The 288,358-nt window shown below is 43.1% G+C and overlaps 1 protein-coding gene across 1 annotated transcript; it reads left to right on the forward strand.

The window, feature by feature from the left end:
* The first annotated feature begins 5,190 nt into the window (after window positions 1-5,190).
* Window positions 5,191-237,940, forward strand: TMEM132B (transmembrane protein 132B). Its single transcript, XM_034068450.1, has 9 exons — window positions 5,191-5,275; window positions 67,672-68,551; window positions 105,335-105,475; window positions 167,590-167,776; window positions 199,002-199,145; window positions 222,874-223,079; window positions 230,090-230,363; window positions 231,707-231,898; window positions 232,677-237,940. Exons 1-9 carry the CDS (start codon window positions 5,191-5,193, stop codon window positions 233,829-233,831), a joined length of 3,264 nt encoding a protein of 1,087 aa, XP_033924341.1. The 3' UTR covers window positions 233,832-237,940.
* The last annotated feature ends 50,418 nt before the right edge of the window (window positions 237,941-288,358 follow it).

A 288,358-nucleotide genomic window follows, 5' to 3' on the forward strand; every position in this document is an offset into this window, starting at 1 on the left:
CTTCCTCCCTGGATGATGCTGGGGATCACAGAGGGGCAGATTCCCCAAGGACCCTGTTTTGTGTCAGGGTGCCACACTGCGAGCTGTGGTGAAGTTTCTATGGATGGGGAAAGATGGCTCATGTGGACCCCTAAATAGCAGGGCTGATGCACTTCCCTGTCTGTGAAATGGGACTGCAATGATTTGTTCTACAGGGCTGCTGCTGGTACATCCGTATCCACAGCCCCCAGTGACACCCCAGCCCCAGGGTTCATTTCCTCAGTGGTTTCCAACATTGCAAAATTGATGCAGTTGTATTTTTGCAAAATCTGAGTTTTCTCTGACCTGGAGCTAACCCTGTTCTTGCCTCTTGCAAGCAAGCAGGCAGCAGACATGGTCTGATGGGACAGCGTTCCTTAATGAAGCTCTAAATGAACCAGCAGCTCAACACACAAAATCAAAGTGTTTCCATTGAAAACCACCAAAACTATTTAGACATGACCATTTTTTCCCCAGCCAAACCTGTTTGTGGAGTTTGACTTGGATTCACAGGCTGCTCGAGTGATCCCCAGACCAGCAGTTTAAGGACAGATTAGAGTGGGGTTTCTTGGAATCACTTAATCCGGTTTAGGTCTATCAGACTTTTGTTATAAATGCTGGTCTATAGAGCTTGGCCACAAGGGTGCAAAATGATTAAAATCTATGGCAAGCTTTCAAATACTGTAACACACCTTAAGGGTGATTAATGTAAATCTTTCCCATTGTTATTAAACCCTAGTAGAAGGAAAGCTGGGATAAGGAAATAGTCAACTCCTGCCCCCCTTATCAGACATCCCTCTGATCTTGATGGTGGTTTTGCAGGTCCTTCTATGCAGATCCTCCCTCCTCTGCTCTCAAGAGCAGACCTGAGGGTTCCATTGCTCTGCCAGATGAGACAGGGCAGGATGGGGAAGTCCTGCTGCCAAGTGGAGAGAGCAGGATCCCCAGACTTCCCAGAGAGGTTCTTGTTCCCCTGCTGAGTCAAATTTAGCCTAAGCAGTGTCATTGCTGCAGTCCCACATGTGCTTTATGGAGCCTCAGTGGTATTCAGCTTTCTTATTTCCTCTAGGAAATAAGTGTCTAAACACAGCCCAGGATCTGGCCCTGTCCTTACCTCCCTTTTAACTCACAGCTGGCATTTTGCTCCCTAATACACTAAGACATCTTTCAAATTCTCATCCTTACTGCAGGGCACTCCCCAAACCTTCGTTCTTTTGACATGTGATTGATGTAAAAACCCAGCATCTTTCCATAATGCTGTAATGCCTTTCAAGTCCTTTGTTACACATGGGTTGCCTCTGCGTGCAAAATCACACTGGCACAAAGAAAGTACAGCTATATCCTACCGGAATAACTTGAAAGCAAATCTCCTTTGGGAAAGAAATTATTTTGAGGCTCACCTATGGGAGATGCTGATTCTGGCACCAGTGAGCAGCTCAGTGGCATCTCACTCACCTTTTGCTGCTCTCACATCAGAAGAAGATGGGAAAAGACAAGGCAAGCTGTAAGCCAGTTAAGGGGGCTAGAAAGAGCACAGTGGCTGATTCAGAAACCAGAAGCTCCAATGAATTGTGCAAACTCAGTCAAGGAGCGTTCACTGCCCTGTTGCTTTGACGAGGAAGCTGTGCTCCATCAGCTGTAGCTGTTTGCTCTGTTGATGCATCTGCTATTCCTTATGCTTTTTGTATTCCCCAATAACCCCTTTCTCTTTTCTCACACCTCTTTTTAACTCAGCAAGGGAAATACATTCTGGTTGCCCTTATCATTGGTGCTCAGCTGGATTCTCCAGCTCCCCCACACCAAAGCACCTGAAGCAACCCCCAATAGCCCCAGTTTCAGGAGCAGCTCCTCTGCTGCAAGGTGTCTTTTGTGCTGGGGAATCTCTAGTTCTGTGATAAATTCTGTTTTCACTTGTTCACACACAGTTCAGTGGCAAAGCCTTCCAAAGATGTTAGTGTTGGTATTTCACTTACTTATGGGTTGTTTCTTGCAATACAACCAAGCTTACTGCAGGAAGAGGATTGCTCTGGCATTGCCTTTGTCTCCCATCTCTTACAGTCTGTAGCCATCACCCAACATTTGTTTTCATTTCATTTTTACCAGAGTTATGTCAGCCTTCATTAAAAGACAATAAAAGCATGTTCAAGATGAAGGAGAAGATCCTACTGCTTTATTTGGCTGAGAGGCACATAATGGATCGGTTCAGCTTTACTATTCCTCTTAAGGCCCAGTTTGGAAAGGTATTACCCAGACTAGTCCTATCTGCAGCTACCAGGATGGGGCAGAGCGCCTCTAACCAGTACACCTGCATGGATGGAAGCAGGATGGGTTTCTTGTCAGTGCTTTTTTGGGCTGCAAAATTTCTCACTTTGGATTTTCTTATGCATGTTAGTTATAAAAATCACACTTGGAAACGTGTAGCAGTGCTGGAATGAAGTCTAAATGCTTTCCCATGCTGCCAGAAAGGCGAAGTTGTGGTTGAGGCCATTGGCTGTGCTCAGGCCTCATGGCTGGAGATGAGGGGGACAGAAGGTGGTGGTGCAGCTGGGGGGTGTCTCTGGTTTTGGGCAGCAGAAGAGGGTTGTCTGCACCCCATGCACAGCTCTGGGTGCCTGTAACCTGCACCCCTACCCCCAGGGATGCAGCTGAGATGCAGGGCAAAGCTCATGGATGGTTCTTGGATGCTCTTTGCAGCCTCCTGCATGCATCCCTTGGGATGATGCCCTTTGCATGCTGCATTCACAATGGTGTTACCCTCAAGCAAAGCCACCCCCCCTCCCCAAACTGCCTATGGAAGAAACAGGGGTGTCTGAAATAGCAGATAACTGGATTTTGGATCACCAAGCTTCCATGAGCAGCTAAATGATCCTGTTGTGCTTTATTAAACCAAGCACCAAGAGCAGACAGCAAGCTGACCTTCATCACTGCAGCTTGATTGATCAGTTTTACCTTCCCTGAGGAATCTTTGTGTTCTCTTGGGTTTTCATTGTGTTTCCTCCACGTGTGTGGGCCCAGCCCCAGGCTGTTGCTGCCTCTCATCCCACCGCACAGCATCTCCCTACACGGGAGGAGAGCATTTACTCACGTTCTGTGTGTGTGGAGTGGTAAAATATCGGACTTAAATTTTTCATGACATTCATAGGAGTGGTTATGGAAGCAAACAAGATTACAGCAAGTACTACATAAAAGGTTGTTTATGCAGGGAGGGAAAAGAAATCAAACTCAGACATGTCTGCAAAACTGCAGAAGAACCTAAGGGGATGGAGGGTTTTTTATAGTTTTTCCTCTACTTTTCTTTCCTTTTCCTTTTTCCCCACTGATTTTATTGCAGTTGCTGTTCCAGCTCCCAGCCGAGCGTGTTCTCAGTGCAAGGCTGGCTCCAGCTGAGGGCATTTGGGGATTGATGATAGAGGCCAACAGATCATAGGTGGTTTCATAATCAAAGCACCACTAAACACACACCTGCTTGTGTGAGCAGCTCACCTGTGCCTGCACTGCTGCCAGGTAGTGCTTGTGCAAAGCCAGTGGTGCCACCCTGCATGTCCTTGTGCACGCTCCTTCCCTCCTGCTGCCGACCTCTTTGGGCATCCTTTGCAAACTCCCGTCTGTGTGGCTTTGCACACCCATTGGGATGCTTTTTGCACGCCCCTTTGCACACCCGTTGGGATGGATATGCTTTGCACAACTCTTTGCACACCCCTTGGGATGCTCTTTGCGCAACTCTGCACAACTCTTTGCACACCTGTTGGGATGGATGTTCTTTGCACAACTCTTTGCACACCCCTTTGCACACCCATTGGGATGGATGCTCTTTGCACACCCATTGGGATGCTCTTCGCACACCCCTTTGCACACGTCCCTAGTGCTCCCTGCACACCTCATCTCACCCCTTTGCACACGGCTCTTTCTTTTGCACACGACACCCCCCGTTGGCAGGCACACGCACCCGGCTCTTTGCACACCCGTTGGGATGGATGCTCTTTGCACAACTCTCTACACACCCGTTGGGATGGATGTTCTTTGCACACCCCTTTGCACACCCGTTGGGAGGGATGCTCTTTGCACACCCCTTTGCACACCCATTGGGATGCTCTTTGCACACCCCTTTGCACACGTCCCTAGTGCTCCCTGCACACCTCATCTCACCCCTTTGCACACGGCTCTTTCTTTTGCACACGACACCCCCCGTTGGCAGGGCACACGCACCCGGCTCTTTGCACACCCGTTGGGATGGATGCTCTTTGCACAACTCTCTGCACACCCGTTGGGATGGATGCTCTTTGCACACCCCTTTGCACACCCGTTGGGAGGGATGCTCTTTGCACACCCCTTTGCACACCCGTTGGGAGGGATGCTCTTTGCATGCCCCTTTGCACACCCATTGAGATGGATGCTCTTTGTACGCCCCTTTGCACACCCATTGGGATGCTCTTTGCACACCCCTTTGCACACGTCCCTAGTGCTCCCTGCACACCTCACCCCTTTGCACACGGCTCTTTTGCACACGACACCCCCATTGGCAGGGCACACGCACCCTGCTCTTTGCACACTTCCCCCCCCCGCTCCCGTCCGGCCGCAGCCGCTCCGCGCACTGACGGCAGCGGCCGCCAGGGGGCAGCCGCGCTCTTCCCGACGCCCCTCGGGCCGCTGAGGGAAGCCCCGGCTCGCTCCGGCCCCGCTGCGCTCGGGGGTCCGGCCGCAGCCCACCGGGAGCGAGCACAAAGTTGTGCGGGCCGGCAGAGCCGGGGCTCGGCAGCACCGGGGCTCGGCAGCTCCGGGGCACGGCAGCGAGGGCCGCACGGCAGCCCCTGCTCCTGAGAGCGGCGGGCCGGGGGCAGCGCTCATCGCACCTGCGGGCCTGCCCCCATCCCCTCAGGTGAGGCTCTGCCCCTCCCGGCCCAGCCCCGGTCCGTCCGCACCGCCGCAGCCCCGGCTGCCCCGGGGGAGCGCTGCTGCTGCCGCCGCGGCGGGCGGAGCCCGCTGCCCCCCGGGGCGGCTATGCGGCGGGGCCGGCCGTGAGTGCGGGGCCGGCGGGGAGCGGGGACACCCCCTTCCCTCTCCCCTCCGCTGGGCGCCCGGCCCCGCCGCCGGACGGGCGGGCGCGGGGGGAGTGGTTACCGGCTGCGCCGCGACACCCCCGGCCCCCCGCCCCGCTCCAAATAAATCAGCACCATGACTACTTCTGGGCATGGAACAAAGAGGATGCTCTCCCGGGGCCCCGCGCTGCTCCTGGCGCCGCTGCTGCTCCTGTGCCGAGGTAAACCCCGCTCCGCGACCCCTGCGTCCGATTGGGGCTTTTCCTGTCTTTAATCCCCCCTAAAAATCCCTTAACTTTATTTTATCCTCTTCCCAGTTTTGTTTATGGCCGTTTCCCCTCCAGCCCTCCCACCGACGTGCCCACGGAGGGCACCCCCGCGGGTGGGACACACACAGACCCCATCTCCTGGGCGCATGGAGCTCCTCCATGCACCCCCACAGCCGCCTCCGTTGTTTGCACAACCGTGTCCGTGCCCCCTCCCCGCTCCCCGTGTGTGTCACCAGCCCCCTGCGCTGTCTGTGGGTCGCTGCCGGGGTGGGGGGAAGAAGGGAAAGTTTCGGGTGGCCGGAGCGTGGGTCTGGGAAGGGTCGTGGGGTTTGGGGCTTCCCAAGGCTCCCGCTGCTGCTCCCCGCCGCCTCTGCCTGCCCTTGGTAGGGGGGAGAGAGATGTACGGGGTTCAATCTCGATAACACAATACTTGTGCTGCCTTTCCTGCGCTGTAATCTTAAGCAGAGTGGGTTTCAACGGGCTGGCAGGGAGCAGGATCAGGCCCTGAGGGGAGCGGAGGTGCGATCCCTGAGTTGCGGCCGGCTGCGCGGCAGCACGCCCCAGGCTGCGGGGGATGAGTTCAGGCGCACAGCAGCGCTCTCGTTCCGTTTAGTTTTCCATATTATTTTCCTATTTATTTTTCCCTATTTTTCCCTTCCCTCCCTCCCAGCTGAATGCGGGAGCAGCCGTTTGGGTCCCAGGTGCCGGGGAAAGGCTCACCCCAGGCTGGCAAACTGAAGCGCTGCCTCTGGGAAAGTCCTTTCCAGGACTTCTCTCCGGGCTCGTTTTCCTCCTCCTGCTCCTATAAGCTCCTCGGCAGATGTTGCTATCAATGAACAGGGGCTGTTAAAAACAAATTAATTAAGGTGCATCGGTGCTGAAGTTGCTCAGCGCCTCGGTTGCCTTCCCTGCTGCTCGGGACGGTGCTTCCGTTTGGCCGTAATGCGGAGCCTGCGCTGCTGGGGAAACTTCACTGGGGCTTTAGAAATACGCCTAAATGCAAGGGGTTTAGGGGAAAAGGAACGATCCGTGGGATCGCTGCTGAGCGGTAGCAGCAGCTGCTGTTCCTCGGGAGGGCACAGGGAATGCATTGCGGTAAGGAAGTGTTTTGGGAAAGGTCTCTGCAGGGAAACGGGAGGAACGATTTGCTAGGACCGAGCCGTTCGCCTCGGGGACACACAGGCGATGGACACAAGGCAGTCCTTGCTCTGCTTGCCGTAGAAAGCACCCATTGCCTTTCGGCTGCTTCCTTTGCCTGCGACTGTGCAGCCACAGGGGCACTTGGGAGCCTTGTTGAGCAGGACATGGGCACTGGGGTGCAGGGCACAGAAAGGGGCACCAAGCAAGGGACACAGTGCATGAGTTGCCCCGGTGGAGGGATGGCTTGCTCTCGCCAGTGCAATGCTCTCTATTCCTTTTATTCGAGGAGAGAGTTAAGAGCAGCAGAGGAACAGGTTTTCTGCTGATATTTTTTTGTTGCTTTGCCACATTAATGATAATCTTTTCTCTGATATTTCCCCCCCTCCCGTCGCCTCCTGTGTGGGTAGCTACCATGGTGAGATTGGGCTGTGGGTGTAATCCTTCCAGCGCTCTGAGTGCTTAAGCATATGGAAACCCACTTTGAAACAGTTTGTGGTTGCAAACCTACCGTCGTACCCATCCCTCTCCTCTGCTCTCTGAATGCCTCCCTGCACAATGTGCGCGTTAGAAGCTCGCTGTGTGCTTTCAGCTCAAGCTGTGAATAACAGTCCCCAGCCTGCGCTGCTTCCTCATCTCCAGGCTGTAGCATCCCTTTGCTTTTGTAGCAGTGCTGTCCCTTGCCCTATCCCACCCCTGCCGTGGACCGTAGCAACATCTGCGTGCGGAGAGGGCGTTTGGGAGCTGGGGAAACCTCTTTCTGAAAGAGGCGAGAGGTGGCGGAGTCCGGGAACACCTCCCTCCAGGGCTGTGCTGACCTTCCTGTGGCTCGCTGCGCCGCAAGTCGCCTTCCTCCTCTGGATTACAGGGGTTAATGAACCACATCTTGGTTTGGGTTGTTGCAGCCGGGAGAGACACCTGCATGAGTCATGCCGCGGTGCTGCCAGCCCTGCAAAGCTCCCAGCTCACACAGACGGTCGTGTTGGGCACTTGCCATTTTTCTCTATTTATTTGCTTTTCTCTCCCTTCCCCCTTACTGGAGCTGGCTCTGGGCAGGCTGCGGTTCGGGGACTGGAGGTGCACTGGTCCCAGTTCCTCCAGCCTCTTCAAAGTGGTGACGTTCGTTTCGCCTGTCAGGCAGGTCCCCTAAATAGCTTTGTGAAGGTCCAATTAAGAGATCACTCTCCTGTCCCTGGGTCTCTGGCGGCCTGGCTGCTGGCGTGTGTGCGGCTGTGAGCAGAGGGTGTGCGTGTGTGTTTGGCAGCCAAAGGCCGCTCAAGCCGAGCTCGAGATGTCTCTTGCTGGCAGCAGGCCCCTGTTTGTTGCTGGCATCTAGGCAGGGGTTTTGGCCACCTTCCTCACTGACGGTGCGGAGCCGTCTCTGATGTTATATGAATAGGTATCCCTGCATAAATTACCTGGACGTGTTGTTTTCCTGCCTGGTGCTGTCTCACTGGCTAGCTCCTCTGCCCCGCACCCCAAAGCAGGTATGGGAACACAGGGCTGGCTGCTGATGGTGTGGGTACGGCAGCGCAGGGATGGGGTATACAGAGCTGATGAAAACCCAACCACTTCGGCCCCTGTAAGATGGACTTGGGCTGTCAAGATCCATGTCTGAGGAAGGACATGTGAATTGCTTTTAGACTGTGCCTCCAGGGAGGTGTGGGTGGAAAGACATTATGCTTATTTTATTATGTGTCCCTGTATCACTCTACGTAATATGGAGGCACTTTTTATGCAGAGACTCTTCAGGAACAAAAATGAAAGACCTGTGTTATCTACTGTATAATAGATTTGCAGAATGTGATCATGCAAACTGTGGAAATGTAGGTTACTTTCCTCACATTAGTGCAGATTACAACGTTTTATGCAATGACTGTTCAAACTGATGTGATTTGAGGGATAGTGGGGTGGGGAAGGCTGAAATGATACTGCCTCTTGCTCCTGCATCCATTAGAGCACTGTATTTCAGATACTCTGATTTAACTTCTCATCAGTGTAAATCAGAGCAGTGGAGCTGCTCTGGATTTATGCATTGCTGCTGCAATTGACATTAGGCTCTCTGGGAGTGCAGGGGGCAGCTGTGTGACTTGCCCTGTGCAGCGCTTTTCCCTTCAACATCTGCCGTCAGTGATGATTCAGCTCCTCTGCAATGGGGAAGCCCACATCACTCACTGCTTTGGGGTTTGGTTATTTTCTTCCATTTGTCAGGCTTGGTTGCAAAGCTCCATTCACTGACACCTGACTCTGTGGCTGATCAATGGAGTCTGTGGAGGTTTGAATGCTGAAATTGTTACATTAAAAAAATGAAAATCGATAAAGTGCAATTAATTTGCTGTATTTTATTACTGGGGATGATAGGCAGCTCAAGTCCTGTTGTCTCATATTTAAAGCAGCTTAGTGTGGCAGGGAAGGTACAAGCCCAGGAGCAGCTGTAGGAGGTCAGAGCAGGGGGTTGCAGAGGCTGGCACACGGTTTGTGCCTCGGGAAGGGTTTTTGGATCAAGGAAGCATTCCTGAGCCAGAGATGGCATGCATTTATTTAATTGCTGTGGTGGGTTTGCCATCATGGATTTGATCGCTCTGTGAACCCAGGCAGATGTCTGATGCACACACAGCATCTCTGGGCAAGGACTCCCTTGTTTCTGAGAGTCTGTGCATAATGGAGCATGGCAGCGATTGGGGCTCCATAGGGTTTTCCCATTGGTGCTGATGGGATGGAGTTTTCCACCCTGGTGCCCCTACACTGGGTCAGGGTCCTCCTGCCCTTCTTAGCTCCTCAGAAATGTGCTGTGAAGCCAGGCTGCTCAGGAGACCTGTGCTGGCTGCTGTCCCAGGAGGGTCTCTGTGCTGAAAGGTAGAGGAAGCAAAGGGTATCTTTACTCATAGTGTTGGGTTATGGCAGTTTCTAGTGCTGCTCTTCCCAACCTCAGCTGTTGAGGCTGATGTGATGGAGTGGTGGCTTCATCTTGCAATGTGTCTCGCTCATGCAGGTGGCTGCAGACCTGAACTGTATTGGAGGTGTGAGCAGGGAGGAAAGAGCAAGTGGCAATTTCCTATGTCGCTCAGGAAGGAAGCAAAACGAAAACCTTCTGCCTTAATAAACATGCTGGTGAATGAGAAGCTATCTCACTGAAATAAATACTGTCAGCTCAACAAAACAAATTCACTGAATTTGATTCCTTCTTCTCCCCCCACCTAAATATAACTAATGTTTGTTAATGACAAGCAGTGACTTGATTTGTTGGCATAGCATTAGCACTTACCTCTGTCAGTGGCTCAGCTGATGCACTGGCATGTGGTGGTAGCAGAGATGCCTTCCCAACTATGGCTGTCAAATCCTCTCGCATTAAGTGCCATGGAGGCTGGGGAGTGTGAGTTACCATGTGGTGCTCTAGATGTCGTGGAAGATACTTCGATTTCATGCTGTTGGGAGTTTCCCAGCTGGCATTTCAGAGGAAGCTGTTCCCACGTGAGCTTGGGCAGGCAGAAATTACAAGCAAAGAGGTCTCATGATAGAACTCACAGGGTAGGCATGTGTTGTTTGGTGTATGGCTTCCCCTGGCTGTTTCCATTCACATCTGTGATGCAGGGTGCTGCAATGGGAAGTAATGCAAGTGCTGCATGGAGTGTCTGGGGTGGATCAATTCAAAGTGGAAGGACTTGCCTGTCTGCACAGTACCTTGCAGAGTGGTCTTGTAAATATTAACATCTCTTCCACACTATCCAAAACTTGTCTTGCTGCACACTTTGAGCTTTCCCTTGTTTACATAAATGTGTTTGTTTCTGACAGCATTCAGAAAGCTTCATGAATTTATGATGTGCTCCAGATTTGAACATGTTTTCTTTTTTCCTTTTCTCTTTTTTCCCCCAGATATCTTCATTCTTCCCAAATTTTGTTGATGAAATGGCAAGAGGTGTGCATATTTCAGCAGGCTATTGAGAGGCAATGTAAACACCATCTTTCATGGAAAATCAGTTTGTTCAAGTTCAAAAGCAGCCCAGCCTCCCTACTTGATCAATTTGCCTGTCATAGGAGATGATTTTAAAAGTGGTGATTATGTCCTATCTTGTCTCTTGGAACTTCAGGCAAGTAGAGGAAAATGAAGTGTAGCATTTGGGTTTTTTCTGTCTATTTCTTTTGGTGATGGTGGTAGTCAGGGGTGAAGCAAAGGAATGCCCCAAGGCGGTGAGGGATAGCCAGGAGCAGAGGGGTTTCCATAAGGCTGCTGTCTGATGAGTAGAATAATTGGAAACTGCACGTAAACCAGCTCTGCTCATCTCACCGTGCCTGCACCAGCTGGCCCTTAGGAGCCACTCTGCCCCATCACTTCTTCCATGGTGGAGGAGACCTGCAATGGCAGAAGGATGGATTTCTAGTGACAAAGATGCTGAATTTTGGGGAGAGGGTGCTGGGGCTCTGTGGATGCATGGCTGTGTCCTTCCACCCCAGGGTATGGTGCTGCCCTTGACTATGAAGGGACCAGAGGTGTGGTTATGGGAAGGAGATGGTGTAAACCCACCTGCATTAGGCAGCACCCATCAGTGACAGTGCCACAAAGCTGCCCCAGATGGGAAGAATACTGGAAAACTATCCTACCTATGCTGAGCATGTTTGTCTGCACAGGGGTAACATGTGCCCTAAGTATATATTGGGGGAGTTTGGGTGTGAGCTGAGGGAGTTCTGGAGGTCATGAGCCTGGAGAGGAAAAGCATTTCAGGCAGAGAAGGGGGAGTGCCATCTTTGTTACCCAAGAAATAAAATCATTCAGAAGATTAAGTTAGAGGTGCAGGTATCTTTATGGTTTTTTGTTTTGCTTGTACGGGAGTGTTTCAAAACCAGATGGCAATGCAGAGATTTATTACCCGTAAAGTGCAGAGGGCTGGTGCACAGGACCTTATCTGCTTGTGGGCCCTGTAATAAACCTGCCAGCAGGTGATTTAAATCCAGTATTTCTGATTGGGAGAGTAGTGGAAGGAACAGGGTTTATGTTACTTATGGATTTTATGGGCAATATTAGATTTTGAAGATGCAGGAATGATCAGGGCATGGCTCTGTAGCACTGGAGACTTTCATTTCATTTATAAAGGATCTTCTCTGAGTTAGAGAAATGAACTGTTCTGCATTATTTAGCAGCTGGGCTGCCAAAGCCAGCTGTTTGCCTGAGTGACAGACACAACTATTTTATATCTCTGTTTAGGAGTTGTTGTCAATTAGCTGCAGCATTTGCTTAGCTGCAAGACCTTTGCCGTGATGGGGAAGGAGGGTTGTTTAATGGATGCTGCAGCGCAAAAAAAACTTGCACCAAAAAAAGACAAGAGTACATGCACCCTAAAAGGGAACCCTTGAGCAGATGGAGCAGGTTTCTATGCAACGAGCAATAATTAGAAACTCAAATAGTTGGTAGCTGCTGACTGTCTTTGGTACCCATATTCTTATGTGAAAAAGGAGCAAGTCTGAGATGAGTTCTGGAAGGAGCTGGTCTGGAAGTGTGCATGGGGCAAGTCCCTGCCTGATGTGAGTGTCTGGTGTGGGGACAGACACCAGCCATCAGACCTGGGTGTCTCTGTGCCCTGCTCTGCTGGGCTATAGCAGTCTGCATTGTCACTGATGGTTTTGAAAGGCACTTAGAGAGCTGGGGGTGCAGGGCCTATGAGCACAAAAAGTCTGATTGACTTTCATTGTGTGCATAAAGGACACGATGCAGACCCACACAATGAAACAGGCTTTTAAAACATTGCAGCAGAAGCATCTAGAGAGGATGGTAAAAGCTCTCTGGAAGTAGTGGAGCTCTGTGAGGGCAAGCTTGAAGGCCAGCATGCCTCAGCCATCACCAAATCATAGGAATTAGAGCTGGAAAAGCTGGCGAATGAGCTGCCTTCCCTGTCTGCAGTGGTTGCTCTGTACAGCCTGTTCCTGAGCATGGCTGGTTTTCAGTGGTGCAGGCAGCAGGACTTTTGCAGCTTCCTTTGGCAGAGGATTTCACAGCCTATTAGACCTTTCCGGTATTCCACCTACCTTTTTTCTTCTCTGCTTCATTCTGTCATCTATCGTATGACCTGAATCCAAAACTTCCCATCCTCATCACCCATCCAAAACTGAACCCAGGCCAGTCTGCAAGACAGGGACAAACGGTTAAACAGGGTGTGGGAAACCCTCAAAAGGAGCCGAGCCTGGCATGTAGATACATTTACAGGTGGAGGTTATTTGGAGAGTAAAGGGCAAGGGTTTGAAATGCATGTGATGATGAGCCATAGATCATGCTTTGAAAATGCTCAAAAGGCTGTTATAGTCACACTAATTCATTTCCCACTAAGGCATTCTCCTCCAAGGTGTTTGGAAATAATGGAGTAGCTTAGTTACTAACATTATTAAATCCTCATCTCTGACAGCTGTGAGAATTAATATACAAAGGTCTCCTCCTCTTTTATTTTAATGCAGCTCAGTTACTCATTTCCTGTCTTTTGCTTAGGAGTAGGCCACTGAAAATTATTATCATGAGTATTGGTGCAAAAAAGGATCAACTCCATGAAAGAAGAGACACAAGCAAGAGGAAAGCAGAAGACAGCATTAATTTTATTGCAGTTGAGGTGGTTTTTTTCCTTCTCAAATATTAATCATCATTCTTCCATCTGTAGATCTCTAAAGGCTTTAGAGAAGAGAGCAGGCACCATTGAAGACATGGTCCATGTGCTCTCATCATCCCCATGAGGGGTCCCAGGGAAGCAGTCCCATGGCTGAAGCACTGCTGGCAGGGAAACAGAGCTCTTAGGTGAAGCTTGGCTCTGGGGTTGGTCTTTTAAGGCAGCTGATGAGACTTTTTTGCTGCTGCTGTTTGAGGAGTGGGGCTCACCATGGATGGGAGGCTGCTGAGGTGGTGTGGCTAATCTGTTGGCCCTGCTTGACATCTCCAGATCCCATCCTGAGCACTGCTGAGGCATGTGGATGGTGTCAGGGCTCTCTCAGGCTGCTCCAGAGCTGGTATCATAAGGCCAAGTGCCATCAGTTGTGTTGGAGAAGGGCTGAATTAGCACTTGTTTCTTTTGCTGGGTTTGATTTGTACCTGCCTATTAAAACTCTTATGGGAAGTCTGAAGAAGAAATAAAGAGATGGAGTCAATGTTCTTTGTTGCTAAAATAATAAACCACCAGCCTGTGGTGCCCACCCCATCACCTCCCTGGTGTGACAGAGCTGCTCAGTGATGGGGTCTGGGGACATCTCTGCAGGGACTGAGGAACTATTCTTCTGGTGTTCCTTTTTACACCCCAGATGTCCATGTTGTGCACCTTATTTCACTACAGACCCCTCATATTTGCAACACTATTAGTGTTGTAATGAGGTTACTCTTGTCTGCTGTAAGCCCTGGGGGATGTGGGGCTTTGAGGAGTATTGACTCCTGGGTGGACCTACAGCTGTGCCTTGTCAAAGTGTCCTGCTCATCCAGAGTTAAAACATCTTCATCTCTTTCTCTGAGCATATTGCAGCCCAACACATTAAATGCATTAGAAAGCTTTATTGCATTTAGCCAGTTAACAGAAAAGGAAAGTCAAAGAGAGGTCATTGCTTTGGTTCTTACACCAACCAGCAAACATTCAGGTGGTTCCCAAGCTCCCCCAGGCTCTGTGTCTCCACACGTTCTCACTTACTGCACTACCTGTCCCCACTAGCCTTCCTGTGGCCAGCAGAGCCAAGTCCAGGTGTGTATGGGCAGTCAGGCCTCCCCATGTCCCCTGGCTGAATGCTCAGCCTGGTTAGGTGTGCGAGGTCTGGGAACTGCTGTGTTGGACTCCAGTCTGTGGGACTTCATCATCTTAGTTATTATCTCCAAAACACAGTTATCTCCCTGGATGGGAGTCTCCTGTTGAAAATGATATCTTTCAGCAGGGCACTCGCATTTATTTACTGCACAGCTTATCCCATTAGTATAATCATTACTCCTTGGACTGGGTTTGAATTCAGAGCATCCCACTGTGGTACTTAAAGAATTAATTACAGAGATGAAAGAATTCCTCTAAAGACTTCTATGAATTGGTCTGGTTGAAGTGTTTTAGCTTTGCTTCAATTGGTGCAGTTCTTGTCAAAGAATTGTGAGAAAATGCATGGGTCAGTGATTTAGATTAGGCAAATTGCGTTAGAAAAATTGATTTGATTTAGAAAGTGAGCTTTCAGATCGCAGGGAATTGCCTGCTGCTTTCTCTGCTGTCTCCTTCTCCACGAAGATGAGCAGAGGCGGATAATTCAGGGTTAAAGTAAGTGGCTATTGTAACAGGTTTGTCTGAGAGCTGAGGAGAGGAGGGCTGACACATATCTGTAGAGAAATGATTATTGACCCATCTATTGCTATCTGTGCATCAGCTGGAGATAGGGATGGATATGGATGCTTATAAACAGCACTCACAGGCAGTACATGCAGCTTGCTAAAGAATTGGTCTTTATTTTTAGGTTTGGATTAGTTGTTTTTCCCCCAGAAATGGCTTTTCTGTGTGGCATACCTTCAGAGCTGGTATGCATCTGGGAACGTGTGCTGTGTGGCTGCTTTAGCCAGCCCAGTGCCTGCTTTGCCTGGCTCTGTGCTTAGTCATTCCTGGGGCTGGCACTTTGCTTTTCATAGGTTTTTTTTACTTGCTTGGATCAAACCGAGTGTTTCCTCCTTCTGTCCTTTGTCCTCCCCTTAAAGGGACTGCAGTCCCTGGGCTGTGGCAGGATGATGCCTATGGGAGCATGTCAGGCTGTGTCCTCTCGGAGGATGGTTCCTGAAAAGCACCTGCTGAATGAGCAGCTCCCTTCCCTGCATGCTGAGGAGTTTCTTCCAAGTGCTTCTCCCAAGCAGCTGTATTTGCCTGTGAGAATGATGGGTTGTGAATGCAATGGCTGCTGGCCGGAGACCCAAAGTGTTCACAACCATTCGTGAATCATTTACCACTGCAAATGGGCTCGCTGTGTTCCTCAGGGTAGCAGGGATGAAGTTGTGCAGCAAGTGGTTGGCTTTGTTAGATTTCTCTTTTAAGAAAGAGTCAAGAAGTCAGGTTTTGTCTGCAGTGCTTTTGTTTCCTTGTCACCTTGCAGAACCCTTTAAAGCTCAGCTTGCTCGCTGGGATGCTGGAGAGATCTCATTTGTGTTCTGGCTAGTGCTGGTGGCATTTCTCTCCATAGCATCACCACCATCTCCCTTGGCAGGAAGATCCAGGTGTGGAGCTGGGGTGTGCTGAGCCATTCCCTCTCCCCCAGCATGGGCACGATGGAGGTGCAGGGCACATGTGGTGCTGACACAGTCGGGTGCACCCTTCAGCTTGGAGGGTGAGTGCGCATCCCTGTGCTGTGCAGAGCCTCTTCCATATCCCAGCCTGAGGCTGGGAAGCGAGATGGTAAGTGCAGGGAGAGAAGCGATGCTGGGGAGTGCTGGAACGGAGACTCCTGCCAGCAACTGAATTCAGTGCTGCAAAAAAGAAGTTGCAAAAGTAGCAATCCATCTGTCCACTTAGTGGGAGAAACCTAAGATCACTTCACAGTAATCAGCCCCCTGGTGTTTAAAAAAAACCCCAACAGAAATACTGCAGGTTTTTGCTTTAATAGGAATAACTGGCAAAATCTAAAACACGTTTATGTGCTCAGAGTCTGTGGGTTTTTTTCCCCCCTCCTTTTGACAAGCAGAAGCTGTATTGAATTCAAAAATAAGAAAAAATAGATTGCCTTTGCTTTTGAGATCCATGTATCTGCCATAATGTTCCAGAGGTATTCTTTCCTTCCTGAAACTCTCTAGTTAATTACCAGCAGAGTTACGGGCAAGTGGATGTTTTTCTTTGCCACAGGTACAGTCGGACAGTGAACATTGTCATTGTCACATACCTCGTGGTAATGCATTGTCAAGGTGATGCATTATGCAAGTGCATCATTGCCATCCTGTAGCTGCTTGGCTCTATCAGTGCCTCCATTAAAACCCACAATACTCAGGGATTTTAATTTGGTTGTAAAAACTTGCTCCAGGCACTATCTGAGATGACAAAGTCTGGGAATAGGTTGGGTTTTTCTGTGTAAGGACATAGAGGAAGCAGGCTCCAAAGGCACTTCTTGATTCTTGCTTACGTGAATTGGCAGGCAGCAAGTTGGAGGAAGACTGTAGAGATTTCTGCCTTGGCATGTTGAACTGATCACACAGATTAAAAGAAGGGTTACAAACAGTGGGGTCTGAATACGGCAATCCCAAAGGTGTCCATGAGGAGCCCTTGTTGCAAGATGTTGTTGGGGAGAGGTGTTCCTGGTTGGTATTTCTGTTAGCCAGCTGGAAGTATGCATCCCCAGCATCACTAGAGGGATGCACCTGCTCTCCCCAGCCAAGGCTGCAGCCACCAGGGTGTGTGCCACTGACTTAGCCTGGTGTTCGGGAGCTGCTGGGGCTGTGGTGAATAGAGCTGGACACTGAGCACAGGCGTGAGATGCAGTGGGGGCTTTGTTTTGGGACCAGAGTTGTTGAATTGCAACAGATGCTTTGCTGCTACACAACAATTTGTAATTAAAACACAACTTGCCATCCTGATTAGATTAAGCAGTTAAATTCATTTGCAATATTTTTTCCCCCTGCATTGTGTAATTAGCAACATATGATGCTTACATTAGCTCAGTTAAAAGTTATAATGATTAATTTGCACATCAAAGCCTCCCCATGAATCAACTGGTACAGCACATAACGGTGAGCTCAGTTACGGTGTGGTTGTATGAAGTGCCTACATGAACATGTCCCCTGCCTGCTCCTGGGGTATGGTGGCAGGGGCCTGACATGCTCCAGTGCAGTGGTTCCTGATGTTTCGCTCCTTCTGGACTTCAGCAGTGTCCATGTGCCTTGGATTGCTTCATAAACAATAGGGTGATGCTTGCCAGGATGTGGCGGTTCCTTCCCTGCATCTGGGTTGGGATGATGCAACCAAAGCACCTGACTGACCGTGCACCTGGAGCACTAAAAGTAATAATGTTAAGATTACTGGTGGTTCTTGTTACTTTGTGAATATAAGCATCATTCTGAAGTGTTTTGGCTAAATTCTGAATGTTTTACCCAGGTTAATCTTTAACTAATGTGAGTTTTGCCTGAAGGCTTTGTAAGTCAGATTTGGCTCTAACTAGTAAAGAACCTTATTTAAGCAAGCTAAAACCAACAAGAAAACTACTATAAGCTAATTATAGTGACTTTTTTCTCCCCTTTCTTATGTAGTCATAATATTGTCGTTCTTTCCACCTTCTGCTGAGCTGTGAAAATATTCTGCAAAATGATATTTTTGAGTTGATGGAAAACTACACCCCTGTCAACAATATCTTTCTATTGTTCATCAGAGACAGGTTTCATAACGAAAGAGATCTGTGTTGGAAAAGTACATCAGCTGCAAACAGTTTGTTCAAAGTCTTCTCAAATAGCAGCTGTGGTTTATGAGCTCCTGCAGAAGATGAAATGCACAACGTGGCTTCTAATCTTCCAGAGCAGTGAGCAGGGCAGGTTGTAATAATGTATTGCCATTTTCACAAAAGATAGATCTTATATTAAAGGTTCCAGTGGAAAAAGGTCTGGAGGTGTTAAAATATTCATGTATTGTTTAAGTTGGTGTCTGAGGATGCTGTCTGCTTCCCTGGAGCACTGTGGGGGTCATGATGATGTAAGCAAGTGGAAAATGAGCTCTCACCTTTTTTGGTCCATGTAGGTGCCTGTGTATGTGCACATGTGTGCAGTGGTGTTAAATTGTTGAGGTGTTAAATGTTTCACTTTCCCAACCATCAATTTCAATTGAATTTCATAAGCCATTAAAGGTCTCTGCTGCTTCCTTTGCTGTTCCAGTTATGTGAGCTCCAGCCATTTAGCTGCAGGTCCTGGGGCATGATTGCTCTGTGGAGCAGCAAAAGTAAATCAGTTCCCAGTGTAGAATCTTTTATATATCTATGTATTTTTCTCTCAGTGAGTGATGATGTTGGGCTGATGATGTGAGTCTTCAGGTTTGGCTTTTTCTGGTCCAGTTCTGGATCCTCGCCGACAGCATCTCTTTCAAAAAGCTTTTGTGCCTTGCTTGAATAGTGAAGTCTTATATAGAGAGGAAGAGGATTTCTTTTGTTGTTTATATATTTATCTTTAGAATCATGTTGGAAAGATTTGACTGGAGTTTTGGGTTTTCTCCCTGTAGATTTGAAATGTTTATGAGAATGGTACTTACTTGGATCAAAGGAGAGCTTCTGGCAGTCCACTGACTTTGTGTCAGTACGGGCAGTGTGACAAATAATGAAAAAGCATCATTTCCCCTTCTCCCACTTTTACTCTGAGGATAAAGGCATGGCTAAGATCTCTGTGCACAATCATTGCTTGTGGCCCTTAAAAAGAAGAAAAAAATCCATAACACACTTTAAATAGATGATTTGATTTTCCCATTGGTTTGTGTATTGGACTAGTGAGTGTCTTTGCTGCCAGTCTGAGGCTAAACTTGACTAAGTTTATGTGGAGCCTGGTCAGGTTGAGTCTGGGAAGCAAAACTGGATAAGTAATGTTACTGCCTTGAAAGCAGCACCCACAGCAGGAGCTGAGCAGCAGAGATGCTGCGGGGCCATGCACTTGTGCTCTGCCAACAGAACTGGTTTGTGCAGCAGAAAGCTAAAGAATATGCCTAAATACAGAATGAATGGGGGGAAAAAAGAGTAATTTTCGTTTCCCACATGATTTAAAATAGCTCAAGCATCTTAAAAGAGTGGCTGCTGGGACCTGCTGGGCAGCAGTTCAGGGCTGCCTGTTCCTCCTGGGGGCTGATGCACAAGGAAAGCATCCTCCAGTGCTTTTCAAGGTTTCTCCTTTTCTTTTCCTTCTTTGACGGCAGTGATGTGAGGATGAACTGTATTTTACATCTCTCCTCCCCCAGCAGCCAAATGGTTCTGTGCAACCGGCCACCTTGGGTCTGCAGTGGCTGCCTGGGGGGACCGAGCTGCCTGCCCATCTCAAATACTGTGCCTTCCACCTTCCTAGAGCATTCATCTGCTGTCATTCCCAGCAAAGCCAGGCACAAGAGGTTAGGCTGGGCCTGAGCTCCTTGTTTGGGGATAACTGCAGCAGTTTCATTCCTTTTTTAGTGCTGCTAATTGGTGCTCTCAGCCTCAGTTCCAGCTTAATGAAGGCTGCTGCTTGGGAATCATTGCAAGCAGTTATGGAAATGTGCTTAAATGCCTAAATCTGTTGTACTTTTCTCTTTATGAGCTTATTCCTTCAAAAAGGATAAATATTCCCCAAGTCCCCAACTGCCCAGTATGAATGCTTTCCTTGAACCCTGCAGGGGGGCTCCAGGTATCTCTGCAACAGGGAATTAGTGCTGATGCTATGAGGAAGCCCAGCCCCTGCTGCACCCCCTGTGCTGAGGAAGCACCATTTTCGGTCTGTTTGTTCTGTACTCCAGATGGGGCCTTTGGATGCTGGGGATGGGGATTGATAGAGCATCCAACTTTCCTCCCACCCAGGGGAGGAGAGCATTCCTCCTTCTCTGACCTGCCCATCACAAGCAACAATTACTCGAGCCAATAGGCCTGTTAAACCAACAGGGCTGCTAATTGGATGCTAATGCAGCGTGCCAGCTATGGTCCTTGCTAATGCCATGGCTGTGCTGCTCATGTTGGTCTGTCTGGCTGTCAGCATACGTCCCAGCTCTTTGCATGGTAGGGACTCACAACAGATGTGGAACAGGCAGTCCTGAGGAGTTGTGTCTACCCCATCCCTGGCAGTGTTCAAGGCCAGGTTCGATGGGGCTTGGACCAACCTGATCTAATGGAAGGTGTTCCCTGCCTGTGGCAGGGGGCTGGAACTAGATGGGCTTTAGTCCCTTCCAGTCCAAACCATTCTATGATGATGATGATTCTACATTTGCAAAAAGGTAGATAAGGTTTAAGCTGTGCTGCTGTTAAAAGCAAAGAAAATGGTTTCTTGATGGGTTTTCCCATTATGGCTGTTGGCTGTAGCCATATGTTCCCCAGGTTTGGAGATGTGTGAGCTATTCCTGGTGGTCCTGGGGGTTGTTTGGACAAGGGCTCGTGGTTTCCTCTGAGATGAAGCACCATCCATTTCAATGTACACTCTCGCAAGCCAGGCCAATTAATTCTGCTCCGGGCATTGAGCCAGTGATGGTAGGAAGCAATGATGAATAGCCAGGCTGTTGCTCCCTCCTCCAGGAGTGTTTTGGGAGGTCAGGAGCCACCACAGTGGGTGTGTTTCCGGAACAGTTTGCAGCTTCTTTCTGTTGGTGTGAGACACGGAGCTGGCAAAGGTGCTGCTTCCATGAAGCATCCCCTGAGGATCATGTGTGAACCTGACTGGTTCTAAATGCCTCTTTACAAATTGGCTCTCCACCAGATTAATTCTGCTGTTACTAAGCTGTGAGCCCCCAGGGTGGTGACTCGCTGCCCTTGGGGTGGCATGGGTTGGGATGCTTTCTTTTGGAAAGCCTCATCTGGTGGGTTTTTCAGGGATCACTGATGGGAGCTCTGTGCTCCCAGTGGTGCCCAGAGGTTGTCACCCCATGGTGGCCTTGCCTTGCTTCATCCAGAATGAGCTGCAGCTCCTCAAACAGGTGTATGGATCCCTGCTAGTTGTTGGCAGCTTGAATCAGAAAAACTGGGCTGAGCATCAGCTTATCCTCTTATCCCAGGAGGTGGTTGCTTTAGGCTGACGATGAGGGACAGCATCTACGTTGTCCCTCACCTTTTATCCACAGCCTTTTACTAGCACAAAGTGCCGTGCACTTCCCACAGTGCTGGGGAGATCTTTGGCACTCATGAACTTTCCCTCTTCCCTTGTTTCTAAAGCAGGGCTGTATCCTTCCTTCTGAGAGCCCAATGACTTGGAAGCCTTTCAGGCAGGGATTTCCAAGGTGCTGGGTGGATGTTTCTCTGCAAATGACTCCCAGTACATGGTGCTTCAAGACCAAGAGAGTGTCCAGGGCCTCCTGAATACGGCTGTGGAAGTAAAAGAAGTGCTTGTATTTAAAGAACAACACGGGGTGTTGTTTATTTTTGCTCCTAATCAGAGGGAAATGTGAGTGCTCTAATCCCTGTGTTTCAAGAGCGAAGTTCAGCCAAGATGATGGACAGGGAAGATGGGAACTGACTGCTGCAAGCCAAAAGCAGCAAACCTGTGAAGCAGAGCTAGAGACAGCTTTAAACTGTGGACAGAATTGCTGGAGGAGTCTGCCAAGGAGCCAGATGCTGTAAATGAAAGAACAACTTCCATGGCTTGGCATTTGCCTGTGACCCTGGAAGAGGAGGAGGAGGAGCACGGGAATTGTGTTGGAGGGCTGGGGAGCAGTTGCTGCAGCTGCAAAATGGGCACTTTCAAACGTACTTGATCCATGTTGGTGGTTTTGTGTGTGGGAGAAGCTGTTGGAAGGAGAAGAGAGGTGACAGTCAATGCTTCTGTCTTGTGGGCTGCTTGACCCTATCCTGTATGTTTGCTGTCAGCTCTACATGGTGGTTTGTCTGCTGGGAGGACCTGGGTGCTGCAGCAGCTTGAGCAGGTGGTGGTAAATGAGGAATGGTCTGAATTCTGAACCTTCTGGGATCCGTTTGTGCCCAGAACCCTTCAGAACAGTCTGTTTTCCTTGCATGGCCAAGCTCAGTTCATGTTTAAGCTAAGTGGCTCCACATGACTTGTCTGAGGTCAGATCGCGCTTGGCAATGCTCTGCTTTTGAAAACCAAACTAGAAAGTTCCTGTTGGTTTTCCCCCCAGTGTATTTGTACAATTACTGTTAAAATAATTGCAGTCCTAGCAGAGATAAACAGCTGGGTTTAACATAACCAGTACAGAAACAACACCCATCATTTACATGGCACAAAACCTCTGCAACACAGCATACTACTGAGGCTGCATCTTAAGGAAAACATAAAAACCCTGTATGGGAAGGGGAGCAGGAAACCAGCTGGGGTCCTTCTGCCTCGAGTTCATGTGAATAAGAGCATCAGAGTTTGCAGCAGTGACACAGTCTCCTTTCTGCTTGGGCTTGAACCAAACACTCCAGAAGAGTGATAAACCAGGGTATCTTCTGAAGGCTGTGCAGTGGTGCTGCCTGGCGTGCACAAACACCATGTGCCTCTCACAGCTCGTCAAATAAAGGCAGGGAGCAGTAATTAGAGGTAACGGGGAAGTTCATGTAGTTTCAGGCAAGGACAAGGAGGATGCTGCTGTTTTTCAAGCTGGGCAAAGGAAGGAGAGCTTTGTTCATGTGTTAGATGTGGGGTTTTTTACAGTTTTAATAGCCTTTTGTTTTCTTGTTGTATTTGGCTTTAATCAGCAGAGAAGAGGTTCAACGTGCGCCTGGGATAAGACAGAGGTGGGAGTGGGATGGAGGGTTTGGGGCAGGGTGTCATCCCCAGCATCCTGAGGAGCTGGGGACAAATTCAGCCCCTGCTTCTGCACGCCTGTGGCAACCTGCTGCATGTGTGGCTGTGTTTGGGAGGAGTTGTGGATGTTTTGCCTCAAAATAACAGTGTTTTTGCAAGGAGAGGTGTATTGCTGCAGCCTGGGGACACAGTCATGTGCAAGTCAAATAAGCCACATCATGTTGAGTGCTGAATGACTCTGCTTATTAATATAATAAAGCAGAGGAACACACTGTCATGACAGTCTCTGCAGCGAGGATCCAGGGGGTTATTTTAACCAAGGCAGCATTAAATCTTTCTGTCTCCTGAAAATTGCACCCTGGAGGAACGGGCTGCAGGGTAGGAGGGTAGGAACATTTAACAAGGGCTTGCAGGAGTTTTTATGCATGCCGTGGTCTCCAGAACAGTGCTTTGCTGTCTGAGGTTTTTATATCTTGCTCATCACTATAGTTAAGCTCCTCAGGCATGATGAGGAGCAGAGCACTCTTTCCTTTTTTTCCCCTTTCCTTAGTTTCAAGATGAATTTTCTCTGCTCTAGCAGGGATACAAGACCTTTTCTTCAGATGTACTATATGAAAACATGCTGTCATCTTCTGCTTTGGAAGCTGGCAAGTCTGTGCGCATATATGTATTTTCTATATATACGCATACACACCATAGAGAGGGATGTGTGTATATATAGGTATTCCCTCCCGCCTCAGATAAAATAGGCCTTTCTCATCTATTTAACAAAAACTGAGTGTGTGTTGGGTGATGGAAGATCAAATCCTCCCCAGGGTTCCCTGATGGGCTCACAGCCTGGTCTGCTGGGATTCATTCAAGGGCAATAGCACTTCTTTCCTGCACCAGGAAATGATGCCAGGTGTCCACAGGTAGAAGACCTGATGTGGTGTTAGTTAATGCTGACAGCCTGGCTGCCTCCCTCTGAGCCCACTGCAAGACCTTTGAGGCTTCAAAGAGCACCATCATCGAAGGCTGCCTGCTGTGGATGGGGTTTTCCAGGAGGCTGCAGCACAGATCCTGCTCTGTGTTTAACCAGAGGTGTAAATGTTATGGGTTGTAGATTTTAAGGTCTTGCAGCCTAAAAGCATTTCTTTCCTGTCTTTGCAAATGTTCCCGATGCTGTATAAATATTGTCTTTGAGGTTTACTGGCAGCTAACATTACCACATGCTTTCATTTAAAGCAAAATCAGAGTGTCTATTTTATATCTCTAAGAGAATTATGAAAGCCCTCTTTGCGCCATTGCAAACAAATGGAGATTGACAGTTATTAGTTTATGATCTAACTACTCTGACAGCGTTTGACGCAGAGGGATTTTCAGTCATAGACTCTGAGGCATCCCTTGTACGTGCTCAAGAGGGATGCTCAGTCTGTCATACCATTGCTGACCATTTCTTTGGCTCCCACTGGGGATCTCGAGATCCTGGGAGGTTGAAAATACCAATAGTGAACAAACTGGACAAGTCACTGAGCAGAAACCTGCTGGTTGCAGCAGGTGCTTAAAAGGGGCCTGAGATGCTGGAGTTTTTTCCTCATGGTCTTGTCTGCAGGTATTTGGGAGCAATACAGAAATGAAGGATGATGGTATGTGTATTGCAGGTCACTTTTAGCAATAAACAGAAAAATTTAGCTCCTAATAAGTGTCTAATAAATCTGAATTAAATCTTTAATTGAAAGACTTAATGTGAAGAGTAACAAAAAACCCCAAAACACAACAGCCTGTTCAGTTGCTATTGCTCTGGTGTCCTCTGTCCCCCAAGTGCAAGGCAATTACTGCAGGTCATACAGCTAATTTCATCTAAGCATAAACAGCAGCTCTGCTGGAGTAAGGGCTCAGACAACACAGACCCCTCTCTGCCCTGTCCACAGGCACAATGTGGGCCACATCTCACAACCCACAGCACTACTCTACAGCTCTGCCTGTCATGTCTGGCATATGGCATCGCAGCCCTTAAATATGATGGTTTTCATTTGTCACAGCTGTCAGTGACTTGAATCAATCGCTGGTGCTGTTAGTCCATCCTGAGTGGAGATCCCAGCAAAGCCTTCTGGTACTGGGAGAAGTTTACTCTCTGCTGGTAATTTGCAATAGAAAAAGAGGCAAGTTTGTTATTGATCACAGATGACTCTGGATCTGCCCAAGCTCTCCCAGTTCCCAGTGCAGGCTGCTTTTCAGGTCTCTTTCTGTGAACAGTAAGCTTTGCAGTAAAGTCACTGGGAGGCTATCAGGGAAACCAAGACATTTCCTTTATCAACCAGCACCACCTCCCTGCTTCCCGTGATGCTATGGATAGCTGGGAGTTAAACTTTTGTGAATCACATAGAGCAGAGCACTTGTTATTCATTTTGCATGCAGATATTGCTCCTGCTTCTCCTTGTCAGTATTTTGATTGCTGTGGAGATCTCTTCCCTCCCTGGGTGTAGGCAGCAGCGGAAGGATGGACATGCATGGGCTGGATTGCTAAGCAACACTGTCAGAGCTCTGCGTACCCCAGGCACTGTCCTCACCACACATCATTCTGCCTTGTCCGCTGCCTCAGAGCTTGCTGGATTTCGATCTCACAGACCTGTCAATAACATTGATTAGGGGAGATTACAGTGATCATAAAGTTAAGCAGAAAATGGCATTGCCTGTTGCTGATGGGAGGCTGACGGCACAGGAATGCTGTACATGGGGAATTGATGCTCATGGCTATTGATTGGCAAACACTTTGCAATGCATTGAGTGTCAATCTAGTTAGTTCATAAATTTATGGATGTCATTCTTCATTTGGCACAAACTTTCCTGCTTTCTGTGGCATTTTGTTTGGAGAGTTTGACTAAAATGGCACTGGGATCTGCTGGGAACAAAATGGAGATATGGGAATAAAATGTTAGTTTTATCATTTGCATTTATTGTACATCTCAGCAGTGTTTAGCATACCTCTGTTTTCTAATTTTATGTTTTAACATAGTTTGAAGCCCAGGGAGACTCATTCTATGTCAATAGAATGATATTGGTACAATATTGGTAAAATATTGGTATTTGGAGATGGTTGTCAGATAACTTTAGTTTTCCATGCACAAGCGCGTAGTAAACACACAACATTTATTTAATGCTTTGGGGACAATTTTAAGTCTTTCAAATCTGTGCTGGGTAATTGAAAACAAATGTTAGCTTCTCTTTCATAGTGCTTCACAGCAGTCCCAGTGCACTGTGACTGCGTTTTCATTTTAGTGCTCTTTGGAGACATTTGAAGTATGCGGCTTCTTAAATCTGAGCTGACTTAGAGCGTGGGGATCGCTCCTGTAAAATGCATTACTGCAGCGTTTGGAGGAGAGCCCACAGTGAGCAGTGTCTGCCTCACTGGATCTTGCCTGGCTGGTTCAAAGTGAATGCATTCCTCACAACCAACCAACTTCCTGGGATGCTGTTTAGCAGAAGCTTTGGTGACAGGCTCTGGTGTGGCACTTTGCAGCAGTTCTGTGTGGTCTAGGGGGGTGAGTCTCATCATGCCCCTTTGGGGCTCTTCATGAGCCAGATCCAGTTCATGGGGTGCTGCCTTTGTGTTTGGATTTTGCAAGCATCGAGACTGGCTTGGAGGAGCTGACCTGCATTCAGAGCAAGGCCTGAGCTGCTGTGTCAGCAGTGATCCCATTTGCCATGTCCCCAAGGAGCTGCCAGGCTCCAGGTGGATGCTCAGGGATTTTGCTGTGGGGACAAGACTCCAGAGGCAGCTTGGCTCAGCTCTGAAGTGAAAACTCATCCCTAGATCACTGCCATGTGGCTTTTCACAGGTAGTTGAAGAGAGCAGTATTTGTTGCACCTCCCAGGGTACTGAATTTGGACTGGTGATGCCGAGGAGGAATATATCACACGTGGGATTTATCTTGTCAAACAATTAGTCATTTCAAATGGGCTTTTAGTTCTGTGTTGAAATGCTTCAGAGGTAATTTGTCCTGCTTTGACTCGTGTCTCTGCACACAGGGGCACGGGCTCCCTGGTGCTGCTGGGTGGCAAGGGACAGGCATGGGGACAGCCACGGGGTTTGTCTCCAACTATATGGGGTTTTCCACCCTGTGCATGCTGGCACCAGGCAAGAAGTATCCTCCTCCCATTCTTCATGGGAATGTTCCTGAGGTGGGGAAGGGGCCATCAAGCTCCCTATGCCCTGTGCTCCTCTCCAAGGCATAGTGCTTTTGTTTTTAGCAGGATAAACCAGTGCTGAAGAGATTTAAAGTGCATTTATCCTTTGAAAAGCAAGTCTAAATATAGTGCTGTGGAGTTCAATGTCTGCCTCTCTGAGACGCTCACATCAAATATACCCTTTTTGAGATCTTCATTTTTTCCTCTCCTTTCTGTCAGCCCAATGGCCTCCCCTGGGAATTTAAATTCCAGTTGAGCTCCTCTGGACTCGTGAATCACTTGCAGTTACAAAGGCACCGTGGTGTGGTCGGGATGTGTAATTATGTTAGTGTTTGGCAAGGCAGAGTAAAGGCCACCTCACCTCCCTCCTATTGTATCAGCTGCTGCTGCTGCTATAGTAATAATTACAGCAGTAATGTAAGGGCTACTGTGAGGAACCTGACTCAATGCTTACAGGTAAGAGAGAGGCTGGGGAAGCTATAGTCCTTCCCAAGTGCTCTCCTGGAAAGTCTTTTATATCCTCAGCCTTTTTTGTTTGGATGAGCTGGGGCCACAATCAAGCAGCAGCTTCTTTTGTGAGACATTGATACCCAGAAAAGCCATTCTCATGCGCTGTATGAAAATGGAAATTCATCCCTAAACATCCACATTCATTTGTAAAACAGCTTAGAAATGAAAACTGTCAACACCTGAGACTGAGAGTCCATCTGGCCCCTGAAGGAGCTCAATTTTCCCTTTGCTGAGCTGGGCTAGGTATATAAATGTGATTGGCAAAGCAGCTGCAGAGGTGCCTGGGCTCATTTCTCTTTGCATCCATCCACTAGAGACTTCTTTTTCAGGATTTGCTAGGCTCCTGAATTGTCATCTTATCATAAAAAGGGAAATAAATCCTCCTGTTTGCCCTGTGCAGCCATTCTCCACAGATCTATACCAGCATTGGAAAATCCTCTGCTTGCCACAGTGAAGTTTGAAAACCAGCTTAACCCATGTCTTGCTGTGCATCCTTTGGAAAGATGTGCTGGAGATTTGTTCTGTCTGTTCATTAAATAAAACTAGCAGAGAAGAAACCTCATTCACATGCGTTATTTTGAGTGGCACATGCTGTTGACTCACACAATATGTCTCCTGGAGAGCCCCTGGTGTAAGAAATCTCAGAGCACTTCATCTTCACTCATTAATGAGAGCTCTTTTTCTTTTAGCAGAGCTGTTAAAAACTCTGATCTTAATTCTTATGCAAAAGATGTCAAACTCTGCAGATCCAATGTTTGATGTGTTAATAACCCAACGGGTTATAAGAGGAGGAATGAACATACAACCTGAGGAAATAAATTGTCTTCCTGGTGGTGTTTTTCCTCTGGTTTCTGTTTATTACTATCCGTGTTACCTTGGTAGCAGTTTCTGATGTATCCCTAGATAATAACATGCACACAGTAATATGAAGTCTGTATGGTATATAGGAGCACATATAGAAGTGAAATGAGGTATATTTCTTTATTTTCCTTTTCTTTTTGCTTCTGGTATTCTTGAGGCCATAAAGCCCTTAGAATTAACTTGATGACTCTCCTTATGAGGGTGGTGTTTCTGTGCCACTCAGGGATTACCCTTGAGGGCTGTGTCCTGCCTTGGAGTGGCAACAGTTGTGGTCCTGACTGTAGGAGCAGAAACTGCATTTCCCCTTTTATTTCAGCTGACAGTTGCCACAAGCATTGCTAATTGGATTGTACTTCCCACCTCAATTGTAAGAGTATCCTCTAGATCAGGAATAAAGAAATGAATCACTGAGGTGGTACATGCTCAAGTCTTTGCCTTGCAGGATGGGTAGGCAAGGGGTGTCTCAAATCTCAAGTTTTGTCCTGCTTTTTGTCAGTCTGTTGAAAGATCCTCTCAGTTGCCAGGCTCAGATGTTTTCAATGCTGTATTTTAGCAAAAAGTTGTGTTTCCTCCTTGATCAGCGTGTGGTGCAAGAGATGGGGCAAGGGCTTGCTAAATTGGATTTGTCCTGGTGGCTGGGGAGGTCTGAATGAAGCTGAAGCATTTCAGATCCTCACCCAAATGAATTTTGCTTCCCAATGAGATAGTGCTCCTCTCCTAGCAGAGGGAATCATAATTTCCCCCAGGCAATTCAAAGCTGTTTTAGGTGGTGGTTCAGGCCTGCTCCGTGTGGGGTTGGTCTGGCATCACAATGATGGGTTTGAAGGTTCCAGTCATTTATAGTGCTGTACTAAATGGAATGGAAAGTAGTTACAGCACATGAATGGCAAAGGGCATAACAAAAGCAGAAATCAATTTCAAGTAGGTATGAAATCCCAGGTGGGTATTTATGTGTGCTCATGTAGGAAATGCCATGGCAGTGGTGACAGTGAGCTGTCCCCTCCTGGCAGGGATGGTTCCTGGCTGTATCTGGCCTATTTTGTGATACCATTTGCAAGGGCAGTGTTAACTACTGAAGTTGGTGCTTTTCCCACAGGAGGGCTTTCCGCTGGGCATCCAGCCTGACTTGGATTTTCCTGGTTGCCCCTCTAGTCTGCAGCTTATATCTCTTGCTGTGTTGGCCAACTTACTCTCCTGACAGCAAGCAGGAGTTTGAGTTGCAGAGCAGTGCAGAGTCAGGTCTCTGCTGCAAACAGGCTTTGGTTAGGTTGCTTTCTGGTCTCAGTTAAGGATTAGTGGCTATTTTAGGATCTTCTGGAGTTAGCTTCCTTTTTAAGAAAATATATAAAAGTTGTTTTTTGTGGCACTGAGTTTTACAGAAAGCAGAGAAAATAATAAATGTGACAGGATCTGCTCAGGGAAGTCTTTCTCTTAAGTCAAATATGGCAAAGAATTGTTGCTGGTGTCTCTCAGGATGACTGCATAAGGACTGGATCTTCAAAAGCAGGTCTAACTTTGGGAGTCAAGCTTAGTCCTGCAGGATGCTGATTTCCTTTTGTTTGCTGTTGGAGGATCCTTGCGTTTATGATGCTCAAAGTGCTCAACATCCGACTTCACCCAGATTTTCTCAGCATGATGTTTTCCCCTGTTGAAGTCTGCTCCCATCATGGGTGAAAGAGAGTGTGCTTACTGCTGGGCATAGAGAGGAAGGCAAAGCAACCTTCTGGCTTTGAACTGGGTTAGCTGATGCACAGGCTCAAGGGCACTGCTGTGCTGCAGTGGATATTGAGGAGGAAGCCAGCTGTTTTCTGTGGGTTGCAACGGATGGGAAGTCTTTGGGCTTTTGATTTCAAGATGCTTTAGTTTGCTGCTCTTCTGGAGTCAGGAAATAATGTACAGATGCTGGCAAATTAATGACTTGGAAAACAAGATCTCATAAAGAAACCGTCAGGGTTTGGAGAGCTGCTCGGTGGCTATGGAGGAGAGTCCTGTGGGTTTTGCCATTGATTCTGAAGGTGCTGGAATAGCTAATTTTGGGCTTTCCTCTTCAGTATTCCATGACACGTTACATACTTGGCAGAACAAATCAGGTCACTGCCTTTACTATCTGCTTGTGCAACGTGTAACTCCTGGGGCTGGAGGGCACAGTTTGAAATTTGCACAGAAATTGGAATTTAGCTTCAAGGATTGAAGACACTTATTTTGCTTGGATTATGTTCCTGTTTATCAGCATCAGGAGCTATTGGAGAGTCCTAAAAATTGAATTCTAGGTTTTGCATTTAAAAAGAAAAAAGTATTTCTGTTAAAATGAGTTTTTCTTTGTGGAAGTTGGATATTGAGCATAGATCTGACTCTCCTGTGTCTGCAGGAAGGGGATAAAGGATAAACCAAGCTTAGTCTTAAAAGATGCATAATAAAAGAGTTTTAAAAAAGAGCTGGGCTGTTTTGAACCAACAACACTGAACTGGGAACTACAGAAACTTTACAGCAGCTTGTGCTGCTTTCCTTCCATCTCCATCAAAACTGAAGCTTAAAAAAGTAGCCCCTAATGAAAACACTGGGGCAACTATTAGCTGTCATTTTCGATTAGAGCATCTAGTGAGGAGCCTGTGGGAGATGGCTCGAAAAGGATGTTATTACTGTATTGCTTTATAGCAATACCAATTTTTAACCACAAAATATGTTCTTGAGGCGTTAAGTTCTGGGCAGAGCAAAGAAAGTGAAGATCCTGAATTACATAAAGCTGATGAAAATACATCTGTGGGATGATCTTTCTCTGCTGGTGAGAGAGTAAATGCTAATTTACTCTTGCTGTCTAAACTGAGCTGGAGAAACAGGCACACCTATGGTGAGTGTTAGGACCTTTGTGTAGAGCTGCTGTGCTCCCTTCCAGAGCTGGCAGCATTCTGTGGATCAACAAAGTACTTCCCATTTACATAAAGACTTATAAACTCCTCTCTTGAAGATATGATTCACTTTAGAGATGTGCAGTTGTCTAACAGAGCAATGGCTGTTGCAGTTAGTAATGTATTTTGAGATCTTTGAGATTCGAAGATGCTATCAAACTCTATGATGTCTGTTATTTGAATTTTATGTTCTGCTCTATACAGTCCTGAAGCCTAATATATCTTCTATTCTGCTAGAGGGAACTGGCTTCTTTTTAAGGTTTTACAGGCTGTTACTGTTGTGCACTGGAATTCAAATTAGGGATTATTCTGGTTTATTCAGGAAAGAAAATCTAATGTCAGGATGGAAACACAGGCAAGGTTCAGTGGCAATAAAATCGGGGGAACTGAATTCATGTCAGTTAGAAACCTGCTATGAGGTTTGCATACAGGTAATAGCTGGGATTTGCAGCCTTGGTCTTAAAAAATACAAGCCCCTTTCACCTGATTTGGTGTTCCTTGTAAAGAGAGAAGTTTCTCGTCAGTCCTTGTGCCTCATTCTCAGGGCACAGACTGGTTTAGTCAAACCTTGTCTCAGCTTTGCAAAGAAGAATAAGGGATGGTTCTTACTACAGGCATTGATATTTGATTGCAGCTTTTAGGGATGACGGATATGCGCCTGACAGCGATGCATTGATGCGTATTGATCTCAGAAAACTGATGGAGGACCCAGACTTGTACATGGAAGCAGCTGCAGTCTTATCTCACATTTTAATTGATTATTGAAGGCTTTTCTGGCTTGCAAACCAGAGAGAGTTCTTATTAGATTTGGCCTTTGATGGCAGCACAGTTACCTGAGGGCAGAACTGCAGTGTTGGCTCCTGAATGTTTACTGGCTTCTCCCTTCCTTCCTTAATGCTGCACAAGGTGACTGTGGAACCCACAGAAGGTTTTCCTAATGCAATGTAGGGACTGTGTAAATCCATCTTCTGCACACAGAAGGTTGGGCGCTTGCTTTTCCCTCTGTTCTTTTTATCTCCTAGTAATTGTTCCCCCAGGATCAGCTGCTTCATATTAAAGAATCTTCTCTTGTTGTGCAATTAGTTTCAAAATGGCATATTTTGCTAGTGCATCAGTCTTGCTCTGTGGAGGCCATGGGCCAGGGAAGACCTTGGCAGAACTCCTGGAGGGGCTGTTTTTGCCCTTGTAGGCCCTGTGTATTTAAGCCTTGGTGGTGAGGACACGTGCCATGCGCCAGGTCTGCCTCCCATCCCATGTCAGACATGTGCTTGGGTGTTTACATCTCCCATCTTGCCTGGGGAGTGCTGATGTATTTGCATGGGATGAAAGCAGCAGCATGGAAAAACTGAGGCCCAATAAGGTACTTAAGCATTTAAGTCCCATCAAGGTCTGCAGGGCTTCATCAAACCTGGTTTAGTGAAGCCAAGCTCATAATACTTAACCAGAGTTGCACAGGAGGCAGCTGGCATCAAACTTGGATCTGCCATCCCCAAAGCTGATTCCTCACTGTTGCATCATTGTCCTTCTGCAGCAGTGGGTGACTGCATTGCTGGAGGAGGAGCAGCCACCACTATTTTTGTTGCTTGTGCTGCTACTGCAGATTGCAGCATTGGCAGACGTGCCAGCAGGCTGTTCTGGGGGTGGCTTCAAGCCTCTGCGTGCCCTTGTGTGTCTCCTGGGCTAATTCCAAATGCTGCCCCTGCTGCTTGTGTAAGTGCACCATGGGTGTGAGTTTGCTGGTCGCTTGCTCCTTAGAAAAAGAGCTCTGTGTAGCTCTCTCAAGTCAATGAGCAAACCTAGACATATTGTACAAGCCCTTCTGGGCTCCTGACATGGCAGGGCTTAGCCAGAAATCCAGCATGGATGGACTGAGCATAGAAGCAGCTGGATGGATTTAGCTGGATCGGATTTTCAAGGAGGATGCCAGCAAGAGGTAGCTGCTTGAGTCAGGATATTAGAGCTGTTCTCTACCATTTTGACTAGGTTTCATATGCCTGTGAGCTCTGGATCCTGTTTTGGTTTTGTTGAATATCTTTTACCTGTTGTAAAGCAATCTAGGCTTGTTTTAATAAGTGCTACAATAGCTCTGTACTGTAGCTCCACAGCAACATGAGGAAACTGGGAAAAACATTCTTGGCTGTCAGCAAGCCTGCGGAGAGAGACTGGGTTGCTATGGGTTGGATTCTTGCACGCACCACTGTGGAATTCAAATGCCAAGAAGACTGGGGAAAAATACCCAGTGGGTATAACCAACCTGCTTATTCAGTTACAGCAGTCACAACCAGAAAAGGTCTTTTTGACTCTCCTTCTGTCTCCATTCAGTAAGCAAAGCTAATAATGTTGCTTTTAAAGAGTTCGTACACTGTGGATGTTCTTCTGCACTGATCTAATGTTCATCTCAACTGCCAACCATGGGGAAGAATATTTACATAATAAGCTACCCCCTTCATGAAATCCCTTTGGACTTAAGGAAAAGAGGTATGGAATAGAAATGAAATGTAGCAGAGGTAAACAGAAATTTAATAAGGTTCTATAGGAACTCCTGTACAAACCAAAGGAGTTCAATAGAAAATGAGAGGTTATTTTTAATCATCCTCTGGAACTCCATAGCACGTTTTTAATTAAATTGTGTAGGATGGATAGGAAAAAATAATCAACCTAAGGAAAAAATGAGTAATTTTCTATTAACCTTTATTCAACTTTTTCATAAAATGAATTAAGTTAATGACTCACGTCTGTTTGTGTTGTCTTGGTGGAAGCTCATATTTACAAAGTTTAAACTGTCTCCAATATTTCCTTCCCCTTCCATTCCTGGTTAGTTATTCTGTGTTTGGGCACTCACTAGGAAAATGAGCCCAGAGGAAACACAAGACCGACTATAGGGACCTAAGCCCTGCTGAGCCTTTGAGTTACTGTGGGACCATGGGGGTTTTAATTGGTTTTTCTGATCCTCTCAGATCAGATTCTCCCTGGAAAGGGAACGCTTCTGAATTCTGGGTTCCTCCAGGCTGGTTTGAAATGGGTATCTAAAAGAAGCACTTCGGCTCTGGCCATCAGCAAGTCTGAGGGGACCTGTATGGTCTCACTGGCTTTTTGGGTCCTTTGCTTTTGGCCTTGCTGGATTTGACTCGAGATGCTGCTGTAAGAGCTGTACAGTGGAGGAATTAAAGACAACTTGAGGAAGTCATCAACCTTTTTGGATGTTGTAACTTTCTGGTAGGCTGCGTCCAAGCCTGGTAATGATTTGTACTCACATGGGCCATCGGTCTCTTAAATGGAATTTCATCCTATGCTTTGAAAAATGCTTGATGTTCCCTTTAGGATGAGGGAAGCCAAGCCCGTAGATACCCCGTTGAAAACGGCTTTAATAATTAATCCCACGAGGCTTGTCAATGTTGCTGGTGTCTCCATTAGTTATGCGCAGAAATAAAGACAAATGGCTCTTGTTAATAGCCCCAGGAATGCATAAATCTTGCTGTTTATGGAAGAAGGCAACACAAGGAGACATTATGTTGCAAGGTTTCTTTGTTTGATTTATGCTGTGTTGCCTGCCTCTACGGTCATGGACTTCAGTCAGGAATGTGTGGATGGGTGCAGTGTCCTGTTCTGCCTGCACTACCCAGAGGTATGGGTGGGAAATGCCTCTGCCATGGGACAGGGAGGCTGAAGGATGCAGCTGGGTTGTGCAAGGCTCTTTGTGCAGGTCCTCTCCATGGCAGGGGGTCTTGAGCCTCCATCCTTGGCTTGAGTGGGAAGGGGTGCACATCCTGCCTGAGAACTTCCCCTTTGCTGCAGGTCTGAGCTTGTTGTCCTGCAAAGGACCAGACTGTTTCCACAGAAAAGCTGTTTCTGTAGAAAGGGAGGTCATCCTGAGGGCTTCAGCCTCCTGCTTTGCCTCTTCCTCATGGCCTGTGCTTTCCTGCATCCTCCTCTTACCAAATGCATCTTCTTTCATCTCACAGGTGATACCTCATGATACTATAAAAATATTGGCTGAAAGAATTGTCTGGAGGTTTCTAGCCCAGGACAGCAGGGAGCTGAACCCCAAACCTGCTGTGATGGGGATTCGTTCCTTCCCCAGAGCCTGTTCCTGGGCTCCCTCTGGTCTTTGCTGACCCGTTATCATCACCCTCCTTCCTGCCTGCTAAGGCCTGCCCACCCCATCCAACAGAGAGAACAGTACATCATTTCCTGAAAATACTCTAGTTTCCCAGTTCTCCCAGCTTTCCTTGCCCTTCTGTTGTGGCCCTGCTCAGCTTTTACTGCTCATCTTACGAGAGCACTGGTCCCCTCACTGGGAGCTGCTTGGTGAGGACTGGCTGTTGCTGCTCCCGGTGGCTGTGTGCATCCTCTGACCAGGAGGCTGGACTTCCTTAAAGGTGTGCAGATGGAAATCAGTTTGGGTATGTGTCTTGGAAAATTTTGGCTTAGTTTGTCTTTGTGACTGAGCAGTGCTTCATGGAATCAGACTTCCTGGGAATCAATAGTGTAACAGGAGGGGACTGTGGCTGCTCAAACCATCACTCATCCTGAAACAGCACAGGCAGGACTGAGGAATTTCCTCCTGCTTTTGAAGCAGAGAAACAACCATTCTGCGTAGCTTGTTTTAACAGTTGATGTAATTAATTCTGCTCTTTTAGCTGGGGCTGCTATTTTTATCAGCCCTGGACTTGTGTACTGCTGTAGTAAGAGCTCTGGGGCAGACCTCCTGTTCCTCCCAGTCCCGAGTGTGAGGTATGGCTCTAATTATGTTTACGGTTAATTCACAGTTCACCGAGCGGAGCTTGGGGCCAGTTTCACAAGTGCTTCACTTTGTTATCAAACCGCTAATAAATCCGGGAGCCATTGTGAGCACAGGCAGCGGAATCCTAACAAGAGTGGAACTCGTGTGTCATTAACTCCATGCTACGGCAGTTGTAAAGCACAACCCCTCAGAAGGAGCGCACGGGATATCGCAGCATCCAGCTCCGAAATGATGTTTCACTGAACCATGATTTAATTGGTGTGTAGGCTTTCCTGCTCCCTTTCAGATGGTTAATGAGGACTGAGGTTTTTGCATGGAGGACAGTAGAAGATATTCTTGTGGTTTAAGTTATTAGGCTATGATCAAGAGATCTGCCTTCTGCTCTGCGCAGTGGCTGGACTTTGAATTTCAGAGAGCTCTTCATCAGTGTGTGTCTCAGTTCTCCAGTTGTAAAGCAGAGATAATGTTTGCAAGGTGAGGCTGCTATCCTAAGTCTTGCCTGGCTGCCTTCAAGCCAGAGGTGGGATTCCTCCAGCTGACAGCTCTGGTCGTCTTCTCTCTGTTGCTGGGCTCAGGGCAGCACTGCTGCCTGGGCTGGCACCAGACTTCCTGCTTCTCCATGCTGGGCAGACTGCACTCAGTAACTGGGGTGGGCAGCACAGCAGGAGGATGCTACCAGCCCTCCCACAAAACCATTCTGTTGAAGCATGTTAAGCCAGCTCTGCTGTTGAGGCTTTCCTGCCCAGGCAAGCATCGGTGTGTATGTGCCTCTGGATTTGTGTTAGTTCCATCACTGAGTTGTCCCTGGTTTCCTGTGGGTTTCCTTGTGGTGGGACAGTGGCTCTGGGAGGGAATATCCCATAATCCTTCCCTTCCTTTCCTGTCGTTGCATCCATGCACGGTGGCTCTCCAGTTAGAACCTGATTCTGTGCAACTGTTTTCAAAGCAAACTGTGGGAACAAGGAATAACAGGACAAGAGGGGGTTTGGATGGTGGAAGGTTTCTGTGCAGATCTATCTTACCTATTGACTTAGCTTTTATTCCACCACCCCCATGTCTGATGACTGAGGTTTCTTCCTTCTCGTGTCCCCCAAAGCTCTCGGTGCTTTTCTCCTCTTCAGGCTGTTTACAAGCTCAACAGTTGGAGCTGGTGGGACCAGAGATGGGACTTTGGGACAAGCAATGCCAGTCTTGCCCATGAGTGGGAGCTTCCTCAGGGGGTGGTGCATGAGTCCCTGCCCCTGAGGCTGGGGTTAACTGAAATCCTGTAGCAAACACCACAACGGAGGTCAGGTCACCAGACAGGTTCACTCCATTCTGGAAATACCTTGAAGCTGATGAAGAACCGGTGCAGGAGTGAGGAGGAGGAAGGGTATGGTGTGACCTGGCATTCAGAAAACTTTGGAATCATTGATTTGTCTGTCTGAGATAGTGGATGTGTAACGTGGCGCTGTTATGCCTCGCTTGCCTGCCAAGGATAGGCTGTGTATCGATTAGAAGCTCATCTGTATTTTCAAATGTCTTAGTCAGGCTGTAGGTGTTGGAAGAGTTTTTCAGTATGACAAAATGCCAGAGTTATTCTGTGGATTAAGCCCTCTTCCTCCACTAAAACTGCTCTCCTGCCATGAGGCTCCTTGTGATATGGATGTCAGTGTTTATATTTTAACTTTATTTTTAGACTACTGAGCCAGATCAAAGCAGAAATTGACTTAGGCAGTGGGCTAAAGGCTGCCCATGCAGAGATACAGCAGGGCTATGCGGAAGGCTAAAGCCCTTGTAAGTAACTTGTTTTCCCCAAATCCACTCCTGGCTGATGAGTATGAGCACATAATTCAGATCAGATTAGGCAAGAAGTGAGGAAGAGCCCCCTCTGCCTCTGCTGTTTTTCCTTCTCAGCCAGGTTTCAGCCTCCTGCACCTCCCATGGCTGTTTGGCATTACCCAGGAATCTGAAGGTGGTGTGTCTCTGCTCACCAGCCCCATGGTCATGGGATGGTGTTCCTGCATTTTTGGGTTATGTCTCTCACTAACACATCAGCCTGCTTTGCTTGGTAAAATACCAGGACCTAGTGGCAGGGAGGCACAAAAGCTGCATTCACCTTATACAGAATTGGTGCTCTGCATTTGTCTCTCTGTGCTGGTTGCCAGCCATGGGTTCCTACTAGGTTTTATCCAGTTACTATTGTACTTATTCAGTGTTTGATTTCAAAGCGGGGCCTGAATGCTATTGCCCTGTATGTGCTGGCAGAGAAGGGGCAAAATGCCTCTTGTACACTGATGTCCCATTTCTGATGGCATCGGCCGGTGCGTTTATCCACCTGCGAGTTACTGCAGGACAGGAGAGGGCAGAGCCGAAGCTGGAGCAGCTGCTGTTGGAATGTTCTGTTTGCAGACAGCTGGTGGGGCTGGTCAGCGTGTTATTTCCCCATGGAGCAGCCCTAAGCAGCTGTTGTGTGGGAAGGAGTGACCTTTTTTCCCCTCTTTATTTATTTTTCCTTTTTTCTTTTCTCACTTTAGTCTGCCCTAGAAGCAGATCTTGGTAAGTCACTGAAAGGATGGGGCTGGTATCAAGCTGTACCTGCTGTATCAGTAATTATAATTAGCTGTTACAGCAGGAATTATATTGGGAAGGCAAGCACTGAGCCATTGAGTCCTTGCTATTATTTAAACTCCTTAGGTGCTTATGTTGCTCTTGAGAGTCAGAGTTGAGCTCTTAAATCACTTTGAATCCTTTTGGACAAAACAGTTATTAGAGCTGGGGGCTTTTCTTACAAGACCTTGTATGTGTGATTTCCCTGTGATGCACAGAGGTAATTGTAGAGTTGTAGCTTATATGTTTTAATGGAAGAGATGTGGCAATGATTAATAACTTGGTCAGCTCATGCTGGCCCTTCCACCTCTAAGGCTGGAGAAGATGGAAAATGCTGTGCAGAGAAACACATCTCCTCCTGGGATGCTGGGCTGCAAGTGCCTGGTGAGGCTGAACGGAATACTGTGTGAATGGTATAATAATGCTGCTTAACTGAGGGGTTTATGTAACTGCAAATAAAACTGTTGGAGCTGCATAAGATCCTTTGTAAAACCTGAGACACTGAGTTCTTCCCTGGCTTCACAGGTTCAAGCACAGTGGAGCTCTTTAATAAACTGAAGTCCTTAATTATGAAGTTCTAGGACTGTCCTCATGTGGTGAGGGCAGAGCTACAGGTTGTTATAGGATATGTACAATGACAGTGACAAAGTGTTGTGAGCACTGGAGTTGCTCGAGACCACATGTCCCTCAGCAAGGATGTAATTTAGCACCCTCCGGTCTAAAAAGCCAGGGGACCCAGACCTGCATCTGTGCAAATTCATGGTGGTGTTGTTGCAGAGGAGAATTCTGCATCAGGATGTCTGAGAACACTGATGGTATCAGGGATTGCAGCCTCTCTCAGTGCGCAGCAATTAAGGGGTGTCAAGATCATTAAGGCATAATTAATCTTAATCTTTCTATGGCTGTATATAGTTAACAACCTAATATGGAAGCAGGGATCCTTGAGCTCCTTTTGACACCTCTAATAACAGAGGCCAGCACTAAACTTGTTCAGTGACTACTTTGGTTTTTCTCATTACGTTCTGAGCCCAAACAATTAAGAATGGCCTTAAAATTTATTCCCATTAGAAATCACAGTGAGACTGATGACGCTACAAAAGGAAATGCAGGGCTGGCTTTGAGGGCTCTGGCCTGCAGTAGCTCTGCCTCTGAGCTGCTGATTGAAGTATGATAGAGATTTGAAATGGAATAACAGAACTTTGGGTGTTTGCGAGCAGTCCTGAGTTAGCAAAACACCAGGAAACTGGCTTGAAAAGAAGTGATTTCTTAGCAAATGAATTGTTAATTATTGAGCTCCTGTGAATTCCTGTAATTTTAAAGTCATGTTGGCAAGGGATCAAAAGAACATGTGGTGCCAGAGTGTTAGAGTATTTTTATTTATATCTGATTCACAATTGTCTCCATGGCAATGTGAGAGATGAAGGCAGAGGAAAGAAATGAGTTATCACATTATTAAATGACCCGGTGGAAAAAAATTAAGACATGTTAAGGATTAATTTTACATTCTAGAGCTGCCTAGCAAGCCATTATCATTACAGTTAAGGATTTGTTAGCATTTATATTATAAACATGGTTTTGAAGTGTTTATTACTGTTTTAATTTGCATCAGCTGCAACTTCGTGTACAGGTTCTCTGAAAAATGAATTCTACTTTTAAAATGCACCAAGCAGACTCGTTTATTAACTTCAGAACATTTCACTGCTCTGTGTCTTGTGGAGACTGAGATTTCTCCACTCCAAGAACTAAATAATGGCTTTTTTGCCTTCATAAAGGAAACCCCAGCCCCCTCAGTTGGAGAAGCAGCCTTTACTGGTATTTTTAGTGGAATCTGGTATGGAACTGTGTATGGGTTTTGTAGAGGTGAGTACAGCCCAGCTCTGTGCAAGCGGAGCTGTTTCTGCTCTGCTTTTGTCAGAAGTATTGTCAGTAAATGAATAGTAAAATGGAACAAATCACTGGCAAAAGTGAATGTCTCTTAGAGGACAGAGGGTTTGTTTGTTTTGTGGGGGCTGCTCCCCCCAAGCAGAGGGGGAGAGATGCTTTTCATTGCAGCACAGTTTATGCAACCCCCCCCTGCTCTCGGTGGATTATTGCATAATGCAGGATAGCATTTTCAAGCTTGGCTAGCTGTGATTAGGAAGCTAAATGGGGAAAAAGCAACAATTTTTGTTCTAAAGCAAAAGTATATTTGCGTGTTTCATCAGCAAGGGTTCTGAGCAGGAAAAGATGCTTTCTCAGCAAGGGCACTGTGAGTGAGAAGCCCCACGTATGCCTCTAGCACAAGGGAGATCACCCCATCAACTGCAATTTCAGGTATTTTCAGCGTCTTGGAAGCTTCAGATACCCCAGAAACTTGGCTGCAGCGTTACAGTGCTTCAGGAGAGTGCCTTGGATGTGCATGCCAGGTAGAGGTTGCCTAGAAGAAAGGTAACAGCAGGGGTGGTACCAGTGTTAAAGCAAAGGGGAAAGAGGAGCCTGGGCTTTATGGAGCAGCCCATTTATCTTTAAGATTCCCAGAAAATCTGTGAGGCTCTGCAGGGCTGGCTCCGGTCCATCCGGATCAATATTTTCATTCTCAATTTGGGTAATGGAATGGAGAATACGCTTGTTCCAATGACAGGTATATAAAGTGAGGAGGGACTGCAGATTCTTGGGGAGGAAGAACCACAGCGCCTTCTTAAAATAATCTGCACAGATTGAAATGGTGATCTGGATAAAAGGATAAAAGGGACAAGTGATAGCTTGGGGCAGGAATTGCTGCAGATGGCAAAGAGCAGGCTAGGCAACGCTTCAGGAAAGGATCTGGGGTTGCAGGATGCTGTCAAACCTCAGCATGTCATGTAATGATAAAAAGGCACTCTGCAGGGCTGTGTGCAGGGAAGACACATGAAGTGATGCTGCTGCTGCAGCAGCCCGGGGAGAGCTCAGCAAGACGCAGGGCACAGCGTGACCACCAATGACCTGGCTGGGAGGGAGGGGAAGCCTTCCAGTTGTGTTTGTTATCCCAGCAGAACTCAGGTAGGCTGGATGGCTTGGGGTGAGGAGACACTGGGAGGAGCTCTGCTGCTCATAGGAGATGCATTGAACAGTCTGGGAATGGATGAGCATTGAACCTTGCTTGTTTCCTCCAGAAGCCACAGTGACCAGTGGGGGTGTTTGTGCAGAAGAAAGGATCAGCAATAGCGAGTCCTGTAGCTCACCCATGTTCTTGCGGGTGTCTCTGTTCTGAACACTGACCTACCTTGACTCTTCTTGGCTTTCAACCTTAGTTGTACAAGAAGTTATCAGGAGGGGACCAGCACTGAGCAGGACAGAGCTAGCTGAACTCCCTCTATGAAATGCTACTTGAGTCCAGTGCTGTTTTTGCATGCAGCTAGCTAGCTCTCTGCAGGTGATAGAATAACTAATCAGAGTAAAAACATCAAATGAAATGAAATATAGACTGTAAACACCATTCTAATTAGTAGCTTTATGGGACTCTGTCAGTGACTGATCATGGAGCAGATTTCTTGCTTTCCATCTTGAGAATATTTGGGATATTAGTCATGGCTGAATGCCTGCTTGTGTCTGCATATCCGGGATTTAGGGTATTCTCATCCTGGTTCTCTGTGCATGCCCTGTCTATTATGAAGTATTGAAAGCTGTCCTTGGCCTCACACTGACCTCTGGTTTTGCCTTCCTATCGGTCAAATGAACTTGAAGAAGGTGGCCTGGGTTTGGTGCTGTCACCTCTCTAAGAGATGAAATGGTTTGCTGTTTGAGGAGCCTTCTGATGCCTTTGTGTGGGCTTGGGCTGGAGGTGCAGGTGAACACAGGAAAGCACAGCATCTGCAAGTGCTCTACAGTGTGATGGGGCTGGATGTGTGTGTGGGGATTGCTCTCCCTGCGTGCTTAGGGCTGCGGTGGGATTCCTGAAGCAAATAGAGCAGCCTTTCTGTGCATACTCCAGTGTAATGCATTGCTGAGACATTGACATCATCTTGGAGAAGAAAGGCTCTAGGGGGAACTTACAGCAGCTTTTCAGTACCTAAAGGGGCTTTGGACAAGGGCCTGTCAGGACGGGCCAAGGGGAATGGCTTTAACCTGACAAAACAGGGGAGGCTGAGCTGAGCTCTTAGGCAGAAGCTGTTCCCTGGGAGGGTGCTGAGGCGCTGGCACAGGGTGCCCAGAGCAGCTGTGGCTGCCCCATCCCTGGCAGTGCTCAAGGTGAGGCTTGGATCAGCCCACTCCAGTGAACGGGTCCATTCCTCACACAGTGAAGGTGTCCGTTCCCCACACGGTGAACGGGTCCCTCCCTCACACGATGAACAGGTCCCTTCCCCACACGGTGAAGGTGTCCGTTCCCCACACGGTGAACGGGTTCCTTCCCCACACGGTGAACGGGTTCCTTCCCCACACGATGAACGGGTCCCTTCCCCACACAGTGAAGATGTCCGTTCCCCACACAGTGAAGATGTCCGTTCCCCACACGATGAACAGGTCCGTTCCCCACACGATGAACGGGTCCCTTCCCCACACAGTGAAGGTGTCCGTTCCTCACACAGTGAACAGGTCCCTCCCTCACACTTTCCCGCTCCCTTGGGCAGGTTTTGCCCTTATTTGGATGTCTCATTGAGGCGTCACCAGCCCCGCCCTGTGGCAGAACCGGTTGGAACCGGCTGTGTCCGGGTGGGGCAGCGCCGCCCTCACCTCACAGCGGTGGCGGCCATGGCTGGACCCCGGTCTGCAGTTTAACGGGGATGTGTTTCCAGCACCATGGTTTCCTCCTGCGTGTCTTTGGAGCCGGATGAGCCCCTCTCGGTGCCTGAAGGTAGGAGCCTTCCTCTTGAAGTCCATCAAGGGTGATTTTCGGTAATTGGCTTTCCAGCCCGTTAAAAACAAACAGCGTTTCTGGACTGCAGAATCACCGTCTGTTATGTAAGCAGGAACTCTTTTATTTTTTTCTAAATTTTAAAATACCCAAACTCTTCACATTTACGTCTAGATAAATACATATATAGACAGAGAACAGGTGGCTGTGGCTACACTTCGGTAGCTAATGGTTCCAGAGCTGTTGCATGTCTGAGGGGAAAGCGGGGTAGCAAAGCCAGTGATCACCATAATGAGTTACTAAAGTGAGTGAATGTGTTGGTGCCTGGGTATTCCAGCTGGGTCAGCCCATGGCTGTGGGAGAAGGGAGTGGGGGTGTTCCTGTGGGCTCTAAGGCCTGGCAGAAAGAGCTGGTGGGGCTGATGGCTGGAAAAGTGGTGGAGCAGGGGCTGGGGTTTTATAAAGCCTTTCAGTAAGATGGAGAGGAGGAATGATTTCCATGACAACAATTCAATTGGGGAGAGAAATGAAGGCTCTTGGAGAGGGAATGTGAAAGAAGGTGTCACTGCTGTGAACCTGGAGGGGGTTTGGGGGAGAGCAAGGCAATGAGTACAATCAAAACATTAAAACACGAAAGCCTGATTATTGCTTGTGAATCAGCCCTTTCAAAAGGAAATAAATGATGGAAAGAGTGATGTGAAGCAAGCCCTTGGTGAGGAGATGGAAGGAATGGCAGGGGAGGGGAGCAGCAGGTATGGGATGTGGCCACACACCCTGCAGAGCAGTTCAGCTTTGCTCTGCCACTGTGACTCTTCCATACGTGTAAGGGGTTGGTGGACAAGGCAGGTCTGGGGTTCATCCCTCAGTGTTGAGGCTCCTTCTGTGTTACTTTGCACATAGGTGATCTCTGTTTGCAGGCTTTCTCCTTGTGCCCTGAAGCCTTCTAGCTGTGTGTGTCCCATGCAGGTCCCATGCAGGTCCCAGCAGTCTGAGTATCCGTGCAAACTGCTCCTGAGGTCAGCATCTAGCTATTTTCTGTTATCACTCTTCATTAGCTGATCTTCCTATATCCTTGAAGCCCAGCTCCTTTTAGTGCTAACTGGAAATGGCCTATCATCTCAAGATTACTTGGATCTTTATGATGATTGTTTTTGGGTTTAGACACTAATTTTGGGCATTATATGGACTGGGATACTTGGTTGTGGTGCTGATGCTATTGATCTTGAAAAATTTGCGTGGCCATCAGAAGCCCATCCTAAAGCAGTGATGATTAACAAAAAAACCCAAACCAAAATGTCAATCATATCAAAATTAAACTTTGCAAGAATGATGTTCATTGAGCTGTTTGAATTCTATGCAGCAAGAGCAGGTTTGAAAGGGACTTGGATGTATTTTCCTGCTGTAAACCAAACAGGTTGTCAATTTGAAAGGTATTTAGTTATTGCTGATAAAAGACATGGCCAATAAAAGGCAGGAAGATGCACTGGGAACAAATAACCTAGTCTATAAACAGTTGGTATTTGTTATATGTCTTTGTAATGCAGTGGTTTTGAAGACAAGCCTAGTGAAATTTCAGCTTACCAGATTAAAATGAAAAGGTAAATAAATGCTCCTTGGGGTGGTGAGATAGTGCTCTGCAGGGTAATCACTCCTGGAGCACAGTGGGAATGGAGGAGCATGAAGTGTTGGTCGGCTCGGAGCAGCCTTGAGCTGCCAGGAGGCTGTGCTGGATCTAGCTGGGTGCCTGCAGTGCTGTGCTGGTGGTGTCCAGACCCTCTCCAAAGCTGCTTGATGCTGGGAGGACCTGCACCAGGACTGGAGCAGCAGCAGCTGGTTTGCATTGGTCTGGTGGGGTATAGGTAGAGCCTCCTTCACAGTGGTGTACTTATAGCCACATGGCTGCCACCGTGTGATGTCATGGTGGGCAGTGCATGATCCCAGGCAGCACTAATGGAGAAGCATAAATCCCTCTTGCTCTCAGTTGCCCAGACATCAGCACTGCTTATAATTAGCATTGCTGCCCCCACATGCCTTTTCAGGATCTGGCTTTCAGCAGCTGTTAACTCTGCTGGTCATTAATTGTTTGGGCTGGAACAATCCATGGGCAGAGATTGGCACTGAATAATGGAACTTCTCTCCCTGCCTTTACCATGGATTTTCTGTGCAGCATCAAGGAAACAGATGCAGCCCATGCTACCTCGGTGATCCATGGCTGCCTTTCCTTGTTCCCTGGGATCCTACCTCGGCATTTCTGATTTGCAGGATTGCTGAGAGCCCCCCCCTTGGAACTGAAGAGCAGAACACTTGTGATTTGAGTACATGCTGTTGTGTATTGGAAGTAAAGAAATCAGCTTGAGGCACTCAAAGTCAAATGCCTGGGATGGTGTATGAAGGTTTAGGCATTTTGCCTTGCTCCAGCTGTGAAGCTGAGCAGAAGGATCACTCAGAGCTATGGAGAGAAGACCCAGTAAGGTTAGCTGAGCTCTGGGGTGCAGTGTGGTGAAAGAAAAGCAATGAAGAAATCAGCTTCCTTGTGCTCAGGGCAGCCCAAGCAACATGCTGTAAACAGAGCACTGATGGGTGAGGAGGGAGTGAAGCATTGGCTTGGAGCTGCCTGAGTGAGCACCCACTTTGCCTCACCCTGAGCAAGGTTGGTGGAAAAAGTCTGACTGCATATATATGTATATATATATGTATATATATACATAGAGAGAGAGACTGTATCGTAATGTGAAGCTAAGCAGCTGTGGAGCACTTGGCCTTGTCCTTCTGTTAGAGCTCTGACAACCCCTGGTGCTCTCATCCCGTGTTCTCTACAAGGAACCTGAGTTCTTGAGGGTTTTGATTGTTGTCTTACATAACTGTAAGGTTGTTTTGGTTGGGGGGGAGCTTTTTTGTTTGTTTTAAAAGTCACTTTATGTGCAGTGATGATAACCCCATAACTCAGGAGCAAAAGCTGCCCTGTGATAGAGTGAAAGCCTTGGACTGATGTCAGGTTTTTCAGTGCAGCATCTGCACACAATGGTGTCTGCCATTCATTTGCACTTTGGCATGATCCAGCAGTGTCTGAAATGAATGTCAGAAGGAGAAGTCAGTGGCACTTGGTTCTTCTTTTTTATTTTTAAGTGATATTTACATACAAGGAGGATTTCACAGACCCCCCTGGTGGTGTTGCAGCCTGCAGAAAATAGTATCTGTAGCATGTGTCATCTTTGGATTGCTGCAGAGGAGCAATGAAGCCACATGTCCATGTGGAGGGGCTGGTAAGCAGAAAAAAGGCAGTGCAGGCTCCTGCCTGTGGGACGTGAACCCTGTGTCTTCCTCATCTTTATTTTAAACCTTTTGGGGTAGAGTAGGAAAGGAGGAGAGGCAAAACCACCTGACTCATCTTCAAAATGCTCTGCAACATTGATAGGAAAAGCAAGAATGTGTGATGGTGCATGAGGCATTGGGGGTGACTGATGAAGTAGTTGGGCCAATATATCCTGCTACTTTTCTTTTTCCAGGAGATGATGTTGCTTCTCTTTAATGACCTCATTGGGTATTAGTCACCATCCATCTCACTTGCTCCCACACTGCTGCTGTTCTGAGTGTAGTCCAAGGTCAGAAAATCCCAATAACCCTGGCAACAGTGGAAGGCAGAAGGACAAAATGCACCCTCACATTCCCAACTTACAGCTTAGCCACATTTTTTTTCCAAGTGGCATTGTTAAAAGGTGGATATGATTTAAAACCATGCACAGTACTGAAGCCCTGGTTTAATTGCTGGTTACAGATGCTGCTTTTGATCCAAGCAGAACTTCTGAGCCAAGCTGAAGTTCTTACAGAGAAGAGTTTGTGAAATTGTGAAGAGGAGGAAATCAGCATTAAAATAGCGTTTGTAGAGAATCTTAAGCAAAATGTGCACTTTTCAGTAAAGGCCTTTGCATCATAAATTAGCAACATCTGTCCTCCTATTCTATATGTTATTTCCTCTCCAAATCCCCTCTAGAAGCTGCCATTTTTTTCAGAAGTATTCTTGGATACATTGAACTGTGGTTGAAGATGCTTCATAAAATATGCATAAGCACTTGTCACTTGGATATTGCTTCTTAGTACTTACTACTGTATTTTCACAAATTAACCCTCCAAACGTGACTGATGCCCATGGTGAGTATGGGTTGTGTTTCTAAGGGGCTTGTTGCCTACTCTGGTGGCAAAAAGCTGTTATATTGGTCCTTCCTTTGTGGACTGTTTTTCAGAGAGCCCCTTGCATGTGCCACCATTTGGAAAACCTGCCCAGCTTGTTCCCTTTGCTGGGGTGCAGGCAGAGAGCCCTAAAAAGCCTCGTAGCAAGGAACAGATTTGACTTGCATCTGCATTAGTGCCAGGTCCTTGGAGCTACAGCTGGAGAGAGTCCAGAGCCAAAACTCAGTTTTCTGCAGTCTGCTGGAAGGGCAAGGGCACTTCTCTGTTATCGTGCATCAGAAAGAATAAGAAGGGGAAGAATTTGGTGCAGAGCTAAGTCAGGTCGTAGAAAGTGGGTTAAAAAAACCCCTCAAGCATCTTTAAGGGGAAGGCAGGGGAAAGATAGATTCTGTGTAACTGTGTATTAGACTTTTGCATTTAATAATACTTTAGCAGCAAATTTTAATTGCTGTAATAGTCTCAAAACTTTGCCTCTGTAATTAAGTGTACGTGTATTTCCAGTCTTAAGTGAACAGGCCAGTGTCAGGACCCAGGAAATACTGTTGTAGATGGGAGTTCAGTTCTGAAAAGTCGCTGCTCTCTTTATACGATATATTGTGGTAGCTGCTTAAGAGCTGAGAAATTCAGAGTATGGTTTAGAGATAAGCTGCGAGATAACCAGGTTTTAGAGGGATGACAAAAGGTAGGATAACCTGTCATCTTCCCCACCACTGAGACGCTGCTGATGCCTCAGAGGGCAGATTAACTCTCGTGGCTGGTTCAGGTGCAGACTGTGCTTGACTGCTCAGAGGGAAATAGGGGCTGGGAGGGGGTTGCCTGCTCTGTGCCTCTGTCCCAGTGAAAGCTCAGCTCTACCTGTGAAATTCCTCGCAGATAGCCTTTCCTTGTGGAGTGCCAGTGCTGAAGAGCATCTAGTGTTCCCAGGCAATCTGTTCCAGGGTTTCACTGTTCAGTGGGTAATATTGAAGAATAAAGTCCAGTCCTGGAAAGCCCCTAAGTGTGAATGAAAACATTTAAGAATCAATCCTGTGCTTTACAAGGAGAAAATAGGTGTGCAGTGACACTAGAGAGAGATGCCAGGCAGACTTAATGCCTGATCCAGAAGTCCTTACTCAACCAGAAGTTTCATTTTATTCCTAAATTCTTTTATTTCTGCTTTACCAACTTAATGGCCCCATGCATCCATTAGTGGCATGTGTGTAGCTTTGGGAGCACTGAAGCAAGCTTTGGGATGGACCTGTTGGCATTTGGACTGCTGTATTATGAAACCACCAGACAGTGTGAGTTTATTCACCACCCTGCTGTGAGTAACTGAGTGAGATGGAAGCTATCATTGTCTCAGGGGCAAGCAGGACAGGGACTGCCCATCCTCAGCTCCTGCAGAGGTAGGGTCTTAGTGACTACTGAGTCCATGTGTTTCCACATAATCTCATGTGGCCAGGCTTTACTTGTATTTGTTCTGCAGGTAGAAACAGCTTGGAGGTGTCTTTGTGCTTCCCTGATCCTTTAGCTCTGCTGTACTAGGCAGGAGTAATCAGGAGAGAGAAGCCAGTGCTGACGGAAAAGCCAGGCTTGGCTTTTTGGATCATGCATCGCAACTCCTGTGACGTGGAGGCAGAAAACCTTAAGTGTGTAATCACTGAAAGGTCAGCTGGCTTCATGCACATTAGTAACATGCATAAAAATCTAATGAGTCTTACTAATTGGTTTGTTGTGGTGGAATTTTAGTAATGACACACCATTGATTTTTAGTTAATGCTAAAAACTTAATACAGTGCAATGAAAGCTGCTCTTCACACGTGCCTGCTTCTCATTGATAAAATGACAACATTTGAAGCTGGTGAGGGCTGCGCTGTTGGAGACAGAGTAGACACAGTCCCAGAGCTGGGGATTACACAGGTCTGTGGTAGGGCACAAATTCAATCTTCACTGCCTCTGTTCCCCACTGCTGCTCCATTGCCTGAGCACCCTGATGCTTGCCCTGATAGCAGTACTGTCAAAGCCCAGGCTTCCTGGGACTTAATCTCCTGCTGTGGTGGGTTACTTTTATGCTCAGAAGGTGAAGATTGGCTTGTTTGCTTTACAGGTTTTGTAAAGCTGCTTGCTTTTTGAAAATTAACTAGTTTGAGTCTTTGTTGCAAGCTGTATATGCTGGAAGCATTGTGATTAAATGTTCAGGAAAAAGTAAGATAAGGATGTTGATCAGTTAATATCCTATTTTTCCTTTTTACTCCTACACTTAGAAAAAGGAACGGATATTTTTGTTTTTATTACAGTCTATCCAATTAACTGCATGAATAAATATCCTGCATTTCTGAAAACTAATATTCCTGAAGAAAGCTGCAGAAATGGTCTGTTTAAATTATGATGATGTCTTGCGAATCCTGCACTGTTGTTCAGACAACAGGACTCTAAGACACTAATTTGAGGGAAACAAGGTGAGCTCTAGGGCTTTACAGGTTTAAACAAATTGGTTGAAGCAAAACCTACTTGCAGTCAATGTCAGGGGTTCAGTTAAGCACTTTCACCTCTCCTGGTGTGAAGAAGCAAAACCCAATAAATTCAGATATGAGCCAGATGTGTTATCATCTCTTCTTTTGTTGATACCTCCAGTTTCTAGGGACATGTGCTTGGGAGCTCCCTGGAGTGCACACCTTGCATTCTTGGAGGGAGTTGTTTCAAATGTGGTGCTTTCCCAACCATGCTGTAGAGTGTGTGTTTGGCAGCTGGGTGTCCTTGGAGCTTGGGGTGAAGGAAAACACAGGATCTCTCCATGTGCAACCTTGTGCCCTAGTCAGATGTGGTTATGTAAGTTACACTCAGTTTTTTTGAGAAATGATGTGCCAGGCACATAGTGGAGCATTGGGTAGCCTATATCTGTATTAATCCTTTATACTGATATTTTTCTTCTCCATAACTACTTGGAACTTGTTGAGAATTCATCTGGCTGCAGACTTTGGGAAGCATTGATGGATGCCTATCAGACAGGTGCATTTTTCTTTGCTAGGTTTCAGAGAGACTTCTGCAGCATCCTTGTTTTTCAGAGCTGGATTGCAAGCAGTCAAAGTGCCACATTATGATGGGTGATCACTGCTGAGGTTAAACCGAAGTCGTGTTGTGGGCTTGCATTAGCAGCTTTGATTGACAGGTTCCCCCTCTTGAGCTAGTTCACCCTTCATCTTCATGTTTCTGTCTTGCCCAGCCTTGAACTGAAGGGTAGGAGGATGACATCAAAAGGGAGGTTCATTTATAGTCTGGTGCCTGTAAATATTTGTCTCTGAGTTTCATCTAAAATTCAGTGGAGATGGTGAGGTTCAAAGGGTGTGTTTGGAAGGTAAGGGCTAGGAGATTTTTGCTTTTATGAAGTCTATATTTTCCTACTCTTTGTTTGCTTTTTGAAGCTTGCCAGCAGGCTTTTGTAAGAATTCTTGAAAGTAGTGGCTCTCATGAGGGACTCTTGGCAAATCTGGGGATCTGGTGATAGACTTTTTCATGTCAGGCAATGAGGGATCTGAACCCCAGTGCACAGAGCAGTGAGTGATTTCTTCTGTTTGCAGAAATTAGAATTGTCTTAGGAAAAAGTCTTAGAAATTTGCTATATGAGTAAGTGACAGAACATTCGTTGAAGATTAGCCAGGAAGAGATCTAGAATAGGCTGCCCTTGGAAGGCAGTGCTTCCTGTTTGTTAATTAAGCATCCCACCTTGGGGATCCAAACATACTCGGTGTGTATGAGATGTTGGGTGAGTAAAGATGGCAAAATAAGGGTTTTTTTATGCCAAGAAGATTTGCAGTGCAGGATGCATCCGGGGCTGTTATTCTGTATACAGCATTTGTATGTTGAGGCATAACTGCCTAATCCTCGTTCTCATGCTCTCACAACAGGACAACTGAGTCATTCAAGTCCTTACCCTGAGCTGAAATGTAGAGATGAGAAAGTGTTGGTGAGGGTGCCTGCATGTCCTCAGTGGCATGTTCTACAATGGGGCTGTAGAAATGGGGTCTTGGTGTGGATTTCCCTTGTGTCTTTTCTCTTTGGTGATGATTAAGTCTTTGTATCTTATCTCTTTGGTGATGCATCTGAGTGGCAGAGCAGTGGTATGGATCAGACAGTGGTTGTGCTACAAGCTTGGGTCCCTGTGTACTGATGAGAGATACATCCTCTCCTTCTCTTGTTGTCCCATGCCAGGTTTCTCACTTTGGCCAAGACCTTTGCTTGTGCCTCAAGTGGGAAGCAAGGGAGAGGCTCAGACTTCTTGCCATGAAGTCGAAGTCTATCAGAATAAGGGTGGTAAAGTTTGTAGAGGACAATCTCCACCCAACTTACATGATGTTTGTCATCAGTCATATGTTGATTTCTATGTTCAGGCCAGCAGATAAATATGCTACCTGAGAAGTTATCGAAATAAATTTGCCAAATCAAAGCACTGTGCAGGAGAGAAACCAAGAATAATTAATCTCAGAGTGCCTGGGAGCAGTAGCTATTCTCTCAAAGCAGGAGGAGAAGCAGAGGTAGAAAGGGGGGTGAGGATGGTCCTGGGTAAACTGGTGCATCTATAGAGCTTTAGCCCTCAGTGAGGATTCTGTAAAGGTGGGACCTCTGAGACAGGAAAGCTTTTCTCCCTACCTGACTATGGTAGATTAAGGGCAGGACATCTTCATCCAAGGGATGATGGAAAGGCTTCAAGTATGGCTTTTAGCTTTTTGAACCAATGATTGATGGTTTCTATTTTTAGGTGTATATTTAATGGAAATAACAGGTTTTCAATCTTTGTACAGTCAAGTTTCATTTCTACTCCTGCCACTTCCTCTTTGCTCACTGCTGTGCCTGTCAGTCTCTCCTGGACTGTTGCCTCCTGCTTTTCCTCGGACTGTGTTCCTTGTCTAGTTCTGTCTCTTTTCTCCCTGTGCTGATTCACGAACCTGTCAGCCTTGAAGAGTGTATGATCTTGGGCTCTGTGTTATGCCTCTCCTGCTATTGCCACATTCCCCCTAGGAAAGCATCCTGCTACAGCTGGGCGCTGTGGCCTCAGTCCTCAGTCTTCATCCATGGAGCTGTAAAAGGAGTGTGCCCTTTCCTTGGCATCCAAATCAAGCCCACCCCAATTAGCAGAAGTCGGAAGCATCTGCATTTTCTTTAATGTCAGTGAGCTGCAGGTATTCAGGACCTGTTGAGAGATGGAAACTTTTGAAAGTATTAGATTTAATTTATTGGGGTTTTTAAAGTACTGGCATTTTAAATTTCTTGCCTTGCTGCTGTGTGCTTGTAGAAATAAATATAGCTGGGAACTTGGATGAGACCAGTTTCCCACCAAGCTTGGGGGTGTCTGGCTTTCTGTATCCCAGCCTCCTGGCGTGGTGCATGGCACTTACTAAAGGCTTGTTAATTCTGAGAGCCAGTCTTGAATGAAATCCTAGACTAATATTTGACTGCATCCCTATAAAGATTCAGCATCTAGTATTGTGTTAGATTCCTGGCACTTGCTTCTGATATAAATTTGAAATGCTGCTGTTACAAATGAGCTCTGATCCAAAGTGCTCATCCTGTAGGTGAAAGTTTGAGCTCATAAATTTATTAACTCTCAGACCATTATCAAAATCAATATTTGTTCATGTTTTTTGCATATTTATCTTAACAGTGGCTCCAGATTTACATTTCTGATCCGTTGTGGGTGTTGTCTGTATTTTAAGTCTGTGTGCTACAACCAAGTTCCTATCCCGGCTTCAAAGGAAAATATGGGACCAATTTTAATGACAATGTACAATTGCACTGACATGTCCCAAAGCCTGGGGAAACCTGTTCATTAAAAATTAATGGAGTAGGAAGCCCTGGCATAAAGTAAAGCCTTGAGTGAAATTCCATGACTTCATGGACTGTTAATTCTTTATTAGGTTTTCCTAAGACTGAGATAAAAGGCATTTTATCTTTTTTAAGGTTTGCATTAACATGTCATTGAGTTTTATAGATACATTGATCTTCGTTTGGCTAATCGAGAAAGGGGAATAGAAATGTGTTATATGCTAGAGCAAAGAAAACTCACACCACTTCAGATTTTCTTGTTATTTTTAGTTTTCTTCAGATACAGGACTGTGGCCAATGGCCAGAGTTGTGATGTTCAGCTCACTGTATTTTACTGGCTATCCTGCCTAAGTCTCTTTCCCTTTTCTTGATCTTTTTTAATTGCCTTTACTTTGTAGCTGCTTTGGCAATGAGGTTGGTGTGTCTTCACTGGAAACTAGCAAGGTTTGGCAGTATTTCTTAGAAATACTGTCTGTGTCTGTGATGGGTTCTTGGCTACCTGAGACTGTTTTTATAACGTGTATTCCAGCATGAGATAGGGCAATGAAGCATGTCTTTTGATTCAGGGAAAGGGCCTGAATCTGACTGATGCCAATATTTTCTTTCCTGCCCATGAACAAAGATTAAGTGCTCGGTCTGCAAAAGTCCAGGAGAAGGCACCATGCCATAGGACCTAGCTGGGATGATGGAGGCAGCACATGGGAAGATTCTTCCTCCCTTACCCTAGCTGTGAAATCTTGGCTTGGTTGAAGCTGGAGGGACTTTGTTAAACCAGGGATTGATCTCTGCTCTATTGGTCAGCCCGTTAGTGCCCTGTGCTGCCTGGGAGTCTGTGTCTTACTGCTGGGGGTTTTTATGGTGCCTATCTTCAGGAGAAACACATCAACCTCACCAGATTCACTATGTGCATTTATTAAGGAAGCCTCTATGGAAAAAACTATTAATAGCCATCATTCTTAACAAAGATTGTTGGTGGTTGGTGTATTAACACTTTGCATGAGGGTGTGTGAAAGGGGGACAAAATGATAGGTGAATTTTGGCTTTTCTCTGTTGAAACTCATTGTTTCATCAGTTTGGCATGTGCATGATGTAAGTAGGCCCAGGTGACAAAAAGGGGGTGGTGATGGATCTCTGCAGCTGGAGAGAGTTCCACCCTGGGTTGGATGTTCTGTTCCCAGCCTCACTAGAGCTCTGCACCTTGACAAATGGGATGAACCAAGCACTGAACTAAGTCCTCTGTGTAGCACTGTGCGATGGTGACCTTCCCTGCTTGTTAGCTCTGAAGTGGACAGTCTTCCCTTTCTCCACATTGCATGAACTACCAGGGCTGTGTTCATAACAGAAAGGCACAGGTTGGTTTTGGAGATGATCTCCTTCGTATCAAGGGTTTATTTGATCCTTTCCTTGCCAACTACTCTTGCAAAGCCAAAGCATCAGAGCAGCTTAGATCTCACTTCTCATCTTCAGTTCCCAGTCTTGCAGCCTCTAGCAAATGCTTATTTTAGCACCAGCTGTCTGTGATCCCTTTGAACTCTCTGATATGAGATTAAATGTTAATTTACTATGTATCGTTACAGGATTATATGTTATCTCTAGGATAATGGAATCCAAATGTTAGAATAGCATGTTTGAGATTTAGTGCTTGCACACGTTTTCCTCCACTCAGGAAACAAGAATAGTTGAAGGCAGAAGGCTGAAAAAGAGGTGAATTAATCTGACTGATCACATCTAGCTAAGAGCTCAAGCCCTGGAAGCATGTAGCCAGAGGTTCATAATCTTTTTGTAGAGTTCAGAATAAGCAGAGAAATAGTTGACTGAGCTTTTTGAAAGCTAAGTAAGTATGAAGGAATTGTTATCCGCTTTGGGTGTTCCATGGGCTAAATCCCCTGGATAAATTATGCAGTGTGAATTATGTACTCGCCTGTAGTTACAAATGCCAGATGAAGGAGAGTGCTCAAGTGACCTGTATGCTGAGTTTCTGCAGAATTGTATTCTCTGGGCTGTGGGTAGGTGAGCATTACTAGATGTAATAAGATATGACTTGAACTTGAATTGACTTAAAACTTGAACTGCACTTGGATGTTTCCACGCAAAGATTTACAGGAGATGCTACTAAGCAGAAGGTGAGCACAGTGTTTTGCTGCTCCCTCTCACTGACCATTATGGCAACTTCAAATGGCCAAATGCTGACACTGAGCTGTGATGGAGCTACATCCTAAGACACAGAGATGAGATTGGGGTTGGTGAGGTCAGTTGGATTTACAGGTTCTTACTCCAGTCAGAAACTGGGCCTGCAAGCTTGTGCTAATGCAAGAAGTGGCCCAGAGGAGCAAGAAGCAGATGTTTGTATTTCTAACCTCTGCACTAAATTATTACTGGTACAAATTCTATTTCTATTTCTTAAATGATAAATCTTCCCTGAAATAGCTGACCACTGGTACTGCATGCTAACCCTGTGCATAAACACTCCTGGTGTGGAAAGGTTGAGCCTCAACTTCCCAGATCTCTGAGTCTTGAGTCCTTTTTCCCAAGCTGCTACAGATTGCTATCAGTGAGTTGTTTCAATTCAGAGGTAAGAGTGGAAAGTTGGGGAACACTGCTATAAATTAGTGTGCATCCGATTCGCTACCAGCTCACTGTTGTAGGTGAGCACTTTCTGCTCTGGTCCAGGCAGTGGCCTAAGCTAATTCTAAACTGATCATCATCTTAATGTAATCATCATGTTGATGTTCTGGAGTTTCCTATCTCATGTGTCCGGTTGGGCTAGGAGAGTGCTATCCTGTGACTCTTTCTCAATGTTGTAATTGCCCTGCCATGGAAGAAATAATTAGATCCAGCTTTTTGCCTTCTTGGGCAATCTCAAATCTAATCTAATTTATTTCTCTTGACTCTTGAAGAGTTTGAAAATGCTGTCAGCTAATGCTCATTATCTTTTATTACCTTAATATAGTAACACAAGTGAACCTCCTCATCTCAACTTTTTGTATTCCTTGGGAGTTCTCATTCTTTGCCTATAAGTTAATAATTGCCTGTGAGCAAGATAACTGTATTTGGTGCATCGCAGTATGAAAGCCATAATAAGGTTTCACTTTCTTTCCACACCAATATTTTGACAAGATCTCCTTGAACTGCCTCCTCCAGAGCTATTGGGAATTTTCCTTGTGCTTAGAAAATCGAACTCTAAATTGCTAATCGGCAGCAGCCAGAGAAACAAACACCAAGAAGTCCTGGGTGAGGCTGCAGGCTCTTCCCCCCTGCCCATGAGGAGCTGTTCTCCACGTGTGAATGACAAGCTGCAGCCTTTGCTCTTTGTAGTAAGAGAAAAGTGCTACCGGGGGATGGTTATTTTGTCCATTCTGACAGCATCTGCTGTGGATTTGGAAAATATGTCAAATGTGTATTCATAAAGTAAAATAATGCATTTGAGCATGAAAAATTCTGCTTTGCTCTGATAGCGGGATGTGCTCGACCAGGACTGTTTCGATAAGCAGTGGAGGAGGTCAGCAGCCTCCCTAAGAATACAAAGCTCTTTTACTCCATAGCAAATTAATGGAGTTGCTTGAGGCTGTTGTCATTCCAAAAATAAAGTGTTGAATTAAGTAAAGGAATCTGAGGGAAGACAGAAACTTTTGTTCTGGGTATGTTTTTGGGGTGGGGAAGCTGCCAGTAGAAAGGAAGGATTCGTGTTTTCATGTGCTGTTCTTTGAGAGGAGATATAAATTGATGACTTAATGATGCCTGAACTGCAGAGCTAGGTGTGTGTGTGGTTGTTCCTATGAGAGTCAGAGAGCACATACTGCTTTGGGAGCCTGGTTAGTGTAATGTTGGTTGCCTGCAAGAACAATGCAAAGCATGTGTAGAAAATTGGGTTCAGAGAAAAAAGATGCAGAAACCTCTGAACTTACAGTGGTGAATCTGTAAAGCCATGGAGGTGTTTTCTGGAGCAGCTAAAAGGGTGGCTGGCCTCACAGGTCTCTGTTCTCAAACTCTGTAGCTTGTGCTTAAATTTCCCAGTGGGAAAACTCTCTGATTTGGTAAGACTGCACACACACTTGAAATAATGTATGTGCATGCATGTTTGCACGATAGGGACACAAATCTTGCTGGAGGCAACAGCCTACACCTCTGGAGTTCAGTGGAGAAACCTAAGTGAAGGCTGACTTCTTTCCACAGACACTGCAAAGATTGAGCCAGGAATTTATCTACATTGCTAAGAGTCACAAAATTCAGCATGTGTAGTCAGGGTTGCTATCCAGGGGAGGAATCTGACAGCAATGGAGAGTGAAATGAGAATTGCTCCCAGTGCTCAGGCAGAGCTGTGGTGCTGCTACTGGACACAGGATTTTGCATTGCGTGTCTCTGCATCCTGTTATGTTCTATCGTAGTCCCCCAGCGGGGCTGTGCCTGGTGCCTGCTCTTCCTGGGATTACAGTCACAGTGGGATATGGATGAGTGCTGGTAAGACAGAGGATTTTCTGTGCATTCGAGACATATCTGTGTTCTTAATAACTTTACAGGGGCTTTATTGTAAGCTGCTTTTGTTGTTTCCTGTGGCTGTTCGGGTCCATCAGTTTGGAGCTTGTTTCCTCTAAGATCTTTGAAACAACAGAATGGAGAATCCAGTGAAAGCCCATTGCTCTGGAGAAATGCTTTGGCCTAACCTTACCTCTTTCTGACAATGCTTTTAGAGAATCTGCTGCCAGCATTTTAATATCCTGTAATTTCTGGCTCATGCAAGGAATTTTACAATATCACCAAAGGCAGAAGCTGCCGTGGGGAGAATCAGGAATACTATGAAATGATGTACCTGCATATTCTGTGGATGCAGGAATGTAGGAGGTCTGCAGTATATAGAACTTCAAGTTACTTTGCTTCATTTTGTCTTTAGGTGTAACTCTTGAGGCCACTGACTGCAGTCCCAAACTGGAATTTGCAAAGAGAAACACAGTGAAGATCTGGGTCCTCCAGGAGCCAAAGGGAAACTGCCAGGGAGGGACCAGCCCAGACTGGGGCAGAAATTATTGCTATTATTGCTTAGAGGAAAACCTGAAAATGCTGAAGCAGATTTAGGGAAAGATCCTTTTGAAATGGCATTTGCGTCTTAAAATGGGAATGCAAGCAGTGCAGACAGCACTGTGGTTCTCCCTGTGGTTTTAATGGTGAACTCAGTCTGGGAGTACTAGAAACCTGTGTTAGTGATTTGGAAGTAAAATAGCCTTTCTGATAATATTTGAATGGACTTTAGTGGTTCCTGGAGGGCAGCTGTGCCATAATGTCATGGAATTCTGTTTATATCAGTTCCCCTTCAGCATCTCCACCTGCTTCCTTTTGGGGTGCCATTAGCTGGGGTTGTGAGGGCATTTACTCTAGTCCTTTACTGCTGTACCAGTGAGTACCCTTGTGAGAGATGAGGATGAACTTTGCTATTCAACCTGAGCTGCTTAGATCAATATCTGCAAGAGGAGAGTGATTTTAATAAAAGCTTTCCTATCTCCATGACAGATAGACCCCAGCTAACATAAATCCTGGCCTTTCTCCTGTCAGTCTCTTGGCTTGCTGTGACATGTAGATGTTTTGACACTTGAATACAAATATTTCACAGTTAGCTAATAGTTTAGAGCATATATTTAAGAGATTTACTTCTGCAGTCACCTGGTACCTTTAGTGAATGTGTTTGCCTTGTAAGGTCTTTCATTTGTTTGGAAAGAAAGGAAGGAAGGAAGGAAGGAAGGAAAAGGAAGGAAGGAAGGAAGGAAGAAAAAGGAAGAGAAAGAATACAGAGGAAAACTCCCTTTTAGCACCTGGGGAGTTAGTCTGGGCTGGAGATTAGTTCTGAAAATACCTGTAGTTCTGAATGGTATACCAATACCATTAGTTCTGAAAATACCTGTATTGCTTCCATTAGAGGAGGGAGGAGATGGAGATGGCTGATGGAGACTTAAGGGAGAAACCCTGTGAATGTCTTACCTCATTTCTGCTTGGGTTTTGAAGAGGGAGTGTCCAGTGTCTCCATGCTCTCCTCATGCTCACCTTTTAGAGTACAGTTTCACCCTTAATATATTTTCCTTTGTGCTTCAACCATCAAAATGATCCCCTTTTCCTATTTGGACAAGAACTCCCTGGCCTTGGGAGGCCAGAAACAGTTATCCTGTCCTTTGTACAGTCCCCCGATGGGACCACATAGTGCTTCTGCACAACATCTAGGTAGGACTACAGGAATAGATCTAACTTCCAGCTTTTTTGATTGGTCACGTTTGAATAAATGTTCTTACCAGTGAAGACTTTGTCCAGAAGCATGCCTGTGAGAGGTGAACAAATAGAATATGTGATGACATAAAGATTTTAGGAGGTCCAGGGATAGGCACGTTACTCACACATGGTGAAGCCATCCTAGCATTTTTCATGGAAAGCTATTTTAGGGATGTTTAGAGAGTTTTAATTCTTTTTTTATTGTGACTGTTTTTTCTATTACTCCAGCACATAAACGCAGGTGCCTTAGTTACCATGTGTCCCACTGTCCAGGGTTCTGAGGGAGCAATAAAGCCTCTAAAACTTAACCTGAAATAGCCTTCCTACGGTTACAGATGTCACAAGTTTAATGTCCTGGATCTCAGGTCCTTCCAGGCATTGACGTGATGGTAGCACTTGGAGGAAGGGGGATCTCTCATCTCCCTGGTGGAATAAAAGTGCTACTTTATAACCTCTGTTGATGCTGTCTAGGAAATGTTAAACCCTCATGAGAGGTGAAGTTGCTACAGTAGTGTAACACATTACATGCATACTCTTACTTCATCTTTTTGTGTTTCAAACTGTGTTACCTTTAAGCTACAAGAACCTCAGTCTTTGGAAATAAACAGATCAGCTTGGAGAGCCATTCTGCTGTAATAGTAAGGGTTCAACTGTAGCTTTATACCAGGTAAAATCTTATGTGGTCAAATCCAATGGCTGCATGGAATAGCATGTAATTCAGAGGAGGAGCACATGGCTTTATTGCTTGGGTTGCATGTTGTTTCCTGGTTAGGATAAATATGTGGTCTGTTTTGGTAAACAAGCATGAACTCCTCCTTTCCAGTTATAACAATCCTGTTAACAATGCTCTGCCCAGAGAATGGCAAATAATGAGGTGATGGCTTAACAGGGCAGTTCTCAACCTTCTGTAAGTGAAGGCTTGTTTCCTTGGGGAAGAAGAAAACAAACCCAACACCTCTGATGGGTATAGTGCTCTTTTAAGGGGTAAAAAACAGGGTAAACTTTGTATATTTATGTGATGTGTTTACTTCACTTTGTGTGCTTGTGTGTGTTTGTGTAATTTTGTGTCTCTTGCTTTGTAATTTCTTTAGGGATCACTTCTGAGGGTGTTGTAGATGAGGGAGTGCAGATTGAGTGGCTGTGCCCACTGAGAGCACAGATCCACCTGGTCCTGCAGCCCATTTCTGGTAGCACCCAAAAGCAGGTACTCGGTAGGAAAGAGTAAGAACAGCAAGTGCTGAGGATGCTTCTAAATGTGCCCTGAGCAGCCCATAGCAGAGGGCTTAGTTTTGCATAGTGCTGATTTAGAGTGCAGTAAGCAGTATTCTCTCTGGAATTCCACTCTTCACATGCTTTTCCTGCTGGACTGATGGCACTTTTGGCCTTTTTAGGTGGTTTTTGTTGGTTTTTATTTTCCCCAGTTCTCTAAACTTTTGCTGATAAGAGAACCCTGAATTAATCTTCAGGCCTTTTGGGTATTGGATTACACTCTTCCTCACTCCTTTCTGTGCCAGGAGTGCTGGAACTGGCATGGGATGTTAATCCTGCTGTACCTATTCACTCAGTCGTAGAGAAAAATGTATGAAAACAAATTGCTAGTCCAAGCTAAATTTAGATTTATTCAGTTGGAGTTAATTATAATCTTTATTTAGTCCCAAGTGATGCCTTCTTATCACACGCTTATTATAGCTGAGAAAATTAATTTTTATTCTACCATAAAGGTGAATGTAATAATCTGGGTTCAGGGAAGGGATTACTTTAATAAGATTTATAGGCAGCCTTTCAGACAGGATGGTTTTATTACTATCTGTAGGTGGCCTTGCTGTACGTAAGTCTTTCAGTATGGGTGACTGTGCAAAATGCATGCAAGCTGAAAACTGTAGTGAGCACCAGCTTGAAAACTTCCACATCCTACTTAATTTTTTGGCAGTGGTAAGCAGGCAAAGCACTTGACTTGTTTTGGAACACAATTATACAGTTTATTACTGAACTTGTGGCCTGATCAGGGGTTTTATTCATAGGCATGCCTTAATTTTGCCCCCAAAGATGTCTTTTAGCAGACATAAGATTAAAGAGGCCCAAGGCATTACTTTCAAGCTTTCTGGAGGCAGAGTGATGAGCATACATAGGTATGTGGTCTGGGAAAAGAAGCTTTAGGGAAGAGTAAGCTGTCAGATTGAATGGGCCAACACACTCCTTTCCCCATAGACATCTACATCTGCAGCATGCAGGTCTCCACTGGCCACCATTAGCAGTTGAGTTAGCTGCTGGAAATAGGCTGCTTCCAGGTGTGATTTATTACCCCTAAAAGTGTCTGGGAGGGATGGATGGATGGATTCTGGAGAATCTTTCAGTGATTTACTAAGAGGGGAAACTGGAGTTGTGCTGAGCTTAGATACCTGTTTGAAATGAGGTTGGCTAATTCCCATAGTGTGTGGTCAGAACGTGGAGCTGCAGTGGCGCTTGGGTAACGGAAGTCTGAGACATTAGAAGAAAAGTGAGACAATGTCCCAGGCTCATAGAAGTTAATGAACCTCTCATCACTTTGAGATTTTTGGATTAAGCAGACATTTACTTTGTAAATTGCATCCTTTTTCTTGTCTTTCAAACCAAGCTGTCTGACCAGCAACTGTTCTGCAGAGCGGATCTGTCTGCACAAATGTGTAATCGAGATGGAATGTAAGGACTGTGAGGTGGTTGTGAGTTCTACCCTTACATCAAACTAGGATAAGAAGTCTCATAAGAATGAGAAGAGCTCAAAGGGCTCCTAAAATCTTTTCTCATGCTACAGTTTTTTACATGTTGACAGCTTCTGCACTGACTTTAATGTTAAAAACTATTGGCATCTCTTCTTAGCCCTTTCTTGCAGTGTCATATCTTCAAATTATTCTGTTACAGTTGAAAAGACTTATTATGGTTTGTGTTTTGTCTTTTTGTTCTGTGCTAGTGTAACTCACTATGTAATACATCAAGTACTAAAGGAGAAAGGCTTAGTTTTGAATGGTAGGTGATGGAAGTTGTTCCTCAGCAGGACTGTGGAGGGTTTATCTCTTCCTTTTCCGCCCTAATGCAAAACTGAGGAGATGAGTCACAGGATGGACTCTGAATGGGGAAGTAAACAGTGACATCCTCCTTCCATGGATATTAAATTTTGAATGAGTCAGGGAGAGTGTGAGGCGGGTGTTCATCTGGGCTCCTTAAATTCTCACTCAACCCAAACTTATCCTACTCATATAGTGCTCAAATGAGGTCTAAACTCGTGATACATTTCCACTCCAATCATCCTCCTCATTTTCCTGCTGCCAGGATTAAGAGTCAGAGCTTCTCCAGCTGTAGCCAGGCCAAATCACCTTGCACATGGCTGTGGTCCCTAAATAGCATCAGGGGTTACCCCTTGCATGTATGAGAGAAAGTGACCTACACAGCTGGTCCAGAATTAATCATTCTGCTACAATTTATCAGCTACAGAATAGCTTTCCTTGTGTAGACACCCTGTTCTGGGATAGAGTTTGTTTTTATTCAGGGATAATGCCTGCATTTCCAGAGCAAAATAATTATTATGAATAGAGCCATTTTTTATAGTGGAATAATGTACATGTGTAGTTTGTTCTTTACGGTCTTTAGCAAGGCCTGGTGGGAAGGGCTGGTGATTTTTCTCCTATACAGACAAGCCATTGATTGCCTCTGCATGAGTCATGGATAACATCATAGTGCTTACTGGCACCACATTACTTGAAATGATTCCTCTTTGTAAAAGAGGAATGTCTGTATGATCTCATGCTACAGTTCTGATGATGCTGCAGGAAAGCTGAATTTGAGCATTTTCGCAGTTTTTCCCCAGGTGCAGGATTGGATTTCTTGTTTGTTTTCAGAGAAAAAGAATATCAGAAGTTGCAATTTTAAACACTTCTTGTTCCTCACACCTTCAGCTTCAGAATTACTGAGAGCTTATGGAAGACTTGGCTCCTGTGAAGTAGCTTGCTAAAGTAGAGGGAAGATTTAGATGTGAAATTTGGATTCATGCTCCATCAGGAGTTACTTTCCTTTTTACTTTCAAAATGATGAATTTTAAAGACTTCTTGCTACAGCTTAACGTAGATGCATTAGTTTTTAATGCTGGTCTGCCACTGCCACCACCACCTTCTACTAGGATACTTGTATTGCTTCTTATTAGAATGTATGAAAGCTAAGAAATGTAGCTTGGGATGAAATCTTGAGTTACATGAACAGCAGACTTTTATTGCACAGTGTGATATACACCTGTGGCTTTATGTGTGTCTTAGTTCTCTGCTGCTTTTTGTGGCATCAGTCCATGGTCCAGTGAGATTAAAACCAAAGGTGATGGATAACTTTGTGCCCTTCAGAAACATCAGAAGGGTGTTTCCTTTCTGTCTGCACTCAGTTCTCAGGATGAGCTGAGCCATGAAGCTGTTGCCCAACTCAGGAGCGAGGGGTTTGGCATAAAATGGGAGCGATGAGATTTGACAAGTTGACCTGGTTTTGCACTAGGGGTCTTGGTATTTGGCTAGTGCAAGTAAAGTGTTTCAAAAGGAGCAAAGCACCTCCTGAAAACCTGTTACAAGGTAAAAGTTATTTTAGAAGTTCAGGCTAAATATCCCAAGTCACATCGAACATCTTACTTCCCTCAATGCCTTCAATACCACAGTAGTCTGAGAAACAGACTGTCTTCAGCACTGAGCTCTGGGGATGCTCATTCACCTCCATTTGCTTTTCTTCAACTCTTGCTCTCTTTTGTTACATAATTAGGGCTCGCCCACCTTCTGATCTAATGTTCTGCCCTCTTTTGATCTTGCTCGAGTGCTTATTAAAGGAGCAGGTGATTTATTCATTGCTTTGTTGCAAACCAGAAAGCTGCAAATGTGTCCTGTTTGTGATTGCTGCTGTGGGGAGATTGATGCTGTGGTGCTGATGTACTGAATTAAAAAGGTGGAGTGTTGGCCTGCCATCGTATGAGGTATTTCTTTTCAGATGTACCTTCAGTGTCATAAATGTTTCTAAATTCAGATATCATATTTTGTTGCAGGCTGGTTCTAGGACAAAGCCCAGCCTTGTCTACTGGTGTTTATGGTTTCCCATATAAGCTTTCAGACAAAATTTGTGTCTCATTTTGTTTGAGTTACAGCAGGCTGATATCCCAGCCCTCATGCCAGTTCTGAGAAGAGGCACTGAATGTTGCCACTGGAATGAAATGGAGGAAAGGGAAAAATGTACATTCTAAGCTTCATGTAAATCTCTGCTTGAGAGAGAGAGAAAATATCTGCATAAAGGATGGAGAGGGAAAGTTCTGTAATGTGAAGACAAATGCATTCAATCCTTGCCATGCTCGTGGTTCCTCTTTAAGCTCAGGAACTATGTTGGCGTTTAAATGTATGTCGTGGGAGAAGGCAAATTTCAGCTCTTCTCCCAGCAGTGGAAAGTACTCTTGCTGCTATGCATCCTTTGCTTGCCTATATGGCTATACAATTTTAATTATAAATGCAGTTTCTCAAAAGTATTTCTTTCAAATGTAGTTCAGTTTATCTACAATAAATCCAGGAAGGTGGTTGGCTGTATTTGACTCCGTACTGAAGAAAAAACACCTTTCCTCCCCTTGCTCCTCTTGATTGTGCAGTTGTACACCAGCACGCAAACCATGCAGTGTCAAGGTGCCCTATAAATAGCAGAGCAGTAATGGAGCTGCTAAAACACTGCTTGGTGACTTTGGTTCTAGAATTGGCATTGATCTTCTTTCTCCCTTCTCCAAGGGAGATGGGCAGGAGGAGGTTTGCCTGAGCACTTTGTCATTCAGTGGTGGGATAAGAGCACTGGGGCTCCCACAGAGCAGCACAACAGGCAATGGTGGGGCATTAGCTGACCCCTGGTAAATGATGCTCACTACTGCTCTTTGCTTCCATCCCTGTTGTGGGTTGATGAGGTGATAACGGGCAGTGTGTCCATCCCTGCTAGGCAGCACCTGCTGTTTTCTGTGCTCTCTCACTTGTGCCTCCTACTTTTTACACTGCTTGTAGCTTGGTTAGCCTCTTGCCTAGAAGGGACTACATCTGTCTTCTTCCCAAGTTGCTTATTACTACTCACACCTTCTGGCTTGCCATAGAGAACTGGTGTCTAGACCCAGGGGCTGCACCAGGTGCCCATCACTCACATCTGGGTGAAATGAGATGTGGAAAGAAAGGGATAAAGTTAATTTTCTCCAGTAGAAAATTGGTTGTCCCCTGTGTGAAGTGTGATGCCATACCAAGCTGGCCCGGTCAATGCTCACATAGAGAAGGAAGGAGGAAGTTTCTCATCAGCTGGGTGCCCAGGTCTGTGGCTGCCTGCAGCCAGAAGGTATTGTCTGCACTGGCATGTTATGAGAGGTGGGCTCAAGTGTTTATACACGGCATAAGAAACAAGAGGACACTCAAGTGGGGTGCGTGCATGGCAGCTGCTCTGCAGCTGCATTTGCTTGTCTGTCTGAGAGCAAACCCTGATCTTTTCTCTCTGTGGAGTAGTGAGAGAGGTGACTGTTGATACTGCTTTCTGCTGAGAATTTGTTTTAGGCTTCTGTATTTTTTTCACATATTTACTCATTTCCACAAAGAATATTCCAGAAAAACCTCGACACAAATCAATATACAGCATGAGTAAAGGCAGGAGTATTGTGATGAAATAAGAAGCATTTAAATGAGTGTAGATATTCACAAGCCGTAGAAAATAAATGAGCAGAATTTCAACTGAGAACAAAAGTGGAGCAAAGCCAAATGGATGAGATTTGCCCTAGAATCTGTCTGCACTAAGTGAAGGCTTAAAAAATATACAACCTGAAAAGTTAGCCTAAATATTACAACTTTTACCTCTAAATTGTGTTTGCAAGTATCTGAATCATCTGGCTTGTAGCAGGTGTCATTGTTTGTGCAGTTGCTGCCTCGTGTATCTGCTCTCCCCAGTCCTGACAAACAGTAAAATCTCCACTAAGCTTCAGCAAGAGACAACAAGAGCTTTGACCTTAGGCTCTGTCATTGTTCCTTTGTTATCTCTGTGCATTATGGAACTGCTTCATTTTAATTCATTTGGTTTCTGTTTATTTCTTCCCTGGCAGTCCCTGGAGCTGCATTCAGCAGCTTTTTGTTGGAGCACATGCATTGATGGTTTGAAAGACCCACCATTTGTTTCTGGTAGAGTCACAGCCCAGATTGAATATATCTCACTATTAATTAGAGATCGGCCCAAACCAAAGATGTCTGTTTGATCCTTCCCTCCCTCTGGAATCTTTTCTTGCCTGGGAAAATTGCTCAGCGCTGGCTGGAGGATTGACCATTGTGTTGTAGAGAAACTTTTGTAGTTTCCAAATGTGTTTCATTCTCCTCCGGAATTAAATCAGAAAATCTTTGTAAGCGTTTGCAAACTGTTGTGTAAAGGATTTCTCCTCTCAAGTTCACTCTTGCCTATAAATCCATCTCACTGAGACCTCTATCAAACCCCATTTTTGTGTGTGTGAAAAGTTTGGGTTTCAAGAACACAAAGCCTTTATCAGTTTGCCCCTAACTTCCCAACTGCTCACCTGGCAAATGTAGACTGGGAGTGATGCACATTTGCAACCCCCATGACATTGTGTTAGTGACACTGGGCTAAAGACAATGTTCTGATTTATTAATGTTCAGTAGGTTAGATTATTATGTATGTTGAAACATGGATGAGGAAAAGTTGTAAGTTTGATCTGGCACTAAAAGAACAAAGAGCAACCAGCAAGAACTTTTGAAACTTGACTGGGATCTGAGCAGTCAACCTCCTTGTTTTCTCCAGTCTTGATTAACAGCTTTCAAGTAGACCTTAGTTGGGGAGGGTGGAGAGGGAGCTTACAGCTAATGCAGGAGGACGTTTTCAGTGTATGACCTTTGAGCCAGCGGTGTTACTCCATGGTACCTGTGTCAGATTGTTCTGTAATTGTGGCTAGCAGTATTGATCTCTGTGAATACATTGCTTTTGAAGAAAACCGAGGGACATGCTAAGCAAACATTAGAGTTGTCTTTCTGTTTCCTTTGGCCTGCAGTGGTGGAGAGCCGAGGAGGGATCATGGACAGCATACAGAGATTTTCAAACCTCCCAACGTACCTCCCTGCAAACTATCAGATCTGCAATGCTGATACTTTCTTCTTCCTCAAAGAAGCCAACCAGGATATCATGAGGAACTCCAGCTTGCAGTCTAGGGTGGATTCATTCTTTATATACAAAACCAGACTGCCACCTGTCCTAAATGCCACGTATGGACCCTTTTCTGTTGAACAGGCTGTTCCCTTGGACCTCATGCTGACTTCTGCATCTTTTGGTTTCTCAAACCAATTCACTTTTAATTGGAAATTAAAATCTCACATAATCAACAGCTCAATCTATTCCAACAAACCTAAAATACAAACCTTGTTCTATATTGTGGGGAAGGACTGGGATGACTACGATTCTGAGGAGATGTTGCCTTGTGTGAAGATGTTTGCTATCCTGGAGTCTAGAGAAGTTGTGGCCAGCTGTAGGTTGACAGGTCATCTGGGATTATGTGTTGCAGAGCTGGAATTATCTCCTACCTGGTTCAGCTCCCCTCCACCCTTGGTTTCAGAGGAAACAGCCTCCCTGGAAGGGATTACTGTGGAGCTCTTCTATAAGATTTATACAGCAGATGGGGAGTGTTCTCCAGAGGATGAAAAATGGGAAAACAATATCCATACAGGTCAAGATAATGAACAGAAGGCTTTGTCAGCTATGGAGAGGATTGGTAGCATTGTTGTTTACCCAAATCAAGATGAATTAAAACAGTCTTCACTGAGGCTGGATGAAAATATCGTTATTCGCTTACCACTCAACCCGGTCAGAGAAGGTGATGTTGTGACCTTTCATGTTGCCCTGGCTGAGGACTCTCTAGCAGACCAGTTTGTATTAAGGTAAGAGAATTTTTAAAGTGCTCTACGCTGAACAGCCCACGGATAGGGACAAATCTGTGTCAGATGTAATTTCTTTGCTTACATTCAGGTTTTCCTCAGAGAACTTAAGCGTTTCCTTTCCAGCTGGGGAAAATGATAAATAGTTTGGAGTTATCTATGTGGATGACACTTTTTTGAACATGGGAATTGATTTTAAAGTATGAGCTATAAATTTTTGTATGATTATCTTTTTGTTGTAATTCTGTTTGCTTCTAGTAATTATTCTGCCTCTCTAAGTCAGGCAGGGTAACTGCTATGATCCATTTTGCTAGACAGTTCACAGGAGGGTTTCCCAGGTCTTCAGTGAAGCTTCCTCTCCTTTTCTCAACTTCCTCACCATCTTTCCAAAGTACATGGGGTACATCTTGCACAAGGTCATATGTGGTAAGGAACTATTTTGTTACATTCTACAGAGGGAGCCGAGAGGTGAGAAAACGAGACGTGCTTCAGCTTGCGTAGGAAGTCTTTGGCAGAGCCAGGGTTTGGATTCAAACTTTGCAAGTTGTCTTCATTTTTCATTCTATAAGACAGCCCATCCTTCCTCAAGCTTCCTCAAGCTTTTGACTGCTTGTTGTATGGGCCATTTTTGTTTTAAGCTTTGAGACTTTCTCCTGACCTTTACTTGTGAATCTGACTGTAATAGGAGAATTCAGGCATTTCTAACCACCCTGAGGGTTAGTGCTGTATATTTGTTCTGTCCTTAGCTGTCAGGCTGTGGGTTCAGAGCTGCATGGAGACCAAATTTGGAGAGAAATGTGAGCCAGGCTGGGAGAATAGAAGGGCCAAAAGGTAATTGGAAAGTGTCATATGCAGTGAGAATGCAAGACGCTTGGGAAAGGAGTTGCAGACTGTGCTAGCAAACCTCAAATAGATTCATGTCTTGCCTCCAACTTTTTGATTCAAGAACGATGGGAGCAGCACATGATGGAAGTGCACTTTGGAGACAGATGTTGAGAAAACAGACAGCAAACTTTATGCAGCACTTGGAAATCATTCAACGTTTGTGAAGTAGCAGATGCATATTAATAAACCTGCAGAAAGCTGTGTAAATCAGGACAAGTGGTTCATAGCACAGTGCACAGGCAGAAGGAAAGAAATGGTCTGCAATATCCCAAGCACTACTCAGGGATGGGGGGAAATACGTGAGAAATATCATAGGGTTTAACTAGACTGCAAAAGGTTTGGGTAAGGAAAAGTCTTCCTATAAACCCAACCTTCTTGCCCTTATATGGCTTTACTGATTTCTTCTTCATTAAATACGGTTGTGTCCAGTATCCACTGTCAGTAGATAGACCAACCTCATCGAGCAGTCAGGTTTCAGCAGTTGTGTATTGATCCTCAATGCTATAGCAGAGAGATTATGGAATTTGCCTAAGGCTCTGCAAAGATTTAACATTAGCTCTTAATTCTCAGTTTTTATTTCTCGTTGTCGCACCACAGGTAAAATTCCCTCGGTATTAGAGACACTCTGAGATGAGGATGCTTTCTTTCCACTGGAGTTTCTAAAATAACATTTACCTTGTAACAAATGGTGCCAGGTTTGGGGCTTGATGTTTCTTCCGGCCAGGAGAGCACTAAAAGCTTCTTGCTGAGCTAGTTTTTAAATGCTGTCTTTCAAAAGCAAAGTAGTTTCTTGAAGCACTGAGCACAGCAACCAGTGTGGGCTTTCAAGGAAGCAGAAACAGATGGAGTTGGGAGCCCCAGGATGAGCCACAAGAGCCTGGCTAATGCTGAGACCCTCGTTGTCCCCCACAGGCCTCTGTGAATTGTGTGTCCCCAACCATCAGGCAGGAGTCACTCTGTGGCACGCTCCTGACCTGCGGTGTGTGCATTGCAGTGCTCCCAAGCTGCTGGGAAGGCAGTCAGGTTTCCATGGGGATTTCCTTCTTTGAAGTGTTAATCTTGAGGAGATGTTTCTGTTACAATAAATCAGCATGATTTTATATGGCCAGAAGTACTTCCTTGGAAAATTCAGGATTGGCTTTATGCAGTCTTAGTCTGTCTGGTGCTTTTGGCTTTGCTTGCACTGTGCTTTTCATCAAGCTGCAAGTGGTTTTATTTAACCCTGGGTTGAATGCTGAAGAGACAGAAGGCCATTCTGCTCATGGTTCACCTGTCCTTCAGGATGGAGAGAGCACCAGCAACTGTTGCTATGATTATTTCAAATGACATACCTGGAGCCCATGGAGAGATTATTGAGCTGGAGTTTACATAGCAGGCAGGGAATTATGCCGAGGGAAATACAATCACTATAGTGCCTGCATCTAATTCATGCAGTTTCTCTTGCAGGCTTTCCCCGTGTTTCAGCTGAATGCTAATGTCTGTAAAAACCCAGAAGGTTTTTATATACATAGAATTTCTGTGTGTTACAGCCAGAGAAAAATACATTGAAGTGAATGTTTGCCTAGGGAAATATATTTTTGCCTAATATAACTGATCATTTTTAATCATATCTGTTCTAAGTGTAGTAGGGTGAGCTGCAGTCTGGCTTATATGAGATGATAGATCAAAATCAAGTCATTCTCAACACAGCATTTGATGCCAACTTTGAGCTCTGACAGTATGCAAAAGAGCAGATATGTTCAGTTTTATGCACCTCTTTACTGTTTCATGCTGTGTTGTATAGTATTTTATTTTATGTTGGATTTTGTTCTAGCAAAACTGACTTCAGTTCTCATATAAAAGCAGATCCTTCCTCATTTTGGTAAAATGTGGAATTCTTAACCAAGCTTGGAAACTGAAAAGCAATTGGAAACACCTTCTTGATTCAGCAATATGGTTTGTTGAAAGATACTTGCTCTTCAAGCTCCTGTCCTTCCAGTAATGTCACTTACAGGGCAAAGCTTCAGCTGTCACTTCCAGTCCCTTTCATCAGTCCAAACTGGTTTGTTCTGGTTAATCTAAGCCTTGTTTGGTTGTTTTCATTCAGTAACTACAATTTAATATTGGTTTGAAGCTCTGATTGTGCTGTGGTCCAGGGAGTTTGTTCCTTTTCACACTGCAATCCAGCCAGTGTTGTATGTTGCAGTGAAGGACCCAGGTATGTCACAGGGCACAATTTGGAGGCTAAGTGTGCATTTAATGCTCTCACTATACTTGACAGTCAATATTGCTCACTTTGTTGATAGATGATCTCTACATGTGTGCAGTGAAATTCTTATGACACTGGAGAGAGATTAATTTGTGGCCTTGCTAGTCTGGTCTGTGCTGTAAAACTTACCATCTGTGAACATAAATTTTGCCCATTAAGTTTGATGGCTTGCCACTGACTATAGGTTAACCAAAAAGAGAGGTGGAATGGGCTGTGTCGCCATGATTAAACTTGTTCATGGGCTACCTAGTTTTAAAAAAAGGGGAAATAAAGCACAACTTTGAGATTCCACCTGGACTAATACAGGCATCAGTGTCACAAATATTCTGGTACTGTTTGTGTTTTGATGCACAGGAGTCTCTTTGTTACCTTTTGTACTGCCAAACTTGGGTGGAACATAGTAGTTGAGGAAAGATGGAAATTGAAGCTAAAGAAGGGATAACAGAAACTTTTGTGCTATTTACTAAACAGAAGAAATCTCCTCATACAGATGGGAGTTGTAAAGAGACAGGAGAAAACTATTCTTGCTTAACTGGAAGGACGGAAAGCTCACCCAATAGCACTGGGAATAGCTTACATTTATTTTGTGATGTGTTGTTATTTAATTTCATCTTGAGACTCAATTGGGTGTATTTAAAGAACAATGGGGGTCATTTTGTACAGCAACATTTAATGGAATAGATGGGCAATTGCTCCTTAGTTACAGGAAAGAAACCAGGATACTCTCTTTATAAATAAACAGCATACTTTTGTCCCATTTTCCAAGTCTCCCTATTGACACAATCAGTGAGGATGTGCTGGTAAGGAAGGCTGAGCACTGACAACAATTTGTCCAGTCACAGACAAAACATGGGTTTGTTGGCATTCCTTACGTGTCGCTAATCACGAGCAACCCATCCTTCTTGTAAGGTCAGTCAGAATAGAACCAGAGACTGGAGATATTCCAGGAAGGGGCTGGAACCAGGTACTGAATCCCAGGCCTAGAGACTTGAAAGTGGCTGGGATGCAGCCTGGGTGTGCAGGGGAATGGCAGGACCATGCAGAGAAACCTCACTGTTCTTGGTGCCTAGGCAACCTCAGGGAAAAGCTGCTGCTTTGCTCTGCTGTGCTCCACACAGTGCAGGGGAAAGATTGCTCTTTGATTTTTGGATGAACTAGTACAAGGTGTAATACGTGCCAGTTGGCTTTTATTGATTATTCTCACTAGGAAAAATGATATCAAGGATTTCTAGTAATAAACATATATCCATATGGAGGAGGTTATGTCTCCTGCTAAGGAATAAAAATTGCACAGGCCATTAAAACTGACTTACAAGGCTTCTGCGTTAATAATGAAAGATCTGTAGAAGTCTGAGCAGTCGTCTAGAAGGCCAGAAAAAGATCATTAAGAGGATGTCTCCTGCCAATAGCTGCCAAGAGCAAACAAAAGAAAGAAAACAGAAGGTTTAGATCTGGAAATGCATAGAAAATGAGAGCATACAGACTGTGGGGAATGCAGCCTGGCTGCGAATGAGGAGGAGGCTCTGTGTGGCCTTTGGTGCCTGTAACCAAGCTGATATGAATGGGGAAGCAGGGCAGGATTATTACTGGTGAGAGAAATGAATGATTAACTGGAGCATCATTTTAGAATGAAAATTCAGCAGAACTGAAAGTGTTGAGAAGGGGAAAAAATAGACTTTTGAAATTCATCAGAAGTGCTAGTTCAGATGTAGAAATAATTACAGAATTAAAGCCTTACTGGCCACTTGGGAATATTTGGGTTTTATGCAGAGGTTTTAATAAACCCAGAATGAATGTTTAAATTTGTTATTTCTCTCTTCTCTGAGCATACATTGAACTAAATGTAAAATGAAACAGTAATATATAATACTAATACAAAATATCAAGCACTGCGATGTCTGGAAAGGCCAGAGGTATCTGTGCAACCTTAACTCAGTCCCCATGTATATGCACATTATAACATTCCTCAAAGACAAATCCACACGATTTTGTTTCCAGATCTTCTGCTTCATTCAGTGCATACATTGTCTTTCTCCCACTGTTTTCTTTTTGTCATTGAATAGGAAAGGGAGTCACATCTTTCAGGACACTCCTGTGAAGCCTGGGGGAGCTGTCACCAGGATGTTTTTAGCTTGGATAAACCATTTCTGTAAACCCTCAGAAAGGGTTGAACCATTCTTTCATTTTTCCATTTGAGACAGGCACGTGTCCCCAGAAAAGTAGCTTCAGCAAATGAAAGCCTGGCATGATGGTATGGAGTTACACATTTCACAAGGATGCTGTATGAAGGGTGTAGACCTGAATCTCTGTTGACTCAAATGAAAAGGACATCCTCCCTGGATACCCACAGGCAGTGCCTGGCAGTGCTGCACCCACGTGCAGAAGCCAACCTGCCCTGGAAGTGGTTGTACTACACTGCCAGGTTTTGTCTCCTTTTCATATGCTTTAAGATAACCTTCTCTGCCCTAGCCATGATGGAGAGGGAGAAGAAAAGAAACCACCCCATATACAGTCTTAAAACCAGTTAAAACCAACAAAATAATAGCTCCTTCCTAGAGCTCAAGCACTCCTAAAAGCTTAAAACCCAATGGATATCTGACAGTGAATAAATGACCCAGTGAATCCTGAAAGACCCTGCAAGACTATAGTCAATAAAGCTTTTTAATGGAATTTTAGATAAAGGTCAACTATCTGCTACAATAATCAGCCATCCGTGATCACTCTTCACAGGGATAAACCAGGCAGAGCAGCAGCCCCATGCAACAGCAAGAAGCTCTTGTTAGTTGTTGGATATTGGCTTTGAAGCACTTCCAGGCGGGATTGTGGTGCGTGGTGATAAACGTTCTTCTTTTATTGAGATGTTTTCTGACAGCAGCTTCTGTTGCCTTGCAGAAGGGGGTCTGGAATGCGCTGCTTTGTCCAGGATCACAGCTGCTTCCTGCTGTAGTGTTATTAAGGTGTTGTGAAGGTAAAGGAGGATGAGACAGTGAGAAGAGGCTGTGGTGCTGAGTTTGGGAGGCTATAGCAAGTGTTCTGGCTGTCTGCCTTCTCTCTCACCCTTCCTGGCTTAGGGATGCTCCCTTCTCCCATGGGAGCGGGGAAATGTTTGTAGTTGGAGTTGGACGGGTTGACCAAAATGCAGAATTAGATTAATTATAAATATTTAGCCTGTGTATTTCACCAGTTTTTCACTGGGAAAGTGAATAGTGTGGCTGCTAGTTATTTTTGATACTGACAGTTTGAGACTATTTCACATGTATAGTGGGGGAATACTGAGTACAGCTGCAGTGAAATAACGACCCACTTTCCATTGGAAAAGGTGTTTGGTTTGCCTTGAAACCCTACTTTTTCTTCTATTTGAGTCCTGCCAGCAGCACAGCCATCTCATTCATCTGCCCATCTGCATCTATGAGCACTAAGGGATGTGGCAATGTTATGTAAATTAATTTGCTGTATATCATATGCAGAACCATAAAGTGGAAAAAAAGAGAGTTAGTTATGTTGATTTCTAAGTCAGTTGGTGTGTGAGCAGGCATCTGTGTCTGCAGGACTGAACTACAAGTGGGTGAGCAGTGCTGTGTGTAACTGGTGGCAGGGTATCTTGTTTGACAGATCAGATTGTTTTGCACATGTGTGACAAATAGGGTTTGTAATAGAAACCCTGACAACCTCTTGTCTGCCAGCCTGTTAGCAGCCACTGCTGTACTCTGCAAACGGAGATGATGTGAAAAGCAGTTCCTGTGGATTTGGAAGGTGCCAATATGCCATGTGACTTGACACAAGCGCAGCCTTGGTGATGATAATGGGAAAAGATTTTACATTTTTAAATGGTTCAGGTTCTACAGGCTCTCTCCTTGGCTGATCCCCATCTCAGAGCTTCGACATGACAGCTCCTACTAATTAACTCCAGGCAGCTCGGGCACAGCCTGGTGCTTGCTGCAGGGCTGGGTGCGGAGCTGCACCGTGCTGCCAGCACATGCGGCTCAGTGCATTGAGAGCAAGGTATGAGCTCTGATTAAACTGCTTGTGATGCAGAGTGTGCCTGGGAAGAAGGAAGTGGATTTTGGAGGAGACTACCTTTAAAAAGGACCCCATGGTTTGTTGTATCTGTTCAGACTGCTTCTATGCCACATGAAGGTGTGTGGGGTAGTGGTTGTTCTTGAACAAGGAGCTGTGTCAAGGGGCTGCTGAAATTTCAGGCTCTCCAGTTTGCAGAGAGCATTCTCACTGCTCTTCCCCAAATACTTTTTGTTTGTGGCTGTCCTGTCTGTAGTTGTTGCCTGCAGGAGGGGACAGGTGCCTTCCCCTTGTGGGGATTAACACTGGTGCAGGTCTGAAATGGAAAGCCACTGAAGGTGGCGTTAGGAGTTCAGTTTTGCCTGTGAGCACTTGGTTCTGAGTTCAGTTACCTCTATTATAATGTACAGAAAGCTGCCTTCAGATGACAAAACTGCTTAGATACACCGTATCACAAGGGGCAATTTAAGGAAGTTAGCGGCAAGATTAATGTTTCATAGTTCTGTCTTTGAGTGTTCATTTCAAGTCTGGGGACATGCTGTGGCTTCTTGCCTAGTGTCCTAGTGAGTGAGTCCCTGGCCAGGAGCTTGGGGGAGGTGTCTTTCTTTTGGACAATATGCTGAGTGGTCTCTGCTTTGTGCTGCCAGACAATGATGGCATTGATCAGCTTCTTGTAGGCTCTTCATTAGCTGGCAGTGCAGTAAATCACTATCTTGTTTAAACAAGTCAGACACAACAGTGATTTGGTCCTTGATGCAGTTAGTTCTGGCGTGTAATGAATAGTATTAGAAGTATAAAAATGTGTCTACTTTGAAATTTACTTTCTTCCTGAGATAATGTTTTGGACTGTGTGTTGCTGTCTTTTTATCCTGGTAAAATACTATCCCATGAAGTGCATGAGGTATTGCTTTGAGTGAGCACATTGACCTCAATTTCTCTGTATTCCTGCCGATGCAACAGAGAGTTGGTTTTGTCCTTGTGTTTCCCCATAAGTTTTTGATGGCCTGGTACAGGAAGGTTGGTGTGATGGTTGGCTGACAGCTTTGTGAAACAGGGACTTACAGAAAGAGCAGGAGACAGAATACTGTAAGGAAATTGTCATTGTATTTTCTTTGGTTTGGGTGCTCCTCCTGCCCCCCCCATACAATTCATGTAAATAAAGGACTTGTAAGAAATGGTTTTGGACAAAGCAGAGCAGGGACCTGTGCTTCATGTGAGGTATTTAAAGCTTCATATATTGCTACGTATGCCTCGGATGCTGTACTCAGCCAGGGTATGAAAGAAATCATATTAACAAAGTTATTGGATCCCAGATGAATCAAAAAAGCTGCAGGAGAAGAAAACAGTGACAAATGAGTCTGCCATCCTGAGGCACAGCAAATGGTGCTTACAGTTAAAGCTATTTCACTTCTTGCAGTGTTTGGCTGCCAGCCCTCCAACGCTGTGTGGGCAGTGGGGAGCAAGGCAGTGTGAGGAAGGTGATGCGGGGCTACAGAAAGCCCCTGTGCAGTGGAGCCACTGCTGCTTCACATGTGGGGACTGCAGCACGAGCTCTTCCTAAGCTTCCTGGAACACAGGGAGCTGTGTTCACCTCTCACCTCCCAGATTTCACTCTGCCATTTAAAAGCCCCATGCCCTGAGCAGCTCTGGATGTCAGTAGCCTGTATGGAAGTGCTTCATCCTGGGTTGAGGAAAACATCTCTAACGTATGTTGTCCTTAGCATCCTTGCAGAAATGCTGTGGCTATTCCCAGCAGAGGAGGAATTGGTTAGAGCAGTAGAATTTCCAGATGTATCGCAGTGAGGGGGATGCTGTTGTGAGTGACATATTCAAACAGCCCCAAGTTTGTTGGGCAGATTTGTCACCCTTATCACTGTGAGCCATTGGGCATGGTTCCAGCAGGTCTTCCTCTGCTCCTGATGTGCTTTTAAGTTCCCTCCCCACCACATCCTTTTGAAAATGTTCCTGCCAAAGGATCTTTCTTGGTTGTTTTCTCACTGTGTGGGCCAAGCTTTTGTGGGATTAATGAAGGAGTCTTCAAATGCATTTTCACTGAATCCCCATCTCTAATTGCACCGGTCTGAGCAGGCAGCAAGTAGGAAAAGAAAAAGCAGAAGTGTGGGACAGGCAATGCCTTGTCTGTGGGCTTTGTAAGCATCTGCTCAGATTAATGAGGGTCTGGGCAAAAAACGTGCCAAGTGGCCACAGAAAGCACATGTATGAGCACTTTGATACAGATTCCTGATGGAAGATGGTGGTAGAACACACCAAGTAATGCTGGGGGAGCAGTCTGAGAAGTTTGTCCCATCCTGGGCAGTGGCAGAGGCAAAGGGAGAAGCAGTAGCAGCCTGTGAGAATCTGGACCAGGAACCAACCCAGAACTCACAATATTGTGAGTTCTGGGTTGGTTTGGGCCTGGGAGTTGGCTCTGGCCCAACTCTAATTGAATTTGCCTGACCAGAGTCTTCCCTCACTTACACAGACAAGAAGGGTTATTCAGTTGACTTCTGTGGAGTTGCTTAGGGCTCATGCCAGTAAAACTGTTTGCATTTGATTGTGTGCAAGGCACGTGTGTGTGCCAGGGCTCTGGCTTCGTGTTTATGATAATTGCAGGGAATTTTGTTAGGGGCAGTGGTAATCCTGGGTGGGTGGATAGGACACAGATGGATAGGGAACCGTTATGTTTTGGATACTGTTTTTAATGACACACAGTCTCACCAGTAGTACAGTTATGGCCTTTTCCTGCTGTTCTCTGTAATGTGGCATAAGTACCTATGCTCTTGAGCTAAGATGACTTTTGACTCATTTGCCAAAGCCAATAACCCTTTAAAAATAATTTAAACCTTTTCAGAAGTATTTCACTGGTGCTCCTGGGACCAGTAGTCCTTTATTTGCTATGGAGCAGATACTGAATAGTGGTACTGTGGACTCCCTCAAATACCAACCTTATGTGAGATGTAGCGATTACAGCAATTAAGTCCTCTTTGCCAAGGCAACCAGAGCTTTATTTTAAACTGAAGTTAGATTTTTTTTTCCCCAAAAATGAATCTTTTCTGCATGCATAATTCATTTGTCTCTGGAACAGCCTGTATGAGTTGGACGAGCTCAGATTCAGCAGTATTACTTATTAATTATTGCATTGAGGTAACGTCTAGGACGGGCTGCCTCAAAGGGTCAGAGAGTACAGAGTTCCCCCATGCAGCCAGAAGCGGAACAAGGCCAGAGCCCTTGTCTCGAGGTAGGGTTTGAAGACTTAACAGCATTTCTAGAACAACTTGTAAAGAGTTTGTATTTGCTTTTTGCTTGACTCTATAACCCAAGGCAGTTTGGGTATTTCAGTCCAGTGGATACTTAGGCCAGTACTGATTTGACCATACTCTTAAACTTTTTTACTTAAATATTTGATAAGAAATAGGTCATATCAGCTCAGGCTTTCCAAGTCCAGCTGCGTTTGGGTGACCTGAACACTGAATTCCTTGTCACTGTGGTGCTCACTTGGAGAGGGGAAGGGCAGTGACCAGAAATGATGCTTCAGATGGAAAATTTACTTAAACAATTTTGGAAATTCTTAGAATGTCTTTTTTATTCTTTTCAAAAAAGAAAAATATGTTAAAGAAATGCCTATAACTCCTGCTTTGAATGTGCTATACCCTCCGTTTAAGATTGAGTTCATCGTCTGTTTCTGCTGTTATATAAATAGCAGCTCGATTGACAAGAAAACGACAATGATTCTGTTGAAATCTGTAGTGCTCTCCTACATTCATTATTCCTGAGATGACTGAAAGATTTACAATAGTTTATAATCTGGTATCATTTCATTCTTCTTCTTGGTATTATTAATCACCTTGTCATAAAACGTCAGGAGAACTTTGTTCAGCTTTCATGACTTGGGCTGAGAAAGCCATACTTCAATATTAATGTTTCTTAGGAAATTGGGTAGATATCTTTGCATTCTGGGAGCTGTAAAATGGATGAGTGATGTTCTTTGACTACACATTAGGTGCTTACAGGGTGCTGAAATTGAAGAATGCTTGCAAGAAACATACAGCTGTATCAGTTTGGGAAGAAAAATGACTGTGCGAAGCAGATCTGGTTCAGGTCAATATTTGGTTGTAGACATCTGAGCTCACAAGTGCCGTGGGATGGTGCAGTCTCTTTGGTGACATGAAACCCAGGCCTCAGTTATTTGGTCATTTGAAGATTCTGGGTTGAATTTCATAAGGCTGGAGGCAGTCACCCAGGGTTCTGGCTGGGTTTCAGCTTCAGTAATTACAACTTGCCAGTGCACATTCTCTCTGCCTCTTAAATCACATCCACTATTTTTCACTTCCTTTGTTGAACTGCTGTGTCCCCCATGCTGTTGTTGATGATAATAGTTCTAATGCTTGGCCTATTTCTGTAACATTATTTTATCTGCAATGTCTTGGGGTATTTTTACAAGAAACGTCTGTCATTGCTTTCATTTTACACATTACTATTTTTATTGCTCAGTGATACACCTCAAATAGTAGATGCTTTCCAAAAGGATGAAGGCAGTGTCCTTCTACCCCAAAACTTGTATTTTTCAGTGAGGACTCTGAAACCAAAGGGATGTTTCTGCCCTTTCCTTTAGGTCTCCTACCAAGGCAAATGTATTTGGGGTTGTCAAAATTGAGTACCCAACCCCAGGGTGGTGAGTATGGTGGGCAGGGAGGTGCCAGCCTATGCCTGCGTCCTGTGCTGCCTCCCACAGTGGTGATGCCCAGTTCTTCATTCCTGGGGCTCTGTCCCTCACTCTGTTCCTTATGGACCTGGGCTTTTCCCAGCCCACCTGTATCCCCTCCATCCTGAGCCTTCGCAAGGGAGATTCAGGACTAGTGCACAGGCTCGATCTGTGTGCAGGCCAGGAGAGGGCAGAGCGGACTTGTGTCTGGCTTGTGTTTGAAGCTGAAAGCGCAGGCAAAAGTCAACTGCAGGTGGGGAGGGGAATAATTGTGGGCAAGGATGTGGCTTGGTGCTGGCATGGGAAGCTGCTTCAGCTGTGATCCTCCTGAATGGACTCAATGCATCATCTCGGAAATACATCTGTGGGGGAGGACTTAGCAAGGTGTGCACCTTGTGGGCAAACCCACTGCACAGGGCTGGAGACCTGGTGGCCTGGAAGGCTCCCCCAGGTATTCTTCCTTACTGAGGAGGAGCAGGGCTCTGCTGGGGTGTCCTCCACACATCCTGGGGTGCTCCTGGGCAGTAGGTACTGGGTTTGTGCTCATGTGCTACCCCAAATTGCATGTAACATGGCTCTTTCTTTTTCATTTTTGTTTTCTTTTTTAGCTTTTCCTGCCTTAAATGATTTCTGAAAGCTGTGCATTTTATGAGTACTCTGTGCCTCTTGTGTGTGCTGGACATTGCAAGTGCACTTAACACAGCAAACTTCTTCATTGGCCTGTAGGTTAAGTAGCTGTAAGTGAGCTTGTCTCTTCGCAGAGCAACTTGCAGTTTGGACTTGGAAAAACAATGGAAATGTAGTAAATGTTCAGCCTGACAGAGTCTTAGCAAACATATTAAGGGCTTCATTTAATAAAATCATATTTCACTTTCCTAGACAAGAAGCAGAATAGATTTGAGTCTTTTTTAATGAAGAAAGCCCTTAGTAAGGCACTTGCAATCCTTCTTTATGTGAAGCTCAGTCTCAGGTTTTTTTATTTTAAGAGCCAGGGAGATTTACTGCAGCATTTTCTAAATGGTGCCGTGCTTCCTTTGGAACAGAAGGGAAAGGGAAATGTATCATCACGTTAAACAGAGATGAAACAAAAATGTGTTTTTTTCCCCAAAAGAAAGGTTAAACATTTGCAAGAAAAATGTTCTTCACAGAAATCTCAGTTCTGTTAAACCCACATTTACTGTCAGAAAATAATGGTGCTGGATGAGCTCTAATAATAAACCGATTTGTGTGTACCAGGGGAGTGGACTTTTCCATTCCTTTGGTTGTAAGTCACGCTGAAGGGCTGCCACTGGGCTACGAGAGCACAGATATTTGCACACTGGGATTTGTGTCTGCTTGAATTATGTGAATAACTCCATTGAAGTACAGCTGGGAAAACGTCATTGTGTGGCTTATGAAAATGTGGCTTTCCCATTCAGTGGTGTTTGAGCAGCTCCAGGTATTTTTCTCTTAGATTTTATTTTTTCCTTCTCTTAAGCACTCTCTGCACAGTGCCTCGATGGTACCGTGCACAGATCCTGTGACAGCAAACTCCTCTTCTAACGGGAATGCCGTGGGTAAGGATTACGTTAATGGATGGGCTGTGAGAGAGCACCGGTGCTGCACAACACTCACCGTTCCTTCACTGGTCCCATTTGGTGAGATCAGCAATGCGCCAAAGCATGCAAAGTTGAGATTTGCTTTGAGGAAAATTGAGTGCTGATTTTCCCTGAAAGGAGCTGTTCCTGTGAACATTGCTGCCAGTCAGCTTGCTTGGGAGGATATGTGCAGAAACGCAGTACAAAAGTGGTACAAACACAGCTAAATTGAATACATTTACACATGTAAAAGGCTTGATTTTTCTTTTTTAGGCTTGCAAAAAGCCTTTGGGGTTAGGACTGACTATGTAGATTCATAGCATCTGACATAATAGGTCCCTCAACGCATTGGCCTCCAGGTGCCACTGTGGCCTGGTGGGTTTAATGGTGGAAGTGCTGGTCCCACCCAGCTTGTAGACCCACAGGTTTCCAAGGCAGTGGAGGTACCTGTTATCCTCTCCGGTCCACAGTCAGTCATGCTTGTGAGCAGTGTGCAAATTGGATTTGTCAACTAGTAATCCCTCAGTGATCAATAATTAGTTGTAATTATGTGCTGTGTAAGTGCTGTGGAGAGAAAATTGAAGTTTGTGGTGGAAGCAGGAAATGAAGAATGGCAGATACGCCAGGTCGGTTGGCATAGGAGAAATGCAAGTGAAGAATGGTGAGTTAAACTGCCTTGTATAGCTGGGCCACGTCACAGCTATGGGAGCTGTAGTGTTCAGGCTGAGCTTGCTGACCGTGAATCATTATAAGTTGGACAATGAGGAGGTTTGCTTTTTGTTTGCAGTTTCCCCAGAATGCATCCAGTCCAAAATGTCATGAACAAGCCCTTACTGGTGAGGAAGTATCCTTTGAAACGTCTGTGTTTGTAAATCAAAGATCCTTCCCCCACTATGATTTACATTTTTGTCCAAATATATGTGCTAGGCGAAACTGAAATCACTGCTTGAGTACTCACTCATGGGACTATGCCATCCTCTTGCACTCCCTCTGAAAGGTGCAAGCCTCGACATGTGGTTTGGTTTTGGATGGAGGAGGAAAGGTCTTTGGTTTGCTTCTTGTTGCTTTGTCCTCTGCTCAGAAGAGCACAACAGATCACGTTTCCAGATGGGCAGAGATATTATTCCATCTTTTCTGTGGAGGCTCTATAAAATCCAGTTGTGTATGTCCTGGGATTTCTGTGCAGGCTTTGCAGTTAAATCAGTCAGATTCTTCTCAGTCAAGGAGCCAGAGAGGGTATTTGTTTCTTTATCTGTATACCCATGGGTTATTTCCACTACCTTATATGTCTGATTGTCATTCTCTAAATAGACATGCAAAATGAAACCGTTTAACTGCAGGAGGTGGGAGTGAAATAGCTGGAGTAGACCTATTACCCAGTGGTATGTGAGAAAGAGCCAGCAAAATTTATGGTTTCTGAAGAAGCAGTGTATTTTTAAGCTTGTTGTATTCCTACACTTCACAGCCAAGATTAGCAGCTTGTTGACAGCTCCATGATATATTTGCTGTCACCTGGCTGGAGTCCGAAGCAAGTGATAAATTCTTAGTTTGAATGAGCTCGCGTGACATGCAATGACAGATATATTTTTGTTACTACAAGTATGTAGCATGTCCTGTGGTTGGGGATTTGGGCGCTATTCTTGGCGTGGCCTTGAGTGATTCACTTGCTTTCCTTGTGCTTCTGTTTCACCGTCCAGGAAAAGATGGAGAAAACAACACATTCCTCATTGCTGTGATGGCTCATTCTTTTTCTGTGTTGCTGGAGCTGGGCTCCTATCATTCTCACTGAGCTCAATAGAGACTGGCTGCTGGCAGGAGGCAGCTGATGCTCTGCAGAAAAGAACCCAACCTTTTCAGTTGCTGTCTGTCATGGATCTTGGGTATATGTCACATGAACTTAGATTCAAAACCTTGGGTTTGGAGTGATAATACTGCATTCTGGGAAGATTCCCCTCCCAGAATACACATTCACTATGGGAAGAGGGACAGTGTGAATCAGTTTTGTGTGACTTGTAGGAACTGAATTTGCAGATGTTGCTATGCATGTAAAACCTAGTGCTATATACTGGTGAACTATTCAAATGAAGAAGAAAGATAAATGATAGTTTAGTGGATCCCTTCATCTTCCTAGTTTCTGGTGTCTAAATTTATCTCAACAAAGTGGAATCTGTCTTCCCCAGGCCTTTTAAAAGGTCTCACATATATCAGTGTTAATAGGATGTGGCTGTGTTCAAGCTGATGTTCTGCTGCTTGAGAAAAATCTGACTGGGGTGAACTGGCTTTTCTTGCAGTGGGAAACGGGAGAGAATCCAGTGTTATACCCCAAATCAGGAGCTTCTGTATGCTGGGGAGCTGGAGCTGGCTCCAGACTGTGCTGGAGACATTGTCATCTGTGGCAGGTCAGCAAGGGAAGTGGTGACACAAACAACATTCAAAACCACTGCTGAGTACAGCTGAGTACTGGGAGGTCTGTTTAGGTCTAGAACTTGTCTTGTAACAGCAGCTTTTATCAGCTTGGAAAACAGGAAGTTTGAAAAACAGGTAGTTATTTTATTCCCTGGAATAGGAACATTGGATTTTCTCACTGAAGACTATTCAGAAACGTATGCACATTAACTACTGCAGTTCTTCACTGGGAGGATAAAAGCAGCAGTTCCCAAGCAGGGTAATCCACGTCTGTTTGATGTGACTGCTGGGAGGAAGCAAGTGGAGAAAAGAGGAGGCTGCTGAGTCTGACAGGGAGGAGAATGGACAGAAATGCCACACTGCAGCACAAAGGCATTGGAAAGGAATGTGACTTGTGGATGCAGCATGGGGACTATGAGAGGCTGTTCCTTCCCTTCACTCACCCATAGAAGCAGGGTTCTGCTCCTGAGGGTATCCATAGCACATGTGTGGCAAATGGATTAGTGCAGAGCTCCATTAGCTTGTGCTGTGTGCTTTCTGTGGCTGGCATGCCATGGGGGAACTTGGCAAAGGTTCACTTTGGTGGAAGGCAGTGCTCTGTAAGGGGATTTTACAGTACATGCACATGCAGACTCCCCAGATCAGGCCTGATTAATGGATTTGGCCAGAAAACTGAAGGGAACAGCCAGTTTGGGAAGTGACACTGCTGTGCATGCGGGAGCATCTGTGCCCTCCAGACTGCCAAGGAGGGAGCAGCAATCTTATGGAGTGGGTAAAATAAGAAGTTATACGTGTACAGTAGATATATGTGTAAAAGAGGAATGCCCCCACCTCTACTGGATTGTGTATTCATACTGTTCTGGAGAAAGGTTCCAACTGTATCTAGAAATGGGTCTTTTTGAATTTGAGAGCAATTTAATGGTAAAACATAGCAAATGAGAAATGTCAATATAAGATAAAACACATTCTTTAAACTTCATGTTGTATGGGTTTAGATTTCCTAAACAGTTTTCTGAGGTTTTAAACCCTAGATGCCTCCAGAGAGCAAGAGATTTGGTGCCAAGAGTCGATCCTGTTAGATGGCCTATGCCATTTTTACATACTTTGGGCTACAGGAATTAATAGAGGACATGGATTAACATTGTTTCTTTTAAGTTACAGGTATGCAAGGCAAATATATTTGAAACAAAGGAAGTATCTATGTCGATACACTGGATTTACTTTGAAACAGCTTAGTTGTTTATGTAAATTATTTTGCTTCTGTGTTGCAAAAATGGTGTAGGAGAAAACCAGAAGAAGACAGAGAAGCTGAATTAGCTTGAAAACACAAATCGTGGATGCTGGAGACTGAGATGATGTTTCAAGGGACAGAGAAGGTGGCTCTTTCCATACCAAGGACATTTTTTGGTTTCATGCAGGCAGAGCAAGGAATTAAGTCTGGGCAAAAAGCTCAAGGGTTGTGCCTATTCAGCAGTACCTTGAGAGGTGTCACATGTGGAGCTGGCATCCTCTGTGTGTTCTAGTGTAGCTGTGCTTCATGGGGTGATGAGAGGCAGATGTCCGGCCTGGAATCATCTCTTGTTGATGCTCTCTCCATGGCAGTTCTCTGTTGCCTGCCTCTCACTCAGCTACCCACATCCCTTCCTCCAACAGGGATAGAGACACTTTCTGAAGCACCTCCAAAACTCTGATGTACGTAGACATCAGAGTTGGAAGGTGTACCTCTCTTTCTACAACATCGTGGTGATCACTCGCCTTAGGGGGGAGAGCATATGTACAGCAAATGGACACTTACATAACCCTGTTAGCTTATACTGTATGATTTCAACTGTTGGGTTGCCACAGGGAGTTGGAGAAGGAGAATTAGGTAATTTAAATAGAAAGATGATGTCCTCCAAAAGAGCAGCATTCAGCACATATTGCTGCCTGGCCTCCTTGTTCAGAGCCAATAAGCAAATTTGGCCTGAGCCTTGCTGCAGCATTGTACGGTGGCACCAGCATAGCAGAGGGATTGGCAATATCAGCAGAGGTGGACGCTGTGGATGTGATTCCTGCCGTCCGCTGCCTACAGCTCTGCCTGTGGGAGTCTCCATCTCCATGGCAGAAACCTAGGGGCCAAATTAATTGTGATTAATTTTGATTACAGACCATTCCCTTTGAAGAGATTCTTGAGATGAATTTGTCCCATGCGTGCTTTAAAGGGAAAGTTGCTCAGAAGTGCTCCTGCTAATGCATCCTCCAGGTTTATTTCAGTATCCCTTTTTTCAGCACTTGGTTCTTTTGGTTCCTGGTACAACTGGACATTTTGCATTAATTCCCTGCAGGGCTTCTATGCCATATTTTTAGGCTTTTGAGTGGCATTGTGGAAAACATGAAAGCATTATGGTAATGATCAGGGCCAACTCTTGTGTTCTTTATGCAGATACCAGTTAGGAAGAAATAATCTGTGATCCTTAATCATGCAAAAACCCTACTAAGAACTCATTTAAGGGAGGGTTTGAGTGGGGGCCTCAAAGTTTGATCACGGTGCATGATAGATTTTAACAACAGGTAGGTAGTGATTAAGTGGAAGAATGTACGTATAAATTGTTGAAGTGCTGGAATAAAAAAGGAGTTCATAGTATTGTCTGTTCAGCACCACAAGGAGCTATTGCACATTACTACATTTGAAGAAAAGGAAAGTACAATGAATGTACTTTTAAGCCAGTTCCTCCCACTGTTCTTTTCACTGGGTTGTGAATATTCGGTGGGACTGACTGAAGGCTTTGTCTGGTCTAGCAGGAGCCTCTCTGCCCCTAATAGCAGTGCAGAAGGTATGGCACAAAACCTGCCCTTATTTATTTACTTACTTACAAAAAGGAGCATTTGCAGAAAGCTGTGCTTTGACCCAGCCTTTAAGAAAAGCCACCTCTGCTTCGCTCCTAGGGGTCTTCTGAAAGCTCTCGTGATGAGAAGCACTTCTCACCATGAACTAACTGCCAGATGCATTTGAAATTGAAGATTTATGATTGAAATGGGCATCTCAGAGCTCCCAGCTGCTGGCGACCGTGTGGCAAAACAATTGCAACGTTTGCAATCGGCTTGTAGAAGCTATTTATGTAAAAATGAGGGCAGCTTTAAATATTTATTTGAAATGGGTTGGTTATGGGTATTGAAGAGAACTGCTTTTTCCCCTCTCTGTATAATTAAAGTAGGGTGAAGGTAGCCAGAGATCTGGTTTACCCATGTCATGAATGCTGAATATAGGTCATTTCTGGGCTTTACAGGTCTCTGCAGAGAACGAAGGGGATTTGACAACGTTTAGGTTCATTTGAAAGATGTATCTTCAGACCTTTCTAAGTGAATGTGAAAATTTCAGAGCAGGGATCAGGAGCAGAGGAAACCTCGGCAGACTTTTCCCATTCATAGGCAGAGCTTGAGAGCAGCATGAAGCTGCCTGGTGCATGTCAGGCAGCAAGCCTGGAGGCTGGGGCACTGGCCAGGGGCTCAAACTTGAACTGAATCAGGTTCCCTTGAAATCCTTCCTGATTTTCAGCTAAGACAGACACTGACCTACAGCTCTGCTACCTCCTGTGCTCTCTGTTCACCCTCGAGCTCTGTGGTTGGCTAATTTGTACATGAGACTTTTTGGTGGGTGGAAGGGGTTGAATGACAGCTTTGACCCTCATTTGTGCTCCTCTGACATAGCTTGTTCATGAGCCTCCAGCAAAGCTTTCTTTGACTCTGTAACCCTATGTCTCAAGTGCAGGACTTTGGAGTAGAAGTATTGTGTAGCTGTTGGGGCAGTAGCAGCCAGCTGCAATGTCACCAGTAGGTGGCAACTGGGAAGAGAAGAAAGCCCAGAAAGACCTGCACATAGGTGGAGAGGCTCTTTGGTGCAGAAAGTCCTCTCCCAGCTAGCAAATGTGCTTTCAAAAGTTATAAGTCCTTCTGACAACTGTTCCTATTAGGAGCTCAATCAGTACAGCATTGTGAGTTCAGTCAAGTTTCCCCTGACACATTATGAATGTATTAAGTGATGAAATGTCAGTCAATCAAAGCAATTTTGCACTTCTGCCAGAAAGAAATCTGAATATGTAAGTGCTGAGTGGTGATTAGGTGAGCAGAGATTTTCACAGGCCTTTGGCTGGATAATGGAGGTCCTGAGTAGTTGGGTTGACCTCCCAGCTAATATAGTTGTAATCCTGCTGTAGCCAGATTGTTTCTCATTTCTAACCATGTTTGAATCCCAGTGTTTCTGACTGGTTGGTCCTGAATCCTGTCTGTTATATTTCTAAGTACTCTGCTGAATTCTCTTCCTGAGCTGTAGAAGGTACCCAAGGATGAAAAGGGGCCTCTTGGCACCCAGCAAATCTCTTATTGTTTAAGCAAACTGCCTCTTGTCCAAAGTCATCTTGAAGAAAATAGGCTTTTCAGTAAACAGAAGGGAAAGTCAGCTTAGTACAGTTGTGGTTTTGAGTAAACCCCTCATTTCTAGCAGGCTCAGCCCCTAATCTGCCTGATGTGGAAGTGGTGCCTTTGGAGAGGCTGCAGCCCAAAAATAATTCCAGCAAACATATTAGCTCCTTGAAGAAACCCAACTGAGGATTTGAAATCTGGAAGTGCTGAGGCTGTTGGGAAGCTCATCTGGTTCAGGAAGAAAGAGTCAGATGAGTGTATGTGGATGGGGTGGCGTTTGGTGCCTTGGGGTGGGCGATAGCAGGCAGACGTCCTGGCTAAGCTCTTGGTGTGCCCTGCAGGACCATGTGCCAGAGTTGCAGGGTGGGCATGGACCTGAAACGCTACCTCTCTTCAACCCTCTTAAAGTTCTTTCCTGGCAGGAGATGACAAACCCATTATCCTCTTCATGTGCTGAGATCTGGCTGCTGAGCCATCAATAATACATGCTGCTGCTTCCCAGCATGTGTTCCCAGGCAGGGCTTTGCAGCTCTTTGTGTTTTATCACACATTTGCATTGGTTGCTGTGCGAGCCGCTCACAACACGTCACTTTGCTTCGTGCCACTCGACGCTGACAGTGTCAAAAAGCAGCTGAAGGCGTTGAGGTCTCTGCCTTGGCTGGTCACAAGCCTGCACATCTTGAGATTTCCCCACAGTTTTGTTCATGCTAAAGAAAGCTTCCATGGAAGGAAGAATCTCGGGATTTGGCTTTACAACCCAAATGCAGCTGACTTTGCTGCATACCTAAAGGGGGACTACAGGAAATTTGGATAGGAGGTTTTTAGGAGGGTGTGCAGGGACAAGACAAGGTATAATGGATTTAAACTGAAAGAGGGGAGATTTAGGTGAGATGTTAGGCAGAAGTTCTTCCCTGTGAGGGTGTTGAGGCACTGGCACTGGGTGCTCACAGAAGCTGTGGTTTCCCCATCCCTGGCAGTGCTCAAGGCCAGGTTGGACAGGGCTTGGAGCAACCTGCTCCAGTGGAAGGTGCCCCTGCCTGTGGAAAAACCATTGGAACTGGATCATCTTACGGTCCCTTCCAACTCAAACCAGTCTGAGATTCTGTGTGAAATGCAGGTAGTTCATCTGAGCTGCAGTTTATCTGAGGGCTGCAGCACTGTCTCCTGTTAGGGGCTCTTTTCCCCCTCCCCTTGGTACAGTGCATCCGGAGCTCTCCGAGCTCTTTTCCAGTGTTGTGATTCACTGGTAGTTGTATTGCTTTAAATCTATTGTTCGTTTACTTTTCATAAAAGTCCCCAGCATTGAAACCTGCTTTCAAACTTTTATTTTCTTCAAGTCTATATGGGTCTACTGCAAAACAAATAATGCTATGCCCTTTTATTGCCTCTTAGCATCTGCTTCATTATCCATTCTGTTTCAGTACTCATTTGTTCCACTAAAGGAATAGGAATGTTGAAACATTCTGCAGAAAGCTAAATGAAGTGCCAGCAGTAAATAGCATTTTTGATCAATTTAATAATTTTTCTTTCTGTTTGTAAATTGTTTGTAAATATACCTCCCATTTGTTACAACATTTGTTGCTGTTTGAAATTACTCTGTAATCGCTTCTTACTAGGTGGGCTTGCAGGGTTTTGTCTGAAATTAACTAATAGCTATAAGCTTAGTGGTATCTGTTCTACAGAGAGTAACTCTTCTGTTTATGTAGTATGCCTTGGCTGGCAGCATGGGCTTTACTAGTGCATTGACTTGCATGTTTTCTCTAGATCAGCTTTGAACTGATCCATAGGAGTTGAATGCATATCAGTGTCTGTGCTATTTTATTCCTAAATTTAATAAATTTACAACCCTTTGTCCTTGTGTTTGTTTTAAATCCTGGTCTGCTTTCAGATTGCTATTACCAGTAAGTACAACCCTGATGGTAATAGTGCTGCTGAGGCTTCACAATTCTAAGTAGTAAAAAAGAAGGGTAATGTTGGTATTTCTGATAGATGAGCTTTAGAGTATAGCTTGAAGGGCTGCTTTTTGAAGCCTGCTGCTGTGCTGGCAGACAGTGTTACACCTGGAAATAGTTGTGCCTGAAGTTAATTGAGGATGATGGTTTGACACTGAAGGTTCAAGTCAGGAAGGCAGCACCAGCAGATAAGAATGGAGCACTTTCTCAATGCCACTTAAAATCAAAGGAACTCACATATATAGTGATTTCTTTTTTTTTTTTGAATGGTGCCTTTGTAATTTGAGCTCTTCATCAGCAAATCAGATAATTTATGACCTATCAGATTAGAAAGCAATCTCAGCCCCACTTGCCTACTGCTTTTGCTTTTAATATCCACAAGCTATTGATGTTAGTAATTGCGAATAAGGTTTTGTATCGGCAATTACTTGCACAGAAGATACTGTCACGTTAATGCCTTGGTACTTGACTCCTGGATAAGGTCAGCTATAGGGATAGTAATTGCTGGAGGAAACAATTACAACCATAATCATGCAGGCGTTGACAAGCACCACCTTTACAGGAGACTGATCTGAAAGCTGAGCTCCAACTTGCTGTTTAGTGTTGTAGCTGGAAAACAATTGCCATTTGTAGGTGTCAAATTGTGTCTACAGAATTGTAAGGCAGATTGCTTTGCTTTTGCTTCTTCATCACGAGGTTCTTGTGTAGAAACAAGCAGAGTCATCCAGTCATGGGAGCTGGCTGTGTTTCTCAGTCCCTTAGTCCCAACAGCATCTCCTATATGCAGACTGCGAGGATAGGTGACTCTTAGAGAGTGGAGAGTTTGATTGATGAATAAATCTTTTCCAGCTGTCTCTTTAACTTAAGTACAAGATAACTTTAAGCCCCACTCCCCCTCCTTTCCATACTAAGTCTCACTCAATGGGACTACCCCTTAGCTTTAATGAGTCTTTGACTGTCTGAGTAGTACAATCAGAAGTACCCTGGAAATAAAGGTTTCACAGCTATAGAAGCTGCTCATATGTGCCATGAAGGTGAAATAAGGAGGAGCATAATTAATCTTTCTGTCGTTTTCAGGATGTGTTAAGATCAGAGCAGGTAATTTTCTCTGAAGTGCTGGGGAGGAGCTCAGGGGGAAAAGGGCTTGTCTCCAGGAATTAATCTCCTGGTCTCCAGGATTAGTCTCCTGAAATATGTCTGAAAGGGACTGCTGTAGGAGAGCAAGGAGCGTTTGTTCAGTGCATTTTATAAACCATTTAAAATATAGCTAAGCTCCTGTCCTACCCCAAAATATTTCCAAGTATTGATGTGCATGTGATGGGTGATACAGATACCGTCTTTTTGGGGTTTAACTGTTTTATCAGCTTTTTCATGGCCTGGGAAATGTATTTTCTGTCAGAGCCTGCACTAAGGCTGGGCTGATGAGGCTGTGTACAGGGCCTTCTCTAGCCCTGCTGTCAAGCCTGGAGAGAACTGTCCTGTCCCCATATCCCCAGCTGAGGAGGAAATCGATTCCTGTGGACAACCTGGGAAGAAGAAGACTCCCAAGGGACAGTTCTTCCAACAGGAGCCATGAAGGCACTTGTTTTACTTGTCCCCTTGGAGCAGGAGAGGAGCAGCTGCTGCTTTCCTGTTCAAGCATAAGTAGTCACAATTAGTTTAGCCCTGGGTTATTGATACTTTGCTATGTTAGATCACAAGAGTATGTGTGTGTGTGTTTATTGTAGTTAAGAATTATGGTTGAAAAATCACACTTGTACCATCCACATTTCAGTCATGGCTCTTTTTTGACCAGCTCCAGATTTACAAGCAGATGTTAAGCATCCTTAATGCACGAAGATGATTTTGTCCCCAGATGCCAAGCTGTGAGACCATCGCATGGTACCACAGAGCTGAGTGCACAGCATGTTGCCCCTTGTTAAAATGACTTAACAGCTGATTTCCTTTATTGAAGGTTTGGAATCCCCCTGAAGTGCAGCAGATTCCGTCACTGAATTAGATCATCTCTCTGTGGTTAGAGCCCCTATATCAGACCAATTTCAGCATTCACATCCTCCAAACAAGGCTCATTAATCTCAAATTCACAACTAACAGGGTTAGGGACTAGTTAGAATTGAAAAGAAGAGCAGGAATGGGAAGTGCTTAATGCTCAGTGAGCTCTGGTATCTCGCTGTGGGTGTTTTGCTGAAAACCTCTGGATGTGTTATAATGGATTGTAGCTATTTTTATAGGCAGTTGATTCCGTGTCCCCCAACTGCCTCAGCAGGAAAGCCTGTTTTAGAGTGTTTGCTACTGCTAACACAGTGGATGCTTTGAAATGTCGAAAGTTGAAGCGACTTTGTGGTAGCTAGCACCTAGGCAAGGTGTAGTCTTAATGAAACATGAGTTGTTTCTTATCCCACTTTGTTGTTTGTGACCTCTGACAGAGATGAATTTCCATCTAGTTTCTGAGGATTGCAGAGGAGATGAAGCATAAAGGCTGGTCAAGAAAACAGAGGCTAACCAAAATCAAAACTGTGATAGTGTCTCATTCCTACCCTCAGAAGTGCTGTGTGATGTCTCTTTGTCTTGCTGAAGCTCCCCAGGGGCAGTGCTAGGTGTTGGAGCCTGCTTGTGCTTTCGCTTGTAAGCACCAGCTCCTGGGGAAAGACTGCTTATTTTGTCCCTTATCCTTGATCTGCCAGCTAATGAATAAATGTTGTCTGCCCCCATACTACTGAAGTAACTCATTTAACAAGGATGCTGTGACTGAACCATGGTGGAGGATCTGCCATCCATACACAGGGAATGCTGGTACTGCAGGGAAAACTGGAACAGAGCAGACCTGTTGGCAAACAGGCCATTTGCAGGAAAGGTAAAATGTTGAAGGGTAAAGGAAGGTTTAGTACTGGTGTTAGTAAGGAATGGGAAAGCCACAGAGGTAATGATCCTATCAGGTCTGCTGATTTAGGAAGTGAACTGACCCCCTATACCACAGTATAGACCAAATGGGAGCACCTTCCTGTGCCACTTAGATCAGTTGCCTCCTCCTGATTATGACTTTTGGTCCTGTTATTTCCGCAACCTTTGTTACATGCATAGTGCCAGGACCTTAGTCTTTGTTAGAGGTTAATGATCTGGAAATGGGTTTGGCTCCCTGAAATCTGTACAGTTGCCTTTCACTCTGGTTTATTGCTGTGCCAGACTTATCTGCCCATGTGCTATATCATGTTTGAATCCATCCTGAAGCAGGCTGCTCTCTGTGCCTGGTCTTCAGCCCTGCAGATGCTAGAGTTTAATTTAAAGATCACTGCAAGGATTAAAGAATCCGTCTCCAATCTTGCTGGCCCTGGGTGAGTAATTTCCTTTGACAGGCAAGTAAAATGCCATTAGTTTCTTGCATTACCATCAATCACTGTGGTAAAAGGCAAGCAATTTCTGTGTAGTGGCTGGTAAATTTTCCTGACAGCTTTGCAAGGCTGGATAAGCTTTCTGAGCCATGGCAGCACTCTGAGCAATGGACTTTGGAGGCCTGCATCCTCCTGACCCCTTTGCCCATCTTGGGCTCTGGGGCTACCAGGGTCTGCTGTCAGCTTGAAGGATGATGTTTTGGCCAGGGCATCTAGAGGGGGAAAACTGTCTCCTTGTCTTCATGGTGAGGAACATCTCAGGAAAATCTAACAGACAGAGCTTTGGCACTGTCCGTTTGTTGAGCTTTCTCTGGACTTTGTTGCAGTAGATGATGGACTGCTGCACAGCCTTTGTCAGCTATGCTTGGAGGAGAGATGAAGCTTGGGACTTGGAAAATCCTTGCCAAATGTGCTGAGATCCAGAGGGAGAGGTGCAGAATTGCTGTTGAAAGCTCAGCCTACCTGCAGAGGGTCTTCAAAAAGCCTCTGAGAAGCACCACCCAAAGAGACCAAACTAGGGCTGCCAGAGCCTGTTGGGACAGTGGCCAAAGGGCTGACTGAGGCTCACTGAGCACCAGAGTGGGATAACTTTGTTGTGAAGTGCAGGCTCTGGAGGAGGCTCTTGGAAAGTTGTTGTCTGCAGCTGGGAGGAAAGTTACAGCAGAAAGCAGAATGGGGAAAAATAACAACCAAGGGAAAGACATCTTTGATGTTTTATCCCAGCTGGAGGGCTGGTTCTCGTCAGAACTCGCACATTATTAGCCTGCTTGGTGGTGATTGGTGCCTGCAGTACAAACCACATCATCCTAATGCTCACTAAAGTTTTCACTAGCAGCAAAAAAATGCTTTCCTGCTGTAATATATGGTGCCACCTTTTCATGAAAAGTACTGGTCTGAGCTCTGCTGGAAATTGAATTCTATCTTGTGGAAAGGGAGATTATTTCCTAAGGTTTCCTTATTCACCATCCCAGCACATAGTGCTTAAGGTAAAGGTGCACTCCGGGATGATTGATTGGCAAGCGCAGAGGACCACTGTTCCATGTGACAGGGATATAAAGAACGAGAGTTGTATTTTTTGACAGTGAAGGGGAAATGGCATTACCGGCAATACTCGGCAATATACTGTGCAGCCCCGGTTAGCTCTGCATATTTTATGGCATCCATTTTCTTTCTTCGATTAAACAACATAAAACCTCATAAAATAATCCAATAAAAACAACAAGCACAGGCAAAGTTCTTGTGGCCTTTTTAATTCGGGAAGGATTTTCATTGCTGTGCTTTTTATCCCTCTTCCCTAGAACTCCATCCCTTGTACTCCTTGCCATAGCCTAGGCTGAGATCCTGATAACAGCCTTTTCTGTGCTGCTTTTTTATGCAGAGCACTGAGCAAGTGTGGAAGAATGGATTATAGATCTCTTAGAGACCACTTCGTGCTGTTAGGCAGTTGTGGGATGTGCCAAGGGTTGGGACTGGTCTCAGTTGACATTAGAGTTTATGCAGGTTTCACAAATCTGCTCTTTTTAATGTTCTTTTTGAATTTTCTTCTGTTGGTGCAGTTTCAAGCAACCTTTTAGGTAAAGATGGCCATTGCTGCCTTTAGCCTCATCTCCTAAGAGGAGGAGACATGTGAATATGGTTTTGACCCATCAATTGCACTGCTGGTCTTCTCCCTTGTACTTCTTGACCACTGGAAGATGTGTATTAGCTGTGTGAAAGTCAAGGGTGAGACTCCAGTGCATGCAGGCCTCCTCTGTTGGCTACTTTTTAGCCAGATTACACACACTGTCTCAAGAGTAGCCACAGACTGGCTACCAGTGGCCTCTTCTGGGCATCTGACAGGGGATTTGCAACCACGTGCTCTGGGCCCGAAGGACTGTGCCACAGTCTGACAAACGCAACAAGCTCTGTAGTACTCAGCAGCAACCCAGGACAGTTTCTCTGATCTTAAAGACACTGATAGCTGGTAAAAGGTAATTATATTAATCTGAATTGTATTTACCACACCTTTTATTTATGGGAAATCTCTGAGTTTCCAGGGTGGTGATTAAATTTAGCCACAGCGATGGACTATTTTAAATGCTGTAAACCTCCCTCCTGTTGACCAGGACAGTGCTGTGGAGCTCATTATCTGGTCTTGCAGGAAGAAGGATGGAAAGCTTGTACTTTGTTGTTGTTTAGGTGCTCCCGAAACCATGACCTTCAGGGCTTTCTTTGCTTGTAGAGGTAGAAAAATGACACCTTTATAAAAACTCTTTTGTCTCACAGGAGGCCTGAACTCTGTTCGGGCTCCAGACATTTTTGCAGGGCTGATTCCAAAGCATTTCAGTAAAAGGAAACCTGTATCTTTGTCTTTGCAGGAGGAAGCCTCTGACTTTGATTTTTTCATTCTAGTTTTCAAAGCTGTGTTTCTGCATGATTGCAGGAATTCCAAGTTCAAGTACTTTGGACACCTTCAGACTTGGTAATGCATGTTGTCCTGTACTTCTAGGCTTTAAGGAAGAGTTTCATCTCTTACAGCACTGCGTTGGTTTCAAGGTAAAGGACGTAGTCTGAGTGTTTTAGATCTTTGAGAGAAAGGCTGAAGAGCCTGAGTGGGCTTTGATTTTTGTTCTGTAGACATGTGTTACAGAAAACCACTCCAGCATTTTACCTCCTCTCTGTACAGAGAAGGTACACCACAGATTGTTGTTTTGGAGAAAGAGGGCACATAGTTCAACTCTTGGAGATGTGTAAGGGTGTGTGACAGCAGGCCCTGGGGCTCTTTGAATAATGATCAACAATTCTTAGCTCAGTTAAGTGAACAGGGCAGTGGAATAAAGGAAAATCTCTCTCCTCTTTCTGGGGAGGCAGAAGTGTGAGCTGGTGGTGCATCCTAATGAGATAGGGATGTTATGAGGTGTGTGGTAGCAAAAGGATTGTTTAGACTTGGAAGAAGACCTGATTTCTCCTTTTGATCGATAGTAATAATAGTTCCTATTTATTGGATACTTTGGAAGTGTAACGTGTCAAGGAATTGTGTATTTATTTGCAAATTATGGGCAATGTTTCCTGCCCTCCAGGCAGAGTGGACAGAGGATCTGCTTCCCTGTGCTGGAAACCACTGGAGCTGTGCTAGTGGGTCAGCAACCCAAATATCAGGCTTGTCCTCTAGGGTGAAGAGTTTGCTGGAGTTTTAAGAGCTTTCAGCACAATCTAGAGCCATATTTGCTTATGCTATAAATGTAGTAATTTGTATGTCAAAGGCACAACAATGAATTCAGGTGGAGTCAAATAAACTTTGGCTTTTAGTTTTAGTAGGAAAATCTCAATTGCTGCAGAATGCTGACCTGCAGGTTTGAGTAGCTACTGGGGAACTGCAGAAATAGGATGAAATGCAGGATCTGGACACTTGTCAAGTATACAAATGTGCGGTATCTCCACAGAAATAGTTTGGGGTTTTTTTCTCCTGGTGTGACTATCTGAGCAATGGTGAGGAAACATCCTTATTCCCATGTCGAAGCTGCCCAGGCAGTTAAATGGTTACTACAGTGTCCGGAGTTGACCGCATTGGGCTTGATGTCTCCTGCCCCAGTGCCTGGGAACCCTTTTTCTCCCAGAGGGCCAAAATTGCACTGTTGATATGTTTCAAAGAAAACAGTGTTCACTGTGGGAGATGGCATTTTCATCTCCTGTTACATAAAGACTTCGAATCTCTCAGGTTTCCATAGCAGTGTTGGAAACCCATATGAACAAGGTCTGGTTTGTGACAGGAATATATAAGAATAAAAATTAATAGCTTTAATTTCAAGCCAGTTAGAATGTCTGCTGGTTTTTTAAGCTCTGTTTGCTTACCTAAGTGTGAGAGAGAACAGATTGAAAAATGGAGTTTCTGCTGAAATATGATGAAACCTTAAAATATCTTTGAATTTTCTGTTGGATGTGGAAATACAGCATCATGTTAGGCTGCTTTGGAGATGTTCATGTAATCTTTGCTGGTTGTACTAGCACAGCATTGTGTCTAGAGACTGTTTCTGCAACCAATTCCCTTATTAAAGGGGGACACCTCTTTCTCTGACCTTGCTTCACAGATGTGAAATTCAGCTTCTCAGTATTAAGCAGTTGCTACAATATTCACCCATCTCAGGTGGCTCAGACCAGCTGAAGGTCCATCCTGAAATGTGCAGTCCTTCCGAGGAAAAACGGTGGGCTCTGGAGAAAACCTGCTGCACTTCCTTAGGGAAGTTACACTGAGAAGGAGGAGGGAGGGTTTTGATGAAATACACCCCTCGTCATCATCCCCTGTTTCTTATGCTGCCTTATTTTGAGGCTTCTGTAAAAGCTTTCTCAAAATCATAAACCATCATCCTCAAGGGAAGGTTGTGTTAATTTGTCTTCCCTAATAGTTAATTTATCACATGGAAAGCGCTTTACTGTCAGAATTCAAATTAAAATCCTGTTTACTCTTTTCATTATTCAAAATCCAATATGCTACTGAGCTGGCTGCTTGGCATATTTCGAAACATTTGATGGGCTGAAAAAAGCAGGTTGATGCCTTCACCTTTTCAGGTAGAAGGGTGGTAATTATATCATCCTAAATCTTTAGCATTGATCCCCTCCCCTGTTTCAAAGGGTTTTCTGTTCTGTGAGTGAGGTGCTAGGCTTTTCTCACGTTAGCCACCAGTCTGTAGAGCAGTGCTGTTCCTGCCTTGGGTTGTGCTGGTCACTATTGATTTTCTCTGCTTTGTCCTACCCAGTGCTTTGGCATTGACTTTCTTCCTCGAGTGCATGCTGCATATCCTGTCAGTGTGTGTATGTCAGGGGTATCCTGACAGTAATAACTGCTTTCATGGAAACTGCATCCCCAGATGCTTGACAGGGTTAAATAGATAGATAGAAAAGGTTGTATAAAAATAACACATGCAGAGAGAAATTGAGGTGAACTGGAGGGAGGGAAAGGCCCATTTCCTGATGCAGTGTAAAGGCGGAAGAGTGCTCAGGTCAGGGGATACAGAAAGGCACAAGGTGAGGTGGGGCTGAGAAAGCCTTGTCCTGTGGTGGTGGGGGGGGGAAGAGCACAGCATATCTGTGTCTTGTATTGAAAACAGATTTGGGCCAGTGATGCATTAGGCTTGCAGTGAAGGACTGCAGTCACTGCAGTGGTTTTTAGCATGGATGAAAGGTAGAGGGTCAAATCTGAAGTAAAACTCCAGCTTACTTTGGAACTCGCTGTCTCTAAGTACTGAGCTGTATTTATCCCCAAGGGCAAACATGCTCTTATTTTTTTATCCCACCATGAGTTCCCACCTTATTTCACTGGTAACACGTATTGCCATGAGCTTTATACCAGGCCCATGTTGAGCTTTTTATCTGCAGGTACCATTAGTCAAACCCTTTTACTTGGGGTTTCCTTTTCTCTGATGCACTGCAGCTGCCCTCTGCTCCAAATTGCCATCTGCCTGCTGTCTACCTACACCTCTCCACAGGGCTTTGCAGGCTGCTTGGTTTTACTTTGCAGTAAAACATCATATTATTTGTGCTTGTGACCTTTTGGAGAGGGCTTGGATCTTTGCAGGATCTTTGTTTATTTTGATGTGTGTTTTACATACTTAGATAGCTTTACTTATAGTGGCATTAACGTGGAACCGTGGAAACAAACACAGCTGACCTAGTGTTCCCATTTTAAGGAGAATATGATGGGGAAGTAGTTGGAACATAAATCTGTGACAGGTCTTTTAAAATATAAAAGAACAAAGAAGTAAAGTTCTTGGAAAAATACTTTAAAAAACAAACACTTGCTTAACTACTGAAGGTTTAGGAGCTGATCCCCTGCATTGCTGTGAATGTGGCTTCCATAAGAGGTGGGGCTGTGCAGGATGATTATCTGCTTGGTAAGGAACTCTCATGTCACACATACCAATTTACCCACAGACTGCTCTTGCCTGGCCAGTGCAGAGGACACTGACTCTTACTAGTGGGTCTAAAGCAGGAGCAGGAGAGCTGGGTAGTTTTGTAGTGAAGGTACCAAAATATTCCCTGGCAGCTCTAGGCATAATTCCTGCTTTGGCCATATGTTTTCTGGATGAGTTTGCATCACCTCATTTCCCTCAGATTTCTGGATTACCCACAGAGAGTTTTGGCCAGGAAGCTTAGGAGGACACAAAAGAGAAGGATGGTGCCTCTCGTGAGGGAGCTCTGGTCCCATTTCAGCCTTCCAGCTGCTGTACCATGATTCCCACAGGGTTTTGCTTTCATATGCTCACATCAATGAACTCCTGACTGCCTGTGCCTCCCTCCCAAATTGCATGGAATGCACTTTGATATGGCAGCTGCAAATCACATACCGTCTTCTTATATCTCCCAGCAAACTCCACTTGCTTCCACCCCCTATGCAGTGATGCTTCTATTACTTCCTATATAGAAACACTGCCCATCTCCCACCCTAAAGGTCCCCAGATGTTACATCTGAATTCAGTGATTATTTTAATTTATAGTGCTCTGCTTAATGTATCTTAAACCACACGTGCTTTAACTAGAAACTCCCCAGGGTCCTCGTTCAGAACTAATTACTTGCTGTTTGTGCAATTCTGCAAATACGTAAAATGCTCTGTGAGGGCTTGGAATTACTCAGCTCTGCTCAGCTTTGGTCTTAATGCTGGGTAGGGGTGTCTGGCTGAAGCGTGAGCTCAGCAATCGGGATGTATCCACCCTCATTCTAGCTCTGCAGAGTGTGATTTTAGGCAAGTTAACTACACTGGTCTTCAGCCTGGATTTCCTGTAGGGAAGGAGAATGATTTCATTTTTAATTGGACTAAAAATGCATGTTGAAGGGCTGACTTCAGAAATGGTTGGAAATCACAAGTGAAATTTATTGTCATAACCATTATTATTAGTACGTCATTGAAAGTGCATTTAGCTCAGATCATGTTTTCCCCCATAATAGGATAGGGGGGAGATAAGAGGATTTCTAAAATAGCTCTGAAAAAGTCTTTTTTTCCTCATCACTTTGAGCATTTTCCATCTGCTGTGAGCACATTCCTGTTTTATTTCCTAAGTATCTTTTCCTTCTGTTTCTATTTTAAAGTTCCATTTGCCAAGTTTTCACTTCCTAATTACCACTGCCAGGAGTGTTGCTGGGGGGTGTTGCAAGCAAGCATTTACCTTGTGGATTTTGCACTTAACTGACTGGGAGATGGTGGAAGTCCCTGCACCACTTCTGTTGAGTGCTTGGCTGTTCAGATTCCTCTTGTAGCCCGTAAGTTGCTTTCAGCCCTCATTATTGCTTGTACCTTCTCCCTTCCCTCTGTTGTAGTAACTGAGAGAAGAGGTTTAGCACAGCTGAATTCATAGAGTTGCATACATTTAAGGCTGGGATTGCATTTTAGGACAGTTCTGGTTGTTCCAAGTTGGCAGGCTGGGGATGCTTCTGCTTGCCTGCTCCATTCAGTCCATCGTGTTTCCATCTTTACATTCTACAGTAAATGGAGAATGCACTGTTCAGGGGGAAAAAACCACTGCCAGGAATACCAAATGTATTCTGTAGTCTATATTGAAAGCAGCTTCCTCTGTTCTGCCTTTATGGGTGGGAATAGGGCTAAATTCACTCGTGAAGCAGTTGTTTCATTGATTCCTTGTTCTGGAGAGCTTCGACACTTACCCCTCTTCTTCCCCCCCAGCTGCTCCCTCTTAAGATCTTATGGGCATAAATGTCATGAGAGGCAGTTCTTGAGGACATCATGTTTGTGTTGGACCTCCTCCACCCCTAAGGAAGAGAGTATCAGGAATAGTGATTTGTGGTGCAGGCTGTGGATACAGGCTGGAACGTTGGGGCCCTGTTGCAGGCTAACTTCTGTTGAGCTCATTCAGTATTCCTCAATCTCATTCACAGCTCTGCTAATTATGTTATCACAATGCCATGTAAGTTGTAATGTTTTAAAGGCAGGCAAGTGCTTTTCAACAGGACAGTTTTCTGTCTGAAATGTTGGCTTTTCAGAAAGGAAATGTCAGGTTTGCCAAATTTCCCATTGGCTCTCATGTTGTGTTCCTTAAAACAAAATATTCACAAGTACCTTTATACAGAAGTATGAAGCCATCTGAGTGGTAACAGTTCCTTCCTGGCTCATGCTCCTGTGACATACTTCAGTAGGTCATTCCTGGGTTTTCAAGCCCAGAGGAGGCAGAATTCTTGTCTGCAGGTAAAAGTAAAGGACATCAGAGTTTCCTCAAGAAGTTGTATTTATCCTCACAGCTCCCTTTGAGTTGGAGGAGCAGCACTTCCCAGTATTTTATATGGAGGGCAGGGAGGTATAAGGAAACTAAATGATCCATCTGAACTTACAACAGAGGCTTGGCTTGGTTTATTGCCCAAAGCAGGGCAATAAACCCAGCACCTGGGTTTGCACACTGACCATTCACCAGCCTCTCTCCAGTTCATCTCAGCTTGAGGAGGAATTTCTTGTTCTTTTTCAAAGCCTCCGTCCCCACCACTTACAATAATTTTTGTGCCTGTGTAGCCTGGGGGCAGATTTAAAGATATGAATCACTTATCTGAAGCACAGTAGGCTCAAACCACCCATATGTAGGCTGGTTTCATTTGAATTTCTTGACTTTTCCTAAGTGAGAAGCTGAATTCAGTTTCTTCCCTCTTTCAACCTTCCTGGCTCTGCTGGTATCCAAAAATGCAAACTGACATCTTGTCTCAGCCCACCAGAGCAGATGCATTGCAGGGATTAGACTGGAAATTTTCCTAAAATGCAGCATTCTGAGACATTTTGGGAAGATGGAGCTGGGGAGCAGAGTATGGATGTTCACTTGGTGCTAACCCAGCAAGACAGGGACATGCAGCAAGCAGCCAAGACAGCATTGCCAAAACCCAGAGGGACGCCTGTTAATGGGCAGTGTCCTGAAGGAGAAGCCAAGAGGACAGGCATCAGGGGAGCCTCATGTGATGTCCAGACTGGCAGAGAGCATCTCATGGCTGTGTTCAGACATGAGAAGAACAGGAAAGCTCCCTGGCTGAGGGGTTGGCTGAAGAGAGAAGCCAGAGTTTTGGGGTGCAGTGTTTGGAAGAGGTTGGAATAGCTGAGCATGTAAATAGATGTGGATATTTAAGGCTATTGCATCCTTAATGCTACACTGCATGTGAGGACCACTGATGATGGGAAAGAGGAGCAGCAGCTTCAGCTTCCATGAAGAACGGAGCTGCACAGGGGTGTTGCATGGTGAAAGCCTGGCCAGGTGTGGTAGGGAACTGCTCCGTGTCACTTTTCATCCTTGGTGTAAACTGACATGCTAGATTTGGATCAGAGTGGATGAAAAGCAAATGCAGCAGAGTGAAGATCTCTGTAGTGTAAAGCTGTGTAGGAGGACTTCCCAGGCTTCTGACAGATGGAAAAAGGGTGATGAATCCTGGGGAAAATCCAGCTGTCCTGTTGTGTCGTCCGGTCCCCCACAGCATCCTATGCCCTTCAGTTAACCTTTAATTAATTGAGGCTTGGACTTGGGTGGACAGGCTGGCTGGGGGTTTCCAGACATGATGGAAGACAACACATGAGACATTCAGAGGGTGGTGGGGAGGCAAGTTTGTTAAACCCCATAATTCTGCCCAGGCAGGAGAATGGTTAAGAAGTGCTGGTCAGTTACTTGCTTATTTTCTATTTATTGTTTTATTTTTGCCAGGCCCCAATGATTTTTTTTTCAGGTGGGAGGCTGAGTCTGATGAGGAAAATTATTGACTCCATTGCTGAAGGCTTAATTCTCTCTCTCATGTCCATTACAAGTCAGTCTGAAATGAAGCCATGTAGGTGTCTGGCAGGAATCATTTGGTCCACTGTAATTACTATGGAATAAATGAGTGTTCCTCTGAAAGAAAGAGCAGGTGATGGGAAAGGGGCACATAAGCTTTGAGGCACGTTATTTGGGGATGTGACTGTCTGTGGAGAAACATGAAGAAGACAATTAGAGAAATAGCAAGGAAAATTCTCTCCTTGCAGGGAACAGTTTTCATCAGACTGGTTATGCCAGGCGTGAATATGGCCCATCAAGTCAGTAAAGCCTTACAGGCAAGAATAAAGATATCATAAAAGCAAGATGAATTAATTCCTTCTGAGAAGAAAAAAACACCGATTGCATCTTGAAGTTTCTTTGATCCAAGCCCATGAACTCAGCTAGAACTTAAAGGAAATTCTTAACAGTGTAATGTGAGCAGCAACTGGCCATGAGGCATCAGGGTAAATCCATCACCATTCACTGTTAAGTAACACTTCAAGTCTCAGCAGTGCTGTTTCATTCCACCATACAACTAAGGGGTCCCTCTTGGCTTTTCTTGTAATTAATGAAGTCACAGCAGTGGTGAATGTGGCACTACAGCTCTTGCTTTCTGCCTAATTGTTCTCCAGGCATGTTTGCAGCACTCCTGTCGAAATCCCAGGCTTGTTTCAGGAGTCAAGCTGCACAAATGAAGTCCCTGCTATTAAAAGCAGTTTGTTTCCTATTCCTTGGCAATCTGTTCCTAACGCTGAGTGCCACTGGAGCATGGACTTTTATAAGCAAATTTTTTGAAAGCCAAAAAATGGTGATGTTTACCAGCTACCAAAAGCTGCTTTGAAATCCTAGCTGTGCTTAGGGAGTCAAAGTTTTGCATGTCAGCATCGTATTATTTTCAGCAGGGAGAGTTTGACATGCCCAGTTTGATACATGCCAGTATGCCAGCGTGATTATTTTCATCCCTCAGTCCTGGATCTAGAATAACATACTCCTTCTCTCACTCCTTCCTGCATTGTGGTCTTGGAGCAGTGAAGCACACTTTTTCCATGCAGCTTGCCCTAACATTAAAAGGCACCTTGCTCCCAAAGGTTTGCAAGCAGAAGGATGTATTTGATATCACAGTGCTCTGAGTCTCCATCTTAAACTGCAGGAAAGACATTACAAATTAAATCAACTTCTGCTTAGTCACATCTGTTTCATTTATATCAAAGTAGTGCCACTGAAGCAGAGAGCATTCTTACTCTCTCCACATGGTTCAGGCTGAAAATTAACTGGCTTTGCACATAATGAAACTCATACTTCATCTCTTTAAAATGATTGGACCTCTTTTTGTATCTTTAAAGCAGAATGACTTGCAGTTACAATGTATTAGTCTGTTACTAATGGAAGAGGGAGTATTTCCTCCTTGTTTACCTCTGGATTTATTTGTAGGAGGGCTGTAACTAAAGCAATGCCTGTTGTTCCCCAACAGAATTAGGACAGCCCCCGGTGTGAAGATCCTGGACATCAGAGTCAGTGATGCTGACCAGTGGGGGGTTCAGGAAGAAACAGACAGTGCGAGGACCACTGCCACGGTGACATGTGTGCACAACGACCCGAGTGCAGAGAGCAGGTAAGCCACCGTGCACTGCTGCGCCTTAACCCTTGCTGAAATGCTGTCAGAGACAGAGAATAGCTTCTTTGATGAGTTGTATTGCTCTTTTAATAGCAGTAATTTTTCCTCCTCAGCTTCCTTGGAAGAGCTGGAAATGATCTGATGAGGGTTTGTTTTTTTCCCTTTTGTTTCACTTCTGAGCTTTGGAAGTAGATTATCTAATTAAACTGGAGGCAGCCAACTAATCATAGCTCACATTTGCTTTTCATGCACCTTCAGGGCAGCAGGAGGATCCCTGTTGCCAAAGAGCCAACAGAAAGGCATGGATTAAAATAGAGAAATATGAAGAATAATTGAAAGCAATATAGAACAATGCTCTCTTCTTTATTTGAAAAGCCATGAAAGTAACTGCTGTGAAACACCTTTGAGTCTATGAACTGTTTCAGGAATGTGGTGTCTGTTTACTATGGTTATGCTCCCACAAGCTGCATCAAACTTAATGAGAAATTTACGTTGTTAGTCAGAATGATGCATTTACAATACAAGCCATTTCTCTCTGTTACCATGCAGTTACTCTACACTTAAAGTAGACTGTGCATAAATTTAACTTGAAACTGTATCATAATGAGGAAATCTCTAAACTTTATGTCAGAATTTTCATTATGTCAGAATTTTGCATCCATCTTTTTTCTGAAAGCTCCTGCAAAGGAGAAAAATGGTTGTTAGTAATTTTTTAGACCTAGGAAGATTGCTGCCAGTGGTTTGGAGTGCAGAGAGAGTTTCTACTCTGTTTAGTTTCTGAAGCTGTGTTGGGGGAACAAATGAATCCCATCTAGCTCTGGGTACCTGCAATACAAGCGTTGACGTGAAAGCTATTTAGTGCGAGTTCACTTTTTAGCAGAAGGGATAAATAGGCACTGCAGAGGTGAGAGTCCTCTTGGATGTGTAAAACAGGCCTGATGGAATAGAGAGCAAAAAGTGCCTGTTTCTCTGCAGTAAAGATGCAGAGTGGAGGCGACTGAGTGGGACGCAGACATTTGCATCGTAAACGCGAGAAGTGAAGGGAGGTGATTCCCTTCTCAGTGTCTCTGGTGAAGTCAAGTAGTACAAAGCCAGAAAGCTCTGTAGCACTTGGAATGCCAGGCGAACCTTTCAATTCATTAGCTGTTTCCTGCATTTCCTCCCCATTAGAACAAAAAGGGGGGGGGGGGGGAAATCCCCTCTTTATTCAGAAGCACATTTGTCAAAGTTGTAACTTTGAGGTTGTGATGAAGGAAATTCTAGCCACCTTCCACCATTGTTTTGCTGGGGCTTCATGGGCTTCATTTGGCACTCTGTGGTTTGGCACTGAATCTTTTGGTTATGATTCCCCAGTTCCTCCCAAAGCTGTAAAAGAAGCCAGTGAGCCCCTTTGGTGGGGTGAGAGCTCAGCCAGCAAAGACCTGGCCCAGGAGGCAACCTTCACATCACTGATGACCCATGGTGACATCCCAACCTGGATCAGCTCAGGCAGCAGATCTGGGGTTCTCAGCAGCATCTGTTCTCTGCTGAATGCTGCAGTCAGGTTCTTGTTGCTAAACCAACTACAACCTCTGTTGTGTTCAGAGCAGGATGGAAACCCATCAATTTGAAAGTGAAATGCTGAGGTTAAAAGAAGACTTAAGATCATTTGATGTTAGGGAGGAATCAAGTTATTGAATTAAAGCAAAGTTTTAAAAGCTAGACCAAAAATAGGATGAACACTGGCAGTTATTGCCGTGTATGTGGTTTCACTAACCCATGAAATTATACCTGTCACAGTAACTTAGTTTTTATTAAAAGTGACTTTTGTTTTGTGTTGAACTGTTAAATTGCTCAAAAGCAACAAATCTCAAGGTAATTAATACTTTGACCCTTTCCTTTTGTGAGATTAGTTTAATATTTTGTGATTAATTAAAGTATGCAAATAGGAACTGCTGAAATATCATCTCCAGGTGTGCAAATATTGTAGTGCTTAGAGTCAATATTTACCTTTGATCTTTACTTTAATTTGCCTTTTTGATTATAATGGTGGCCCTTTTGTTTCTTTTGAAGAATATTAAGTGCTTATGTGGGGATTCTCCTCTTTCATTTAGATGAGCAGAGACCCGAACTTGCTTCTCTAAGGTCAATGTGGCAAAACTGTCTCTATACCCTGTTCATCTGTTCCGCCTTTTAGTAATACATGGAGCTTCATTAAAGGCAGTTTATGTACGAGTGAGAATGTGGGATCAATCTCTTTCATTGCAGAGCAGAAGCTATTAGTAAACAGAATCATATCTACCTCAGGGGAGACAGTTTTTCTCTCTTGGAAGTAATTTCACTTCTGCTGACCTGCCTGTTGTTAGGCTGGTAGTAGAGAATTGGGTAAGTCAGGACTGAGCCTCTGAGCCTGGCTCATTTCCTTTGTGGAAGAGTTGGCTGAGTTTACTGTGGTTTTGCAGCCTCTCTTGGACTTTGTGAGGGGCCTCCAAAGCTCCCACAGCTCTGGTTGGTTTGATGAAGGTGAGAAACTCCAGCAAGTCATAGCTGCACCCGCTGAAATCTGCCTATCCTCATTGTCCTTAGCGCAGAGAGAGGTCTGTTCTCCACTGCTGTGCACTTGGGTTGCTCTTTCCTCCCCAGTGTGCAGCGCTGATAAGAACCACCAAGAGACACTGCCTGCAAGGAGAACAGTGGCTTTGGACTGTGACATGTTCTTAATCCTGTCTCCATTCGTTTTAGCCAGCGTTATCAGCTGGAGCCTTTTCAAACTTGCTTACTTTTCTTAATCTTTCTCCTTCTCCCCTCTGCAATATTATTGTTATCATGAGTTTTTCATCTCCATTTCTCACATTTCCCTATGCCAATTGAGTGTTCATTAAAATGCTTTAAATTAAGACCTTTCCTCCTTTCATGCAGAGTGCATCATGCCTTTTCTGTGCATTACTTAAGAAAAAACTTCCTTATCACAGTGTTTCAGGCAGTTTACATTATATTCTATTAAAAATCCATTTTGTCCAAGGTTGTCACAATTCATAGATGAAAGCTTTCCAGAGTGTGTTTTGTTAGGAATACATTCATAAATTCACCTCTTTAGTAGTCCCATAAGCTTGTATTTAAAACCTCTTTTTGAACCTGTAGTTGAACAAAAAGCGTAAAAAGAAGAGATTTATTTTAAATACACACAAGTATATATGCACATATCTATTTGGATCTGTCTGGAGCTTTTCTTTGCCCTTATTGCTGCCATCTCAAAGGACTTTTCTGGTAGCTCATTGAGTGAGAAGATTGATTGTTGCCATCTGCATTTATTCTCCTCGTACTCTTTCCTCGGGGCAGAACTCTGTGAATCTCATTTTGGTGAGGTTACTTGAAGCAGCAGTGTGCTTTGTTTTCAAAAAGGACGTTTTCTACTTCAAGCACAAATCCTCGTGCATTAAGCCTGCAGCTGGGACCCAGCGCTTCCATTCCGTAGGAAAGGATCTTGATGGATTTCTGCATTGAGTGCAGAGTGCATCTTGCAAGGAGGGGAGAAAGTTAGGGCTGGTGGGTTTAGATACGGAATGCTGTCAGCCTCCCATGCAGAATAGCTGTTTTCCGTGAAGGACTGGGGTCTTCCCCTGTGGTGTAGACCAGTGTGCTAAATTAGTGCAAAAATTGCTCTTGACATACAAGGCCAAGTCTGGGATTCTGCCAGACACAAACCCCACATGTTTTCCAGAGAACATCTTATTTTTGTAAGGACCATGCAGGCTCTTCCACCCTCTTTGCCAAAAGATGGATTGAGCCTTGCAGTTCTGTATTTTGCACCTCAGAGTTCTCTGGAAGCATCTCAGGAGCATGCCACAAAGAGGCTGCAGAAGGACTGGGACAAGAGGGCTTGAAGAAATGCCCTGGGAGCATGCTCTGTATTTGGCAAGCTGCGGTAGCTCATGACTCAGCACTGATATTCATAGGAATGGGATTTCAGGAACTTTGCCAGAGTGATTTAGCATTGTATAGGACTTAGGTTATTTCAAATCACTGGTGAGCAGGAGCTGAGTTTCCATGGCCCCACAGTATGACATATTTCATGGTGCTCAATGTCTGCTTGCTAGAAAGCTGAAGAACAAAAGTTCATTTGACCTGGCCTTTGGTTCAGGGGAGATGAAGTGGCATGAACACAAAGCAGACCACCACAGGGCTGCAGCTCTTCTTTGAGAGTATATGAAGAGGTCATTTTCCTTACTCAGGAAAACTGTCATTCAGTTGTACTGGATCATTATCAGGTGAGGAGAGTCTGATTTTCTGACAAACCAGTACTTTAATCAGAAAGGTAAGATTTATGCTAACTAGCAAAGTTAATGACATTGATTTCACCTGCAGTGCTGAGTATAATGTTAATGGGACCAAACTGGTTCTTCTCACTGAGAGATTATTTTATCTCCATGTCTATAATGCAGCTTCCATCTCTCAAGATATCCATCACTGCATAAATTAGACTTGCATGAGGGACATGCAGAATGCAGAAGTAGGCAGGGTGAAATCTTCAGAGGGGTTTTTTCAAGTGTCCTCTGAAGTATTTTTTCCATTGCCTGGAGATGTGTGTATTTTTAATTGGTGCAGCCCAGCTCAGATGTCTGGCATTTGACATCATCTGTCTTTAAACTTGAATCCGAAAATGAAGGTTCTATAATTAATCATTCAGTTTATTTACCATTTTAAGAGGTGTTCACGGAATTAAAATAATCTAAATGACTTCATAAAATTGCAGTTGTACTGTCAGATACATAAATGCATAAATCAGAAAAAGCAGTTATTTCATGTATTTATAGGTATGCAAATAGACCCTCCTATTTTGAAATAATTCACTTCTTTTTCTGTGCTTGGGAATACCCTTTGAACCAGAAATATCACTCAAAAGGAAGATGTAAAGTTGGCTGCCAGCTAAAATATGTGCATGTATTTATTTAAAGTAAATATGTGTTATTGGAGCTGATGATCAACTGAGCAGCGATGTATCATTTGGTTTTGTTTTTAAGCTTCGGGTATGTCTCAGAAATAAGATCTGAGCTTCTCTCCTCTCCCTCTTCACTTTGACAGACGGATTTGCACTTATCTCTGTATTGTGGGCAATATCATTTTCCTGCAAAGTATTCCAGCCCTCATTTTCCCAAGGGCTATAAGCAAACGCTCCACCTGGAAGCCCCTCGGGTGCTATGAGGCTTCCTGGCTGTACTCTGCACTGGCTCTGCCATATTGGAGCTCGCTGTCACAGCTTTCTGGAGGTGTTTCTGCACTGAATTCCCCAGCACTCTGCTCCAGAATGACTTGCATGGGTTCTCCAGGCTCACATGGCATCCAGAAATGGCAGTGTGGTGCAGAGATGCCTACTGTCTCCAAAACAGAATCCTGGTTGGTTGATGAGCTGATTTACTGCAGTGACTTGGCCTTCCAGAGGAAGCAGTTTGGTTGTACCTGGGGTGTCTGTGCTCTTGGTTTGTACAGTGCAGGGTGTGCTGAAGGTAGAATGAGGAGTTGGGTTACCTCAGTCACATAAATAAGCTTATAAAGATGGGTGGCTGTAGCCTGCGGTAACACGTAGCAGTTAACCACACTGGGGAAGGCATCAGGATGTGCAGTGAAACACTTACTGATGTGTTTATTGCCAAAGGAGCTTGCTTGGCCCCAGGACACTGAGCGGGTGAAGTGCCATCAGCAACAGCAGTTGGCTGACAGGAGGTCAATTGCACGTGTGGCTTTCCACAAAAGAGCAGTAGCTGGTACAGACAGACAGGCTTATTTTAGGCTCATGCAAAGGAAGTGGGCTGGATGCCATTAAGTTCACATAGTATAAAGTGAATGAGTAAGTGGGGCAGAGAGAGCAAAGAAACACAAGGAGATGTGTAGAGCAGACAGGAAAGAATAGAGAAGGGCTGAGGAATAAAACCCAGGGAGATGGGGAAGGAGAAGTGGATGGCTGTTATCCCTGCCATACTTGTCTGATGTAGGTGAAGTAGTCCAGACATCCTTTGGGCCCCTTTCCACCATGAAAGCCATACTTCAGTGAAGCCATGCTTCAGCTACTTTGAGAAGGAAGGGTTTGAATTAAAAAAGAGAAGAGCTTAAGATGTGGGAAGAAGTCATAGACTATGTGGTGCAGTATACTGGCTTGGGGGTTCCCCTCCTGTTCCTATGCTCGTTCTGCTTTCCTTAGGTCAGAGGTGTCATGGGCAAAGAAACGTGCTTTGAATGGAGCATGCAGGACCTGTACATCCTGCAGGGGTTCATTCTCTGGCCTTTGGCCAGACCCCAAGGCAGCACTGTATCTCAAGCCATTGATGAAGAGGATTTGTCTTTAATCCACTCCTTTGAAGGTTGTGACCTCTATTGTGAGTGATGGGAGACTATTCTGCTTTGTGTTAAGAGTGCTCCAGTGAGGAGCATCTGCACACGTTTTCAAACATAAGTGTCTCAATAGAGTCATAAAGAAAACCTGAGTTACAAGAATTTTAACTAATCTTTATTCTTTCCATGGAGGCCTTTTTGTATAGAAGAGCCCAAGGCTGCTTGGAAGTGTTTGTGTAAGATAAAACCCCTGACACCTCAGAGTAGCTTCTTGAGGACCTAAAAAATAATAGACAAATTAACAGCAACAGGAGGGACAACTTACAACAGAAAGTTGTGGCTCTAGGATCATATAGGAAAGTAGCATTTCTGGAGGGATTCTTCATTTTATTTCCCCTATTCAAGGCCAAGAATGATGAAATTGTCTGTCCATCTCCTGTTGGGAGCCTAATAGCCTGGAAACGACATGAATTCTCTCCTGGCTAGTCATCTCTTTTGGATGGCTCTTTCTTCCTCTTAGTTAGCTTCATTGCTGCTCTGGTGAAGCCTCCAGCAGAGATGGGTCAGAGGGATTACTGAGTGCTAGCCAGATAATTGCTTCCTGGCCCCAGTTCACCAGTCCAAGAAGGCAGTGACTTAATAACTCTTCTTATTCCATACTTGCTGTGCTGATATGGTACCTTTATTATGACCCAAGGGTATCTTTTGGAACAAACACACCTTTGGTAGTTGGAAAAACCTGTTGTGCAGTGTGGCAGGAAAATCTGAATTGGGAAATTGGGATGCTCTTGTTGGAAGAAGTCAATAATATTCAGCTTTGTTCACTTGAGTACGGTGAATGGAGGCATGAAAATGACTTAGAAAAGCAGCTTTTGATAAAGATCTCTTAACTTGCCAAACTATTATAAACCTTTGTGTAAATCCAAAGGAACATCAGAAGGAAGTGAATTCTAATTCTTGGGTCAACTTGCTTGATCAATAAAGCAGTTGTTTGTCAGTGGTGTTTGTGGCTGAAGACTTTCTTCCAGAAATCTGGTCCTAGCTTCTACAAGTGGTTTGACAGGCAAATTTTTAGGTTATAATTTAAGCCTTTTTAATTTTGATCTCGTTTTTCTGTATTGGTAATTCAGGTGGTATGTGCAAAACAGAAGCCGTTTCTTAGACTTCTCTTTCATATATAATGTGGGGTTAAAGGGAAAAAAATCAGTGAAACTGACCCTTTGGTCTCTTCCTTGGTGCAGCAATAAACAAGTGAAGAAGTGGCTTAAATAAGATCTAAACAAGTGTGGTCCACAGAACCTGATCCAAAGCCTGTTCTAAACGACATTTCTTCTGAAAGATGAGCCCAATCATTCTGAAGCAAGCCTTGTTTTTTAATTTGATCTAATGAGCTTCATTTTGGGTATATCTTTCCTAGATGTGAATCTTAATATTGATGTAACAGTTGGGAAAGTTTAATTTCAGGGTAGGGTAGTCGGCATAATTAGGACTGCAAGAATATAGCAGGGAGGCTGGGAGCAAATTTCAGACGCATGCTGACAAGTGAATGCCTCTTCAAACAGTTATTCATCCATTGGTGCCTGCATGCTTTTTCCATACTGGATGCCAAAGGGAGTGATGACACATTCAGGAGTCAATGGGCTCTGAGTCTCTCCTGGTTTGCTGTCATTTCCTGTGCAGTATGTTTAAATGACCATGTGGATGATCACACGTGAGCTGCCACAGGAGGTCTGTGACAAAAATCTGTGCAATTCTGGGAGATCTCTAAAGTCTTACAGAGATCTGTGTGCACATTCCAGCCCTGTTGAAGTGATAAGTTAAGACTGAGTGATAAAGCCCAAGTACCCAGGGCTGCTGGACTCCTCATTCTTATAGCAAATGCTCTGGCTCAAGGAACAAATGTGATTGTGTTGGATTTTTAGGTTTTGTTTCTATAGTGTAATCACCTTTTTTTCTTCTCTCTCAGTAGCTTATACTTGAAGAAGCCTTTTCTTTGGTGTATGCTGGTCTGAATAGCCAGGACAATGACACTATGACACAATTCTGAGTCATAGTTCATCTTACAAATGTGGGGTCTGCACAGATTAAGGTATCTGTGCAGCACCTTTAGATATGTAACATCATCTGATGGGAAAGTCTCAATGAGCCTTATGGGGATTCCAGAGGGAAGGAGAAGACATGCTCAAAACCATTGTCACAAAAGCATTACTGATTCCTCTGTAAACACTGTTCTTATTTATACAGTCACAGATTAAAAACCTGTTATTTTGGCAGAGTTCAGAAGAACACCTTTATGTAGAGTACCACTTAAGTATGTACTCGGTTTTAAGTACCTACCTTGGTTCTCTTGATGCCAGGTATAATGATACAGGAGGCACTCACTCAGCTATTAGAGACAGCAGCATGCAGAAAACATAAGTCTTGATGGTAAACCAAGTTATATATAATGAGAGGCGTTAGTGTGCTAAACCTGCAAATATTGTGGAAATCAGGGACTGACATCTGCAGCACAGAAATATTTCTCAATATATTGGAAGTGTTGCTAAGGAATTCATCTTTGGCAACTGTACACAGAGATTTAAGAGCCATAATTGGATTGTTCTTTGATATAATAGGACCTGAAAAGATTATTGAATAGATGTGAAATCGGGGAGCTGGTATTTGAGGTCTGTTTAATTCCCACTTTTACCAGTTTACGAGTTTGACTTGTAGCAGAGCCTCCTGAGCTTATTTGAATCCCATTTGAGGTGTGTTGACTTGCTTACTGAACAGCCAGTGCATTAAAGTACAAAAGCTAACAACTCATTTGTTCGGCACTTAGCCAAAATTCAAACTCAGTTTATTGTTAGGAGGTGCTGTTGCTAGACAGGCAAATATTAAGTTTGTTACTTTGATTTGTTCGAGTCCTCTGTGCCAGATACATTATACAACATCCTGGCCTTAACTTTGCATAAATTATGTTTTGCTTTAGTTAATTTTTTCACTCTTTTGCCACTGATATTGCTCACCTGTGCTTAGAACTTAAAAACCCAGAAGCTCTTGTGAAACGAAGAAGTGAGAACTGGCTGATGGTTCTGCCAGTGTCAGCGTATGGTGTTTGTTTGTTCCTTTTAAACCTCTCAGTTTCCTTGGGAAGAATGTGAAGTGGGAGTTAAGCAGCCAGCCTTCAAAGAGGTGATGAGTCTGTAAACTGAGACATGGGCCCTTTGCAAGACCCCTGGTCCTCTGGGGAGTCTGGGGATTGAACCGCTCCAGAGGGCAGCTTGTGTCACTACAGAAAAGCCAGGGATAAACTGGAGCTTCCAGGGAGCAGAGGAAAGCTTTGGACAAGAGGCACAATACTGGGGAGCACACTTAAGCACCATAGGTCTTGCTGGCGGGAACAGCTTGTATCAGGACTGTAACAGGACAAGAGTTATGCCCCCCTTGACACCTGGCTGAAAATGTAGGACTCTCTATAAACTTGGACATGCTGTCCTTTGGAACTCATACACAGGTACTTGACAGCTGGCTGTGTTTGTTGGTTGGATACAACTTGCTCTGTGTGGATTTTCCCAGGATACTTGTTAAGGGCTTTGCTGTGAAATACTGCAGTCATTAAGGCAAATCACAACAGCTCTAGCACAAAATCTTTCCTTAAAAACGACAGCCAATAGCTTGATCTTGCAAAAAAATCTGGTTGTTTTATTTATTTATTTTAATTGGTGTAATCAATGAACAGGTTTGATTCTTTGGAAGTTCTTGGACTCACTGGGCTCAAGAGATTGGCATTTAAGTCTCATGAAGAGCTTTGTTGTTGGGGGGTTCTTTCCTGTACATATTGTCTGTATACTGCATGTTTTGGTTGGCATTGCACACTCAGAATTGGTCTTTTCTCTTAGGAGTTTTCAGTGCAGAGATTTAACTCCAGCAGCTCTTGACCTCAGCACTGAGTGGGCTGTGCAGGTGTCTGGAGGTAGCAAATTCCTGCTTTTGCTCTCCCTCTTGGGCAGTTTTTGTCCATCCTGGTTTTCTGCAGCTGTGGCTGCTGTATCTTTGTGTTAGACAAGCACTCTTGTTAACGGTGTACGGTTTAATTTCTCTAGTGACAAGAGGAGGAAATAAGTTATTCCTTTTTAAAAAAAGAGTGACTTAAGTAGGGAATAATGAATGCAAACTGCTGTCATTAAAAGTCAGCAGATAAGCTGATGGTTCATCTGTCACTGCCAAGCCTTGCCATAAAGGAAAAGTAGATCATCATTTCTAAAAAATAATACAAATGGCAATGATAAGTATGGAACGTGTTGACTGGCAATGCCTCGGTAATGAAACCTGGTATTTATTCAATAAACACCTGCAACTCCCTGCTGACCAGCACATTGTAGGAGAAAATAACCTCTTTCTAGAGCCTTCCCAAAAGGGTTTAGCATGAGAGATGGGGAACTTTTTGTCTTCTCTGTATTGAGACTGCCACTTTTCTTGTGGCAGACATGAATTCTGTATCATTGCAGCATACTGGCATGAAATTGGATTTGTCACAGTGTATACTCAGCTGTTTTGAGTGGGAATTGTGTGTCTACACCGGAGGCATTTGGGTGCTTGCAGTGGGAGATGCCCAAGCCTGACCTGACTGTGTTCAGGTTCAGTGCTTTCAGGTATGATTGGTTTCAAGGGATGTACCTAAACCAGCCCTCCACTGGCTGTGCAGTAAGAGTGCACAGAGCATACAGGGAGGCTACTGGCTTGGCTCAAATGGATACATCTAAATTAGAGGAATATTAAATGGAGTGAGGTTAATCCAAGCCTTTGTTACTCGGAAACTTTTTGCTTCCCTTTTGATACCATTAAGGAGTTAGTAATTTGTGGGATTTCTCAGGTGGGATATTATATGGGATACAACAGCTTTCTCTTGTTTCAAGGCACAGCTTAGTTAGGTGATAGCCCTTGGCAAATGTTGGCTGTGTTTTGCTGGGTGTTGCCATTATTAACCTACCCCAAGCTGCTGAAAATGCATTCATTGGGTTTTCCTATTGCCTCTATGTAAGCTTAATGCTGGTGTAACACTGGAGAAAAAGCGACCCAGGTATTTCATAGGTACGAGGCTGGTTTCCCCACGTTACAGGTGAGTGCCTTCACCCCTGGGATGCTGGGGAGATGGATCTTGTAATTGAGCAGTTTTCAGAAAGATGAGTTGCTTATTTTTTCAATGGGGTGCTCAGCTCCTCTGCAGTGTAGCAGTAATCTTGGTGCTAAACCAAGAGTTCTTTGGGGTTCAGTAACATTGAAAACCTGCCACTTAATTACTTGCATGAAATAGGACCTGACTGCCCCAGTCCAGCATCTGATTTAGCCAGGTACAAGTGCTCTGTTCCTCACTAGAATGTGTATTTTTCTCATTCATTACAAGGAGACAGGGAAGGAGAAGTTCAAGACCTCATCACAGTATATTCTCCATCCCACAAAAGCATGTCTATTGCCTGTGTCCAAAGCTTTGTGAAATGATGCAGTCATCAGGGTAACATCAGTCCTTAACCTCTGGAAAGAAGGCTCTCATACAATATAGAACACTCTTTGTGGTTGCAACTAGCAGCACTTCCCTCTTCCGCACCCCCCCCCTTACCCTGTTTCCCAGGACGTTCACTCCAGCAGGATCAAGGTGGTTCACAGCATGGCACGTGCTGGAGCAGATGTGGTCACTCTTGCACGGCTGCAGGATCTGCCCTGTCCCTCTGCAGGGGTAGGGCAGAGCAGCACAGGTCAGGTGCAGGGCTGCAGCTCCCTTCCTGTTGGTGAGCCCACAATTATCTCAAGTTTTCCCATCACTCGTGTTTTACATGTGTTTGTTGCCCCAGGTCAGGTAAAAAGACTCTGGTGGAGGGGAAAAAAAGTCAAATATTAGGAGCTGAAACTTCGAAGATTTGGTTTTGATTTGTGTTGATGCAGAGATGCTCAAGCTTTTGTACCTTTATTCTCTGCACAGGTGTTTGAAAGCACAGTAGGGCTCCTTTCTTTGTGTGTTCTACAGAACAAATTCTCTGATACATTTTTTTCCCCCCTAAATATATAACACTAAATATCATGAAAAGCTGGAGAACTGGATGGGTGGGAGCAGGATTTCTTTCAACCACTTGAATAGAACAAGCAGTTGATAATCTGCAGTGGGACAATTCGTGCTTTTGCCTCTTGTGATGCAGTAAATATGTGAAGCTTTTGAGTAGGTATCGATCAGTCCTTTAGTTATAGCTTTTTGATGAGGCGATGTCTGCTGGACTTCTTCCCTCCACGTCTTCCTCTACCCCCAAGCTCCAGCAGAGATCAACTGAACTGATGTGGTGATGTGAGCTGTAATTCTGTTCCAGCCATGATTACATGTCAACCTGCGGCATACCATAAGTGGTACTTCTGGATTCCTGCTGTGAGCAGTTGATTAGATTCCAGTACCTTTTATTCTATACATGGGACTCTTTTTTTCTAGCAAACTGAAGTAACACATAACCCCTCAGTTCATTCTATATTCTCTTTTCTCACACTAATACCTCATGCTTAAATACAAACCTAAAACGGTTTTTTGCATGTCTGAACTTGCTTATCTCCATCTGCCCCCTCATTCCAAATAAAATTAAAGGTAAAGGTTCATGGTGACCCTGAACTGTATTGTAAGTCTGTGATTCAGGCAGAAGCTTCCTGCAAAATGTGAAGCCTAAGTTGAATGCTGAACCCTATGACAGAATGAATGCTAACTGCACATTGATGTGTAGTCCCGCTTGTTACAGTTTTCTTTGTCAGCAAAAGCTTTCTTCTTCCAAATGTATTACTGAATGAAAGAAGCTATTCTTTAATCTGTTAATGCTGATGCCTGTAATCCATCCCGTTCATTTTCTGTGCTGCTATTTTCTTTATGTGGTTCTTCTCCACCTTATATAGCACAGAAAAACTTAATTGCTGAAGTCTGATGTACTTTTCTATTCCTGGCAGCAGTGTAGGTTGCTAAACCATTATGTGGGAGATGCCTTCTGGAATATGAAGTGTGTGTTGCAGTTGGGATATGGCAGGGTTAGAGCCCGGTCCAGGAGGAACCTTTAAATTAGCTTTTTGGCTATTTTCTCTAGATCTGCCAATTAGATTGACATTTCCTGAGCAGTTTTTGCAAGGGGAAGGTGTTCCTTCCAAAGGTCTTATGTTACAGGGAGACCTTAACATATGTGGTACCCCCTAAGTTTGAGAGATCAGGAGTGAACCCCCTGAATGTATGCCAGCAGCTGATGTTTGACAAAATTCAGGAGACAGCTCTTCATGTGATGACATGAGGACAGACCTGTTTCCCTTCATAGCTAATCACTTCTGATTTCTTGCCCTTCAAAGCTTTATTTGGTTGTTAATGTTTGCAAATAATATGCTTGGTGCTGCATGGTGTGTAACACTGGAGACAGACTGTGCTCCAAAAGGCTGGGGCAGCTCACATTCACTCATCTGTGCATCCTGTATTTGAGTCTTGATCTTCTTTTAAACGCAGCTTTAATTTGGTCTCTGGATGAACACTTACATTCAAACTGGTATCTTGTATAAAGAAGGGTGTTCAGAAGCCCAGACCCTGGGTTGGTCAGGAATTATTCCCTGGTCTGAACCTGGCGCTGGAGAAAGCAGTTCAATGCTGTGTCAGTTTTGAAACAGCCTTAGAGGAAGGACTTGTGTGGTACATAGGCTGTGGATTAAATGAATGAGGTTAATTTTAGCTCTAGTTCTATTTATTTACCACAAAATACTAGGACAATTCTGGTGTCTTATGTACAGAGGAGTTTTATTAAGTAGTGATGGTGATACATGTTGACAAGTCTTGCAGCTTTATCATGTCTTTTCAAATATTTACATTCTGAGCCACTGATTCTTGAAGTCAAGTGATTCTGAAGAAGGATTTGACTTGAATTTTAACCTAAAAGGAAGATTCTGCTTGTTGTGACTGATGAAAAATGTTGCAAATTTCATGAGATTCAAAAAATGAGAGAGCAAAGAAAGAACATTTAGAAGTTTAGGAATCCTTGGGATGAGCTCATGACTGTGCAGGATCTGATACATCATTTCTGCAGGTTGGAGATGCAGAGGATGGCTGCTCTCAGAGCCCTTGCATTAGGAACAGTTGGGCTGCATGTCCTGGGAGGGAGGGCTTCCATGTTCTGTAAGTGGTCATTTGGTTTCCCGTCTTGGCAGTTGGTGGTAGAGCAGGCAGTGATTTTAAGATGAGCATGGTCAGTTACTTGTTAATACACCGTGAACATGAACAGTCAGTGCAGAGGATCCATGCACTGCTAATCAGTATTTCTGCAGTTTCACTAATCACTTGAACTGGGAACTTGGCCAAAACTAACAGAAGAGACTTCCAGTACAATAAATTGTTTTAATGCTGTGATCTGATCTTATGCATGGCTCAGTGTTTCTGAAGGCAGGGCTAGAATCAAATCTCATTTTGCATGATAACATATGCAAATCAGAACTTTTTGGTCCCAGATGAAGCTGAGCTTCTATTGACATGGTGCTAGGAAAATGCTGTTAAGAATAAAAAGCCACTAAAACTTTATTTTGCTGATAATATTTCATTATTGCTTTGTAAGCTACCTTATCCATAGGGCAAAATCTGCCAGAGAGTAAGATCCCATAAACTCCTGTTTGCTTGTATCATTCCATTATGAATTATAGAGTGCCATAGATACTCGTGGCATTTTGCAGATATATAAAAGATTGACATATTCTTGCCTCAAAGAACTTAAAAATCCTGCAGTTTAGCAGCAGTCAGCAGTTCCTCCTATCTGGATTTTACTTTTAATGGCACTGTATAAAATCACTATTACAGAGCCACCAAATGAAATAGCATTTTATTTTTAGTTACAAATGCAGTGATTGTAAAGTGTTTGCTGAAGGTCCCAGCCCTGCCTGGTAGGGTGGAAGCCCTATTCCCTGACCTGAAGACGGAGCAGAAGTGGTACCAAATAGCTGCCTATCCTCTGACCAGAGGTTACCTGAAACGTCCCTATAACTGCCGGTAGCTCTAAGTGTGGTAGGGATGTTTATGACATGGGTAAGACTCACTGCTGAGGATGGGAAGCTTTATAGCTCCTTTCACAGAAGGAGCCAAACTGCGTTTGTGTGGTAATGACTTCTGCCCATCACTGGTTTATGTGAGATTTGAACTAGTGACTGCAGTGAAATTCTCTGTATCCTGTTACCAACTTCTTGAACAGACACTGCATACTTATAGCAAGCAGCTTGGGGTGATTTGTGTGGCTCTTCCAGAGGCCAACCAGGTAATTCCTCACAAAGCACCCTGCAAATCATTCCGTCAAAGTTTAAGGCCCTAGGTGAGGAAAACTTTTGATGTGGATAATGTCCCTGTCTGAAAGAGGATACAGTCACCTGCTCAACTCTGTGCTTAACTCTATAGGGAACCTTTTCCCACCATTGACTTGGAACAAGTGGATAGCATTTTATTACCAGTGTTTGGAATGTCGCTTTGCTACTTGACACATCTTTACATTCTGTATTATAGTAGAATGTGAGTGAAGCTCCACCTTCATCCATGCAGTTTTAAGATTTCCAGGCAGTTGTATAAAGAAAAATCCTGCTATATCCTGCCCAGGTAATTTATCAGGATTATATATATAAACATAACATTAAAGCAATTTTCTGAGCCTCATGATTACACTGATTTTGTTTGTCACACACCTGCAGGTACTGACTTGCCATATTCTGTCACTCATAGTAAACCCTGTCCCACAGCGTAATGCGACAGATGCTAATGAATACGATACATCATAATTTTTCAAAGCAGAGGTACTTGGAAAGGTCTTACTTTCACCTTATTAAATGCTTTGAAAACTAATTTCATTGAAAATAAAGTAAGATTCTGGGCATTTTAAGGGGCTCTTCACCTGACCTAAGCATAAGTGAAAGCCACTTAAATGTTATGGATTGCTTTGATGAACTCCAGCCTGAAAGATTTTTGAGCAGCAGACTGGTGGGAGGTTGGGGTTTTGTTTCGAAGGAGGTGAGTGAAGAAACTCTGGTTTCAGTGGGAACTCGAGCAAGCTGTTACGCTGTCGTCCAGCTTCATTTTCTCAGTGCAAGACAGCAGCAGGGGTGGTTTTGTCTGGGTTCTTAGGTATAACATAAGGCACTCAGAGGATCACAGGGTCAAAAAGTACTTGAGTTTGCCAGACACCCTGCCTTTGTCTTGGAACAAAAGCTCAGCAAAGAGCACGGTGTAACAGAATTAACAAAATACACAGTGTTCAAAGGACGTTGGGAAAGGAGGACTACACTTGATTCCTTTGTGAGCCTTGAAGTGCAGCATTTACACTGGTGTGAATATTCTCATGGGGAAGTGTGAGCCTAGAGATGTGTGTAACAACTGTCTTGTGATTCCCTGATACACAGGTTTGGATTCCATATTTGCTGTGGGTTCATCGACATGTGCTGTGCTGGGTGCACACTGGCTCCAAATCCCAGTGCATCCACAGCTCTGTGTTTCCTTTGTTCCAGTTTCATCTGTTTGTATTTCTTTGTGGTTTACCACCTCAGTAATCATGCTCTGGTATCAGCTTTTTATGTTCTCTGGGTGGCACCTTCTTCTTGTTGGTTATCCCTTTCAGTGTGGTGAGTGCTGATCTTGTTATCTGCAGGCTTTGCTCTGTGGAAGGGGAGAACTCACATTGGGCAGGACTTGGCCTTCATCCCATCTCTGTGCTGGTGAAACACCTTCTCACTCCTGGTAGCAACTCAGGGTTGCCCAGTTGTGTCCTTAGTCAAGGAAGAAACAGCTGAAACAGATTTTAGTAAGCCTTTAGCTGCTCATCACCTGCTTTAACCAAAAGTGGAGTGAGGTGAGGAGGATGAGGTGCAGCCCAAGGGAAGAAGTGGAGCATTCAGGAAGCAGGATGCCCTGAGTGTTCCTGCCTGTACAGGCTCCCTGCACTGGGAGTGCCTCCCAGGAACAGCACATTGTGCCTGGGGCTTGCCTCGGGATTTGGGAGGAAGCACCAAGAAGTGCAGAGGGGGTGTACAAGGAGTTGTTCACACATGCTGAGCATCTCACTTGACTCCATCGTGGTGTGAGCCAGATCAGCATCTCTTTCATATGCACGAATGTTTTATCAGTCATGCCTTAAACTACAGGGATTGTCAGCATTTCAGTCAGACACTCTGCTGGGGTGAGTTAATATCCTTCCTGACTGAGCACATTGCCTAGAGGGACCATTTTGTGTGTTACACTCTGGTAGAGACAGCGATACCAGGCGCTGAGCAGCGCAGGGTAAAAGACTAATGTGTACTATGTTAAATGGTGTCTTGGGTTTTTCTGGGTCCCTATTCATAAAACACAACAAAGTGGCGACAAGTATAAACCTTTTCAGCTAAAGGATCTGCTGGGAACACCAGAGAGTACTTAGTGACTAAAACAAATCAAGGTTTGAAATCCTCCCTTCCAAAGGAAAGCACAGAGGGAATTAACTAAAGTGAACAAATGTATGTTATAAAATGGCAGTGTGGGGTTGGGGGAGAGGAGGCTCTAGGATTAGCTTGGCTGTATGGGACAGAGCGCTCTGATGGTGTTGGTACAGTGGCTCCAGTAGGCACTTTGGGAGGAGGGCTGGGGAAAAGAAGGGCTGCCTTATGGGTGACATGTTGAGGAATGAGCCCAGGGCCTGGGTTACTGCTGTGCCTATGCTGTACTAGTAGCAGTGGTGGTCAGAGCAGCAGGTGCTTTCCAGAACCCTTCTGATGGTAAAACCCTGCCTGCTCAGTTTAAGGTCCTGCTCTAAGGGGTTAACTATACGTTGTGTGCTGCTACCCTATTTGGGTCTAGGAAGATTCCTTTTTAATTGTAATTAGGCTGTCCTTGTGTTCGTGGCTTGTTTCCATATGGGAATTGTTCCTGACAGAAGCTGTTCCAGGAGTTTGGCTGCTCGCCTGGGGCTGGGGAGCTAGGCTTCAGCTTGCTGCTAAACCAGATGCTTCCTCTGTGACTCTGGCCAACTTGCTTAGATGCTCTGTGCCTCAGTTTCTAATCATAAAATGGGAATGTTAACATCTGCCTGTCTCACAAGGGACTTAGGGACACAGGAATCAGAGGGAGTGGAACGCTCAGAGAGAGGGTTGGGGGGAATGGTAAATGTTCTTCAGGCAGAAAGCAGCACCCATAGATTTGACTCTGGCTTGGACCATGTCCATAGTTGAGGGAGACTAATGCACCAGTTACAAGTGTTGACTTCAGTTCCCCAGCAAAGCTTCAGCTGAACTCAAAGTCTTTATTAGGCATAGAAAGAGGAATAATCAAGAGAACGCTGTGAAATAGACGTTCTCTGCCTCAAAAGGCAGATAAACTTCCTTGGATTTTCAGAAATTCTTTGTACCTAACTCTTGTAGAAGTTTGCAGAAAATTCCACTAGTCCCTCACTGTTTATATCATCTGGTACTTGTGTTACTCATGTCACTCTTTACTCAGGGCTGTTCATTGCCTTGCAGTGTTCCTTGCAGTGTTGTCTCATGAGCCTCAGTTGCATCCCCATTAGTCACCTCATGGTTCTTGACTGAAGAACCTCTCGGTCCTCTCTGGCAGCTGCAGGCTGGTCACTGATACCCTGGGACGTGTGCTATGCAGGGTGGGATGCAGATGACCTGCCAGGAATGGGCCACAGTGGTGCATAGTTACTTGTGTATGACCATGTAGTCCAGAATATTGCTCTGAAAGTCAATTTGCATCTTGCTCTGATTCACCTTTCTTCTCTATTTTTTTGTCTGAACTATAGACTGCATCTCCTACGGACAGGTTAGGGCCTTTGCTCTCTTACATGAAAAGCCATTAAAAACTTGCAGAAAATGATGTTCCCTTTCACCATCTCTACTACTGTATTAACTTGTTAAAGAGCTTCAGCAGGTAGCTGAGTTTTCTCCAGCAGAGATTTTGCTGCCTCAAGCCTATCATGTTAATCTCCCCTTAATTAGATCCTCCATTCCATTCTTAAGAACAGATGGGAGGCTCAGGGCTGTGAAATGCTTGGGATTTACTGAGAGACCTGAGGAGGGTCCTCCATGGTCTTCCATCCCCTCACAAATTCAGCCGTCAGTACCAGTCCTTCCTGCTGGCGTTGTCTGTCCATTCAAGGGCAATGTGATGTCCTCCCTGCTGCCTGTGGAATGCTGCAGGCTCCCATTGGCCTTGTGTTCTGCTCCCTCCCACAGCCTCCATCCTTCTCCCTGCGCTGAAGTGCAAGGTGAGCTGTCCCTCCTTCCTGCAAGGGTTTCTGATCTTATAATGGGTTTTGGTTTAGTAGGCGTACACACCATGTTTTATTTAATCTCCTGCTTTGTTGCCAGGGCAGATGTCATCTTTCCACATGGCTGTATGAAATGGTTTCTGTCTATTTTCCTTCCTCTGAAACATGTGCTCTCTCTAAACAGAGATGTTCCACATCACAGCTTCAGTGGGTACTGCAAGATCTTTCTCCTGGAACACATGCAGTCATTGATTCTCAGTGGTGCTTGCATCTTTTAATAATGTCCAAAAACCATGACCAAGCAGAGAAGTCACCTCCCTCATTGCTTAGCATTGGCTCTAAGGGCTGATAAAATGGGAGTTTCATATTTTACTGCCTTATGCTAATGTTGATATTCACAAGCCTGTGAATGGATACCAGGGAAAAGCAGTAAACTAGGCCTTATGGGATACGCTCTATGGCAATGCATAGCTCTCATTATTGGTGAGAATCCCAATTACTACTGGATTTGATGAACTTTTCTACATGTTGGGTTTTTTTGGTATAGCATTAGATTATTCTGCCACAAATGCATAGCAAGTTGTGTCCCTGTAGTGCCCCCGTAAGCTAAGCTAGATGCAGCCCAGCTGATGGAAGAGGGATGTTGACAAGGAAAGGAAACTGTAACACAATAAACCTGACCCCTTTTCTCCTGGATATTGTGAAGGAAGATGTACTGCTGCTTGTGCTGATGATGACAGTTATGTCATTATTGCAACCTGTTTACTCTCTTGGCTTGTCAGCCAAACCTGTGCTAGTCAGCAGTCATTCCTGCCTTTGGATTGATAACTGCTTGGAGCTGTAGGTTGTCTGGTAGAAAAACTGGTGTACAGTTTTGGTTTATACCCTCTTCATTCCTTCCTTCACTGTCTGAGCCTTTGGTCCAGCTTTGCAAATGCTAAACCCACACACTTGGATTTTAGTGTAGTACAGAACACTGCAACCATCATTTGGAAACTGTGGGAGGTGATTGTCCTGGGTCCTCAGGCACTGAGCTCAGCCTGTTGAGGCTGGGAATGTAAAGGATGAGGAAGAAGCTTTGGTCAAAACCCTTTGTAGAGGGGTTTTGATTTGTTTTGTTTGCTGGGTCTTGAAATACAGACACCCCATTAAAACGAAACCATAAAACAGGCCACAGGTTTTGGTATACGTACAGGTTTGGCAGGACGCAGAGCAGAGGACAACAAGATTTAAAGCAAGAATCCTTCTGAAATTATAGTTTCGAACAGAGAGCTCCCACCAATCGATGGGAATCTGCTTTTGTTATGGCACAGAAATCCCAGCTCCAACTTATGCTATTAGAGTGATGCACAGTGTTGTCAAGGTAATGGATTTGAGCACTTGGCATATACAGGAAGGGTGTCAAAGGCAAGGAGGTATTGTGCAGCCCTCCAGGAGCAAGCTTCATATTGAGAATTCTTTCTTTTTTTTATGGCTGAGATAGACAATACTCAATTTCTGTTATAGAAGTGAGAGTTTTATGCCCTGGCCCATTGCTGTTGTCATGCACATCACCCATGGGAGTGCTGCTCTTTCCCATACATAGCAGGGTTGTGAACTTGTGCTGCTTTGCCTCCTGCTGCTGCTACCAAAGAAGCTTCCCTCCGCAGGGCTACAGTGAAATTAGAGAAGGGGAGAGAGCAGGGATGTCATGCATATTTCAGCTCCTTAGGAAAGGAGCTTGGTTGTAAAGGAGTTGTTGAGCTGAATCATGCAGACTGAGGTAAGGAGTAAGCCTCTAAGGACCATGTTTACAATTTATCAAGGCCTTTTTTACCCATTTTTTTAAAGCAACAATGTTTTATAGCACTGTTTAAAGACAAGCCTGATAAGAGCAACCAAAAAAGGCAAGAGAAGGAGCGTTTCTTCTTATCGGAACTTTGTGATCCCATCAGTCTGCTGAATTGTGGTCTGGTAAAGACAGAAACTGATGGGAGGAAGGGAATGAAAAAGAAGAAAAAGAAAGCAACTATCCATTAAAAATTATCAAGATGAGGGGTTGCTGTCTGTAAAGCTGCTTAGGACAAATCCTCCCTTATATAACTCATTGTCTTTCTTTCACTAACTTATACGAAGTCAGGAATTGACAGGACAAGAGGAATGTCTGCATTACTGAGATAATCTGATTTATAAGAACCAATAAGGCAAAGGATGTGTTACACACTTGAACAATGGAGCTGAAGACTTGTCTGGAGAAGTGAATGCTTTGCGGGAATGCGGTGCCTGAGCAGACTCGGGTCAGGGGAACAGCAGTGAGTAGCATTAGTACGTATGGAAAAGCCAGTTTGTGTCAAGGCTGGGAGCAGAGCTGCCCAGACAACTGGTTTTGCCTACTCTAGAGTTTTTTTCTCTCCTGAAAGAGACAGAGAATGGCAAGAGGTAGGAAACCCAGAGGAAGAGAGGAGGAAATCCATCCAGAGGTTAGGAAAAAGAGTGTTGTGGGTTTTGGAGACTAAGGTGTATTGACGTGAATAGCCAAGACAGAGTCTCTTGTTTATCCAACCACTGTGTGTGTCCCTCTTCTGAGAGTCCTAATCCAAACCCCAGCAAAGTTACTGGGAATGCTTCCACACATTCCTTGTATTTCTTGATTGAGCCTTTGGTGGGAGAAATCTGGAATCGTGCTTTGATACGGGACAGGACTTGAGTGGAAATGAAGTGTGGGGAAAGCACTTAACCCCTGCTGCAGTTAATTACCATGAGCATCATGGCTGAGCATTTATGAGACTTCCGTGAACAAAATCCAAGGTAGTGTTTGTTTTATGTGGTACCAACAGCCTGCAGACAGGTTGTCCAATAGCCTCTGGTTTTGCCTGAGGTGGGAGATACCTGGGGCTGGCATTTGTTGGGAATGTATCTTGTGGGAGGTGTGCTTTCTGCATCTCAGAGTGCATGAATTAACTCACAGTTTGAAATGAGTGTTTAGGATTCACGAGCACTTCTATATTGTAAAGCCATTTGGGAAGAGAGTGGGTTGTGTTATATTTTGGCAACGGAGATGTAGCCACTTCAGTCCAGTAGCAATTGTACTGTTGGTGGTGGGGCTCTGCAACACTTCTCCCTGAAGAAGAGTCAGCCAACCACAGATACAACAGAGCTTACAAATGAGATGCTATAGCATGGTAGCCTGTGGTAGCTAGCAAATGGCCTAGCTGATTCAGTAGGTAACCTCCAACCCTACTTTGTCCTTTCTTGTGTATTAGGCTCTGAGTCAATTTAGAATGTCCTGAACAATGTTAGCAGTGAGAATATTTTACTTTCAAAATCACAACACACAATGAAGTTGAATTACACATGTAACAATTCACTGAGGCTGAATAAATGGCTGCTTAAAAAGAATATGGTTGTAGGCATTTAACCATCACTATCTAACTGCAAGATACAGCAGTAATCATTTTGTTTCAGTGAATTAAATGCCAGCAGGAAAAGAAAAGAAAGTGAGGCCGAGACACCATGACAAACATTGTGCAGTACACTAAGAACTGAGTATGGAGAAAGGTGATTCATTAAATTAAAGGCTAACTTTGAAAGAAAGACTGTAACAACCTATCACTGTAAACCAAATAATAGCTTATATGTGGTCTTCTGCCATCTCATATTCTGTTATTTGTCCCTTGTTAGAGAACAGAGAGATCTGACAGCAGTGATGGAAAAGGTAATGAGTGGTGAACTTTGGATTGCTTGGACAGTGTCAGCATTTGTCAGCTTCAGTAGAGACATTAAAAGCCATCACAGTACCTTTAAAGGAAGTTGGGTGTTTAGGATGCACTGAGCTCAAGGTTTAACCAGTGATGCCAAGTCTCAGGTATGTTGCTAATTAGCTTTGCAGAGCTGCAGGGACCGACTAAGGTTTATAGCAGCTGTAGAAAGCTAGATTTTATGTGATGTCTTTCTGTTTTCAGTGTTGCTTGTGCAGAAAGTCTATTTCTGCTTACCAAAGACTTGAATTTTTAGGTGAAAGTAGTTTCCTTAGCCAAAAAATAAATAAATCCTTCAGCTCTTATGTTGGAATGTCAACTTCAAAATGTATTTCCTAAGAGAAATGACGGCACACCATAATATTGACATAGAAATATCTTGCAGTTTAGTGGCTTCTATTTTGAAGGATCCCCAAATCCTTTACAAATTCTGATCCATGTTTCCTTCCCTGATCTGCAGAGAGTATTTAATAACTTTTACTGTGTTCTTTACAGTTGTTGGAATGCTGTTGATAGCGATTTACCATGAAGATTGTAGGGGCTGAATTGTATGTATAGGCTGGGTCTCTCATTTATAGAATGTAGATTATTTGTATTTGAGCACATATAAGTGTTTATAAACAATCTAGGTTTCACCACAGTATCGCAGAGGGCCAGTGATGTGGGCCTTTTATTCACCAGAGAAGGATGCTCTTTGCTGTGTTGAAAAGCAACTGCTCTTCAGTAACAGATAGGAAACGCAGCGATAACCTGGCTGTCATCGCATCGCCTTAGGAAGCAGGATAATGCAGAGAACATCAGGCCAGAAATGCAGCAGATGCAAATCCGTGTAGTGTAGCTGAAGCCGGGGGAGTGATGTTGATGTGTGTTCATTTTGGTTGTCGTATTGAGCTAATTGAGAGAACATTTTACCTCTAGCTGAGCTTCTGGCCCAACATCACAATTTCCAAACCCTACTGGACTGAATACAGAGTTTTAAATACAGTGTTTCATTATGTGTATATTTATTTACAAACACACAACTTTAAAGATATTTTCCTATGAGTTTCTGTCGTTAGGGAGTGAAATGTAATCTCTTGTCCTGGGCAGGTAGATACAATTCACAGATTTAAATGCTAGCAACTACGACGAGTCTCATGTGTCCCAGCCTAGTTGTGATTTGGGTATTCACATTGTGTAGATCATTTCCATTGTTGTCTCAATTATCTGAAACTATTGATTGTTAAAGGTTATGAAGTTAATTTCAAAATGCAAGTGAATGGCACAAATTAACTTCTTTATGTTCTTGCTGCTGAGGTTGTGCAGTTTGTCATGGAAAGGGCATGACAGGCACTTGAATTGCTGTGGAATACTGCAAGCTGGATGGAAGAACAAAGTTCTCCAGTCTCACTATCTTGCTTTTTTGGGGTTGTTTTGTTTTGAAACAGTCTCACCCATTCAGAATTATCCGTTGTTATTTGTGGAACTGGACAGAAATGTATTTGTTCACTGAAAAAAAGTGAGTTTTTGTGTCAAGCAGAACTAGTCACGTGTACCAGTGGGCCTGAAACCAGTTCCTCTAGGAAAAATAGGTGGGTGGGTTTGGGTATTTCTATTTTTTAGTTTGGTTGACTGGTTTTTGTTTTAATATCCTGAATATTAACAAATCAATTCTCTGCACAGCAATAAGCATGAGGGATATTTACAGGTCCGTAAGTCTGGGTTCAGAAAACTGAGTCTAGGAGCCTTGTAGGTAAGACAAGGGCCTAAACAGTACATTGAGTGCTGGTATTTCTGTAGCAAATATGACGAGTCTCTCAGAGAAAAGCAATAACCTATAGAAAGGTTTTTGTCTTTCCTGAGTCTGTTTTCTCTATCTTCAATGCTTCTATTTCATCACCTTTACTATTACTATATTTGACACACAGTCACAGGCTTCCAGAAGCAATGGAATATTACATTCATGGTCATGTTAGAGAGCTTTTTCCCGATTCATCCTGTGGATGTAGACCTTCCTGATGACTCTTTTCTGGCTATTAGCTAAAAGGGACTGTGGGAATGGCCAGAGGAAAAAACCTTTCCACTTCGCTGCCAGCAGACAGGCCTTTCCTTTCTGCCACTGGGAGGAGCATGGAAACAAGAGAAACCAGGTCTTCCTCCTTAGGAGCAGAAAGCTGAACGCCCAGACTGAAGTCGACATCCATATCAACATTGCTGCTCATCTGGGGGGATTGATGGTCTCATCTTTTGGGATATGGGTGAATACAATTTTTTTTGCTTGAATACTGAGATTATTCAGGCACTTTGCTTTTATTTTTCCCTTTCCAGCCTTACAAACTGCATAGGGATTTTGGACATTTGTCCAAGTGTGTCGTTGCAAATGGACCAGTTGTCACTTTGTGCAGCTCTAGCCCTGTTACAGCTTCTGGGCTGTGATGTAGCTGTTATCCTGCTCATGTTGCTTTTGTTCTGGTGCTGCCACAACAGGTATATGCCCCTCAGCGTGACCTAAAATCTTCAGACAGATAGGGTGTTGAAGGATATATTTTATTTTATTTAATGACTATCTCTATTACCTGTTGCTCTGTTTTCCTGCCTTTAGATCAATCAGCCGGGCGGCTGTAAGCAGGTTGTAGAAAAATGGCTATTCTCCAACGGAGTGAACTGCTGTTCTCAGATGCAGTCCTGCAGTCTGGGAGCTTAAGGGCTGAGGCTCTGTTCATAACAAGAGTGCAGGAAGAGCTGTGTTTATGGAAGGAGTGATGCTGGAAGTGACTCTAGCCCTGCTGTGCTACAATGTATGTTTCAGAGCAAAGAAAAAGGAAGTCAAATTGCAGGAAGTGAATGAATCCAGACCCCTTTAAGGCATAGTGAAACACTAGCTTTCTGCCTTGGAAAATAAAGCCACACTGATTATTTAAGAGCTGCCTGTAAGATCTGAAGCTCTGATGGCTGCCTCGGACACAAACACACATGTACACAAGGCGGTGTAATGACTTGTATTTGGGATGTGGAACACAACGGAATGTGAGTGCAGTCACTTTGACGTGCAGTACAGTAACAGTGCAGCACTACAGGGATATGGTCCCATAAAATGGAGGTTTCCAAATGGTAGCACAAATTAACAATAAACCTCAGGGCACGGTGTAATTATTTACTTTGCTAAATAACACAGAGGAACTATGGTTTAATTACAGTAGTTTAGCTATGCAATAGAATTGCAGAGACTGTAGCTTCAGTGCATAGCATTAATGAGCCTTGCTATCGGTTACTTCTAATATTGGATAATGTTCCTTTTGTTTTAAATCATCCTTTTAAAATGAATTCCATGCAGATGAGAAGGAACCCTTCCAAAGGGTCACAATGGATTGTTTTTGTTTCCAAAAGACACAAACCAACGAGGCACTTGATATTACAATTATGTTCAGTCAAGCCAGCTGCGTTTGGCTCTGCGCTTGTGTCATTGACATCCCATTTGTGCTAGCTTTTGATGGAATTCAAGCAAAAAAGGATGCAACTGGGCATCTTCAGATGGCAAGTCTGCATTTCTCAATCCTGTCATCAATCCAGTCATCTAAAGAAGACTGGAGAGGAGAATAATGCACATTAAGTAATAGCTTTTTCTGAACATTTAGGGCATACTAATTAATATAGTTCATTACAATGTTAAGGCCCAGTTTTATTTTCACTGAAGTCAATGGCCCAGCTCCCTCAACTGAACAAGAACAGAGATAGCTGTTGCTGTGTAGTGTTCCAGGAAATAGATCCTTCCTCTGTTGTTACTAATCCCTCCTTTTTTCTAGCCTGTTCTCTAGCTTGTTGTCTGCCTGCTCTAGGATGATCGTTCCAAATTACAAGGCTGCAGACACTTCTTTAGGTACTGGTATCCCACTGACAGTGCAAGGAAGTCTCATTTCAGATAACGACAACTCTGTCCTCGATGGTGGAAGATGCCATACAACCGTGTGACTGTTGAAGGTGTTTGTGGTCTTTCCTCCCTTCCTGCAATCATTTGCAGCTCCTAGGTTTCACCTTCAGGCCTTACTTCTTATACTGAAGCTCTGCTTGTCCCTTATTCTCTGCTCTGATGAGTCTCTTCTAGATTAACCTGCATCAGTTTGCCATCCTGTGCTATGTATTTTGGAGGAAGGAGGGGATTGTTTTGGGTTTACTTATTTTTCTTCTTCATCCCACCTTTTGTTTTCGTTACCATCACCACTTCTGATGAGCCCAGAGCTTCCCTGCGTTGTTGCAGCCTTGGTCAATAGTTCGACATAATCTTTGCCTGGGAAGCTGTTCCTCATTTTAGTGGTCTGTACTGTACGGGCGATCATTCTTACCCAGCTGGCTTGAGCTGGGGGCTCTCTTGTTACTGGCCATGATCAAAGCCATGGTTAGAGCGTGAAAAGGAAGGCTCAGCAAATCAGTGTGTGGAAATGAGAGTAGAATCTTTACAACTCCAGAAATTAGTCATTACCTTGGGATTAAATTCCTCTGAATTCCAGACCTATGTGGTATCTTGGGCCAACCAGTTCCTCAAATAAACTGCAATAAATTAAAATTGAATTATGTATAAATTAGAGTATTTTTAAAATACTGCTGCTTTTAAGTTCAGTTACATGCCCCATAGCTTCCTTTGCTATGAGAGGAAAGAATCTGGTTTTCATTCATCTTTTGTTGCCATTCCTCATTTCATACAGTTGTATCCCATTGATACTATAACAATCTGTAGCAGGAACAGTGTGAACAGAGCAGGAGGCTGCATGTCAGGAGTGGTTACCAGTTGGGCAGAACATGGCAGTTATGGACATGTGTGTTTCTTGCTCAAGTGGAAGATGAAGGGCCTGGGGTAGGAGGAGTGAGCACTGTTCCATGTACTTATTACAAGGAGTGTTTAATGTTTTGGTAGGCTTTTCAGTTGCTCTCAGAGGAACAGTTTATTTGCCTTTCTCATAGGTGCTTGCAGTGAGCTGGACTGGAGGAGCAGCTGGAAGAGAGAAGGGGATTATGGTTACTGCCTGCAATTCACACCTGACAGGCTGTTCATTTCATTTTAGCTACGGATGCTGATCTAAGCTGTGCATCTCAGCTATGCATGGTAAATTCAGTTAGGCAAAATGGGCTTTCCTTTCCCTGCTTTATACCTCTAAAGAAATCAAATGCTTTTCACAGACATGCTCATAAAATACTCAAAGCACTTTGTGTTGAGCAAGGTCATATTAACATGGAAATCTAGGTTGTTCACTGATACAGCTGTCCAGGCTTAGTTAAGTTTCATGTACTGGGAGCTGGTAATTCTTCAAACTGTCAATTTTGGTGTGAGTGACTCAAACAGATGTATTAATACCTGGCAGTTGGAGTACTGTAGCCTGTGGTTATACAGACTAGGGTTAGCATCTTGCCAAGATTCAGAAACTCAATGAAATGAGTAGTAAAAAAGGGAATGCTGTGTACATCAGGAAAAGCTCTGGAGTTTCCTCTCACCTCTGAGGAAGAAAAAGAAATGAAAGACTGGTTTAGTGCTAATTTTTGTGGTAACACTTAGCCATACAAGGGAAGTTGGCATTTTCTGGTCAGAAATGTGGCTATACATCCCCATGTCCTGGCTCAGTTGTGGTTTGGGTAATCACATTGTGTAGATCATTTCCATTGTTGTCTCAATTATCTGAAGCTCTTGATTGTTAAAGGTTATGAAGTTAATTTTCGTTTGAAAATGTGTGTGAATGGCACAGTCCTAAAACTAGCGATACATATATACCATTTAGCCTAAACCAAGTTTCTCTAGGCCTTGGAAAAATAGGTGAGTTGGCTTATTGTTTGGTTTGGTTTTTGTTTTAATATCCTTCATATTAAAAGAATCAGTTCCCTGCACAGCAGATATTAGGGAATTTTATAGGCCCACAAGTCTGTTTTCACAAGACTGAAGCTAGGAGCCATGTAGGTAAGACAAGGGCCCAGCAGTACATTGGGTGCTGGTATTTGTCAGGTTTGCCTGTAGAAATGCCAAGGGTTGTGTACAAGGAAACCTTGTGCAGGCAGGAAGGACATCTGAATCCACTCTAGCTCAGAAGCAAATACAAGCAACAGCAGGACTGTGAAGGCAAACAGCATTCAGACGAGCCTAAAGAAAGCTGCAGCTGAAGTCGTGAAACCAGCCTGTTTATCACCAGGACCCTGCTGTATGCCCCATGCGTTTCCCATTCCTGTGAGCAGCACACTGCGTTCGGGGTTGCAGAAGTGATGATCCATAGAATTTATAAATATAATCAATTCGGACAGCAGCAGCAGAGTTTAGAGCAGCCTCATGCCACAATCACCTGCTTCCCACTGTTAAAGACGTGTAGCCAGAGCATTGTTGATCTGCCTGCTACAATCAAAGATGTTTGCACGCTGCACTGAACATATGCTCTGGGTACCCTCCACAGGGGCTGGCAGATTGCTTCCTCTGTGCACTCATTTGTGTGCTGCTGCTGCTGTTCTCCTGCCCAAATGCAGGTCTGAAACCAGCACAATGATTTCCAGTTCTGCTTTAAGCACCCCTGATGCTGGGACTCTCAGAGTGTTCAAAAGGTGCTATTTCGGGGCCAGCCTTAAAAAGCAGAAATACCCAGAGACCTCGGGACTATTTGTATTTTGAAAGATGTTTGGGGTTTTCAAATTATTGTGGGCTAGAATTTAAGAGCTTACCAACTGTTAGAATAAAAACTCAAACCTGGCTCTGGTCTGGCTTTAAACCCAGATTCCCCCCTAAAACTGATCTTGGCACTAAAGACAGCCCTCTTTATTTAGCTCCTGTATGTGTGATACACGAGCAACTTATAAAGTGTACTTTTTGATAACAGCTTGATGAAAAATATTGCCTTACATAAATAGTGCCATGAACTCAATGTGCCATTTTGCCTTGATTAGATGTATGTGGGCTGCTCAGATCTGGAACATGCACTCTGATCCCAACAAGTCTTAGAGGTCCCTTGTTGTAGGAGGGTGGGCCAAGAGAGGGGAAGGGAAGAAGAAGGAGTTAGAAGGAATAGTTGTGCTGTTTCTGTTCAATTCCTAGCTGCTGTATTGTACAGCAGAATGACTGTATGTTTACACTGCTGAGATGTTAATCCACTTCCTGTATTGACAGTCCCTCTCTCCTTCCAGCTCAGCATTTTGTCTTTTCCTCCCTTTCTTTTTTTTCCAGTGGCCATATGGGCATTTTGGCTTCAAGTTGAAGCACAGGACACTATAGTGCAAACAGGCAAACTTTGCATATGGGCTGCTGCTTTGTTACAGCAGCTAATGTCTGCTCAAGTGTGAGCAGAAACCTGTTTAAAGAGGGTATGAGATAGCAATGCAGCTGGTTAGGTAAAAGTTTCAACTTTAGAAACTTCTTAACAGGAAGAATGGAACAAGTGCCAGAAGAACAAAAGAATGATCCTAACTGACATTGTGTTATTAGGATAAAATCACTCTCTCGGTCCGTTCAAGCAGTGATGGATGGGATGTGTACACAACATTGATCACTGCACATTTTATTCCCTCAGCCTGTCTGTTACCTACCAGGAGGGTGCACTACCAGATTCTTAAGCAGTTTATGCTTATCTGTGAAAGGCCCAAATTTCACCCACACTGAATTTTTTCTCCACTATTTTGGCAGTGTGAAAAGATCTCTTTATGGCTCAGAATCAACCCCAAGATCTTTGTTTTAAGCTCTTTTTCAATCCAGCATCAAGCCAAAATCAGAGTGTATTTTTCTTCTCTTTGTCAAGTGTCATGGACCCCTGAGGTTAGTTTCCAGTCCCTTCTTACTGGGAGGAAAGCTGCAAAGGCACAGAGCCATTGAACAGCCAGGGATGTTAGGGGATGCTGCATCCTACCTGGATGAAACAGAAGTGGGAATTGAAATCAGAGGAAATGGCAAGAAAACCTCAGTCCCTCTCTCCAACATCCCTCTTATTCTGAAAGTTAACTTTATTTTCAGGTAGATTCTTTGTCTTTTGGAAAATGATTTGTATTTTCCTGTCCTGTTTGAAGACCTAACTAGTAATAATCCCAAAGATCACCGGAGATTGTTTCTCCTGGAAGCAAGAACCAGCTCTCCCAATGAAATGTGTTTAGAGGTTGATTTTCTAGGCTGTGGGGCCATTCCTTTTCAAGCAGATATTTCCTTGTCTTCTACGAGTGGACTACAGGGGACTAAAGGATTCTTTTTAATTGATGTCCTTGGTATATATTGTAAGTACTCCAGAAGTGAAGCAGTTTCTTGGGAGCTGTGCTGTGAGCACCATGGAAAATCAATGTCAAACAAGTGCACAATGTGCCAAATGTGTCTGCTTTGCCATGTCTGCTTTGGCCATCTCTATGCGCAGCACTGCCGCTTGTGATATGAGTCTGAAGTAATCTAGTGAATTTTAAACACATCCAGACCTTCAGATTGTGGCTCTTGTTCAAGTGAAAGGCACAATTACCTCCTCTATTAAATATGCTAATGAAGACAGAATGGGGTTGGGTTTGGGGGTAAAGCCATTGTTGGCTTTTAATGAAACATATTTTCTTTTGGCATTTTATTTTAATGAGAGCTGTCCTATTAAGCTTTAATACAGTCGAACTTCTGATAAAAGCCCTTATCAAAAACCACGCCATAGGAAAGTAAATTAATTTAATTGTGGCAGCTAAACAAATGGACCATTTTCCTGGGTTGGAAGAGAGAGAGAATATGATCTAATAACACCACACTTATTAGTATTTCTGATATGTAAATTAAAAGCATTAAGTGAATAGCAAAATGATCCATAGCTTCCCTAGATAGAGTAATAAATGGGAGCCGGGGTGTTTTTTTCACACAGAAAACTGATATAATTAGAAGACTGTTAACATCCTTTTTTTTAGCTGCGTGAAATGAACAAGCCACAGGAGACCAGTTCCTCAGAATAATTAAAGTTCAGGAATAGTTTGATATTACCAGAAGTGAGATTTGAGTGATATCTTTTTAATTTACTGTAAATAGCTGCGTCTTGGTTGTTTTGTAACATTTATTTATTTCTTAAGAAAGCCCTTTTAATTTTAAGAGAAATGTGTCTCATCTTTGGGTGATGGTTCTGTTTGTTTCAAATGCTCCGTAGTCTGTTATTTGCCAAGGGCATACATTAAATATCTTCCTAATGTGAGGAACATATGGGTTAGCACTTCACAACAGCAAATAGACACAACAGTTTCTCTCTCACGCAGAGTACACACTGAGCCTGATCATTGGATATTGCTGGATTTCAGAATTTCCTTCCATTTCAAAGGCATTCTTTACAATAAAAGTTTATGAAGTGTTGAGAATGAATTAATGACAAGGAAATGATATCTGGGCTGGGCATACTTCATACTCTTTGGAATTTAGTAGCATTTACCATTGTTCTGGTGTGGCTGATATGGCTTGCATAGTGCAGTAGGTAAATAGGACCATGCGGCACAATGAGACCTTGTGTCAGATACAGTCATCCTCAGCTTGGACATTGGGGCTGGCTCTGTCACACGAATGACAGCCAGTGGAGGAGCTTGTGAAGCTCTGGGAAGAGAACAGTGTAATGAGATGGAGTAAATGACATGAAGGATTTCTGTTTCAAAATGTTACTGTTTTGGGGCATTATGAAGCCAACAGGATGGTAGTTTTGGTTTGGCCACTGCAATGAATAGTCCCTTGAACAGCTCTCATGGTTGTCCCATTTTAGAACGTTCAGGGTCTGCTCCCCACATCCTCCAGTGGGTACAGAGGCAGGAGAACTGCACTGCCTTTGGTTCCCCCTGAGCTGGCTTCACTTTCAGGATACACCCTGAGATGCAGATACAACTTGTGTCCCAAACACTATGCAAAAGATGTGCCTAGAAAGGAGGAAACCTTCACTAGCTTAAAGTTGAACTCAGTTTTTTAGTAGCTGTTAGGATCTCTGAAAATCCCACCCCAAGTATCCAGTATCCCATCACCTTAGACACTGCGATCCTTTGGCCTGCTCTGAAAGTGAGAAGTAACTTTGTACACTACCTATAGGAGCACTGCAGGCAAAATTGCTCTTCCATTCTAAAATATGGTGCTTCCCTCACCCCGGCTCTTAAACCTGTCTTCACTCATGCTCTTTTGACGTATTCAGTTCAGTCCTAAATCCCTTCTTGATATATTTGCAGGCTTTCTGTAGTTGTTCCTGCGTGGATGATTTAGGGCCAGCAAATAACTTTTTCCCAGAGTATGCAAGTGTCTGCTCCAATAAATAAAAGCCACATCTCTGATCAGTGGGTACCTTGGGACTTGTGTAACAATTGCACTCCTGTTTAGTTCATGTGCCATGGAAGCACAGTCCAATTGCCTGATGTCGCAGAGGTCTGCCGTTTCAGACAGGACCGATTTTCCACTCGTAATGGACAATAGGACAACTCTGTGTTGGGAGGGAAACAAGAAGCCATTGTAATCTGCATTAGCTTGTGGCTATTCTGCTCTATATAGGTCTCCAGCAGTGTTTAAGTGACCTTAGTTGTGTGGTGCAGGTAGTGCAAGAAGCCAAACCTAGAGTTAAAAGGATTCCCCCCCAGTTGTTCAGAGCAGCTCTGGGTGCTGTGAGCCCACAGCTATTGTGTATTCCTGAGCATTGGCATTTCATTTATTTTGGCTTTCAGTCATCATTTAAGACACATGCATCAGTGTCAAGAATCCCAGTTCCTCTGTCATGCCCAGAGACTCACATCCAGAAACGTGTGTTACAGGCTATAGAAATGGAAGTGGAGTGCAATCTGTCTTTGTGACTCTCAAAACGCTTTGTAGACATGAGCTAGTGAACAGCCGTTCTGCAGGAGCTGTATCTCAACAGTATCCTTCAGCCCTGTGTGGAACGGAGAGCAAACAGTAGCAGAGATGGCCCATAAATAAGAGATGCGAGTTAGTATTGCTTAGGACTCAAAGAATATATTACTGGCAAATGGAACCATTACCTGAGTGGATTGATTTATCTGTAGATTACAGTTAAGCTCAGATTTGGTCTCTCCAAGCTCTTCAAACTTGTCTTGATTACTTTTTCCTAATTCCCAGAAGAGGAGTTAAGAATTGGTGTGGGTTAAAACTATAGGGAAAAGTTGAAATGATCTGGATTAAATCCCTGGGTCTGTTGTGGACTTAAATGTTATCTAAAATATTACTAAATTATTGCATTTTGCCTTTATTTTCTGTCTTTACAATCAGGGTGACAGGCCTGCCCTGAGATAGAGGGCTGGCATGATAGGACTGAAGCCATGCTTCTAAACTGATACAAGCTAATTGATGTATAAACAGTGAGAAAAATCTCACAAGCTGACTTAATAATTCCTGTCCTCAGTGAGGTAAAGCCAGGAATCCAAGTGATATGTTTGTGCTGAAGTCCCCTCCACTCACTGCACTGGTATTTGTGCTATTGGTTTAAGTTCTGTCAACTTCACAACCCTTGCTAGGAAAACAGCTGTAAAATTCTGCTTTACATTAACCTGCTTCACTGAAACCTGCTGATTGGGAGGCTGGAGACCTTGATGCCAGTTCTCAGCTTTGAGAAGAGAGAAAACAACAATGCAGGGCGATAGTCCTTCCTGTCTTCAGGATTGTTGCTATGTGTACTGAACCCCTGTGCTTTGCAGTGATGAACCTCGTGATGGTGCAGAGCTGCTGCTTGTGCCTCACAGTGATCTTCTCCAGGTGGGACCTAATGGTGGAAGGAAAACGATCTGCACCCTCACACTGCAGAGAAGCAGTTGGCTGTGCAGGGACTGCATCTCTGAGTTGCACTGTGTGTGCTCCACAGGGCCAGTTTTCCAAGGGCACTCAACAAGGTTGTGTTATAGGTTCACAGTTTCCAAAGGAAATCCATAGCCACCGTGGTGAGGGATGTTTGAAAGCCCAGCTCTGGTAATGGGTGCTAGGCTCCACTTCCTGGAGGATGTAGTATTGCTGTTAATGTTGCTGCTGGCTGATTCAGAGGATGATGGTGAGATTAAATTCCTTCTTTTCATACAGACTTGGAAGTTCGGGGATGACAAGTGTTCTCCAGGCAGGGTTGATATGATTAAGGTGATAGTTTATTGATAAGGATGTATCTGGGGAGGGTAGCAATTTACATCTGGCCTCTCACACAAACTAGCCTTAATTTTCATCTGCCATCTTGAGGCATGCTGGGGAGGAGAGTAAATTCCCACCGTCAGGCTGGAAAGAGCATTCCTATCATTCTGATTTAGTACCATTTCCTATTAGTCCCAGCCTCTCATCAGCCGTGCTCAGATGATAATTTATGTTTTAATGGGCAGAGCACTTTACTGCCCACAGGCTTCTAAACCAAGCTAGGATTTATGTCCTATGCCTCTGAAATACCATATATTTATTTCCCTGGCACTCAGGGGTGGTGGAGCTGAATCTGTAAAGAGCCCAACTCCATCCCTGTGATTTGCTGGGAGGGGCCTCAAATGTGGTTCTCGTTTGAAGCCAGAAACAAGTGGTGGCAGATGCAAGAAACAGTAGCTTGGTCCTGTGACAAGGATGGAGGAGGAATCATGGAAGGGAGCGCTGTCATAGGGTAGTTATGCTGTTTGTACCTCAGCTTACCACTAAACCTGTTCTTTCCTAAAGGCATAGGCTTCTGGTGTTCCTGACAGAGGGCAGGGATCTGCTGCTGCAACTGCCATGGGAAGGGTTTCCCCTGGGCACATGGCTGGTGCTCTGTGTTCATCCCTGCCCTTTGCTGTCATGGAATCATAGAATGTTTAGGGTTGGAACATAAGGTCACATAGTTGAAACTCCGTTGCCGCGGGCAGGGATGCTCATGTTGCAAGGAGACCTGGCATGGGTTTTCTCAGCACAAGAGTGACAAAGTAGAAGAAGGGCTTTTTAAAGGGACAGAATTATTGTGTGTATTTAAAGCTATTTATATTTATGCAGGCCAAAATCCCATGAGAGACCAAGGTAAGGGGGGAAGGCACCGTGCAGTGTCAAACCAGTGTGAGAGCGAGTGCTGAAGAAGGAAGGAGGTGGTGAAGCCTGCTACATCTGGTTTTCAGGCCTATAGCATGCCAGCCATCTCCATCATGTTGATTTAGAGCAGCCAGGCAATGTTTGGGGCTGGGCTGGGAGTTGGTACAGTTCTCACCATTTAGGCATTTTTAGGCCTAAATGGCATTAGGCATTGATTTATGTTTCCAGCTGTTCTAGGGCTGAGCACATCCCGATGAGAGATGGGGAATTGCTGGCCATGTGCCTTGCCTTGGTCTTTGGCTGCCAGTTTGCTTCTCTCTGTTCCGGGTTTCTAAAACATCTGCAGGCCTCGATTTCTTGCATCTCCAGTTCTAATAGGTCTCAATTAAACCTTCCCACTCAGGCTACCTGGCCATTAACTGCCTTCAGTAAATCTGCTGGTTTCCAGCCACTAAACTCCACTGAGCATGTCATTTAAATAAAGTGGCCAAATTGCTTTGTTTTAGGTGGGATTCTTTTATATAACTTACAAAGACAAGTTATATAAAATCAACGGTGGCAAGCTTGTGCCATTTTATTAGAGACAGGAATGTGGTCCAACATTTGAAATGCTGTCAGGCGCTAGGTGACAAGAAATGTCTGTGTGTGCTTGTGGGAGCTGCAAGGAAAGAATGCTGTTTGTAGTGCAGAAGACTGGTCTCATCTAAAAGAATGGTTTGTTTTTTTCCTTAAAAGCACATTTACAGCTCAGGAGCAGATGAAATGTAAGAAGTTTGAAAGAAAAATAAAAACCAGAAAAAGAAGTCAAAAAGGAGAAGGAGAACTGTGATGGTAAACACAAAGCCTAACTGTATCATTGGAGTTAGTGCTTACAGCAGATGGTGCTTCCAAACCCTTGGAAAGGTGAGGAATCATAAATGACAGGTGCTGTAGAAACAAAAACCAGGCTGTTGTGAACTTGGTGTGAGTCAGCATGAGAGGAGGGGACAAAGCAGGCAAATGGGGAGAGGAAAGGTACAGGGTGAATAGGAAAACAGGGATTACAGCTTGGCACTGATGAGTGTTGTCAGGGCTGAAGTGCAGTCATCACAACTTGAAATTTCCAGAAGCTTTGCAGAAAAACCTGGGTTTTGTTCTTACTTACAGTGAAGAAGTGCTGGTGTTCAAAGTAGGAGGTGTTGGAAAGGCTGACCAGAGCTTTGACAGACTGGACTAATGCTCCAAACCAGGATTTGGTTCCATCTTGAAGTGGCATCATTTATATCCTGTGATGTGTTACATGGTGTTAGGTGCCCTTGTGTTGCCATGAGAACTGGTTGGAGTGTCCCCACTTCTTATGGTCTGCAGTTGTCAATCATGTGTAACAAGTGTTTTGTTCCATTCCTGTGTCCCCGGGAGTGTGGCTGGTGCTGGATGCGGGCAGAGGTTCCTGTGTGGTGGAGGATGTTGTCTGGTTCTCTCACAGACAGAGCATCTCCTTCTTGAGAGGTACTGGAGTTAGGAGGTATGGGTACCACTACTTTGTTACAAGCATTTCAGCCACTGATCCATCCCATTACTGCTAGCAGCTCCTGAGATGGCCTGTTTAGAACTCAGTAGCTTTGTAGGTATGTTTCTAACATGTGCAAGCATTTCTCTGGCCTTTCCCAGACTCACACCCTGTGTTTGCTTTCTCTTTCACCTCTAATTGGAACCAATAACAAGGTTTAAATAGGGAGTTCTGACAAAAATGTTTGCATCCCAGCAGCAAACCAGCCAGCTGCTTTGTGTGTGACTGGCTCAGCACATGGATCAATGCCTGTGACTTGGTGTGCAACCTTGTCGTGTTCATATGGGTATGGGATGCAGGGGAATGAGTCAGTTGAAATGTTGTGGCTAGTTTTGTAGAGAAAATCTGGGAGATTGTGCATAAATAATGGTTAAACCAATCTAACACATAGACCTCCCCAGCTAAACACTGGAGTGGCTGATGGATCTGTGCCTCCCCTGCACCTGACTGTGCAGCTGGGCCCTGCAGTAGCTGCTCTGCTCTGGGGTGAAGGAGAATGCTATCTCCGTTTGCCAAAGACATAGCAGAACAGCGACTCACCAATGCAAGGAATTAATGGACTTGGCTCTTTTCTAAGAGCTCATATTCTCATGTTCTCTTCTCAGCAAGTCCTGCCTTAATCTACCTTAGGAGCTGTGCTTGCTTGATAGTGCCTTACCTTCCTTGTAAGAGTGTGTCTGAATCTCACTGTTGATGAGCTTGGACTCCTTTGTGGTCCTGGATGCTGAGTCTGACCTGTCCTCTGTGTGTTACTGTGCTCAGTGTAGGTGCTTTGAACCTGGAGTTAAAAAGAGCTCAAAGCTTTCTTTCCTGACGCAGGATCATGCCCTTTTAATATGAAAGCATTTTACATTTATTTAATCACTGCTGCCTGGAGGAGTTTCTCTGAGCATTTAATACACATTATTGTCGAGAAGCTATTAAAGTGGTTTAATTCATTTATATCCATTTATGTTGCATCACAACAGAACATCCACTTTCCTCTAAAATTACATTGTGCTGAGCACTGGAATTTCTTTCTTGCAATGCTTACTTGAAGGCTTTATTCAGTCATACTGTAGTTACAGGTTTCATGGCAGCCATTGTTACTCCTGGTTTTTGCTGCGGCATGGATCTGGAGATATTTGACTCTTTAGCTTATTTTAGCCACAGGCATCTTTCCTTTTGGATCCTCCAGTTCTTTGGGGGACACAATGCTTGTTTGTCAAGTCAGGTCTGTGTTAGCCTTGCTTTGTATTTTAGTATCTTCACAATTCAGAAATTAGAGACTCCAACTAGTAAACAGGTAGAAAATCTTTTCCTGCAGGAAATAGTGTCAGTATCAATAGAGTCCTCCCTGAGGGCAGCACAAGCTTGGCTGTTTAGAGGGGTGGTTGGTGCATCCAAGTCACACATAGGGTCCCCAGTAGGTGGGCTCTTCATCAGTAAAGTTAAAGCTACTCCATTGCCTTAGTTGCAGGAGCTACTTGGTTCTCTGTCCTTACATGAGGTCCAATGGCTGAAATTGTCAGGCTGACTACCTCAGATGTTCCCATATAAAAAAATAACATGATGCTCTCTCTCAGCAACCACAGAGAGAACCAACTTTGGAGTCTTCTAAATTTGAAGGAAATTATAATTTTTAATTATTTAATGTCAGAGTACTGTAATTTCCATTTACCTTAATGAGTCTCTTTCTAATAGTTATTATTTAAAGAAATTTACCTAATTTCTTCAACTGATTTTCTGTAAACTGCATTGCCATCAACATATGGGACATTTAGTTAGAAAACTAAGGATGCAGAAGGTAATTTCAATTAAGAGAAAAGATAAAAATTAGCAAGTAGGAAGGCAACATCTGTGTTCTTCTGCAGGAGGGGAATACATCCACTGGCAGGAAGATGCCTATCTCAGTGAGAATGAGTCAGGTCTGAAGAAATTAACTTTGTGTCAGGTGAATAGGGAAATTACTGTCTTTTCTGAAAGAGAATTGGTGACATCATTTGAAACTGGCAGCTGGCAGGCTCAGGATGAAAGGAGGTGCTGCTTCACCAAGTGCATAACCCCTGGAAGTCCTTGGCAGGGGATGATGTGCATTATGAAAGCTTATGTGGGTTTGGAATGGGAAAGAGCATCTTTACAGAAGAAAAATCCATCCAGTAATGTGTGTATATATATATATATGTGTGTGTGTGTATATATATTCTTTCCTTGGAAATCCATGCACTGTAGACTGCTGCTGGCTGAGGGCTTGGGGTGCTTGCCCTGTCCTGATGCTCTCCCTTAGATATTCTCCCCCAGGGATCTTTGAGGTCCTACTCAGGAGAAGTATGTACCTGTGGTCTGACTCAACCCCGAACCAGCATAGTTGCATCCAAAGCTGATGTCAAGGATGCCTAAAGTAAAAGGAATAGTCCCTATTCCTTCCCCTGCACAGCACTGCCTTTGTCTTAATTTACTTGGAAGTGGTGAAGTGAGCGGGGACTGTGCAGGGCTGTGACCTGCTGAAGCAGTGTTTCTTGTTTTCAGTGCCTCCAGAAGGCAAGCTTCAGCAAACACAACAGTCTGCTCTGTGTGGGATGTTTCCTTCTCCCTCACCTCAGTCTATCAGAGTAATGGTTATTTATAGTGTGCAGTTCACTGGCCTACATGTGGCCATTTGGCTGCAGATCCAGGGCTTGTCCTTTAGTATGTCCCTTAGCTAGAAGCCATCTGATAAACTGCTGACATAGGATTTGAATTTTCCTAAGGCTAAGCCTCCATGTAATCTAAAACAGAATTAGAGGTGCTGTGGGCATGCCTTGGTTAATGTAAATCCCTATAGAGACAGTTTCAACTTTTCTGGTACATTGTCATGGCAAGATGTAGGCTGCAAGCATCAAAATGCAAAGCATCAAAATGATTGCTTTAGCTTTAGAGCACTTAATGTTTAACGCAGAGACAATGCACTTGAGTGAAGCTACTAATCTCCATTCCTGCTCACCCCCCTGCATAGCAGGCTGCTGTGGAGATAAGCAGGGGTCAGCTTGCCTTTATTCTAGGTTACAGCACACTGCAATCACATCATTTCCATTTCTGACACACCCTCCATGGGGCCTTGCTCTTCTACATGCCACCCAGTGACACAGCATGTCAAATCACAGGACTGAAAGGACTTCAGCTTCAAGCTACTCCATTTTCCCCATTAACCCTCTACATTACACCCTCTTTCAAAGCCTTGCTGCAGTTTTCTTCTTTTCCTTGGGAGTTAAACCAGCAGATGTTGTATTATCCGCTGCGGATTTTCATCTGCCTTTGCTTCCGGGATATCTTGGTCACTTAAGACTGAGCTAAGTACAAGCAAATGAGAAGGAGTTAAGAAAAGGAAGAGGAAGAGGAGAAGGAAGAAACAGATGTTCACTGGTGTTGCGGAACATGAAAATCTCAGCTTGGCAATCACAAAGTGTGGTGGTGCCAGACTGCAGATGTACTGACATGGGCTTCAGCCTTTCCATTTACTGTGAAACTGCATTTGCAACTGTAAAGGCTTAATAGTAACCCTCAGAGACCATATGCATCATCCTGAGTTGTGGGAGAGCAGGCCAGAGCACGCCTTTTCCTTCATGGCATTGAGTTCACTCTTCACGAGATAACACTGAAGTCTTTATGATGCTGCTGAAGGAAAGCTGAAACAAACTGAAGGTGGAGGTGTTTTGTACTTCTGTTCTGCTGCAGTTCCTGTGTGATTTTGAGTCATGAGAGGTCCAGTTCTGCAGCCCTTGCACCTCCTGGGACCTGTGTTGGCTCTGATTAGCTGGCCATGCATGTGAACATTGGGTGACGATGGCAATACTGTGTCCCTCAGCTCCCTGGAGGTGAGCAGCTATCGTGTGCAAGGTTTGCAGCCAGTAGTACAAAGTCATTTCTCTTTTTGATAACACACGTCAAGTACTGATAAATCCCTACCCCTCTGCCTACCACCAATACCTTGTTGTTTAATTCTGTTCCCGTGTAAGTCACTCCAATAGTCAACTTTCTCTAGATTGACTGGCTTTTATCACTGCTATCCCTAGGAAAACTCAAGTGGTCCTGCTTGAGTCCTGCCAGAAGAGGGATTGTTACAGTCCTGCACTGTCAGGCAATTCCCATGTATGGTGCAGCCTTTGTGCTGCTTTTTTTTTACAGGCATAATCTACTGGAAAATCTTCTTTCATCCTTGGTGTCATCTAACTCTGTTGGTTTGGTTTTGGCCTTCCCTGCTGAGGAGACAGGTGGAGAGGTGTGTGTTCTGGTTCAGCCAAGTTTGACAGAGGCAGAGTTTCCGAAGATACTGAATTCCTGTAGGTGTCATGAAATAAAAGTGCTAGGTAGAGGGGAGAGTCTGTATTAGGGCTCCATCTGACACAGCACCATCTCCAGCCTGCTGGGCACCAGAGGACTCACCCAGGAGAGCACCATTATGAGAAGCCAGTGTCAGGAAATGGATCACTTAGTCCTTGGTAGATCCAAGTCTGAAGCTCAGTTTTATTAGCTCTGCAGTTTGCTGAATCTCTTGGCTTTATTGCAGCACAGATATACCACTTTATTTTTCCACTTAGATGGTTATTTAGTGCCTGTGTATATCACCTCTATAGGTGTTTTTTCCTGATTCTTTGCCCTGGCTTATGTTTGCATTTCCATCCAATTTAATACTGTACATTAACATCATACACTTTTATGGATAAAACCAAAAGAGGCATGGTAAGATGTATTACCAATCTAGCACCAGTTTTGTTTTTTCCAGAAACTGAACTAGTTTTTTAAAACTGAGTTTATGGACTGAGCTTGTTCATACAACTGAAGGGCCTTCTGCTTAATTAGTTACATACTAAATGTTCTTACAATTCATATTTTCTCATAATCTTAATTTGTGCCCTTTTATAGTCTTCATGAGCATCTTTATTTCTGCTGAGTAACAAGCATGTGAAAAACTGGCAGTTTTCCAGCCAGTGCTTGTTTTATAAGACTGTTTGTAGAGATCTATACTTGAAGCAACAGGGACCATGGTCTATATTTCACCCATGACCTACACCTGCAAACCATGTAAAATCATTGCTAAATGGAGCTCTAAATAGGATACATTCATTCTTCAGCAAAGATTCTTACTCTGTGCTGTATCATAGCAGGTGACAAACCAAAGCAGAACAGTGAGTTATTCAACCTAATTTCTTGAGCTGGAGGTTCAATTTGTAGCAAAAAGCTTTGTTTTGCTTCTGTTTGAATTGTTCACAAGCTGTTTGTGGTTTGACCACATTATTTAACGTTTGCCAAGTGGCTTTCCCAAATGACTTTACTCTGTAGATTTGTGTGTGAGGTAGTACTGCCTGCTGTCATCATCTTGAGGAGGTAAGTTCATGGCAAATGCCATTGGTTATTTTGGCTCTGAATAAAACCCTTCTTGAAAAGCTTTTCACACCCAGGATATGTGAAAACCTTCTGTCTGTGTTGCACAGGCAGTAAGAGTGGTGAGGAGCTTTCCTGTGGGTGGGAGGGGACCTGCAAATGTGACACAGGGTTGTACTTGGTGCACACACGTTCTTCCATCTTCCATTCCATTTGTGTCCCATCTGCTTCTGGTGGAATATTTCCTCCTGGCCCTGTGTAATGACTGATGTTTGGTTTACTGGTGGCACTCCAGAGCTGTTATTAAACATGGTAATAAGTGAGTAAGGACTGACAATAAATCAATAAAACCAATAGATTTTGAAGGAATTGAGGTCCATATAGGCCAAAGTTTCATTTTTTTACCTCCCAGTTAAGTGTCAAATAAATTGAGACATACACAATTCAAATTCAAAGATAAAAATGTTTTATTTTTAAAGCATAGGAAGTCTTTTAAAGCAAATAACATCGACTTGTTAATTGATTTTGGATTTCTTCACTGTAACAAGTAGAGCAGCAGGCAGTGTGCTGCTGCGACTGCACTTTTCAGCCCAAATAAGTGTCTGCTTTACATGCACTTTTCTAGCTTTGAACAACTTTCCATGCATCTAGCTGAGGAAAATGAGAGCATATATGCACTGTTGTCCCCTAAATGAAAATTACTATATCATAGTATAAAGCTACATAGAGAAGACTGATGCGTCGAAGAGCAAATACCATGAGAGCGTGTTGCTTGTCCTGTATGAAAATAAATTCACTCTGGAAAGCTGTCTTCAATTTTTAATTGATGAGCCTGTTAAAATAATGAAAGGTAATTATCCTTTTCATTGTAACAAAACAGTTTCCAGATTGCAATGGCAATGGTTAAATGTGTTTCCCACAGTTTTATTGTGGTGATTGTCAGGAGTATTAGGTTTAAATCCTTTTTTGCCTTGTCCCTCTTTCAGTTACAAAGCATGTGGGGTTTTTTTCCAAGGTTAGAGACCAAAAGTAAAGGTGTAGGAAGGAAATACATTATATGTGAAAGAAAAAGAATCATTATGCTGATGCTCAGAGTACTGATGGTTCTGTCGGTAGCAGTTGTGTAGTTGTTGCTGAACTGGAACAATGATCCAGGTGGATCAAGGACAACTTCTTTATAAATGAGGAAATGATGCCTCTCCTCACTGGTTCTCTTATCTCTAGTATTCTTTGCAGAAACATTGCTATTAGTTCCCATGTCCAATTTGGTTGAGTGTACCCTCCCTAAACTGTTTTATATGTTCTGTGAGACTCACTTCCATTCTAAGTTTAGGTGGAGTATTGTAGTGTGGCTTTTACAGGGCTGCTTTCCATGCTAGTGAGTCCTCTGATGTTTCCATGACAAGTGGAGAATTAAGGGAAAAGCAGCTATCAAGACGGAAGAGCAGAGCCCATGTTCTACTGAAGGAGCCGCCTCTGTAACAGAGATAACTAGAACTGCTCAGCAATTGGTTTTTAGAATGGTTTCCTAACAGGAAATCCAGGATCTCCCAGGTTTTATGCAAGTGTTTGGTGTTCAGCAAGGGAACTGTTAATGCAGTGCCTTATTTCAAGTAAATTTGCTCTTAACTGAAGTATTTCATGTTATTGGACTGGACTGAAGTGTTTCAATTGAAATCCGTTCAACAAAACCATTAAAACACTTGATCCCAGCAGGACAGTGCTGCTCTTGGTTCCTGTTTTCTATTCTGGGTCAATAATTAGAGATGGGAAAAACCTTTCCCATTGACTCACCTTATAGTCTGCAAGAGTGTTTTACTTGTAGCTTGTACCTCAGCTGGAGGGCAGAGAGATCTATCACTCTGGTGTCTGGCCAGGAGTCCCTGCAGGGATGCTGATGCTGTGACCATGTGGCAGAGCCACCTCTCTCATCAGTCCTGAAGGGTGCTACAGGATGCAGCTTGTGTCCATGTAGCTCGAGGGTGGCTGCTGCCCAGCACGAGCAGGATCAGAGCAGCTATGGTCTAGGAGTGGGGTCTCAGAGGCTATTAACTGAATGGGAAGGCACTATAAAGGAAATAATGTCATGTGTGTCTTCAGGAGTGAGACTAACCTCAGCCCTCATCTGATCACTGTGCCTTGTGGAAGATCTCTTGTACCCACAGGTCTCTGAAGTAGGTGGCCTTGGCCATTTCTTCTTGGCAGCTAAGGACATGAGTGCATCTATAGAGATCACGACCGAAGCACGGGAATCGTTCTAAAGAGATTATTTATGCATTTGCCGTCATCAAAAGCAAACCCACTTCATTAAGCACACAGAGAATGCAAAAGCAAGAGGAAAAGTAGTGTTCTTGATGAGATAAACACATTAAAGTTACTCATTATGCATAAAATAATAGTATCTACACATGTTCCAGCGAGTTCAGGCTGGAAGATGTGTCACCATTGCCATGTTCCTCTCATTTCCTGCATATTCATCTACAAGGTACTGATTCAGCCTCTGTAATTGGCTTGTTAGACACTTAAAGCCCCCCAAATCCACAACAGAACTCTTCAGACTTTAGTGCTGAAAGCTGTGCTGTGCTTTTATGTCTTTCCATTTGAATATGAATCGGAAGAACAAGAACTTGAATTTTCAGTACTCCAATGGGTAGATGAATAGATGAGTAAAGGGAGAAAGAAGAGTAAATAAAAAAACCCCTAAGTAGTGTAAAAGGCTTGTAGTAAGGCTGGGTTTTGTGCACTGCTCTGGGAGCAGAACCATCTGTCCTTTTGCCTCAGATACTATCCCTTCTATTCACATGCTCCTCTCCATTTTAAATTAAAGGGGGAAAAAAAAAGTGAAGGGTTTTTAGGGATGCCTCATTATCTGTATTTGCTTTCTGGAAACAATTCCCAGTGCAACTTGATGTTTACTGCATTGCCTGGTACCTGAGCAGGGGCTGCATGGGAAGGGAAGCCTTTCGGATGCATTTAGCAGCTTGCTGTTTTAATTAGAGTATTGTCATCACTTGGCTGCTTGCAGATCTCCAAAGAAACATCGTGGCCTGCTGGGTTATTCACTAGGTGTTTGTGTGATTGACCTTGTAGCCTTGTCCTGTCTTGGTTCTTCCATTTCTGGAAGCAGGTTTCCATGTCAGCCTTTGGATGTCTGGTAAATGAGATTTGAAATGGAGCAAGGAAAAGATGTGGTCCTTCCCAAGTGGATTATTTGTCTTTTCCATGTCCCTCCTCCTTCCATGACAGGGCTATGGCTGGGGATCTGTGGCTGTGTTCATGCTGGGCAGCTTGGTCCAGTGCTCCTGGGGGCTGACCTGAAGATGAAACTTTTGTGTCCTACAGAGATGTGTCCCTTGCATGGGACATGGACCCCTGTTTTCCTCTGAAAGGAGAGGATGGAGCGGCTTGTTCTCAGTGCATTGAAAGGACTCTTTGGAGAGATGCAGCTGAATCATTTCAGCTCACAATATGCTGCTTTTCACTCAAAGGAAATACTTCGTTTAGGGGGAAGGTGATAGAGATGTTAAGTCTGGGAGTCAAAGAAAAGAAACGAGGAAAGGGAACTCCAGCAAAATGAAGCTTTAGCTTTAGATTGGTTCTACAAAGACTTTTGTGTTCTCAGTCCTCCAAGCCAGATGCAAACAGTTTGTACGGATCAGTATTAAAGGTAGTTTAAAACCAGTGTGACTTCACATATTGTGTAAGGAGAATGGAGCCTTCATCTTGTTTGTTCTGCTTTTCAAATCTCCTTTGAACACTCACATTTTAACTTTGAAACTGAAAATTATCTTAATTTAAAGCAATAGCTCCTGCAATCACTCACAAGTGGTAAAAAAACCCTAGTACTAAGTCACTGTGATGAAAGCAGGTGTTAGTAAAACGCTGTGTACATTGCCTGCAAATCAGCTCCCTGGTTTTAAAGGCCTTTCTGCCTTTTTGCATTGCCTCTGCTCAAAATGATATGCAGAAGTATGAGTCTTGCAGCTAAAGCTGATAATCTACACCTACCTCACACAGTCTGATTTGTTCATGTGAAGTACGCTGAAGGGCTGGGGTTCTGAAGGGAAAAGGGTTGGGTTTGGGTTTTAATTCCCAGCCTGTTTTCCTCCGATTCTTCACTTAAATAATTCTCAATTTCTGAAATCGTTCAATCTTCCCATAAATTCTTCCCCCTCTCCTCTGATGTTTCAGTGTATCAGCATTGCCAGACTTTCTTGATTGTCCCATGTCTCTATGCTGAAGATGTCATTGTTCCACCCCAAAAGAAATAATATAGCGTTACTTTATTATGTAAAAGAATCAGACTTACACACACGCAATGTCTGCTTCAGTGCCTCCAGTCAAACTGGATAAAACTCATTAACCTGATGTTCCTGTGTTAAAAGCAATTTAAAACCAATTATATCACAGAAACTTAAGAATGCTGTTTAATACCACTTGTGACAAACACGAATTGGCATCATAGAACTTTTTTTGGGTTGGAAGGGACCTTAAAAATCATCTTGTTCCAACCCCCTTCATCTAGTTCGAGCCCCTTGTAACTCGGTTTCAATGTTCAGCTTATGAACAGAGAAAAATACCTCTGTGGCTGGGATATTCCAGAAAGCTGTAGTTTGGTGATGGGGGTTATCAGTGAGATTGAAGGTGACCAAGCCGAGGGGACCTGGTGGTGCTGCTGGAGCAGCAAAGAGGTGGCAGAGTGGGGACAACAGGTTGGGTGTCAGAGGGCTGCCAAGTGGCAGTGATAGGGGAAATGTGAGGCCAGAGAAACAGCATGGGATGGGATGCTGCAATAACAGTGAGTATCCTGGGGGACAGAGGTGAACTTGAAATGAGCAAGAGCAGAAGAGAAGCAATTTCTGTGTGTTTCTAAGGCCATCGCAAAGGAGCAAACCCGGAAGGGATAGATGTCACCTTCTTCTCTTAGGATGTGTTTGAATCGTTATCAAAGGAGTTTATCAACTGATCTTGTTTTCAATTACAACCTGCAGAAGCATTAATACAATTAGATGTGCTGCTGTAATCCTCTTGAAAACAAAATATAGGCATGGTGCAGCTGATAAACTGAAGTAGCAGGGAGCAGCTAATATGTTTTAATAAGCAGTAAGCCTAAAGTGTGTATCTAATAGACTCTAATGGTATCTTCTTTTTCTTAAATTTATCTTGTAAAGGCAGAAGTGAACTTTGAACTTGATATTCTGCCACAATTTATTATATTTTGATTTTTACTTTATTAATGATGGTCCTCAGGAAAAAAGATTAGATTTAGATGAAAGTAGATTTTCATCTTCTGCCCAATGAAAGCAGCTGTAAAGCCACATGGACTTCAGAGAGTACAGCTTCCTGTGTGCTCTTACCCTGTACATTGAGCACCTGCTCTGGCCTTGAGCACTGCCAGGGATGGGGCAGCCACAGCTCCTCTGGGCACCCTGTGCCAGCGCCTCAGCACCCTCACAGGGAAGCACTTCCCTCTGTCAGGTTACAGCCATTCCTTCTTGTCCTGGCCCTACCTGCCCTTGCCAAAAGCCTCTCTCCAGCTTTGTTATTGGCCCCTTTAGGCACTTGCTGCTCTAAGGTCAACCTGGAGAATTCTCCAGGCTGAACAACTCCAGCTTTCTCCTATGCTCCTCAGCCTGTCTTTGTAGCAGAGGTGCTGCAGCCCTCAGAAAATGTTCATGGCCTCCTCTGGACTCATTCCAATGGGTCCATGTCCTTATGTTGGGTTGTCTTTGGTCAGTGTTCTGACCCCACAAGATTGTTCAAGGATGCTGAAATGGGAAGCTGTCATTATAACCCATCAGGGGTGCTCAAAACAGCAAGCTGGCAGTGAGGGATGCTCTGGGGAAAACCTCCTAGGGAAGGGTGGATGTGGCAGTGAGGAGGGGACATGGCACAGAGCTGGTTGCCAGTGGCTGACACAGGGGAGCAGGAGCAGGCAGGAAGCATGGATGGATGTCTGGGGATGGCCAGATGTGCAGTGGAGTTTGCTGCAGTGCAGGATGTCTCTGGGTTAGCTGAGACCAAGTGTGGAGGACCTGCCTGCAGTGACACCGGGACCTGGGGACGAGAGCTGGCTATGAGCCTTCTTATTTCTCTTCTGTCTGATCTAGTTGCTTTGAGTTTCCCTAATAAGTTATGTTTGAGGTTTGTTGTTATGAAATCTGTCTTTATTTGAGTTGTAAAGGCTTTTAGTCTTCGTTAGAGAGCTCATAATGAAGAAAACCAGTAGGCAGTGGATGTCAGAGCACCGGTGACCCAGGAGCTTATTATATCTGGTTTAAAAAAAACAGATTAGAAAGTGGTCACAGCATGAGCAATCCCTCCTTGTTTTGTAGGGATTACCCAGGACCTGGAGTTTACTGCCAGTATAGGCAGTGATTCTGCCTCCTTCTGGGCTGTCCATGCTGCCTTTGTGTCCCCCTCTCTCCAGGGACGCTGGGCATGGTGGTTTTCCTTCCAGTGGGAATTGCTGGACAGAGCTCCTTCAGACACTGCAGCAAATCCTTTGGTAAATGAATCGTGAGCGAACATCAACACCTAATTTTCCCTCTGTGGGTGGAATGTGAGAACAAGAGTGATGAAAGCTGAGAAACAAATGAGTTTCCTTCTTGAAGCTGTATTCTTTGCAGGGCTCTGGGGTGTTCTGTGCTCTGTGGCCTGCCTGGTGCAGATGAGTGGGAAACACAAGCTCACTGGTTGAGGACCATGCAGGAGGACATCAGGATCCACAGGACCACCTCTATGGGGCAGTCTCCCTGATGATTAATTTACTGTAGGGCTTACCTGTCAGGGTCTGTTAATTCCCATCATCCTTTCTTACCCAGCAGGAAGCGTTGGGTTGCTCAGCCAGGATGCCAGGTTTCCTTTACCTTGGTTTTGTTACTAAGTGTTTTATGTTCTGTTCTTCAACCAGGTCTGCCTTTGGATGATTGTACCCACCCCCTTATGTGTGTCAAATAAACAACTTCTGGTTGTTCTTTCCTGCTATTTAGCAAAGATTTGGGGAACTGAGTTCTCCCAGTTCAGCTGACTGTCCACAGTAAAATTATAAACACATGATGTAAGATTAATGAAAGCATTAAAGCACTGGGTGGATATTCCCATTACTGTATACAAGCTAGACAGCATCCTCCTCCACCAGCTTCCTAGGGTGATAAATGTCTTGAGCTGATTTAAAAATGTGTGGGTTATTTTTAACTGTGGTAGCAGAGCCATCTGTATTGTATCTGATGAAGTTCTGTGATAGAGCAAATTGATTTATTCTAGCTCCTTATACTAAGCTTTGTGTTATAAATAAGCTAGTTTGAAGTACATGATGTCATTGAGCTTGAAAGTCTCTAGATAAATTTGTGCTTAAAGTGTTTGTGCTTTCTATATGAATTTAAATTGGTGCAGATTGTTATAGCTCTTCTCTGTCTTGTGGACTGCAACTCTCTGGGGTCAGGACTGTCTTTATGGTTGTGTTTGTATGAAATACACAGAGGGCCCAAATCCAAGACTGATGCTCTCATATGTTACACTGATAAAATAAGAGCAATCCAAAAACAGAAGCAGACATTTGATGGCAGGATTTTCAGCACTGCAAGGAATTGTGTCTGAATCCTACAGTTTGTTGTGAAATACAGGACACTAATGAGGAGCTCATTTCATGTGAGGTATAAACAGTCCTGGCTATAGCAGGGCATGCCCTGTGCCACAGCAAGCCTGAGCTGAGGTCAGATTTTGAGCTCTTGGCTTTGATTCCTGGTCCAGGAGGACTCTGGGGCTTCTGTGAAAGACCCTGGGAAAGGTGCCCATGGCAGGAAGAAAAGGGAATTAATCAAATGCTGGGAAGAATACAATAAATCCTGTCCTAGTTGACTGCTTACAGAACCAGCACAAATGGTTGCTTGAACGAGATAGGGCTTCCAAAAGAAGTGGACTAGAATCACTGTTTCTGTGTTAAAAGGATCGTTTTTGAGAGACCAATACTGAAGACAGGATGTTGCCTAATGAGTGCCATGTATGGTGCAGATTTTGCTGTAATTAAAAAGAAAATGAGCAATTCTTTAATTGAGATCTGTAGATTAAAAGTTAAAAGCTCAGTATCCTCTATTACTTCTTGTCAGCTAGGAATTACATTGCATATGTGTAACAAACCATTGCATTTTAAAAATGGAACCATAAAAAAGCTGCTGTAATTTAAAAGCAGCCAATTTGCCAGGAGTACAGTGTGCAGCTCTGTCACTTGCTAATCAGTCTGTTAAACATAATAGCCGTTCCTGTCTGGAGGCAGTTAATCATGTTGCGAATGCACTTATCAGCGCGTATTAGAAATACAATACAAGACTTCCCGACAGAGGAATGGATGCAATTACTGCAATCAGTATACATTTAGCTACTGTCTTCTACCATGGTTTTCTTGCCATCTCTTTTCTTTCTTTTAAGTAGCCCAGTAGTGACAGATTTTCTCTTAGTAAGATATAAAGGATGTGTCCTTGAAAGTGTTAAACTCAACAGACTGCTCACATGCAACCAGTCAGTGTACATGAGAGGTGGCTGCTGGCTGGTTGAGCCTTTCCTGGACCCATCAGTGTTGGAAGCTGCTGGCTTGGGGTGTTGTGGTGATGGTTTTCAAGGCCTTTGAGCATTTTCACTGATGGACTGGGAACGTGTCTGTGGAGGCATTCGCTAAGTAGGGGGAGAGCTGAAGTTGCTCCATTTGAATGCAACTAAAGGAGCTCAGCATATGGATGAACTAATTTCCTTTCTCCCCACCCCGTTCTTCTCTACATCTAAATCAATAGCAATGAGGGATCTCAAAGTTTTTGAAAGGGGATATTGAAAAAGCATGAAAGCTAATTGCTTCCAGCATGACTACCCACCAGCAATGGGTGTAAATACAGCTGTCTCAGAGAATGCCAGGACTCACAAAACCTAAGGATTGCAGATAAACAGTTTTCCAGGGCTGAGCATATTCTTGTGTGGGGAGGAAGAGAGGTGGGAGGAGGGATGGGGGTTATGAAATCCTGAAAGGACTCAGAAAAGAGAGGAATAGGAGGAGGATGATTTCGTCAATTCTGTTTTACATTAACCCTTAACTTCAAGGATGTTTAATGCAGCTGAGTGTGATTTACAGGAATCTACCTTCTTTTGCTAGAAATCCTTTTATCTGACTCTTTGTTCTTCATGACAGCAGGTTTTTTGCTGTGGTACCATTTGTAATTGCAGCAATGAAAAGGAAAAAACCAAACAATCCCCAAACTGTGACTATTACAGTGGGTAATAAGGGAGTCAATATGACATCCTATCCACCGTACTGGTATCTTCAGTACTGTTCTGCTCATGTCATACGTTGCTCAGACACCATGAGGAAATGTGGGAGGTCCCAGTGTGATGTCCTTAGTGGTGATTCTTCCCACTGGCCTCTCGCTGGTGAGCAGCTTGCCTTGGACACAGGGTAAAGCCTTCACTGCTAAAGAAAGCCATTGAAATGAAGCCCTGGGGTGACATTTCATCCCTTAAACAGGGGTGGGGGGAAGGGGGATGGAACACCACTTCTCCCCTTTCCATTTCTCATTATTCCTTTTCAGAACCTAAATGAATTAACCTCACTTACTACTCACTTGTGTTTGAACTCATTTATTCATGGTATGACCTTAGCTCTGAGCAATATCCCTGCAGCCCCCCATTAGTGTCACTGTATTTGAAATTCATCACGTGTTGGGAAATCATTGTCTTGCAAGTGTGACAAAGTAGTGATTACCCTTTGAAGAGGTGACCTAGAGTCATTGCGTGGTGGCCCTGGTGTTGACCTGCCTTTCATGCCATTAGGAAGTAATTGTTGAATGATTCTTAAAGAGAGAAATATTAAATTTGCCCCATTGCTTTTAGTTATTTGGAGTTTGTACCGCTAGGAAAATTGGGCTCTTTTGTAGGATGAAAATAGGCTCTTAATGGAGTGACGTGCATTAAACTGCTTGTTTCTCTTGCGTTTAGTTTTGTTGGGAAGATCAAGACTTTAAACTGATGGCGGGTAGGAAAAGGTGGAGGCACACAGAGAACTACTGCAGATGGCTTCTTCTGTTCATAGGCTGCATGCAGACCCTGATCCAGCCTGTGTTTGCTCAGCTGGATGAATTAATCGTGTTTATTAATTAAAACATGGGCACGGGTGTTTATCTGCCAGTTTCACTTTCACGTTTTTATCATCTGTTCAGTGGGTATCCACAGTGAGAACAAAAGTTTAACTCTGTCTTAAAACATCATTAGCAGCTTATAAAACAACACAGTTTTATGCACACTGGGTGTCTCCTGGGGACCTGAGGAGAAAGGAGGTCCTGTTTGTGTTAATGGGCTACACTGATCCATGCCTTAACTTCTTTGAGGACATTGCACATCATCTCTCCATCTAGGAGTACATTAGGTTCAAAGAAAGCTAGGTCTGACTCATTAGATGCTTGATTTTGTTTAAATCTAAAGAGAATATAGGAGGAATAGGTGGAATCCTGCTTGGATTTGTTCTGTCATTTTTTCATGCAGGTATTATTGCAGCAGCTTCTATGGCAGACTTATGAGTTCTGTGCACTCTTAGCAAGCTTTAGAAAGAAAAGAACATTGTTTTTTAAATGTCCCCTTGTCTTTGCTGGCTGCTTGGCTGTTATTTACTCCTTGACACTGTCTGCCCATTAAGCAAAGGATTAAGTTCTAAAAATGTTGGATTAGGCTTTTCAAATCCTCAAGTGGAGAGTGCCATTTGTCACTGCTTTCATTTATCCTCCAGCACATTAGGTATATTAGTGTCAGAGTCTGCACCTTGTATTCCCTTTCCTTTCATTGATAAATTCAGTGTGTGGGGAGTTTGCATCTTTAGATCCCCTGTGGTTGGTGTTTGTCCCCAGGCAGATCCAGCTGTCAGTCTCAATTGCAGTTCCAAACTCTAAATAGCAACTGCATTGCTAGCAACTTTCTCCTAGGTCATCTGGTTGTGGTTGTCTTCTCTGATGCACTTGGTGTATACAAAAGAGGCTGATCACTTCCTGTGAATGTCAGGGCTATAAAAACCAGAAGGTGTTTAAAGTGCCAAGGAAACATGTTGTTGGAAGCGTGGTTTGAGCCATTAGGGTGCATCCAGGGCACTTACCCAGACTTAACTCTCTAGGAGGATGAGGAAGCTGTCTACCCATTTGTAGATAAAGGAATTCAAGAGTCAACAAGTGACTCCTCATCACAAGTTGGACTTCAGTTCTTTAAAAGGTCTTCTGAGGGTCTGTGGAGGGATGGTCTCTGTATGTGTGTTCCTGCGTTGCAAAGTTCTTGTATCACCCAATTTATTATCCCAAATTTTCAGTCATTGGCTCTTTAAAAATCCATCCCTGCTTTATAATATATTTGAGGTGCTGGCACAGCAATGTTGAAAACACACCATGTGATTATGGTATGTAAATATGTGAGGATTTCTGAATAGTCGAAGAAAAACTGTAAGCAGGGTTTGAGCTGTTGGTATTTACTGGTTAGGATTCAGCACAAATCTTTCATCATGAAATCATTCTTATTTTTCTAACAACAATAGCTCCCTCTGTACTTGCATCCAACATCAGCTAAACCCTGGCTGCAGTTTTGTGCTGGATGTGTTTGTTGTATTCCCCAGCAAGATGCTTTCTTCTGGCAGAGCATTTTTATTGCAAGAAATCCATAGCCCAGCAATAAAGAGGTTCTAAATGGTAGTTGGAAGAATTTTTCAGTGCAATCAAATTGCTTTCCTATACCCCAAAAGATGATGTGCTGCTTCAGAAGGCATGACAGAGGAACAAACAGAGCCCCAGTGCCCAGCAATACCTGTTACCAGTGGAGCACACCAACTCCATCCATCCTGAATGTGCTCCTGGAAGTCCTGTTCTGTTAAAGGCTAACTCAAATAGTATCTAAGGAGTCTTCTACCAGCAGAGTTTCTGTGCGCTGTCACAGGGCTGGGAGCAAATAAAAGTAATGGAAGCAATTGTCTCTGTTGTCTCCAGGGTTGTCATGATGATGTTGATAAAATCAAATAAAGTGGAAGTTATTGCGAGTTGTTAGTGAGCGGCACAGTTGTGAATTGGCAGCGGAAGAAGCTGAAGAGCTTAAAAGGTTTGCTCATTATCTAGATTTATTGTTTTCAGTTGTGGGGAAATGTTTGCTAAGCAAAAGAACATTAATAATAGCTGGTCCTGGTGGTGTGTTCGGAACAAAAATATTTTCTTCTTGGTTTTTTATAGCTTTTAGTGGATTATTAAAAAGTGCTGTGTCAATGCGTACGTTCCGAACAGATTTAGCAGCTCGGTTTTCCCCTCTGTAGCCATTTACATCTGCCTGTGCATCTTTGAGGAGCAGGATTTTTACAGCAGTGAAAGTAAAACAAGATCAGGCACTAAGAAATGCTTTGCAGAACCCTGTAGTTGGTGTGAAGTCAGCTGGAAGCCAGAGCAGGTTCTGTTCGACAGCAGAGCACATTGCAAATTGTGCTTTCAAAATGCATCAGGAGAGGAAACCAAGCAGACATTGTCCATCTCTGAAGCACACTGCAACACTCAGGGATACCTGCTTTTATTTCTGCAGGGCTCCAGCCAGACCCATATCCAGTGACCCCTTCCTCATCAGCCTCCCCTGGGAGAGCAGTAGGAGTAGGCTGCTTCCAAGCTTGTGTAAAGCTTTGTGTGCCTACAGCCTAGTGAAAATGGTATATGCTGGAGACAGGGGTTTAAGCTTTAATATCCATTATCAAATCAAATTGTAACAACAGGTTACATACAGGAAGTTGTTCTGAGGTAGGACCTGTGCTTAAGGATGTTGTAGCTGCAGGAAGGGCTGGCAGGTTGTAAATCTACATCACTCAGAAGCTGAATGCTGCTCAGTTAGTAGGTATTTGTTCTCATTTCCTTCACCTCAGGCTGCTGGGATCTTAATTTCCTAAGGGGGAGAAGGTCAAGACCTTTAATCTGGATCTTTCCCCCAAGAGGTCCTGTCTGTCTGCTGCTTCATTTGACTTCAGCAGGAAGTTAGGGCCTTGAGCACTTCCAGTCAGTCCTTGAAAGCCTCCTCTTGTGTCTGCTCTTCAGTAAACCATGCTGACACAATTAATCCTCTTGGCATCAAAGGAGTGAGACCTGTATTACCAACACGTTTTATAAACTCATGTACCTTGCTTATGTAATCCTGTTCTCATTGAATCGGGTGACAGTTTATCAGAGGGAGTAGGAATTGACCATTATTAACCTTGAAAAGATTCCCAAGCAGCATGATAGCAGACATTCCATTATTTTCAATTACCTAGTGTCTGCTCCATGGTTTTTAGAGGTTTGTTTACACTGCTGTGGGCCTCATAAACAGATTGCCATTTACTGAAACCATTATTTTATGAATGAATGAAACTCATGATTTCCTGTAATAGCCAAGTGCACTAATAGAAGGGTCTGACTTTTATCAACTAAATTGTTGCTGAGCTGGCTGTGGGAGCCAGGAGCTCTCATCCTTCACTGTGGCATTCTGCATGCTTCATTCTTTCCAGCCACACATAGGACAGGCTCTTCGGTTTGGTTGGCAATGTAAATCTTCCTTATTGCTAATAATAGGCATTTGTTTATTTCAGGTAACTATTCACCATGTAGAGTGTCACTGCCATCAAAACATCAGTCACTGTGTAGCATTCCTGGACTTAATGCGGTAATTCCACATTTGGCTTTGACAGAATTTAGGACTGAATTAAATTCAGTATGATTTCAATACCAGGTGATTGTTGTAGTACTTATTAAAACCTCTCACATTAGAACTGTGGTGAACATGCACAGCAATCTGTTATTTTGTAAAAAAAAAAAGTCAATGCAGTTCCATATAACTACTTAATAAGGTAATATATCATAAAATACCTTGGGTTGGAAGGGGCCTTGAAGCTCATGCAGTTCCAGCCCTGTGCCATGGGCAGGGGCACCTTCCACTAGACCAGGATGCTCCAAGCCTTGTCCAACCTGGCCTTGTGCACTGAATGGGGCAGCCACAGCTGCTCTGGGCACCCTGTGCCAGCACCTCAGCACCCTCACAGGGAACAGCTTCTGCCTAAGAGCTCAGCTCAGTCTCCCCTCGGGCAGGTTAAAGTCATTCCCCCTTGTCCTGTCCCTCCAGGCCCTTGTCCAAAGCCCCTCTCCAGGTTTCTTGTATCCCTTTTAGGCTCTGGGAGCTGCTCTCAGGTCTCCCCTTAAGGAACCTTCTCCAGGCTGAACCAGCCCAGCTGTCTCATGCTGGCTCCAGAGCAGAGCTTCTTCAGCCCTTGCAGCATCTCCATGGCCTCCTCTGGACTCACTCCAACAGCTCCAAGTCTCTCTTGCACTGGGGCCCCAGAGCTGGACACAGGACTCAAATGTACAGGGGAAAAAAAATCTGATACTGGATTTGTTTTAGATACAGGTTTAAAATACATATATTTTTTCCAGCTGTTTGCATCCCATAGTAGATTCAGGAAGAAAATGAGAATATATGTAACCAGGTAATGTGTTAGACAGCCCTCCAAAACCCATGTGAATCTTTTCACAGCATCTGAATGCAGTAATGCAAGAGTTCTCTAAGGTACTTAGAGGCACTCGAAACCCAGGCCTTAGTGTTCTAGTGGTTTGTGCAGGCTGTGATTTGTTCCTCTGGGAGAGTGTTGTTAACTGAGGAGAGACCCCTCTTGTGAATGGAGTACTTACTCCTCTATGGCTTAATGTACATCTAAGGGAAGAACTTGAGCTTGGCAAGCCCAGCAAGGCAGTTGGGCTCTGCATGTCTGCGTCAGGAGGTGTCCATAGTTATGTGACTTAGCAAGGTTTTCCTGTCCTGATTAACTCTTCTTACTCTAGAGTTGGTCAGAGCTAGGATTGGCTTCCTTGAGCATGGATTTACCATTCTGTGCTAAAAGTCTGTTGTGTTCTGGGTTGGGATCACAGCCATGCCTGCCTGCTGCTGGGTACAGGATGAAGACTGTGTATGTTAGAAAGCTTGACTGGGCTGTGGGGGACCTGGTCTTGGTGCATTAGATATGTATTGGGTTAAACAATGGGAAGTTGTGCAGAAGACTCAAGGGTTTGGGTGTTCTCCTCGCACCTAGCAGAGCATTGTGAACGTACACAAATAGGGTTATAACTTGGAGTCTGAAGAAGAAGGCCTACTTACTGGAGTTTGCAAGAGGAAACAAACCCAAAGCTATGGTTTCTTTTTCTCCTCTCACCAGAAAGCAAAATGTGTAATGAATGTCTCATGTCTGAAACACTGGGCTGGATTCATCAAAGGGAGTTAGTAATTACCAAATTGAGAGAATCATGAAGCGCTTTTCTAAATTTGAAAGGCTCATCAAGAATAGATCAGGAGCAGGCAAAATTAATAGTTATGAACTCATTTCCATAGAAATGGACTTATTAGCAAGCATGCCAGCTGCCTAAAATTATAAGGTCTTTTCCTTGTGCTTGCAGGAAATAATCTTTTTTTATAGAAGTAATTTTGACTTTTTATTTTTTTATTGCTCCTCTAAACTGGGGTTTGGCAAAGTCCTTCCAAACCCTGATCACTGGACAATAGAAGTACTTAACTGAACAGAGAGGAAAGATGTGGAAATGAAAAGTGATTGATAGTCCTTGGATTCCATCAGACTCTTCCTGATGGTGCAAGTGTACTTAAGAGAAAGATGGAATCAGACCCAAGAAAAAGCTGAAGGATCTTTATAGGATAAAGCTTGGATTAGCAGGATTTAATGGCTGATACCAGCATGAGTTCAGTTGTCGTGTTCTCAGCTAGTGGGTTTTCCCACTGGTAATGTTTTGTCTTCACCAGGCAGGTGCAGATCCGCTTCAAAGACCAACATACTGACCACCAGCTGCAGATCAGGCTAAAAGCTGAACATTTGCCATAGCAGCATGGAGTGACTGCCTTTATATTGGTTATGGAATAATGCTCTATGGCCAGGAGAGAGAGATTTAGATACTGGTGTTTTGATGTGGATTTATCAGGTAATGAAGCTGATAATAAGTAAATGCTATGCTTCAAAGTCGTGAGTATGGTATAATCTGTCTGGTTTTACTTTAGCAACCCACATCAATTTCAGTGGAAAAATACACTTGTTTTCTGCATAGTGTTATAGAGGATGGGTAATTGCAAGAATTATGAATATAGTACCAGCCTTCCCCAGGGAAAGAAGCCTCTGCAGGATAGGAGATGCAGCAGCCAGTAGGAAGGCGCTAGTCTTAGCAAGAAAGAAATTAACTTCTCAGGTATTATCATGGGTTTGTTGTAAGCTTGTAAGAGACTTAGAATGAAGAGGGTGGATTAGTCCATTGGATGCTCTGTGTTTCATATTTGCAGTAGTTAGCATTTGGAATTGCTTGAAGGCTGAAGAGCTGAAAAGGGAGATCATAATTTTAGAGAAAACTCACTCACCTGCTGTTAAGATACAGTAAGTCCATTTCTTTCAGCAAAAGTCCAGATGAAAAGAAGTGGGTCCTTTAATCTATATTAAGTCACGCTCCATGATTTGCATCTGGGACAAAGCAGCTAACATTTGATATACCATGTTGTTTTTCCAGGTGATGATAAGGATTGGCCTTGGCTCCAGGACCAATAAAGGCCTGGGAGATCGGGGAAGTCAGCTTTGCTTTAGTTTGTACATTAGTATTAGTTAGACCTGAGGAGGGTTTATTTATGTGAGTTGCTTCTCTTTTGTGGATGCACAGAGACTCGTTTTGGATCCAGCAGTGTATAACCATATCTGCCTTTAAATGAAACTTATGTCTTTTATAGCCATACAGCCATGCTAAGGATGCAGTGATGGTCTCTGCATATTTAGAGGCACAAGAGTCGTTTTATTCCCTGGCAATTACTTCAGCTTGCTCTATAGTCAAGACGTGCAATCTTTCTTAGGAAGATCTGAGTCCCAGTCTGTCTTGAAAATATAAAACCACTATTATGGTTACTGTTTGGATGTGTAAATATTAAACCAGGAAGGGAATAATGGAAGGCATGATGGACCGAGCTCAAAGAGTGGGACACATGGAATGGATTTGCCAGTATAATTAACCTAATATGTTATTTAAGTGGTGAATCTAAAGCAAAACTCCCCATCAGCAGCTTTGTTCCAAATTTGAATCCACACATGGGTGTTTTTATGCATGGCAACTACTGACTTGAGCAGATTGAAGCTCAATTGCAGATCTACACATAGCTTACAGGCCCAGTATCTAGATCCATAGTCAGTGTAAAGCTCATCTCGAAATCTTATTTCTGTGTTATGAGGAAATTAATTTTATATGATTTAGATAAAACAAACTGCCAGAAGTGATGCACAGAAAACAATGAAGTTGAGCGCTACTTTGTGGTCTTGTTTTTGACTGAAATGGTTTAATTAAATCTCTAGTATTGTGTAATAATTTTTGTCTTAAAAGGGTTTTACTGCTTGTCTGGTTGACTGCCCAAAAGATGCCTCAATAGCTTCTAGTTTTGCCTGGAGGTGGTTATTATCTTGTGTCAGCATGGAAAATATTTATCCTCCAGGCATTGAATCATATGCTTGTGGTGTTTGTTGTCAGAAGAAAACATAAAAATCAGTTCCTGTTCAGATTGTTTTTTCCTTTACAATGTGCCTTCAGGAACATATGGCACAACCAGATTCTGCCTCTGTGCAGCTGGGGAAAGGAAAAGGATGTTTCAAGTCTCTATTCTTTGTAGCAGAGGCTAAAACTTGTTGTGAACACAGCTGTTAGAGTGATGACACACACTGTACTGGGGGACGGGATGGAGGGTGAAACAATACCTGAAGGGTACCTGTGTGCATGGGACGCTGCCCTGTATCGGGAGCAAGCCATCTCATGCTCACAGTAAGAGCACATTCAAGTCAATACAGAGTGGCCTAAAATGTTGCAAATTCAAATTTTAACCTATTTTATGGGCACATACCCTGAAATGTCAGTAACATTGGTGACACTGGTTGTCTCTGTGACGGGGTAAAGTTAAGTGACTGGGTCTGCAGTCAGGTTCACTGCCTTTCCGTCCCTGGAAACAGCATCCATGCTCTGTAAGCTGCACCAGGGCGCACTGCAGGTGTCTGTCTGGGAAATTGGGGCAGGAACTTGCATGCTGCTTTGTAAACTACCTTAATTTCTGTGGAAGTAAAGCGCTGGATGAGCAAAGGCTGTTTCCTAAATAGGGCCCTGCTGTGGATCCAGCAAGTGCTGTTGGTTAAATCTTGGTGTCTGTTTTCTCTCTGTAACATGAAGATAAGATAACCTGAGGATTAATTATTAATATTTACATAGTGTTTGACCAGAGGAGAGTGCTAAGTGTTGCTGTTAACAAAAGAAGCAGAAATAATTCAAACACAGTTCTGAGCGCTGTGCATTTTCATCCTCTTCTTTACCTTTAAACTTTTATTTCCAACTGAGAAATATATAATGATCACCATGTAATTACAAGGCTGAAGCACTAATGAGAAGAATGTTTTCATGAATTGAAAACAAGGATAATCTAACCCCCATTTTTTGTCATGTATAATTTCTGCAAATCCATGTTTTTCCACTGAGATAAAGACAAGTTTGAGTCTGAGACTTCCCCCCACCCCTTGCCTAGAGCTCATTTCTGATACAGCATGAGGAATAGCCAAGTATTCTATTGTTTCAGAGCATTAGAATTACAGCAACAAAATTGGAATAATGCTATATTAAATAATTTAGCAGCATCTGTGCAATGCAGTTCCCAGGTTTTGGGGCTTGTTCTGTACGTTCATTGTGATTATGGCAAATGAGTATCACAGTTTCATGGGAAAAATGCCTCCATTTCAGGAAACTGAAAGTGTTACTTTATCTATAAAGTAGCTGTTTATGCTACTTTATGCCCAGTATATAGTTTTATTTAGGTTTCTGTCAGTGTCTTCAAGTGTGCATTGAAGTTAATGGTGACTCTTCTGATGAATAGAGGGGAAATCAAACTACATGTTGTGACCTCCTGCTGATGTGCTGGGAAATGGTGTTTCTTTTCTCCAGAGTAAACATGTCCTCCTTCGAGATCCTGGAGATGGACTTCGAGATAGACAACACCAGCAGCCTGGCAGGGGCCCAGCAAATCACCTGGCAGGTGGAATACCCTCGAGATGACTCCTTGAGTGAACTGGTGGTCTCTGAGATCTTCGTCAGCCGGACGATGTTCGTGGGGATCGTCCCTCTTGCCATGGTAAGAACCTGCTGCTTCTTGTTAATGCTTCTGTTGGTTCTCGTTAGTATTCCAGGGAATGTGAACAGTTTTATTATGTGTACTTCCTATGCACCTGCTGCAAGTGATTTAAATGCAAAAAATACATTTCAATAATATTTTATTTACCTGATGCTGTAACAGCTCCTTGGAAACCATTTGGATCTTTTGTGAAAACCCTTTACTGTTTGTGGATGATTGGCCTGGTACAGGGTAATAGCTCCTCTGGAGCCATTGTCTTCTGGTGTATTAATGTGACTGCCACGCATGTGCTCTAAGGGTAAATGTTGCAATTAGTTGGGACATTTTCAGTGAAATAAATTGCCATGAATGTGTGGGAAACTTCATTGCTAAACCAAACAACTGGACTGTTTTCTGCTTTGCTTTTCCCCAAAGAGCTGCACAGCCTAGTGAGCTGCAAAGTGTCAGCTTGATGAAAGGTCCATTTGGAGTTACAGAGAAAGGACAGAATCCTTTGTGAAGATGGAGGTGTTGGCCATGGTTCCCAGGCAGGGTTTCAGGTGTACGTGTGCACAAATGTGTTGGTTTATTTAAAGAATGCATATATCTTCTTCTAAAAATCAAATGCACCTCTTTTGGGAGGGACCTTTGGCCTGCATTTGGGTCTGTGGACTTTTCAGTACTAGTGCTTTAAGCTTACCTGTGACCAGTTATCTCAGCGGTGATATTCTGCTGTAAAACCATAGACACAGCCAAAGGACCTGCATGTTACACCAGTTGTTTCAGCTCTGGTAATATCTCACTTTCTCACAAACATTCACCCTTCCTGTCTGAGTCAGTCTGTGCTGGTTTTCTTTCTATTCCACCATATAACCAACAAATACTGGTGATTTCCTCTGCGTGGCTACTAGCTTCTGCTAGGAGAGAAGCATGGAAAAGCTTGTAGAGGTTACACTTACTGGCAGCCCTGGTGATAGTCAATAGAGGATTCTCCTCTAGTCCTTTCTTTGGAAGCATGTAGGAGATGAAACAAAACTCTAGTTGTACAGATGAAATTATCAGGTAGGAATGGTGAGTCAGATGTAATATAGACAGAATATGGTGCATGAAGAGGCTTGCACATAGCATTTCAAATGGACAGCCTAGAGTCTGTGCCATGCAGAGCACCACAGATAGAAACCAAAAGAAAATCCAACCCCAAAGCCCATTGTGGATGTTGGATCAGAGCTTTGCTGCTTTCTCTGCCAGGGCTTCATTGCATCTCTTCGCAGTTATGACAGATGTTGGCCACTTCAGCTCTCTCTAGATGTCCTTGGACAAAATCTGAGGCTGAACCTGCATTGAAAGTGGAGTTAATCTAATCTCCAATACTTTGTCATTTTAAAGTAACCACTGAGTAAAGGAAAAAGACTTTTTTCTGTGAATTCATGACCTTAATCCTTAAATGGGGTCTCATGGGCTTTTCTTTGCTTGTGAGTGTCCTTGGCTGGCTCAGACCAAGGCTGATAGGAAAATTGCTGACAGCAGTGCCAGGAACAACAGCTTTTCCTTCCTGTATGTTTGCCATTTTGCTGTGCTACTCCATTTAACAGTCACTAACTGGTGCAAGTTCTGGCACTGCATTGCCTGGGCAGGAGCAGAAACACGTTCCCAAGGGCCAGAATTCCTGACTGGACTAAGTGCATTTTAATGTTCATTCCTCTTCCAGATCTGTCTGGCTCCTTGGTAAGGCAATCTCCCTCTGAGTGCCACTGGTATCTAAAGGAGAGTTTTGTCAGCTCCTGGACCCTGGTCCCCCAGGAGGGTCAGAAGCTAGTGTGTTTCCATGCCTTTTGTTGCAAAGAACATGAATTACTTGCTGTTCCTTTTCACTGTACTGACTCTTTCATTGTAAACATTGAACATTTATAGATGAAAACATAAGCGTTCCTTGGAGAGTTTAAGGTTTGAGCAAAACATTTAGTCCTTGATTTGCAGGAGTGAAGGTTTGGATGGATTGTCAGAACCTTGTGATGTTTTGGTGGTAATGACACCAGCATTTGCATGGAGAAGTGCAGCTTGGTGTCATGGGGAGGGAAAATGTCTTTCCAGTAAGGAGACTGAGGCAGATCCAGTAAGAGCTTGGTGGAGGAGAAGTTATGTGTGAAATCCTGCACAACAAAAGTGGACTTTAATGTGTGGTTCTCTTTCCACAGGCCACTTTAGTTCTGCTAATAGAATGACATCCTCCTCCATATATGGTTTGGAATATTGCTGTTGGCTGGTACAGCTGGTCATGAGTTTAACTTTGTTTTCCATGCTACGTTTTTAAACAGGAGGAAATGGAATGAGCCCCCAGATAATTTATTCTGTCACTGCATTGTGGTGACTGGAGATAGTGGTGGGATATTTTTCTCTCGTATCTAGTTTGCCTTTTTGTGCAGATAAAGATATGGGAGACTGCATGGTAACCTTTTAATAATAGCCTGATGAAAAGAGATGGGTTTTTTTTTGCTTTAGTGAGTTTATGAAGCCCTTAACATCAAGTCTCATGTTCTTAACAGGTACATTTGGCAGCAAGCTTGAAAGGCATTTTTTGGGTGTTTTGCTTTTGGGTTTTTCTAAGTGGAAGATACTGTTGATTTTTGCACATTATGTAGCAAAACCTAGTTCTGTATTAGCAGTCTTGCTGTGATGAACTGATATTGTGGATTATTTCTGGCTAGTCCTCTGGTGTCAAATGAGCATTAATAAACACTGCTTGGGATGCACAGAAGGAAGGAGGGCCAGGGAGAGTCTAGACTGGGATAGCACCCATCAGCTGTGCTCTGTGCCTGCTCTCAGCCCACTCCTGAGGGGAGGGTATGTGACATAACACAGTGAAGGAACATCGTGGTAAACTGCAGTGCCTGTATGCTGTGACCAAAGAGGAGCAGAGATGCTTAAGCCTTCAGAGGGACATTAGGAAGTAACTGGAAACTCATCAGCTTGTGAGGAAAGTAGAAATTGTCAGTGTAGCAAACCCAACTGTTCTTCCTTCAGTATGGTTACTGTAAGAATACTTGGGGGGAGTTGGATATTTGTTGGAAGGGAACTAAAATTCAATCTTGGAATATTGGGAATACCTCCCAGACTATCCCTTTTAATTTGAATGATCTTCTATATGATAAATTTCAGCATCATTTATGGCCAAATTCAGTGCATTTCAAATACAAAAGTTAAACATTTGCACTAATGAGAGAAATGAAAACCAAATGCCATGTTGAAAGAGAGCCTGCTGTCTGCATCGTCTGACAGTGCTCCCCACATCCTTGAGCTCCTTGTAATTGAAACATCCAGTTTCAACAACTGCACAGGGCCAGTTGGGATTTCCAAGGGAACTATGTCCAGATGGGAACAGCACAGCCCAGTGATTTAGGATTTGCCTTCTGAAGTCTTCTCTCTCCTCCTGGGTGAGCAATGCAGACTCTGTGCACAGAGATGGTGCTGTGGGAACACAGCCATCCCTAGCTGACATGACAAGAAGGGGTGATCACAGCTGTGTGCAGGCTGCACTCCTCAGGAGGTGATTTGGGTGACAGCTTGATAACCCTACTGCTGCAAGGGTTGGCTTTTGTGCACCTGTTCTTATGGCTCTGCCTTTAAATCATACGCCTGTTGAGAGCCTTCAGTCCTATAGCATTTATTATAGAGGAACATAGTGGGGAATGTTCTCTTTAAGCTGTGCTGTCATTTCCATCGTTTTCAGCTGCTGAAGAGTGTGGAAGTGACCCATTCTGTGTGTGTACAAACTGTGTGGGAAAACACATTCGGTTTTACTTGGGGAATGTTTCAAGCCATGAAAGGACATAAGAGGGTAGGCTGTACCTGTCAGCCTGTGTCCACCCTCCAAAAAGAAACCCAGCCAGTTTTTGTTCAGCCCAAATGTGGCCTTAGTTCAGCTGGTGAGTAGAGCACCAGTTCAGAATCAACCCAGAGCACAAAGCGCTGATGTCTCACTGGTGCCGCATCCAGCACCATGTAGCTCTCTGATCCCAGATGGTATTGCTGTGTGCATTTTACACCACCTTAGAAACAGATTGTTTATTTTAGCTAGTGTTCAATGTGACTTATGCTGGGATGAGCAGACAGGATTCTGGGCCTCACGTATCTATCCTACCTGGCCTTTGGTTTAGATACTAACTGATCTCCAGAGTGCTCATACCAGTAGCTGGTGTGTAGTTCCTGGAAGGTTTTGTTTCTGTGGATAAGGCTAGATCATGAAATTCACCATTTCTGAGCATGAAAATTGGATATATGAATAGTTGTCCTCTTGTAGAGCTGTAGAGGTATAAAGATAACATGTATCAAGACAAGGTGTCATAAGATACCCAGATATAAGGATGGATGATACATGATTCTGTCTTAGTTACTTTATTCCAGACTGCTTTGAGTGGTCAGTGGAGTTTTAGGTTCTTTGGACAACAAGCTGAGGAAACACAGAGCTCAAAATGTAGCAGACTGGTGTTTAACCCCAGAAGCTGTGCACCTGGGTTCCTGCTAAGCAGGAGAGTGGACTTGAAAGGGAATGAAAAGCGTCTGTGTGTGTATTCCTCTGTAAGAACAGCTTTGCAAGTCATTCTGAATTCGTTTTCTGTGAACTGTGGCACATAAAATACATGAAGATGCATTCTTCTGTAGCTGCCAGAGCATTTCCTGATAGCTAAAAGGGATTGGATGGGCCTGCTTAGGTAGGGAAAAGGAATAAATGCTAATTCCTAAAACTCCATGCAAATTAACAAATTATTTTTTCCTTAAGTACTCTATTATTATCTAGTATTTATGAAGTGTTTTATATTTTCAGAACACTTTACAGGAATTAATTAATCAGACCTGAATAAACTGAGCTTGATGAGAATGGAAAATTAAATGGAAATTAAGTTCCTCTTGCTTAGTTTTACCTGTTTCCGAATGATTTGTAAGTCACTTTTCGTATTCCTAAAGGTACTTTTTAAAACACTTTAAAAAGATCCTACAATGCTGTGCTTATTATCTCTGAAACCTGGTTTGGTTAGAAAAGAGGTAGGATTTATACCATCAAGAACTAATGACAGCACAGATGAGTGGCTTTTAAGAATGTAAATGCTGTTTTATCACCTAAAGCTGTGCATAACTGTTTAAGCTGATTTAATTCAGGTAAAAATGCGTGGATGGGAGGTTTGCTCCCTTAACTTGAATCCTATTTAGAAACTGGAATATTTGGCTCCTGGAGATTTATTTAGAGGAGAGTGGAAGGAATATTTAGTTTTATCTCAGGTTTTATCATATGCTTTTAATATTAAAAAGCTATTGAGAGACTTTACCTATAGAAAATGAGTGAGACTGATCACCGCACTGGAGTGGCTGATTTGGCATCGCAGGCCTCTAGCTTGAGTGTTACTGCATTGTCCTCTTGCAAGACACAATGTCCCTAAATACCTTTGAGGATCCAGGCCTGGCTGTTCAGTTTGATGTTCCACACGGCACTGAGTGTCAGATGGAAATGTCAGCTGCTTCTTTCTGGGAGGCTGTTTTCTTCTTGGCAATACATGTCTCTGATAATTGATTCTTTCAGCATCTGGTCTACAGATCAGGCTGTGGAACTAATGTCCACAAAGTAGAAAGGTGATCCATTTTCATCATGTTGAGTGGAGTAACAGATCAAGGTGAGGAAGTGGAGCACAACCACATCTGAAGTTCTTTTTGGCACCACTGCTACTGAATATCAGGAACAGACTCTGCCTTCTGGTACTACAGTTACTGACTATAAACACTGCAGGTGATTATTTTCAAGTAAGTTTTATGGCAGTGAAGTAGGATGCGAGTTGTGAATCTGGTTGATGTGTAATGCATCAGAAGGGGTGTTTTAGGCATCCAGCAGATCTGTCAGTACATGGGGAAGTTGGATCTAAGCTAGGTGCCATGGTATGTCTTAATGTAATAGTCTCACAATATAATCATGTTGCAAAGTGAAATTGTGTGTCCTGCTAATTGCAGAAATTGATAGCACAGACTAATCTGTTCTGTCCACTGGTGATAGAATTCCCACAGTTATAGCTCTTGGTCTGAATAGGTATAACCTGCAATTTCCATAGTTACAGCAAATAGCAGGGTAGTCAGTAGAGTCTGACACTCCTGGGGTGCAGGAAACAAACACTGCAACAGCTCTGAGCTCTGAGCCTGTCATCCAGGTTTCTGTCACTAATAAATGTGGTTGGATTAATCTCTTACCTAAGTAACAGTTGGGGGAAAATGAAAAAATAGGAAAAATCCAGGTCTTTTAGAGAGTTTCTAGGCAACCAGGAACTTAGTCAAAGTAAAGGAGATATTGAAGAAATGTCTTTTTACCACTTATTATAAGGAGGCTTCAGCGAAGGCTGAGGGCTTGAGGAACAATAGGTTTAATAATAGATGAATATCTAGCATTCTCTTCTTATCTAGGAAAATGATGGCTTGGTCTGTGACTGGCAGCACTGGTGTTTTAGATATATGTGTTACAGATCCTTTCTTGTATAGTAATAGAATTGTAATTCCCAGACTGTCATTATTCTAAAGTGTTTTTCAAATGCAACAACCAATATTTCCCCACTGTTCTCAGCCCCTCAGCCTGAAATATTTCTGTATATCATACAAGTGTTTAATCTGTGTCTTCAGAAATCTTGTCTCCTCCCCAAAAATGTAACCTATTGCTTGACTAATAGTTTACTAATGTTGTGAATCACTTAGAACCACAGATGGCTGCATATACTCCAGTGAGGTTTCTTTTAAATGGGAGGCTGAATAATAGCATCTCCAGTTGCTGCTAACAAACGTACTGACAAGAACACCTGGAAAAGTCATCCTTAAAGATGCCCTTATTTCTATAAGTCGGGCTGAAAGGGGATTGCTGAGTGCAACACTTGGCTTATTTATTTTAGGGAAAGCAGGAGCACTGGGTGAGCGCTTGGGGGATTGTTGTTTGGCTTCTGTCATTGTTGGTTTGGGTTTTAATGTACTGCTAGCTTTGGCTGTCGAGTCTCCTGTGAGGAGTAGGAGGGGAAATGCAGCCTGGGATGAATGCCACCACATCCCCATTAGAAGAGATGACATGGCCACCTCCATTCATGGAGAGCCCATCGCTGTCACATCCAGACACATCCAAGCATGGTCTGCAGCAGTCCCCCTTGCTGAGTAAAGCCTGTGAGACTCTCTAGTCAAAGAAGCAGCCATTCTAAAGCTTACAAATCATGTTCAAGGCCAGGTTGGACAGAGCCTTGGGTGACATAGTCTGGGGTGAGGCATCCCTGCCCCTGGCAGGGGGTTGGAACTGGATGATCGTAAGGCACTTTCCAACCCTAAATGTTCTCTTGATTCTGTGTTTCCTGGTATTACTTCTATTGTTTTGTAGCCTTGGCCTATGAGTCAGCTGAGATGAGGTCCTCTTCCATTATTCAGAATTGGCTGTGGCTTTCATTCCTGGCAGTTCTTGTGCCCTTCTTTGGGGAAAAGGTTTCTTCTGTGAATTCAGTTCAGTACAAGTTAAAAGATGTCTGAAGTAATGTGAATTTGAGTGTCCGTGTTCCTATGCAGAACAGTGCTGCATCCGGCTATCAAAAAGGGAGTGTTTAAAGTTAAAACTCCCAAACCTTAAAGAATTTCCTAATATCATGAGAGCTCCTATTCAGACAGCAATTAAAGGAGCACACTCATGCCACAATGAAAGTTGACCCAGACTGAGGAAGAAGTTTACCTTCACCTTCAGATGATATATGAAAATGTCAAGCTTTAGCAGCCTCTGTCCTTTGCTCTCTCTGGGGTCACCTATAGACCCCAGAGCACTTAATCCTGGAGTGTCAAAAGTACCAGAGTAAATCAGTCATTTCTACCAAACCCAGATGATTTACATACTTTTAGAGGTTGGCGAGGATGTCTTCAAATGCAAAATGTCCCATATGTGTTTATCTATTGCTCTTAATGCATATTTTTACTTGAAATCATCTTAACCTTTGGCCTTCCAGCTCCCTGGAAATTATACAGCACATCTTTATGTGCTGAGTGAGCTGCACAGCAAATGATTTTGTCATTCACTAAATTCACCATTTCGTGGCAAAGCTATTTAAAGTAAACTCAATGTAGGTTTTCATCCCAGGAATATTAGGGATTATCAGGATTTTTTTCAATAAAACTGGAATCTGGGACTCTCAGATCATGAATTTCAATGTGAATTTTAACAATAATTAATGGGAGCAGGATGGAAGCCTTGAGCTTCCCTAAAACCCCACACAGGAAGGGCTGATTCTAAGCTCAAAGCAAATTAACTGCTATGGAGAGCACAAAGAATAAGAAAAAGGAATTTTTTCTTTTGTATTACTATATTTCCTATGCCCATAGCGAGTGTTTTATGTCTCTGTAGCACAGACAGTATCTTCTGCAATTATTGCCATCTTCAAATTAATTGTCATGTGGAATTAAATGGGTTTGGTTTGTAAAGCAGTTCTGACAACCACAGGATGAATTTTATGGGGAAAGATGAGATTTGAAATGATTTCTTGAAACTTATCAGCCGAAATACAGACCACTGAAGACTTTATTAAAGTCTGATCTGTGAGACGATGTTGACTGAAATACACTGGAAGAGGAATGTGTGGGGAGGGTGTGACATGGGAAATGCTCGTATGAGCCTGGTCTGACTGAATAAAGCCAGGAGATGACAACATGCCTATGGAGAGACATTCAGAAAAGCTATTTTGGATTGATCAAAGCTGTTTAACAGAGGAACAAACATTTTTCCTTGTAGAACTGAGGCTTTTGATTAAACTTCATTAAATAATGTGCAAATGGTCAATTTGGAAAAAAGCCTTTCTTTTTCCTTAAGCGAAACTGCCCCATTCTGGATATTGGAGAATAAGACCATTTGCTAATTCCAGCCTTCTTTCTCAGTGTTCTTCTGAAAACCTAATTCCAGCCAAATCCCCTTAATTTCATCAAGTGTTTATGTTTTAACTGGGCTCATTTTACAAAGGAAACCCCATTTTTTCTCTTTCAGTCTCAATCTGGGCTTCTGAACTAGGTTTTGGAATTGCTCAGTGTGAACCATTATCCCTATTTTCCCTCTGCTGAGTTAAACATACTCTGCCATTTAATTCTGAGAGTAAAAAAGAAAGAGAGAAACCAGAAGGAAATGTGCTATTGGTGGGACCACAATAATGGCATTTTGAGTGTTTCCGTGAAAGCAATGTAACATGACACATTTTAAGAAGCTCTGTGAATACTATTAATATTTATGATGCACTCAAGAAAACAGCTATTGTGTGCCACATCCATCACAGATAAGAATTGTATTCAACTGTGTTGGATGATAAACATTTAATGACAATAGCTGGAGATTATGAGGGATTTCATACTCATGTTTTATGCCTGCTTGAGTAAAAGCACCACTATGAACCAATAATTTTCTTTCATGAAATTAGATACACTTGCTGATAGTTGTTACAACCAGACTCCAAAACATTAATGAATATGCAGGGACTGCCGATGCCAAGTGCTTCAGAGATCCTATTGCAAGCTACTCAGGATCAAGTCCTAAAGGCAGTGTTTCCCACTAATCCTCTTCTTGGAAATCACTCCACAGCTTACCAAACTGCAGTGATTTAACCACATATTGCTGGTTGTTTGCTGTTTGGATGAATGCTGATGGTTACCCCATGAAATGAAGGCTGTTCCAGCATAAGCAAGCTGGCTTTTCTATCTCACGTATCTCTTGACAAAAATTCCATCTCTCCACTACCAGGAATGGGGCAGGATTGCCTGTGCCATAGGGATGCCTGCTCCGATCCCACACCGGCATGTGTCTTTAGATAACGTACACATGAATGTCCTGAGTCTGGCATTGCTTTTCTTCATTGTCATAGCTGTAAAAGACATTGTTGGAACTAATTCATGATCATCCAGGCAAGCAACTGCTGGGAAGCGATAAAGGGGACATCTCTCCCCACTCTGCTCTTGAGCGATGCCCGTCTGTTCCCCGTGCCATGAGGCCTGGCAAGCTGCGTTGCCCCAGCCTCTCTGGTTCCTGGTCGATGCTGTCTTTGCTCCTGTGATTAATCTCTTTGACACAGAGGTTGTGTGCATTGCCACTTCCATGCTCTTCCTGTTCTGCTGCCTTGGTTAAAGTGTAATGCTTTGGTGACACTTCTTTCTGAAGATCAGACTAATGATGCCTGAATTCAGGCATCTGTGGTCAGATGTTTATGAAAGAGTTACCATTGCTGCCCATGTATCTGAGGGCTCTGCCTCCTTAGCAGGAGGACATCCAGGTATTCCTGCAGTCAGAGTCATCTGGGTTCTCTTTGAGCCATGTGGAGAGTTACTATTCTTAGATAACCCTCTCCAACACTAAATTCTTGTTAGAAGTAAGTGGTTCCAATAATAAATGTGCTGAGGAAATGCTAAGAGGTGCTCTAGTGCTGAGCTGGTACAGCTGGGCTGCCTCCAGAGGGCTGTTGGGTACCTCTGTTCCTTTAGGTTTGCTTTTTCTATCCTTATGCAAAATTAGCTGTGGGGATTTTGGTGCAGGCTGATGGAGGGGTCCCCTGACACACCAGCAAGAGTGGTAGGACCTCCTGTGGGCCAGGAATGAGGGCACAGCAAACCTCTTGGCAAGAGGGATGCGCTGAGCCAACCTGAAGTGATTCTGTGAGCGGTACAGACCATTAACAGCACCCAGAGCAGGGAAACTCACTGTGCGGGAGGGAGTTACAAAGCTTTTGCTCAGTGTACTTAAAATGAGACTCTTCTTGTTCCTTAACAATTACCCAATAATTTGGCTGATGTGTAATTTCTTCCAGTGTGCTCATTTTGGTTTCATTGCCAATTAGCTGAGCGTTCCCGGCTTGGTCTACAGCTGATTGGCCACTGATTTGAACTGAAGCCCTCATCAAAGGGCATCATTTGTTAAACAGGGAAGAAATCGCAGAGATACTGAAATTACTGTTAATTAAATCAGCACACGAATATAATGGCTCACGTGAACAAAATGCTGTTTGCTTTTGAGCTGTTCTGTTAGCTGGAGAGGAAGTCTTACTAGGACTATTTAATTGTCAGCTTGTATTTCTAAGATGCACAGCGAGCCGAATCCCTTCTGCATGAATTAATTCTGTATTGTGTATACATGTATGAGTGATACATATAGTTTTTAGCTTATACAAACAGACCATGTTCTTGCCAAACAGATGCTGTATTATATTGCCTAAGTACATGTTGCACCGAAAGCTTTTCTTTGTATATGGTTATTTGTATTTAACACAACTCTTGTTCAAAGCTGGCATTGACCTTAATGTAGTTACTTGTGATATACATGGCCTCAATATCAATTAGGCCTAGGAATTATTTTATATGTAATTTCTATTTTTTTTAGTTCATTTAAATAGCATCATAAAGGTGGAGCAGAGCAGCAATCAGAGAGCTTTAAAAACTGTAATGTAGCCTATTGTGCATAAAGAAGTTTCATCCAAAGGTGCCTCAGCTTCACTGAAAGTGTTCAGCTACATCTTTATTAAGATGATCAAGATACTCTAATGTGGTGCTTTGGGACAGCCTTGTAATATTCTGAGTTGGCCACTTCGGAAGCTCTTGAATCAGCAGTTTCACAGCTCTGCATCCTGTGGAGCTGGAAGGCAAAACTGCATTTGTACTCCTTGGCACTTGTCTGTGAGTTCTCACAAGACCCGTCGGAGGCAGAAGGCAACACTCCCTTGTAGGGACGGCAGCAGTGAGGGCATCAGCACTGATGAGGGCAGAGAGGAGCAGGCATTTTGCAAAGTCCAGGTTATTTGAGTGGCAATAAATGCATTCCCAGATGTGTTCAGGGGAGGAAATGGATCCAGTGAGTTTCAAGGGATAAAATGTTGGCATCACGCTGAAATTTGTGATCGACAACAGTGAGAAGCTGATTGAATTTTGCATAATTTTGGGGCCCTTCTAATTCTAGATTGGCAAGTGCATTGGAATGACAATGTCTCTCGTCATTCCAGCTTGCTTTCCACCACTACTGGGAATAGCATTGCCCAAAACCTCAGTGCCGTGGCATGACTCCTGCACTGGAGCTTGGGAGAGAGCCCAAACCTGCTTAATTCCTGCAGAAGAAGAACCTTGCCCTGACTTACACAATGAGCACAGCCAGTATTTGCTGTTGCTGCTTGTGCCGTCTCCCAGTAGTGTTTAGTAAAGAGGAGGAAGGAAGCAAAGAATGTAGTTCAAAAATCACACTTCATTCATCCCCATTCCTGCCCGTGTCCTTTTTCTTCGTGTTGTTTCCTTGTGGTCAGGAGCAAGCTAATTCCCACAGCACTGGCTTGGCTCTGCAAAGCAGGAGGAGACACAAATATTAAGGTTTGATAGGCAGAAAGTGCAGAGCTCTTTGGACAGTTGCAGCATTTTGGTGTGCCAGTCATGGGTTAACAGGCTTGATGTTGCTAGAGATTTAAGTGACAGAGTATTTGATCTCTGTCTCATCAGTGTGTCATGTGTCCCTTAGAGGATGGATGTCAAAATGCGTTTGATCTGCAGAATTTAAAACCCCTCATTGTTTCAGCCTCCATTTTGTAGCTCACCTAATGAAGAGCAAATTTCAGAGAGAAAAATATGCTATTAAATTCTGTGTTAAAACGGGGCTGTAATGGTTGGAGCTGTAATGGAGCTTTTTGCCTCTGCATTGCCAGCTGAAATCTAACTCCACTGTTAGAAATCTGAAATGTTTACTATGTAATATTATCTAGTTTCTAGGCACCAGCAGAAAATGTTAAAAGCGTAACTCCTATGGTCTTATGAAGTGGGATAGCCCTATGACTGTGAAGTATTGTAGGTTGTGTTCATGGAATTTGAGATGAGATTTTTCAAGAGCATCTCATGGCTGCATCTCTGGAAGTTACCAAGACCCAAGGAGTTAGTCACTGCATGGGATTTCTAAATGGGCCTTGCTGTTTAGCTCTTTTAGACACCTCTCTGCAAATTGTGGCTCTTAAAGATACTAAAGGGTATTTTCAGTGTGCTTCCAGTGAGTTGTGTGTGTCTGAGTGTAAGGATGACACACAGGGGCGCTGGGATGAGCAGAACCTCAGCTGCTTGCAGTATCGTGAGTCATCCCCAAGTTAAATCAGTTGTGTTTGGTGGGAAAACATTCAGGTTAAGAATTAATTCACAGAAAGTAATTCCAATAAATGAGCACATTTCCAAGTTTTCCGTGGTCAGTTCAAATAGAGGAAAAGGAGTGCAAAATTCATTAATAAATTATTCATTCTGTTCACTCAGCTATAGCTAACAGTGAATTGTCTAGACAGTAATTACTAATTTTTAACCTATGCATGTTCACGTAACGCTGTTGTGTGAACAGGTTCCGTATACAGCACCTTGAGATAATAGTAACGGATGTAAGTCAACTAGCAGGTGATTTTAATTGGGAAATTATATTGGATTTTGCTATTGAACTTCCATAAAACATTGCATAAATATTGAATCTTCGGAATGTTTTTCTCCAGTTGAAAATACAGGCACAGCGAGTTCTGTGCTAATTTAATCAGTGGGTAAGCAAACATGTTATTTATTTATTAATGCTGTTGTAAAATTCTCTAAAATCCCATTAAATTCAGAATAGAGCAAGAATCTACAAGGAGTCAGATGCAATAACAATGTTTTCAATTTCACTGGTGATTTTCCCCTAAGTGGTTTGTACAGCTCTTTAAGGAGGGCTCACATCTATCTGTCTCAGTTTGCTGGTGTGCTGTAGCATACTCCTGATGGCACAAGCAACAGAAACCTTAGTTCTTCCCCTTTATTGCTATGGCAAAATAATCAGGACTTTCAAGCAAGTCTTCTGCAGAGAGGGATCTCATCTCCTGCTTAGTTACTGGCTGCTGGGGGATATGGGTGCTGGGATTTGTGTGGTGGAGCTGGTCCTTGAAAATGGACCTCAGGACATCTCACAAGTTGATACCCAGCCATGGCTGTTGTCCGGCAGCTCTGTCAGCACTCAGCAGTGACACAGATCTGTGCTACCCATCATCAGCTTTGGGGATGAGACATGAGGAGAGCAAGTTTTTATATTCCTTTGACTTTTTGCAGAAATCTCTATTATTGTGACAGGGAATCAAAGAAGAGTTGGATGGAAAATAAAGCAGAAAATCATCATCTGGAATAGATTTGTTCTTGAAAGATATTGCCTCATGCAGTAATTGCAAGTTAGTCATTTTGTAGTGCTCAACTGCTCTGAATTGATCAGAAACTGTCACTTATAAAGCTCCTCCATCTCATTTAGGGTAACATGCTTCAAGAGAAAAATAGCAGGAAACCCATGCAAATGATTGGAAATGATGCAAAAACTAGGACATTGTAAAAGAATATTTGCATGAAGTTTTGGTTTTATGTGTGTCAATTTAACCTGCATCCTTTGGGGTTTGACTTATAGAGAGGTGCATTAAAAGCTAACCATGTGTAGCTTCCATTAACCCTAATAAGAGCTCTGATTCTAACTTCCTGTGTGCTTAATGTTATCTTAATGCAATTTGATTTGATATTTAATTGCAGTAATTTAATTAATGGTTCTGTAAATAAAAAGACTAAGTTGTGCCCTCCTACACACGCAGATATGCACAGCAAGCAGCTCTAGTGGCTTCTGAGAGACTTAAATTTATGTGGTTTAGAGCAGAATTTAACCCTAAGGATGTGTGATAAAATGCCCAAATCCCAGACTAACACTGTAATGGTGTTTGCATTGGAAATGTTAGAGTATTAGCTCATGCTTACAGGTGGAGAGTGGCATTTATAAAACAAACCTACAGATTTCTCCTGTATCTTTGTCAACAGTGATAAGTCACAGAATTGCTTCCATGTGTGACAGGATTCCATTTAAAATAGTTTACAAAGACTTAGTTATTAATAAAACTTATTATTGGATAACCTGCTATTAACATTATTACAGTATCCTACTGGCCCGTTGGGTTACTTGCAAGCCAGAGCTTACAGGTATTTGTAAGTCTTCTGTTGGTGTGCCTGTAACCTTTTCTAACATGCTGCTCATGTCTGTTGCACACTTAGAATGCCTATTAAATATCCATTAGTCTCTCTTATAAACCCTTTATAAATAGAAGCATGTAATAGAAAATGTAACCAAAATCATTAAGGCTACATGGTGTGCAAGTTAATAGTGGCAATCTTGAAAAGTTAGGGAGTGCATGAATTAAGGGAATTGTATTCATAAAGTAGTTTCTTAGTACAAGAGAGTGGGGCTCCCACTGAAGTCAGGGATTTCCCATAGCATCTACTGAAGATTTAGTTCTTCTTTAAAATCTACTTATAAACCAGAGCTGACATAATGCAACTTCACCTCTACCCAGGAAGATTAATTCTTGTTTTCTGAGTAGATCTATGTAAACTACAGCTCCAAAGACTTCTACAAAGGAGGAGGAACATCATGTATTCATGTATGGAGAAGGTCCAGGTTCCCTGCTGTTGCTGCTGTGAATGCATAGGTATTCTGCTGATGTCAATGGAATTCTACTGTGTTCTCTATAAAATAAATCAGTTTCTACATCAGCCCCTGAACTGATCCACATTCAGCCTAAGCAATGTCCCACTTCAGCATAATTGCCCACTGGTAAGCTCGGGGGTAAATCACATTTGTGTTACTTCAAATCCGTATATGGTGTAAGTGAAATCTGAGTAAGACCTTGTGCCTGACTTTCTCTTGCCCTGAGGTTGCATTGCCATTTAACTGAGTATCATTGCAAGCACCCCTGAGGTACTTTAGAAGTAGGTTTTATTTTGGAAATGACACTTGACCCTTAAGGATAGACCAGATTTGTGTATACCACCATTCTGCTGTGATTAACAGGGTATTTAAATAGGCAAGAGCCAGCTCTGGTCCAAAGTCTGATGTACTCTGGAAACCTACAAAGCAGTGTGGGAATGACAAGTACAAAACCCCAGGCAATAACAGCAATCAGCAGGCCTTTTTGTTATGCAGAGAAAAAAGAATCAGATAGATGGAAACAACAATAACAATGATTCAAAGCCCTTTCTTTCAAGCATCTCTTGTAATTTCCAGCTGCCTCCCTTCTTTGTCACATCTCACTTCTCAGATAAACAGCACAATTGGTCAGACTAGTACTTTGGCTTTGCTGTTTTCACTCCTTACTCACTGTCTGTACCTGACCCCCAGCTCTTAAGAGCCCAACAATTAAGTGAATTCCAAAGAGGATTACAATTGAGAATCAGAGGATATAAATGTGATTTAGCACAGAGTGCTGAGCATGACAAATCATTTTTGTGCCTAGGCCTTACTTGTTCTGAAATGAGTTTCATTTAGAAACGCAGAACAGATGCAGCCGTGTTCCAGTGCCAAGTGTCAGCAGTGCAGCTTCTGGAGATTGGCTTCTGCAAGGCTTAGAGGCTGTGATATCTGTCCTTAAGATCTAAGGGCCACCATTTTTGTGGTTGTTTAGTTTGGAGAAGAGAAGGCTCCTTAGAAGAGCCCCTAATCACACTCTACAACTACCTGAAAGGAGATTGTAGCAAGGTGGGAGCTGGTCTCTTCTCCCAAGTAACAGGTAATAGGACAAGAGAAAATGTCCTGAAGCTGTGCCAGGGGATATTTAGATTGGATATTAGGAAAGGTTTCTCCACTGAAAGGGTGGTCAGGCATTGGAACAGACTGCCCAGGGAAGTGGTGGAATCACCATCCCTGGAAGCATTCAGAAAACACATAGATGAGGTGCTTAGTGACATGGCTTAGTTGTGGTCTTTGCAGTGCTGCGGTAATGGTTGGACTTGATGATCTTAAACATATTTTCCAGCCTAGCTGATTCTATGATTCTGTGAAATAGAGACACTCATGTACAAACCAACCTCCCAGGTTATTACCTTCTCTTTGGAAGAGCTTGACTGAAAGCATTGCGTTGTAGAAGGAAAGCTCAAGGACGTTGTGACATGGGCTCAGGATTCCTCATCTCTCTGGCTAGAAGAGACAGGAGATCTTCATGCCAGAAGTTTCCAAAACATGTGGTTTAAATGTAGAATGGACTTCTTGAATGTTTTCCTCCTGTGAGTTACTCTGTGATGTTTCTCTTAGGATTTCACTACTGCAGAAGCTGGGTAACGTTTCATTGAGAAATGAAAAACCACATCAGAAAAGAACATTAATAGCATGCACGTGTGTGTTTGCATGTGTCTGTGTATTGAGTTGCCTTGGAAACAAGAGGAGAAAGCACCATGAACCAAAACATGCTTTCCATTTAAAGAACACTTGTGCTATTGTAAAACTACATACAAAAATAATCCCATTCATTCATCTGTTCCTCAAGCATCTTACTACAGCCGGCCACGTGCAGTGTGAGTGTGTGAATGCCATGTAAAGGTGACAGAAAGCCACTTGACTTTGGTTCTGAGCATATTGTAGAACAAATGAGTTGACATTGATGAAGTTGTTAATAATGTGGGGAAATTACTGAAGAAAATTGGTAATGCTCCAGGTGTACATTAAAGTCACTAAGTTATAATATAGACCTGGAGTATTCACGCTGCAAAACACAGCATCTGATTTTACCTTAATGGAAAGTAAGGTACATATGAGAACAGCTGGTTTAGCATATTGGCCTGAAAGACAGTATGTTGAAACAGCTGTCCAAGTGTTCTGAAGGTTAATCTACTCAATTAATCGTTGTGTATTTTTCTTCATTTATGATAATGTTTGTACCATTCCATATGAGGATGTGAACAAATTGAATATAAAATTTTAGTCATCAGTGAAATGTGTATCAGAATAGGTTGCATGAGAAGAAAACCTGCTTCAAGGTGACACTGGGTCTTGGAGAGATAAATGTCAATACAGATGCTGATCTTAGCAGCCAAATTATGGTGGGTTTTAAGCATAAATTTCAGAGGAGAATCAGTAGCAAGATTGGTCTGTGAGACACAAAGAGGCTGGATGTTCTCATGAAGTTCTGTGAAACAAGTGAATAAGGACTTTCTGTTGGCTGGTGTTTCCAAGTCACCTAGGAGCTTCCACCTTGAGTGACTTGTAAGCTGCAGTTTCAGGTGGTCTAACAGCAAAACCATTTTGGCCTTCGGTCTCTGATAAGGAGCTGAGAGCTGTCAGTGCAGGGATACATGACAGCCAGAGTTGTCTTGCCCTGGTGCGCTTGGAGATGTGATGGTCAGGGTTGGGTACAAAGCATCATGGTGCTTTCCTCATTGCCCTGAGCCCCTTGGAGCAGCTGAAAGTCACACATCAGCCTGGTTTATGTGGTGCTGCAGGCGTGAGAACAGGAATGATGCTGAGAGAGACAATTAACATGGGTGTGCTCTTGTCATTGTCAAAAATGAACTCCAGTGAGATTTTGCCCTGGAGAGAGGTGTGCGTGCTCAGGGTGCTGTGTTCTAAAACCATGCACACAGAAAGGCTGCATTGCTCCCACCTCATCTGAACTGATTTTGCAGCTTTTTATGAATGAGATCCTAGAACCCAGCACATTTTCTGTGTGTTCACTGCCAGTGACTTGCAGACAGCCACTGTCACAAAAATCCTCTGGCAATCCGTTTGACCAGAAAGAGATAAAATCTAAACATCACTTCCAACCTTTCTAAATATCACTGCACATGTAAAAATAGCAACATCTTTATATATCAGATCCCAGGCCACCTTTCATGTCAGTGTTTTCTTAATCAAATGTAGGGTTTCTGGCTTTGTTTTGCCCAAGAGACCACGCAGAATAAATGGGAAGAGTTATCATAAAATTGGGTGGAACACAGAGAGCAGCTACACACAGCTATGCTTAATGGGTTCTACAGTCTTGTTTTCTGCACTGATTTTCTCAGGTTCTAAGTTTATTCCCCTCTGCACTGAATGACAGTGCAGGCTGGAATGAGGCTTTTTAGGCTGAAACTCTATTTATGAATTTCTTGGCCAAAAAAAGAGAAGAATAAACCAAACCAGAAATGCTGCTGCAGAGAAGGAAGCTGCTGCAAGCCATGGCTGCCTGGAGACAGCCCTGTCAGATGGCTGCCTCGTGGAATGCTGCTGCTTAAAGTGCACGAGGTAGATTCTGTCTCAGGCTGTTTCTAAGTCTCATCAGTGACATAGCCTGGCCAGGAAGCTTGTCTGTCATCCTCTCTTCCACTCCTGTCACAACTTGTCATTAGGAAGGAAGAAGGTTTCAGCTTTATTCCAGGTTGTTCTCCATAATGCCTTTTGTCAGATTGCAACTTACACGATCACCTTCATTAACAAAGGGGAAGAAAAACAACATTAAAATGCCAGGTACTACAGCTGCATCTAAGAGAGTGTAACCTTTGGACAGTTAGTTAAATGTCAATGTCATTTAACAATCAGTGAAAAAGAAATAGAAATTTACATTTGATGCAGCTGTTGTGATCCTTTGACTTTAGAAATTGAGCATCGATTGACCAATTTATATCATATTGACCATTAAAAGAACAAACATTTGTACTTCAGAACTAGCCTGCAGGAAACCAGGAGAATGTGGAGTGAAACTTCTGATCATCTTTTCCTGCTTTTTGTTACCAGCTGCCTTCTGGCAATTCATGGGCTTTTGGGAAATAACAAAGTTGACTCATGGCAAAGGAACAAAGATGTAGGGAAACAGTTTCTGTTTCAAGGTCCAGTTTATCCATTTTCAGGTCATTACTGTCAGTAGTGTAAATGAGTTACATTACCTGCCATGTGCCCACTCAGTTCTTCATGTGGACTTTCTTATTCCCAGACCCAGGTTCAGCTTTTGTAGGTGGATGCTCTCATCTCTTTGCATTCATACCTAAACATGCTTCAGTTGCAGCATGACCATTGTTTCTATTCTTAAAGCGTTGTCCATCAAAACCTGAGAAGAGCATGTTGAGGCTGTGCTAAGACAGTGTGTGAAGTGGTGCAGTGCTGGGAGATGATCCACCTCTGGGTCTTCAGCCCACCTTGAGGTCCTGACACATGCAGAGCTGAGCTTCCTCTGCTGTGCTGCTGTTTGTTTTCTAATGAGATAGACATGAAATGTTAGTGGTCTGTGAATGAGAGAGTTTATCATTTGATTTATTTAAGACACTTTTTGGAGGAATGCTTTTAAAACAAAATGTGGGAACTGCTGGTCCATATCTGTGCCAGGAGGTGAGGTGTCATCAGGGAGGGAGAACATGGCTGAATACTTCAAGGTGTAAGAGATACTTCAAGAGAAGGGAGAGAGCCAGAATTGTAAGTGGAAGGTGAGGAGAACTTGCTCTTTTCTGGGTGGTAATTGTATAGGGGTGCTTTCAACTGAAAGCAATTTTGAGGTAGAATTCTGTGTTACATTTATTAAGGCCTTTAGGTGTGACACTTCTTCCTGCTTTGTCAAGCCTTTGCTAAAATGATGTGTCAAAATGCCAGAGAACCTTATCTTTTCTTAAGCTGTCTTCTGTAAAAAGCATCTTCCCTTATATTCACCTGTCCATTTATCAGGACAATGACTATGCAGCAAGAGGACCCCATCGGCTGCAGTACAAGAAAGAATATGGCATTAGACCTGACCTTCTCACTTTACAACAGTAAAATTGATACTGCAAAAGAAGAAATTCTTTTTTTCTATATAATAAAATGTATTTATTTGTTTCCATATAATAGACATATTTCATTTGTAAATCTGCGCATTTTTAGAGGAAAAATAAAGAATGAATGGTTAACACAGCCTGTTTTAAGGAAGATAAATTTCCTTAATGGAGGCGAATAGCAGATACTCATCCGATTTGAACAGTCCAGTAGTGGTGATCTAATTTTTCTCTGCAACTGAGTCAGGCTGTGTAATTTTGTGTCTTACACTAAGTAAAATGGCAGCAAATGGGAGATGTTTTCGTCCACTGAGATAGTTCTTGTAGATGAGTTCTTCAACACAAATTGAGTAATTCTCTCTTTTCTCTCCTGCTCTACCTACTTTATCTGTCTGGAAGATCAGTGTTTTTCCCATTATTCATAATGTTACAGGTTCTAAAGAAACAGATTGTAAAGTCTGAATTTGAATCATGTCTTAATGATTTCTAAAGGCTAATTATGAAGATAATACGTTGGAAGCAAAGGTAGAAGTCTCTTTTTCTGTTTCCCTTCCGTCTTTCAGTGTCTTTTGTTAAGCTAGAAAAGCAAGTCAGCCGTCACTTCATAGAGTTTGCAAACAGTTTTAATGCTTTAAAACTGCCTTGGAGTCCTGCTTGGACTGAGTTTTGGTGCTGAGGGGTAAGCGACAAGGAACCATGTTTAAAATTCTCTATTAGAGAAAGATGTTGTGATTTGATACGTACTTGCTTTCATAGAATAATAAGTGGAAGACCTTTGTCTGTTTACAGAATGCTTGTATTGAAAGCCAATAATACTGTCACTTTCTATTCCTGAGAAACATTAATGTCATCCGCTTTGTCTGCTGCTGTCTTGCTCCGTTTCAAACCCCCTGTGTGATGACATTGGAAGCCCTCTTAAAGTGGAATGTTTAGTGATAGTTTCATATTAAGAGGTGTTCTGTGATTTTTCTCATGAGTGTGTTCAGCTGTCTGTGCCATTGCAGTATATGCTAATACGCCATTATCATTTTCCACTTAAGAAAGGTGACAAGTAATACAGTCTTTCTTTCCTTGCATCTGCTACTGCTGCTTTACATGTAGCCCTCTTTATTTCTTTACAGTCAACATACTTGTTTTGCTGCACAGGTGAATTTCAGTTAACCAACCAATAAATTAACAGTTAGAGATGTTGCATGCTCAGCATTTACTTGTTATGCAAAAAGAGCATTTAGTAGGAAAGATGTGGGAATTGGTATTTAAACTGTACAGAGTTAATAGCCCGAAGACAGCAAGTTTGAGTGTAACTTCTCAGAAAAAGCATGGATATGATGGGACATTGGGAATATGGATTCAGTTTCTTGATCTGTCACTGGCCTGGTGGGATTTCTCCTGCCTCATCTGCTTTAGCTGTGTAATGAAGAGAAGTCTCCTATTGTCCTTGGCAGCACTAAGAACTGGTTTTGAAGTGCTATGGAAAGACAAGATACTGTAAGGAGTAATTTAAATAAATCATTCAATATGTAATTTTTAGAGCAGATGAAAGAGAGACAGGGGAAAAAGATGAAACCTGGAATAGTTTGTTCCTCATTTCACAGGACTTCTACATTTGTGTAACTTCATGGTCTTTATTATAATTAGTCCCTCCTGCACCAGCCTAGCTGAGAGCAGAATCCAGTCAATGTTTCCTACATGTCTTCTAAAAGATGATGGATTCTGAGAAAACTGATGTTCTGCAAGTAATAGCTCAGCTTTTGAAGCATGGGTAATATTGTCCTAGTCTGCGGGAAGTAAATACACTGCACGAGAGTTCGCTGAGAGATTCAGTTGTGAAGACAGAAAAGGGATTTCATTCTGAACCTGAATGAAACAGAAGTTGTTCTTTATAAAAGTTGAGCAAAAAAGAAGTAATCAGCCATTGGGGCATGTCAGAAGCAGGCAGCACTTCAGAGCAGGTACAAGGTGAACGGACTGAGAAATGAAAATGAAGAGCAAACCTCAAGCTAAGAGGAAGAAAAAGGCTCTGGTAGTTCTTGATCAGCCAGAGGACTCAGAAACACCTCAAAAGGAAATCAGTGTTATTATTTGAAAGAATTCACAATTTTCAATTTTAGCTCTTTTCAAGAGGTTCTTTTTCCTTCGGCTTTTTGATTTTTGTCAGGAAACTTGGGTTTTTTTTCTCTCTGTCAGAAAGTTTCCAGGCAGTTCTAAACACAGGCAGGAGACATCTTCTGTAGCGTTTGGTTAAGTAGAAAGCAGATGTTGAAAGCTTGAAAGGCAACACTTGGGTAAGTGGAGTGACAGTAACAAGGATGAGCATTGTACGGTTGATGGATGGTCCTCAGTTTGGTGACTGAAACACCTAAAAGCTCAATGTGCAAGAACAGTAAAGGCTGATGCCTGGGCTAGCTGCAGATGTGTCCTGCTTTTTATTTGCCCTGCATCAAATACAGCAGTAGGCAGCTTTATGGAGTGAAGTAGATAAAAGGAACAGTTGTATCGTCTGTGAAGTCTGTGTCACTGTAGGATGCATGCAGTGGTGTAAAAATGATGAGGGGTCCTGTTAGCTCCTAGGAGTAAAGGGGCTAACAGTAATGTATAAATACTGATTGTGATTTTGAAAGCAGGAAGGGATAGGGTTTCTCTGCTATAATTCTAGATAGCAAGTCTAAACTAGACATCTGAGCCCTTTGATAGGCAGTGGAGAGAGAAAACACTTCCCATGTGTCACTTACACTGTCCCAAGACAGGGACTGACAGAGAATGAGCCACTCACCACAGGCACTTTGCTGGGATAAAAGCTTTCTGAGGGAGAGCAGCAGTGGGAAACAGCCTGCTCCCAAAGCATTTGCTGTCTGAAAAGCCAGTCCCACAGCAGCGTGTGTGTGCTTTACAACAGAGAGTAGTTGAATGCAAGCCATGAAATGACTTAAATAGGTAAAGTAAGTACAGCAGTCTGGTCCTGACAGATATGACAAACCATCTTCAAGAAAAAAAGCAGTATTTGCTTGAGTTAAGGCATGGTCTTTCTTGTCAGATCCGTGTTCTTTGGAAAGCGATACCTCCTTTTGCAGGACGATGAATGGGAGCAGCTAGTAGATCTTTATTCCATTTTAAATGCTATAATGTGCTTCTCAAATATCATTAGAAAGTATTTGCATTTACCTCTGTCCAAAAGATACAGCTCTTTATTGAATTTCCTTGGTACATCATGAGCTCTGGACTTACGCCAGTGTTTGAACTATGCTGGGGGAGAAATAACAAAATCCAGTGCTTCCGAATACCCCGTCTAGCAAATGCTAGACAACTGTCTTCAGCCAGGGCATTTCAGAGGAGGTTGCACCATGTCATTCACTTTTCCATGCATATTCTCCTCCTCATAAATAGGTATTCTTAAGCTGTATCCACTCTTTGAATGGCTTCATGAAGCAAGTCACCATCCAGAGCAGAAAGAGAACCCACACTCCCTCCATGAGAGGATGCTCCTGCAGGATGTTGGGAAGTCATGTAGACATGCTGTAATTAATTTGTGCATTCTCCTATAGCATTAAACAGCTGTTATTGCAGAAGGACATGGATTTCTGCCCAGGTAGCACTCATGGTAGAAGACGAGCACACAGATTGTTGCAGTAAACTCATGTGATATGCAACCTTATGTTTCAGTGTCTGTAGTTTTGCACTTGTGAAACTGAAGCCTTTTCAAGTCGGCAGGTTGCCAGCTCTCCCTTTGCACTGGTGGCATAGAATTTCCTCCAGAAAACCCTCCCTTCTCTCTCCTTCTGGAAGGAACTGTGGGGACTAGGAAAGGATTCACAATGTTGTTACATGTTTTTAACTCTATGGTACAAAGACAGAGACAGGAAATTGTATCTTTGACTCCTGTTGGCACTCAAGCAAATCCAATAATCAGTTATCTTCCATAAACTAGGCAAAGCATGGCCTCCCTCGGTTTTTCTGTGGAAGGGAGAAGTGTTGGTATTATTATTTCATGCCATTTGAAAACAATAATTAGTGTATCAGATTGTACTGAGGCTCAGGTCATTGCTCTTGAGTAGACATCTCTACCCATTTTGTATCCTCTTGAATTCAGGGGATATTGTTTGGTTTCAGTTGGAGGTGACCCAGCAATTTTATTCAGTCAGAACATGATCGTGTTTTTCTGGAATAAAAAAAAAGGAAAAAACAATATCTTTAAATGAACTTTGAAATTCTAAATATGCTTAAAACTGGTTTCTAATCATGTTCTATTGAGAAGTCTGTCAGATGAATGTTCAGATGCTCTGCAGAGCTCTAAATACAGTGTGAATTCTAGTGGGAGTGACTGGTGAGTTTACCATACTTTTAGGAAGACTTTGTCCTTTATTTCCTGGTGTATTACAAAGCCCTGGAACACAGACTGGGAGCTCGCAGTGTCTGTTCTCTGTGCAGACAGTGGGATGTGTGATAGTTGCTCTCCAGCTGTAAGAATTTCCCATTCCTTCTACCCCGGTGTGCACTTCAGAGCAGTGATGTCATGATATTTAACGCAGCAGGTTTGGAGAATAAGCTCTATGGACATAATGGGTTGAAATGGAATAGTGTGAGCCGGTCTCAGGAAGAGTCTTGCTCACGCAGAAGGCACTGGTACTTAGCTGAGTTGTAGAGACTGCCTGACAGGCTGCAATTACTTCTGCCAAGCGCACCAGGCTGTGTTCTGAACCTTTGCTTAATGGGGACAGATCTGTTCTGAGTTATAAAAAATGAAGTAAAAGTGCCTCTGGTCATAGATCCAACAGTATCTGTGCTCCTCATCAGCTTTCACTTCAGCAGCAGGTTTTGCTTATTCATCCTTCATAAACCTCCAAACGAGTTGAATTTCCTTCATAAAAACCAAAAACAAGAAATGGAATAAATCTCAGCTTTAGTTTCCATGAGCTCCAAGACAGAATTATCACTCCCACTGATTGTGTGTGCCAGGTACATGCTGCTAAGACCTTCCTTCAGGGTTTCTGTGGCTAAAAGACCAGTTACGCAACAAGATTCCACTTTGGAATCTCTGTATCATGCTTTGTTGTGCTATAGCAAATTGTTTTTGCAGCACACACTGATAGACATCTAGAATAATATTCAATTAGGCTAATAGTTGCTTATTACATTGTTCTGCAAGAGTCAGTAATTAAGAACCTCTCTGTATGGTTCAATCTACATTAATTAATTTCTCCTGCAGAATATATGCACCTGCCTGTTCTTCCTTTGGGATCCCAATATGAAGTAAAGCTATTATGCAGGTAAACAAAAGAGATAAAGGATGACCTTTAACTTTGACACGATAGCCTGCAGAATTTGTGATTTGCCATCTGTCTAACTGATCACTCCTAATAATGATATGCTGGATGAGAAGCTGATAGGAGGAAACAGAGACAGAGGTAGGTTGGAGTGGAGCAGGAATGACCTTCTAGCAACATGTGTGCTTGTCAGGGCAGAAGGACTCATGTGGTCACACTTTAGACCTCACTCTGACATCTGGAAGCTTGGTAAACACTTGATTCTGCAAGTGGCTCCACTGAAATGATATTTGCAGAGTACGGAATTGGCTGTTAGGTCCTTCATTAGGGCTTGTAACGTGTCTCATTTCACATGCACAGCCTCTGCAGGCTTGAGGCGAGCCCTTGGGCAGTCAGGATGGACTGTGCAGCCTATGGGTAAGGGCTGATGAACCATCTGCCAAAGCAGCTACCAGCACTCCTGCTAGCCTTACTGGGGGTCTGGCTCCTTAGTGCAATGTGGACTGTCTGGATGCATGTGGGGAGGAAAAAAGGGTCAGCCAACAATGTGAGCTCCCTGCAAGGTTATGCTGTCTGATGTTCCATGAACACATAATTCCAGTTGTTTGTTCTCACCGTTGGGTGACAAAAAGGTAAATCTTACCTGATGTAACAGTAGCTTTCTGGCAGCCAAGCTTCATTAATATGTATTGGAAACCTAAAATGGTATTCAGCTCTGAGGGGGGAAAAACTACAGAATTGCTTTGGATTATAATAATTTCAGCAAAGCATCTAATTTATATATTAAGCTTGCTTAATGGACTTATATTGCCTTGCTCTTTGATCTGAAGAAAAAGGTGGTGCATAATTTATCAACTATAAAAACCTCCCCTAGCCCAGCCCACATGTCACAATCTGCCCTATAATTTCCATGTTTTAAGAGATGCCGTTTCCAGGCAGGAGAACTGCTTCCTAAAGATTCCTTCTAATAATACACATGTATTTTCACAAGGTACACTCTGGGGGAAAAATAATAATGAAGGAATGCTATTCTGCAGACAAACGTTTCAGCTCTGTGCCTTCTTCATTGGAGACAATCATTTCAACTGAATGCCAAAAGGCATTTAGCTGTAGCATTTGTCAGTGGAATAGGGTTGGCTTTAGGTTTCCCTCCTGCTTTACAATTGACTGTTTATTGGGTTTACTGTACTGTAGCATGTTTTGTTAACCTCTAAAAAAACCCAACCGGCTTGTGCATTAATCACAAGGATGATATCTGTCATGGTAAACTGGTTCAGTGTGGGGCTCTTGTGCCCCTCCAAACTTGTGGAAACGACATTGGCTCTTCCTGGAGGGTCAGGGGAGATGCACTGGTGGCTTTGGGCTGGGGTCCTGAGATGCTTTCTTGTGAGGTGCATAAGCTGTTTCTCCATGTCTTTATTTCTCAGCCAGAAGAGAGGGCTCACATATGTCATGTCAGCTCACAGAAGCCGGGTGAGCTGCCGTAGAATCACATGCCTAAGGAGCATTTAGGTCGATGTGGTGGTGTTTAAACCCCAATTATTGGGAACTTTGTGTCTGGAGTTACTCAGCTGGTTTGCGTCTACCTGTTGCAGTTATTCCTAACTAATCCCTGCTTCTGGTCCCATGCATAGGTAATCACAGCTCTCCCATGACTCCTGACACTTCTCCCATTCACATCTCCCATTTGTCCAAAGCAGTGAGTTGTCAGACATTTAGGATGGCTGTGCTGCAGCGTTTATTCATATTTAAATAAAGCCATTATCCTGGCCTTGAGTTGCAGTAGTTTTCTGCTCTTCCTTTTGAGTATTTCTCTCAGCAGTGCCATCTAATCAGCTTTAGGTTTTAATTAAACAGCTGTCATTTGCTTCCTAGTTCTGTTGCGACCTGATGTTGTATTAAATTTTAATTTAGCCTAGGCTGGATAAGAAGGAGATTCCTTCAGACAACAAAGAAATGCTATTAGCAGGTTACAGTTGTAATTAAGAAGAGCTCTGCTGAAGTGCGAATGCATTCAGGTACAGAAAAGGAGCTGGAGATAAACATGCACATAATTATTATTCAGGGATAGAGCCTGCAATATGAGTGTGTAGCTTCCACCCAGGCTGCTTCAACTGAAGGTGTTGGTCAGGAATTATAGGAAGGGATTCCCAGATTTTCAGCCGGGACTTGGCAGTGCCAGCAGTTAGAGGTTTGTGCTGGTTGGTGTCCCTGGGTGTTGTTCCAGATGTTCCACTGATGCTGTGCCACTTGGGAGGACCTGCCTCTGTAAATCAACGTTATTACCCTCTCTACATTTTAGATGCTGTTTGTAATAACCAGTACAGGTATCAAATTTAGTAAGCCTTTTCTTCTGCAGTAAGAAATACCCTGGAAATATAACCCAAACCTAACAGAATTTAGATGAAATGCTATTACCTGATGAAGATGCACTAAAAAAAAGCATCTTTATAAACCTAATGGACAGTCAATTAGTTCAGTTCTGCCTTCATATTTCTTCCTCAGAGGAAATATATTTTTTCAGCCTGTAAATAGCCAACTCTTCAAAAGGTCTTTACGTAGCCTATTATACTTGTGTAACACTCGATGCAGGCATCAGGCATCTGAAACACTGATTTATACAATAGAATTGCTTACCAAAGAAGTGCAGGTTTTGTGAGGCAGCACCAGCTAATTAGTACAGTGGGTACCTGTTCACACTGGGAAGGAGGGAAGGTTCAGCTCAGAGTCAAGAGTAGGATGGGTATATTTGAGAGCATACACAAATAGCAGGGTTGTGACATGTCTTCTGAGTCCTTTTATCTCATGCTCATCTTCATGGGGTGTTTACAAAAGGAATGCAAATGTCATTATAAACTTTGCATTATCCTTCAGAGCATCAGGGTTTGACTTCAGCGTGGTACTGAAGCAGCACTGAGAGATAAAAGGAGGCTGGAGGGTGTGCTTGTTCTTTGTCACATCAGGGTTAACACAAGGTGATACAAAAGCAAAAACCAAAGTTGTAGTTCAGGCCTGTTGAGAACCTGTTTCCAAGTCCACTGAAGTCAAAAGAAGCCTTTCATCTATTGACTCAATAGGCCTTTGGATCAGACCAGATGATCCCCAGGGTCCCCTCCAACCTTAATGATTCTGTAATTGCATACAAGTGCTGCCTTCCACTGACACCTTACATGGCTGTGCTAACAGAGAGTGGGGCTGGGAATGGAATTAGTTGTGTGTTTGTTGTTTGGGACCTTGGCAAAGAGCCTATTTCATCTGGTGCACTGAAGGAGACTGTCGGTTGTAGAAGAATGGTTTAGGAATAACACACTGTCAAACTGGTTCTTGACAGTGTTCTGACACAGAACCACTGTGTCTTCATCATATATATGGTATATGTTTATATTGGGTTGATTGGCTGCCCCATCCCTGGCAGTGTTCAAGGCGGGGTTGGACAGGGCTTGGAGCAACCTGGTCTAGTGGAACGTGTCCCTGCTTGTGGAGGGGGTTTGGGACTGGATGAGCTTTAAGGTCCTTCCAACCCAAACTGTTCCTTGATTCTGTGTTGGCTTAGGATTCATAAATCACATAGAATACTTGCTGTTGTTTTGCTGGAATCTGCCTACCTCTTCTCTGGCATATTTGTGGATGAAGCACCCTCAGTTTCTCCTTATCTTCTGCAACCTCTTTCCACCTGAAGTACACCTGATTGTTCTCTTTCACCTGGCACTGCATTTTCCTCTTAGTTTTGTTCAAACCTCAGCCTTTGTAAAGCTTTTAGAGCTGCTCTTTCACACTTCCCCTTTTGTCACATACTTCTCTTTCCCACTGTCCCTCCTTTATGGCTGGCAGCTGGTTATAAATAAACCCATTCAGCATAAAAAAACCTAGACAGTCACTTAATGTGTAAAACATCTGTTTTGTTTCTCACAGAGAACAGAACAAAGATGGTATATTTATTTTGTGAGGTATTATTTAGAAAGCATCTCTATTCAGGACAACACTTAAATACTTAAATCACGTTGAAGTGTAAGTGTCAAGTTGAGCACATACTTTTAGTGCTGTTCTGAACAGAGACGGACTTGAGTACATGCTTAAATGCTTTTCTGGATCATGACTGCCCATAAAGCTCTAGTAGACTCTATTAGTTAGCTGGCACTAGTGTTATTAGTACTTCAACTCATTTAATTCAGGGTGCTTTTTGTAGAAGTTTCCGAATATTGATTAATAATACATTGCAAGTGTTTATTGGTCTTCTCCAGCTGTCCTAAGCTTGTGGTCAATGCCCATTATTTTCTATCAATCTAGCTGTCCGACAGAAGCAAATGATAGTGAATGCATCTCCCTGTGCGAGCTGCCATCAAATTTGTCACTAAAATCCATTTCTTCTTCCACCAATTCTAATAATGGAATTTAGAGTTAGATTAGTTTGAAGCAACTTTAGTTTTTCCCCCCAACTGGCAAGCAATTAGTCTTATGGAGGTTGAAAAATGAAAAGTGGATTGATTCAAAGCAGCATTTCCTATTGCAGCCTTTTTGAGAAGGCTAAACTGAATCTCTGTGAAAGCACGGATTGTTCTTTGCCCCACATGTGTGTGTCCAGTTTGAGGCCTGCCAGAAGCACTGCTTTAATCAGAGACAAGCTGCTCGTAGGCCTTTGGAGGCTGTTCCCCTCCAACCTCCATACCTGCTTATACAAGGCAGGGACCTCTGTAGCAACTCATTTGGAATAATTAATCAAACTGCAACCGTACTGAGATGCAGAGGAAGGCTGTGCTAATGGAGTCATTAGAATGCCAGCACTGAGAATTCATCAGGATTAGAGAGAAATGTGGTAAAACATCTCTAGGTGGGATTTTGGTAGAGAAAGATCAAAAAAGCCAAAAGTATGTAGACTGCATTGCTTAGTTTGTAACACCCAACTTCATGCATAATTTTTCCCATGATGTATTTATAGCACCAAAAGGGAAAATGGTCAACTTACAACAATGATAGCTGTAACAGTGAGGAAGAAATGCCATTATTGTGATTGATAATCACCTCCCACATCACTGCCATGATCTGGGGCCAAGGGGTGGGCAGAGTTGCTGGCACCCACTGGAGGTCATACCTGAGTCACACGGTGGTTCTGCCAAGCTGTACATGTGCCTTTGTGTGTAACTGTGTTACAGATTTTATTGCTGTAGCAGCCAGACCTGAAAATGGGCTTAAAAAGAGTCAATCCGTGTTTGTTAATAATAGAACTTGATGGTCCAGATGCAACTTCTGGCTTAGAAAGCTCTCAGACCATTGACAGCAGGGACCTCGAAGAGCGTGTGCAAGGAAGGGTTGCACCTCTGCTCTTGTCCCTGTGAGAGGCAGGGTGTTGGTGTATCAGTCTGAGCTCTGTGGCATCTTCATGCTTTTATGCTCCTCTAACTCCCATTCTTCATTTCTGTGTGTGCTTACAGGACACGGAGGTCCTCAACACGGCCATTCTGACAGGCAAAACGGTGTCTGTACCAGTCAAGGTGGTTGCTGTGCAGGAGGATGGGTCCGTGGTCGATGTTTCAAACTTCACTGAGTGCAGGTCAGCTGATGAAGACGTCATAAAGGTAAGGCAGCCATATGGGGTCGAGAACAGAGTTTTCACACTTTTCTGCTCCACCACCACCATGTTGGGACTTAGCCCACATTAGGGATCTTACATCAACCTTTACAATCATGGCTGTTTCTGATGTGGTGCATTGTTTCCATGGTGCAGTGACTGATCCCCAGAGGTTATGCAGGGTTAGCATGTTTCCATCAGCTGGAGCTGTTTTTGCTGGTGTGTTCCATCTGCGAGAGAGGGAGAGGGTTGCTGAAAGAGCAGCACTGGTCTTTCTTTGGCTGGCCAGCCAGCGCTGATGAGAAAGAACGTGTTGTCTGATACGTTCCACTTGGGAAGAGTCAATTCCCCACACTGGGGTCTTTGTTCTTGTGTGGCCTTTTTATATCCATTATTTAATAACAACGATGCAGTATATTGTAACGTTGTAGAGCAAAGTTTCCTACATGCTTCTGACTGCTTTCCACTCAGGACTTCCTTACAAGTAAAGATACTGAACTGTAGCAAATGTCTTGGAGGAGTATGACAGAGAATAGAAAATAACAGGCATATTGCAAACATCCTTTGAATGAGAGCTGGGAGCTTTTAAACAATGTTGTGGTTTGGGGTTTTTAATAATAAGCTTAACTGGTCTCACTCCCTGCCATTGAGATGAAAATAGCATAATGTGACTTTAGCAAGATATCGACTGTGTGACTTCTGACACCATTGCATGGCTTTCTGCTTTTAGCTCATCCTTAGTTTTAGGCATAAAAGAGGTACTTTTGAACATCTTTAATAGGTTTATTTGTTTCATTATGTGGTTTGGAGGTGTTTTTTTCATGTTTTAAATCACACAACAGTTTGTGTTGGAAGGGACCTTAAAGCTCATCCAGCTCCAACCCCCTGCCACAGGCAGGGGCACCTTCCATTAGAGCAGGTTGATCCAAGCCCCTGTGTTCAACCTGGCCTTGAGCACTGCCAGGGATGGGGCAGCCACAGCTCCTCTGGGCACCCTGTGCCAGCACCTCAGCACCCTCATATGTCTAATCTGAACCTCGGTGATGTAAACTGACCTCTGTCAGCTCAAAGCCATTCCCTCTTGTCCTTTCCCTACAGGCCTCTGTCAAAAATCCCTTTCCAACTTTCTTGTCAGCCACTTCAGGCACTGGATGCAGGACTACGGGGGGATGTCACTAGAGTGAAGTAGAGGGGGAGAATCCCCCCCTTGACCTGCTGATCACTCTCCTTTTGCTGCAGCCCAGGATATAGTTGACTTGGGCCCATGCTGAGCTGCTTGTCAACCGACACCTCCAAGTCTTTCTCCTCAGGGCTGATCTTAATCCATGAGATTTAATTTAGTGAAATAAACTTAAGAATTGACTGCAATGAATTCTGTAGGGGTGGGGTTTTTTTGTCATTATATATGTATGTATATATGTATATGTTTCTTAGGGTAGCCCTAGAAAGATAGTTTCTTTGCTTCAGTTCCAGGAAAATACAGTATATTTGATATATAAATGCTATAAAAAATAGGATAGTGTGGTCGCCCTTTTGACACAGTAATCCTATAACCTGTAGATCCTAAGATAAACTGTCTCTGTAGCTTTCAAGAAACAACTTTCTCCCCATATTCTGCTGCCAGTTGTGTTCTGTGTGAATGTTTTCCAGACCTGAGCACTTCTTTAAGTTCTCTTCAGATCGGATTTGAAACCCATATCCTGTACCTGTGTGCTTCTAACCTATTATTCCAACCTCTTTGTAGATAAGGCTGCAAGGGTCCTAATAGATAGCTTTGTCAGATAGATTTTCATATTCTGGCTAAGGAATTGCACACTGCAGAGCTATTTCTTTTGAAGGTGATATGCTGGAACAAAAAATGCACCTTGTGACAACTCTGAGTAAGCTTTCTAGCAATTTGTGGAATAAATTTCATTCTCTAAACCAAACAAAATTTGATTACATTTTAGCTTCAACAACAAAGATATTCCTTTGCAGTTAAAGAGATTACAGAGCTACTGTAACTTTATAGGTATTGCCTCTTTCAGAGACCTATAGGTAGGTGAAAGATGCCACCCTTTGGATCCTAGGTAGCAACAGGAGAGGCAGGCTGGGTTTGGGCAAAAGGCTTAGTGAGGCAGTCTCTGCTTGCTTCTGACTTGTTTCATTAAGATTTAGATCCATCTATCATGAAGGGGAATAATAAGTAAAATTCAAATTATTGAACAGAGGCATGTGTGCTGTTGTATCCTCAGACAAGACGATAGCTTGGGGCTCAGTTACAATGCAGACCTCAGAGTGTTTTACAAAGGACATTACAAGTGACTGCTCCAGTGTTCAGCCTCACCCAGTGCTGGAATAGGTTTCTTGAGTCTCTAGGCTGTGATTTTGTATTTTCCTGTATACATCAGGTAGGGAAAGAAAACAAAAATCACAATTTCTTTTCCTGTAAACCAAATGTTGTCCTTACCAGAGGGAACATGAATGACTGTTTATGACTGTATCTGAGATGTCAAAGGAAAAGACTCTCCTGATAAATTTTGCTATTCCTTTTTTGCTGTGTACTGTACAGCTATTACTTGATTAATGACTGTTATTTATCAGTTGATAAATATGAACAATGAATTGTTCATATTATGAACTCCGGCACCAAGTTATATATCATCAACATATTGCTGAGCCTGTCTTTTCTGTGCACTTCAGAGAAACAGATCCAGATCTGAGCTTTTCTTTCTATTAATTTTCCTTGGACTTGACATAGTTGGAGAATTTGGACTGAACAAGGTAGGAAAAGTTCAGGGAAAATACTCCTATTTCTTTTCTACTAATAAAATTAATATCTGCAGACAACATTAGGGAGATGTTGCATTTCAAAAACCTGCCTGTTTAAAGCCCATTTGGTTCAGTCAGCAGCTCTGGTTGTTATGGTTCCCAAAATTCAAAGCTGTGAAGCTGGCAACTAAGTAAGGCTTGAGATGACCTCTGTGAGTTGTGGTTGTGGATATATACACTTCAGGAAAGGAAAGCTCTTGTCCTTGACCATTGTCCTCTCTTCCGGGTTGTGTATCTGGGTGGGATTAGATCTGCTCCAAAGCACCTTCAAGCTGATGAGCATCCTCCCGTTCCTTTCAGTGATCTGATTCAGCACAGACCAAAACACAGGCCAAAATTCTGCACAGGCTTTACAACATTTGCACTTGAACTCTTTTTGGCTTTGGTAGTGTGTAAGTTGGCACAGATCAGGGCTTCATTTGACTCCTGTGTAAATGATTTGGGTATCAGATCACTGACAGAAAGGAGAGAATGCCTCTGGGATATGTTTTTCAGCAAAATGAATATGCTGTTTACAAGCCGCTTTGCTAAAATCAGTATTGACTTTGCTTCCATATTTGTGTTGCCATTTCTATATAGGTCATACTGCTAAAGCCTCTAATAGGAGTTGTCAGGCATTTTGGATGTAATTGCCTAATCTTAACCTTCTTTTCACTGTTAATTCTGCCTTTCTTGTTTCTTTGTAATTGCAGAGATATTCATATTCTTTTGGGCAGAACAGAGTGTTGCATTCTTAACCTTTTATTTCTGTTTAATAGCTGATGATTTCGCAGACAATTAATGAGACAATTCTTTGATCACTGCTGTAATACCATTATTTTCAATTAAGACACAATGAATCGTAGCTGGTTTAAATAAAAACAGACTTTGGCTCAGGCTGGCATGTATTTATACTGAGCGTGCTTCCACAGGCAGTTACCTAGATGTCACACTGATATAAATACTACTCAGAGGTGGTCAAATAGGCAGATGATGTATGAGTGGTTTATTTGTAGGCAGGAGATGGGAATCTTTCCTATTCTAAGCTGTGTATTTCCTCAGCGGAACAGTTTAATAGCTTCCCAGCAAGAGAGTATTTCAGTCCACGCTTCTCAAAGCCTACCTAATTAGTGGTAAATACAGAAACACATCTCATGCTTTTTGACCTTGCATTTTCTGACCGTAGCATGACTTGATCCTCAAAGGGATCTCACAAATAAACTTAGTTCAGCTACAGATCCTGGTCCCTACAATTGCTGATCGCTGCCGTTGGACAGAGCTCTCAGTATTGACCAACCATTTTGACAGGCTGCCCTCTACTTTGATGGGAACATTCCTATAAGTCAGTGGAACTCTTTTGCTTATTCCATTATTGACAAGGAGCACTGAACGCTGTTGGCATTTGAGGGAAAAGATTGGGTTTATGATTAAAGCACTGAACTGCTTCTCAGCATTCATTTCCATATCTCTTGCTGATTTCCTGTGCGACTGTGGGTAAATCACTCATTCCTCTTGGAATGTTGCTTCCTTATCTGCAAACAAGGTGGAGAAATAACATCCTTTTCCCAGCCTTGGCCTGCCTTACATAGTTTCTGAAGCTGCTGTTGACTCTGAATGGACAAAATCCTTATCTCCACTAGAGCCTCATTAACTTCAGTGGTCTTTTGCCACAAACTCACTTAAGGGACTTCTCTCTCAGTCTCCCCACTTTTCCTGCAAATCAAAGCTAAGTAGGGTTGTGGAGCTGAAAGGAAAATAGTAGTGGAAACTTGATGGAATTGCATCTTTCATCCTCCATCCTGCATCCTCCCTTCTCTATCCTCCATCCTCCATTCTGCATCCTCTACTGAGAAATTATTCAGCTACTTTGGTAATGGGCAATGCAGTGAGAGATGAAGGATCTGTAGGCGTGATGGGATGAACCTTTCTATATGTATGCTGAACCGTGGGGCCTCAGTCTTCATGGTTAGGGGAAAAAAGCCTTGAGGAAAAAGATTAAAGCAGTTGGACCATCACAAGCCCACCTTTGCTGATCCATCCTGCCAGGAAGTGTAGGTACTGCTTCAGTTATGCTGGCCTGTTACAATGGGTTTTGCTTGCTCCCCACTGGCTTTTGAGCCACAGATAGAGGGAAGTAAAGAGACCAATATTCATGATGGAGGGAACACCTTGGTTTATTACAAGGGGAAGTCTAACCTGAGGGGCTTGGGCACAGTCAATCCTCACAGCTGCTCAGAATCTCCAAACCAGATCCATGCATTCCTTTTTCCTCCCTACAGAAGTGCCTTTAAAAGCCTAAACCACAGTAATCTCGCATGAAGAACCATTCTGAAAACATTGTAGTTACATGGTAGTCTCAAACATCACCCACAAAGCAGCATCAAGTGAGGAAATTACGAGGACAGCTTCTTAGTCCAAGTGTTTATCTCAGTGGTGCACAAATGAAAGGGAGACATCCACCCAATGAATTCTTTCTTAGATTAATCATGTTTTCCTGCCTCTTGCAAGTTACTCACACATTGACTGATGGTTCAAATTAATTTCGGCAGTAATTAAAATGGCTTCTATGGAGGTTCCCCATGGGCTAATTTACCTTAATTCTTTGGTAAAAGAAAGGGCCCCCAGTTGAACAGACAAGAGTCAGAGGGCCTCATCCTGTCCATTTCCACCCACATATAAAGTGCAATAGAAAAGGCTCAGTGTGCCCAGGCAAGGGCATACATTAAGAACAATGGTGCTTCGATAATACACCATGATCTCGCCCTGCACGAGAATGCACTTTTCATGTTAGCTTGCTAGAGGAAAGCACTTCAATGAATTATTCTTCACCTTTTCATAATTTCCTGTCTAATTATAATGAAAGTAAAATTCAAACCATACCTCCTGCTTTTCTAACACAAACCTTGCCTTGAACTCTCTATAATTAATGTTAAAACAATGGAAGCTCTAATTTTCCTAGCAGCAGCCAGCTAGGCTTTATCTAATGTGCAGTAAAAATAGGGTAGGAAAGGCAGGAAAGGTAATAGCTGAAATAGATTGAATCTGAGGAAGGTTCTTCCTTCTTCCAGACAAAAAGCAGGTGAGGGACTGAGGACCTTATTCAAGTACTTTGGGCACAGCGCTCTCAAACCCCAGCACACTAACTGCTACAGGATCCATGAGGAGAAAACCTAGGGAAAGGGGGGGATACTGCGGCTCTCCAATCTAGATGATACTAAATTTATGGGAACAGTTCCTTGCTGCAGACTCACAGCATATCTTAGGACAATTTACAGAAGGAAGTGCCTGCCTGGAGGTGTTAAATGCAACTATTTATGCAGGAGCTCTGAAAACAAAGCCAGAGCCTGTAATTCGCAAGTTCTGCAGCTGCTTCCCCATTAAAGTATGTGATCAAGAATGTAATGTACTTGTATATAAAGTGCAGCTAATCTTACTCCTCCATCTATCATATTTTTGAGTACCTTATCCCTGTATGATCCAAAAGCTTTATTTTGTGGTCACTTGCACAGAAATTAACTGACTCCAGGAGTCCAAGCTCTTTCTGGAAGCAGTTTAAATAGTCTCTGCTTGTTTATGTGATGGTTTTACGTTAGTGCCAGTTGGTATAGTCCACAATTCATTGTGAACTAGATCTTAGCTTTGAAGTGATCTTTTTCTTCAGTGCAGCCGAATGCACTGCCCTGGAGGCTTAAACACCACTCCGTCATGCCCCAGGACAGGGCATGGGCTGGGGCTGTGGCAGGCAGCTGATCAACTAGAAAGCTTTTGAAGTGTGAACGTTTCATGTGGTGAGTCTGCCTCCCTGTCCATGACGTCCTTTTAATCTCACCTGATTAGTGCCAGTGACTGTATCATCAGCTCCATGAAATCAGCTGTTAACAACCTCCAGTCGCTGTCAGCTTCCTCTCCATCCCTGGGAGCTGAGGTAGTGGACTCCACAGTCCATTACAAAGCCCCTAAAATAATGACTTCCCTGGTGCATGGCAGAGGCAAGAGGTTTACGGCAGTGAAGTATTCCTCAGCTGAACAGGAGTGCTTAGGAGGTGAGGATCCTGCTTGGGACCAAGAAGTTCTGGTTTACTTCTGGTTTAAGCCAGACCTTTGTGAAGCTACTGGTCTGTCTCAATAGGGCTGCTGTGGTGGTAAGGATACTCTTAGCCTAGTGGGACTTACTGGCAAGAAACCTGTTGAATATTGTGCCATCCTGTCTTTTGCAGCTGCAGACGGGTATGTCAAAGAGCAATAATTAAATATCCCTGAGTTGGTTACAACTCCTCAAACTTTTGAATTAGAGCTTCTTATGATTTCTAGTTATTTGGACCAAAATAACACCCTCTTTGCCCCCGTACAAACTTCATCTTTATGAGTCATAGGAGATAGGCAAGAGAGTGTGGCAGATCTCTCCACAATATGTCAACTGTTGCATTAAGGATTGTGCCTTTTCCTGAAGTACCAGAGGTTCTGACATTGGGTCACTGGATTTTGCTAATTAGTTTCATATGCAAAGAGAAGCTCAGCCTTGCTGCATGTTGTCTTAAACATATCTGACTGCATTTATCTTAGCAAGTGTTCTCGTTACACAGCAACAGGTTGAAATCTATGTTGTTGTATGCTTGTGCCAAAATGAAACTTCGGGTCTAGAATCATATTTGCACACAAACCAGCTCCATGTATAGCAATAATGATGCCAAAGAGGCAATCTCACAAACTCACATATTGAAGAATTAATATTCTGTACACAGTACACATTGTACACAGTTTATAGCAAAATATATGTGTGTGTCTTCCTGAAGCTATTTTTAAACACGCACAGTCTCAAAGCCAGCTTGAGAAAACAGTGTTTTGTCTGGGAGAGGATACGTTAAGAACAGACCATGCCGACATGTGCAATTACACAGATCTCGGCAGAGATGCTTATGGTGTCTTCCAAGGGACCAGCTGCTGCTTCAGAGGAAGAAAACAATTCTATGGCTTAGCATTTGGCTGCTCTGAGAGCAGAAATGCAAAGGGCATGGATCCCAGTCCTGGGAAGCAGTCATTAGCCATGATACTGCTTGGGATAAACTCAGTATTTTATACTAAGAGATGCACAGGGTAAACAACTCAGTCAGGCTCAAGAAAGGCAAATGCAGCCATAAGTAACTGCTACTGGGAGAAAAGAGCAAACTTCTGGAGGTATTTTCTCTAAGCTCTGTAGGAAATCAACTCTACTTTATAAACTTTAATGCAGCCAGCCATTAAAATATTTTAATTGCAGATGCATGAACCTCATGGATTCTGAGGCTTTTATACCTCTTGAACTCTCATTCTGGCTGGGCACATTAATTCAGATTCCCATTGTCGTCAAACCCCTGGGGCCAGAATGTGCTCTCAGCTAAAGTCAGGCAACTCTGTGAAAGGCACTGGAGTGACAGAGGTGTTGGAAAGGGCAAAGTTTGCTCCATGTGAAAGTTAAAACAACCATTAGCTGAGAAATGTTTTTCTTTCACCCTCTTCATTGATGCTATAGTTGAGAGCAGTGGACTGGGCAGCCAATGATGCTTTCTGGATGGTACAGCATCCCTGTATAAGCAATCATGTTTTGGGCACCAAAAATGTATGTTAAAATGTACATACAATGCTGAACCTTTCAGCTCACAAACAGGCTCTGTGGGTTGCAGTTGGATTTTGAATGCAGCTCCAGGATATGTTTTTGTGGTTTCACTTATCCACACCTGTGTTTTAGTGCTGTGTTCTGAGATGCATTCCCTTGAGAAGCATAATTGGAGTTGAGGATGAAGGTGGTGAGGCTGACACGCCACCATCAGTTTGAAGTGCAGTTAATTTACCTGACATAAAAGCACCTCCCAGTGACAGTCTCAGCTCCTTTCTCCTCTGCACTAGAAGACTTCTTTATTTTGCTATGTTTTTAATTATTAATGTTTCTGCAGTCTCATATAGAATTGGAAATCAAAATGAAAACTGTTTTGATTTCCATCACAGGAACAGCAGCAAGAGGAGAAGTGCCACGTAGCCAGGCAGATCAGGACTGGGGGTGTCTGGGATTTGGAGGGGAATGGGGAAAAGCCAGCCTTAAAGAATAGTAACTAAATACTGGGTTCATGACTCAGACAAGTCATTAAATAAGGATGAAAGGACAAAGTGAAGTTGTGAATGGTATTTCTTTTACCATTTGCATGGGGTACAGGGAATGGGAGGTACAGGGAATGGAAGGTGCTGGTGCAGGGGTTTCTCTCCTTCCCTTGCGTTATGCACTGTATGTAGTGAGAGCGCTCATTGCCTTCAGTGGGAACTGCAGCTTCAGGTTAATTAAATGGCAGGATTTAGCATTTTGGTTTGTGTTGTGGATTCTTAAGGTCTGACATATACTGATGTCACTGTACCAACCTGGTCACTCCCACGTGAAAGACTTCCTTTAATTGCTGGAGAGGTTAAGAGCTGCTCCTGTGAGTCCAGTCAGGCATGGTCCAGGTGTAGCTTTTAAAAAGTCAGGTGTCAAGCAGTGATTCAAACTTTAACGTTCCCATTTGTTCAATAGGCAATAGAAACTAAATCCATCACATCTATACTTACAACTCCTTAGAGGGAAGGTTTGGAATTCTGTGGTGCTCAGCTGGGGAATTAAAGCAGCTTTCCACTGAATTCAGTGTGAAAACCAATCTCTGTTTTGTTAATATTTGGTCATTTAATTCTACTCCTTTGATGAATTTCTCCTGAGGAGAAGCACTGGAAGTGCTCCATGGTTCTAGAACAAACAAGCACATTGTGTGTGGGTTTCTGTTAAAGTACCTGGTGGTCAAACAGCCCCCAGGGCTGGCACTGGTAGCAGAATCCATCCCTGGGAGGCAAACGGGTTCTTCAGTTGCCTGAGTCCTGCTGGAGAGCACCAGTGACTCTATGGGCTGAGCAACACAGTCCTGCCCTGGGCTGGGGAGTGAAACCTCCCTGAAACATCCACCTGGATCCGCAAGTTTGTTGTGAGCCAGAGAAAAGGAAGGGTTGTAACAGGGGCATAATGAGCAGAGATACATGAACTCTTGGGAGCGTCAAGAAAAGGCTGTAAAGTGCATGTATAGGTCATTGAAGAAGATTTGGGTGTTTATTTGAGTTGCAGTCATCTGTTATTTGTGGAGTGCTGATGCTGTACTCATGTATGGAAGTCCTGTGTATACAGTGCATTCCCTGCAGATCTCACAGCAGAACCAGAGTTACACGGGCTTCCTACAATATAGACATTGTGGGAGGTAATCCTTTACTGAGCTGCTTGTACAAATACCCAGTGCAGCTTAGCAGTGATGGGGGGGAACACATTACACAGGGACTGGAGAATGGGGATGGCCCAGCAGGAACACCAGTGAGGGGCAGTTCTCTGTTTGAGGTGCATTGTCAGAAATGGCAAGTTCCTAGCAGGAAATTCTCCTCCTATTTATATGCTTTATTTATTTGCTCTTTCCCAATTGCTGCTTCTGAGATTACTGTTTGGATTTAATTCGCAGCCCTTCTCCAAAGGCTCTCAGGCTTTCTTCTGAGAGCCTCAGAGAAAACCCTGCAGACACACAGCTCTTCCTCAGGTCTCTTGCACCCCCATTATCCACTGCAGAGCAAAATTAATGTCTGCCCTTCCTTATTGTTTTCCTTCCTAATTCATTTCTCTCCACAGAGGCTCAGCAAGTGCCAATTTTCCAAGCGAGCTTTTAATGGGCTGAGCCCAGCGTGGTTACTGTGCTCAGAGCTAGCTGCTGTTTGATGCAATCAGGGTTTCAGAATACAATGATTTTTAGGTTTTCCCCCCAAAACTGAGAGCTGTATGGCCAGCTGATAACTGAATGATACAGCCAGCTGATAACACCTGGCTGCCAAGCAGCACGGAACGCTGACAGTGCTGTGTGAAAGCAGGTAACCCTTGCCTGGGAGGTCCTCCCCAGCCAGGTGCCTGAAGGTGGTGTGAAACAGCTTCAGAAGATGGGGCACAAGACATGGATGATGCTGATGTTAAGGGCGAGGGGAGGAAGGAGCAGACAGGATGCAGCTCACTGATGATGCTGAAGTACTTCTCACTGCTGGAATGTTTTCTTTGAAAGGGCCTGTCAGAAGTACGTGTTGCCAGGGGAGGGTTTCTCTCCACAGCTTTTACTGATACCCCACAAATAACAGATTTCAGTACATCACTGCTGGAAAGCTGCAGATTGGAACGGTCCCTGCGACACAGCAGCTGTGGACTTAGAGATTTCCCCAACCTGTAGTGAGTTCAGATGAGAGATTTTCAGTGTAAAATGAGAAGATCCTTGGAGTAAATCCTTCCTTGCAGTGGTTTTAAGTACATTTCTGTGCACTATAAAAGCAAAGCCAACATTTGCAGAATTACTGGGTGAAGAGCAGGGCTCTGGGACCATAGTGAGGACAGACTGACACTGAAACAAGTAAGTGGTAGAAGGGAAGCAGTGGCTGTGGATACAGGGCTGCGTTTTCCATAGAGCAAAGTGCCAGAGTTGTCTCCCCCTTACTGCAACACCTCCTCTGCCTCCTCCAGCGGAGGCCCAGGGGTGGCTTTCTGTCCCTGGAAGGACACACTGCATAGCACCCAACAATGACTGTTCAAGCTAGAGCGTGTTTGTTTCTTGCAGTGTTGGTGGTGGGTATGGTTGTCTAGCCTAGTAGACAGCCATTTGTTAGGACCTTCTGTTCGTAGCAAACTTGATAACGTGGTTTGTTTAATCGCCTTATGTTATTATTGGTGTTTTCAGCTTGTGTAACTGATTTTGCTGAGGACAAATCTTGTATTGCCAACTTTGATCTCCTCAATTCTTGCAAGCAAATAAGGCCCATTTGAAGAATGCAGCAGTGGTTCCGTACAGGAACGCGACACCTTGGAGGAGGTGCTTGTTTCTTGGAGAAGGTTGCCGACATGGTGCGAGTGTCTGTGGGTCAGGATGGGAAGGGATCCTGTTTGGTGAGACTGGGGAGGATTTGGAGGTGGCTGCTGCTGCCTGTGTTTTCCTGTCTGTCAGTGGGTGTTCAGAGAGAGCCTGAGGTACCGCAAAATGGAGGTGATTTTATATAAAGGAGGCTGAGATGAGACTGAGAAACAAGAATAGAACTAAGGAAAAGGAACACGAGGTAGGCTGGAAAGCAGGAGTCTGCCTGGAGCAGCTCATCCCTTCCCAACTCCCCAGCCCAGTGCAGCATGGTGGTGCAGCCTTGCCTGACCCCTTTGCTGTAGCTACAGCTCTTGCGCCTGGAAGGCAGCACAGGTACCCACCAGTGCCATCAGCAACCGAGTTGGCCTTTTTACATCATGAGAAACAGGCCCTTTGTAGCAGACCTGTTCCATGGCTTCTGAGCACCCTGGTGGTGCCTTTCGAGTGCTGTGAAGTGTGTGAGAGGTTTCAAAGTGCAGATGTGATTTCTAGATAGCGGCCTCTGGAGCAGGAGAGGAAACCAGAAGTGTGTGTTGGTTATTCTAGCAATAGATTCTAATTTTTCTAATTTTAATAATAAATTATTAATATAAATAATAAAATTATTCTAATTTCATTCTAACAATAAAATCTTGTCTGAATGATCCCCTTGAGCATGAGGGCAGAGCTAGAAACAGGCTGGAGATTGGCAATGCAGAATACATCTGCACAAGAGGGGCCCTTAATGCTGACGCAATATGTGCAAATGCCCTGCACTGCACTGGGAACTGGTGACCTGGCACCAGCTGTACACTGTTGTGTGAGGCAACAAGGTGTAGAAAAGCAAACATCTTCCTACCCCAACGAAGGGTGCTCTCTCCAGTTAAATCAATAGGACTCCATCAATGATCAGCATAAACCATGAGACTTAAGAGTTATTTCAGTAAACAGAACCTAATAGCTTTGGTAGCCACTGACTTCAGAGTTGCCTGCTACAGGGGGGTATTGTGCTATAAAGATGATATAGTTGGCAGGGAGAACTAATATCCTTTAACCTCATGAGCTCTCCCCTCCTTGAAAGGCTGGAGTATTTATAGGTAAGGGCCGTGTCAGTGGTGAGAACCCTGGTGACCTCCTTAGCAGACAGAAGATGAAGTGGACACATGGTGCTCCCTGGTACCTGCCACACTGGCCAGAGCCATTTCCATTGGGAAGACAATCTGTGTGTGTCCAGGACGTGTCTGCAGGCAGAGCTTCAAGCTGAAGTGTGGCTGCTGAGAGCGCAGGCAGAGGTCATAGGACTTGGTGCTTCTGCCCCCCTGCTGCTCAGTGGAGACAGGAGGGGGTTGTGGGGAGAGGCTCCAGTGACACTGAAAGCTCACAAGCCCATCTTTAGAGGTGGTTTTGGTAATCCTTCCTTAGGTGTTCGGATTTCCTCAGGCATACCTCCCTTGTGGATGTGCATCCCACTGGATCACAGGCTTCTGTGCGTGTGTCAGAAGCCTTTTGGTTTTGAGATGCTGACTGTCCCCTTATAAATGCCTGTCAGGCACCCATCACCATCATAAACTAAGAGGATGTGAGGATCCAACTCCTTGAAGCCCCTTTGGAAAGTATGTGTGGAGAATACAGCAGATAGCAGAAGTCACATGGCTGTGAGATCCAAGAGCTTGAAGGGACACAAATGAAAGAAGAGTGGAAAGAAGCAGAAAGAAAAACCAGCGGAGAGGGAAGGATGTGAAATCTGACTGAGAACAAGGTGAACGGGCAGGGAAAATACATGGCAGTGGAGTTAAAATCCCAAACAGCACCAAGCCCTGGGAGATCAGTGCGAGGAGCAGGATAAAGCTGGAAATGATGTACAGCTCGATCAGGTCCACTTGCCAGCGCTGTCAGCCTGCTTTGTGTTGTGGCTGGTTTATTCTTACTTTTCTTTCTCTGTCTCATCTTCTAGGGGTTTTTAACATAGGGTTTTTCTATCCCCTTTTTGGGTATTTTTAACAAAGCACCATTTTTAATGACACCTCTCCCTTTTCCAGTGCAATCTGTATCCTCATGCACTCAGTAGCTCTGTGTGTGTAACAACAGCAATAAGCTCAATGAACCTACTGTCGAGGTGCCTCCTTCATCCGTGTTGAAGCAGCTCACAACCCTCTGAGCAGGGAGCAGCAACATCTCTCCTGCACAGGACACAGGCACAGGGAGAGTCTAAAGAAGCTGTCAGGCTGCTTCCATGCTGTACCAATGGCAGAGGCTTTAAATGAAGCCGCATTTCCTGAGACCCATAGCAAAGGCTTTTAGGGAATGTTGTCTGGGTGATGAGGCAAATGTGGCATCATTAAAGGAATATAAAGAAATGTGCATGGTCAAAACAAGCAACCACCCTTGGTGTGCTTGTCCTTTGCTTACACTCCGGAGAGAATATGCTGCTTGTGAAGTCCATAACGCACCTTCAGGCTTTCTGGTTAGGAAAGAGAAAGTTTAAATAGTAAGAGCCAAAAGGATACATGTGTTCTGTGATCCGACCGTTTGAGACATATTTATGTGTTGTATGAGTTCTACATATACTTGTGATGAAATGGCCTAACTTTAAGGAAAGACAGAAACCTTTTTGTTCCATTCCCGTGGCTTTTACATTCCTTGACTGTGGCATGTTTTTCTGTGTGTACATAGCCCTAAGGGAAGGTGTTGAAAAACAAAGGGAAAATCCAGAAGTACAACAGAAAGCTCATGGCAGCACTGTGTGGTTTGTCACTTCTCTTTCATGCATGACTCGGATTGGTTATTTCTGCCCAGATTCAGTGGGGAAACTGAAGAGCTTTACAGATCTCTCTTGGCATTTAGATGGAGTTCATACAAGTACGTGCACTGCGGCTGTAGATGGGAGACTGACAGACGGGAAGAACGCTTGTTTGTAGCTGGATTTTAACAGGGTGAGAAGGAAGCGCAGTCCACTCAGATTGTGTGGGCTTGGAGCAGAGATGCAGCAGTGAAGGGAGGGATGCAGCAGTCGGGTAGCTCTACACTGATTTCTTTTTTGATAACTCAATCTCTGTCTTAATGTTAAAGCCAGCAGCAAACCATTGATCTTGGTAGGACGTGGTCTGTGGGAAAAGGGAAGTTTTGTGTCTTCCAGAAAGCAGGAATTCTGACATTTGTTCTCTGGAATTAGGAGGCTTTAAAACTTCCCCTCAAACAGGAAGACTCTGTGGTCTGTTATGTGCTCTGCAGCCCCAGCACAATCTGTCTGCTCTGGTGCTGGGAGCTGCAGATCTCACAACCCCGGGCTGCTCAGTGCAGGGCCACTGGCCCAAAGGCTGTGTCTGAGCCACACACCACGTGTCCTCAGGGCTCCTTTCTGTCTGAGGGTTGTAATAAGCTCTGTTCCTTTCCTGGTACAACAGCAGGGTTCTGAAGGTTAATTCTCTGGGTCAGTTGGGGTCAGCTGGGGTCAGCTGTCCCGACTGTGTCCCCCCTGACTCCTCACTGAGAGGCAGAAAAGGCTGTGGCTCACTCTGTGTAAGGGGTGCTCAGCAGTGATGGAAACATCCCTGCTGAGGGTATTGAGGATATTGAACATCCCATCCCAAACACAGCCCCCCCAGCAGCCTCTATGAAGAAATGAGCCCTGTCCCAGCCAAAACAGGAACAGGTTTTAACTGATGTGCCATTTTTTTCAAGTACACATGCTTTAGAAACCCCTATTTCCCTGTTGAAAATTCATTGTAAAAGTGGAAGGATGCTCAGTACATGAAATGGAATGAATACGCATGTAATTGTTCTTTTTCTTTTAATTTCATGGAGCCTTAGATCTTAAATTTCAGTCACAGGGATTAGAGCCATGAATCATGAACACTAAGTTTACTTAGTACACAGAAGATTGCTTTTAAAGCCCATTATCTTACAGAGAACTTCAGTGGAACTGAAGTGTGTTACATCTGCCTGGGTGTTTTCCCCTCTTACTTCTCTCAATGATGCGTAAATTATTCTGTCAGCCTATAACCCCATTTGTGTAACTCAAGTGGGGAAAAGGAGAGGAAGAAAACCCCCCCTTTGGTTTATAGCTCAAACACATGTGTTAGCTTCACCTAATGAACAGCTCTTACAGACCAGGTTCAGTGTTTGCAGTTAGTATTGGTGCAAGAAAGAGCTGGCACCATATGCTCTGGTTTCACCAGATAAACAACTCTTAAGCCCTTCTGGGATACCAGCTTATGAGTGCGAAGAAGTGTTGATACTTACTTAAACTAAGAAGTGCTGGTAATGCCTGATGTGTAGAAGTTTAAGGATCAAATACTTAAGCAAGAGACACCTCAGACAACCGTGTGCTTAGTATTTGTGCTGGTGAGAGAGCCTTCATCTCAGTGTAAGAATGAAGATGTCTGTCTAGAGATAAGCATGCCTGTCTGGGAAGGATGCAAGCCTAGGAGAGGCTCTGCATCACAGTGACAAGGCAAGTAGAAGCCATGCTGACTTGAATACTAGATTGCTTAAAAGAAACAGATACTTATGGAGTAAGAATGGGACTGACACAATTCTGATTGCAAATGGTGATGATAAAAATCAGTGGGGAGAGCAGAAACAGTAACTTTGAATTCTGACAGAATTCCTCAGCTTGATTCCCATAGAAAGGATGCAATTAAAAGCTCATCTGATTAGCAAAGGGACTTGGTATGTGGTGCAGAGCACATTTTGGCAGCCACCATGTACTGCTATTAGCTGCCCCCAGTTGCTATCAGTATTCACGCTACATAATCAATAAGAAGGCAACGCCAGAGCATCTGCCCTTCCCAGCTGCACTGCTCTGTGGAGGCACAGCGGTTGTTATCCAGTCTGGAAGCACACCCACCTTCTTTGGCCCTTCCCTTTCAACCTGTGCATCCGCCAAGCTCCCATCTCCAGCAGGAACGCCCCTGTGCTGCAGGCTGGGAGTGAATGGGAGCAGCTGCTGTGCACCTGGGATGTGATCCTGGCGGAGCTCATGTGTTGTTTCACCGTTCTGCATAGATCAACAGTTTCTGAATGGTGCACACTTCATTCAGTGCAGCAGGTTTTACATCCTCATTGTACACTCACGGATCACTGCACCTCTAAGCCGTGGCAATTGTCTCTTTTGTTACACCAAAATGTTAATGTCTTCCACACTGTCCTTCCCTCTAGTTCAGTGTCTTTCAATAGGGGTTAAAAGGTAAAAACACTCTAAAATACCGATTCACATCATTACAAGCTATATGTAGTCTCATCTCCCTCCTCCCCCAGTATCCTGCTTCTCTCATCAGCAGTGTTAAATAGTGACATCTATGGAGAAAATGAGCAGAGGCTTCTTCAATAAAACAAACGGGTACCACTAACTATCGTACTAATTGCTGCAGAGCTGCTGTTAAAGTGGTCTCATGTTGTCCACATGGAGCTCTGTGCATCTGTGTAACTGATCATCCCCTCTACAAGCCTGTTGCTCATACCATCATCTTTTTGTGGTTCCTTGAACCCTCAGCACCTCAGTTTGTCTGTTTCTCCTATCCTGTGCTTTCCTCGACAAAAGCTTTTCCTTTCAATCTTATTCCTAACTCCCCTTCATTGACTTCAGAGCTGAGCATAAATTACATTATAAACTTGTATTTTGTACCAGTGCCATAAGTAGCCTTCAGGAGGTCTTCAAACACAGGTACGGATATTGCCATTAGCTGCAACGTTCTGTGCAGCAAACTGTGGTAATGGGGCTTGCTTTTAGGGACCTGAGCCACATGTGGGGTGGGCTGAGTGCTGAAGTATTTGGGCTCCCAACAGCTCCTCACTTACTTTCAAAGTGATTGTCAGATTGCATGTTTATCTCCACTTAATTCAACTGGATTGCCTTCAGCAGGTGGGGGGGTGGGATACTGATATTCCTATTTGTAAGTATAGCTGTTGGACTGCATTGAATCACACCCTTTGGATACAGTTTCTGTGTAACACTGTTATTCACTGATAAGATGAAAAGCAAACAGGTAGGGAACACATGGGAAGGCGAATACTTGACTTAAGCTCTTGCTGTTGTTTCTGAATAGGAAACCAGCCTTAGAATAATAGCTCTAGGGATTCCTATAGCCAACACTTAGATCTGAAAGCACAGCAGCTGTTGCAGAGAACAGTACCTGGAGAACTGGTTAGCCAATAAAGACAGATTAATGTGAAAAGAATGTTTCAAAAATGCTTCCAAGACAAATCTGCACATGTCTGAAATTAAAAGGGAATAAAACTTGAGTTTCAGCATCACATCATTGGCCATCTTTTACTCTGCATATGCTTAATCTACCACTTGCCTCAAATTGCTTGGAGACAATATCTGCAGACCCCAGTACATGTAATTAGCTGGGGCAGGGGGAAACAGAACTATTGCCAGAATTAACTGCATAGAAAGATCCTGTTCTGGATGGGTGATGTCTCCTCCCCAGTGTCTCTGCCACACAAGCCCAGGATGTTGTTCTGGGGCAGAATTGTAATTCAACTATGGCCAATTAGTTTTAACTTTAAAAGGGAAACAACATATAATGACAATCTGTACTTTTATGTTATCACTTGACACGTGCATATGGGCGAATACTGTGCACAACAGTAATTAACACATCATGAACATAACATGAAGTTACAGCCAAAACAAAGAACTCTGACATTTTCTAGACTACTACCAGGCGTAATTCTGAATTTAAATCAAATCAGCATTTCTTAGCTGAAAAGGGCTTGGAAAAACCCTTGTTTATTTGTTGTAAGACATGAGGCATGTCCTCCCATCCCTTTGTTAGTTTAGGAGAGATCCAGCAGTGGCTTTGGGCAGTGTGTAGTGCAGAAGGGATGGGAGCCAGGGAGCACAGAGGCTGTCTGAAAGGGAGAAAGAAGAGGACAGGGAAGAAGAATAATCATCCTCTTTGTCTTCAGCCGTTACCCAAACACTGAGCCAGATTCCTCAGGGTCAGGAGGTAATTTCAGACTGTGCTTCTAAAGGAAACGTGTAGCAAAAATAATGTACAAAATTATCCAAGGCAGATGAAAGGGTCTGAGGTAGCTCAGCAAGTACTTCCCTAATGGGCTAAAAAGACAATGCTGCAGAAAAGGAAGGAAAGCTTCAGGAAATACCACAAAATTACAGTTTTAAGATTCTTGTGATAATGAGCCATTTACTGTAGGCACCATTCACTTTAAAATCTTGTTACAATTGTTCTCTTTAAAGCCTCAGCCACAATAATGAGACTTTGCACCCCTACACCTTCATTGTGCTCTGTTCCCCTGACCTCTTCTAAACACCCGTGATTTGCTGGTCTGTCGTCATTCCCTCCTCTTCCACAGGGACTCTGGGTGGCTCTGCACCAGACCATACTGTGGGCTCCTTCTCCAGTGCTGGGACTGGAATTAAGGTTGGGTTTTGCTGCTGAAAAAACCAAAACAGGGTTACAAGACTGAAGAGGCTGCTCATCTGTCCTGTTAAATGTGAGAGTCTTTAAATGCAAGTACCTCTAAACTTCAGCAGAAATACCCCTGTAAAGGCCAGTCCTGCTGAGTTACTGGTGGAGGATCTTTAGGAAGCAAGTATAAATGGGACCTCTTTCCAAGGGTGATTTTGAACTTCAAATTTAAGTCATTTGGGCACCTGACTAGATAACCAAATAGCTGTAGCACTCAGCTGAAGAGACCATCTGTTAGACCCAGTTCTGATACACACTGGGTGTGCTGCCTCAGTTTCCTCTGGGTTGTTAAAATAACAACATCCTTTTGGGTTTTGCATGTCAAAAATTCACACATGAAAAGTGCCATAGGACAGTTTGTACTTGGTATCACTGCTGCATCCACTTAGTCACTGCTGCTTCATACCAAGTGAAACAAGAAGAATGAATTCCTTTTGGGTAGCATTTTTTCCTTGTACATTCATTGTACGTGTTCATACAGACCATTCATGTAAGTGTCAGCGAGAAGTGTATGAGGGTGAAAAAAGATGAAGCTGGAGGTGAGGCCTGTGCTGGGAAAATGCCCACATGGCAGGGCTCTCCCGAAGCCTTCGTGCTCTCTCTGCTGTGGAGAGATGCCAGGTGGGCATTCAGCAGCAAGCTCTGTTTAACCAACAGACTCCTCAGCGGACAGCAGCCAGGAGGAGTGTGAGTGCTTGTTCAGTCTCCCGCAAGCTGAGGGTAGGGTACGAGCTTTGGAATACAACCTGCATGTAAAGAAGAACCACGCAGCAGGCGGTAGTTACTTGTTTCTTGTCAGTTCCCATTCCCTCTATTTTACCTGCTCACTCAAAGGGTGTATAAACCTTTGCTGACCTGACCATTGAATGCTTTCCCAATTACTGTTTTGGACCGCTAGCTACTTTTGTACTGGATTAGTCTAAACTGAGGAGGCCGTGACAGGCTGTAGAGGGCCAATTGTGCTTTTTACAATTACTTGTGGGGATTGGATCCAACCACCTGCTCCAGAGCCTGGAGAGGTTAATTGCAGCTCTCTTCTCTTGACCCGCATACCAGAGCACATCCCAGCCATGCTGCCCTCCTGGCTGCAACCTGTCTCAAATAGCACTTCCCCATTTAGTCAGGCAGCTGACAATGGATGGTGACAGACTGCTTTAAACAGGCTTGCTCTCTGCATTCTAGATGAGAGGGTGGCAGCCTCAGTTTTTCCTGAGTCCTCTCACTGTGTAGTGTTTGCAGGAGGGATTTGTGTTTGCAGCATTTCCCCTCTCTCTTCAAAAGCAGCAGCTCAAAAGAAATCTGTGTTAAGTTACTGCTGATGTAACTCTGCCTGTGTCAGCTTGCTCCATGGTGAACCTGAGCGCTTCCTGCTGCAGACAGAAGGGATCTCAAGGATCATCTGGCCCAACATTTCTAGACAAAGCATGACCTCAACTAGATAACAGAGGCTTCCTCAGGTGAGCTTTAGTCTAGCCCAAATGGTTAACAGTGGTCATGGCTTCCCATACTTCCTCAAGGACTCATGATTTTCCTTTAAATTCTTTGGTTTGCTTGTACCTAACAGAGCAAACCTGTATTCCAGATACAGAACTGAAAGAACAATGTATCTCTTTAAGTTTTCTCATCAAGGTTGGGTTATTTTCTGAAGATACACTTAAGTGGACCACAAGCTCTGAACTCTACACAAGGCTGCTGGGTGAACTTGTGGAGTGTAGTTATATATCCTGATTTCTACTTACCTCTTGGTCAGTATAGAAATGACTGAATGGCTCTCTCTAGACATTTAATCTATGAAATTTGTAAGCCTAGCCTGATGTTTTTACAGCTACAATTAAAGTCCATCTTTCAGTTCCCTAATTTAGCACCTTTCTCGCCTGCTGGCAAGACTAGAACATTTTAAATAGCAAGAAGAGAATCTAAGCTATTAGCTGCTGTCATGTCAGATATTGGTTATTCCCCTGATCCAATCTTGATGTTTATCCCTCCCCTCTTTGAGTTTTGGTAATTATTTCTGTCTTGTATTAATTTTCACAAAACTCCCTAGGTGCAGACTTTATGATTTAGAATCTCAACCGCTCATTCAATTAATGGGCTTGCTTAATGTGCTTAAACTTTCCAGAGACACTTATGACACATTATGAGGGGGAAAGAAGGGTTCTGAGGTTCATTTGTGGATCTCCAGGGCCTGGAGTCCATTTTAAGCTATTTATCAGATAACTGGGTTGTCCTGGGTTCAGCAGTAGCAGTCATTTTTTTTCTCCTTAGTAGCTGGTGCAGTGCTGTGGTTTTGACTTTCAGCCTGGGAACAGTGCTGATAACACCGATGTTTTCAGTTAGTGCTCAAATGTTTAGACTGACCAAGGACTTTGTGACTCTCATGCTCTGCCGGGGAGGAGGGGAAGCCAGGAATAAGCAGACAGGATACCTGAGCCAAACTAGCCAAAGAGGTATTCCATACCACAGCACATCATGCCCAGGATGTAACTGGGAGTTACCCAGAAGGGCTAGGGGACCACAGGGTTGGACTTAGGTATCGGTCAGGTGAGGTGGGGCAAGTTATTGGTCAGCGGGTGGTGAGGTGTTGTATTCTCTTCCCTTGTTATTTCCTTTATCAGTATTATTATTGGTGGCAGCAGTGGGTTTGTGTTATACCTTAGTTACTGAACTGTTCTTATCTCAACCTGTGGGAGCTACATTCTTTCGATTCTCCTCCCCATCCTTCTGGGAGTGGGGGGAAAAAAGGGGGGGAGTGAGTGAACAAGCTGCGTGGTGGGGCTTAAACCATGACATGGATTTATTTGTTATTGCTTTTATATTCCTGTACTCACTAAGCAGTTCTGTGGCAGGAGCATCTCTCCAGAAGGGTGACGTGGTTTCCTCTGCCCCATCCCTGGCTTGGTCCCTTTGCAAACAAGTCATTGATTGTAGTTTCAGTTCATTGATTAGGATCCAAGAAGCTGATCTGGAAATGGCAAATGTGGAAGTGCAGCTCTTTTACTTTATATATGGGTATTGCATGTGGAGGGAAAAACACAGGACAGTGAGCTTTTCTAACCAGATTCTCAAAGCATTGACAGTATTTTTAGCAAAGCTATTACCTAACACTAAGCAGCACAGGAGAGTTATGTTAATTGTACAGTGGTGTTAGCAAAGGGACCATCTGAAAGGTGTGGCTGCCTGGTCTCACTAGGTGTGCAACAGTCAACGTTCAGTGGGTATATACCAGCTGGTACAGTGTTTCCCAAAAGGTTCTGCTTCTGTCCTTGATAGTAGAAGTTGACATGATAGTGCACCTCAAGTGTTGTTCATCTAACGGCTATATACCATGATGGAGCTTGAGAGAGAAATGATGTTATTCTGAGATTAAAAGCAGAACAAAACTTAGATTTCAAAGTCAGATGTGAAGTGAGGACTGACTCTGGGGAACAAAATAGGCGGCTACACAGTTGCTGTAATTCTTTGGGCTCAGTAACCCCTAATTCCTGTTAATACCAGAAAAGATTTGAGGAACCTTTGCAGAGCAAAAACCAACCTGTGTTTCAGCATGTTCCCACTGAAGCCTACAGGAGCTACCTCAGTAATTCCAGTAAACTGGATTTTAATCACCAGCTTAGCCAGAATCTCTTCAGATCTGAGTCCCAGTGCATTATACCACATGACACAGAACAGCCCTGACAAGAACAAAGTCCACTGCAGTAACACAGCTACATCTTGTAAGCCATGGTTTTAAAAGATTAAAACCACAGTTCATGGACCCTGATGGAGACTATCACCTCTCTCTCGCTTTGAAGCAGAATGCAAACCTTTACACAGATCCGAATACATGTATAGATGCACGTATGTACGTACTTATATCTACAAACATGTTATATATTAATCTAAATGTATTATGTATAATGTAAAGGTATAAAACCCATACCTCCTGAAGCAGTTCTGTCCTTCCAGGATGCAGGTCAAACACATAGCTATGTCATGGTCTTTACATAAACAGGATCTGTGCTCAGGACCTCGATCTTGTGCCAGAGGATCCCTGGAACCAAGAGGGTTCATTGAGTTGTAGTTTAGAGCCCACGTGCTAGTTCTGGCAGTAATTCTGGATGCTGACACAAAGCAACTACAGATACATTTTGTTAAAACAGTTACTGAGAAGTTCTAAAAATTAATGCTTGTGCTGCACTTGTGCTCCTGAGCCATGAGGGGATCTTTGTCTTTCAGTGTTCTGTGCTCAAGGAAAAGAAATGGATTCTGTTTTATGGTCCTGAGTCAGTCTTTTTCTTACTAACATATGGCCCCATTTTTTCCACGTTCTTTAAGCAAGTTGTAGACATAAACTTTGATGCACATGGAGTTTGATTCATGAACAGTTTAATTTGCCTCGTATAAAAGATTCATATAGGTTATATAACATCCGTAGTTTGAGTAGTATCCATTGAGGAAAGCAGAACTGATTCCCTGGGGTCCATTTATCACTGTTTGCTACTAATTAGGAAACTGAGAATGCAGTATGCATGGCTCACATTATCAGTGTTGTCTCTGGACTGATGCATCATTCCTTGGGCTTCCTCAGGAACTTTTATTCATTTCCTAATGATTTCTTTTTTCTTTGAAGGTTTCTGACAGCTGTGACTCCATCTTCGTTAATGGCAAGGAAATGAAAAGTAAAGTGGATACTATTGTTAACTTCACTTACCAGCATTTTACCACCCAATTAGAAGTGACTGTCTGGGTTCCCAGGCTCCCGCTGCAGATCGAGATCTCTGATACAGAGCTCAGCCAGATCAAAGGCTGGAGGATACCCGTCACCTCCAATAAAAGGTACGCTTCCAGCATTGGCACTGTCCACATACATGCTCGTGGCCTCCGGTGTAGAACACAACACATTTGTAGAGTGTTTCTTAGAATCTAAACTCCTTTTTGAACTTTGGCTTTAGTCAGTCTTGGCCTTCCTTAAGACATCCAACAACAGTACCATTAGGCTGTGTTTTATCCTGATCCGTGTCGTCAGTGGCTTTGCCTGGAGCATTAAGGGATTCCACACAATCTCAGGAAATTGTATCATAACTGCAATGTGCAAATCTGAAGACAAGGACTTGGACCTCACCCACTGCTGTGTAACTCATGTGTGTGATATTCAATATGGCTGGTGCTCAAGGTTCTGCTTACAGTGCTAAATGAAACAGGGAGAAACAGGGATAGGGAGAAACAGGGAGTGAGGTCACTGGGAACTGCCAGGGCAGCTGGATTAGATGCTCTTTCAAGGTCCCTTCCAACCTAAACCGTCCTATGATTCTGGAGCTTTGGATGACTGTTCAGTCTCTGTAGTTACAGCAGACCTGGCTGAAGCATCACTTAGCACATCCGAACTAGGTAAAAATACATTCATGTTCCTATTGAAGCTTGTACTCTGATGAGCAGATTCTTCCAGGACAAATGTGGACGGGGAAGAAGGTGTGTTAGGGGGGTAGGGGAAGCAGGGATTTTGAGCTCTGTTCCCATTATTCCCTCATGAAAATACCCATCATTTGCAAGATTAAGAACTTCCAGTAATACTGCTACATTGGTGGCTTTCAGGCTAAGTTGAAAAATGCTACCAGAGAACAAGGCATGACACCAGCTCAGATTTATAATACAGTGAAAAAGCATTTCTGGCAGCAGTAAGTGCAGTGCTAAACACCAAGGCAGTTCTTGCTGAAGCACTCGCTCTGCCCAAGAGAAAAGCTCAGCTATTGAAGAGCCTTAAAGAGCCCAAACAGGCATCAATGTACTAGAATTACCTAATACTTTATGAAGGCATAAAACTAAGGGTAGTAGGACAGAATTTACCAGACATTCAGATACTGAACTCCAGAGAAGGGGACTGACTTACTTCTGTTCTATGGGGACATTTCTGGAAGTGACAGAAGAGGTGATGAGGATCTGGCACAAAAGAAATGTGTTTGCTTCTGTGGTAAAGGCAGAGTTGCCACTTGTGGCAGGGAGAGATGTGCTGGGTGGCAGATGAACGTATCCTGGCTGCTTAAAGTTTCGCTTACTTAACTTATCATTGTCTGCCTGTAATGTGTCCAGCACTGCAACACTCCCTTAGGTGCAGCTCCTGGAAAACCAGTGGGGATTTTGTTGAGCAAATATCTGCAGGATTAGGCTGTTGCTGCTTATTACAGGAGTGAACTTTGAGCAGCAAGCTCAGTGAGTTAGACATTCAGCTGTGCTTAACAGTCATGGACATTCTGACTTTAAGCCCATTACATGCAGTGCTAGAAATTTACCCCCTGGTGTCTACTTCTGATTTATTTGGCCAGCTGAAATAAAGATAATGGTCTGAGAGTCTGCTCTGTTTGCAAGCTGGCAAGCAGGGCGGGTTTGCTGCTGCTCAGATTGCATGGGAACTGCTGGCACATCCTCAGCAAGCCTTCCCATGGAGGGTGGAAGAGAAAGGGTGGCCCCGTCTCACCCCCCAGGACCTGCAGCTGGGGGGTTATGACGCTGCTGTCCGCAGTCCAGGCCCATTGCAATGGGAAAGGTTTCAACTAGAAATAAATTATCTCTTGGTTTATGGAACATTCATGGGGATTCTTTTTAACTTTGGGGAGCTGTTCTAAATCAATAGGTAGTGTAGGACTAGCATCAGTAGTGCTCACTCTGACATTTGCTTTGTACCAAAGGTTTTTACATTTCCTTTATTTTTAGATTTGGATGGGTTTTAGCTGAGATTTAGTGGCTTTTCTTGTTCTTTTTTCCAATTTTTTTATTTTTCTCTTAACTTTTTTCTTGAATCCTCTTTCAGTGATGCAGCCAGAAGGCCACACTCACTTACTCTGAGCAATGCTTCAGCCTTCGTATGCCTGCCCAGCATGTGTCATATAGTGTTAGTGCTGTGCAGTGAGAAGGTTGTCTTGTGTGATACCTGAGAATAGGCTTGAAAGAGGGGATAGGGCCTTAATCTTATTTAAACCTCCACATACAAGCATTTCCCAGCAGGTATGGTTGCCATAGCATTGTATAGCTTCAACTTCACATAGAGCCATATACAGAAGGTAACGTTTTTGAGCATTCCTTACAGGGGTTGTGCAGACACTTCCTCAACCCCTGAACACTGCTCGATCTCCCCTGGTTCCCCCGCTATTTCCTTCCCACATGCTCAGTGTAGCTGCACTGGTTCAGTTGTCAGAGGGGCTGAGCCAGATGGCAAAATATAACTGGGTTTACAATAATCTTGTAAATGTTTTTATTGGTGCTGTCAACAAAAGAAACGCGTGTGAAACTTGTGTCCCAGCATGGCTGTTCTTCATCTGAATATAACAGCTTCTGTTGCAGACCTGAAAAGTGTTTATATGCCTCAAAACACATCTGTTCTTCCCAATGATGTTTGTTGAGCTAATAAAACGTATTGCTTCTCTCTCTAAACCCTGCCATGTCTGTAATGGTAAAATACATGTGATTACAGACATTCTGGCTTACCTAACTTCCTGAGTGATTGCCACAAAGCAATGAAAAAGGGTTTTTCCAAGTTTGACAAATGCCCTGTGCCCGGCTCAGTTTGAACTGTGGCTTCTCACCTGGTCTGAACTGCTGTAAGAGCAGGAACTTCCTGGAGGAATAGAAAGAGCAAAAGTAGAAAACAGGGACAAACCCAGTCTCTCCTATGTAAGAGCAGTAATGCAGTTTAGCATATCAGTCTGTAAGTATATGGCAAACCTTTGCTTATTGTCCAGAGGAGAACTTGATCTATGGTGTGTGCTACTGCAGATGTGAATGGCCTCCCTTGCCAGATGAAAGTTGGATGAGCTCATGACTAATGCATGGGCTGTGGTCCTTGAGCTAGCTCAGGCTAACAGAAACCCTGCAACAGGCTGCCCAGCAGCCTCAGCAAACGAAAAGTGTAGATTTAAACTGAAGTCTAATATAAGAGGGTAGAAGAGGCCCAAGCAGACTCTGCTGGTCTAAGAACATTTTGATTCCTCATGTATCTGTAATTACCTCCTCCTTGAAGTTCCTGCACTAGCAGCTGTATGCACATGCATTTATGTGGGTGAGTGGCTTCCACTTGCATTAATAGCAGTTGTATGGCTAAAGGCTCACATAACAAGCTGGAAATGTAAGTAAATATTTGCAACTGGGAGCAGGCAGTTTTCATGATGCTCCCAGGGAGGCAGCTACATCACAGTGGCTGTGGTAAAGCCATTACTGTGTCAGGTAACTCAAGAGTAGCAACAGCCCTGAAAACCTTGAGAACAGAGTTAAAAGAGATGTGGTATTGCTTATGAATGGCAGTCTGTTGCAGTAATGGTTACTTAGGTGGTAGCTTTGTTTTGGTCTTGCGCAGTACTAGAGACCAAACCAGGGAAGTAAGCCTAAGTTAAATGCAGGAAAAACCAAACTGCTTCAGGTAAACCTCTGTGTGACTGCTGCCACTCAAAAACGAAGCCATAACTGCAGGTGAATTAAGTGAAACCAGATTCAGATCATTCCATTTGTCAGTAACATCCACATAATGCTTGAACATGCTGTAAATTCCCTCCTTTACTTAACTGACTCTAATGACCTATGGAGATAAGGCCATAGAGATGTTTGTAAACAGGCAGAGGTATTTTCAAGGCATGTAAAAGTACCAAACTGTGTTTCTTCTTGAACTGTGGCTGGAAGTATTTGCAACTTATTCCTGTAGCTTCCACTAAATCAACTTTCAGAGGCTTGTATTCCATGTCCAAAATTACCTTTCCCCCCCCCCAATTAGAAGTGTTGCAATTGTTTTTTAAATACACACCTCTTTAATGAGTATTTAAATTCAAAACCAGCAAAGCTGATTTTGTAACAGAAAATTGGCATCTGGCCCAAGAATGTGATGCTTGGTTTGAGAGTGGTGGAAATTAAAAGAGACATACTTAAACTGCTCACAGACAGCGTCTATAATGTAAAGTTGACAGATCACTGATTAGATCAGTGCTTGCAGGCACCCTTGTAACAGGGCTGCTGTTGTAACTCAGCTCTCTGGCAAAGGCTTTCTCTGTGGGAAATGTAAATTAAATGTAATTCTGGCAACACTGGCTCACTGCAAAAAATCTGCCAAACAGGAAGAAATGGGATAAGAAGGATTCTGAGAGATGTCCAGAGCTGACCTTAGAGATGACCAAGGCGGGGAGAAGCACAGTGTGCAGCAAGAGCTTATATTCATGAGGAAAAGAAAACGAGCTCCCTGCTTTAATGAAGGATTTTAAGCCTACTGAAAACACTGTAACAAGTTTAAGACTCTAAAGGGAATTATGCAGTTCAGTGGATCTCAAAACATTTTGTTGTGCCCATGGAGACAAAACACTGAAGTGCTGTGATTACTGACTCAGGATTTGTGGCTTTGAAGTAGAAATCGATACAATTTGTTTAACTAAGAACTGGAGTTGGTACCTGGTGATGCAGCTTGCAAAGCTTGTACTGAAAACTCAAACCTCCCTCTTCACTTTGCACTGGTGTAAGAAAGCGCTGTGCCCATTCCATGCTTTAGGGATGCTTTTCCACAGTTACAGGCAATCAAACCCATGTATTTCTAAGGAGAATTGTACAGATACAAACACTTAGAAATGTTTCTGCAATGAAATTGAGCCCTTACCTTTGTTTGTTAGAGGTAACACAAGGAAAGAGTTGGTCCTGAATCATCTTTTTGTGGTTGGTAGTACTGGCTGACCCAGTCTTCAGCCTGCTAAGACAGGCAGAAGCCTTTATGGAACATCCCTTGCCTCTGGTTGTTCTTCCCACAACCCAAATTGAGCTGTATGGGACTGGGACTGACGAACTCTTTCCCTTGAAGTTGCTTTGAGTGTATTTCCTCTTGAACACAAGTCCTGTACTCCTTACCTGAACAGTTGCTGTGCATTTTTCTCCACTCTGCACAGGTACGAATGTCACTGTCTCTATTGCTAAAAAAGGGTTAAAGCCACAGATCTAGGCACTAAAGCTGGTTTTCAAAAAGTCTGTGGTTATCGGAGCTGGGTTATGGTTTAGATGGGCTGAAGAGGGTCAGAATACAGGAGTTAGAAGTGGGAATGTTAAGGAGTTCATAAAGTGTAAGCATCACAGGCCAAAAGCAGTCAAAGCAGCCATGGGCCACATAAGCTCTATGAATATTCCCTTCCTGGATATTCCCTTCCTCTCTTTTGCTGCCTGGTTCAGTTCATAGCCCAGACTGACCCTTGTGTGGGGAATGAGAGAACAATTGAATTTTCCTGAACTACCCAGCAAGTCCAGTTCTGAAAGATTATTTTTTGTGTGTGTGTAAATAAATTCCGGTTTAGGATCCTGGGTTCTTTTCTTAATAATTCAATGTTATTCAGTGACGTTTCATTCAGTGACTAATGATGGGCACTGTTCTGCACACACAGAACCAAAAAGGCCGTACCAAATACCATTTACTTTAGGCCAAATATATATATTCAGCTACCAAGTGGTGCATTGAAAATGTATTTTCAGTGTATTAGATTGTGTAACACCAGCACTTTCGATCATTTTGAAGAGAACAAGGGCTTTTCTTAGTTATGTTTTCAGCTGACTGTTTGCCAGCTTCGTCATAAAGCAATTTATAACACAAGCAATTCTGGTTTATAATAGTTTTTCATAGCTAGTATTTCAAAGGAGAAGATAAAGGGATACAATAAACACAAAACTACTTCCCCAAAATACTGTGAAAAATAAGAGGCTTACCCTGAGTTTCTCACCCTTGCTATAGAGGTGGCTTCAGGCTCAATAAATAAGTAAAGGAGGAAGACAAATTATTTCTGAGCAATGAATTCCACAGCATGGGGCATAATGAGTGAAAGTGTAACCCCCTAGTTCATAATACCTGACGTGACAGAGGCAAGAGAATCCATGTGTTTGTCCCAAGGAATAAACAATAGCACACAAGAAAAGAATTGATGGGAAATGGGGTTTTAAACCAGACAAAGCTCTGTGAGGTGTGACAGCACAGCTGCAAGGTACAGATCACTGAGCTGCCTTATAGAAGTTTTATGGGAAGTTGTTAGGTTGTCATGGGTTGTATTTTGCAGAGGGGGACTGGTAGTCAGGAAACATGAAAGTGTCTAATGCTGCTGTTGTTTCTGTGGGGTGAGTGGTAGCCTCAGCACTCTGCATGGTGTAATCCAAGTAACTCATGTCTCGAGTGGAAGCTCCTTTTGTGGTCATTACCTGACTAAATATACCAGACACTTGCATGAACTGTGTAAGATTTAAGGTGAAATAGTGTACTTCTCAAATGCAGAAGGCTTAATGAACCAATGAGCTACACATGTGGGATAAGGTGTGGTGGCATTACCTAAAGCAGGGAATCCTGAATGTGTTACAAGGATTTTGAAGACAGGAGGAAGGTGATACAAATGTTATGGGCAAAGGTGGAGGAAAGGATGCTAAAACATCTTCTCCCATCCCTGTTGAGCTGCCACAGGGCTTTGTTCCCAAACTGCCCTCTTAAAACACTTCACGTTGCTTTCCTCAGCCCTGTGCAGGATTTGGCTGCCGCTTGCAGACACAGTGAACAAGCAGTGGTGCCACTGAAATGTCAGCCATAGCAAATGTATTTTCAGGTTGCTGGGAGGCCCCACTCAAACAAGGAATTCATTAACAGAAGTGACAGCAGCTTTTAAATTGTACAGCACAGAGAAGCTGTAGAAGCATCCCACCCAGATGTAGTAACCTACCCATCCAAAAGCTGGTTTCCTATTTTTCACACAGCAGCAGATGATAACCGCATCAATCTAACTGAAAACACTGTGCAACTGAAGCACTGTAGTGTTGTAGGGAGATCATGGTGATGCAGATAACAAACCTGGATCTATTTACAGGCCTACCCGTGACAGTGAGGATGAAGAGGATGATGAGAAAAAAGGGAAAGGTTGTACCCTCCAGTATCAGCATGCCATGGTGCGAGTCCTCACGCAGTTTGTAGCTGAATCCTCTGAGTTTGGAGGCCACCTGACCTATATGCTGGGCTCTGAGTGGCAGTTTGACATCACTGACCTTGTGGCTGAGTTCATGAAGGTGGAAGAACCCAGGATTGCTAAGCTTCAAGATGGCCGAGTTCTGGTTGGTCGTGAGCATGGCATCACCACGGTTCAGGTACAGCCCATGATGTATCTGCAGCTTCCACAGAGGGAGTTCTGGATGCACACACACACAGTAGATAGCTTAGAAAAATAACTGTTTTCAGGAAAAAAGTAATAAGCTGATAAAAACGTATGTGCTGAGCATAAAAGGAAGTTTGGGTTTTCATTACTTCCATAAAATACCTTTAGGTGAATCCTGATGGAATTTATCCACATTAATGTGACAAGCAACACAGTGAGATTTTCTGAACAGTGAAACGGGTTCCATGCTGCACATACCTAACTCCTTTAAGTGGGACCTTGTGAACTTAACTGTTGGGGAGTTTTACCAAAGCTGTACATGCATCTTTATATGCTTAAATATCTTTGAAAAATTAGTCCCATTATGTTCACAAAATGGGCACAAAAATAACTTTCAGAAATCTTTCAGTGTTCAGGATCACTGCCTGTCTCTGTCTAACTTCATAGGTATTTCTTAGTCAAACTAAAGGAATACAAGCACTGGTGCTCTTCTTAACTGCAAACACCCGTAATGTTCCTGTCACACTAGGTTTCCTTTGTAGTCAGCACAAAGGAACAGGTACTTCTGGAGCTCAGCTCCTTTCAGCCTAAAACAAACATCACAGAGAGGTCAAGAGATTTCTGCCCTTAGCAAGCATCTTTCATTCCGGTGACTACAAGAGAGCAGCAGGCAGCAAGCTCTGATGCAGGGAGCGGCGCTGGGGATTTCTCATGTTAGCCAGATCACATCTCCAATATTTTGGGCTTGAACCAGCTGTTTCTGGCATCAGCAGAAAGATGACTGTTTCTTTCTAAGCATGTTAGAAACAAGGTCTTAAAACAAACTGATAGGACTGTGTTGGCTTTGAAAAATGCAGATGGGCACCCAGTGGGATATTCAAAGTCCTCTTTCATTTCATTCAGGTCCTCCATCCCTACAAAGGCATCAGGCCAAGTTCCTATCAATCAGCCAGGCTTTGTATACTTACTTATTCCCTTACTGAGATTCAGTGTTGATCAGTGTCTTACACTACACCTCATGCTAAACTGCATTCACAGGGAGCTTTATCCCCCCCACAAAAATGACTTTTCTAAACCAGATCCATTTAATCTATACTCCACAGTTGAGCTGAAGTTGCAATTTTGAAACGATTGGTTGTTTTATTAAATTATTTTTGTAAGTAAAGTAATTTAGCAGCAAATAAGTGTAAAGTCCTGGGGGAAACATCGATTATAGCTTATGCATGGATGTGACAACCCCAAGATTAATACAAAGTACTGGGCCGATTAGAGTCTAATGTTGCTTTAAAGAAGTTAGTTGCTGTTTCAGGCAAGATATTTGCTTTCTCTTTCAAGGTTCTGTCACCCCTTTCTGATTCCATCCTGGCAGAGAAGACAGTGATCGTTCTAGATGACCGTGTAACCATTACAGATCTAGGCGTACAACTAGTCTCAGGCTTGTCCATCTCCTTACAAATCAGCAAAGGAAGCAAGAGAGCTATCATTTCTACCACCTCTGCATATGATATTCTTCATACTCCAAAACAGGTATGATCCAAACTAGTATCTAGAATTAATTTTGTACATCTTTTTCATTGTATTTATCATAGAATTGAGATTCTAGATCCCTACAGAAAATGTAACTATCTTTTTAACACTAGCAATCTGCAGTAAGACTTGCTCTGGTCAAAACAGCCTTAAAAATGGTATTTTTGCAAGTGTTTGTTAGTTCCCAGAAAAGGCTATAATCACTTTTGTGTATTTTGTGTAATCTTTTGTGTTTGAAAGTGACAACAGAAAATTTGGAATACAGCCTTCAGATGTGTTCTTAATGTAAACTGTTTCAATGGGCTGAATGGGAACAGCATTCCAACACGTAACAGTTCTGCATGTTGTATTAAAACTGGCACTAGAACTGCAGTACTACAGAAATTCCCTATTGTAAGTCCTTTATAAAGTTAATTAACCAGGACTTTGGATATATTCATTATTTGGATTATTTTCACCACGAGGCTCTGGCATTCAAATGAGGCTCCTCAGTTCAGACTGACAAAACCCTACATATTTGTCATCACCTTTTATTACATTTAGATGGCTGTCTTTGGTAGTCCCTGAAAATGAGAGAGTAAGTGGTTCAGAGAACACAGCTCTGTAAGAACAAAATGAGGAGCAAAGCAGATGGTTTTAGTTTCTTTTTGACAAAAACCCCACAAACCAATGTTAAACTGTGTAATTATTTTGCCAGTGTCAAACAGATGTAAATATCTGAGTCCTGATCTGTGCCCTCTTACCTGTCTCTTTCCCACATTTTGCCTTCTCCCTGCAGGAAGCCATAGTCAGTGTGTGGATTCTGTTTAGCGATGGCTCAGTGACACCTTTAGATATCTATGACTCCAAGGACTTCTCGATCACCGTCACCTCACTGGATGAGATGGTAGTGTCCACACACCAAAACCTGCAGTCCAGATGGCCTGTGGTGGTGGCAGAAGGGGATGGGCAAGGACCTCTGATTAAAATTGAAATGATCATCAGTGAGCCATGCCAGAAGACAAAGCGGAAGAGCATTCTGGCTGTTGGGAAAGGAAATGTCAAAGTGAAGTTTGGGCAAAAAGATTCTGACCAAAAAGGAAGCACTAATGACATTGATGAGACAGATAGAGATTTTAAAAGCCATGCAATCAATTCTATTGAGAAACCTGCTGAACAAGACAGGACAGTACAAGAGTGGTTCAAAAACCATGAGGACATGTCCAGTCATGAGGACAATGCAAACAAAAGCACAACTTTCATGTATCCCATTGATCAGGAGTCCCTGGAGGATGGTCAGCTCCAAAATAACCCAACCGCCTTCACAGGTTTCCCTGTGCAGGTAGAAATACCAGGAGAAAACAATCCCAGTGATCTCACATTGACTTCAAGAGGATTAACAGATCTGGAGATTGGCATGTATGCTCTGCTGTGTGTTTTCTGCTTAGCAATCTTGGTCTTCTTGATCAACTGTGTGGCATTTGCTTGGAAGTACAGGCATAAAAGGTTTGCTGTGAGTGAGCAAGGCAATATCCCCCATTCCCATGATTGGGTCTGGCTTGGAAATGAGGTTGAACTGCTGGAAAACACAGTTGACATTTCGCTCCCATCAGAGGAGTGCACTACCATGATTGACAGAGGAATGCAGTTTGAAGAAAGCAACTTTCTCCTTAATGGGAGCTCTCAGAAGACTCTTCATAATCATATCCTCAGATCTTCTGAGTACCTTTGTGAAAAAGAAGTTAAAAGTGAACCTATAAATCCTTCTGGGCCAAAGCAGAAGCGAGTAAAGTTCACTTCATATACAACGATACTGCCAGAGGATGGAGGCCCCTACACCAATTCAATTCTATTTGACAGTGATGATAATATTAAATGGGTATGCCAAGATATGAATCTTGGTGATTCCAAGGAACTTAGGGACTATATGGAAAGACTGCAAGACAATATGTAAAACTACTTTCTTATGTTTGTAATCACCTTTATGCCTTCTGTTTATGGATGGTGGAGCAGTCAGTCCAGTCAGCAATAGGAACAAGACAGCCCAACTTTGGAGTTACTGAGATGATAATCTGATATCACTGAGCAGGTACAAGAGGCTGGCTGAGTTAAACCTGTTTCACCACAAACCAGGATGTGCCCCTAAAACAGCTACCTGTAGGTGTTGGAGGTGTCACACACTATGGCTGTTTTTGTATACTGCCTGGTACTAGCAAAATGCTAATACAACTACGCTCAGACTCAGAGGAGACTTCATTGTTTGTCATCTCTCATGATAAATGGTAAATCAGAAAAGAAAGGGATACTTGTTTGCATTGATTTTTCTAGCTGTCGTCCTTTGTAAAGCACAGTAGACATTTCTTGCTTACAGCCTGAAACGAGGCTTACATTAAAAGGGATCTGAATGAATCTAATGTTATTGCCTATGTGCAATGCAGCCAAGTAGTCGTCTTATTTTTTACAGATATAAACCCCCCATGTGGTTAATTTCTTTTCCTAATGTTTATGAATATTATTTGACTTACTTAGGACACATGAAATATTTTCTTTGGAGGTTTTTTTTGGTTGTACCAAAGTGTAGTACGGTAATATTTATAATGATTTAAGTTTGCTGTTCATCTGCATCAGCCCCTAGAGATACCTCTTTCATCACCAGTTATCTTTCTCCTTTTCTTATGGGTACATGGGTCGTTAGTATTTGAAACATAGAAAGGTATTAGAACTCTTACTGGGAAAGGGTTGTATCTTCTTACAGGGAAATGTAAATACAATAATAAACCCTGGAAAATAAAAACCAAGGAGTAACACTGGGTTTACTTTTGTCATTGCTATTGTGAAAAAGTAACCTACAACAGAAGAGCCCATACTTCAAGGGAAAATGCTTTCCTGAAACAGCAGCAGGGTTGACAATAAGCAGCATCATCAGAATAAGAAAGTCACATGTGGCATTGAAATGCAGAGAATAGGAAGGATATTTCCTAGCAAGCAAAAGCTTGCAGTCAGTGTTGCTCTGCACCAATTAGGACACCAGTTGTAGAGTTCAGCAGGATAAAGAAGTCCATGCTCAACAGTTAATGTCCAGACCTAGTCTAAAACATCTCTGACTGTAAGGACACTAAAAACTTTACACCACTTTACTTCATTAAAGAAGGGAAGAAGGAAAGAAAAGACACGCTGGGCACATTACAAAGTGACTGACTATCCTCAAGTTTAATAAGGGAAATATGCTGGAGATTCAAAGCTCCATTTCATATGCATTACATGTATTTTTGTTCCTTAAGGATGACTCAAATAAGTTGAAAATCACAGTTAAAAAAACTGAATCTACATAATGCTCAACAAAAACAATAAAGCACATGTTCTTGTGATGGATCCTGTGCGATAAACACAAGATCCAAATTACAACTGCCTTACATAACTTAGTTCCCATCTTTAGGTAGATCGGGACAGGATTTGAATTCTATAATTCAGTTCTGCTATTAGAACAGACCAGACCACCTTAACCATGGGAAATCCTGCACTTGCAGCCTAATCCATAACTGGGAACAGGTTTAATGTAACTGCTGCAAAGTACAAGAATTTTAATGGTGAGTCTAGAAAGTGAGAACATCAGGCTTAGCTAAGTGATGAGAGACTTACGTTTGCTGGCACTGAAACTGCATAGTGAGGGGATGGCATCTGTTATAATCTAATTTTAAGCAGAGAAAATAATAGAGCACAGAGATACTTCTGTTTCATAAGGGATGCAGCACGTGTGCATCAAATGAAGTCTTGGGTTGTTTAACAAATGTTCCCTCCTCCTTAAATGATCCAGACCTCATAAGGAAATATTAATTCCTACGATGAACCTTATTACTATCAACATAAAAATCCCTTCTTTGAGTTCAACATCTCTTTCCATCACATTATTTTGTATGTGGCCCAACCATAAAGCAGAGTATTGTCTGCACAACAGTAAGTGAGTATAAATCAACCACAAATAAGTTTAGTCTGGAAATCAGAGGGAACAGCTTGCTGATGGCAGTTGCAGAGGGCAAAACACAGAGCTATTTTCCTGAGCGCATACCATCAGTTCACCAGTGGAACTGTGATCTCACAGCGGTGTATGGGTTCAGTACACCTGCAGATGCTGACCTCTTCCTGTCAGTGCCTCAGAGGCACACAATAAATGGACACCTTTGTTGGTGTGCTGAGCTGCTCTTTGACTCATTAACAGCTAATGGAAACCAACCATTTTATTTACATAGTCAGGAAATTCTCAAGGACCATGACTTGAAAGACTGAAGATCATCACTAAGTCAGAGTGCTCACCACTGTCACATTGGTGTGTCCTTGAACTTGTACCTAAGGCCCAGCCCCTGCTTGTACCTACCAGTGGCTGTACATTGAGGCTGCACACTTAAGTACCTGGAGGAAGGGCAGCCCTGTGTGCAGCATGGACATTGCTAGAAGCCACCAGACTCTGTCAACAAGGAGAAAACAAAACCCCTGCAACTGCAGCTCAAATAGCCTTTCTTTTTTGGTTTGGTTTTTTACATCACATGTTGGGACATGCAAGTTCTTACATGGAAAATGGCAATACAAAAATCAAAAGAAGCAAGAATTCTATTCTTGGTAATTACACCAGTAAAGCAGAGTTATTCTGGACTCATGCTGCTTTAAGAACTTTGCTACTTATAAAATTGAAAATGATTTAGATGAACAAATTCAATACAAACCATGGTTCTGAGCTGATCAGTCCTTTCAAAATTAAACAGCTTTAATTTCAAAATTGTGACATACTTGAAGTAAATTTAATTTAAAATTATTTTAAAGGCCCTCACAATTTTCTGATTCACCTGAACTTTTTTCAATTCCTCTTTTAAAATCAAGTATTCATGGAATATATAATATTTCTTTCTGCTGTTAAATGAACAGCATTTATACATTGATAAAAGAATCTGTGCTTTCGAGCGTGCAAAGCAAAGGCTGGCACATATGCTCAACATGTGCCATGTGTATGTATGTATGCAGGAAACTAGGACTGTCTAAAAGAGCAAATCCAAACTACACTGACAGATTAATTAGTATCATGCTTCAGTAGGTGCCCAGAGCAGCAACACCTCTAATTCACTACTGAACAAACCCAGCATGTCTTACTTACGGCAGGTCTAGAGAAGATGCTGTGCGCCAGCTGTTGAGGAAGGACAGCGTGCACTATCAGCGCACAGACCAGGAGACACCCAAGCAAAGACTGGATTAATGGAACACAGGGAGTTTGCAAACCTTAAAGCTGATGCCAGACATCACCTCTAGTAATGAGAGTGAGTGATTTATGGCAGCTGCACAGTGGCATAAGAACAGAGAAGCCAGTAATTGTCACCTGTGCAGGTTTTCTTTCAGTTGGCCATCACTCACAGCCCAGCTCCATGTGACTTGTCTCTGCCTTCTTCCCCAGTCAAGCAAGAACTTACTTAGGAAACCAGGGCCCTGCTCTCCTCTTGACGTAGAACCATACACATTAATGTTTTGAGCTGCTGTTTCTTAATTCATACTGGGGAATGTACAAGAAAATCTTACAGCCATACAACACAGTACAAACAGTCCATTATTCAATGGAACCCCTGTATTTCAAGGTAGAGTACCCTATGAATGAAATAACAGCTTTTTATAGCAGATATACTCTTTTCTGAAATATAAATCATGTGCACTACATTGAAATACACTATTGTGTATTGTGAAATGCATACATTAACTGCTGAATCTATAACACTGAATATGTATATACATCACGCCCAAGGTATTTATACAATATAATAAGTCTTAGATGTATAACATAATGAATTCTGTTCAAAATAAACTGTAAGTTAAGACAATGAAAGATAACTTTTATATCTGTGTAATTTGTATGCTGATTAAGTTATTCAAGCCTCAGTTTTAATCTTTAAATGTGCTCTTAAAAATCCTTATTTTCTATAGGCAGATGTCTGAAATAAAGACTTCACTCTTCAGTAAAGAAGCAACTGAAAGTCTGTGAAAGAAACAGATTCTGCTGGAGAAATAAACATCATGTTCATGGTTTTCTAACACTGACTAAACCATTCCCCGTTTATACCGGTCAGGGTGCTCTGCTGGTTGGGTGGAGGGAGATGTGTACCTACAGCGCGAACAGTCGGTTGGCAGGATCACCAGCAGGTGGAATGAATGCTCGTGTGCCTCCTTGCTCAAAGCAACACAAATCACCCGATTACACAGTCCAAGGGTTTCACCCAACCTTCCTGGCAAATGGTGTCCCAGCCCTCTCTTCCTGCAGTGACTGATCCCTTCCCAGCACCAAACATAAGGAACAAATGACCACTGGCTTGCAGAGAACAGCAGAGAGGTATCTCTGTATTCAAAGCTAACAAATTTCACCCATGTGTGACTCATCGTATGTCAAGTATTTGACTCAGGGTTCTGAATTTCCTTACCTTCCCATTAGTACCAGTCTCAAAATCATTAAGTGACCACTGCCCTCATCACAAGGGCTGTAGGACAGGAGCTTGCTAATGTCAAAACAGGAAATTGAGCCTCAGATTTGAGCTTTTGCTCAAGGTTTCGGAGGGGGTTGCAGAACCAGAAACACAAACTCCAGAAACCTCCCAGGGTGACTGGGCCTCCCACAGACAATACAGTGCCAACAGCATTCAGGAGGGGACTCCATCGCTGGGGCATGTTTGAGAGCTAACTGTTCAATCTCCCTGCAAAGGTATGGGCTGCTCTTGTGCGAGGGGGAGCAATTCAACATCACCTGAATGATTTAATGATCACTATTGCCATTTCTCAAGTACTGAGTTGTGGTTTTATATAAAGTCAATTAAATGAGTGGATTGAAAACTGTAATTTAAGAAGTGCCTCAGAGTACCTAAACTTTAATGTGCATCAGACACCAATTCCATTAGGTCACCACAACAGTAAAATAAACATTTTTCATAAAGGACACTCTTTCTGTACTGGCAGTTATATTTGGTCCCTGTTTGACCCTTATAGTGACACTCTTCCCCTTAACAGCATCTGACTAAAGAGATGCCAGTAGATCTACTTACACTGCAATAGTCTGTTTGGTATAATGAAAGGGATCAGACTATGAGCTTTTACAGAAAAACAGTCTTTGCAGTTGTACTTTATACACACACACACAACTGTTCAAAACAACTACTGTATATGTAAATTTTTACTACCTCTGTGTGTGTGCTATGTAATGGAAAATAATTACCTGCATTCACCTGGAAAAAAACAGCCCAACAAATACAACTCTTTTGTCTCCCAAAAAGAGTCAGCCCTCAGGATTTGGCAGGGAGAAGGCCCACACAGAGAGCACAGATTAAACAGGCAACATCCCGGAGGCTGTCTCAGCTGAAACTCCCACTGGTCTTGTTAGGAGCTGGACTGAGGCAGGACCAGACAATTGCCATTCAGGTCTGGAGCCTGAGAGGTTGGCAATGTCCTCATGTCACACAAACTGAACCCAATTGGTAGTGCCTCCAGCCAGTACCAAGCAATGCCACATGACACATTGCAATACATGGTATTCATGGAGCTGAAGCTATTAATTCTACACCCTCCCGATCTACCCTCAAATTTTACCCCTCAATTATTTCCTGTGCTGAATTAGCACAAGAGCAGAAGTTACAGTGAGTAGGAGATACTCTTTGTCCCACTGGAATCGTGATGGCTTTAGCTATGATCAGGATTCTCTGGTATTCCAGGTGTTGCTACCAGGCAAACCAAAGCCCACAACAGTTGTACTGCCCAAAACCTGACCCAACTCATTCTATGCATAAAAATTCTATGTATAAAAAAGTCCTCCTGATTATTGTTCCACACTTCTTTTTCTCTGAGTATATGTGCAAGTGGACTTCAGAGTATTTTGTTCATAGAGTGAAACTTGTACTGTGTAAAATGGATTTTTTAGGTTTTGCTTTTTTAAACAGTTCTAGGTTAAAATGGAAAAATGTCCATTAGAATGCATACTAATTCTTACTGGGAAGGGATCCATACATTATGCACACCACACTGATTTAGATATCACACAAAATACACCATCTGGGCACAAGTCTAGTGGATTCATGTCAAGTCTGGTTTAATGTCAGACCTCACCTCTGAAGTTTGCTTTATAGTTGAAGTTCATGGTCTGTAATCTTTGCAGTGACTCTCTCATCATAGCAAACACCACTATCATGGAAGGTGTTTTAACTACCCAGAAGCTTGAGTTAATTGTATCTTCTTTAAAACAAACAAAACCCTAAACCCCCCATAACAGAAGATGCTCTCTGAAAAAGCACGAGGTGGCATTACTGTTCATGAGGAATTAGTAACTTATTAAAACATTCAAAAAATTACAACATATATAAAAAGATGTCACTTACTATACTGCAGGCTATAAATCAACCTTTCACTTGAGGTAAAATACTCCTGCTTCCATGGAAAATGAATTTTGACAATTACTTTTATTTCCAATAGCTAGATTAAGAGCATGTTGTATTATCAGTTTAATACACTTCTGGTATACAGCAAGAGGTCAGGGTCAATACCCAGACAAGCAGACAAACTATGTAAAAAGCCACCTACCTAGTGCAAGGAAACTGAACTACAGAACTAGTAACTCTGCCTAATCATAACTAAGCATTTGTTAATGTTTCCCCTTGCTTTATTTAAACTGGGTACAGGTGTCTCTTTTAATTCCAGGGACAGTAGATAAGACATATTGATACCACTTAATACTACGCTACATGCATACATACGGCATCACTACTGGTATTTAGCTGACAGCACTAAATTGGCCAATTTAAGTGAAAATGTTGTAGGATCTTTAAAAAAAAGATTAAAAACATTCAAATCACTCACTTTCAAAAGGCTGATTTACACAGTCAGGCTGCAAGAATGTCAGTTACAAGAATCTCTTTTTCTAGGGGAGTTTAGCAAGGACTAAAGAGATTGATACAAACCAAGCAAAATGAAGAACTTTATCCAAAGCCAGAGAATGTTCATTCCATTGACATCAGTTGCTGACTAGAAGGGGTCAGCTGGAATCCCACCTACTCTGCTGGAAGTACAAAAGGCTGCTATGTTGTAAACACTGAAGAGGAAAGATGCTGGTACTGCTGCCCCCTGACCTTACCTAAGCCCGCCTGCAGAACAAGAGAAGGAGGCTGCACAAATGGCAAACACAGCCATGCTGTGCTCTTTTTGACTCATAACCTGAAACAGGAAAGGGGCAAGGGCTCAGCAGGGGCTGGGAGAAATCAGACACTGCCGAAATACCATGAGGTTGAAAATACCCATCATACTGTGTATGCTGCCTGTGTTGACTCTCGATTAGTGGTAGCCCACTGCAGAAGAAGGTTGCTCAAGTCCTTTTCTGGCTTTAAACCATCTCTAATGCATCACTCTAACTTAGCAAATTGTTTAAAAGCATCAAAGCACACATCACCAAAATACACACTAGCAAAAGATTTCAGGCTTTTGGGGTTTATGCCAGGAGAAGCTGAGCACGTAACTTAAGCCATTTAATTTGCTGCCTCACAAAAGCTGTATTCCTCTAGATAAGCTTTCTAAAAGCCAAAGTTTCTAAGGGCATTCCCTAATTTGAAAGGGTTCATCTTCTGGCACTTCTTTCTGATGACCCCACCAGCAGAAAAGTATATTGAAAATGAAAAGCTGGCAGCTTACCTGGTCACAGTAGGGATGTAATGAGCCATTCTGGGATTCCCAATTACTTTCCAAAGAGAAAGATGCTGATGTACTCCAAGATTCATGCGACCACTCCACTGCTGGGATGCTGTCTGAAGTGGCAGGGAGCTGGGTGTCCTTAGGGGGATGTGCTTGTGGGCAGAGGCAGATGTGAAGTACACCAGAAACTGGACAGTGGCAACACAGGAGGAGAGAAAAACTTCCCAGTAAGAGCAGCAGCCTGGTGTGCTGGTGAGGAGTTTGCACATCACTAACAAAGTATAAACCACCCAGCCCTTTGCTTAACAAGTTTATCATATACCCGGGAGCCACTGTGGCATTCCTGAGACAACAGATTCCACTTTCAACTAAGCTTCATTTAAATAAGGACACTTGACATAGTATTTCTGAAGGCAAACATGGATCAAAGCAAGGATTTTGCTGTATGTTCAGCTGCTATTTGACTGTGCTACCTTTTCGGGTTTTTTACTGCAGCTTACGTTGTTATGCTCTTGGTCATTGTAACTCATGAGGATGTATAGTATTTTAAAAGGAAATGCTAGTGATCTGACTCAGTGCTGCGTGTACCAGCAATCCAAATAATGGATGTTTTTGCCAATGTAATACTTTGTAAGTGAACTAGTTCTTTGACTTGCCAGAAGGTGATGGAATGACCCTACCCAGAGTCATACCAGTGTTTGGGGCTGCCTTTTGCCTTCATTTTCTGACATTCTGAAGTATGAAAATTTGGAATTTCTTCATATAAAACCTTGGAGTTGCTCAATCTGGGCATAAATTTGGACTCAGAATTATGCTTATGTTCACAGGCTCTTTTTTTAGCAAGGATAGAGGAGTCTCTATTAAAGAAGAATCATAGAATGGGTTGGGTTGGAAGGGCCCTTAAATTAGATCATCTAGTTCCAACCCCAAAGAAGTCCTGTCCACCCCCTCCTTAGGACCTGAACTGGCCTCTAACAAGCAACACTCTTTGTATTAAAAATTGAAGCCAGAGAGGAAAAAGGCTGGTATGACTCACATTTAAATGCCCTGGATCTGCAGGTCACATAGATGTGAAGTGTTTCTGCAGTTGGCAATCTGCATGGGTTAAGAAAATGTTCTCCCATCTTTGTTGGAAATCCATTTCATGAAAGGTAGCATCACGTAGCACTGTTTTTTTCCTGCCAAGAAAGGAAAAATAGGGGTTAGAATCACTGAGGTAGCCACATCAGTACAGACACTAGGAATAACTAGCATTTTCTCAGTTACATCATCACATAGCCTGTAAATGATGCATCATGCAATTATCTGCACACTGTAAGAGAGAAAACAGAGGAACAGATTCATAGCTTGCTTCTTTCTTCATGAATGGGACAAATGTGTTAGTAGTGTGCCAGATCTCCTAATTACTTAAAACTGTAAGCTTTTAGCTGGATCTATTTCTGCCTGGTTTCATCTCTTTTAACACTGCTTTTATACAGAGGATGTCTTTACCATGAGACTTGTTTGTCTTTGCAGTCAGGGACAAACATGTCCCAAACAACAGATGTTGTGGTTGTATTTCTACACTGCAGCAGCCCTGAGAAAGGCAGCAGTGATGGACCCTTCTACTGTTCAGGAAGAGCACACACAGGCAGGAAGAAACACAGCAGATACCAGAGCCTTGTCTCCTTGAACTGTGCTAACAACAGTCTCCAGGCTCTGTTCAGACTGAGGCCCCAGTAAAAAGCTACTCAGATTTTCAAATCGTCTTTGGCATCTACATACATTTTGACATCTCTTACAGCACCCAAATACCTTTAACAACCTTTTAAGGAGGAAGAAGACTAAATCTTCCTGAAAGCTAACAGGGCTCGTATTCCCAGGTGCCCTGGGTAACATGCTCCAAGACATCATAAACGATTTATGACCCTGACCTACCAGTCAGGCAGCGCTTAGTCAAATTTGCAGGCTTTTTGCTTAAGTATTACAGCAAGAAAAGCTTATCAGAGCCACAAGGACAGATACCTGTCACTTGCTCTGCCACTTACACTGAGAAGCATTTGGTTCAACTATTTTGCTATTGAGCAGTATTAGCTTTGTTCGCTTTCCAGCAAAAGAGGGCACTTGTCCATACACCTAAATTAGAGAACACATGCTCTGTCATTTCTATTGTAGTCATAACTTAGTGATCCATTAAATATGAGCCAGTTCACTGAACAGAGAAACTAAAAAGATAAACAAAAATAAGGCTTTGGGCAACAGCTTTTTATTTTTAACTCCCATCTCAATGAATGCATCCAATTAGTTTCAAAACCATGCATCTGCTTCCTCCTTCTCTTCTGGAACAGAGATGCCTTTCCAAGGAGTGCAAAAGCTACTTAGCACTGGGAAGACCAAATCTGGAGTCATTTTTTCAGTTCTGGATGCCCCCCTGGAAGAAAGACATGGACATACTGGAGCAGGACCAGTCAATGGCCACTATGATGATGAAGAGACTGCAGCAATTGACACGTGAGCCAGGCTCAGAGGTGGTACTGTTCTGCCTTGAGAAGTCTGTCTCTCAGGGGCAATCACAACATCTGTAAGCACTAGATAGTAAAGAATAAAGAAGATGGACCCAAATCATTCTTCAGACTTCTCAGCAAAGGGACAAAAGGCAAAGGGCACTAATTGAAAAACAGACAAGAAAGGAGGCAGTAAACACCTGACACTCAGGTATGTCACAGACAGGGGAGAACTCTGCTTTGCTGTGTCCCTAAGGAACCAAATACACTGCAAGGAACAAAGAACTAGGAGGAACCCAAACTACAGAAAGGAAAATGTCACTACAAGAGCCCTGGCCAGCATTAGCTGCTATACATCTTGGTAGCTATTATTAACTGTGCAACCAACAGGTGCTTAGTACAGAGGGTGTTTTGTGCAATGTAACACTATTTGTTTCCTGAATTACCATCTAGTACTAACAGGCAATGTACAGACACATACGGAGACACGAAACCTCACAGAAACTAGGGAGTAAATGCAATACTGAGCCAGAGCTCAACACATCTCACACTGTGTCTGCAGGAAAGGTTTTTTTGAGGTTAGCTGCACAGTGGTTCTGGTTAGGTCAAGGCTATGAAAGTGTGTGGGTGAAAATCCACTGCACACTGGTGCTGGGTAAGTCTAAGTGCCTTTAAAGGTTTGCATTATGGTCCTGATCTACTGTGTTTGAAGAATGCCTAAGTCACAGAGGCAACAGCAGGGTGGAAAGAGGAAGACAGTAAAGCCATCATGATTCAGTGCTAGCCAATAGCCCCACAAGTCTTTTGAGCTCAATGCTAGTCAGGTTCTGCAGAGACACCTATGTCTGAGGACAGCTCTAACAAAGAATGGTATTTTGGAAGCCAGAAGAGCCTCTGAATCGAACAGCTCTAAACAAAGCTGTCAGGACTTGTTTCTGCTCCCACAGCTGCTCACAGTGAAGGTACAATAGATAACATCTCCCACTGTTCACCCCTTGAGGAGTGCTGCATGCAGAGCTCTCAAGCTGCTATGGCCTCCTTTTGACAGTGGCTCCCACGGAATGCATTCCCCCTCCCTCTGTAGATATGCACTACTGCCCAAGGGAGCAGAGCCCTGGCTGGCCACAGACCATCTGTCTTCTCCTGGCTACAGGTTTCCCAGCAGCAGAGCAGGACCCAGAGCAGACCACACTGCTTGGCTGGTTCCTCATGGCATGTTCTGACTGTCTGATTTAAGATGTTACAAAAAGGGCTATTTTTAGTGACACATTTTGTGCATTTGCCTCCTACAGAGGCCGCCTACACTTGGTGCTTCATGGACCCTGTTCTAATTCAGGATGCACCTTGGATGTCCCTCTCTCCTTTGGTGTAATTTCAGGATAAATCAGAGGAGACGATATACAGTGATTTTTTTGCACCCCCTTGCAAACACCATCTGAGCGGAGCTGCAATGTGCCATTGACAGATTATTTTCTGAGTGGCTCCTATTTTTGTGTATGCCATACTCAGGTGTTAGCATGTCCTGGCACGCTTGAAAAGGTAAGCAGCACTTTTTGCCATCTTCTGTAGGTATTTCTGGACTGGGTTTGTTGAGATAAGGTCTTTTCCTAGCCCCCTTCACTTTTCTTTTTCAGATACTGTAAGAGGCATAGCAAATTTACTAATTTATTTGCAGAACCCACTGAAGATTGCATTTACTGTGATCAAATCCCCTTAAGTAAAATATAAAACACTACTTCTCTGACTGTAAAGCCTAAATCAATAATGGACATGAAATCATCAAGTTTAATCTCAAACACAGTGAACCCAAATAATCACTCTTCTTGATACAAAACTAATGCTGTTTGACAATAAAATAATACTATTCTGTGCCATAAACCAATGGAACAAATAACTTTCTTAACCCTGACAGCTGCTGTCCAGAATCATTACATCTCCTCAGCCATCAAGCATGTCACTCCACTACCTACTACTTCAGCTCAATTCCATTTCTGTAAAACACATCACCTGCACCAGAACTTGAAAGAATTTCCTTTTAAGAAAAGCGTTAGGGTATCTTCTGTTCTTCCTGTTTGCCAAACAACACAGGTTGTACAAGAACCACACAAACACTGAAGATGCTCCTTGGCATACGGCTAGATTTTCTCAAGGCGAAGTGTTGGTGATGAATGAAACTGAGCCCCAAATGCAGGTACCACAAAACCCATAATCAATAGCAGTGAGGCTGAGGTTTCTTATGAATGTGCATCAGTATAATTTTTCCCTCCTATGCTGGCAAACAATGACTCAGAATTTGGAGGGTTTGCCACATGGGCTGCTTTGTAGGCTAGTGCCTAAAATGCTGCAGCATTTGTTAGTTCACAGGAGACAGAAACACATGCCAACACCCAGCCCAGCACATATGGATGTCTGCAGGCACATGTTAAGAGTACCTGGCCATATCCTTGTCATGTTTCTCTTAATTAGAGCTCCTTGTGTAGTCTTGACACCAAGCCCATAAATGTCATTGATAAATAATACACCTGACAACCAAGACACAAAAGCTGCCTCAGCTGCCCATACACTCCAAGGCCTGCCTATACAGAAAACTGAGCCTCGTAATCTTTAGGGTCATAGGCAACTAAAAACCAAACCACTATTACTCCAGAAAACAGGGGTACTATCTTAGTAATAACTTGTCCTTGCAATAAAATGGAGGGAAGTGCAGCAGAATGGGAAGGACCAACTGAGCAGACACACACAGCCAAGGCTACAGAGAGTGCTTCTCTGCTGCAGCTTTGCAGGGGATGGGAGGGTAATTAATAATATATATGTAATAATATATATGTAATAATGTACTCCCACGTGTTTGCTAGAGAAAAGCTCTCTTTGCCAGATCACGTCACATGCATCAACAGAAAAGTTCAAAGGATGTAAACAATTATATTCCTTTAATTTCCTTGCTCTGGAGTCACTGAATCAAGAGATTCCATATTATGATTAATTAACTTTGCATCACTGCATCTTTCTTTCTTTCTTTCTTTCTTTCTTTCTTTCTTTCTTTCTTTCTTTCTTTCTTCATTGAGGAAGCTTTTCAAAAACATGCATTTTTAAAGATGCAAATATGCTGCAGAATCTCAATCATTTAAAATAATGAGAGGGACCACACTACTTTTAAATGTTAGCATTTAACCACGGGGTTGTCTATATACAGCCACAAACCAAACCAGGAAGACTATCTGAAACAAGATCTGCAGCTCTTCTCATCAGTGCTCATTGGTTCCCAGTTGCAACTGGAAGAAATAATGTGATCATCATCTTATGAACTCTCAAATGTTGGTAACGTCTTCCACACTTGTAATACTTTTTTAAAGCATGAAGCCATGACACATTTTTTAGAGTAGAAACAATGTCCCATTTCTTTTTTCCCACTACTGGCAGAATAACTCACATTCACACCAGCACCAGATACAGCCTTCATTTTCCCAAGCTTTCAAACCTCTGGATTTTCAAGAGGCTCTGCTTACATTCAGACATTACAGGAGTGCAGAGCTAATTCAAGCCGCTGTGATTTACCTGTCTAGCACAGAGCCCCTGCTCTTGAAATATTCACTCAGGGGGTTATTATTTTTGTCAAAGCTCTTCCAGTGAATAACTCCACATAATAACAGCCAGGCCAAAGAGCAGAGTCTGATTCAAGTCAAGTCCATTCCCATACAAGTCTGTGCAAACCTGATTATCTCACTGCTGAAATTCTGGGGTGGAAGTTAGTGAACAAGAGCCAGGGGCTGTTATCATCTTGTTAATGTCAAAGCTTGATCTCTTCCCCATCCTTCCTGTACTTCTGAAGATGCACACCCTGTCAGAGTCCTTCATAACAGTTTGGTAGCTCTCAAGCTGAGAAGTTTTAAGATTCTGTGGCTTGGTTTTTCTTAATTTACATGGAAAAAAATAGTTGATGTGGTCATTTTATTGTGAAAGGAGGAGCAGGAACATGTGCTATTGTGTGAGCAAAGACACGTTCCAAGTAAGGGTTGTCATTTCATCATTATAAATTTGGGGGGGTAACTAAGAGGAATGAATAAATTTGAAGCAGAATGGGCTTCACATTCTGTGCAGGTAGGATTTGGTCATTTCATTTTTTGCTTGGGCCTTGCTATTTAGACTTAGGAAGATCTTAAAAACAGAACAATGAAAAGTCTAATCCCTTGTCAGAGAAAAAAAGAATGCCTGTGTTTTTACACTTGCAAATGTATTCAGAGTGATAGTGTAGATGTATAATTATGATTCTGAAAGATCATGAATTTAGTATTTTAAACAACATGCCAGATTTTAAATGACAATTATGGCTTTCTATGGTTCAGGAATCAGCGTGCTGTTTCTCTTCTGTTGGAGAAATACTCATCAGCACCACGATGGCATTCTGGCAGCAATTACTTCGAGCTTAGTCAGAAAGAGATTTCCAGTATTACCTACCACAGCTGATGCAGTAACCTGCCTGGCACTGAGGCAGAGCTTGATCCCTCCTTCCTTGAAAAATCAGCCTTTTTTTGTCTCCCTGCTTTCTGTTTTTATTTACCTCATTGGAGTGCTCCTCACAAGGCTGGATATGTTTGCAGTTGGGGCAGGTGGAACAATGCAGTCCTGGCACTAGTACTTCGCTGTGTCCAGGAGAGTATTTGTCCTACCAGGCAGTCATCTGGGGAAGGGAACGACAGAAAGGGAAGTGGGGATTGCTTTTCCCATAGGCTCACTGAGCTCCATATTGAACTGGAAGCATGTTTTCCAGCTTCCCAACATGTTCCTCTTTTATAAGAGGACAGACTCAGAGCTGATAGGACACCTACTTGACAATATTCAAACACCCTGGTGATAAAAATGCTCATGTCTGCAGTGGGAGACCGAGATTCAAGGACTGGTTTTGAAGTGGAGCTCTTGACTTGTACCTGATTCTCCTGATAATCTGTCTGTTCTACTTGCACCAGACAGTGATTCTTCTCTGCTGTGCAACTGTCCACTTGAGAAACCTTTCCCAACAAAAGATTAATCAAAAGTGATGTGTCCCTGTAAATCCCAGTGTGTTTTCACAGACAGTTCTAAAGAGAATGACCAAGACAAGCTGCAATGTTATTTCTCCACAAGTGCAGCAGGAAGCTCCAATGCTGTTTTCTATACAGCAACAAGCTCTTTGACTATATTCTTTTCCCAAATTGCTATCTGCCCTAGTCTGAACTGTCACAGCACACTACACACCATTTTATACCATGCTCAGTCAGAAAATCTGATGTTTCTTTGGTGCTAATGACTGGTGTTGATAAATGCAATAAGTTCCAGTGGGTGTAAATTACACGCAGATCTGTAAACAAATGGTATGGTTACTCTACACAGTCTATCACTGTGAGCCACAACTTGCTCTCATGAGAGCAGAAAAAACTTAGAAGTAAGTACTCAGCCCTTAGGAATGGTGTATATTTGCAGCAAGCCATCTGTGATAGTGTCAAATAGGCCAAGTAAAAAAAGGGAAAAGTCCCCCCAGCTCCCAGGTGATTTTCTACACCTGAAAAATGCTGGTTTGTTTAAGCAAAATGTTCCACTTAACACTACAATCACAATGAAATGTCACTGAAAAATACCTGAAAGAAAATGTTTTAATTAGGTTTCCTTCAGAGATGGGAAGAAAACATGTTTAAAGGTCTTTTGGAAATTAAGATTTTGATTTCTGAGTCTCAAGTGGAGGATTCCTCTTCTCCTTCTTCACCTCAATAAAATTCGTGGCAAGGGAGATATTCTGGAGAGAACTTTCTAAACCACATGTTTTTTTCCACCTTAGAGTGAAATCAATGTGGGATTGTCTGAACTTCCTGAAAAGCCCAAATTCTGAGTTTCAGCTAATACTAAAAAGCTCTTCTAGTTATTGAGCCAAATACAAAGCCTGGTGTAACCCTGCCATGGTAACTGAAATGCTCCAAGAGTAGCCTTGACTCTGTTTCCTCACCAAATGCAAGAAACTGGGGTCTGGGCCACCGTGGTTGGAATATGAGAGAAGATACCTGCATGAAAGAACTGCCAGGACCTTCACCCCCTGTTTTAGGCACGCTATAAAGAGGCTGGGCAGGTTACCCACCTGTGATTAAGTGGATTCCAGCACCTGCTGAAAGCTTTGCTCAAAACAGGATAAATATTTAATCCCTCTAAATTGACTCTGCAGCTGTAGAAGGTTTCTCTTTCTGTTGTAAAATATTGATAAGGTGGGAGGCAATATTCTGCAGGGAGAAAAGAGCAGCATTAAAAGCTAAATCTCTGCCCCCTAAGCAGCTACCATTTTTTATGGGAGTTGTTCATGGATTATTCTTAACGGCTTATCTTCACAATGTCTGTGTTGGCTATTTTTCCTGATGAGTATCCTGACTTTCCATGGCGATGACGTGAGTCATTTGTGCACTTTGAAAGGCTATGACAATGTAGGCAAAACACGTTGTGAACATCTTGTGACATAGACCTCAAAGTTAGTAATAAGCTCTGCTCTTCCCCATCTTAAATCCAGCATGCTAATTTCAAATTTCTCCTAAAGAGCAACTTTTCCCCTCTGATCTGTACTTTCTGCTAACCCACTGCATTTCTAGGGTATACATGGCCATGAAACAGGGCAACGCAGACACAACAAAGCACCTCAGAGGAATTTAACTGATGTTTTCCAGTGGTCCAGGAAAGTTTAATCTAAGTCTTTGTCCTAATCAGAACCTGCAGAGACGTTTTTTAAATCCTCTCCTCGTAATTATCATTCACAGTTAATACCACAGCAGCACCCAGAATAACTGCTTGAGTATTTTCCAATAAAATGCATTTTCAGAAAGCAAAGCAACTGAAATTGCAGCTTAAAATGAGATAAGATTGGCTTTGATGAGTTTTACGGGAAGGCTGGCCAAGCCTGACATGGAATTTCTGGTCAAAACACAGAGCAAAAGTACAACCTGACTGAGGTACGCAGTAAGAACTGATGTACTCTCATCTCTGTCTCACAAGCAGAGAACAAGCCAAGTAACATGTGGTCATACGCAGAGTTTCAGCCACAAAGAACTAAACTCAGAACTTCAGGACCTTGTCCAATGTCTTTCACATGAAACCATCATTCAAATGCCTTCTAGCTGACGTCTGTCTAGCACAAGGTCATACCATAAACTGCAAGCAACCCTAAGGATGAAACCACTGATCTCTTGTTTCTAGTTGAGTTATCTGTTACACACTCTTTTAAAGTCAGATTTCTTCTGCTTTCATTACTGTGTCAAACAACATGCTTTTTTCTTTAAAACAACTTTCTTCTCCCTCTGGTGTAACAATTAATGGTTTTTGAAGAGATCACAGATGGGTGAACAGGCTCGGAGAAACCAAAAAACAACCTCTACCAACATGTCCAAAATGTGTGAAGCAATCCTGTCTATCTGATGTTAGATAAAAATGCAAGTACTCACATTCCCAAACCAGAGCTTGTTAGAATTCCTTTAATTAAAAACATGAGAAACTTTTTGCTATCTGTACACTTGTTAAATATTTCAAAATGTCATCTTTGAATGATCAGATTATCCTCAAAACTTAACCCTTCTCAGCTGCTTAATTTTCATCCATCCCAATGTTTTTCATGTTTCCATAACATAAAAGTACTCATCATTTCAATTGTACTTATCATTGATGTTTTTAGGTTGAGCTACTGTGAAACCCTTTGTATGTTGCTGAAGCAGTTCTCACTGAAGAAACGTAGAGAAGGATCAAGCACAGATCCGTTCACTTTTTTCCCTGTCAGAACTAATTTTCCAATGGAAAATTCAGTTTCAAGCAATGGCCAATTTCTGCAGAAAAAGTTGTTTTCTCACTGAAAAGCTGAACCATCAAAACACAGTGTATTTTGATTCTGAAATACTGCAATTACGCTCTGTGAGAACTGTATTCCTTTGCCTTTTTTCTGTTCTCCTCTATGACTCCTGGCCTACATCTTCCAGGATGTGGCACAGACACTTAGCAGACAATTCATTACCTACATTCTGGTGAAGAGTATCGTAGGATGTAAAGCCTGAACCTGGAACTAACACTACAGAGAGTGCCAAATTAGGACAAGATGCAATGCATACGAGAAATCAACACTGCAATAAGATACATAAAGTTATATGTATATAAGTAAAATTCATCTAAGTAATACAGAGAAAATTAATTATTTCAACCTTTCCCTTAAAATGTCACACTTGCAAAGGAAAATAATATCCACTTTGTGACTGAATCCAGGTAAAGATTCTGTCTATAATGCTGAACTTACTCCTTCCTTAACTCAGGAGCAAATTCAGGACCAGAATTCTGCAATGATATTGTTTTGGGTGTATTTCTATTGCATGTTCATGCTCTGAATTCTCAATCTGGTTCCTGCCACTACTGAAGACTTCAATCTGATTTTTGAATACCCCACTTTCCAACACTTGCCAGTCCCTCAAGGGCCAGCTTGTGCTGATGACTTCTAACCAAGGCATATATGCTGTTTAAATGCCCCTGAGCCACTTCATCCAACGTTGCAACCATCCTCCTTCTAACACTGTCATAGGTATATGTGGAACTTTCCCTACTCCCCATCTGCTGTCACCTACGTTTAGAACTGAGCAAAAGAATTTCTCACTCTTAGCCCTACTATGCTTCCACCTCACAACTTCTCAAGTTTAAGCAGTGAGAAAATAATTTGAAGCTGAGAAAATCTCTTGAGAGCTTTATTAATTGTTAACAGGTAGCTGAAAATGAGCATACCGATGGTTGTGCTGCAGATGAGGAGAATTAACATTTCACCAAGTATTAAAAAAGACTGATAGTATAACTCTAAGAGTCATAGTTATTAAAAACATCCTACTATGAGACATAATCCAATCCAAGTCCAAGTCTTTTTCGCTACCTCTTTTGATTAATTCTGGGTATAATGCTATAATAGCTTGAGTTAATCTAAACATGGATGGGAAGCCATACCACAAAACCTAATTTTTGTTAGGTTAGTTTTCAGCTGGACCAGCCCTCTACACCTCACTTTACAGCTGCACACACAAGGGACTGCACAACCAGGGGCAGGAAAGCAGCCTCCATCATTCAGTTTTAGCTGCTATGTAACCACAGTTTGGAATTTACTAGTTCCCTTCCCTTCTGCTTCTGGTTGCATAATAGCAGACCTTTTGATGGAGGACTATACTCTGAGAAGCATTTAAACTGTTACTGTTAAATTGGCCCGTCTGCTAGCAGCAGTGTCTAGAGTAGCAGGAATACTGCCAAAACATCACGATGTTGCATCAAAACACTAACAACATTTATCCAAGACTTGTAAATCACATTGCAAAGATCACAATAAGTTTCCTAAATGCTAAACTTCTTGTTAGAGCTGCACTAGCAACTCTATTTCAGGCAGAAAATACTAGGGCCAGCCAATGTGGGAACTATGGTTTTAGACCAAGTCTCCTGCTGTCTTACTCATACGGTATCAATGAACACATCCTCTTGCTCCACAAAGAAAAAGGTAGGAAAAGCCTTCTACTCAGCAGTGTATTAGGGAAAAATGCAAGTATATGAACAGTTGTCACCTACGGAAAGGAACATTTTATTTTACCCTGGGCCGGGTGAATGTGTTTCTCAGCAGACTCCAGATATTGGCTCTGATGTTAAAAGTAGTCCCCTGGGTTGGAATGACTGGGGTACAGAAGTACTTAGTTCTTCTGTAACACCTGATCCTTTGGCTTCACCACTATCTGAGTCCAAACCTTTCTTTAATCTACTGTGTGGGCCAAAGGAGAACAATTTCATTCAGATGTAGGTCTCTCTTACAACACTGCTGCTTCCCTCAGTGAGAGGATTGAGCCATTTCCCTCAGCTGACCCTGGTCCAAATGGGTCTGTAATTGGAATCAGGAAAAGGAACATTCAGCTGCAGTTAGCAGTGTGTTAATTATTAAAGGCTAAAGGGCTCCACAGTTATTAATATTACAGTGTGAATGTCTCTCCCTCATTTGGGGAAGAGAGGGGACTCTGCAGTGCTGTTTAAGAATTGACAGAGGTAGTAACACAGTTTTGGTTCTTTCCCCACTGTTGACACAGTCACCAAAGTAACTGTGTCAAACAAAGGCAAAAAAGAATGTGCTTCTCTTTATTGCTGAGCTTCCTCAAAGAGTTCACTGCAGCACTTACAAGAACAGAAGCACAGCTGTGTATCCCTGGAGGGAATGTGGGAATTGTGGTCTTCCTCTGGGATATCTAGAGGTCCTTCTATATGCCCTTATCTAAAAAAAACAAAACAGTTATGTACATACTTACCTTGAATATCTCTATGGAATTTCCTTTGACCTAATTAGGTATTTTGATTTCAGTAAGATGACTTCATATGCTTAAGTAATCTTGTATGGTGTGGCAGTAGTTGTGCCATGCAATCCGGAGAGATGCAGGATGCTCATAATAGCTTGTATGGCCGTTATTAATTTCCAATTAGAAAACAAGTATATTTAGGGATAAATATTCTGGATTCTCTAGCCAACAACCCTGTCACCAGTTTTATTTTCTTAGGGCCCCTGTGTATGTCACTCCAAATCCTACTCTCTGCTCAGAGAAGCTGTAGCAGTGCTAACTTGACATGAAGTGGGCAGAATCTGAGAAGCCTGTAATAACTGCAGTAAGTTTTGCATATGGCAGAACGAAGAATCTGGGCTTTCTCCAAGAAGACTGTATGAGAAATCACTATAAATAACTTACCCTGTCTGTGTAGAACAAACCCATGTTTTGCACATTTGCCATAACAAACAAGTCAAGTCATATATGTATAAATAGCATTTCTTTTTCTTTTGGAAGACAGAAAAAGGGAAGGTGTTCCCTCTCCATTCCACTGAATTCTCTTTCCCTCTGTCTCCCAGTTTCTGCACTGCCTTTAGTCATTCTGTCATCACCCACCACTCTACCACTACACTAACTTATAGAGACAGGCAGCTGCTCCTAGTTGGACCCCACCAACTGGTTATTTTCAAAACCCTTGTAACTACCTAGATTACAGCCCTATGTTCGCACTATTTCTTGCCCTCAGCAGCTTACAAAGACCCCAAGGGATGTTGCCACCTGCCTGACACCACACAGTAATAATGACCTGCTGTTGGAGCAGGACTGAGATGTCTCTCTGTAGTGCATGTTGAGCTGGGTAGCAGTGTCACTCACATGGCATCAAGAGACAGCTCCTCAAAATATGCTCCCTGGTCAAGAAGACCCATTCAGAGCAAGTCAAAATACAGATCATGCAGACCATCAAAATTCAAACCTTCAGAATGTATCTTTCGTCCCACATTGAGAGTCAAAGATGATGTTTTCCCTGGGACAGCATCTAAAAGGGTTTTTAAACTATTATTTCTAAAAAAACCAAAATGTTTCTTTTTTCCTCCAAAGGAAATCCATTTAATTCTTGAGAGTTATGAGGACAAAACCCTATAGAATTAAGAATTCTACTGAAATTGCATATCCAAAGAAACTAATAAACTGAATCAATAAGGTAAGGGAAAGCAAGCTAAATTGCAATTATAAAGTCAAACTGAGTAATTTACATTTTCTCCATTAAAAATTCACTGAGAAGCGACATGTGCCATGAAACATTTCAATTTCAGCAAAACTGCTGCTTTCAATGGAAAACTTCCATCCAGACATCTCTGAAGTGCTCCGCGTTGGATTTTGTCAGCTTCCTTGCAACACGAGTGCCACCCGCTGGCTGCTGCGGCGCTGCCTCTGCACAAGCCCTTCACATCACAACGCTCCGACCACTTCTCCAGGGGAACAAAACCCAGGGTCTGGGTCTTGTCCTGCAATCACCACTGACCAAAACACTGCAACTGAAGAGCTGACTCCTCCAGAGCCTACTAAACAACAGAGTATATTAAGCAGCTTGATACAGCAATGACAGCACTGCAGTGGATGGTGTCTTGCTGATTTTCACCATCACTACAGCAGCAGAGGACTGCTACCTTGTCTTCATCTCCAGAACAGAACATCAAAGGGAGCTGCAGTGTCATATGCCAAATATCATTAGGGTGTTTTATCTTAATCTCTGCAATCAGTATCTCAAAATAATATTTTTAATAGCCTATGAACAACAGCAATACAGCATCAGATCAAAGGTGCTCCCCTCAGTACCCTCCTCTGAGAGTGGGTACAACAGCCTGCCCTGACTAAACATGCAAGAAATCAGGGAAGTGATGCTACACCTTTAACAACCCCTGAGCTCCCTCTGGCAGTCAGGGGTTCAGTGGCTTCTTCAGCTGCAAACTGCAGCCAGGTCATTTTCCTTAAAAGCCAATCTCTCATGAATTTGATTGAGACCATTTATACTTTGGCTCCTACAACATCACATGGTACCGAGATCTGCAGTTTAATCACAACTGCTATAAGAAAAAATAATTCCTCTTATTTGTTCTGAGCCAGCACTTTGACAATGTCACTGGGAACCCCGGTAGCTTGTGTTACAAAAAGCTTAAGTAAAGAATAACCATCCTCTACGTGCCTGCTCCACCTCCTTGGTTTTACAAATCTCTCACCTACTGCAGCTCAAGCTGGTAAGTGCTGCCCTGTTTAACTTCTCCCTCTCTGTAAACCACACTCTGCTTCTGAGCATCTCCATGCCTTTATGCAAACTTTTGGCACTATCCATGTGTGGTCTGGTGGCAAGTGCTGTCCACAGAGTTCCAGCCAGGTATGGGAGCACCACAGACTATAGGGCAGCACAATTACTTCTACTCTGATTTCCCTGTTCATTCCCATAATTCTATTTACCTGTTGGACTGCAGCTAGCACTGAGATGTATTTTCCAAGAGCCAGCTTCTCTATCACATCATTGCTTTATTCTGCCCTCTTCTATGCTTTGAGCCAGTAGCATCAAGCAGCCAGCCAGAGCCTGGATTAGGTTCAGGACACTAAATCCTTGCCTGGAAAGATGGTCAGAAGCTGCAGGCTGCCTAGCATTCCTGGATGAGCCCAGTATCACTGTCACCTTAACAGATGCAAGAAGCAAATAGAACCAAAAGTCTATGAATAAACAGCAGGTCATACTCAGGGCCCAATTCTACAACCATTTTTAAGTGTAGCGTTTCTCTGACTTAGGCTTTAACAGCTTGGCTCTAAATTCTCCCTTTATCAGAGATATTATTTGTAGTCATGTGGTGATGATTTCTTCACTACAGCAATCTGCTACTTGAGGCAGAGTGCAAGAATTGCCATGTTTCAAATGAGCTCAGTGTGTTGACGCATCCTTTGTCAATGTTTCATTAAGTGGCCAATAAGAACATGCAGAATCTCAGGTCTGGTAGTGGTTTTTCAGACATTTTCAATATCAGATATAACTTTGTGACATACTTCTGCACTTCAGTAATCTCTGGGATGTCTGCATCTAGCACATGACAGTTTAGTTTCCTTGCAGTTAAAATGAGCTAGACAACTAGTGCACACCAGAGGCTCAGTTGATTCACTGGACCATATGCACTCCAGATGTAAATCTACTGCAATAGACTCATGTCAGTGTGAAACAAGGCTATCCTCTTTCTGGAAAAGGTGGGTTTCTAAATGGATCTGTTAACAGTGTTATCTGCACATTTCTTTGCTTCCACTTTGATGTTGAATCAGGTGATTACTTTTTACTAATTTACATTTTTCCTTGTTTATAATATTTTTGTTAATTTCATGGTAAGGAAAACTTAAACACAAATCTAAATGAGAATTCTAAAGCAGCTCTCAAAGGATGTCAGGGGATTTACAACAATGTGCAGGTTTACCCTTTTCTTCCTCATTGTGTTGTGTGTCCTTTCTCTTCCCTTATTTTAGCATCTGTATCAAACTACAGACACTAATCTGCATTTTGTCTCCCTCCTATAGCTTTCTGCATGCGCTATAACCATTTCTGTGCAGCGAATCTGCCTTCCACCTGCTTGTGCCAACAACTCCATAGACAGCCCAGAATGGCTGGAGTAACTCTGCAAAGGTACAAGGTGCTGCTCAGGAGTTGCCTTCTCTTGCTCCTTCAATCATTTATTAAAATGACCTTGCACAGCGGATTAACCAACTTTCCATCTCACTTAACATCACAGAGCAAACTGAGACATGACATGCACAAAGCAGGCTTCATACAATGTGAAGCCTCTTTTTACTGCCTCCTTTCTGTTACTACTCCTGTTGCAACTCTGCCCTTGAATCCCGAGCTCTACCACTTACAGCAGAGTTTACATAATTCTATACTTACCTCTATTTTATGATTCTCATCTATGTCTGTTACCAGATAAGATCTTGTGAGTTGACTCCACAAGGTTACCATTAATACATAATTCGTGATTAATAGCAGCCATCCAAGATTCAGACTCTACTATGAAAAACACAGCAAACATGACACCCAATCCTTCCCATGCAGAGCCTGGCAATCTAGGCAGGCAAATACTGTAAGACAGTAAATAGAAACACGAAGTGGGAAAGCATTATCCAAGAGTTTACAGCAGGTCAGCATTATGATCCAGCCTTTACCACTACAGCAATCACTGCCTCAGCTCTAACTCTGACTCAGGGCCTGGTTCTGCTTTCACAAAAAGCCACTTGATATTTTGCTGCTTATTCTGAAAGCAGATCGAGCAGGAAAGAGGCAATACTGAGTGTCCATGTGCGAGTTAATGGGACTACACACTTAACAGGAAGCATTTGGCTCTTACAAAACCAGACCTTCAGTTATTGAGCTTTATTGCACACTTCCCATAACACAAAGGGAGGTTCTGATGTCTCTACAAAAACTGTGGTGTCTCTCAGGTGAGGTTTTCTCAGAACATAAGCCTAAAAGAGAGGTGAGATTTCCTACTGGAGACTCGTTTGGCGTGAAGTCTTCACATGTCAGTATATTTCCCCCATTAATGAGATTCCTCTGTCAGGTTTAGACAGTTCTTCAGATTCATCAGATGAAGAAAGGGGACATTTCTGCTGACAGCCTAGATTCTAGCCTGTCTCTTCAAAACTGAAGGCATTAATATTAGATATAAACAGATAGCTCTAACACTGTCTGTCATGGGAGCCAGCTCTAGTGACATCTTCAGGAGACCCATTACCACTAGCTTCCTCCAAAGCTTTCTATGTCATCCTGTAACATGGAGGCAAATTGCTTGGTACCATCACACTTTGAGAAAGATACTCTAAAGGCAAGCTCTGGGACATCAGTTTAGACTTGTACTCTCCATAAATCAGAAAAGGTAAGTAGCCTTTCCATTCAAAGTGTTGGAAAAGCATATTCTTCTCACAAAAAGAGAAAACATTCAGAAAAAGGCAGATAAAAAGCATCTATCATTACCAGGAGATAAAGCTAAATAATGCTCCAAAGTTCTCCAGTAATATCATCATCATCATCTGTCAGTTTGCTGGCTGGATCCATAAGCCTGCTAAGACACTAGCTCATACAAATCCTGCCTTTTCCCCTATTTCTCCTGAGTCTAATAAATGCACAGGCTCTCATCCCCACAGATAACTCTTTTGCCCCCAGAACACAAAGAAAAATTTGTCCATATAGGAACTGGTCCTTGACTACTTCAAACCATGGCCAGGCACTGTCTGGAAAGGGCCAGCTGACACCAGCCTTGACAGTGTGAATGTTAAGGATGGTCAAGCACTAGTGTGGGAGCCTGTGCCCATGGCCCATTTCATTTATTAGTACAGATAGAGGCATGGAGCCCAAGGCAAGAGGCTGGGAGCATGGTTTTCCCTCACTACTGATACCAGAGACAGGTAATTATCTCACTGTCTGCAGGCTGGAAAACAACAAATCAGATTCTGAAATGTGCTCAGCACTTACAGATGGGGTCAGATTTTTCCAAAGAGCTCTTCCTATGTTCAGGTACTAAAATGAGTGACCAGCTTCTTCAAAAAGCATGCCAGATATTGAGCTCTTTTGAAGATTATTTCCAATTAGAGATCATGAACAACATGCAAAACCTGCCCTGGAATCTTCAGAAAATGAACTCCTTTTCAGACATAGCTCTGACTTGTAAAACATGTACCAAAAGCTAGCCATTTCCCTAGAATCACACTGGTCTAAATTAAGAAGTGGATTTGGTATGTCAAGAATAGAAAGATTTTGCAGGAAATAAATTAAATCAAATCATTATTTTTAATAAAACCTAAAAAAGAAAAAAAAATAGTTTTTGTATTGGATGAGCCAGACAGAAAGAACTGCCTGTATAGGTACAGAAAAAGAAGATACAGTGTCACTTTTGGGAATCCAAGAACTATTTGTCCCCATCAAGTTTAACACAGTCACCTTCAGTCAGTAAAAGTTCCTGATTTGATCCGCAAAGAGTCCGAATTTAATTGGAAGCACTCTTCTGCCAGTTCTGTCATAAGCCACTTGACACAGACTTTTCAAGCCATTATAGAAAGAATAAATGGCAACGCTTAGGTACTGCCTTTGAATCTAGGTCCTTGAATTTGGTTTTATTTCCCTCTTTAAAATTAATGATATATTCCACATGTCTGGAATAACTGGAACAGAAGTTAAGCAAAGAATATAGCTGTTTCTAACTATTCAATTGCTCTAGACATTCAAACCATCCACCTTCCCATAATTGCTATCATGGTAAACAGTACTTTAAAAATACCATGTTGAGTTTCACTACTATCAGCTTGCATGACTGTATTTATTTCAGCTATTTAGGATGCCAAGTACAAGGCAGCAGTGCTCTGGGCCCAGAAAGAAAAGGCTGCTGCTCGTGTTCAGGCAAGCAGGACCAGGCCTGGGAGATTTCCTAGTGGGAGATTTCCATGGAAAAAAGAAAAAGCCTCCTTGCCAGGACCTGTGTTAGAGAAAAGTTGTGTCTGTGCTAAATAATCATTTTGAACATGCAGCCTTGGTATGATCATCACATCCACTTTACTGATCAGCCACAAGACCTGTTAGTGCTTTCTCGTATTAGTGCAATAGAGAAGGAAATTTGCCATAAGGCTAAGAAGTCAGGAAAAACATTTCAACCAGTGGCAAAATCCCACATTCCTGAAAAATACCGAGGAAAAAAGGAAATAGTACCTTGTTATGATAGGAAGAAAAATTAACTCGTCTCTGACAAATTATATCCTAGTGTTCAACTTGGCACTAACCAAGGCTCTGAAAGCACATAATATAATTACTCTAACACAATGATTAGCCAGTAATTAGCATTGGCCTATCTTACATTAGAATCCCAGCTTTTTGTAATGCGTTTTTATCTTTACCTACATTCATTTAGGACAAAAGCTAAGACATGCACATCATGGCAAATAATTAGGGCATGGATTTCAGCTTAGCACTTTGCAGCAGTGCACTACAGTCCAATAACTGCAGTAGAATTTAATGTATAACATAAGGTCTAATTCACATTATCTATATGCTAATTATTCATTTGTTTCTTTAGCATTTAATTAAAAAGCTAACCATTATATACTGCCATCAGTAGGCAAACCAAGGTTCCTTTGTTCCATGGAACAATGATTTTTGTCATATCTGCAAGATACATCTAAACATACCTGAAAAAGGGTTTATTCCTGCAGATGGAGGGGCACGCAAGGCAGAGTCAGGTTTGATTCAGTCTGCTGGAATCAGCTACTGCTGCCCAGGGAAGTTATTACACAAGGGCAGTTCTAACACTGTAGAACTGCCTTGGACAACTGTTGAAACAAATGCTTGTGATACTAAGGGGTGAGAAGAGGAAAATCTCAGTTACTTCCAGATTTTGAAGGGATACAAGGCAGTGGAGGACAGCAGAGAATCCGTTCCCTTCTTCAGCAGCAATTCCATTATTACAAAGAGAAAAACTCACGTTCTAACAGAGTAAATCTTTGTCTTGGACAAAAGATTCTGTTTCTATTAGATTTGCAAAATGACTTAAGCACAACTTCAAATTTCAAAGTCACAGGCATGCAGTGTGGTCACAGAATCTGGATATCCCTTTTGGATATCCCTGCTGTGAAGTCCTTTCCCAGTTGTATTTTTCTATGGGTCCCCAACATTCTGACTGTTTAGGAGTAGGTACCATACGCTGACAGTCCAGCAATCCTATTAAGGCCTGGCACTGCAAGTCCCTCAGGGTAAGTCTGCTCCACTACTATTCTGGAGCATTTCCAACCTCTGACCTCTCAAAATTTAGGAAAACACAACCAAGAAATGAACTTCCCTTTTGTTTCTCATAAATAGCATGAAACAGAGCAGCATTGGAGCATCAGTGCTTATTCTGGTGGCAGCACACTTTGTGACCACACACACAGGGCTGAAAGCCCACAGAGATTCTTGTTTGTTGAAGTGGCAGAGGATAACGCTTGAGCATGGCAATCCCCAAACCTCCACACAACACAAATGTGCTGTTTTGTGTGAGGGTGGCACATGGTAACTGATATAATCCCACATTACTTACAATGCTTTACACTGCTGCAGTGTTTCTATCTGATTTTCAGAGCATTGCGTAAACATTTTTGCTAAGCCAATCAAGCTCCTGACTCAAACACTGTGTCCTTACTCGACTGTTCCTCCCTTCCCTTGTATTCTTCAGTATATGGGTCACAGATGCTCAAATCTTTGTGGTTCCGTTACCCACGTGACTTACTGTAAGCAGTGAAACTTAGGATAAAACCTTGGCAGATCCTATTAATACACAAGGTGACAAGAATTCATGACCCAGAAGAGGATCCATCATTTGCTGGCAAGCTCTTTAAAACATCTCATCCTCCTAATGTAGCTCCTTTCCAAGAATAGAGCGGTACTAAAACAAGATCTGTCAATTTGCTTTTCCTGCATTGCTGGTGTAAGTTTGAAATCCAGAAATGTGGCTTCCAAAGCACCACCTCATTGCAGCCACCAGAACAGTTACCTCCCTGTGACAGGACATGAGCATCTGGGACAAAGACATGTGAGAGATGACAATAGTAACAATAACGAGCTCAGCTACAGAGGAACATTTGTGGCCCACATGCCAAGAGCCATCAAATCACATATAACTGCTGTAATGTGATTGGAATTTATTTTTGAGGAAGTGTTTTAATATTTGACATCAGAAGTTTCTATCATGGTGCTGAAGAAAACAGTCTCAGTGGTAAAAAATGACACTTCTGATGAGAGTCTTTAATTTCCATTCTGTCTATGCCGTGTTTATCTCCACAAACAGCAGGCACATTGTTCATTCATCCCCTGGTACATTTTTATCCAAAACTCTTTTTCTTGAACAATAAAATGCCTGATAAGGGGGAGGAAAAACTTACAGTCTGTTTCCACTCTAGCATATTGTTGCCCTTGAAGAACAAGAATAAACCTCCTTTCCATAACTTTGCCATCAAGCCACCCAAGTCATTACAGGAAAAAAAATGCTGCCCTATGTTAACACTATTACTTCACGTAAGAATGTTGCTGGCTTTATTACTTTGCAGATATCACTAGAAGAAATCAAGCTGTTATCTTGTGTGTATGGCTGCCTCATTTTGTTTTGGAAATGACTAGTGGAAAACATGCAAGATTTCAACCACTTCATTAGGACAAAATATAATGACATTCCAGACAATTATACTGTCTCCAAACCAATTTGAGATGCTCCTGGCCAAATGTTTTCCAGGATTCTACTCACTGTTGCAGAAACCCAAGCTCCTATAATGACTGCCAATTAAACAAATGGTGAACCAACAGTCCATTCATCCTCTGTAAACAGTATGTCCTCATCATACTGGGGTAGCACCAAGCAGCTGTGGTATACATTAATATTTCACTCACTTCAACAGGTAAGCTATAGCTCTGAACTTGGCTCCTGGACTTCATATGCTTTAAAGCATCTTATTTCATGACTAATCATCTTATAACAGTGTTCTAATCCTTCAGCTACTTACTTCTGCTCTTCACCACTTCTGTGTTCTTTAATTTTCTCTAACAGAGAGAAACTGGTGTGAGAGACACATTATATATACACACACACGGCTGGCTGGACAAGTACTGGATTATCAGGACATGATCACAAAATCCAGCTGATTTTGGAGGCACTTTCTTTGGGTAAGTTGAGATGCCTAAGATGGAGCTTATCTGTTCGAAGGCAGATATTCTGTCCTTCCGAAAAGCCAGGTGCCTTTGCAAGCACCTGTGAGAGAACAAAAGGGAATGATATTACCCCAGATTCCTTAGTCTTTTTTAAAGCCTTGGTTTATGCTTCACCGGTCACTGTGAAGAGGATCAGCCTGAAAAGTTCTCACTCTCAGATTTCAGCAGTGGGAAGTGTTCTGCACTGTTCTGCTCTCTCTGCAAGGAGGTGGTGAGAAATATCAGCAGCTCCCAAAAAACACATTTGCAAATTATGGTCTGGCTCTAGTACAGCTCAGGCACAGCAACATTTCGTGTTGCAGTCCATTTAGCATGACACTGCAAGCTGTAGGAAAACAGGCCTTGGAAGTTCATTATCATCAGGATCCAGCTAAAATATACTTGGAACAGATCCTGAAATAATTACTAGAGTATTCGAATAATATTACAACTAACAGGAACAGGTTGGTGAAGGGTTTCTTTCTTGCTCACCTTTAAATAAAAGATTATGAGTCTTTTCTGAAAAATAACATCAGCCTCCAAATCTGCCAAGTGATATTATGAAAAATTAAAACTGAGATTCTCATTTGGACATTATTAAAACAAATATATACATCCCTCGCTGAGGAAGTCACTGCCTCATTCCCAATGGTGACACTTCTCTGGGACATCATTTTTCATTTACCTTGACATTACTCATTGCTTTGAAGATGACTGACACCTGAAATACAGCCCAGTTAATCTCACCAAATTTTACCCTAGCCATACATTGCACAGCATTATTTAATGAAATCTCAACTTTTTTTAGCAGGACCGCAAAACTATGACTGATGAAGTCTTACTGGAGTCTTAGCACTGCAACAGACAGTGGTGAATGCTAAACAGTGACTAGGTGAGGAGGAGAATAGGATTAGGATTTTGTTTTTCAAGGGCCCCACTCCTGCTTTATTTCCATGCAAAAATGCAGTCACCTGAACAAACTAAGTTTTTCTTCCAGTACAGGCTACAAAGACCTAACTTCTTGCTCTGTAAAGCAAGTCATATTGGCATAGCATCTAATGGTGCAGAGAGCACCCTTCACCCTTTTGTAACATCTTATATTGGCTCATAAAATAAAGGCAGAGGACGCCAGAACCGGCACTCTCCTTTCCAGTCAGTATTGGAGTGCAGAAAGCAAGCCTTCTGGAAGGAGATACAATTTCCTTTACTTTGCTGGTATTGTATTCTAAAATTAAAATGATGATTTAGGATTAATTTTTTTAGGCTTTATGATGAGACACTCCTGTGATGGTGCCAGTGAGCAGCATTACCATGCAGGGACTGGGGCAGTAGGTAAAACCTTTTTCTTCCTTGTTCCTCATCATGCTCAGAAATTCACACGTATGGTTCTTGTCAGAACTGTACCTATTTTTTGATGGTCTGAGAGTTAACTAATGAATACTTGTGACCAGGAATTAATCACCAAAGACACAAACAGCATTTGACAAATTGGGAAATTACTCAAGGTATTTCCAAACGCACAGAAAAGCAACCAAAAATGCAATGGATTCTCACGCTTAAATCCTTCATGTCAACTAGACACTACTGCTTTTGGTCACAATCTTTTCCATGTAGCCACAGCCACTGCACTTTGAATACAGACCTTTCTCCTGTGCAGTCAACTGTCAACACAGAATTCCAGTGGACATACAGATAAATGCTGTTGATGGCAAATACCCAACACAAATTTAACCACAGGAATCAAGGCAAACTACTGACTGATACAGTCATTCATTTATGTCATTCTTAAACCTGAGACATGGAGCTATTTATCAACAGTAATTTACTTACTAATTCTAAGAGCCAAAACCTATTTGGGCTCACACTACTACGAAGTGGTTTTCCTGACTTATCCTCTGAAAGCTGTCTATGGGATCAGATTACTGTGTTAGATGTGCAAAACAGTTCAAAGACTTCCCAGATTAGGTTGCAATCTACTCCCAATTTCATTACACTCACTAGAAAGATTAAAAGTGGTATAAAAAAACTGTACAGAATCCTTAAAACATATCCACAGGTATGTCCCTTCACTCTTGTGCTCATATCTGGTTATCCATTAACAACAGCATATATAGTGAAAAGGGTTTTGCATTTAACTTCATGGAACACTGATCTTTGTCATTGGAAGTCAACACTTTCCTGAACTACCTGGTATCTGGATGTTATTCCAAATATAGATGACTGGCAAGCAAATAAAGAAAGGCAGAGCACAGAATATACAAAGCAAATAATTCAGTGAATTACCCCCTCCATTAAAAGACTTGGTTTTGAAGTAATCACAACATCGAAAAGAAATCAACCCCAAACCTCTCAACCTTATCAAAGCAAATTAATTCTGGAGAACAATACCTGAACTTTCCACAGCTCTGGGACATTTCCCTTCTCACCTCCCTTGATATTCAAATTTCTAATCAGTTGGCACTGGACAACTAGATTACACGTTCCCATGATTAGATAAACCTACGGAGAGCAAAGCTCCTGGCATAAACACTCCTGGTAGCGAATGCAACACTTTTAGTTATTTCCTCTACCCTTTTCTATTAAGAAAGGAAATTCAGTAAGCATTCCTGTCACCGCAGTCAGAGACTCAGAATGGCAGCAGAAAATTAAATCTAGGGGAAAATAACAGCTCAAGAAAACTGATTTAACAATTCAAATAAGTATTAGGTTCTGCTTTGCTGTGGTTCAGATTGGATAAAGTCACTTTCAGTGGAGTAGGAAGGCAGTGATGATGGATGCTATCATTTGCATTTGGGGCCAGCAGCACTGAGGCTCTGTTTGGCTTCCACAATGTCTCCCAGTCTCCAAAACAGAGGGTGGATGGTGCAGTCCACACTGGGGCGATTCAATGCAGAGCCATTGAGAGTTCACAGACTGACATTACTGAACCTTGCCAGGTAGCCAGTGAAAGGTTCTTTTGGACAACTCTTAGGAGAGCGACAGCTCATGTAATCCAGTGGGATAAGGATGGTTTATACCAACTCAGGACCTGGCTCATCATTTTTATCAGTTTTGAAAGCATTTACCAAAGCTATCAAACAGTATAGCAGGCCACTGAAAAGGACTTTTGTCTTCTAAAAGCTCTTTCCAGTGGGAAACAGTAACAGAACATAAAGATGTGATATATTCACTGCTCAGTAAATATTAACAATTAAAAGGTATACTGTGAAGTTATACTGATTTTTTAAAAATGTATAAGTTAACAACACAATCCATCACTTAAAGTCTAAATCTACTGGCAAGAAATCAATGCAGCATGAGTCATGACCTTGAATATATCAGTCTCCTATAAGGAGCAGAAGAAATTGTGGTAATACTTGCTTAAATAATTCCAATGCTGTGGTACACTTTAAAAGCTAGGAGCTCTTGTACTGAGTCCTGTAATTAAGGAACAGGCATCTTTTCTTTGCCTAGACTTGACTACACACAAAACAAACCCTTGTGTATGCTGCAGCCTGTGACTCTGCTCAACTGAAACCTTCATGGCAAGGTGAAGGGTATCCTTCTGATCACTACAGTCACCTACCTTAGTGCACTGCTCCAGAGAGACCTAGCATGAAGGGTAAGCAGGAAAGAGGGAGCCCCACTTCATCAACAGAACACACCAGTCCAGCTTATTGAAAATTCCTCCAAAAGGTGAAGACCACTTAAAGCCAAGGTTCAGGGAAGATATAAATAAGTCCTTGTTTTCCAAGGTGTTTCAATTTAGAAACAAGAGATTTTATACTTAGCATGCAAGAGATGCCATGAATTTCCACTCAATCATACCTATTTATTGAGGCATTCAAAGAAACAGCTTGCTGAAATTAACTCCTAATTCACAGCTCCTCCTCATTTTTCCTGCTATGGCCTGCATTCCTGAACAGGTTTGCAATCCTGTGCATTGTATCCTATAACATTCCTGACAGATTGCTCCAACAAAACCAAGAATAGTCAGCCACCTATTCCAACAGCAGGCTGAGAGCCAGGGAGTGGTCAGACATCTGTGTCTTTAACTTCAACAGCAGCACAAACATACTGCCTGAACAAGAAGGGTCAGACTTGGGTGTCTTAATTTGCTATGCTGAACTACTTGCTGCTGGGGTATTGTATTTCTCCATTCTGTGTACAGCCTTAGGTATCGACAGCTACCTCTACACATTGTGAATGCGCAAGTCACTCCATGGCTAGATTAAATGCCAAGGAGGCCCTGCAAGGGCAGCCAAGTGCCACCATCCAGCTGGCTGAAATACTTGTATTTTAAATAAATGAACTGGCTGCCTTCCACAGAGGTAGGGGGGGAGCTGCTCCAATGTTCCCTGCCCTCAATCTTGTGTGTGCTTGGTTTTGGATGGTTGCTCTAGGAGACCCCAGTCGCTCTGGCTTGCTGATGGCTATAGAGTAGCACAGCTAAATGGATATGGGTATAGCTGAAGGATGCCAAAGAATCAGATTTGTGTTTCAGAGGTGGAACTTTTTAAGACCAAATTTGCAAGCTTGTAACTGCAAACATTACTGGAAAAAAGGAAGATCTTCCAGTAACACTGGGAGAAGGCAAGCAAACACTGAGGAAAGGACTGCAGGTGGGAACTAGAGCTCTGAGGATCTGCAACTGATCAGCCAGGCAACCCTGACCACATCATTGGACTTCCATTTCACACTTCTCCTCTCTAAGTGCTCACACTTACTCTACAAGTATTAACCATTTTCAGAAAGTTTTGAGTTTCTTAAGTACTGGAGCTTTTATCAGTGGAAAGTAACTTCAATAACTTTATTACTTTTTTTTCCATCTTTGCCAATTTTTGGCTACCTTTAGTATAAATTACTTGAATATCATGAGGAGCTGTTAGAAAGAATCCTGCTCATTTGCTGCTGTTATGATTTTGTATTGGTGATAAACACTCAAAGACTATTTTACAAATTGTGACTGTAGAAGGTAATTTTCTACACTATGGCTGAGATAAAAGGCAATGATGACTATAATGCATTTCTGCAAGTAAATATAGATCATAGCATCTGGTTTGGCATTTGGCTTAACTGTTTCACTGTTTCAGTTTACTAACTGCTGTGGCAAAGGTCTGTATATCTGTTTGGATTAAATTGATATAGGAGGCCCCACTAGAGAGAGCTACTTCTCTCATATAAATGTTACGTACATCACAGTAGGTTTTTTAGTTCCTTGACATATCCAACATTGAAAAGAAAACATATTTGTGAATTTAAACTGAAACCCTTACTATTTGCTATTGCCAAGATGGAAAGATATGCCAGGGGAGATGTCCACAGACATTCACTTTCATTTCTCCCTTCTTCTCATAGCACTGGATGGATTTCTTTTTCCCCTCAAAGACAGAAATTAATATCACACACATATAATAATGCAACAAGAACTAGGATATGAACTGGAGACATTTTAGCCTCCAAACAATAACTTCTCTGGATGAACTAAATGTCTTTGACTCAGTCAATAGAACATTTCTATCTATAGAGGACAATCACACCCTCCAGCAAAACTGATAACAGATGTAATGTTTGAGCTGGGATAAAAGGCGGTGGGAAGGTGGACCCATCAAATTACATTACTTTCATATACTGGTCAGCTGTTAGGTAGTGGAAAAAAAGAAAAAAGAGGCTCAAACTCTACCATTTCTAAAAGTCACAACTCTGAAAGAATAGGTAGGATTAGTGTTTTATTACAGAGTCACTGGCACAATTCATTTCCTCTATTAGACTCCCATCCCTATTCCCAGGGATCCAGTATTGCAACAAATACTGCCTGAAATACTAGTTCTGTAATAGACCTAAAAGCTAAGTGCCAGTTGGGGCTGAGCTTGAATACAACTCCTTTTCTGCAGACTGAAGAGCTGGGGCCATCTGACGTGGCACCTGGCACACTGCTTAGCTACAGCTCTCCAGCGATGTAGCATGTTTCCTCCTGCAGTGAGCCAAGGTAATGGATTGTGCCTGCTCCTGCCCTAGAGCTCAAGCTAGAGAACTTCCCTTTGGAAAGGACACATGGTGAAGGCAAGTTTTAGGGCTGAGGGTCTTCTTTAACACAGCACCTCCTGCAGAAACTCTGTGCTTTCTCATGTTAAGGATTCCTTCTATACTTCCCTCTTCTATACTTCATCCTTCTGTGGTACCAGGGAAAGAAAGCCTCTTTAGCAAGTCTGTTCTTGTTTCGAATGCTATAAAGAGGTTCTTTCCAGTGTTCACTCCTCTGAGTATTCCATGTCTTGAGATGCTTTGGCTGAACAAACCCATTTTCTCTCAAGAGCAGGAATAGTGTTTACCCAACCAGCGCTAACAGCCCTGCCATTCACACTGAAAGTTCAATCTAAGTTACAGTGAAACATGGAAAGGAAGCTGCCCAAACTGTCTACACTGGAAAGAATACTAGCTTTCAACTTCAAAATAAATCTTCTCCTCATTTAATAATAAGCAAGCAGTAAATTCATTTAGACAGAGGTGCTTGGCCAGGTAGAAACAGAAATCAGGTGGAAAGCAGTCTTTGTTTTGATGGATGATGGAATCCAGCTGATAATCCATACATGTCAAACAATTCAGATATGTATAGTGTGATCCTAATTTAAACCAATTATACAAAGTTTCTTGATGATGAAGACGAGGCAAAAAGATCACTGCTTCTAGATCCTTCAAACACTGGACTCCCAAACCATCATTCACAGCTGTTCAAGGCAGTAACATTTCTAAGGCTGAGAATTCAAGTAATTTTTAAGGTTTTTTCTCCCAGTAAGGTAAAAGGAAACAGTTCAAGCCAATACACTTATGTCTCATTTGTTAAGTATATAGTGTCACTCCTTATGCTTGACAGTATGCAGAAGAAGTAATTAAAACATCATATGAGCTTTGGCCTGTTCACCCTCAGACAAAAAAGCCTTAAGTCTAATACAGGAGGCAATTGTACACTTAAAACAGAGATCAGTTCTGCGATCTACTCCTTTCATTACCTTGGCTAATTCAATAAATCTCTTCACCTCAGTATCCTATGCACCGAAACAGTAAAATGACATTTTCATTTTCCATCCATTTTACTTCTGTATTAGCATGTAAATTCTTTAAACAGGAGCTCCCTGTTAGCTTCAGAGCACTGTAACTGCTCCCTTACACTGGGGATGAGGAAGACCAGGCTTTAGAAATTGTAAGAAAAGAGGAAAACACACCTTGAAGACTTGCTTTGATTACTTAGATTCAACACTGGCCGACACTTACAATAGAAGCTCAACAGAAAGACTGAACACTCAAATGCAATGCATGCCCAAATGGAAGGGCTGCCAATTCAAAACAAACTGATCCTTGCCAATTGTCTGTGTTGCACAGCTTTCTCACAGAAACTGACACACAGAAAGCCTTGGAGACCAAATCGATAGGTGGTTCATCTGACAGCTTTTCCCTAAGGTCTAGATCAATGCTAGAGATAAAGGTAGTGCTTTAATGGCTGGCAAAACAATTGGTTTGGCATCAGCATTAGGTGTTTGTCTGATTTCATTAATGCACCATTCTTTACCAAGTAACTACAATGTCCCACACTTCCTGGAGGGAGCACAGAGCCATATTCTTTCTGTTATTCAAGCTTGAAAAGTTCTTAGTGAAGGGTAGAGATGAATAGTGCATGTGAGAACAAACATGGTGTGTTAAAGTGGGAGCTCTGAGAAACAAACACATAGTGCACTTACCCCATACTTCAACAGTCTGATGGTGTTAATCATAACTTATTTTAAAATGGAATACCAGCAAATCAACAGTATTAAGTTCTGAAGAGTCCTAATTTCAACCAAGTCTCCTATGTCATGAAGATTATTCACCTTTTTGTCAGAACAGCTGAAAAAGACCCAGAGGAATGAAATCACTTTTTAAAGTTTGTTTTTAGGAAAGCAAGCTTTACTACTCTTACAATCCCTCATTTACTTGCACAGGATGCTCTCCTGTCAAAGCAAAGAATACTCTGAAACTAGACACTAGAAGCTAACGAAAAGAAGAGCTCAGTCACAGAAGTAACTACTGAGTCCCCATGTTGTTAGATTGAAAGTTAAAATGTTTTGGTTATGGCTGGCAACTAAGGGATAAAAGATGTGTTGTAATAGGAGTGGGAAGTCAGCAATGACCTGAACCAATGGTTGTGGCAGACACAAAGACTTTTTCAGCTGACAAGTGTGCCAGCAATGAGGGCCTGCAGAAGGAGGAAATAAAGCTACAGGAAGATATAACAGCAAAGACAGAGAGATGATGTGATGTCTAAGAGGGACAGACTTGGCAAAGAAAAGAACACCATCAGTTTACTAAGAACAAAGTGAAAGAGGCCTGCAGGTAACAGTAGGAGGGAAACGCCTATTAGCAAAGACAGGAGATGGAGGGAACAGGTTGATGATGACAGGAGAATGACACCAAAGGCAACAAGAGCTTGATGAAAGAAAACCATATTCCAGAGAAAGAGTAAACGTTAGAGGAGACCATGCTGGGGAGAAAAATACGGGACTACTGCTCTAGAGATTATTAACTCTAGAAGAAGGAACAGTAACAATTTGGTTTTATACAGATGCATATTCAAAACACTGGCACAAAACCCCTCAATATTAAAGAACTTCAGCTTGAAAGAGATTGAGAAAGATTTTTCTGGTTACACAGGCCTGTCCAAATTCCAGTTAAAAAAGAAAAGTTATGTGGTTTTATGCAAATACAGTCTGTTAATAACTCATCTAATGGAAGGACAGAAGCAGTCTTGTACTTCAGAAGATAGCTGCTAGCAAGTGTGATATTCAAATGTAGCACTCCAAAGGTTCAGGGATCTACATGCCTTTCACAAAAGAAATTACCTGGATAACATGTAAAAACTATTGTGGCAGCATTTTCATAATTTGGGGCACATTCTGCCCTCAGATGCCATATAAACATATGCCTGAAACTCATATGGGCCTATTGCCCATACTAATGAAATCCCTTTATCAGTATCTAGGATAAATACAACTACCACTGTCAGGCCTTCAGCATTGTTTCACTCAAAGGTTTAAATGTCATTATCTCAGATACCTGTTAATGAACTCATGAGCCTAGAGACAACTCCAAGGAAATAAGTATTTCCTTTCTATTTGTAATCAGGAGAAGGGAAGAAAGAAAGGAAGAGCATTTAAAAAAAATCAACTAAAATGAAAAATCAACTATTTTAATAAGAATTCTTATTTTTAAAATCCTCATTTGACTTCTCTATTTGCTCTTTTGAGTCTGTTAAACAAGTCTACAGGCAATATTGAAATTGTATTGCCATGGCATATTTATTTCAGTAGAGTCCTAATGGTTGCTCTCAATACACACTGCTGTAAATGAGAAGAAACTCCATTAGTGCCCACGAAATCATACAAGGTATGAAATGAAACTAAGTGTATCCAAAATCAGACATTACAGATTTCCCTCCTTAGAAGACAAAATAAATAATCTCTAAACATAAGTAAGCTGGCATAGCCAAAATGAATTCTAGTTCAGTATCCATATATTAAATAGAAAGAGATTCTAGTGGGATAAACAACTTTAGTGGAAGAAATTCTACCTTACAGCACATGAGATCCTAGACGTGTATATAAATTGTGAACTTCACTTTTGATTGTGCAAAAAGAGCTTAGTATTTAAAGCAGATCAGTAAATGGTAAAGATCTCATTTAGCTAGGATAAGAAAAAATTGTTCCTTTAATCATAAAAGATTGCTCCTTTAATCACAGAATATTGGAACAAAGTTAGGTAAACAAGATTAAATACAGGTGGGTATGAATGGATAATGGTAATTAACAGAACTGAGGATCTTGAGTTTAATGAGAATCATATGTATCTTCATGAATATGTGGATGTGCGAAAGATGAGAAAATGCAAAGACTGGCCTCAAGGAGCTGCTTTCTAGGCTGCTGCATCTCAGGTGCTGAGACTGAAAGTGAAGAAACTGTTTCTATGTAAATGATTCTCCACAATCAGACAGCTAATCCAAACCCATCTCCTTATAACTACTTTAATATTCAGCAGTGACTACAAAAGGAATGAATCCAGCCATTAATGAACTACCAGAGTAAATAAGTAGGACTTCACTAAATGGTTAGAGAGGCTTTCTGACCTATAAGACCAATCTACTTCCTTACCTGTCAGTTAAAGCATGGCATGAGCTGGATCTCCGGTAAAGTGGAGTAAAAGTAAATAGCCGAGTAAAGTGTCAAAATCTGAGTAATTTCTGTGCAATTTTCTTCTGAAACTGAATTTATCAAAACAACAGAAGGAGGTTCCCTGCTCACTGCACAGTCATTTCCCTGCATAAAACAAGATTACACTTAAAGGTAGATTCCTACACTTACACAGAGTCCACAAAACTAATAGTCTGCATGCAAAGTACGACACACAGGGTCTATATATTTAGCTAAGGCAGCTGCAACTGTAGCAGTCATTCCCAAACATCTCCAAGTCTTCAGGTAAATCCACATACACATAGTGGAAGGACTGATGTTTTTAACCTTCCTTCTCTGAGCTTCATCTCAGCTGAGATCCGTTAGACAAATTGCAGGTCCCAGGGTTATCCTCTAGGTAACTTGTCTACTAACACATCGGAGGTAGTTGCAGTCTGGCAATTATAACCAGAATGTCTCAAGTGAAGGAAGAGGTATTAATATGAGAGTACAAAATTGGCTTTTTGTAAAAGATGGCATTCAAGAATATGGACATGTACATTAGAATCCAAAGGTAGTGCTCCTTACTTTAAAAATTAACTGTGTACCCATGAATTTAAACATATTCTGATTACCCACCACTGTGTAGGGCTGCTTTCTGCTAGAAATTATTTTTCATGGCATATGATTGACTTTTCACTGTAATAAATTTATCTGGCTCTGCCCAAAATATCTCAGATGACAAAAACCAGCTTATGACAGTCTTGTTTTTCTACTTTTGTCGAAACAAGTGATTATAATTAGCACAGAATTCCATCTTTTAAACTAGAATGAATCCTACATGTACATGCACGTATAGGTGCAAATATATGTATAGAGTGTGATGAATTGAGGGAGCTGCATGTCAATGCTGCTTATACACAGGTAGAAGTGCTGTTAAGTTCAAAGCAGCAGATGAAACAAAAGCAATAAGCAAAAGAAAAATGTAGCACAGAAGCTCTAGGGTAGATGGCTGGAAGTGCTTTCAAACATTAAGGTATTTCAGCACTGAACAAATTGTCTGGAGAGTGTGTGGACTCTTCATCTCTGTAGAACCTTAAGAACAAGAAAGAAAAACACTTCTGTTGACACATGCATGGTTCTTTATTCCAGCATAAGGCACAAGGTCTAAGAAGACCTCCTGACACCATAAAGCTTTGAGGATTCAAGTATGGTCAAGATGACATCTGAACTCTTTCCATGAAAATGAATGTCAGTAGTAGTGTCATTTACACCCAATTTTAAACACTAAAAGCAAGAGAAAGAAGATATAACTAATTTCTTCTAGCTTGAATCATGACTGAACCATTCTGAATTGAATACCCTGATAGCCTTAGGAAATACAGAAAAGCAAAATAAAAAAGCTAACACTATCTGGCCTTGGCAGCAGCCTACACAAACAGCTGACTGTCCAGAGAACTGTGTGCAAAAGTACTTTAATCAGACACAGAGAGGCTTCTGTTCAAATATCAAAGTAAAAAAACCTTTACAAAGCAGAAACATGCTAAGTCATTTCAAGTTTTTCGGATTTTGACGCGTTACTTTTTTGAAACCCTTTTCTTCATCCAAAATAATGCAGTTAGACAGCAAACCCAAACCAGACCTTATTTGCAAGTGAGAATGTTTTCCCCCATTTACAGATAACTTCCTGAAATGAGATGTACTCCATTTTCCATTCAAATGTCCAGCAGTTTAAAAGGTTAGTCTCAAAACAAAACTCCTCAATGGAACTGAAATGGTTTTTAAAGAAGAATGCTGCACCAATAATGAACATCCTTTTTCAGAAAATAAGAAGCTCCTAGGAAGCAGCAAAGCCACCTGACACACAGCTCTGCTCTAAGAGGAACATATTACAACGTTTCTCCTTCCCCCAGTCTCCAGCTGCATTATCTGATGTTACAAATCCAACAGTTCTCCAATTTTCAACTATTTTCTAAAATAAATAAGACAGCATCAGACCTCAATTTGTATCACATAAAACAAGCCCTATAGAATGCAATACCGTTTACAGGATAGACACCAGAAACCTGTTTGCATTTGTAATTATGTAGTGATAATGCTGCTCTCACAAACAATGTGACATACCCACTGCTCGTAACAACTCTGGGCTGTTATCGTGGTGCCCAAGGAATCTCTGGAGAAACCATACCGGTCAGAAACACAACTCAATACTTCTACAGTAGCCATGACCTTCTAATACGTAAAAAGTGATACCTCTTCCCTATTACCTGAATCAATTGAACATTCTGACTGAACACATTTTGTCTGATGCAGGATCAAGAGTGGCAGCAGCCATCCTGGCCTTACTACCTGGCTTAAAACAGAATTTAGTAAGCATGACCTGCAGAAGAATGAGTTAAAGACAAAAAGTTCTGAAGCTCGAGGCTCTAGCAACCTCTATCATCAGTACAGGGCATTAGGGTCCTATTAGCCCATCAGTTAAACACCATTCAGCTAGTGAGCCATGAGAAGAATCTAGTTATTTCAACATCTTTGTATTTTAACATCAACAGCATGCTACTTTTTTTTATTACTTTGTGGTGAAAATCATACAGCTCCATTGATGTCCCTGCAACTCTAGCAGTTTATACCAACAGCAAACTTTATCCACAGTTTCTTGCATGTGTTCCTCAAAATGATGAGTTCTGTATTTTTCCAGCTTAAAATAAGTTATTTGCTTGAATTGTAAAGGCAAGATACCCAGTTGTACACAAGAGTGTACAAAATGACATTTGCTTGAGTAAGATGTGTAAGGGCCAACCTTGGTGCATTTCATTCAATCTGAATGCATTTGTTGATCATAATAGATAGCTGTGATGCCAGGATTACATCAGTTGTCACAATTTGGATCGAGTCCACCTCTCTTTTCATGAATTGAAGTGTGCGAAATCCAATTGCTCTGGTGAAGTCTTAATTTTATACCAATTTACTTACAAACATTGAAAGGAAAATAAAATTTAAAATGTGCAAAAGATTAAAGCACTCTTGTGCTAATGAGAGCCATCTGTTTGTTTCTTTTCTTTTTAAGGCCTTTTCAATAGGTGGAAATGAAAGACTTCAGACACATTTTCATGTCTTGAGCCTCAGCAACAAAAAAAATAAACACACAGATTCATCATCTTCAGTCAGCGAAGTTGTACTGAGAAAATAAGCCTTATTCCAGCTTGCCAGTTGCTTCAGGGAGAACTTTAACTGCATACTGATGCTAAAACAGCTTTGTCCCACACCAGGATTCTTATCCATGTCAAAAATGCCCTCGTTTTAACTACGTTACCATGTCTGAATGGACCCCTCTGGTCACAGATTGGTCACTGTATTTTGCTTTGTATTTAGAGGGTGACCGGAATCAGGGTATCAACAGAAATGTAGCAGCCAGTTCATCTCTCAACTCTTAGCAATTGGGAGCAATGCACTGTTCTGCTACTACAGTGTCGTGGCACCAGTCTTTAGTACTTTATCACCAGTATATTGCCGTATCAGAATGTCTGCCCAAAGCAGTCCATATACAACTGTTATATATAAGCACCATAGCACACACACACACACACATATATAACACATATAAACCCAGAACACAGTCCAGAGGACTGTGGCCATATGAGGTCACGTTTAATTGGAACAGCACAAATCCTCTGAACATGAAGTCTGGCAGTGACAAGAAATTGCACATTAGAGGACCACTGGAGCCCCATCTCCTTCATACAGAGCAAACCAAGACATTAATTGCAATTCATCACTTCAATTTTCAAATGACAACCATATATTAGACATCTATACAGACAGATTTATAGCACTGCTTAGAATTGCATCACAGTAGAAATACGCTTAGCATTCAGCCAAAGGTGTCTCTAATCAGATATATACTGCAAAATGACATAAGTCTTAGCAATCAACTGATCAAGTACTGATTTTCTGAGGAGGGGTTATTTTGCAGTTAGATCAGTCACCTCTTCCCAGCATAATTTAATAAATGGTGAAAAAACAGGAGTGATGAGCTGGTGACAGCCACCTGGAGAGCTGCAAAAGCAGTACCATCACACACTGTCACATTCTGCTCCAACATGTAATAGTGGCCCTGAACCCAACAATTCAACCACAATACTGACTTTTTGCAGAGTACATATATGAAGAATCAAAGGAGATGAAGGCATTATTTTGAAACAGATTCTGACAAGAGTCGAACAAGACAGAGTGTGAAATACTTGTATTTTACTTACAAGAAACTGAACTGAAATTCAACCAAGATTTTACTTCATTAACCCTCCAGGATATAACCAACTAATAATGATGTATGGATTTTCAGCAGTGGCCTACAGTGTGAGGTGTGAGTGACATGTAGCCAAGCATCTGGAGCAGAAGCCAGGTGAACAGAATTACTTTATTCTTTCAAGTATAAAGGTTATGAAAATCCCCCAAACATTTAATATTTGCATTACCATTCCACATTTTTCTTCCTTTTATTCAACTCGGCACAAACAGCTGACTAATAAATTAACACAACCTTGATTTGACAAGCTTTTCCCCAGTTGCATTACAATGTCAAGTACCAGGGCCACTGTTTTCAGCACAGCCTTGACCATTTGTCATTTCCTTATAATTAATTACAGCACTCTCAACCAAGGCTGCTACAGAAAGTGATAAGACTATTATACAGCTTTCAACACTCACTGCCTATGGGATTTTCACTCTCTTCATTGTTCTCCAAAGGGTCATTGTCCAAAGTTTTGGATATAAAATTAATTTTATCATCAATAGGAATCCAAATCTCAATTTCTTGCATAACTTAGAAACTTTCTCCTTTATATTTTGCTAATAGCTGGCATGGTAAAGAATCCAACACATTCTGGCCTCAGATTATGCAGTACTTACCCCTGCTGTGTTGGGTAACAACTGACTTCAGTCAAACATCACAATTTTCAGCTTGCAGAAAACAGAAGTATCTCAGAACTCGCCTCTCATCTGAACCAGGACACTTTTCTGCTTCAGGGTTTCCAGGTAGGAGACATCTGCAGGGGGAAAAACATTTTCTTCTTATTTATCCAATATTGTCTTGATGTTTGGGCAGATTTCTCAGGGTAATTTTTACCATATCATAATCCTGGATTTCTTATTTATGAGATATTGTTTGTGTAACACAGCAACACTTGCCAGCTCCAGGCAGGACTGAAGTCACAGTCACACCTCAATCAACCCTTCCCCTAAAGATCTTGAGGTTTACAGAAGGCAGACAAAAGGTAAAACATGAAAGTACAACACATACTGGGAAAAATATACTCAACTGGTGAGAAGCAGACCTGGAAAGAGAAAGCAGGTCTCTGGCACTGAGTGTTCAGCCAACTAATCCAAACCATCAGTCATGACCTTCACCAAAACAAAACCTGTGAGCCAGGTTCGCAGCCACACAAGGTATTACCACGTTTCCCTTTCTCAAACTGTGCCATGGTTTGTATATTTTCTGCATGAACTTTCAGTGCACTACTTCAAAAAGTAAGATTTCTTTTACTTTTATTACACAATTAGGTAAATTGGGCAGATGTTCTACTTTATTTTCCCCACTCTTTACTGCTGATATCTATCTGTGTCAGTCCTCACCAGCCTGCTCCTTTCAGCTTCCCATGTTGCTCACCTGGGTTACTAATTGTTCTATTTTTGCTTCAATGGCCACAGTTATTGATTGTGCATGTTGGGAATTTTTGATGGAGTTCTGCAGCAACACAAGCACCAACCCTGTCAGGGAAGGTAATTCTCTTTCTGAGTTGTGTCCTGACCTAGGTAAGCAAGGGCAAATGGGTTCAAGGACCACATCTATTTATATTATAGCACAACATACCTTTGTCTCTACTTTGCAAAGACAGATGATAAGTTCCTGATACTTTCACAACAGGGTGTGGATACATCTGCCTTGTTATTAGGCACCCTGAATAAACCAAAATCTGGCTATTTTCAGTACAGTATTTATTTCCAGATGCGTTTGTAAGACTATAAATATACTTCCAGATACTAGTATGTGTATTATGAATAGAATATCAAAGAGAACATATTTTAGACATCTGTCCTTATTTCTGGAAAGCTTCATTCTAAGAAAAGTAAAGGGTAACCAATGAACTGACACTAACTGTTAACTTCAGAGGAAATATTATAAGCATTCAATAAAATCATGAAGATACCAGCATTTATGATTCTCTGTCTGAAACCTGAGCAAGTTACCTGCATTTTAAGACTTCTGCCCAAGTAACATATACCAGTTTCCATGTGAGCTTGTAAATGCTTTTGTTTTAAAGCTTCCAATAAAAGTCTTTCAATTTTTGGTGGAAAAAGCAAACCAAAATGATGCCAAACATTCACTTCCGATGAAGAGCTAGCTTTTCTCTCTAAATGTGTTCTCCTCTTTTCAATGAGCAGACTGGGATATTATTAAAAAAGTAGAACAAAATGCAAAAATCTTAAACTCTTTATTCTGATTTGAAAAGCTGACTTGTATCCAAAAATATTAGTTTCCAGTAAGAGTTAAGGTGAGAGCCCCTCTATTAAGAGAGAGGGGACAGGATGGCAATAGATACATAAGTGACCTGACTGAAATCTTGTCTAATCCATTACAACAAAGAATCTCTTGTTAAGATCATTCAGTTGGTCACCTTGCCCAACTGCTTCCACACTTTCAAGTTCTGTTTGTTATGTGAAAGTAAAAGAGGTAACACAAGAATACTGCAATGCCAAAGCTAGCTCTGCAGCCCAAGTTTGTTCTAGACACTGCACTTAGGGCCCCACTCCACACAAACACAACTCATTTTTATTGAGGTTCTTACTTTCACCAGCTATTATATATTAATGTTTTATCCTTTGGGTAGAAGCATTATCCAGTATCATAAAGGGAACAAGTTCAGCTGCCATTAGCAAAACTGCACTGACTTCTATTGAAAGGCATCAACCCTCTTACACATCCTTAACACAACTGCAAGCAGAGTCACATTTTTAGTGTGTGTCAATGAACGCTGCACCAGTGGATATTTGCTTTTATTCTTCAATCCCCATTCCAAATATTTCCACTAATCTCTCTCTCATGAGACTTCCCCAGAAACCTCAGGCAGTTTGCATATAAGACCTTCCTCTCCATCTATTGTTCTGTCAACATCTTGGAAACTTGACTGAAAGATCAAAGTAAAAAGTGTTTATATTTTTATCTAAGATCGTCTCTCCTGCTACAAAACTTGTGTGGATATTATTTGCCATGTCAACCTATCCCTTCAGCGTCTTCTAAAAGAAACTCAGTAGCAAGACAGATGGACACAGTGGCTTTCTCCCAGAGTCACCTGCTATTATTTAGCTTCTTCAAGGACAAGTAATTGTAGTTTTAAGGGACAGTTAAGCCTAACCCCAAATCAAAGTTACTAATGGTTACAGAAACATTTGCACAATAAACTGCTGCCCTTCAGTCACTGAATCATTACTAAGGCAGCCACTGAAGTAATAGAAGTTCTTACAGTGTGTGAAGACGATCTGCTAAAAAGAGCTATTCTTGAGGTGTCCCCACATACACACACAAACATCATGAAGATACCAAGTTCTGATACCAAAAACAGTTCAGCAGGACTTGATGGGCTTTTGCTAGTTTTATACCTGTCTAATGGATAGCTCAATGAAGTGAAGCACCCTGTAAAGGCGACTAACCCCTCAGCACAAATTGTATAAAGCATAAATTATGCTTATCTCAGTTTAAGGGCAAGTCCCTGTGGCTTGGAAACGACTGAAGCTCAAAAGGTACTGTCCTATTCTCATTTCTAAGAAGAAACCACTACAAGTGGTTGCCTTCATTTCTGCTTTCAAGGTAAAGACTTCAATATAGTGCTTTTTCACACATCCAATGCACCTCCTCTGCTGTTGGGTTTAGTGGTCCTCTGCGCTATGACAAAATAAAGGATTGAGTAAGAACTTTCCAGTTCTTGACTATCAGAATAGCGTTTGGAATGAATGGTGGTACAGCTTCACAACAAAGTTAACTGAGGTGGCAGCCACGTTTTCCCCAAACTTCAGCAATGAACGACATGCAGCAAATTCAACTTGTCAGAAAACTGAAGCTTGCCCAGCAGTGAAGAGTTCCTCTGGTGCCACCTCTAGTCTAGTAGTTCTGGCACTTCAGAGCTCCCTCAGTGTGGCTAACACCACAGTATGCCAGAGCTGGAGCTCTCCTCCATCTTCCTGAGGTGCTGAGTGAAGCCTCACACATTACTCCTAGAAAAATCCCTTTTTAGCATTCAGAATTCCACTCCCTCTTTGGTGCTTAGATCCTTCAAACATTTGTGTGCTGTTATGACTCTCTGTAGCCACCGCTCAGCCAAACTATATGTATTACACTCTTTTAATGTTGTCTTTCATATGAATCCCCACAGCTCACTCTTCCCTCTGAACTACCTCCAACATTCAATACCTCTTTCTGATTCCAGAAATCTGTTTGAGTTGGATTCTATTTCCTGCAGTCAGGAAGATTCTGTACTGAGTTATTCCTATGATTTAAACTACTTCGATGAACATATTTAAAACTTTTCTCTCCTGTACATCCTTTTTTGTCCAAAGTACAGCTGTGTGTGAGGGGGAAGCACCAACATGGAATTACTTTATAGACCTGCTCTAGATGGACTAGAGAGGCACAAAAGTCTCAGGGGGAATGGGACTGGGTGGACAACACAGGAGCTGGTGCAGTTCTGACTGTAAGGTTAGATCTCTACTTCTCAAACACACCCATTCACACTGAGTGTACCAGAATTTACTTCTACAATGCACAAGGTTGTTTAGTTACTTTCATCATATAATCATCCACACTGAAACTGCAGTGGGAGGCACACAGTAAAAAGCAGCAGAAATGTATGATGTGGATAGCAAAGCTTTAGTCTTTAAGCTAATGAATAGTTTACTTTTCACTGTTGACTGGTACTGGGTCCCAATGGCTAAAAGCCGCTCTACCTGGCAGCATGGGTGTTACGGTTCTAGAAAGAAACTCACTCTCTTCATACTCCTACAGAATCACGTGCGTCCAACCAAATATTTTAATACATTTCCCATTTAAGTTATTTCTGAAAACTCCAAAATGCTTCTTCCAAAAGTCCTATAGTGAAATATTGACATTCTTTGAAATTATTTTGGCTTTAATTTATTCCTTTTTTTAATCACAAAAACGCAAGAAATCAGGTCAAAATTCTCAAATCAACGCCCCAGCTAAGAAAGGAGTTTAAATCTCCTGAATGCAGATTTGAAAAGAAGTCTAAACCAGTAATTTTCACCCTGAATTTCAGTTGCCACAAGGCTAAAATAATTTCCATTTCCATTCTGCTCCACTCAGCACCTCTCCAGACAACGCCATTGCAGCACGTATGCCTAAGCTGTAAGTTTTTTCCTCCACTAGCATCTGCCAATTTGGTAAATTCTAACAGAGCAAATGTATTTGTCACAACTGTAATAAGATACCTAAACTGTTTGATTGTTATTAAACAACAAGAATCTTAATGCTGGATTAACATTACTTTTCTCTGATTGAACAATCTGCATTTATTTCTGCTAACCCTGATTAAAAGTATCATGACAGCCATAAGAATTATCCTGCTTGATTGTCATTCTACTAACACTCCCACTAATCCATGCTGTCAAAAATTAGCCGATGTACTAAAGCACTTTGACTCTGCTGGTACACAATTGTAATCATTTATGTAGAGCTGAAAAATCAGAAATACTTAAGGGTAGATATAATCAGTCAATGTCTTGTAAGTTTTCCTTGTTAAGCTTAAAATATACAGAGAACAAAATGTTTCAATGCTCTGAAAGACAGACAGTACAAAAAACCTTTTGGACATAAAACAAGAACATAAGCAAGGAAAATAATAACAATTCCTATGCTCAGTAAAACTATCTAGGACAGAACCATATATCAGAGTCATGGCATGGTCATTTTTCCTTCAGAAACTGAACCTGAAATGCATTTCCTTCTACCTTCTTTACCAACATTCCAGTAAGATCCAGCTCAGAAAATAAACTTTTATCATCACTCTTGAGGGAGCTGAAGGGAAAACAAAACACTTCTCTGGAGAAATCATTACATCTGGGGATTATTTTTAGTCCTAACAAAGATAAGCTAGAGATGAGTAAGAGGATGACCAGATTTTCAAGGGCTTAAGTTCTTCTCTGGCAACATCCCTTTGTTCTTAGTGAGATCTTCCAGCTGCATAGCCACAAAACAAATGCGGCTTCACTTCAATTAGGTATCAGTGTGGGAGATGACCCATTTGAAAAAGGTGGCTTTGGTCAGTCTTTAAAGGACACTATAAAAACCTTGTCTCTTTCATTTCATGTCTTATTTGAAGGACAGAGAAAATACTAGGTACTAAGTACAGTGCCATGGTTTTCAGTGTAAACTCGGTGCAGCAGAAGGAAACGCTGTATCTGTTAAATTTTTGGTTATTCAACTAAAGAACTGCATAACGTCAATGAAAGCCAAGAGAATTGTGTGTGTGATAAACACATAAATGTATTGGCTTTCTCGGATCACAGATGTGGTTATGTGAATATAACCGTACAAGTTTACAGTACCAGAAACAAAGCTCACTAAAGACACAAGATCAGACAAGTTAAAAAGGGCCAAACTCTTGAGCAAAACGGAGTCACATAGCAAAAGAATTTGTAAATGTAAAAGAAAGTAGGGAGGGGACTTGATAGAAGAAAAGTTGGTGCCTGAATAACATAGAGTTAAAGTACTTTTTAGCTTAACTTAGGTTGTAGAAAGAGAACAATGTTTATGTTGTAAGTCTGTGGAATTTAGTGACCCCACTAAACACCAGTTAATTGTTTCACACTAGTCCTCTAAAGTATCTTTAGCTTTAAAAAGCAATGTTTGTGTTGTAAGTCTGTGGCGAGATAACAGGATTTAGTGGACTCATTAAACATGAATGAATTATTTCACACCATCCTTCTACTTACCAGTTAGAGACAGAGCCTCCCAAACATCTGCTAGCTTGGGATACTCCTTGTCTGCCCATCCTGCAATAAATTCTGCAGGAAGGTCACACTGTTTAAATCTTTGCTAGTTATCAGAAGAATCACAGATAGGGCTGGTTTCAGCTAGTTGTGTGATTACTGGGGCATCCAACTGTGCCAAAGATTGTGAAGAAGACTGCTTACTTCATCTTGAAGACCCCTACTCACAAGAGGAAGACTGCTTACTTCATCCTCAAGACCCCTGCCCACAATCATCGGAGAGCAGTGTGCAGACACCAAGAGAAGGAGACTTATGATAATAAGTTCCTGGAGCTAGTTATAATATTCCCCACCTATATGTGGGAATTATGAATATGTATATGGCTAATGCAATAGTGAAAGTATATAAACCTGTAACAAATGCTAATCAGTGCACCTCTGGCTACGGTCACAGACCCAGCACTGTTGCTTTTGCTTTGTTGGCTTTGTCCCTCAAGAAAACCTTGTTATCTCATTTAGAGGAGTGAGCTCCTATTTCACATGTGTGAAAAGGTAGACCTGGACACACACCAACAGCTGGCATAAGCTGTCTTGCCTCCAAGGGAGCTAACAGCAGAGAAGACAAACAGGATGAATTTAACTCTAGGAAAAGTAATACAGCTGGATTTGTTTTCAATGTCTTGATGTTAAATGAGCTTAATTTCTCTTCATACGTTACACAATCCTGCTTTATATTTATTTCACCGATACAACCAGTGTAGAAGACTCCATCCCTGTCATGGTGCCAAGACAGTAATCTCAACTTTCCTTGTTTCTAATAAGAAGTAATTTACAGGAATAAATGACAGTAAAAGTATAACTATACATGTGAGGACATACACACACAAATGGATCTATGTAAATGTTTGTGTAAGGAAAACGGTAAGCAAGCAAGTCAGTCTGGCCATCACAAATCCCCTTAACTTTGTAATCTAAAGACACAAAATACCCTGGGACTTTGAAGACAAGATTGATTGGACATTATGTTAACCCAAATAAACTAATTTTACAGCAAGAACAACATCCAAAAGGCTGTAGTCTAATGTGTATTAATATTCAATTTTTCAAATATTATTAGCTTTTATTTTTGTACAGGATAAAGAACATTAAAACCCAGTATTTATTTCAGTCACTGCTAATGCACTGTCATTAACCCAGGAAAACCAGCCAGATCCAAGTGCCTCAGATACATGCTGCCAGGTTCTTATCTTGGATTCATGCAGAAAAAGTATCTACTAAAATAATAATTAAAAGAAGAAGCGCAATTGCACAGTTCCACCAAGAATAGATCTCAATATGCTCTTTTCATAACTGTGTAGGAAGACAGAGGAGGAAGGAAGGAAAGACAGTAATTGCTATTTAATCATATCATGAAAACATCAGCTGACATTGCCAATAAATGTGCCATCCCATGTACAACCTCGCAACAGGCTCCCCTCTGGAGCTCAAGGAAGCCTAGACCATGAACAGAACAAGAGGCAGGTAGTCCAGGTCAGGATGCAGTCCCCATTCTCATCCCCAGCACGCTGAACCACTGCCTCCAACCCCATGTCCAGCCATATCCAGGCTGTAGGCCCAGAGCATTAACAACACCTGGCAACAGAGCACATGAGTTTAATTACACCTCTGATTCCTGCACCTCTTCCAGTCCCTGCACCTGCCTCGTTACTGGGTTTGCCTTTGATTTTTGGCAGGTGTGACCCATAGCAATTAAGGGCTCTCCAGCTAAAGCCAACTGCATCTGCTAAAAGGTTAGGAGCAAACAGACTAAGAGAGGTCAAAATAAAGTGACATAAAATGCTTTCTACAGCATTAAGAGTAATGCTCAGACGATCAGAAATAAAGATACCCATGGTATTCACGAATGAAAGCCTACAACCTCATCAAAACTTACCTCCTAGGGGACAACAGCAGGGAACCCGAGAAGTGAATGTGGTGAGCACTCTTCCCCAGCATTCCTTTATGCTATTTAAGTGAGGGTTCCCCACCAACAATATGCTGCACAAGGCAGCAAAGCTCAGAAGATCATGAGGAATTATTGGGTCCTCTCCTACTTCAACTGGTGTTGAGCCCCATGGGGCACAGACCCAGCACCCCATCATCAGCCACAAACCTCGTCCTGCAGCAAACGGCGGCTCAGGGAGTCCAGTACCAGCAGCCAAGCAGGATTAAACCATTGCACACCTTCCATAAGGGACAGAAACACAGACCCAAGCTCAACCAGTGCCTGCTGCTCCTGAGGCAGGCAACGAGCCCCGCCCCGCCCCACAAACCCTCACCTGCCCTGGCCAGGCTCGGCCAATCCGGCTCGGGATGGGGGCTAAGGTGCCCTCTGATTGGTGCATTCAAATCCCCCCGCTGCTCAGTGCAGTACCATACCTCCTGGGCCGTTGGGATGGGTAAGATCAATGGGATTTGTTACTGGTCTTGCTGATGAGGGGGAACAGGATGAAGAAACAGGCAAATGAGCAAAATAAAGTCATTTAAGGAGTACAGACACACTCCTTGTCTGAGGATGCTGCTACCATTGAATGTTTGACTATAGCTTTGATATTTGTAACGGGACCTCTTAGAACTGGATTTGAGTTTGGAGCTTCAGGCCAGGCAAAACCTACAAGAGGTCTGTTCGTGCAGGTCTGCACTCCTTTGGTCTCTCCAGGCTTTTTCATCACACAGCTTCACAACCCAGGACTGTGGTGTTGACTTTGATTCTGCTCACGTAAACAAATTCAGACCAGAACATTCCAAATCACCAGCTCTCAAGTGGAGCCAAACAGCAAATGCAAAGTTAAAAGTCTATGAAAGACAGCTCAGGTTTTTTACCCTCCAACTGACACAAACAGTTTGATAACCTTCCTGTGAATTTTGAACTGATACTGAAAACTAAGGGGGGAATTCACTCATTTTGTGGTTTGCTTTGGAAGTTCTGCATTCCCCTCAGAAAAAGCTACCAGTAATGTCTAATATCACCATCTTCTCTTTAAAATATGTCTGTAATGAAAGAATGGGGATCTTCCAATCAAATTATGTTTACAGGCCTCATT

This window comes from Melopsittacus undulatus, chromosome 12 (genome assembly GCF_012275295.1).
Source record: "Melopsittacus undulatus isolate bMelUnd1 chromosome 12, bMelUnd1.mat.Z, whole genome shotgun sequence".
Taxonomy (NCBI): Eukaryota; Metazoa; Chordata; class Aves; order Psittaciformes; family Psittaculidae; genus Melopsittacus; species Melopsittacus undulatus.

Coding starts and splice junctions, on each gene's coding strand:
- TMEM132B (XM_034068450.1), top strand. CDS start 5,191: ATGACTACTTCTGGGCATGGAACAAAGAGGATGCTCTCCCGGGGCCCC. Junction 68,552..105,334: donor GCAGACCAGTTTGTATTAAG/GTAAGAGAATTT, acceptor GTTCCCCAACAG/AATTAGGACAGCCCCCGGTG. Junction 230,364..231,706: donor ATGGCATCACCACGGTTCAG/GTACAGCCCATG, acceptor TTCTCTTTCAAG/GTTCTGTCACCCCTTTCTGA.